Source organism: Oenanthe melanoleuca, chromosome 1 (assembly GCF_029582105.1).
Source record: "Oenanthe melanoleuca isolate GR-GAL-2019-014 chromosome 1, OMel1.0, whole genome shotgun sequence".
In the NCBI taxonomy this organism is placed as follows: Eukaryota; Metazoa; Chordata; class Aves; order Passeriformes; family Muscicapidae; genus Oenanthe; species Oenanthe melanoleuca.
The window spans coordinates 107,197,209-107,455,174 of NC_079333.1; the positions used below are offsets into that span (position 1 = coordinate 107,197,209).

Sequence of the window (257,966 nt, forward strand, 5' to 3'; positions counted from 1 at the left end):
GAATATTAATGGCCCTGGAGCCTGAGGTAGAGAGTTGCCAGCCAGCAGCAGTTTGCTTTTAAAGTGAAACAACCAGGTTGGGCCCATTTGGGATGAGATATTGTACTGATACTGCTGAAACAGGACTTACATTTCCTAGTTCTTCACCTTAGAGCAAGAAATCAAAATAAAGTTTTTAGTTAACTAGAAAGAGGAAAAGCATTTTAACAATTTCCATTTCTCTACAATTCTAGCAAAAATGTATCTGAAAGTCTGAAGGTTAGTGATAAAAATGGATTAAGAGAAAGTGGAGGTAGGGAAACCAGTCATATGAAATAAATAGATTATTACTTCTTCGTTGCAATTTTTTCTGCTATCAGAAATATCATAGTGAGAAAATTCCTAGGCAATCTTTCCTCTTCTATCTTACATTTTGTTTGCAATTTCTTGTGACACTGTTGTTGCCCCAGTGAGCATTTTTAGACAATTTCTCTTTTTTTTTTTTTTTTTTTTTTTTTTTTTTTTTTTTTTTTGTGCTGCATTTCCATTATTACTGTAGCTAGATCAAAGCTAACTTAGTCTGCTAATATTGTGGAGGGGGGTTAGTATTTTTATAAAATATTAAGATAATTAGTTTACTTAGTACTTTTATTATAGTCTACTGTAAATTTGAGGAATATCTGCACAACATAATTCCCAGCTCGCTTCCATTTTAAAAAGTCATCTTCAAGTCAAGCTGAGTTCATTCTTGGATAGTTTAAATTACTTCTTTCCCCTGCAGCACTGTTTGTTAGTACATGAGCGACCTCCAGTGGTATTCCTGAAAAAAAAATCTGGAAATCTCTAATGTGTTATAGGTTGCTCCTGAGAACAGGACTTGCTCCTTTTGGAGACCCCCAGTGTTTTTGTTGGAAAAAAAATCCACTCAACTGTTTTATTCCTCGCCTGTGACTTAAAATTGTGCAAAGAGTAGAAATATCTACTTCTCTGAGTCAGCAGAACTGTGCATATTCCTTGCACCAGTATTAATGCTGGCACAAGGAAAAAAGCTTTGGAAAACTCAGGATCAGAACATTCATAGCATGTTTTATCTCACTGTTCAGAAGAATTTGTCTCAAGTGTCTTTCCAAGCTCCTCTGCCTAGAAGTAGTCACAAACAATACAATTTTTGATGTTAATATCCTTTGAAAGGGTATGGAAGAATTGTTATTGTTAAAAAAATTGCTGCTCTTCCTCCTAATCCCTTAATCACACTAGACCTATTTAGCCATATAAATCTGAGATTGTTCTCCCACAAGGGGTCACCATAGATTAGCTTCTCTGCAGGTCTTCATCAGAAGAATTTCTGTTCTCACATTTTAAGATACAAAGAAAATGTCCAGATTCTCAAGGCAGTACTAAAAGCATCTATTGAAGTACATAACTTTGTAATGAATGGATCCAGTGAAAGAAAACTGCAATGGAGTAAAGCAACAACTCATTTTAGAAATTGCATAAAAAAACCAAAACAAATAAACAAACAAAACAAACAAACAAACAAACAAACAAAAAAAAACCAACAAAACAAGAAACTGGAAAAAAGTTTCCTACTTCTTTTGCTTACCACAAAAGCAACTTGGAATATTCCAAGGACATTTTTTTCATTTCATCTGTGTTTAGTGATTAGTCTCATGCTGTGTACATACCACTTTAGGAATTCTGTCTGTCTCCCAAGCATCAGACTGTACAACCAAGAAACCTTTGTATGTTAAAGACATAGTTTCAGCTCTCATTTTAAAAAGTGTTTAGAGCTGAATCTGTGCTCATGGGGTCCCAGGAAAGCCAAAAAGCAGGATCCTTGTCAATAGAAGAGCTTGTCCTTATTAAGACTGAGATAGTTTCTATGGGTTCCTGAGTGTGCTGCCTGTTCCTTCTATTCAATTGACTCAAACAGCAAACATGAAGAAATCTTTCTAACTTTAATACAGTATTTTGTGACTAAGCATTTGTCCTCACCTGCTTAGCACTATGGTGTCTGGATTAGAAACCACCACAAAAGAAAACTTAAGTTCCCTGACCCTCTTTTCAACATGCTTTGAAGTTTAATTCATTGCTTTCACTGAAGTAAAATTAATTGGAGTGCATTTGTATTGAGAATAGAAGAAAAGCACAGTGGGATTTTGGTTTGAATGTTTTGGTATCTGCCTGTTAAGTACATTTAGCTTGTCAATAGTGTTGTCAATGCACTGTGGGCATCTGATTAGATGCCAAGATTGGGTGGAGCAGTAAAATCCATTCTCTGTAAGAGACAGACAGACAGACACTTCCTCCAGCCACGTCCTTCTCTCCTCCTGTCACCTGCCTCTAGGGAGCTGCACACACTCATTAAGGACAGGAGCTGAATGGACAATAACAGGATTAGAATGCCATTAACTGGCAACAATATTTCTGCAGACCAGAAGGGCTGAAAATCAAAAATAATTATTTCATATGTTATACACAATGGCAGCAGCATAGGAAAGCTGTTAAAGAAATGAGATGATGCTCTTCTTACAGGTTATTTTCACAACAGACCCACCCTGATGATACATCTGATGCCATTGGGTGAAGAGAGAGATCTCACTTGGTATTTTATTTGGTATTTTAAAGGAAGACACAGATTCTTAAACCAAACGGGTGTTTGGAGCCCAATCTAGGATTAATGAATAAGAGCTTTATGGGAAAAACCCATGTTATCTCTGGAAAGGTAGAAGAAAATTTGTAATGAAATTTAATATCATTAATGTTGGAACCCAGAAGCCTGGGAATTTTGAACTGTCTGTGCTTTATGGCAGTGTACCCCAGGAGAACACTGCTTTTGACCTGAGGCCTTGGAGAAGCTTCCAAATTTGAGTGATGGAGTTAGAATCACGGGTGTGTAGTTGGAATTGAAGTGTGTGACTTCACATGGTAAAGGGTTTTAAATTTGGGGTTTTTAGAATATAGTAATAGGTATGGGACAAGATACATGTTCTTGGGCATTGCATCTTTCTTCTTGTTCCTTCTTCATGGTTTCAGGCAGTAGTTTTTGGTTGGCCAGTTAGTGCTGCACTGTGGGTCACAGGAGTTTGGTTATTGGGCCAAAAGTATAAATAATATAGGTGTTAGTTCTTTATTGAACTGTTTAGCTTTAAAAAACCTTGTAACTAGCTGGATTCACCTCCATTTTGCTCACTTTTAGCTGGTAGCTAGAAGAACTCTCTGTTCTTTATATAAGATTTAATAAACAACCAAGTCCAAATGAGAAATCTGTCTCCTTTGTGTTTTAATCCTGACTCTGAGTGAAGGCAGAAGAAAATGAAGACAAGTCACTGGTTAGGTGCTGCACTTAACCCATTACACACTAATACATTAAGATGACCAGTCTTTTACGTGGCTTTGCTGATTTTCTTGTGTCATATGGCCCTTTCTCAGCCAGACCTGTGAGTCACTGCCCTCCCTGCTGACCACAGAGGAGCCTGGCCACCACCTTCAGAGCTCAGAGCAAAATCATCCCTCACCACACCTGCCTCTCTTGGCTGAGAGCAAGAGTGTGCTGGTATGAGATGTGGAGAAATAGCCAAGCCAGTCCTCTCAGCACTGCAGTGGCATCCTGCTTCCCCTGATTACAAAAAGGCTGTGGTGACATTTAGTATTTTTATCTTTTTCTGGAACTGCAGCTGTAGCCACCCATCTCCTGAGCTCAAGTCCTGTCCCTTTGATCATTAACAAGCTCCTGTCTTGGTCTTGGGACATTTGACTTTCAGTGTAAAATTGCAGCACTGTCAGAAAGCTGAGAGCTCAAGTGACTCCACCAGAGCTGGAAAGTCAGAATGAATCATTGCAGCTGCACAGCTGAGATAACAAAATCTCTGTACCCACAGATAAAGGAGCCTGTCAGACACTTCTCATCCCCAGAGATGGAATGTTGGATGGGCTCCTCTGCATGCCCCAATGGCTAAAGGCATGCAGGGAGATGTCACACAGGAGCAGGTAGTGAGGAGTGAAAATGAAAACAGTTTCAGTCATGCTCTGAGAGAAACATTTTCATTTTTTCCTTTCATTGAAAGAAACATTGTACATTCCTGGAGGCAGTTATCTGATAATCAGAAAGGAAAAGGAGGAAAACAGACAGTGGAAAAGCATGTTCCTGCTACTGCATAAAATTTCAGGGCTACATTCCCTTAATTAAACACATCACCTGGAGAAGAGCTGCAGAAACCTTTCAGGTGACCCACTGGGAAGGGGGGTCACCATTAATAAATTCAATACAAATCAGCACAAAGCAAAGCTGTTGTGCTGCAAGTGTCACCTCAGCAGTTAAAGATACTCATGTCACAGTTCTGTCACCAGTACAGTAACACAGGGCATCTTTCTTGTTCCAGAAACAGTAAAGCAATCAGTTCATTTCCCTTCTAAAAGGAACAATTTAGACCCTTTTGCAATATGCATCACTTGAGAATTGAAGAGGTAAATAAAGAGTCAGTGTGATATTTGCTCTCACAGAGCAAATGGAGTGAACAGGAAACACAGTGGCTTTAGCTAGAGCTGGTCCCCTCTTCGCCTTTTTGGGTAGGAGTTGAGTTTTTTCAGTCCCAGTTTTTCTGTTGTCTGAAAATATCCGGGTGACTGAAGAAAAAAAAAAAAAGGGAATTCTTGTTGGATGTGGTTCAGTCTTAAAAATACAACATTGTTTACTTCAGTGCCTCTTGGAGTGGAATTTGTAATCAGGTAGTTATATCCATATTTATTAAACATTTGTATGCTCAGGAAAGGTTAAAAGGTACTTTCCTCACCACCACCAGAAGTGTTACTTCTCACTCTAACGCCACTTCGTAAGTTCAATCTTCTCAGTCATCAAAATAAAATCCAGACACTAAACTCAGAAGTGTTTTTCTGGGCTTTGACAACTCAGAGAGAGCATTTCCCACCCTCTGTGTGTCTTCTGGATGAATCACTGGACTGTGATGAACCATAACCTGCCTTTGGCTTCTTTTTGGCAACTGCAAAGGCAGAGATGACCTTTTACTCTTCCATGATAGTATTTCTCCAGTTAAATGCTGTGTTTGCTCCATGAGTTAATGTCTTCACTGGTGGGTTGACCATCTGCCATTTGTTCTCCTCTTTCTGTTCTTCACAGAAACACATGCCCAGGGAAGGGATCTGGGAAGGAAGTTACCAGCAGGGTCATTGCTCTGACATGAAGGGGAGGCTTTGTTCCAGAAAAGAGCAGCCCCTGATATTCTGTCACTTCTGAAATGAAATAAAACCAGGCTGAAAGCCTGAGGGGTGAAAGCTGAACTTGTGCCACCACTCCACATTCATATCTGGACAACCTGTTCCTGTACCTCACTGTCTCCCACAGTAAAGAATTCCTTCCTAGTATCCCATCTAAACCTGCTCTCTGTCAGTTTGGAGCCATTGCCCCTTGTCCTGTAACTCCAGGCTCTTGTCAAGTTTCTCTCCATCTTTCTTGCAGGCTCCCTTCAGGTACTGGAAGGCTGCAATTAGGTCACCCCAAAGCCTTTTTTCTCCACTTGGAAAGGAAGGAGACTAACTCCAAGTGGGAAAGTTTCCAAATGTGCCTCTTGTCTGTGTCACATGGCATTGACTTTCCAGATGAAAACCTTCTCTAAAGACTTATCTGCCAGTCACATTGTGTTGGGTTGATGTGGCCAGAAATGTGAATTCTGTCACCATCTGTTGAACCCAGGTGGGGCAGTGACCCTGATCTCCTGGCACATACTATCTGCTAATGAGCCATCTTTAAACCAGCTGGGGCAATCATCTTTATCTTTCCCACAACCCATCCTCTCACCAGGAAGATTTCATCTGCTGCTGGCCCATTAAGTCCCAGTGCATGACTGATAAAATTACATCATCCCATTGGGAGATGCTCCAGCCAGGGGAGCAGCCAAGCCTTTCCTACCTAGATAAAAACTGAGATTTGGAACAGCAAGTTACCTTCTTTCCACTGGATTCCAGAGGAAAGCCAGACCTTCCCACATCATCCCTGGACCTTCAGAGGAAACTGCACCTTCTACAGGAGCACTGCTCCAGCTGAACCACATCTGCCACTGCAGGAGGATGCAGCCACCATTGAATGGGACTGTGCCAACACCCTGACTGACTGACGGGTGTCAGCTTGGATTCTGACTCTGGCAGTGTTTTGGGATTGTTCTTTGTAATACTGTATTTCTATTTTAATTTATTTTATTAATTTATTATTTAATTAATTTATTTTTAAAAAATTTCCTGGTAAAGAACTGTTACTCCTATTTCCCATATCTTTGCCTGAGAGCCCCTTAATTTCAAAATTATAATGATTTGGAGGGAGGGGGTTTACATTCTCTGTTTCAAAGAGAGGCTTCTGCCTTTATTGGCAGACATCTGTCCTTCAAACCAGGACACACATACAAAACCCCCAGAATAAAATCCTTTTCCTTACCTCCAGTGCTTTGCTAAAACTGTGTGAGATTCCCTTTGGAACGAGAGAGCTGATGCCACTGGTGTTGGCATGCTGTTACAGACATCTTGCTGCATAAGCAGTCTCCTCATTAAAAATACAGCTAAACAGCCCCAAGGGATCCTGATGGAATGAAATGCTCTTACCTTCTGCACCCTCTGGGCAAAGTCTGCGCTGTCAGTGTCGGGGAGCCCAGTGAGTGCTCGGGTGAGAGGTGCCAGGGAGGAGCTGTGGCCCACGATGAGGATGACACCTGGCACACCAGGAAAAGCAAGGGGTGGTGAGGGAGCTGCAGCACTGCCACCTTCCCCAGCAGCAAGGGGGATGAGGTGGCTTTGGGGCTGTTCATCTTTGCAGACCTTTCTGATAATGTGGCAGAGCATGTTGTGATGGGCAGAAAATATCTGGAGTGTTGAGTATGCCAGCTACTGAGAAAAGGCATTTGTGAGGGAAAGAGAAACAAGCTTTCCAGGAAAGTGTATTATCTTTTGCTGAGCTGCATCCCAATGTAGAAAGACCATGGAAAGCATGCACTTTAGCAATTTAGTACTCTATTGGCTCAGTTTTATTTTACTTTTTTCATTTCTATCCCATAAATTGCATGTATATACTCCAGTACAGCCCAGCACGGAGTCTACTGTAAGCTCTGTGCAGTGCCAACAGCTCACATTAAATCTGCTTCTGTTGGCAAATCTCTGCCAGTTCCCCCTATTGCAAGTGTCTGACAGAGTATTCAAAGACCTGAAACCTCTACCTTTGCTGGGGCAGGCACTGATGATCTGTTTGATAACTGCAGAGCTTCTGCTGACATAGTCTTCATAACTTTCTGATGGCACCAGGGAAGAGAGTGGGAAGTTACCCCTGCCAATAAAATCACAAATATATGTTAATCTAGATGAATACACTCTTAGCAGCATTGAATGATTACACCAGAGAAAAAGCACTTGGTTAAAAGGTTTATTTACTGATTTGGCTGACACACTGCTTGTCTGAAGCATTAGCTTCTCTCTGAGTAATTTCCATTACATCTCACGGCTAAGTCTCATAGCTCATAAAGCACCAGATGCAGGGAAAAGCTGGATTCAATAAAACTTGTAGTTTACAGTGGAGATTATTTAAAGCAGGATTTATGCCCAAGAAAAGCTCTGAGCAATTCTGCCAGCAAGGACCACTGCCCAGACAAGAGCTGCAGAGATGCCTGGGTCTTCCAATGCTGACTGAGTTCAAACAAAGGTGAGGCACTAATGATGTTTGCAAGATTCGAAATGCTTGCAAGATTTGGTACCTCAGCATTAATGTCCTCAATAAACCAAGTAAATAAAAATCTGCAATGAACAAGGCTTATCTGCATTGCTGGTCAAATGGGTAGTAAAGAGTTTCACTGCTAGAAATACCTTTAAAAATAAATGCTGTTTCCAGGGATAGTAATCACAATTATTCACAAAGTATCTGAGCACTTCTGCTGAGACCAGGCATTTTTCTTTCTTTTATACACCAGGGCTTTTCAGGCACCCAAGAAAAACCTAAAAGCCAGGACTTCACACTGTTGTGAATCCTCAGAGAACACCTCAGAGCTCTGGTGAGGCTTTGCTGATGGACAAAATTTGCAGTGGTTGCATTTGATAAAACCAGACCCTGGTGTCCAACCAGCTCAGTAGCAGAGTGAACCTTGCCAATGAATTTTGTTTTGCTGATGCCTAATATTATATCTGGTTTTTATGATCCCCTTTGCAGGTGATTCTTCAAGTGATCTCAAACACTAATTCATAACACCTAACACCCAAGGACTTTTTTTTTTTTTTTTTAACCCTGCAAGTGATGGGAAGAAAATGGCATTCTATGTGCAAGTTTACAGTTCATTCACCCTATTTTTGAGCTGTGAGGGACCTAAACACTATAGTTAACATTGCCTTAGAGATTCCCCTCTGAACCTACCACTGCAGTGCATTTGCACAGTTTCTTTTGAGACAAATGATTTTGTACCAAAAAACCCTTAGAGATTACAGTCTGTTAGTGAAAAACAAACCAGAGAGTCCTGTGCTCCAAAAAAAGATTTTGGAGACTTTATGCAATCTCAAACAAAGATACACCCTAGGCTGTAAGTAATGTACTAAGGAATGAGATGTTTCCTTTCCCCCTTTCTTGAATAGGTGGGAAATCCCAGATGTAACTGAGTAATTTCCCGGATCTGGCTGTGCACTGCAAACCCTGAGCAGCCTGGTTTGTGAACAAGATGAGGAGCTAGATTGAATTGGAGGTTTATCATTTCCTGCCAGGCTGTGGTTTGCAAGTGCTCAGAAAAGGCATCGACCCTCACCCCACCAAGTTATGAGGGCTCCAAAAAGTCCTTGCTGAGCACAGTATTCATCTTTGAGCAACTTAAAACAATGCCAGAAACATCAATTGAAGTGAAATGCTCTTATCTTGCCTGTCCCCAAAACCCCTTGGTGCTGCCCTACAGACCCTCAGCCAAGGGCTGGTTTACCTTACATAATGTGACATTTCTTTGTCACTGCAAATCAGGTTATTCTTCACATTTCTAAAGTGTTTTTCACATGAACCAAAGGTAAAAGCAAAGCTCCTGGCACCTGACATTAATGCACACGTGCTGGTGACAGCATATCTTATTTTTATATCCTATTTTGATCTGAATTTGATCTGAATCACCCCATCTTTGCAGTGTTTGTAATGATTCATGACACATAAAAGGACAAGATAACTCAGAGAAAAACCCCACAGCTTTATCAGCCAGACACAGACACACCTATAGCTTGTATCTATGTTGTAAGATGCCTCCACCAGTTCTACCACAGTCATGAAGTTGGGGATTGTTCTGTTTGCTTCCAACTTGGTCCATTCAAACAGTCCTGGTTCCACCCTGATTCTCACTTTTGGATTTAATTTAAGCCCTGTAAGAACAAGAAATAGATCTTAGGAGAAAGGTACACTCAAAATGCTACTCAGACTATGCATTTTGCCTTGTTTGCTGTAGTACTTTCATTAATGAAAATAAATTGGTTATTAACAACCAATTGATTCAAGGAAGCCACCAGTATATTCTTGTTAGACTAACATAAAGGGACTGCAAATTATTATCATCATTATCATAATCATATTTTTGAAGCTCTCTTGTGATGCTCTCCTAGAAGGAAAAAACTCAGTTTTGCAATGTTACAATCTGAATAAACTTCAGACAGGAAATGTTTTTAGCATTTTTATATAGCATTTTGGTCAGTGTTCCTCAGTGGGGCAGTAAATTGTCCAAATTGTCCAGTATTAGAAATGGAAGTATCTTCTCAAAAGAAATATTTTTTGAGTATTCTTAAGAGAGGTTACTGAGTGGCAGTGAATGCATTCTGATGTAAACATGGCACTGAACTGTGAACTTGCTGAAAGGGACAGGAGATGGAAAAAGAAGAGAGGGAGAGGAAAGGAACAGAAAGATGTTGTGCAACATGAAGGATTAGAACAGTTTGGCTTGCAAAAGGAAGCATGGAAGCAGTCTTCCCTGATTCACACCCAGACCATTCAGAGCTCTGGAAACATCTGATGTTTGGGTCAAAATGTTTTCTGGAAGAGGTGGCAGTGGTGATTTGATGGACAGCTACCAATGTTGAATCCAAGCAGCTATGAAACACCTCTGTTTCACATTAAATTAGGTTCCATTTTAGCTCTCAAGGACTAGTGTTTGTGTGCTCACATCCCACAGACTGTCACACACCAGCAGGTTTGTGCTGCCTGCACTACCTGCAGTCAAAACCACCTCGCCTTCCCTGCCTACAGAAAACCACAAACAACCACAAAGTCGTGCATCTTCCTAATTGCTCTTGTCAGAGGCTTCACAGAGGTTTGGTGAAGCTGTTCCCAGCGTGGCAGAAGCACCTGGCAGCTTTGGTGCTTACCCTGCAGGACGTGCTGAGCTGTCTGCACGCAGCGCAGGGCAGGGGACGAGTACACGTGGCTGACTGTCACCTCCTGGTCCAGCAGAGCTTCCCCTGGATGGCAACAGCAAAGGGGACAGATGAGAAACAACTGCAAAACACTCTCTGCAAAAAAAACAGCTCAGAGCTTAGCAGTTTCATCAGCATGGGATACACTCACAGTTCCTTTCTATTAATTTTTTTCGCACTATTTGTTGATTGAGCTCATTAGAAAGCTCATTCTGGTGGAAACATCAATTCTAAAATGAGTGTTGGAAAGATAATTACAGAAGATACACCCCAAATCTGCAAACAGCAGTTAGGCATTTGGCTGTCTCCATGTGAGTTTAGACCTCCAGTGCTCTGGGCACCAACTTCGTGGGTTATTTTCTTAAAAGAGCAAAGCAGTTAATAGTTGCTAAAATTATTTATTGTAGAAGCACATCAGTCTCAAACTCTACTACTTGTACTTTGGCATCTGAAACCTTTTGCTTACTAAAAGCACTAAAGCTCATTCTAAAAATTACTGACTCACTTAGTTATCCTAAAACTTAAACTTACACCTCTACTTTATGTGTGAGTGGCTTAATATACTTCAATCCACCCAAAGGCTTTAATTCAATCCCTGCACTCTGATTTCTCTCTCAAGAATTCAGAGAGACTCCTGGCTCACTGACTCCAACATCTCCATATATCTGAGCCATCAGAGACAAGCAGCAGCAGACCAGCACTGTCACAATCATGGACCTTGCTCAGGGAGCACAAACAGCTTTATCTGGTGAGTGAATGGAGTCAGCCTAACCCACACCCATCCTCCTGCAGTGAGGTGACCACTCTGCTGACCATGGAGCTGCTTCCTCTGGCCAGCCCCTTCACTCCTCACTGTCCACTCAAGGACAGCTGCAATTAGACATTCATCCCTTGCAGACAAGCAGCAGGGCACAGGTAGTGTTCTGGCTTCTTCCTTTTGGCTTTCTCTGCCAGGAACTGGCAGAGGGGGGTCTCAAAGACAAGTAACCAGCTGTGTTCTCTATTTTACTATTTAAGATCTTGCAGTGGTTGCCCACAGAGAATTGTGGCCACAATGAGTGCTGGTAGGAGATTTTTCTGCTTCGAAGTCAGCATGAGCTTTGGCAGATGATGACAGCCTGCTTCCCAAACCCTTACATTTGCAGGAGGATAATATCCAGCTTACCTATAAGCCTTGACTGGAAAATACCACAGCAAGATAAAGGAGGATCATGTTCAAACTGCTTCATGCTGTCTTTCCGCCTCGGCAGGGAGGAGGGGAAGTTCAGATCTGCTCTGGAGTATTTCCCTGAAACAAGGCAGGACATTTTGCTGTGACACAAGGGGGGCAGCAGCTGTGTTATGTTTGTTTTACAGACAGAGTCAGTGTCTCACTGATGAAAAACAGCCAGTGCTATTACCTTAAAGGCATCACGTTTTAAGGTCACAACACTGCCTTGGGAAATCATCTGTCCTAACAGAATAGCCCCTCTTCTTCAAGCTCAGAAGGAGCAAATGGGGAGGAGGAAAGAACAGGAAATCAAGAGAATTTGGCTTTGTAGGACTCAAAAGAAACAAAAATCGACTCCCTATCTTTATTAATTTACAGTTGCCAAAGTGACTGAAAAAAAACATCTCCACTGAATCAAAATGAAACCAATGCATTGATTATGCAGCTCCCCTTATCTGGTACCACTCCCCTTATCTGGGGTGAATTGCATGCACTACTGCATAGCAAGGCAGACTTTCAGCACCCTTCCTCCTGACATACATTTCCCTGTTTTGGGTCAGTTTTCTTCACCTGAAAACACTATTTTTTTTTATTTTTTATTTTTTTTAATTTTTTTTTTATTTTTTTATTTTGAGAGAAAGAGAAAATTCAGATTTTAATTTAGGTCAGTGCTGACATTTCATTTCCACCACAGATTCCCCAGTTTGGACTAGTGACACAGTGTGACTCTGATCAAGATGATCAAGAAACAATGATTCTGACTCAGAAAGGTGGAGGGGTCTGACAATCACCACCTTGCATAACAAGAGGTGATGAGTGTGCTCCTGTGATTTGTTCATGTACCAGTGAGACACACTTTCATCAGCAGCCCAAGAGCTTTGTTTACCTGCAGAATTTATGCAGAAGGTCTTTAGGACATTTTTTGTGACCTGGTTATGTGCAGGTCAAAGCAATGCCTGACTTGCACTGTCATCACTCCTTTGTGCCAGTGTTGAGATTTACACACAGATTGAATCTCTCCTACCCATTACTGGGGTGAATTGGGTTTGGCCCTGCTTTTTGAAGATCCTCCCATTTCCTCACTCACCATCTGCAGTCAGGCACTGCTGCAGCCAAGATTTGCCAAAGACCTGATCCACTCCTTCCCCGTGGCGCATCACCAGCACTCCTCTCCGCAGGGCAGTGTTCTGGGAAAAGTTTCAGAGGATTTCATCTATAACCTGCAGGAAAAATCTGGATTCCTGCAGAGGAGACAGTGTAATAGATGCCTGTCCTTGGGACAGTGGTAAGCCTGACTGATTCTCCACTAAAGGCAAAGAAAATCATAAAATCATTAATGTTGGAAAGACCTTTGGGGTTATTGAGTCCAACCTTTGACTGATCAGCACGTTGTCAACTCAGCCATAGCCCTGAGTGCCACATCCAACTGCTTCTTGTACTCTTCCAGCTTTGGTGACTCAACACTCCTGTTCAGTGCTTGGCCACCCTTTCAGTGGAAAAATTCTTCCTGATATCCATCCTGAGCCTCCCCTGGTGTGGTTTAAGGACACTTCCTCTTGTCCTGTCTCACATCCCTGACCCTCATGGGCTGCAGGTTCTAATTCTGTGTTAGCACTGTGAAAGACAGTGCTGGTAACAGATCTTTTCATCTCAGTGTGGGAAGGAATCATAACTTTAATTTATATCATATGGTTGAGATAAACAAAACCCAGAAAATTGGCCAAGATTTGATTGGTAATGCCCTTCTCTACACCAGGACTAGCACCAAGCTTCTCCTCTTTTCCTAGTGAAAATACCATTTCTACATTTTCATAACTGTGTGACCAAATCAACAGTGTACCCAGATCTCCTACAAGGCCACTTTTTTTACTTAGACTGCATGAAATTACAAATAAATTTGAAGTAATTTGGGGTTAGTATACAATGCACATTAAATACAAATGAGAAGAAGATGAGGAGAAACAGGTCAAAGATTTTAAAACTTTAAAACAGTGTTACTGCTGCAGCACTGAGCTAAGTGCTCTGCATCTTCAGCAGCAGAGAAGGGAATTCTTAAGAAGTGGTTTGAGGTTAATATTCATGCATTCTGTTAAATACTTGCACTTCTGCCATGAAACACCCATCAACTGCCACAAGAGCAGAGTATAAACCAAAGGTTTTGTGCTCTTCCTCTTCTCCTCAAGAGGAACCCACAGGCCAGGGAAACTCTAGCCTGGAGATGTGCCCATCTGCAAAACACATTTCTCAGGCCAAGCCTTGGCTCTGCCACAGATGTGACCTGGATAAGAGAGGCCAAGAGCCAGAGGAAGGACGTGGGACTTGTTCAGGAAGTTCTTACATGGTGTCCTGGAGGCCCCAGGGAGGAAGTTCCCTCCAGGTGCCTCAGTTTCTCTGATGTTAGCACAAACCAGCCCAGGGTTATTGCCCAGCACAGCAGGAGCAGAGCCTGTGGGGCCAGCAAGCTGAAGGGGTTTCTGAGGCATGTCTGTGCTAAAAATGCACTTTGACATCTCTGACAGAGCCAAAAATGCAATGCAGGTGCAAAAGTGCTGTAGGAAAAAAAATCAGAGTCCTTATTTGTTTTGCTTTTCCTACCAGAAGACCAGTGGACATGGGAAAAATTGATACCTGTTGATTTTGAACCTGGGTGAGAAATGTGATGCTACCAGTGGTGTTACCCACTCCAGCCAGCTGTTCTGTGCAGTTACCTGCACTAGCTACATATCCAAAAATAAAGAAGAAAATGGAACATTTAAATGTGATCTGAGGCCATGGAAGCCTCCAAGATGACATCCATGGAATCTGGAAATAAGAGCAGACATGAACAGTGAGACTAATTCAGATTTAGTCACTCTGCCTGAAGCCACGTGGAAATCAGGGGAGACTGTGCTTGTGTCTCACCTGTCTCCATACCCACTGAGGCTGTGCTCAGAGAAACCTGAGCAGAAAACTCTTGTGTTGTGCTATTATGAAAGACAAGTGTTATATACATCATACACATTACAAAAAAAACCTATGAGATATTTTAAAATACAGTTCGAGTGCGTATGTATATATAAATGTACAACATAAATAAAACAGCATGTACAAATGTACAACAAAACCTGAAAATATGAGGGAGGGAAAGGAAGATACTACTAAATTTGCTAAACTTATTATTTATTATTTGTTCATTTATTCTTTATTTATTAATTATTTAGTATTTATTTATTTAATAGCATATCTGACAAAGCATGTGGCAAAGGTAAGAGATGAAAAAAACAATTACCTGAAGAAAAAGAACATTGGTTACACTCCTTGACACACTGAGATTATGGGCTTCCCCATTCAGCTTTACATTGGGCTCCTTTTCAGTTTTGGTGAAGGATCTTGAAGCTGTCTCAAAAACATACTCCCTGAAAAAGCAGAAACAGCACACAGACACACAAACATACAGTTACACACACAAATAGAAGAGACTTTTGAGTCATGATGTTTAAAGAATCAGCAAGTCAGGATTAATGTTCTATTCAATACTTTTTGCACATTTGCAATTCACCATCACCCCATTTAGAAGACGTCCCATAAAAATGAGGTTAAAATACTAGGAACTGATGGTGTACATTGGGTGTAACACTGCTGCTAAAGTGGGAGCTTCAAGAAGGAAACACTACCTGGTGGCCTCCTCCCTTTCTCTGAAACATCAAGAAATGCACCAAAATTTCCTGTCTTAGAAAAATCATCTCTAATCTACAAGTAGCATCAGCTGTGCTGCAGAATGTCACCTGCAGAATGAAGAGCAGGAAGCCAGACAGGTGCCTTCTGATGCAGAGCACACCAACGAGATAAGAGTGGTGCCAAGGTGGTGGAGCAACCTTGGTGTGGTTTCATTTCAAGTTAGCTTTACAAGCCCTCAAAATTAGAAAAAAAAGAAGAGAGCAGAGAGCCAGGCTGAAGGCTGAGGCTGCCGTGGTAGAATGCACTCTTTCAAAATTCATTAGCGTGTTTAGGTTCTTCAAGAGTGAACAGGGATCATCCCCAGAGCAGCTGAACTTACTGAACGTCTACAGGTTTGTGCCCTGTTTCTTTTCTCTCAGGAGACATCCCAGCATCCCCCCCACAACCTCAGGATTTTCCTTCTGCCCACAAATCCCGGCAAAAATGAGCTGCCACAGCGCTTCAGCACCAACACTTCACACCACCTAAATGCCAAGTCACTTATTGGGGTAAACTCTATATAAGTGCACATGACCATAGCTTAAGGCTGTGGGAAAACCCTGCCGTAGTGGTGAGTAAAACACCACCCCCAGAATCCTCCAGTTCAGTTATGTTGATCATTGCCAGAAAGTTCTCTGCTTCCCTTGTCATCATTGGTTCATTTTGCTGCAATAATTTCAATATTCCTAATCGCCCTTCTCTATTGGATACCCTCCCTAAACCCCACCCTGATTCTGCCCCTCCTCCAAGTTTATAAATACCCCTGCCATGCCCTAATGCTTGCTTTTGGCCATTTGTCCTCGTGTATGGATCGAGTCTCCCTGTAGCATCTTTCCTGGTTTATTCAGTACAAATTTGTAGCTGCCCCAGGCTGTCACAGCAATCCCAGATAAATGTTCTGAATAGAACAGAACTCCTGGCTGCCTTAGGCAGACATCAGCTACAGAGTGCTTCCTGCAGGCAATGCCTAGGCTTAGGCTGTCAGCTCTTTTGTGATTTCATTCTGATTTCATTCTGCTTGCAGCACTCTCTTAGCCAGCAAGAGAAAGAAATCTGGGAATGCTGCACAGAAATTCTATAAGTGACTTTATTTCTATGAAGGGGGTCCGACAGCAAAGCCGAGTACGTGGAATATCAAAGGGGTTTTATAGGGTTAAGATGAGTTGAAAAATGACCAATAAAGTTACAAGTTGAAAACTATACAATTACTTAGGGTTTTAGATACAGAACTGAACAATTACTTAAAAGAGATAAAGACCAATTAAAACTGTAAAAGGTAACACAGGGATCTACAGAGAGATGAACACTTCTCTAGTATAAGTCATCCTAATGAAGGATTCCTTATCTAGGGGATAAAATTCCAAGGGGGCCCAAAAGGGATGTTTGAATCATCCACACAAACTGTTTGGTTGCTGATTGTTGTTTTCTAGTATTAAAGTTTTTAGTTCCCAAAAAATTGGATCAGATTTTCTTTCTGCATGAAAATCACCGAGTTCAGTGTAGTCTCCAGCTGGGAAGGGAAGGGAAGGGAAGGGAAGGGAAGGGAAGGGAAGGGAAGGGAAGGGAAGGGAAGGGAAGGGAAGGGAAGGGAAGGGAAGGGAAGGGAAGGGAAGGGAAGGGAAGGGAAGGGAAGGGAAGGGAAGGGGGCTGCAGTTACCTGTGCCTGACCCAGGTGTCTGCCTCGTGGGCTCTCTCGGTGTAGTTCTCGGGCAGGAAGCCCCTGCAGCCGGTGCGGTGCGAGGTGCCGACCACCCAGCCCTCGCTGACGTCGCTCTGCTGCCTGGGGTCCACGTAGATCAGGTCCCCAGCGTTGATCAGGAGCTCGTCAATGTTCTGGGGTTTGTACTGGAACAGGGCCCTGAGCCTCTGTGGGGACACAGCAGGGTCAGGATGCTCCCTGTGCTGCTCAGGGCGCGGCTGTTCGCCTCTCCTGGACACAGAGCCAGCTCTGCTTCCCACTCTGAACCTCCTCTTTGGTGGCACTTTGGCACAGGAAAAGCAACACACTACCACACTTACAGTATGTGCAAAAACAGGCACTTGGTTTTCACAAAAATACTAGTTTCTCCCTGTAATTGGTACAGACTTGAAAGCAAATATAGATCTGACCTATTTTTGTGGTTGCTTGCAGCTCTCCTGAGCGTGACTAAAGTCCAATATGGGGCTTGAGACAGAGTGACTTACTGATCTGACAAAAGATGCCAAACATTCCATAATTTAAATTTGGAAATGAGAACACAAAGAATATCCACTGGTTTCAACTCAGAGTCTGCTAAGCAGAAAGTCATCAGTGAGAACTGACCCCTTCTCACTGATGCAGTTTTCATCATGGCTGGAACAGTCAAGAAAACGAATTTTGCTGAAGGGAATTTTGCTGCAAAACTGCAAACTGACAAATCCTAGAAAATACGAAAGGGTCATGATTTCATGTCTCTTATTTTCTCGTGTCATGGTAGGGTTAGGTTTTTTCCCCACTGGGGTTTGGAAATAGATTTTGAGACATGCAGGTCAAGCAACCTACCAAAATAAAGGTATTATCTACTGATTCAGGAGTGCAGTTTTCCACCCCAAAATGGCACTGGAAATAACCATGCTCTTTGAAGCCCTGTGCTGAGGCAGGCAGAGATTTTATTAAGGATGGAAAAGGCAAGATGACTGTAGAAAATTAAAGCTGAGGAGATGGAATAAATCTGGTTGCAGTACCTGGTAATGCACAAAGCGCATGTCCCGGGAATAGAGAGCAGCCACCCACTGGCAGGGCTCCCCTGGGTTAATGCACTTGGCCAATTGCTCCAAAGTCTTCTGATGGTGAGGATAAAACCTGTGAGCCAAGGTGAGGTGGAACTGCTTCAAGGAGGGCTTCACGTGGCAGTCTAGGAAGGAAACAGCCACATCACAACATAGAAACAAAGGTTGTTTAAAGCTCCTCTTGTTTTATCCTGCACAACTTGCATGATGCAGGAAATATTATAGTAACTAATGGTAGAGTAGATCTACTGAATAATGGTTTTGAAGGGTGTCATGGTTTTAATCACACCAAAGTCGTCCACAAATGTGGGCTGGATTTGCTTCCTGGCTTCATCTGTGAGGGAAATAAATGTTCATGGCTTGATTTCCTCTCCCAGCCTGAGATGTATTGAGCTCATTTCTCCCAGACAAAGCTGTGGTGGGGCTGTGCCCCTTCAGTCTCCACTGGTGATGGAGTTTCCCTTGGAAAAGGTATTAGGCTCTATTCCTAGGGATGCAGCCAGGCCATCCAGCTGGGCACAGCACCAGGAGGGTGGGGATCTGGGGAGAGGATGGAATCATCTTGTCCATCTTGGATATCCTGAGCAATCACCTGCCAAGTTGCGTACAGCATCATTTCAGCTTCTAGGCAAAAGTGCTGTGTCTTCAAAGACTAAAATATGCTCCCCTGGCTACTCTATTTGCGAATCTGTAGGAGAAGAAGCTGTTTGCTGGCAGGAAAACATCATCTAAGCTCCCCTGGAGACACAGGGAATGTTTGTGGCTACTCATTTTTGCTACAACCCACCCGTTTTCCTCTGGTGCTGGTCCTACCTGCCAGGGCTGAAGCCTCTGATGAGAATGCCACAGCAAATTCTTTGAGGATGTTTGCCTGGCTGTCATCAATGAAGAAGCCAAGGTAGCTGGGAGATGCATGTAGTGTTAGGGAAATGGAAGCTGGAAACCTCGGGGAAAAGCTGTCACCAACTCGCTTTAAAATGTCATACAATAATTCCACTTTCTGGTCTTCACACTGAAAGAAAACAGAGGAGGAACAGGTGTTACCCAGCAGTTCTGTCATACAGCACTGCCAGCAAACTGTGGGGCTACAAGCTTCCTGAGAAACACAAAATACCTAGGAGTTTGCCTGAAATCCCTGGCATTAAACCCAGCAGTTGGATCAGCACAGTGTCCTCGTTCTATAACAGGAGATGGAGGCTTCAACCCAAGGTGTATCTAGCCTGGGTAGGAAAAAGCCAAAATATTTAAATATTATCTATTAGGTGTGCAGTAACCAGTCTGAAACGAGACAGGGATCATGATTTCCCTTTTCAGTTCTAAGCAGGAATTTGTGTTACTGTTATCCTACATCCTTTACTGAGATGTGCAAGGTGAGGGTTGCAATGTCTCTTCCAGACAGCCCTTTAAACTTGATGTCTCCCAAGAGCATGGCATTCATTAGTAATTAATGATTTTTGTTCTGTATAATTGTGTTTGAGGTCATAGAGCACCACTCAGTATTTTGCAACAAAATAATCTTATTTTCACTGTCTACTTTTTGGCATGGTTGCAATACCCACCCTTAGGGGGAAGCAAGCACTTAATGGTTTAACATCAAAGTATGATGAACAAAGTCATTTTTGTCCAGCTGCTCTAGACCAAGCCTGTTTCAGCACATCCCAGATACAGCTGATGTTCATGTGTTGCACCATCAACGTGCTAAAACTGGATTCCAGGAGGCTCCAGAGTTTTTCCAGACCAGTCCAGTGCTGGACTTTTAAAAAGATTTTACAAAATCTTCAGCTCCAATAAAAACAGTAAAATCTGGGGCAGGCCACCATAGCAGTGACCTGCTGACGGGGCTCTCCAGGGAAGACAGACACTTTTCCTGAGATTCCCACAGGCTTGTACCAAAGCTGTCTGCACCCTGTGATAACCCTGTCCCTGCTCCACTGCTGCCCTGCCTGGGGAGGTTTATCACCATAAATCCAGGCAGCAATGGACACGTGGAGCCTGACAGCAGCTGCACTAGATGGATCAGCTACCCTGAAAAACCCACTCAGACATTGACTGTCACTCAGACACTGAGCTTCACTCCAACATTAATCATCACTCAGACACTAATGATCACTTAGTCTCATAATCTGAAGGTTGTGAGTTTGATTCTCACACAGGGCATCACTATATATAACTTTTATCTTCTTTCTTCTTCTCTGCCAGAGTTGAGATTAAAAGCTCAAGAGATGGAATTTTGTGTTTGGGCTCAGATGTTTATTAATTCTTATCTATATTACAGTGAGTGCTACAGCACTTCTGGCTAACAAGCTAAAAATGGTGAAATGGTGATGTATCTCTCTCTCTTTACAAGATCTTTTAAGCCTAAATTAACTAAAATTAAGAACTAACATCTAAATTAGTTTGACTTTTGACCCAATACCAACCACCTGTGACCCACAGTATGGCATTTTCTATCCAATTAAACAAGATCCCACCTAGACCCATAAAGAGGAAGGTGGGGAAGAAACCTCTGCCCCAAAACCTCTGTCTTGCCTTCCACATATTTCTATATTCTAAAATCTCAAATTCCAAGGTTTCTACCATGTGACACTACAGACTTCTATTCAGACTACATACCAGTGATTCTAGTTCTATCACTCAATTTTGGAAGCCTTGTCCATGGCCTCAGGTCAAAAGCAGTGTTTTCCTGGGGGTCAGTGCCTGACAGCACAGAAAGTTCAGAACTCTCAGTTTCCAGGGTTCCAACAATCACTCAGACATTGAGCTTTACTCAGGCATTGAGCATCATTCAAACACTAAGCATCACTCAGACATTGAGCATCAACCAGACATTGAGCATTACTCAGACATTAAACATCACTCAGACATTGAGCACCACTCAGGCATTGAGCATCACTCAGATATTAACCATCACTCAGACATTGAGCACGACTCAGACATTAAACATCACTCAGACATTGAGCACCACTCAGGCATTGAGCATCATTCAGACATTAACCATCACTCAGACACTGAGCATCACTCAGACACTGAGCATCACTCAGACATTAAATATCACTCAGACATTAACTATCACTCAGACATTAACCATCACTCAGACATTGAGCATCACTCAGACATTAACTATCACTCAGACATTGAGCATCACTCAGACATTGAGCATCCCTCAGACATTAACTATCACTCAGAAATTAACCATCACTCAGACATTGAGCATCACTCAGACATTGAGCATCACTCAGACATTAACCATCACTCAGACATTAACCATCACTCAGACACTGAGCACGGCTCAGACATTAAACATCACTCAGACATTGAGCACCACTCAGGCATTGAGCATCACTCAGACATTAACTATCACTCAGACATTAACCATCACTCAGACATTGAGCATCACTCAGACATTGAGCATCACTCAGACATTAACTATCACTCAGACACTGAGCACGGCTCAGACATTAACCATCACTCAGACATTAACCATCACTCAGACATTGAGCATCACTCAGACATTGAGCATCACTCAGACATTGAGCATTACTCAGACATTAAACATCACTCAGACATTGAGCACCACTCAGGCATTGAGCATCACTCAGACATTAACTATCACTCAGACATTAACCATCACTCAGACATTAACCATCACTCAGGCATTAACCATCACTCAGACATTGAGCATCACTCAGACATTAACCATCACTCAGACATTAACCATCACTCAGACACTGAGCATCACTCAGACATTGAGCATCACTCAGACATTAACCATCACTCAGACATTAACCATCACTCAGACACTGAGCATCACTCAGGCATTGAGCATCACTCAGGCATTAAACATCACTCAGACATTAACCATCACTCAGACATTGAGCATCACTCAGACATTAACCATCACTCAGACATTAACCATCACTCAGACACTGAGCATCACTCAGGCATTGAGCATCACTCAGGCATTAAACATCACTCAGACATTAACCATCACTCAGACATTGAGCATCACTCAGACATTAACCATCACTCAGACATTAACCATCACTCAGACACTGAGCATCACTCAGGCATTGAGCACCGTGCCTGGACCTGGGTCATGTCATTTGATCACCAGCAAGTTCAGGTGTCAGACAACAGCAGGTGGCCCAGTTTCCCCAGGTATCACCCAGCTGAAACCCAGCCCTTGCCCTGTCCCTGCCTCACCGGGAAGAAGTCGCAGAGGGTGACGTGTGGGAAAAGCTCGTGCGCTCTGTTCTTGCCGCACTGGCGCTTGCTCTCCCTCCAGAACTCCTGCAGGCGGCTCTGCAGGCGGCCCGTGGGGCACAAATACAGGGCGTATTCCTGAGGGATTGGGTCATCCAGGGAGGGGTCATTGCAGTGGGAATGCAGCCTGAAATCCAGAGCATAACACCCAGAGTGAGTGCGAGCACCTCTTGTTCCCTGTGGCTGAAAGCCTCCAGAGCAGAGATCAAAATTTTATTGTTTTCTTTCAAATGAAAAGCTGAAGTAAAAGCTCGTTTTTCTCTCTGCAGCACTAATTAATGGAGAAATTTTTTTTCTCCTTATTTTTTTGAGTACTTTGCATTTTATCATGTGCCTTTACTTCTGTTAGTATCTGAAAATAAAAGAAAATAAAAAACCTTTCTAGGGTTTTTTTTCACTTTTTCATAACGGGAAACAAGGGACTCAAAGAATAAAAAGGCAATAAGTGGAACATATTGAATAATGAAAATCAATGAAAATTAAATCTAGCCAAAGACTAAAAAATCACTCAAAAAGAGCCTTTTTATTCAGCCCTAAGAAAAGCAAGCAAGACAAACGAGAAATGCACAAGGAAATGTCAGAAATTCATATGCCATGTGATGATATTGTTCCCCATGTCTTTCACATGCTGTATGTTTGTCTTTGCAGCTGTTGGATTGGGAATGGTTGGTGGGAAATGTGGCAGCATCCCTGAAAAAAATTATTTGGAAAGAACATGCTATTCTCAAATGCTTCCTCTAGCTTTTCACAAAAGAAAAGATGAAAAAAGGAAAAAAAAACCAAACAACTGAACCAAGAGAAAAAAGAAAGAAAAAGCAAAACCAAAACCAAAAGAAAGTGCAAGGAAGGACTGTATTTAATGTGAAAGAGAATTAAAACAACCAAAAAAATCAGTTATCAGCAGCTGAATGACATATAAATACTCTGTGAGAGTCTTGATAGAGAGGAGAAAATTTTGTGGTGTTCAAAACTGAAATTATTTTAATTGTAATAATACGTCCCTCTGACCATCAGCCTTTCACCTTACTCTGTGCTGGGCCTTTCTTTTCCCCTTCAGCTGTTGTTTCTGCACATGTTTGTGAGTGCAGCCATGGGTTTACAAAAATTTTCCCTGTTTCCTTGTTCCTTTCTCTCAGGAGGCTTAAAGCTGAGGAGGATTTTCTGACCAGACCAGCAGATCCTGTGAACTGACTCATTGGTAAAAGTATCTGCTTGTTTTTAATTTACCTGGACCTTCTAAAAGTTACCTTGTGTTCCACAATAAGTGCAAACACAAATATTTCTCTCTCTGAGTGAAATAAATGAAAAAAAAAAACCAAACCAAAACTCAAATTCAGATTTGTTTTTCTTAATGGCAGCTAACTTCAAATTAGTGACAGGATGAGCACATCAACAAGGATTTTTAGGCAGGTTTAATGCGAAGACACACCTTAGAAATCACAGGTACTTACCATTTTGCTGCATCTTCTATTGTTTTTTGTCCAGTAGCAACCAAGGCTTTTTGCCTAGAAAAAGCACAAAACTGGATCCTCAGAATACCAGAAAGAAAACTTTTATAAAGTAAAGGCATTTAGTGACTATGGTCATCAAGTCTATTTTCCAGCACAGGCAGGACCTTTAGCAAGAAGTTTTTTCCTGGCAGATGTTATTGTTCTTGAAGCCTTCCAGATAGCGTTTTTTTTTTTTTTTTTTTTCTCACTGCAAATCTTTAATTCCTTGAAGGTTGGTAACCTGTCCTCCCCATAAAATGCCTTTGGGTTCTGGGGGTGTTTCCTTAGCAGCCTTACTGACTACATGAATTTCCTTGGGTTGGATAAACCATCCATCCAAGCGCTGTAAGAACTGGGTTTTCTTGGTTTATAGCAAAAATGTCACTATTTGCTATCCAGAAATTGGAAAATCCTCCAAAACTTGCCTGTCCAACAGGAGAGGTTTTTGGGGGGGAGTGACTGGCACTTTTCTTTTGCATTAAGTTGTTTGCCTGCCACCAGTTCCTCTCTCATCCATTGGAGTTGCCAAGAATAGTTCCTCATTCTTTACTATGACATTTTCTAGGCAGGACATGATTTTTGGAATGAGATCCTGATTCAAGACAGGAAGAATAATTGACAGACTTAGGGGGCATCTTAAGGAAAAAAACAAAACAAAACAGTTTCCAGTGACACCATCTAGCAGATTTTTGCCATGCCTGAAAAAACCTTTGGCTAGAAATTACATCCATGTTTCATTGCCTTATAGTAAGAGTAATAAGCAGAAAAAAAAGAGAGAGGATGTATTTCAAGAGCAAACTATGGTAAACTTCTCAACTCATTAAGAAGCCTCTCAAAACTCAGGGTGTGGGAGGATGAGCATTTTTAGATTTACACAGAATTTTAAAATGCTTTATATTGAGCAGGTTGGTTTTGCTGTGTGGGGAATACACACAGTTTTATATAAAACTCAGAGCAAGAAAGATCTGACCCCTGGGGATATCACAATCTCCTGACCAAAAAAATGTCGCGATACGCGGAGAGTCGCGTGTAATAACGACAGTGACTCCTTAGACTTTATTAAAAACTGAACCATATTTATAGAGTGGTTCACAGTAATTCATTGGACAATAGGAGAAAACATCTCCTGTCACGTACAACATGAAAGTGTTTCTCAGGCAACACCAGGTGTTAATCTCTGTTTATTAATTCCTTTCTGTTTAGCAGAAAGTTATCATCCTGGTAAAGGCTCAGGCTGGAGCTGAGAAGTTCTCTCAGCCTGGGAGAAAGAACTCAGACCCTGAAAAAGGCCTGGAAAACTCTTCTTGGGCCTTCAGGGGTATCCACAAAAAAGCCCTGCTGTATGGGGATTTTATGGCAAACTTAAATAAACCTCCCAGTGCAAAGGCAGCTGAGCTACTCACGCGATGTGAGCTGGGAATCCTCTGGCCAGGAGGGGCTCCAGGAGGGCAGAGGTGCCCCTGCCCCGCTGCTTGTTGGACACCTTTGCATAGAGCTGTGCCTCTGCCACCGCCATCCCCCGTGTCCTCCCTGCGCTGCCAAAACCCGGCAGGGTGTGAAGGAGTCACAAAGTGAAACACACAGAGAGAAACAGGCGGATAAAATTTAAAACAAACCCCAAACCAAAACCTCACAGCCCCTGTGATCTCTTCTGACAAAAGCTGACATCCTGTTTTCACAGAATCTGCGCCTCTGAATTTTTGTTGTAGGGCGGCTGAAAAAGCAAAACTTTCCCTCTTCGCCCCGGCAGAACAAGATGAGGAGCCCAAAGGTAACCACCACAGAGTGGGCTTGCTCAGGTGGAGTCTTTTAGCTTTTCACTTTAAAGTGTCTCCTGAAAGCCAAGAAATCCACCTGAGCTTGTTGGATCCCAGAAACCTGAGTTTTTTGAGCTTTCTGTGCTTTCTGGCACTGACCCCCTGGAGAACACTGCTTGTGACCTGAGGCCTTGGAGAAGCTTCCAAATTTGAGTGATGGAGTTAAAATCACTGGTGTGTAGTTAAATAGGAGTGTGGGATTTCACATGGTGAAGGGTTTTAAATTTGAGGTACAGTAATAGGTATGGGACAAGATGGAGGATTTTGAGTGGTGTCTCTTTTGGTGTTCTTCTTCCTTCATCTTCATGGTTACTGGTAGGAGTTTCTGGTTGGACAGTTAGTGCTGCACTGTGGGTCACAGAAGTTTGGTTATTGGGTCAAAAGTATAAATAATATAGGTGTTAATTCTCTATTGGACTGTTTAGCTTTAAGAGACCTTGTAACTAGCTGGATTCACCTCCATTTTGCTCACAGAAGTGTTGCAGAACTCTCTATACATCTATACATCTATCTCTATATATCTTTAGATAAGATTTAATAAACAACCAAGCTGAAACATGAGAAGTTTTGTCTCCTTCATGTTTTTAATCCTGGCTCTGAGTGAAGACAGAAGAAACTGCAGACAAGCCACAAATTAAGTGGTGCAAACACCACCCCGTGATGCAACTGCACTGGGGAGAACAAGTGGGGCTGCCCTGCATCATGCAGGAAGTTAATTTAAAATTTCCTTTTAGGCTCAGTTTTCAAGTCCTCCTGCCCATATTGTATGTGCCTCCTGCTTTGGTCTTCTCAGCCAAAGGCAATGAGCAACCAGACTGTAGAAGATTAAACCCAATGTCCCATCCAGACATCACACCCTGAGGCTGAGCTTGGAGCAGCTCAGGGTGGAAGCAGGGAGGAGAATTTGTCCTTTCCAGTGGTGCCAGTCCCACTTTGCCTTTGCAGAGCTGCCCTGGCTGGTCCCCAGCACGGCCAGAGCGGGTGAATTGGTTGGAGACAGATTATTCTGTCCTCACTGCAGGTACCAGTGTTCCCTCTGCAGGACAGGACACCACCCATGGGCTGAAAGGATCACCTGAGCTGCTGGTCACCTGAAATGAGCCCTCCTGTTTTTCCCCTTGTTGGCTGAAGTTCCCCTTGGGACACCTGACCAGCTTGAGCTGCTCTCCAGGCATCTGGAGAACCATCAGAGCTATCTGCAGCCAGGTGGGGAGAGTGTCCCATTTCCAGGGAAAGCTGCTGAAGGAGTAACACAGGAGATGATGAAGGATTCTTGATGTCATGGCTTAAGTTAACAGGATCATGATGTGGTGTCCTCTCCTTTGGAAGTGCCAGTCTCCATAGTGCACAGAAATGAAGACTGAAGAGCTTCTCTCATCTCAGCCATGTTCCAGGGACATGGGTTTTATCATGGAAATCTCATTTCCTCCCTGTCCTCTCAGGAGCCTTGTTTCCCTTGCACTCCTGTGGCTTTTTGCATCATCCTTCCTTCTCCTTCTTCCCTCCACCCTCCCCTCTGTCATGAATCTCTCTTCTAAGTGAAAGCAACCCAGCCAGACTATTCCTACTCTTGAGCATTCCTTGCAGCTGAACGTACATTTCTACTTTCTAAATCAGAGTACAACTGAGTTGGTCCTTCAGCAACATGAGATCCTGGTTTTCCAAAAACCCCGTGCAGGCAGATGGCAAAGGCTAAACCAAGCCAAGGAGGAGCAAGGTGAGTCCCTGAGCTTTGTGTGCTGAAGAGATGAAGCCTTGGGGCTGCTCCTCTCTGCCACCCACAGCTCTTGGTGTTCAGGGTTTTGACAGAGGATGAGCAAGCATGTGGGAAGATAGGTTGAAAGGATAGTGCAGAAAGCAATATTTCCCATTGAATTACAGCTGTACTGGTTACTGAGGAGTGGAAACAGCCTTGCCTGCCCAGAGTGGGCAAGCAGGTGAAGAGTAAGTTGTACTTGCAGTTGGAGCTTGAGACCAAGAGTCTGCTGCAGTTTGGGATGGAGCCTGGTGCAGTTTGGGATGGAGCCTGCTGCAGTTTGGGATGGAGTCTGTGCATTTTGGGATGGAGCCTGCTGCAGTTTGGGATGGAGTCTGTGCAGTTTGGGATGGAGTCTACTGCAGTTTGGGATGGAGCCTGCTGAGTTTGGGATGGAGTCTGTGCAGTTTGGGATGGAGTCTGTGCAGTTTGGGATGGAGTCTGTGCAGTTTGGGATGGAGCCTGGTGCAGTTTGGGATGGAGCCTGCTGCAGTTTGGGATGGAGCCTGCTGCAGTTTGGGATGGAGTCTGTGCAGTTTGGGATGGAGTCTGCTGCAGTTTGGGATGGAGCCTGCTGCAGTTTGGGATGGAGCCTGTGCAGTTTGGGATGGAGCCTGGTGCAGTTTGGGATGGAGACTGGTGCAGTTTGGGATGGAGCCTGCTGCAGTTTGGGATGGAGTCTGTGCAGTTTGGGATGGAGTCTGCTGCAGTTTGGGATGGAGACTGGTGCAGTTTGGGATGGAGCCTGCTGCAGTTTGGGATGGAGTCTGTGCAGTTTGGGATGGAGCCTGCTGCAGTTTGGGATGGAGTCTGTGCAGTTTGGGATGGAGTCTGCTGCAGTTTGGGATGGAGCCTGCTGCAGTTTGGGATGGAGTCTGTGCAGTTTGGGATGGAGTCTGCTGGCTGTGCTGTGAGGAGGGTAAGGGACAGACAAGGTAAGAAGATGCTGTGTGAGGGACAGACAGGGTTAGGAGGCTGGGAAAGGGACAGGGTGGGGTTTAGCCAGTCGTGCAAAAGGATGAAGGAAACTGGCAGAGAGGAGAGAAGGAGTCAGAGCTGTGTGGAGCTGCCTGCAAGAAAAGGAGTCAGTATTGTGTGAAGCTGCCTATGAGGGAAGAGGCAGGGTTGTTGTAAAGAAGTCACTGAAAGAAGGATTGAAAGTTTTTAATAAAGGACTGGTGGGGATGCCAGTCCATCCATCTCGACATAATCCCTGTGTGAGCACTCGTGGCATTCCTGGGGCTCCTTTGCTAAGGAGTTTTGGGGAGGTTTGTAATCCCACCACGTTGCCTGGTGTTCTCAGGCTAATTGAGCAGCATGGTGGATTTCTGTCTCCCCCTTTCCTGCCGTGCCACCCGATCCCCTGCCCAGGTTGGGTTACACGCCGTGCCTGGTGCACGGCCGGCTGGAAACCCTCCCCAGGCACAGGGCTCAGCAAACCCCCAGCTTCCTCCGGGCTGCTTTTGATAATGAAGAAGGAAAACAGTTTTGCTTTTAGCTATGACTTCTCAGGAAGAGGTGAGTGAAGCTTCGGGAGCATGTGATAGCTTCTGAATAAGTGAAATGTCAGTGTTTGCCTTGTGTGTAATTCAGTTCACGATGTTGTTTTGTTTCCTGAAGGGCAAATTATGCACCAGCTAGAAGGCTTTTTGCTTTTAATATTTAACAATCGTGCTGGCAGATTCTCTGCAAAGTTTAATTTGTGTTCATTGAAATGTAGGTGAAATTTTACCAAATGAAAGAGCATAAACCTTGTTGCTGAAAGGTGAAAAAGTACTCCAGGTTATATTCCATTACAGATATAATGTCACAGATAAAGCATGTGTTCTTTGCCTGAAATGTGTCACTGTAAGCATTTCCTGGGACTGACTCTGCAAACATGCTGCTTTTACAGCTTACAGCACCACTGTCTTTAACAAACTTGGACCTATTTCACACCACTCTGAGTTCAAAAGACTGATTCCTTTTGCCACTGTACAGAACCAGAGTGAGAAATCAGCATTTCAAATCTATTTGTCCCAAATTCTAGTGTAGCTAACTTCAATTTTTTTCCCTGTGTAGTAAGTCATCAAAAGCTTACTGGAGTAAAATTCCCCTGAGTGAGGATCCTGTCAGTGCTGTGCTGCTGTCCTAGGCATTTTAGTCTACTATTACAATTGTAGAGCAGGGGATGGATTCAAACGCCCAGTGTGAGTTATTAAAAGTAGCTCCAGTGCTTAGACAAATCTGAACAAAATTTAACCACAGTAGTTTGCTGGTAGATTAATTATAAGTGCTTCTCTCATGAAAATTAAGTATAACAATGTATTGTGTCCAGCTCTGAGGTTCAGAGGAAGGACAGGGACCTTGCTGGAGTCCAGAGGAGTTCAGGAAGATGCTCAGAGGGCTGGAGCACCTCTGCTATGAGAAAGGCTGAGAAAGTTGGTGTTCTTCATCCTGGAGAAGGCTCCAGAGAGACCTTGTAAAATTCCAGTGCCCAAAGGGTAAACAGGAAGGTTTAGATGAGATGTTAGGAAGAAATTCTTCACTGTGAGGGTGGTGAGGCCCTGGCACAGGGTGCCCAGAGCAGCTGTGGCTGCCCCTGGATCCCTGGCAGTGCCCAAGGCCAGGCTGGACACTGGGGCTGGAGCAGCCTGGAACAGTGGGAGGTGTCCCTGCCCATGGCTGAGGTGGCACTGGGTGATCTTCAAGGTCCCTTCCAACACAAACCATTCTGTGACTCTATAACAACATTATAATTTTTTTTTCCCCCCTCTCTTGTTGAGTCAGGTTCAAGAGACAAATCCCACTACTGGAAGTCTTGAAATCATCTCTGTTACAGAAGATGAACCGCCAGTACCACAAATCCAGTTTACCTTCAAAAGGTTTTTCTTCATACCACAAGCAAGAGTGGACCCGAGTGCAGATGGATCTGGTAGGGACAATCCACAGCCCTTTGACCTTTGCAATCCCAGTGGCCACTGTGTGCCAAACTGTGCTTGCCCACCCAGAGCCAGCAGTCACACTGAGGAGGAAGGAGCACAACCTTCCTCCCCCAGGTGTGAGGATTGCCAGTGATGTGATGACATCTCTTGTCAACTTGCGCACTCAAGCAATTTTCACAGCCAGATTATCCACACAAAGCAAACGTTTCCCCACTCTTTTCAGACACATTTTTGAATGGTTTGTTTGAAATTTTGCCAACCTGGAGATAGGTCCATTAAAAAGCCTGAATATACAATGCAGCAGCCTTGGAGGATTAGCATGGCTGTTTGCTGCTTCCCATAGGTTTCAAAATAGCCATGGGCTCCAACAGAGGCAGGCTGTGCTTCCAGAGGGAAAATACAGCAATTTAATTTTCTAGTCCATTAGCTGCTACAGCTGTCTAAGGTTTTTGGCATGCCAGACACCAACTCCATTGCCAAAACCAGTTATTCAGCTGCTGCTGAGAGTCTGAGGAAGGTGGGATTTACTAGAGTCTATAAACCCTTGGAGACACTCCTTATCCTTGACTGATTGTATCTGCCAATCTCAATTATAAAGCCTGAGGAACAGGGAATTGAGGAGCTGTATGAACTAAAATTAAAGACAAGGTTCTGCCAGTTCCTGTGTGCTCTCATGACCCAGCTGTGTTTGCTTTTCCCCACAGTTTGCCCTTTGTGTATCAGAATACCTTTGAGACAAGTGAGCTGCTCATTATTTGCAGCAGAATCTCTTGTTTTCTTCCAGACTGGCAATACCACTAAGCAGAGGCCAGCTCTGGGGGTCAGTGGTTGGTAAACAATTCTAGCTCATGAAATGGATTCTGCAATAACTACTAATGTATATTTTTAACTTTAGATGCATCTTTTTGTACTTGAAAACTCAAGACAGCCTTGAGCCATCACTCAGCTCTCTTCTTGCCTTTATAGTAAAACTTTGAACAGATAACTTTTTCACAGTTTTTGAGACTAGTTAGAGGATCTTGCTTTTCTTGCAAATTTAGCTTTCAATTATTTTCAGTTAATCTTGCTTCCAAGTCTGAAGGGACCAGTGACTTTCCTCTTTCTTGTCTTGAACTTCTATTTATGAGCTGCACGCAGGTTGGATTGCACAGACAGAACAGGTCTGGAATTCATTTTTACCCCAGGACTCAAGTTTTCAGCAGAGGTGCTCATTAGCTGGAAAAGGTCCCAGTGTGATGTAGCCCATGAAAATGAAAATTTGGAGCTCACATTGTTGAGGACAGGCCAGGTGCTCTGCAGGGGCACAGTTCAAACCCTCCCAAGGCAAATGCTCAAGGGATGTCTGAGAGCAGCAGCAGCCCCAAAGCTCTTGGAGCCTTCTCATTCCCTGAGAAAGCAAATCCAAATCCCTTCAGGTGGGGTCAGCTCAAAAAGTATATCCAGGGGTTATTGATGATGTCTAGTTTAATGTTAGATCAACCTTTGTGATTGCCAGCCCAGCTGGTTTAACCTCACAGAAGCTTTCTCTCTGTTTGTTTTCCAGGAGATATTGAACCACCTTCAATGTGCCATGCTCTTGTCTCTCTAAAATACTTCCCTTATATCTGTGGTTTATTCCTTGCAGTAATCCTAGCAGTTGCCATTGGCCTGGGTGGTGAGTACCATTGGTTATTTATGAAGTTCTCACTTGACTATTCAAATGCTTAATTTTTTATGAGCCTTTTACTGAGAATGGAATTAAACTGCTACTGTGGCTTGTTTGCAGAAGTAAAAAATCTTGTTGATGTGATGGCTTTAAATTTTATTTAAAGGGACAAAATAGGTCTGGCCCTCCTGAGGGGATTGGTGTAGTATTTACAACACTGGGGAACCTGCAGCTTCAGGACACCTTTCTCTAGTAAAATTTTGTCAGCTCCCCTTGAGCAATGAGCTGAGTTTAGAAACTGAGGGTCAAAAAAAAAACCCCTGTGGGTAGCCCACACCGTATTTTTGTCACATAATTCACTTCTCTAAGTTTGCTTTTATAGAATTAAAGAACTTTCCCCTATCAAAACCAGCTTCTACAAAGGGAAATAAAATGCAGAATGAATTTAGTTGTGGCTGGGAAGTGTGACCTGCCCAGGTCCAGGGGTCAGATATGTTGATGTGTCTCCACACCTGGAATTGTGAGAAGTTGAGGCATCCCCTTGGGCAGAGCAAGCACTGGATGTGTTTTCCAAGGGTCTCCTTAATTTCCTGCTCAGGGTCTGAGGCACCAGGCAGGAACTCACCCTTGAGTGAAACTGAAACTGTGTAGAGGGAGCTGGGAAGGAGTCAGCACACACAGCAAGGCTGACTCCTCCTGCGAGTCATTACTAATAAATGAGTTTTAGCAGCACCATGTAGCAACCTCCAGGTTGTATTTCAAAAGTTCCTGGAGTACAGGAGCTGGCTTTTCTTTACAAGACTGAAATCTGGCCAGAGAATGTTAAATTAAAATCCAAGTGTGTTTTCATTGCCCTGTGTTCTTCCATTCCTTTTAGTCCAGTACAACTGCATTGGGAAGTTTCGCTGTCGATCATCCTTTAAGTGTATCCAGAAATCAGCCAGGTGCAACGGTGTCTTCAACTGTAAAGAAGGGGAGGATGAGTACAGATGTGGTAATTTAATTTTGATTATAAATCCCTCCTACCTCCTGCTGTAGAATTGGCAAGTTATCAAGGAATGTTTGTTGTAATGAGTTTGAGTGGGACCAGAAAGAGACCAATGGAATATTTAAATCACACTTCAGAGGAACAATCTCTCTGAGGTACTGATTCACAGATTATGAAAAATCAAACTGATTTTTAGATAAATGTGGTGATTGCTGAATATTGTTACTGCCATTTTTGATAATTTTCTGTGTTAGAAGTCCAGGTGTTTTTTGACTGCTTACATTTCCTCTGCCTGCAAGGTATAACCCCACTGCCTTATGGAGTGTAAATACAGAACTCTGTATTCACTGGCACACCGTTGTGCTGTGTCAATTTTGAAGATTGCAAAAGCCTGATATTATCTTAAAGGATGTGGGAATGGGAGAAATCAGCCTTTAGTGCACTCAGTGCTGCAGAGTTTGCTGCTTCATGTCTGAAATGTGTTAACTTCTTTCTGGATTTCTCTCTGTGGTGGTTTTGGGAATCACAGGTATGTTTTAAATGGTACTTCCCTGTCCTGTGCTATGGAAGGTGACTGTGGTGTTCACAGCCACTGGAGGTAAAGGGCTCTAACATTAATAAACAGAATAACTGGGTTTTAGCTCCGTGCTCTTGGCTGCTGTACCTGCAGGCAGCACAGCTTTCCATCTGTGCCTTGTCACTGTTTGTGCCTGATGCTCCTCCTCACAGCTCACTGAGGCTTTTCTTGTCCTGAATCTCAAAGTCAGGCTGAGTGGGAAGAGGGCAGTGCTGCAGGTGTTCACTTTTGGGTCCTGGAGAACCGTCTGCTCCGACGACTGGAGGGCAGAGTATGGGAACACAACCTGCAAACACCTGGGCTTCTCCAGGTATGGGCACCAACTTCATTTGGCATTTTGAACAAACTCTGAGGTTTTCAGTCTTTCTAATGAAACCTAGTTTGTGCCTTAAAAATGACTTAACAATCCACTTCTGTGAGTGATACAATTGAGGAGATTTGAGATGATGTGGGGAGTAGTTCTGAGTACTTGTATGTGGCAGATACCTTTTATTACAGCTATAAATCCTGCATGATGGCTAAATATAAAGGCTTGGCTAAATCTTCCCTGTGTGATGCAGGTGCCTAAATCCTATTTGTCACTCTAGTAGCCCATCAGAGAGGCACTAAAAACATATGAGCATTTTCCACTTCTTTTACTTCCCCTCTAGGTAAATTGTATACACAATTCATGTCATGACATCTGATAGGATTTAAGGTCTGCCTCATAATTGCAGAAGAACATGGCAAGGCAGTTCTTGCTGGATTGACCTCATTCCTGAAAAAGCACCATTTCTTTCACAAACTTTCACAAAATTGAGAAATATTTGAAGCTGTGATTTGGCATGATGCTCTGTTATTTCTTACCATGGCATCATTCTGATTTCTGTTATAGTTAGCAGTATAAACCTTCTTCAAAAAAATTCTTGTTGCCTTTAGGATAAAACACATCTCAATTTTTCAACAAAGAAGAGAAGAAAAAAAAAAAAATTATTCATCCTCCCTGCTGCAAAACACAACTCTAGAAAAAAGGAGACAATAAGCTTCTTAGTGCCTCAGGAAATGTGCCAACCACTTAAAATGAAAAGCTTCATTGTAATACTACAATTAAATTTTACTTTCTCTGCCAGTTAAATGCATCTCAGCATGTGTGGCTTCCACATAATCATGTCAAAAATACATGCACGTGGTAAGGAGCATAGGGGGAGGATAGGATTGCTTTTATCGAATGCCAGAATCTGATTATTGTGGTTTTCATTAGCAGAACTGGTGAATTATTTAGGCAGATTGCTGCAGTGCTGTCTGGGGAAGCTGTGTTTATGGTTTATTTGCAGTTATGTGAGTTCAGGTTACCTGCCCGTGGCTGCAGTTGAAAAACAGTTCCAAAGACATTTCGTGTCCCTCGGCCACTGGTTTTCAGCTGACCAAGTGACATCCCTGCACAATGCCACCAACCTCAGGTATGCCTCAGCTCTCCAGGAAGAGAGCAACCAGCAGAAGGGGAATTATTGATGGTTTCTGATTGTTGCTGTTTTTTCAGGCATGTAGTACTTTGTAGGTGTTTGGTGGTGTTGCACATGCTAGGCTGAGCTCGGCACCAGCCTTGCTGGATTATCAACTGAGTCTGATCCATAAAAACCAGCAAAGGCTTTCAAATGAGCTGTTTGAAATGGCTGTTTGTCCCAAGATGCCATTTTTGCAAATGGGTAGGCACCAGGCACTTCTTTTTTTCTATTATGAAGCAGTTTGTTCCAGTTTGCAGATCCTTACACATTTCCCAGTGGGTGTATGAACCCTTTATGGCCCATTTATTCTTCCTGATGAATTTCTTAGTTACCTTCCAGTGAGAAGGGAGCAGTGGATCCAAGGAGACTTCAGACCTGCTGATGAACCTTCCCTTGTGGAAGAGTGAACCCCTCTTCAGCATGTGGTCTGCAGCCTCCTGGCCAAGCTCCAAATTCAGAATTTCAGTTAAAAGCCCTGATTATATAGGATGAGTTCATGCCTTTGTACCTCTCTCAATATATGAGTTACTTATATCTATGTGCACAGGAAAATGACGGAAAAATCCAAGGTATTTGTGAATTGAGACTAATGCTGCACTGTCTTCTCATCTCAGGGAGGAATGCACGTCTGGCAATGTGATCATCTTAAAGTGCTTGGGTAAGAATCAGAAAATGTGAAAATGAAAGCAGAAATTATCCTTCTTTATCCATGCATGGCAAGAGTTAGGAGGAACTGTGTACTCAGGGCATATTGTACTATCAGTTTATCACATCAAAGAAAAATTGTACTTTTTATGTGAAATTTGAAAGAATTTCAGAAGTTGAAAATAGGCTGGGAGGGCAGATTGGGAGCATCAGACAGCAGGAGCATTTCAGTGAGAATCCCAGTAGGAAGTGTATATTTAAGGGCTGTGTGTAGAGTCCATGGACTGTAACTGTAGATTCCATGGACTCACACTTTAATTCCAAGTCTTCGGCATCTTGGCAGGGAAAGGGAAATTCTGCCCTAATTGAATTTTCATCCCACACCTCTCCATGCCACCTAGTTTTCAGACTGGGATACACAAAAAATCAAAATGCATCAGTGAAATCACCACAAAGGGAGAGGAGGTGTTGAGCCAGGCTGTGTGGGACCCTGGGGATGAAGGAGGGCAGGGCAGGGGGGATTTACAGAGAAGGGAGAGACACGGACCCCACAGCCCCCAGCCCATGAGTGGGATGGGAGGGAGGAGCAGAAACCTCCGGGCTGCATCCATGGGATGGGGTGGGGATGCTCCGTGTGCAGAGACCTCCCAGCTCAGCAGGGCTGGGGAGATGGGGCTGGAAATGAGCCAGGGCAGGCTGTGTTTGCTCTCTGGACCATGACTTTTGCTTCCTGGCAGCGTGTGGCACTCGGGCCAGCTACGGGCCGCGGATCGTGGGGGGCAACGCCTCGTCCCCCCGGCAGTGGCCCTGGCAGGTGAGCCTGCAGTTCCAGGGCCACCACCTGTGTGGGGGCTCGGTCATCACCCCCCTCTGGATCCTCACGGCCGCCCACTGCGTCTACGAGTGAGTGACAAACGCCCCCAGCTCGGGGGATGCTCTGCTGGCTCCCAAAAACAGCCTGCAGCACGCCCTGCTTCATCCATGAGTGATGACTTGGGCTTTTAGCTCTGTTTTTCATGTATTCTTAATCCTGAAATTCTTTAGTGGATAATTTTAAATTCCATAAAGAGTTCCCATTTTGGTCAGACAATTCCTCTCCAGGCTGGGAATCAAGGACACCTCACTGTCTTGAGACCTAAGAAATCTAAACAAAAGTGAATTAGGGGTGAGCAAACTTGGGGTAAATGACTTCATTAACTGAAGCTGTAATTGGAAGATTAACCCCCAATGTGCAAATGGATCAAACTTATAAAAGTGTGAAAACTCATGACTCATCCATTTTGGGCTTCATCTGCCCTAAATGTACCTGAAGGCCCTTCAATAAATAGAACTCCTTTTTATTCCCTTAATTTTGTCTGGCCTCTGTTCTTAGGTACTCCCCAAAAGGCATCATAGCATTTAAGGTGTTCTTCTCTCTTTTTGTATGAATCTTTATTGAAAAAAAGCTTCCCCAAGAAGTGATCCAAACCCAGGGCCCCAGTTTCCAGACGTTCTGGCCACTCCCAGCTCCCTGGGAAAACATCTTAAAACAAGATTTAAGTACTAGATCTTAGGTATCCCAACCTGCAATTTCTGTAAATTCAGTGTACAGGATTTGTATTTGGCTTCTCTGATCCACTGGAGCTCCAGAATAAATGACAGGATTCTTTTCAAGTTGTCAGGATCAGTCAGTGATTATCAGTCTCTTGTACTGTGCTTTGTGCCCTTTGCCACTTACTCACTGCTCCTTTTCCTGCAGTTGAAGAGGTCTTTGAGCTGTAAATAGATGCTAAATAGTTATTTAAACTCTTCTTCTGTAATTACAAACATATTTATAATAAGCTGTCTGGTTTTGCAGTCCTGTTTGATGCTAGTAGTGCAGGAGCACTTCTTGCTCTTACAAACTCCAGGCCACTTTCACCAAAGGCATTTAGACAGTTAAAATGGGATTTGTCTGACCACTTTTATGCACCTGCAACATGGATGCCTTCTCCTGAGTAAGTTCTTGTAGGATGCTTTTATAGGCAGTAGAGAGAAGAGATGGGACAGACAAACCCCACTCCCAGTTCCTATTTAGAGCTCTGTGTTGCCATAAAAATAACTACTTAGGAATTCAGTATTTAGAACCTTTGTCCTTGACTTTTTCCCGTAACCCAAGTGGCTGTGGTGTGTTTGAAGGGGATGGGAGCTGGCAACACAGCCCACATCCCTGGAGCCTTTTTCCCAGGGGAGTGAGGCCAAAAGGAGAGGGGCTGCTCATGTGCTGGAGGCTGAAGGATGTGCCAGAAACACCTTCCAGAAAGGAAACTTCTTGAAAATGCTTTGCCACAAGTGCTGCTGAGCTCTGGCTGAGTGCAGGTGTGCCAGCCTGAGGGGTCTCATAGGAGCACAGACAGCTGGGCTGATGAAAAACTCTCACATATTTGTAGTAACCTAAGTATAATTGCACTGACAATGTACCAGTGACCCAGTGTCTTACTAAGATTAGTCACCTCTTTTACATTTTTAAAAATTAGATGCAAAACTAATTTTAACTAATATATATTTTTATTATTAATATATTATTAATATATTATTAACTAATATTTATATATTATTATAGATAAAATATATAATATATGTAACTAATGGATATTGTATATATAATGGCATATGTATATATGTATATATAGCATATATATATAACTAATGGCTATAACTAATACTAGCCATTATTATAATATATATAACTAGTGGATATTGTATATATAATGGCATATGTATATATATATATATATTTAACATATATTTAACTAATGGCTATAACTAATACTAGCCATTATTAATAGAGATAAGCCAGTACAGCAGCCTGGAGTTATTTGCCTGTAGAGCTTTATGTGGTCCATAAGCTCGGGGGACAATGAGGAAAACCTGAGGGTTTTCTGCAGGTTTGACATCTCTCCCTCTCTGTTGCAGCCTGTACCTGCCGAGCTCCTGGAGTGTCCAGGTTGGTTTTGTGACTCAGCAGGACACCCAGGTTCACCCACATTCCGTGGAAAAAATCATTTACCATCGGAATTATAAACCCAAGACCATGGGCAATGACATAGCACTGATGAAACTGGCAGCACCTCTGGCTCTCAATGGTAATTTGTCTCTTTCACTTGACTTTCTCACCTTCCCAGCTAAAATCCCCTGTCCACAAAACACCAGAAACCCCCCAGCCTCAGTGTGAGCACCTCTGTTCTCCATATCCAGGCATGGACAGCAGCAACTCGCTGCAAAATGTTCCCAGTCCACTCTGGTATTGATTTACTGCAGCCATTTATTAATAGGCAAACATTAACTTTATCCTTTCTAAATATTCTTCCTATCTAAAATAAACACCATGCCTCATTCTGCTTGGAGGTCACAGAGATTTTTATCATGTCCTTTCTGTGAGTACTGGGGGATCCAGAAGTGTCCAAAGCTGAAAATCAAGCCTGAATTTCAAAGAGAAGAGAAGGCAATTTGGATATAATGATGATTTAAATTAAAATGACTTTAATTTTCTTGATAGGATGCTACCTGCAGTTGATACAATGAGTTGAAATATGTGGTAATATTGTATGAATTGATCTGCCCTTCAGCTGCTCATTCTTCAATTTTTCCTTCAATGTTTGTCCATTCTTCAATTTACTGACCTGCTGACACCTCCTTGCATTGCTTCATACCCCAAACTAAATGGGGCTGCAGTGGGTTTTGTCTCAAACCCTCAGTGTTGCACACAAGACAAAAAACCTGCAGAAAACTGCCAGGCTATTTATGTGGGGAGTGGGTGGTGTTCATCACAAGTTCATTGCAAGCCAAATCTTCAAGTTTTTTCTGAGACAAATAAAATGATTTTGCTAAATCTTGATTCTCTTCTCTCTCTCTTTCTTTTTTTTTTTTTTTTTTTTTTTTTTTTTTTTTTTAATAGGTCACATTGAACCAATCTGTCTGCCCAATTTTGGTGAACATTTCCCAGCAGGGAAAATGTGTTGGGTGTCAGGATGGGGAGCAACTGTGGAAGGAGGTATTTTAAATTTTCTGCTGATGATTTCACTCCTTGCACACATCTTACATATAATAAATACAGGATTTGGTTGGGGCACTGTTTAACACTAAATTTTCTGGAATATCTGGAGGTGGAAAGAAGACATATTACTAAATTTTATGCACAAATGGAACTGCAGAAGTGCTGTGCAAACTCTTATCACAAGGAATGGATGGGTATTCTCTGAAACAGGTGAAAATTACATTTATATAATGTCCTAGTGTTGTACTCAGCCTCAGTCAAACAGGCCCTTTAGAACTCCAAGCATAGGGAGCACAGCATGAATGCAAGAATTAACCATTCCTTTTTTTTTTTTTTAGAGAAAGCAAATGTGTATTTTAAGGCAGGTTGGGCGATGTAGAAATTGGATAAAACAACATCAAAAAAGAAATGGGATTTTTTTTTTTTTTTTACCCTGACTCATGGGTCATGTTAGTCAATAATATAAACTGAACCACCTTCACGAGAAAATGGGTGAATTGTCAGGTAATTGTTTTTTATCACCCTTCATTCATGTCACTGAACGTGTTCCTGCTGTTCAGAGAGCAAGAACAGAACGTTACCTGACCCACAGATAACAGCCAAAGGTGGGGAGAAAATGAAAGCAAGGTTTGCCACATAAAAAAAAAAAAACAGCCCTAAACTGATAATAGGCAGTGTGCAAATACTCCCATTTGTAGAAAGGACCCATTCAGGCTTTGAATGAAATAAAATAAATATTTATAAAGTAGATCAGATGTTTGCAGATGACTTGTTGACTAACAGAACAGGTGATAAATTCAGAACAGGTTTTGGCACTAGTATTGAACACAATGCTCAGCAAGTTTTTAATTCATTAATGTCATTAATTGTCTGGTTTGAAGTGGAAACACTCAATGTCCAGATTATATTATTATGTTATACACTGTGATAATCCACATCTCTACAGAGAGGATAATTGCTGTGTTCTGTAAGTGATTAGATGCCTTACTTTTCTCTTGTCATTTAACCATGTTTCTTTCATCCTTCCTTGCCAATTCTTTGTATGCAAAACATTCTCTGTATATAAAGGAGATTATTTCCAAGGACAGGAAGGTTTTATATGTTTTTTTCTGTTTTTTTAACAGGTGACACGTCAGACACCATGAATTATGCAGGTGTTCCTCTGATTTCCAATGCAATTTGCAACCACAGGGATGTCTATGGTGGGATCATAACTTCTTCAATGCTTTGTGCTGGTTTCCTAAAGGGAGGGGTGGACACCTGCCAGGTATGGAAGTTTCCAAACTGCAACTGTGCTTATTGGAAATGGAAAAACATGAGTGATAAGTTATCAGAAGGCACTCCCAGGCTTTTCTTGGGCAAACATTTGGGTTTGTGCCATTTATTCTGCTTACCACAATTATCAATCACTGACCATGTGCCTTCACACGCTACAATTTCCTTTTTATACTTCTTCTCTGGACCTTATCTGATATTTCTGAAGCCAAATTTGCTTAAGACATATTTTGCTGCATGTGCTGCAGCACGGTGCCATCCTTTCCCTGCCTGGACTGTGACTTCTGCACTGCACTGAATTCCACTTCCCTGCACTGTGAGCAGCTCCAGAGACCTCCAAGGTGCAGAAAGCCTGGTGAAAAGCTGCCAGATAGGGCTGGGGAGGAATTCCTGGTGGAAGATATCACTGTTCTAAGCAGGGACACTTCAATGTCCCTGCCAATGTCCAGTCCAAACCTCTCTATGATTCTGTGAACTTCATGTTTGCAGATTTTCTCCAGCCCAATCACACCTGGAGCAAAAAAAAGCCAAGGAAGCGGGTGCCTAGATCTGCATTTCATCCCCTTTTTGCACATAACCCCCCCAATAAAAGCACTTGGCACCAGCTGTGCTTGGGAGACCTGCCCAAAGGCAGCGTGCTCAGCACACAGCTCCACGTGTCAGGAGCAGCCCTGCTCACCAGTGGGACAGGAGTGTTCCAAATTCCATTTTTTTCCAGCTGTTGTGCTGGCTCTGATTCTCATAGGGCTGGAAACTGCCCCAGAAAAAAAAAAAAAAAAAAAAAAAAAAAAAAAAAATTGAGAGTTTTCAGTACTTAGATGAGAGTCCATTGAGCTGAATCTGCTCAGCAAAGTGTTTGGGAAGGGCTGGAAAAGCAGGCAGGGATGGAGGTGAGATGTGAGCTTGGTGTTGTAACCTTGGCCTCAGCTCAGCTCAATAGCCAGGGAAAGAAAAATATGTCTCAAAAATCTCCTGCTGTAATGTGCTTTTCCCAGGGTCCAGAACAGAGCACAGACAGGAGATTTTGAATTGCTGGACTATGTCTCTCCCCCTACCTCCCCAAAGAGACATTTCCCTCCTTTTCAGGAACACTGACATTTGTTTTAATTGTTTTTCCCTCAGGGAGATAGTGGGGGGCCTTTAGCCTGTGAAGATATGAGTATCTGGAAGCTGGTGGGGACCACCAGCTTTGGAGTGGGCTGTGCAGAGAAGAACAAGCCAGGAGTCTACAGCAGAACCACCTCCTTCCTGGACTGGATCCACGAGCAGATGGAGGTCTGGCTTTCCCTGGTTGTCACTTTGTGCTCCTGAGCCACGTGGGGTTTGTCAGAGCTGGGCTGTGTTGTGGACAGTGAAACTCGAGGGGGTGTTTGGGGATTGGGGCAGAGCAGGGTGCAGGGGTCTAGTGAGGGGTTTGGGGACACCCCACAGGGGCAGAGAGGAGAGGACAGCACATCCATAGGAGTGGGAATCACAGGGGAGAGGGGCTGGAGCAGAACAGGGAGGTGTGGAAGGGCTGAGTCAGGAGATGGGGTCAAGGAAAGAGCACAGGGGATTGCACTGTGCATGGTTCTGGTGCCCCCAGGGTAGGAAGGACAGGGAATTGTTGGGACGAGTCCAGGGGAGGTCACAGAGCTCCTAGAGGACTCTAGGAATTAGGAACTAGGAGGGAGCACCTCCAAAAGAGGACAGGCTGGGAAAGTTGTGGCTGGAGAAGAGGTTGTGTAGGGAGCTCAGGGCACCTTCCAGAGTCTGAAGGGGCTGCAGGAGAAGGACTCTGTCAGGAACTGCAGAGACAGGACAAGGAGTGATGGGCACAAACTGAAAGAGGGGAAATTCAGGTTAGACAGGCAGAAATCCTTTACTGTGAGGGTGGGGAGGCCCCAGGGAGGTTGCCCAGGCAGGTTGTGGATGCCCCAGGGATGGAGCAGCGAGGTTGGATAAGGGCTGGAGCAGCCTGGGACAGTGGGAGATGTCCCTGGCCATGGCAGGAGAGGTTGGGGTGAGCTGAGCTGAGAGGTGCCTTCCAGCCCTTAACATTCTGTGACTCTGTGCCTTGATTTGAGGCTGCTACAGAGGAGCCTGGGCAGTGGGAGCTGAGCAGAGGGAACACAGTGTTGGCTGGAAGAAGAGAGCAGAGCCAGGGAAGTGAGGGGACACTGCAGCCACCTTCAGTGACCCAAGGGTGGCCCAGTCACCAGAGACCAGCTCTGCTGCTGCCAGCACCTCTCCAGGCTGGGCTCAGTCAGCACTGTGCTCCAGGTGGGACATCCAGAGTGGTTTCAGAGCTCTCAGGCTGTCCTGCCTGGCTCACAGGTGCTCCTGCAGAAGGTGAGGATCTGCAGCTCAGCCTGGTTGCATCCACCATCCATCCCCATGAGGATGGCTCAGATACCCTACAGAGGCTCAGGTGGTGCCAAGGGCACTCAGGCACCTCTAGTGGCACTAGACAGGACAAGTGCCAGGCAGGTGAACCCTCCTCCAGTGCCCTGGGGGATTCTGGGCAGGGAGAGAGCTGTGCACAGGCTTTTAATTGTGATTTTCCTGTCTTTGTGGCAAAGCCACCCCAAGCCCCAGAGCTTGCCCCCCATTGCTCCAGCCTTGCCTTGCAGACAGAGCTGCTGTTCCCACAGCCAGCTGGCTGGAATGAGGGAATGCAGGACAGCAATGATGCCACTCCAGCAGCAGCAACCCAGCAGTGCAGCAGACTCCTTCCTCAAACCAAACTGCAAATATCAAACATTCACAGACAAGCAAATGCCCAAAATAAGGTGATGTGTGCAATTTCAGCTCTGCCCACGTCTCAGCACTGTATTACACACACTGTTTTCACAACTTGCATTGCACATGAAGATTTATGCTATCACAAAGAAAACAGGAAAACAGGATATTTCTGAATCTTCATGACCTGTAATATTACTTTATTTCCCCCCCCAAATATATAATTGTGATTTATTTGCATATACAAACATTTCGGATGAAGAGCTCATATCACATGAAATCACAGATCTCCATTATAAAGTGATCAAGGGAGCAAAAACGTACAGCAAAATCTTTCTTGAGCCAAATGCTAAAATATTGGAATTTTTCAGAGGGACATCCTTCAGATGTAAACATTAATTCCTCAGTTTATCCCTTAGAAATTATTTTCAGGTGCAGCATGGAAACGTGGACACTTTTTCATGGACTCTGAAGCAAACCTAAAGAAAATAGAACTAGTGTGCCTTTGGAAGTGGGGCCAGGGGAATGGCTGGTACCTGGCAGAGCTGTGCTGGGGCACAGCCCAGATCAAACTGCAGCAGAGCAGCTTTGGGGTGACCTCATTGCTGAGGGAGCCTGCAGGAAAGATGGACAGAGACTATTGACAAGGGCCTGGAGTGACAGGACACAGGGCATGGCTTCAAACCAACAGAGAGGAGATTTAAATTAGGTGTTAGGAATAAATTCTTCTCTGTGAGAGCAGTGAGGCCCTGGCACAGGGTGCCCAGAGCAGCTGTGGCTGCCCCTGGATCCCTGGCAGTGCCCAAGGCCAGGCTGGACACTGGGGCTGGAGCAGCTGGGACAGTGGGAGGTGTCCCTGCCATGGCTGGGGTGGGAATGAGATCATCTTTAGTGACCTTCCCAACCCAAGCCATTCCATGTTTCTATGATCCCACTGGCAGGATCAGCTCCAGCAGCCCCTCAGTTCCTTCAATGACCTGAGTGCAGTGGGAAAACCTTTCAGAGTTCAAGGGGTGAAAACTCCAGCATTTGCAACAGATGCATAAATGTTTGGGGTTTTTTTGTTGGATTTTTTTTGGTGTTTTTTTTGTTTGTTTTTTTTTTTTTTTTTTTTTTGTTTTTTTTTTTTTTTTTGGTTTGGTTTGGTTTGGTTTGGTTTGGTTTTGGTTTTTTTTGTTTGTTTTGTTTGTTTGTTTGTTTTTGGTTGGTTTATTTTTTTTTTTAATTTTTTTTTCCCCAGAGAGAAGAGCTCCAGACCTGAGGAGAGTGGCTGTGCTCTGGGCTCCTAAAAACCCACATCACACTGCAGCCCTGCAGAAGGACCCAGCCCATCTTCTGGTCACCTGCTCTGGGCTCTGCACCTTCACAGAGCACCTTTTACCATTTATTTTTGTTACTGGGAACTGCACTTGATGCAAACTGATGCACATCCAGCCTGTTTTGGGTGGAAGGAGCAGATGGGTGATGGATGAACAGCATGTGTGTTTATTGTCAGCTACAAATTTTACACAGAGAAAAGAAAGCTAAGACTGATAACCCTGAATGCTGTCACAATAAAGTGTTGCAGAAAAAGACTAGAACAACTTTAGATCAGGTTGCTCACTGTTATTTTAGTACTTACCTTCCAAGAACCAGACCACAAAAACACCTTTTTTTCCTGAAAGTGTTCATACAGGTCCACAAGAGGTCCATGCTGTGTTGCACAGGCAGCAGCAGCTTCCTTTGAATGCAAAAGCAAGTAGGAAACAGAAGGTTGGCACTTTTGACAAGTATGTTCAACTCTTAGAACAAATAATCTCTGAATTCAAATATATTATCATGTCCCTGGGAGCAGAGTTCCTAAAAATCAAATTCTTAGGTGTTTTCCTGCAGTAAATAGCTCTGAAATGAGCAACAGGTTGTAACTTGACTGGAAAATTCAGAGATTAATGAACTTAAATGATTTTATTAATGAACTTTATGGCCTGCTTTCCCTCCTTTTCTCTGCTAATGGGACAATGCAGGTCTCACACTCTTTGTGCCTCTTAGTGACATCAGTGTGTGGATGGACTGATGCCAGCCAGACAAAGGACAAAATATCTGAAATGCTGCTGTGGTTTCCTGATTTCCATTTTAATACAACAGTCTCAGCTGGTTTTGGGCTGGAAAATGCCTGATTGTTTGACACTTGCCCTTTGTAAGATTCCCCAGGTGAAAGCTGTCAATTTTAGAATTGATTGCTGGGGATTGTGTGGGCTGAATAATGGATAATATTGTCAGTGCTTTCCAATATCAGCCAAAATTGATCTTATCACCTGATCAGGTGCTGGTGATCTGCTTGAGATGTGGTTTTGGATGCAGTCTGTGTGCTTCTCAATCAGTATTTGCATCACCACTGCTGCAAGAAAGCGTCAGCAGAATCAGAATTCCATTTTCACTGCAATGCATCAGGTCAAATCTGAGAGAAAACAGCAAACCCACATGAACTGTCAACCTCCACTTTGTTCTGTGGATACAAACCTTGATATCACAGGACACTGCACCAGAACCTTTCACCCTGCCTGAAGGAACTGCAGCTCAATGGAAACAGCAATTCCCAAGCCTGCATGTTGTTAAAAAGAAGAGGGAATCATTATTGCAAAGCTGACACCCAAACTGGAATTAATTTCAACAGACAGAACATGACAGAACTACAGCAAAGTGTGTTGAACCCTTGTGTAGCTGAGACATTTTCAGAAGAGTTTTAATGCTCATTGCTTGTTATGATGACATTTTCACAGCCAACATGGCTGATATTTTAATATCATCAGCAGAATGGAGGTGAGGGTGCTGCTCTTGGAGCTGACAGTGTTGTTATTTCATATTTCTGAAAGGACCCCTGAAAATTCCTTTTGAACTCTTCTGTTTCTATAAAAACACTGTATGATAAGTATCCATTGTGGTCTGCTTTTGTAATAAAGAGAAATCCAGTGTAAAATGTGGAAAGCTACTGTAATCTTCCCAGCCAGAGGCCACATTGATCCCCAGACCAATGACAGTCACATAGAGTCACTCCCTACAGCTGGATTTTCCTCCCCCTCCATATGCCACTAACATTCATGCCAGAGGCTTTCAAATAAATCTAATCACAGTATTAACTTATTTCTTTATATTAAGCCAAGTGAATATACCTGGGAGTTTAGGGCATTTGCTGTGGGATGTGTTTTGTACAGATATGGGCATTGTGTTTTATTCAGAGGTGTGGGACTGATGAACTGATTATCAGTATTACAGCAGGAAGGAACTGGTGCACAGAAGAGTAACTTTTCAAAGAGAATTTTTTAAGGCAGGTTACCAAACCTTCCCTTTTCCTTGGGATGTCTTCTCCTTATTCAACAAAAATAATTTTCAACACCACATGTGCAGGTACAGAGGGCTGCCAGAGCAGGTGGGGCTGAAGGCAGCTCTGGTTTAACTAATCCTGATTAGGGGGTTCATGGTAAACACCTTGGGAGTGTTTAAGACCTTTCAATTAGGGGAGTGTATATTTGCCACGTTATTAAAGAGGCTGATGAAACAGCCCCTGGTTTGGGAACTCAGATCACTGGTGTGACACAGGGTTAAATTACAACCTCAGAATCCCTTAGGAACACTTGTGCTTGTAGGCACAGCCTTGCAGCAGCATGTCAGAGGCTGTCAGATTAATTCAATGTTCTTCACATTCTGGACTTTGTAAGAAACGTCCAGCACGTGAAGAAAAATTCCTTTGCCATTCATCATCTGTTCCTGTCACCATGACAGCTCAGTCAGGAAACTGAGACAAAGCTGGTAGGTTTGGATGAACCACAAGTGATTTTTATTCAATATGCATTTTTCCCAGACATTCTGAGAATTATGGATGAATATCACTCCCCTTTGGCCAATCTGATTTTTTTTTTTTCACTTGTGATGCACAAATAAGCTGGAAATATCTGTAATGAGGCAGAGATAAGCATAAGAATGAGAGCCTAAGATTGGTGTCTGAGGAAGCCAAAGTGCCTTCTAAAAGGTGACATGCATTTAACACATCCTGCACCAGGTACATCCCAGCTCAGAGGTGGGGATCTGCCAGCTCTGCTCATAAACAGACTTACTTGAAAATTTAAAGAACTGTACCTTAGGCTTAAAAAAATTAGATCTGACTCTTCACTTTTCAGAGTGTCTCCAATATCCAAACAAAGCAAGATGAAAGTTTTCATTCTAAGTGCTGCACTGTGCATCCTGCTGGTTCTGCTTCCAGCTGGATCCCTGAAAGGTGCACACACTGTGAGTGCAGCACTGGTTTAAGATCTGCAGGTCTATCGTGTTTTAGCTTCTTTTTCTGCCAGCATCAGGATTAAAAGCTCCAGAGGGTATTTCTTGTTTGGACTCAGATGCATATTAGTTCTTATCTATATTACAGTGAGTTCTACAACACTTCAAGCTAACAAGCAAAAAATGAAGATGTATCTCACTCTCTACAAGTTATTTTAAGGCCAAACTGTCCAGTTAAGGAAGGACATCTAAATTATTTTTCCTTTTAACCCAATAACCAACCACCCATGGCCTGCAACGTGGAATTTTCTATCCAATTAAACAAAATCACCTAGGCCCATGAAGAATAAGGTGAAGAAGAAGGACAAAACCTCTGCCCTAAAACCTCCATGTTGCTTTATGCCTATTACTATGCTCTAAATCTCTAAATTCTAAGTTTTCCATCATGTGACACCACACTTCTATTCAAACTACACCATGATCCCAGTTCTATCACTCAATTTTGGAAGTGTTCTCCATGGCCTCAGGTCAAAAGCAGTGCTCTCCTGGGGGTCAGTGCCTGTCAGCACAGAAAGTCTGAAATTCTCAGTTTCCAGGGTTCCAACATAGGCCAATTTTCTTTCTTCCAACAAAAAGCCCTGTGAGAAGCAGTATCAGAGCTGTGGGCACCCAGAGCCCCAGGTTACATAAAGCACAGTAAGAAAGGAGCTTAGCTGCTGTGTTTGACTTTAGGGAAGGTACAAGGAAGTGTTTCTTATCTGGGCTGCAAGAGCACACTCGATCATTGCCTCTAATCTCTCTTTTGATGTGTTTAACACCAGCAGAGGCTTCCAAGTTTGTTTTGTTGCTTGTGCCACACGTTTTCTTGCTGGTGGAGCTCCAGCCCCAGTAGGGAACAGCAGGTTGTGGCCCCCTGCATTGACATCAGGTACATGAGTAAGTTTTTGAATAGTTTGCATCATTTTTGGCAAGGGAGAGGTAAAAAATGCACCAACCTTATGGGTTGTCAGAATACCCCCACACCAGTTTTTTTCTGATCAAAAGAAAACTGACTCCATCACCAGTTCATTTCCCTGAAGAGAGCTTTGATAGCTGCCAGTCTGAGCAACACAAGTGTAAAATGTAATGAGCAAGAGGAAAAAAAGATTATTTATTGATTTCCCCACCTCCTAATGCTGGAGCCTGTTTACTCAAGGTAAATGCAGGCACAGGGCTGGCAGCTGAGACAGGAGCCTGGCCTTGCCTTGGGCACCCACGTCAGAGCTCTGCTCTGCCAGCCAGAAATTGTCCTCCTGGAGCTCCCAGGTGAGAGGGGGAAAGAAGGAGGGAGGGAAAAATGAGAGGAGAGGAGAGGAGAGGAGAGGAGAGGAGAGGAGAGGAGAGGAGAGGAGAGGAGAGGAGAGGAGAGGAGAGGAGAGGAGAGGAGAGGAGAGGAGAGGAGAGGAGAGGAGAGGAGAGGAGAGGAGAGGAGAGGAGAGGAGAGGAGAGGAGAGGAGAGGAGAGGAGAGGAGAGGAGAGGAGAGGAGAGGAGAGGAGAGGAGAGGAGAAGAGAGGAGAGGAGAGGAGAGGAGAATGCCTTGAAGCACCACAGCATGAAGCATTTAGAAGAAATAATTTGCCCTTAAAATCACCAGTAAATCATAATTCCTTCCTGCAGGTTTCCCACTGTTTGAAGGATATTTTGCATTGAGGGTCAAGTGGAAGGGAATTTTAGACCCTTTCCGTACAACTCCACATGCCATTTATTTGGTCACCTTTGCTCTAAGCAGCATTATCTCTGTCAGGAATAAATTTGAAATGCTCATAATCAAATATAGCCCACAGCAGATGGCAGCATACTGCAAAATTTTGCCTCCATCCTCTGTTTAAATAAATAAATAAATAAATAAACACTGAACAGCTCATGCCTCAGCCACCAGCATGGTGGCTGTCACAGCACTTGTCACATTCTTGACTGTTTGAGGAGGGGTTACTGGGGAGATGCAGATCCCCCAGCAGTGAAGGGGTCTCTCAGACACCTGGGAGTGTGATCAGAGCATCCTCAGACCTCCCCAGCTCTCCTCTGGTGGGTGCTGGCCCCAGCTCCCCAAATGATGTGACTGCTGTGTGCTAGTGGCTTCTCACACTGTGGGATGCCCTGGAAATCACAGCCTCAGGATTTCTCATCCTTTGATTTATTGTTATTTTCAAACATTAAAAAATCACTGTGGAATAGCAGTAAGATGTGATTGAAGAGCTGGCTTTGATCCAGAGAGATCTGTTGAGCAGTTTGTTATCCACATCTCCAAATACCTGCCTATTCCCATTGGAGGCTGAATTTATAACTGGACGTTAACAGTGAAAAAGAACCTTCTCCTTAGAAATTATTTTGTCACTCACCGATGACAGAAAGAAAAAAGTTTATTTATAGGTTTAACACTTTTACTAGGACTAGGATGGGATCACAACTTACAGGCCTCAGGGTAAAAATAAGACCATCACACAAAAATATTTCTGCACAGGTACCCAGTGCTAGACACTTACAGCCATGTACAGATAACTGGATTTTAAGAAAACCTTTAAAGCTGGTAGGGAAGTGGAAGGACTACTTCAATGAACAATGGCTGCAATCAAGAGGGAAGGGAAAGGTGACATCTCTTCAAGATTTCCCTCACCTGCTCCTCCTGCAGAAGGAGGAAAACCTGTCCCTGGCAGGTGGGGAGCTCTGTGTCCCTGCCCCCCTATGGCTCTGCATCCCCACATCACCCACACCATGGTGACCCCTGATTTTTATGCTCCTCCTCTGCATACCCCACATCCTCTCTGCCTCTCTGAGACCTTCTTGCCTCACAAGCCCTTTGCTTTCTCCACTGATTTTGTGTCCCCAAATGCCAGCCTTCCCTCTGTGCCCCACGTGCCCTGCCCATGGCATTGGCCACCAGCCCATCAGCCAAGCCAAATCCTGCAACATCCCTGCTTTTCCCTCAGTGGGAACAGTCACAAATTTGCACAAAAAAACCTGTCAGATGTTGGTATCACTGTTTCAGTAGTTTCTCCTGCAGTTTCTCTCTCCAATTCTGTCCAGCAGGTTCAGGAGTGTTGAGGTTTAACTCCAGCCCCACAGCAGCTGCCTCATTCCCTTCCCTGCCACAGTGAGGAGCAGAATCAGAAAGAAAAGGTGAACAGATAAGAACAGTTTAATAATTGAAAATAATAATATTAATAAAAACAACAACAGTAATGAAAAGGAGAGAGGGAGAGAAATCAAACCCAAGAGAAACAATTGATGCCCAGTGCTCACCATGCAGTGACCAATGCCCAGCCCAGCCCTCAGCCCTTCACAGACAGCTTTCCCCAGTTTATACATTGAGTATGAGGTTGAATATCCCTTTGGCTACTTCACATCACCTGTCCTGTCCCTCGTGGCTTCTTGTGCAGCTCCTCACTGGCAGAGCATGGGAGACTCAGCAGTCCTTGGTTTAAGGTGATCACTACTTAGCAACAACCAAAACATCCAACCAAAACATGAGTGTTATCAACATCATTCTCCTGCTAAATCCAAAACTCAGCACTGTACCAGCTGCTGAGAAGAAAATTAACTCTCTCCCAGCCAAAACCAGGGCAGGGAGTGACTGGGGGGCTGGGAAGCCCAGGGGGAGGAGGGCAGATGTGCTCCCTGCTTGCATGAAACAGGCAGAACCCCAAGGTGTGAGATAACTTCAAGCCTTCATTCCTTCCCAAAGGCAGCACCCTCTCCTCCTCCTCCTCAGCTCCTCACCCCTCTGGGGTGGAGCCCCTTGTCACTGCCCTGTGCCCCTGTCACAGTCCCAGCCAGCCCTTGGCATCCTTGCCCTTTCCCTGTGTCCCTGCACAGGGACAGGTCCTGGCAGCAGATCCTGGTCCCCAGGGATGTCTGGCACCAAGCACTGCTCCTTCCCAAGGGAGCCACAGCCCCACTGGCCCCCTCCTCCTTCATTCCTGTGGGACTGAGCCTCCTGGCTGTTTGCAGAGAAAGGAGGAAAGCAGGGAAAGGAATGAAGCCTCCAACTGCAGATAGGCTTGAAAATAAACAAAAGCCAGCAAACCAAAAATGAAAAAAAAATGCTTTTGAAAAGTTAAAGAATTTTGCTTTTGTGGTTTACATCCAGGACCTTCTGCTCCCCTTTTTCACAGTTCAGGTGAAGTTTGGTGGAGATTGGGCTCCAGAGAGAAACTCAAGCCCAGGTCAGTGGCTGCAGAGGCAGAGCACACCTCACTGTGAGCACTCTGAGCTGCTGCCCTCCCTGCCAGCAGCAGATGGAGCAAACTGGGAGCATCCCAGTTTATGTGTTGACAAATGCCAGGTCTCTCCCTCTGGCAGCCCTGCCTGCAGTGCAGTGCCAGATGTGCTGCACCTGTGCATCAGCCCTTCACTGCTTTCTCAGCCCCAGGGCCACAGTCATTTTAAACAAAGCCAGGACCATCCTGGACCATGCAGCCAAAGGATTTTTTATTTACAAGTAGATATGTTTCTTTATTTGTGTGACTTCCCTTTTCCTGTTCACCTATGTATATGCATGGGCATGTGTTCATATTTATAAAGTTCTTTCCTTTTTGTTTTTGGCAGCTGCTGTGCTGGCCAGCAACAGCTCTGGTCACTGACAGATTGAGATGGACAGATTGAGGAAATTCAAAAATGCTGCTTCAGGTGATTAATTAATTCCCTTCCCATTGCAAATGCTGATTCTGGGACCCAAAAACCCTGAGATACAGATTTTTCTGGAGAGGAGGGTGATGACTGCTGCTCCTGACAGCCCTCTGAGTGCTGCCAGCATCCCTCTGTGAGACACCAGGGGTGTCACTGTGACACCTGTCCTGACACAGGGCATTTGCCACTCATGAGAATATCCCACACAGCTCAGGTGTGCACTTCAGCAGAGCAGGGACAGAGCCAGAGCCATCCCAGGAATAGGGAATAGGGAATATTGGGGAGAGCTCCCAGTGCACAGGGCATCCTTCCCCCCAGGAAGGGCTCCTGCAGTCCTGCAAGGGCTGCCCTTTCCCAAAAGCTGCCTGTTCCCAAAAGCTGCCTGTTCCCAAAAGCTGCTTGTTCCCAAAAGCTGCCTGTTCCCAAAAGCTGCACCCAGCTGGTGCCTGCCTGGGGTAACCCCTCCACCCCAAAGCTTGGCAGGCAGCAGTGTCACCTTTTGTACCCCACTGACGTCAGCTCTGCAATGTTGACTGAGCCTAATCAGCCCCTATGGACAGCAATTACTGCAATGAGTGTAACATTTAATGACCTCTCCTTAGGCCCTGGGGAAGTTCCTGGGAAGCAACAGAAACCACAGGCACACATGAGGATGGGGCTTCTTCCAGGTTTTTTTGCCAATGATGGTTTTGCAGCAGGAAGAGCTGCAGCTCCAGCAGACCCTCAATCCAAATTTCCCCAGTGCTACAACCTCTGCACATTGTCCAGCAAGGCAGGGAGAGCCTGGAGTAGAAGGACTACACCACTGCTCTGCCTTTTAGCTGAAAGCACAGGTACCAAATTTACCAAACACTGGTAAAAGAAAGGAGGAATAATAACAAGCCCCTCTGCAAATCCTGTCTCATTTGGGTCTGCATATATTTGCCTCACTAAAGAAAAAATCAATTTTTTTTCCTTTTTTCCCCATCACTTGCAGCCCCTGTTCGATTTGGCCCTTTGACTGAGCACTGCTTGAAGGCTCCCCATCACTTGCATAATTTAAGAAGCAAATAAAAAATATTGCTGCACACACATATAAAAGCATTGATCTGGTGATTCACTGTATTGAAGATATCTTATTTAGCAACTGGCAGAACACACACCCAGTGATAAATGAGAGCCAGGCTGCTGAGAATGCCCAGCCTGATGGTTGAACTTCCCTTTGCCCAGGATCAGCCACTACCTGCTTTAAATGTGCTAAAAACATGTTAATCAAAAGTGACTAAAATTTAAAACATTGGAAAAGCCCCACAATTAAATCAGTGTGTTTGAGTAAACACAACCAGTGAAAAATAAAAGCCTCAAAAGGGATTTTTTTCCTTTGGATACACATCCTGCTTAAAGCCTGCAGATTATCCTGAATTCTAACCACCTCCCTGGCTGTGGGGCAGCAGGGACCCAGAGACAAAGCTCAGGAGTTTCTCCATCAGCATCCAGGAGATGTAAAATCCAGAGATATACATAACACTTCATAACACCAAGAAATACTAAACATAAAGTGAATACTATCCTTATAGCTGTACAGTTACGTGCAGAGGTAGAGCAATAGCTCAGAACAGGATCATGATGGGCACAGCAAATGAAGACAATTTGTTCCTCAGAAAAGGAGGGAGGGTAAAGGTTGGGATACCAATGGTTTGTGTTTCTCTGAGCTGTGGTAGCACAGTCACACACAGATCTGCTCTCCCAGCAGTGCTGCTTTTTGGGCAGATCAAAACCAACATTTTTCTGAATCAGATCAGGAATTATTGCAGCTTCTTTCTGTCTTGAGCTGGTGAAAAGCTGGTTTAATTTTGGACTGAAACCATTCAGCAGCTCAAAGGGAGCAGCTCCATTCTACCAGCAGAGAATCAGGGAGTAAAGCTGTGCTGCTGCTTTCAAATTCTGTATGGGTGCCTGAGACATCACAAAAAACAAAGTGGTGTTGAGAATGTACCTCAAGGACTATGCTACAAAATATAGACTCAGTTTTCATTCTCCAAGATTAATAAACTCAAAACAATAAGCCAGTATTCAGAAGGGAAAAGAGATTTTCTAAATGTTTAATTAATCTGCTAATAGCATAATATTTATTTAAATAAATTTATATGGCATAATCCTGTATGATCTGTGCTGTACACAGCTCAGAAAGACTCCTTGTGGAGGTGCCTTTAACTGCCTTGGAAAAGGGGGAGTAGGAGAAGAAGAGTTTGGGTAGTATATGTGAGATGGGATGGAAGGATTTGTGCTGGAGGTGTCTGTGCAGAGCATTGGGATGGAGGGAAAAGGGCTGGTCAGGCATCCTGCTGAGCAAACCCACCATTATTCACTGCCACTCTGCAGCTGAGGGGCTTTCCTCCAGCCTTTTTTACTTGTCACATGCATCAACCTTTGTCACACTGACCAGCCTTTGTCACACTGACCACCCTCTGTCACACGGACTGTCCCCAGCACTGCCCACAGTCTCATGGCATCACTCTCATACCACACTGAGCCCATCCCCTGTGCTGACACCTTTGGATAGCTGATGTTTCCAGCTTCCAGCCCTGCCTGTTTCCACAGGGAAAGGCAATGTCAGCCCCTCAGAGGCTCCTCAGGGCCACACCAGCCTGCACAGCAACATTTGGCTGCAGGCATAGAATGGGACTGGTATGAATAGAGAAAAATAGCACTTTAAAGTGTGAAGATTAACATATTCTGCTTCTGAGAGCAGGCCAGGACCATAACCTACTTCACTAAGCAGCCCTTTGCTCAGAGGATTGAGCTGTGCTGGCCTGTTTGTAGTGGAAGGCAGGGCAGCCCTGGGCTCATGGCTATTCCATGGGCTGGCTCCCCATCAGTGGCCCTGACACGAACACAGGGGCCAAGCAGAAGGACACCAGGACCCTGTGGCAGGGCAGGGGGTTGGAACCAGATGATTTTGAGGTGCTTTCCAACCCAAACCAGTCTGTGGGTCTGTGACATTCAGCTGCTGCCAGGGGACAGCCTGTGGTGTGGTGCCTGTTCTTCCAGGGCTGTGGCATGGCAGGAGGCACTTGGGAACACTGGGGAGGCAAATGCCACTGTGTGCTGACAGCACAGATCTCCTGAGCCTGACTGGGAGCAAGAACAAGGGCTAGGAGGAGCTCAGGGTAATCCTGGTGCTGCCCCAAGCCAAAGGGAAACAACTCTATCTCAAGGTCATTAAGTACACAAATTAACCAGAAAAAAATCGATTCCTTTCTCCTGCAGCAAGCTCAGGCTTGTGCTCAGATGCTGGTGGAGGGAGGGAGGGGAAGGGGGAAACCCAACCCCTCAGAACCCCTGGATTATGGGGTTTTAAACAAGCAGCACTGGCCCAGCTGTGCACAGGAGCATGGCAGGGAAGAGAGGCTGAGGCATGGATGGGATGCTCACACTGGGGTGTTGGGTGCCCAAAACAAACTGCCCAGCTCCTGTGTGGTGCTGCCCAGCCCCCAGGAGAGCTGCAGATGCCATGGGCTAAGGGTGCAGAAAACCCAACTGAGCCCTGAGGGAGAGCACTCAGGGACTTGGGCCTACCCAAATGTGCTCAGTTTTTAAAGAAAAAATAAAGACCCCTATCTCCAGTAATTATTCCTTTTGTATTTCCTGTGCCAGTATTGCTGAAGAAGAGGAAAGCTGGAGGAAAACATGGAGTTTGCAATAGTCAGCCCTCAGGTGCAGCTCCCTGGGGTCAGGGATGCCCCAGGTGCAGGGACAGGCAGGGTCCAGCCATGGCTGGTGCAGCTTCTGCCCTCCCTGGGCCCAGCTAAAGCTGAACTCCTGCTGCTCTATCCCTGGGCTCTTGTGGTTTCAGGGAAAGTGGAGCAAAAAGTGCTGGGCTGTGACTTCATCCCTCCCACCTCCTGCAGGGATCTTGCTTTTCAGATGGGTTTTACTCCCATGACTTCAACTCTGAATAATTAACCACACCCCACAGCACGTGGAAGAGAATTTTTTTGGACTCCATGATCTCAGAGGTCTTTTCCAACCTAGTCAATTTGTGATTTCAAAACCAGTTTTGCTAACTTTTAGGTGCAGGATGCTTGTTATGGAGGACTGGAGAGGAAAGACACCATCTAAGTTTAGCTGGATGGCAAAGGGGTGAAGCAGAGAACTTGCTGAAATCTGCTTTCATCCTGCTGCTTTCCTGAGGAGAGGGATTGCCAGCTCTCTCCTCTGAGGAAAATGAGGTAGGGAGCAAAAGGTTGGCTCCCAAAACCAAGGAAAGAGGCTGGTGCAGTGATTCCAGCCTTGCTCCTGCAGGAGCAAACACTGACCCAGAATGGAGGGGCCCAGACTGCCCTGCTGCCTCCTGGGGTGTGGAAAAGGGAATGGCCACCTCAGGCTGGGGTGGTTGTTGCATTTTTCTGGAATCAGATTGAGATCCAGCAGCCCAGGATGAATTCCACCAGCATTAGGATGTTTTTGCTGGGCTGTTTCCCCTGGTGACCATGAACAGTCACTGAGCTTCAGGTGATCTGTAGTCAGAGGGTAACCTGCTGGGCAAGCAGGAACCCTGGAGCTGTTAAAGCAAGTATTCACCATGGCATGAGCATTTTTTAAATTTTAAAATGCCTAAAAAACATAAAAGGATGCTAAGAGAAAAATACCTCCTTCTCCTAAATCTCACCCTCCTTTGAGCTGTGAGTGGGATGAGTCCAAGACAGGAATGGGCCAGGCTTTAGTGAAGCACAGGATTTAAGGCACACCTGCTTTGTAGAGGATTCTATGGACAAAATCTATTTGATTTAACCAACTAAAAAGAAGAAGAAGAAGGAGAGGAAGAGAGATTATTTAAGGGTTCATGTTCTCTCCATCAGTCCTACAGACAGATGACTCACATTTTTCTATTCTAGAGGAACATAAAGATGACAGATGGAGCCCACAAAGCCATTTGTCCTCATCCTGTCTCTATTCACCCTTCTTGCTGCAACCATGGCACAGGAATTGGTCTTTCCAAGGATACAAGTAAACTTGTTTTCCTTCTTTCTATTAAAAGGTGAAGTGAATGAGGTCAGGACAGTTCCAGAAAGTCCTGCTGGCACTAGGGTGACCCACCTAATGTGAATAGGAACCAAATGTTCACACAGGCTGAAGTCCTGACTCTGGTGACATGTAAAGCAAATGAATTTCACAGTTTCACCTTCCCATGTCTGGACAGGCTCCTTCAAAAAGGGAGAATGCCTCATAGCCAAGGTTGGCCTTCAAAGCTGTCCTCTCACCCAAAATCTGTTTGAGAACCATTTTTCAGGAGTATTTCAGCTGAGGGAAACTCATCATTTCACACTCTCTGCAGGTCTGTGTTTCCCAAAGGCCAGGAACAGGGATCACTTGCTTTTAACTTTGCAAGTCTCTGAGACCAATGTGATACCAAAACATTCACCAAATTAGGCCTTGCAGTAGCAATCATTTTCTTACATCATGCAGTCACAATGGCCAAGTTTAGTTCTAGCATGGGAAGAAAACCTCTGACTGAAAATTCCTGACCAGTGTGTTCACTCCCAAAACTGGTAGGGAACGTTCTAATCAAAGTTTGTATAAAACTACTCTTAGGATTAAGCAAACAAAGCATTTACTAAATAAGTTACTCTGAATAGATCCCAGCACAAACAGCAGGGCATTTAGATGTGGCAACAAATAATTTAAATTATTGGCAGGACTTTTTCTCTTACTGCTAATGTTCATTAAGTAAAAGTATCTTAAAGGGGAAAGGGACTGAGCAGGGATTTACCTGCTTGGTTAACCTTCAGGTGAGAGCTGCTGGGCTCCCAGCTTCCAAAGCTTCCTTCTGACTCACAGAATTCCCCTCTCAGCTTCTCCCCTTGCAGGTGGCCCTTCTTACTGCAAACAATTAATTGGGCATTAGGTGAAAGTGAATGAGGAGGACATTTGGCAGGCAGGGAGGGAGGGGTGCCTGGATTCTTCATAAACCAGCCCCCCTTTTTTACAGGGGCCTCATGTTCTCCACATTTCCAAACCTCTCCTCTGTTATCGAGGAGGTGAATAAGGAGGTTTTAAACCATCCAAAGTCCAACCTGGCTGAGACTAAAACCCAGGAAAAGCATTTGTAGAACAGAGGAACATTGGGTTCCAACTACCAGAAACTCACAGCTCGGTTTATAAGCAATTAAACCCCACTGGCCTCCTGTCAGCAGTGGCTGCTGCCACTGCAAAGCCCTTCCCAGGGTGGGTCAGGCTGGAAGGGAGCACAGTGGCTCCTCTGGTCCCTCCTCCCTGCCCAACAGGGCTCCCAGAGCACAGGATTGTGTGCAGATGGCTCTGGAATATCCCCAGGGAGAGACCCTTGGCTGCCAAGTGCTGTGTGCCTGTGCTCTGCACTGCCAGCTCAGAATTTAACACAGAGGCTCTCTAAAGGTGCAGGAGGGGAACATTTGCCACCAGTTAAGCATTTTCAGTGGGGCTGGGCTGCTTTCCTTTATTTACCTGCCTGGCATGAACGTGCCTGTAGTGCTGGGCAAGAGCCTGTTCCAGCTTTGGGCAAACTGGTTTTACTTTGGGAGAAAAGCAGAGTTTGTTCTGTGGCTGGTGAAATGAGAAATGCTGTGATCTCCCCCTGAATCCATCAGGTTTGCATGAAGTCCATCAGTGCCAAAGCTTTCTCTCAGCATGTTTTTGCTCACAGCTGCTGCTGCTGTTGCCCTTGCAGAAGCCTCAGGGGCTTTGCCACAGGCACTGGGTCTCAGCAGCACGTTTTTAGGGCTGACACCAGCATGTCCCCAGCCCTGTCCCTTCCCCAGCCTACCTGCACACCACCACAGTGTCTGAAACAATGCCCAGCCTGCTGCCCTGTTCTTTTTCTCCCCCAGTTCCTTTTCCTCTCCATCCTTTCTTGCAGTCCCTTCATCATTAGCTCCCACAGGACCATCAGTGGCATATCTGTCTGACACAGGCAGTTCCACTGCTATAGATTCTCTACAGCCCACTGAATAGAGACCTTTTAATTAGGTTTTCAAAATTTTCCCATTAGCTGAGAGGCATTGAGAATTCAGGTCTCATTTATGGAAAGCAAAATATGTTAGAAAGAGAAGCTGCTTGGTTTACTGCAGTATTAGCATTTCCCCCCCTGTATTTATGGGCATGGATTAATTGCTGTTTTGCTACTGTGGACAGAAATATGTTTGACAATTCACTTTATTGTGCTACAAATGACAGATTTAAAGCAGTGATCCAACGTGAGAGCCCTCTTGGGCTCCTGCATTGTCTGTGTGACATAGAGAGAAAATGTGAGCAAAATCTTGCATCATCAAAATTTGATTGCTCTGCTGTTTGCACCAAACCAGCTTTATGTTCTCACTATCAAAGGGGTTTTCTGGCTTCAGAGAGTGGGGAAGATTGAGCCAGTGCCAGATCCTTGGCAAGTGGGCAAGGGCAAACTGTGCTGCCTTGAGCTCTGGACACACTTGCCCACAAGAGGTCCAGTGTCCTCTTCACTGGCCATTCCAGGCTCAGGGAATTCATCAACCAGCTGTGGTATTTTTGGTGTTTTTAAAAGCCCAGATGGATTTTCCCTTCCAGGAACTGCTGCAAATGGCTTTTTGTTGAGGTGACCAGGACCCCTCTTGCTTGCTGTCTGCCCTGTCCCAAAACACCTTCAGGTTGGGAAGAGCTGTCACAGAGCTGTTCTGCCATGCAATCCTTGCAGGCATGAAGTTTCTGCTTCGATCTACTCATCCTGACAAAACTTTACATTGGAGAGATCCCAGCCAGCTCTAACAGCTGTATTTTGATGCTGCTGGGTGCATTTGATCCAGTTCTTGCTCCTCACCACAGATCTGGGAGTGCTTGCATCACTTTTCCTGGGGTTACTCCAGGTAAGCAGGACACAGCAAGGGCAGCCTCAGGTGCCATTTCCTCTGTCCTGGCATCCTTCATCCCAGCTGGAAACCTCCAGGTGCTCCTCTGGGCTGAGCTCTGGCTTCTGCAATGCTCTCACCAGCAGTAACTTTTTAAAAACCCACAGTAAAATAAGACATTCTTGTTAAGATTTTCCTGTATAGAAAGTTTTTTTTTCTTCTTTTCTGATTCTTGCCAGAACTTTACAGTTCATTTTGTATGCCCAGTCTCTTTAAAATCTTTAAAGTGAAGATTTCAAAGAAATTTCATGGCTAGCCTTTTTTTTCCTGTTGAAATTTCTACTTCCTTTCTTTCTTTCTACTTTTTTTTCTATCTTTATTTTGTTAAATCCTTTGAAGAATTGAACTGAATAGAGACACAGTTTCCCCTGAAGTAGCTCTGCCAGTAATCATCATATATCAACTCTTGCTAACATTGGAGCTTAATATTTCTCCCTCTATTTTTAACCACATTTAATTGGTGCAGAAGAAACACTTCCTGGCCAATATTTCCTCCCTTCACAGTCATCAATGAAAAGAGCAATAAGTGAAACTTGCTAAAAACAGCAATAATCTTGATTCCACTCTGCCAGCTCTGTAGGTAATTTTTGCCATCAGCTCAGCTGAGCTGTCCCAGGTCACTTTCTAACCTCAATTCTTTTACAGACCTTGTCACACTGCACGTCCCTCTCAGCCTCTCCAGTCCTCACCATCAGCTGGAGACAGCAGTTTAGGCAATGTCTTTTTGCTTTTGAAACCACTGGGGCAAAACTTCTCTGAAATGACCTTTTCCTCCCACTCAGGGTCTTAGACTCACTTATTATTTCCTAGGTCTCCTCCTTCTCCTATTTCAGGCATTTCTCATTTGTATTTATCTCTTTAGCTATTTGTGTCAGAAATAACCTTGCAGCCCTTTGCCTGCATTGCCTAGTTTTCAAAGTTTTGATCACTGTTCCCCTAGTAGCAAATTTGAGCTATGGATCCTTTTTTTTTTTTTTTTTTTTTTTTTTTTTTAATATCTCATGTGTCCCAAATAATATTAAATCCTTGACATGTGAGGTGAAACCCAGAGCTCTCAATCTGCTCTAAGAAACTGCCAGAAAATGAAAGGGGTAACATTTCCTTTTAGCTTGCAGAGTAAATGGCTGCTGACCTGCTCCTGGTTACCCTGCTAATTGCTCTGACATTAATGAATGAAATGTGCTGAAATGATGCAATATGGACAATATATATCAGCTGTTCCATGCCATTGCACCCAGAACATCAGTGCTTGGGGCTGCTGGGTGCTCTCAGTGCCCTCCTGTCCCTGTGTGCAGGTGAGAGGTGTTGGCTCGTGCCCCTTGCAGGTGATGCTCTTTCACTGCACCTGTGTTGGAGCCCTGAAGCCTGGGAGTTTGAACTTTCTGTGCTTTCTGGCTCTGACCCCCAAAAGAACACTGCTTTGGACCTGAGGCCATGGAGAGGGCTTCCAAATTTGAGTGATGGAGTTGAAATCACTGGTGTGTAGTTTGGGTAGAAGTGTGTGATTTCCCATGCTGAAGGGTTTGGAATTTGGGGGTTTGAAATTTAGTAATAGGTATGGGACAAGGTTCTTGGGCATTGGCTCTTCTTCCTTCTTAGTTTCAGGTAATAGTTTTTGGTTGCATAGAAGGTACCACAGTGCAGGTCACAGGAGTTTGGTCATTGGGTCAAAAGTATACATAATATAGATGTTAGCTTTTAATTGGATAGTTAGGCCTTAAAAGACCTTGTAACAAGCAAGATACAGTTTTCTCACTTTTGGCTTTCTAGCTAGCAGTGCTGTGGAACTCCCTGTACTATAGGTAAGAATTAATAAACAACCGAGTCTGAACACAAAAATCCATCTCTCGTGCTTCAATCCTGGCTCTGAGAAGGCAGAGGAAAAAAGAAGATAAGCACTAATATGTGGTGCCACTAATATGTGGGAATCCCTCCTTCCCACCAGTCACTGTGGAAGGGAACAGACCCAGAAACCTTCTCCATGTCAGGAGTGGTGCTGGATTTGAGTTTTCCTTCTGGGAATCACAGCCAATCCACAGGTGTGGGCTTGCTTCAGGTTTTGGGGAGGTTTGGAATGATCTGCAAAGCTCCACCCATCACAGCATTTTCCATTCTTCAAACTGGGACATTTTACCAGATTCGGTATTAAACACAAACTAGATTATCTTGGTTTTGAGCTTGAAACTGTCACTGGATGATTTGAAAAGATGTCCCTGAGAAATGATGAAAATAAAGATGCAATGATGAAATCATGGGATGGGCCAAACTAAATTAATCCCTTCCTAGCCCAGTTCCCTGAGCCAGTTACAGGTGGTCACAGGAAAACTTCAACAAGAAGCAGAGATAATCCAGTCATACACCACTTTATTCTCATTTCCCACTCCTGCTCCATCATTTTACTGAATGCTCTCTGGTTGTTTTATTCTGAGAAATTATAAGCAATATTTGCTCAAGTCCAGCCAGCCACAGGCAGTGATGCTTTCACAAAAATACCCTTCCAGCCTCCAAGGATTTGCAGCTTAAGACATTTCCTGAGATACATGTGCAGTTTGGGGATTTAATAGCCCCAAGCAGTTTTTCTTCAATGAGTTCATCCAGTTGCTTTTCAGGCTTGTGGGGAGTTTTAGCATCCACAGCTGAATTGCATCAGATTCCTGTGCTAGGTGATGAACCATCCTCCTTCATGTGCTTCTAACTTACCACTGAGACTTTTATGTTAGATGAGACCATGAGCTGTGCCCCCTGTGATCTGTGAGGATCTGGAGAGACCTGGTGTACATAAATACATAAATATTCCTGATGTGGATGCTGCCCCACACTGCCATCCCCACCACGGGACCTTTTACAGGCTGGAGACTGAGAACACAGTGAGTTCATGAAATGGAAAAACTTTTTAAGTCTGTGATTCTCTATTCCTTGCCTAAGAACTGTTATTTGCTTTTTTGTCATTTGCAGTTCTCACGGTTGCTAAGCACTGAGCTGGTGTTTTCACAAACTGTCTGTTATCCTCCATCTGCTCCTGTCATCCTCACACTGCTCTCACCACAACCTGAGAGGTCACCATAGCTCAGGGTCCTTCACTGTAACTGAAAAGGTGGGATTGCTCCTTTCCCAGGTGTGCATCACTCATGTTTCCAGACATGATGTCTCAATGCCATCCAGCTCTGCAGTCATTACATTTTTGCACAATCCATCCGAGCAACTGCCTCATATTTTTACTGCCAAGGAAATTCTGTGTCACCAGCAGGTTTTACCCTCTCACCTCCTCTTTCAGCTGCTTTGTGAGCCTGCTAAGCTGCAAAGGTCCCAGCAGAACTCTGCAGGAGCCCTCTCAGGAACCATCCAGGTTTTATCCAGGACAAATTTCCCCATCTGTCCTGTGACAACTAAGTTTCTAAGATCCCTACACTCTTCAAAACATTTTTCCACAGCTCATTGCTCTCATGAGCCAGAGGGCTTTTCTCAGCATCTTTCCTAATTACACTGTCTCCTTTTAAACTCATGGCAGCCAGAATGTCACAAAGGGACTGGGCCCATACCAGAATTGTGTTTTCTACTTTGTACTCCTTTCCTAATAACTACTGAAAGCAATTTGCCTTTTTTTTTTTCACTTTGAATATTTAGCTGGCTCATCCACAGTGATGGGGAGCTGTGTGAGTGACAGGAGCTAATTTGCAGCCCATCTTGGTGATTATATACTTAGGTTACTCTTCCTCTGTGCACTTTACTTTTTATTTCATTTACCATTTATCACCCAGTCAATCTTGTAAGATATTTCCACAACTGTTCAGCTAGCTGCACCTTTTTAAAAATATGAAAAAATAATTCTGAATCATCAGCATATTCATCACTTCATTATTCACCAAGCTTTCCTGATCATGAGTATGTTGAGCAAAAATCCTCTCCTCTCCCCTGTGATTGCTGACCTTTGTCTCCTATCTGAAAAGAAATTATTTGTTTACCTCTTTGTGAATTTACTTTCCTGCAGTATTTTTTTTCTTCTATTTTATTTATTTTACTTGGAAAACAAAAAAGGTCATTTTTCTTCTAGTAGCTTCCTTTACTCTCTCATTTAATTATTCTGGGTTATATGTGTGCCTGAGGACATCCTTTTCATATTTTTTGTTCAATGGTAAATATTTATTGAGTTTTTCCTATTGTGTCCTTCAACAGCACCCTGCTGTTTGCCAGCATTTCACACATTTTACTCTTCCTTTAAGCTCAATTTCATAAGTCTTCTTGATCTGTTTGTCCCTTTTTAGACAGTAATAGGTCAGGATTTGGGCTCCCTCATTGCCTGTGGCACGGTAAACTGGAATTCATCCCAACCATTATCACAACAAGACCTTTCAGTGGCCACATCTTGAGTCAGATCTGCATTTCTCAGGAGTTTCTTCCCTTCTCTGGGTCACTATAAATCTGATCAGTTCCAGAAAAGAAACAAATTGCATATTTCCCTGCTTTACTGGCTCCAGTGTGTCCTCCTCTCCACAGGCTGGTCCCCACCTCATTTCAGGAAAAATAAGGATTTTCTGGGGTTATTTTGGTGCTCACAAAAACGGATGGTGATGCTGAGATAATGAAGTGCTTGGAGATCCCAGAAGCATTAGGGAAAATTACTGGCTCAGATCTGTATTTCTAAACTGGGCTGTGCAGTCACAATCAAACCTTTTGTAGTGTATTGGATGCTGAAATTCAGGCTTTTAGATCTGACTCAGCTCTGAGTTGCACATATGATTATCTTCAGTAATTAAATCTTTCTTTTCACCTTGGGCAAGGATATTTGCCACAGAAATGTGACAAAAGTCCTCTTCCAGCACTGTCTGTGGTTTGTAGAAATGACATATTATTTCATACAATTCCCTGAAGGAAGTTTGAACTCACAGAGTTCAAGTAGATTTTGACAACTGCATTAATAGATTTGTGGTAGGGATCTTTATCAAAGCCATGAATCTCAAGGGTTATTTTGAACTGTCCATTTTCAGAATTAAGATGTAGGGTTTTATCTGTTTGTTTTTTTGACCCTTCAGTGTTATCTGGTAGACAGACAGATATTGTCCTGGTTTGAGGCATTTCAGCTTGTACTTTTCTGTGTTATGCACAGCTGGAAGGAGCAAATTGCAGAAACCCCTCTCTTTTGCCACTGATTTTTTCTTTCTGTTATGATGATTTATTTTAGAGAGCACTTAAAACTTGGGATTTACTTTGTGGGCTCAAAAGCAGTGATGTTGCCCAGTGACAGATTTCTTCATGTCAGCATTCAAACTAACTGTTACCACAATAGGAAATTCCCTTCTAAAACACTCCCTTTAGGATGAAAATCAAAGTTGTGACACCTGCTGGTTATTTTAAGTGAAAAGAGATAAAAAAATACTCTTATCCCTCAAAAGTTCTGGGTTAGGAGAATGAAGAGTTGCAGGCTGCCACTAAACCACAGCAAGATCCAATACCAGCTGTGGTGATTTCTCCTTGTCCTTGCTGGGAAGGAAATGAGAGCAGCTGAAAGGGACCAGGGGAGGACACAGTGATGCCTTAAGTTTTAGCTTTTATATTTTCTAGATCCTGCACTGCATTGGTGTGTGAGACTGAAGTTCATATAGAGTGTTACAAGTTCTCCTCCCAGCTCAGTCACACAAAACAATCTTTGTCCAGCCCCAGAACCAAGGACACGCAGCAGCTTCAGCCCCAAAAAGTGCAAACAGAGAGAATGGAGGAGAGAGTCTGGGAGGGTGGGACTGCAGGACCTGGAGCTGGGATTGGACAATGAACCCCAACATAGAAATGGACCAAAACTTATAAAAGTGTTTATACTTATAATAGTATAAAAATTCGTGACCTGACATCTGACTTGGGTTTAGCCAAGGGCTCTTGTACTGCCCAAGGTGAATCCTTTGGATAAAGGTATTTAATAAATACTTATTTTATTCCTTTGTTCCAGGGAGCCTCTTCAGGCATCAGTGGACCTTAGGGAGGAGCAAGGAGCCCTCCAAGCCCCTTCTGGCCACGGGCACTTGCAGAGCCCGAGATCCTCCCAGAGTTACCAAAAGCTTCAGGTAGGTGCCGGCCTCACAGAAGGAAACACATTCACAGGGAAACCCCAGATAATTTTCAAGGCTTTGCTATATAAACATATTAAAGATCTTTAAGTAATCCCCTGGCAGGGAGCAGGCAGCTCATTTCTTGCTCTGTGTTTGCTCTGAGATGCCAATCAAACGCTCTTTCCGCAGAGAGAGCTCGGGGGGAGATTTGCCTTTGTGCCCGCAGCTGGGATCGGGCCCAAGAGGTGACAGCCAGCAGATAAGGGCTTAATTAATGTCCAGAAAGGAGCAGGAGCACAGACCTTATCTGCAGTTTCAGCTGACTCACACGATGGGCTGATAATCTTCTGAGAGTTCCACGGAGGTCCAAAAGCAGCGCGGTCCCCTTGGGGTCTCTGCTTTCCTCTGGTGCTCATTGCAGCCAAACTCACTGCCCACCTCCCTGCTGGAAAAACTACCAAGGCATTCTCTGCACAGGCATCATGGTGGAACTTTGCCTGTAAAGGGAAAATGGGATTTTACAGTTTTTAGTCTGATGTTTTCTCTATGTGATGGAGGTAGGAAGTGTGATGTGAGCTGCTGAGTGATGGAGCACAGCCCTCTTCTGCCTGCAGCCTGGTGTCTTGTGCCATGGATATCACAAATTATCTGATCTATGAATTGTGACTGTCAATGAGAAATGCCACCCATGTCTTAAATAGAAATACATTCCATAAAGTGTTGAATAAGTTAACCTTTAGTAAAAAAACTATTATTTTTTCCCCTGTAGAGCAAAATCCCTTCCACTTTGTTGGAAATACTTTTCAACTCTTCCTCCAAAACACAACCATAGAAGCTGAAAGTTCTCACTGAGCTTTGTAATGGAAAGGTACACAAAACAAATTAATATACAATACTCCAAAGCAAAAAGACACAGTTCTGTCAGAGATCAAAAAAGTGCATTGACTCTCTTTATTTTGATGATGAGCAGGGAGGGTTGCCTGGTGGTTTTCCCATAGGAAAGGTGATGCTGCAGGGCACCCAAGGGGCTGCAGCCTGCCCTGCCTGCCCTGCAGGTGCAGAGGTGGTTCCACCATCCCACTGATTCTCCCTCCTCCCTGGCACTGCTCTGATTGTCTTTAAGAGTTCACAAGTAGCTAGAAGTTAAGAATTGTTACAGTAAATGGTAGAAGATTGTCCAAAAGGAAGATTTAAACCTTCAGCAGTCCAAGTCCTAAAGCCTGTTGTCCCACAAGGCTGTCTGGGAAAAACCAGGAGAAAAGCAAGCAGGAAATTATTAGGTCAAGCATGGTGTTTCAGAAGTTTGGTTTTGGCAAAACCCATGCAGGTGGTGTTGGATGGGTTGGGAAGTGCTGCTCTGCTTTGGGGATCAGGCAGAGGGGGTGGGGACAGCCCCTGTTGTGGCACCACTGGAACAGGACCTTGCACAGGGCAGCAACTCCAAAATAAAACTGGGACACTCAGGACTGATGCCTGGATGAGCACAGCACCTGTGGGGCAGGCTGAGACCTTACAGAAACTCTCATTTCTTCTCTTGTCTCTTGTCTTTATGCCCTTGAGCTTTTGGGGTTTGTTTTTTTTCCTGCTCTTACCTTCTTTTCCTAAATTCCCTTGTGTGAAAACCAACAGTGGCCTTATGTGCTAATTTCTCAGTCACACCTTCCACTTTCTGTGTTTATGTATTTTTTCAGGTGCACAGTGGTCTCCTGAAGCTTGGAGGTATCACAGCTCCCTTCTCCCTTTCCTGTTTCAGAGTAAGCAAAACCAAAACCTTAAGGCCAGGGAAAAATCAAGGCAGAAAAGATACACTGGGTAGAAAAATAGAGGTATGCATTTTTCAGTGATGAATGGAAAATAAAACTGGCTGTCTAAAATACTCTAAAGGCAATGAAATCAGAGCAGAATGAAGTCTGGCACTCAGAGCCAGAGCCTCTGGTACCCAGGGCACCCAGCAGCATCCATTTGATAGATTATGGGATCACATAATAGACATGTATCTATAGGTACGTAATAGATATGTGATCAATAGCTCAGGGAGCCCAGAAATTTATCTCTGGGATATCAAAATATGCATGGCAACACTTCCTAACCAAACAAAAGAAAACCCAACCTTCTGGGTGAAGCTTCAGATGGAACAATGTTATCAGAGCTCGCTGGGCAAACATGAGCAGCGCATAAAACCCGCGGGTTCCAGGGAAAGCAGCACCTCTCCTCTTGCCAGAGCCATGGACCTGAAGGTGGTCTGTGCACTCTCCATCACCCTCATCATAGCCCTCAGCACCCTGGCAGAGGGAGTTGCACCTCCAAGTAAGTACATCCCTGTGCTGTTGCCTTCCAGGTACGTGTGGGACCCTCATCCCGCCGCCTGCAGCCAGATCCTGTCAGCTCTAGCAGAAAATGCCTCTCTGTGCTGCTATTGCTTCCCCAAGTGGAGCCTGCTTTTTAATTTTTATCAGAGAGATGTATAGCAAAACGTGAAAGACTGCAGCTGAACTCTTGTGTTGGTGGAATAACCAGGAACCTGCTGCAGAGGCAGAGGAGGTCGCTAGAACAGGACCAGGGCTGGAACAGGAGCCAGCTTTGTCTAAATTTTCTTCTGACATTTGGTTTATGCTGCTTTGCCATGTGAACACAGTTTTAAAGGAGTCTATCCGCCTCCTCATTTAAAGGCAAGTCATTTAGAGAGCTCCAGGAGTAGAAAGCAAGTAACTCAATGACAGCTGGAGGACAGCTCCAGAATTTCTTGGTTGTGGCTGACTGTGCAAATGACTTAAAATGTTAAAAGCTGCAGCTATTTGCACATCATCCTGTATTTTATATTCACCTGTCAAGAATGAAAAGGTTTTTTGTCTTTGCACCTGTTGAATATCCGCTGGATCCTTAAGCCTTTTTCTCTTCACATGAGATGGGCATTTAATAACATAATATTTGAAGTTCTTGGGATTTCCCATTTGGTGTGGTCAATATGAAGTCCATAAACCCCACTGTGTTGGGCTGACTTGGCTGCAAGTGAGACCACAGACTCCCAAAGTGGGATGCACAGCCCTGACCAAAACTGGTAGAGGTTTAAAAGCAACTTTTAAACCATCAGGTTGTGGTCTTAGCAGGGAACCAAAAAGATGGGAAGAATTTAGGGAAAGAACATTGTTCCCAGTGAGCATTTGATGAACACCCCTCCATAAAAAGTGTGCAAACTGACACCCTGTGACTTGCTCCTTTTGTCCTGACAGCAAAATGCCAGTGTAAAGTGGTTCCCAGGGAGAGGACAAACTGTGGCTACCCGGGGATCTCAGCAGCAGAGTGCAAGAAAATTGGATGCTGCTTCAACGCTTCAGTCCCCAGCGTCCCCTGGTGCTACAATCCTAAACCAAAGAAAGGTAATATCTCTGCCAGAAACGCTGATTTTCCTTGTGTTTGATTATCCAGAAATGTGTACAACCAGGGAGCAGTTCTGCTTTTCTCCTTAGGCAAGAAAAGTGGGCACAAAACTCTGTTAGGAGACCAGTGGTGAAAAATGCAGTCAAGCCTTGCTTACCCATCAGACCTCTTCCTCATCCTCTTCACACAATATATTTCCTCTTCCTTCAGCTTCTAGTTATCCACCAACCTGTGCTGATTACTTAGATTTTATTGTCATTTGTGGTCTTGTCCATGGGTAGAGCAAGGGATACTCAGCATTTATTTAAATGGGTTTGCTGTGTGGATACTTGTTTGACATCTGTCAGCATCCTGCTTCTATTTTTTACCATTATTTTCTCAGAGAGGATAACAGCTGCTCTCCTGGTCTTTCTAGGATTAGCTGTATACTTTACATAAGTGTGTTAAGTAATGGAGTGTAATTAGCTGCATTAATTATCTCAGTGTAAGCTACATTTGCTGGGCTGGCAGCACAACTCCTCCTTAGGAGAACTCCAGGGCAGTCTCAGCAGCTGCACAGGTGACATGAAAAGAAATGAGGGTGCAAAGGCAATGCTACCCAACAGAAGAACCTGATATAAATTGAGATTAGTCAACAGGGAATTACAGTCAGAAATTTTGTTTTTGAGCACTGCTTGCAATTCTTGTAAATCTTGAAAAACGAGCAGCAGCAACTTGGGGTTCCATTTTCATAGAATTGCTTTTCTGAGCAGAACTGCTCCATGAGAGGAAAACTGAAGTATTCAAGCAGGGTGGTATAATCTCTTTACTTGGGATTTTAGTTTAAGTGCCTGGAAGAGCTGTGATTTCCTCCTAAAGATTTATTCCCTTTCTGTAGCTTAAGCTGGCATGCAGAGAGGGCTGGGTGGTGCTCCCTGTGTTAGCCAGGCTGCCCTGGGGCTGGCATGGGGTCAGGTCATGGACATACCCTGGTCTGAGCCCAGTGTGTGTTACCACCCCAGGAGACACAGGACTTTCCACCCATTGCTGGATTTAGGAAGGTAAAGATGGGCTGCTGCCAGACACTTCCAGGGGTGAATTTTGCCTCCTCTCATCCCTGGGGCTCAGCAGAAATTCATCACCCTTTGGAATTTAGTTTTGCCTGGGAGGCTGGGTGAGGATTTGGGTAAATCTGCTGGCTGAAATGGGTTCAGAGAAGGTCACCATGGCCATCACATCTGCCCAGTGACCTCACCTTTGCCTCCTGCCTTTTATTTGTGAAATACATCACCAGGCAGACGGAGCACGAAGTAACACATTGTCCTTCCTTTGGTTTGTTTTTTTTTGCTTTACACAGTGAAGAAAGTGTGTCCCAGCGATCCCTACCACAGGATAAACTGTGGCCACCCTGGCATCAAGCCCTGGGAGTGCACAAGGAAGGGCTGCTGCTTCAGGGCACACCCTGCTGGGGTCCCCTGGTGCTTCTACCACCGCAATGTGGAGGAAGGTAATGTCCCCAGGAGGTGTCCCCCGTGTCCCTGGGGTGCCCCACAGCTCCTGGCACTGTCCCTGCTCTGCCCAGCCAGAGAATCCTAAAGGTGTGAGCAGAAAAAAGTGGCTAAACCCTAAAAAAATGCTCGTTATACAGAGTGGAGTGCTGCTGATGCATCTGAGCCCGGGATCTGTGGGCAGTGTCATAGTCTGGGCTCAGGTAATAGAGGTGCAGCCACCCAGCTCACATCCACTTTATCAGCATGAGAGAAAAAAGGCTTTGTTTTGGAAACATGGAATGAAACCTACAGAAATTTCTGATCCCCAGCTAACTTTGTTTTGGTTAAAATTGACCTCTCAGCATATTTAATAGCCAATAGCCTCAGCCACACTGTGTTCTGTACTACCCACATTTCACCATAATTTGCTTTTACTGATCTGGATCATAGATGGTAAACACATCTACGTATGGGGGTTGGTGGAGATGGCTAAAAAAATTGCTTTTTAGATGTCCTGCATTGAGGCAAAACATTTCCTGGCATCTTGTGTGATTTACGTCCCTTAATCTGCTTCTCCTTTTTACCTCCCCAGCTTGTTAAAGGAGAAACTTCCACCAAGAACTTTGCAATCTTTGGATCTACTCCAATGGAACAGCTACAGAGGTTCCAACTCAGACTTTGTATTTTGCAACAGACAGGATTTCTAGGCTGGTTTTTTTATCTGGGATTGACTCCTTTCTGATGAAAAGTTACTGGTTGCTTGTATTCTTTCAGTAGGCTAGGACCACACAGGTTTTCACTGTAATAAAAGAAATACTACACAACTTGTGAGGGTTTTATTTTTTGCTGTCTTTATTTTAAAGCTGGGTATTTCTCCATTTCCCAGGAAATTTGGCATGTCAGCAACCTGCTGATGAGGGAGCAGGCACCAGTGCTCCCAAAAGGAACACAGCACTCAGCTTCTTGTGTTGGTTACACTTCACACTTGCAAGTTCTGCTTGAATTTCTTAGCTGGCATCCCACAGGCCACCCATCCTTCTGAATGCTGCAAATACTCAGAGTTTGCCTTTATATAGATTTAGCTCTGTGTTTGGGCTTTTTTTTCCTCTTTGACACATAGGGAAGGGTACCTTTGATAGCTGGTTTCACTCAAACACCTCCTGCTCTCTGCATCTCCCTTCTCTGGTGCTCACCACAAGCAGGTCCCATGGCTCACACTCAGGAAATGAATCTACAACACTAAAAGCAGCACACAGGCTCTCCCAGCCCTGGCCCAAACCTGAGATGGAGCTGCTGTGTCTCAGTAGGCACAGGAGAAGCTCCTGGTGTCGTGTGGCTGCTTTCCCCTGGGAATCTTTAATGAGTGAGAGCTCAGGAAAGAGCCCAGGGAAGAGCCCAGGGAAGAGCCCAGGGCAGAAAGAGCCTCTAAGAGCTGTGCTGGGAATAAAATGGGGAACCTGAGGCTGCTGCAGCAGCAAACTGCTCAAGGCTCAGCAGGGAGAGCAGCTGTACAGGGCTGTGCTGCAGGAGAAAGATGGAGACACAGAATCACAGAATTATAGAATGGTTTATTTGGAGGGACCTTAACAGCATCTAATCCAACCTCCCTGCAGTGAGCAAGGGCATTGATCACATTGCTCCTAGCCCTGTCCAATGTGTTCTTGAACTTTTCCAGGGATTTTTCACTTCTCTGAGCAGCCTGTTGCAGCCTTTCCTCACCCCCACTGTAAAAATCTTCCTCCTTGACATGCCACCTTGGAGGTTTGATTTATCCCTGTGCACTTTAGTGATGAGTAAGTTTATCCAGATAAAAAATTAGTTATTCATAAACCACTTGCAACAGGCTCAATAATATGGTTTGAATATGGTCAGGTACCAGCTGCAATAGGAGCAATAAACTGAGCAGTGGGCTGAAGGTCTTTGGAGGTGTTTCCAAGAATCACAGAAAATGATGAGCTGGGAGGGACCCACAAAAATCAAGTCCAACTTGAATTGGAGCCCAAGCCCCAAGAATCCCTGTGCCTGAGAGTGTTGTTCAAACATTCCTTGAGCTCTGCCAGGCTGGTGCTGTGCCCCCTGTCCTGGGGAGCCTGTTCAGTGCCCAGCCACCCTCTGGGGGAAGAACCTTTTCCTAATACCCAACCTAAACCACTCCTGACACAGCTTCAGGCCATTCCCTCAGTCCTGTCACTGTCACACAGGGCAGAGATCAGTGTTTGCCCCTCTGCTCCTCACTCCTCCAGGCTGAACAGACCCAGTGCCCTCAGCATCCTCCCTGGGCATGATGTCACCTGCACAAACCACAAACTGCTAACCACAAATTCCCAAGCTAAACTAACCACAAATTCCCAAGAGCTGAGCCACCACTGGGTCATGCAGCAGCTCCAGACATTCAGAGTTATAAATCAGAGTTAGTTGCTCACAGCACTAATAATTATTACCTAAGGATATGCCATCATCACTAAGTCTCAAGGGATGATGTCTGTTCTGGGAATTTACATTTGGGAAGTGCTTGAGGTCTCTCTAGGTAGACTGTTATCAACACCCACACAAATGAAGCTGAAAAAAACTGCCTAGAATTCTAAAAAACAATATTTTTAGTGAGAAAATAAAGCTGGCAGAAGCAGAGTGGAAGCCACAGCCACTGAGGATTTGAAGATGACAGCAGAGCCAAGGCAGAGCAAAGTGAGACCCCAAAACTGGAGTGCACACCAAAGAGAAGTGTGCAGGACTGCAGAGATGTGGCTACAAAAGGAGGGACCCTCCTCTCCTCCCCTTCAGGGTCACTCTGAGGGCTCCCCTCACCTGAGTCAGTGTCCATGGGCCTCATTTACAGCCCCAGGGAGAAAAAGCCTCAAGTGAAGGTTCACCCTTTGTATCTGCAGCTCTGCACACACTGCAGCCAGTGCTAAATAAGTGAACAAAGTTCTGAATTGCCAGTGGTTTGGTTTTTTCTCCTGCCTTCACTCAGAGTCAGGATTGAATGCTCAAGAGATGGATTTCTTGTTTGGACTTGGTTGTTTATTAAATCTTATATAAAGCACAGAGAGTTCTTCAGCACTTCTAGCTATCAAGCCAAAAGTGAGAAAATGGAGGTGTACCTAGCTAGTTACAAGGTCTTTTAAAGGCTAACTATCCAACTAAAAATTAACATCTATTATTTGTACTTTTGACCCAGTAACCAAATTTTATGTGACCCACAGTGCAGCAGTGACTGTCCAACCAAAAACTACTGCCTGAAACCATGGAGAAGAAGGAGCAAGAAGGAAGAAAGAGACAACACCCAAGAACCTCCATCTTGTCCCATATTACTATTACTATATCCTAAAACCCCAAATCCAAAACCCTTCACCATGTGAAATCACACACTTCTATTTAACTACACACCCATGATTTTAACTCCATCACTCAAATTTGGAAGCTTCTCCAGGGCCTCAGGTCAAAAGCAGTGTTCTCCTGGGGGTCAGTGCCAGAAAGCACAGAAAGCTCAAAACTACCAGGGTTCAGGGTTCCAACACTGAATATTTTTCTGGAGAGGAAAAAAAAGTAGGTCAGCGTTGTGATTTTCGTCAGCAGAGGTGCTACAGGAGCCCATTTGTGTCAATTTGTGACACAAAGGCTTTGTGCTGATGGGGCCATTACACAGTGGATGACGTTTAAAATCCCGAATACCCAATAGTCCTAAACTGCAACCATGGCAGCTGAGTGCCAGCAAAGCTCCAGCTGTTATAAAGGCTGAACAGAGCATGTTTGACACTGCAGATTGATTGCAGTGGTGCTTCAGTGAGTGAAGATGTTCTGCTGGCTTTTAAAGCAATTGTCACCAAGGGAAAGTTCTCAGAAATGGCTCATTTTGAAGTAATCAGGAAAACTGTGTTTGGCTGACAGGGAGAGCTAACAGGGGAGAAAACTAGGACAGGCAAGGAGCTCAGAGCAGATGGGTGCTAGCAACAAAGAGCAAACCTGTAGCCATGTGAACAAGGGATTTAACTGCAAACACCTCCAAAAAAAGTGTTGTTGGCTTTTTTTTTTTTTTTCAATGTGCCACTTCCATCAGGTGCCATTCCCAAATGACTCCAGGTAGGGTGTGGATCCTGCTAGTGTCACACACCTCCTCTGGCAGAGCTCATGTTCACAAGAAAGATTTCAGACAAGGTGCTAAGCTGAAGTGAAAAAGAATATGGAAACTGAAATTTCCTCTGTTGAGAACAGCCAAATCCCACGGTGCTGCCACAGGTCTGTGAGTTACTGACTTTATTAAAGCTTGAAAACTCAACCTGATGCCATTAAATAGGTTGGAGAACAGAAAATAAAGCAAAAAAATAAACCAAACCTAGCTGCCTATGTTAAATCCAGGCAGAATGATGATCTCTAGACCCGGATTCAGTTTCCCTCACTGCCAGACTGAGTAGTCCAAAAATGAAAATTCACTGCTCTGGGGTGATGGCTGCTCAACCTTCCCCAGGAGCAAAGTTCAGGTGAGAATTCCAGAAGCTCTCAGGTGAGTTTTCCAAGCTGCACTCTGCCAGAAACAATAATCCTCTTTGGGTAAAGAGTCCATTATCATTCAGGAGCTTTTTCCCTCATCTGAGCCTTCTAAAGCACTTGAAAGCTGCCAGTGTTGGTACATGAACCTGAGCTGCCCAAATCCCTTAGAGAGCATGGATGCTCCCTGTCCCAGCACCAGGTACACAATGGACTACAAATGTGTCCTCAGCACTAGAAAAAACCAGCCAGAGAAGCAGACTTTGCTGTAAAATATTTGTGCTGGCACACAGAATGCATTCAAGTTCTAGAACCAGCTGGGCAGCACTCAGGTGCTGTAGAAGAGGATGCTCCTTTTTCCTTTTTGCCATCCTTGGGTGCTCCTTCCCCTGCCAGTGAATGGTAAATTTCCCATTTTTCACTTCATAAAATTTCATTTCACAGACTATGAGTTTCAATGATTAGAAGGAGCAAAATCAAAAGGTTTATTGTCACTTTTGTTTCTTCTTTCAGTACTTTGGAGTTACTGTCTGATTCTTACACAGGAGAAAGACAAAAAGCACCTGTAAGACTCTTGATGAAGCCACAAAATCTGTTTCATATTTAACTCTACAGATGCCATGGGGGTAAGAAAAAAGGTCCTAGGAACAGGTGGAGCTTTATTCTGCCTGTCCAGCAGAGCAAAACAGGCAGTAGGACAAGAAAATTACTCTGTCAGAAAGAATTGGGGGAAACAAAACAACTCTGAGGGGTGTTTTTGCTGTCACAGGCTGACAGTGGATCAGCTTCATGTTTTGATAATCTTTTCTGTCTATGGAAGAGACAATATTGACTTTTTTCTCAGCCTTCCCATGTGCAGGCACAGGCTTGGAACAGGAATGTCAGGAATCCAGAAAAGCCATCACACAGAGTTAACAGTGCATAATAAAATTCACAGATCTTGAAAAAAATCTACAAGTCACAGAAAAAAAAAAAAAAGACACAGAACCAAACCAGGCTGTGAAATTTAAAACACACTAAACAACAGAAATGGATTCAATTAGTGTCAGTTTGACTAATCCAGCCCTTGACAGCTTTTCTGCCCCTAAATGAAGGTGGCAACACTTCCCACCCAGCCCTTGTTGAAGGCTGTCCCATGGGAAGATGTCAGTGCTGACAGCACAGCACCTGCTCACTGCTCACCTGGGCAGGTCCCTCCCATGCTCAACAAGCCCATCTCTCACTCCAGACACCTCCTTGGTGCCTCCAGCCTGCATTCCAAAGCAGGATTTAAATGGATAGCTGTTAGAAAATGAAATCTCCTTTATTTTCAAATGCTTTTTATTTTATGCATCCATTTGGAGTGCACACTGGATGGGAATTGTATGTGGGGTATATTAATTTTTGCAGTGTTGCTAATGAGAAGTTTATGGTTGGGTTATTTAATAGCATTAACTGCCACATAAAATGCTTAAAGTAATTTTTGTTGCCACTCAGGCTATGAAGAACTCCCATTCCTCCTCTTCCCTTCCTGATCTGTGGACAACAGCTGGCACTGGGAAGCATTTAGTTTTTGGGAACATAATTCCTTCAATCAAGTATTATTTCCAGGGCTATAAAACTTAACATAAAGTATGATCTCTGTCATCATGAGAAAACTGTCATGAAAATGAAATCCTATTGCATCCTTAGGGCAATCCATGCTCTAAGCATCACTGCTCATGTTATTTATGGGTGGTATTTATTTATTTACTTAACTTGTAAAAGTTAGGGCAGTTTTCTTTGAAGTGTGGTGAGCAAAGCAGGTAATTTGGTTGCTGTGGTGGTTTAGATGGGTGGCACAAAGACAGTGATGTTGTCTAAGCTTGGTCTTAAGCCCAACACACAAACACCATGAAACAGCCTTGAAAATGCATGAAAAACCACCCAGGCAAAGTGAGTGTTTGCCAAAGCACAGACACAACCCTGAACCCTCCTCCTGGCACTGACATTGCTCATGGGGCCTGGCACAGGGCAGGATTTCTGCCCAAGGGTTTCCCTGCCAGTGCAGCAGGAAGCAGCAGAAATAGCAAGCATGTCACTCCTTGGCCAATGGAGAAACACAAGAAATGAAAATACTGCCTGCCCAAAGCAGCTGAAGACTTTCCTGGTGACAGAAATGCCCAGAGGGCTGCAGAGCATGGCACAGGTGCTGTGGCAGAATGAGGGGAAAGGGTGTTTGTTAAAATGGGAAATGGGACTGGCAGGATAAAATAGAGTTTTTCTTCAGCTGGGGAGAAGGGAGGAAGAAACCCACCCATTCCAGAGTGCCAAGCAGAAAGCAGGGAATGATCCCTTCCTGCTTCTTGTAGTGGAACAGCACAGGGACATCTGCCACTCACAGGTAGCAAGGAGAAGATGAACAGAAGATTAGTCCATGGAAGAAAAATCAACCAAGATGGGATGAAAATACAAAGGTAGTTAATTCCACTAGTTCAGAAGTCCTTCAATTGTGTAAGGTTTCTCAGAGAAGCACCCCCTGATGCTTGCCCTGTTTGGGTTGGAAGGGACCTTAAATCCCATCTGGTTCCAGCCCCCAGTGACTGCAGTTCTGCTTTTTAGGGTTTTTACTGGGTATTTCTGTAACCCACCTGTACTGGGAGTCACCTGAAACCACCACAACTGGGAATAGGCAATTCATGTCCTTGCTGGCTGCCAGGATCAAGGAGCAGGCAGTGAAAATGTGTCACTACCAGCACATCTTCCACTTCCCTCAGAGTGAGAACAAGAACAAAGGCATCTGTCTGAAAATAATAACACTTTATTTGATTTTTTTTTTTTTCATGTGTGTGTGTGTTACATTATCATAAATGTTCTCTAGTCTCAGAAAACAAAGCCCTAAGTTTGGAAAATAATGCACATACAAATCTCTTCTTACAGGTATTAAGTATACAGAAATATACAAAGATTTCTCTATTACTGTAATATATCATCAGAATGCCCCACATCCCACATTTTTACTCAGGTCCACTGTACCAGGAAGCATCAACTACAAAGGTAACAAGCAACCTGAAAAAGACATGGTTTGTATAATATAATTACATTATAAGTATATATATATATCTACAACAGTGCAAATATATCACAGCGTGCAGGCAGCAATAGTCTCTAGAGAAGCAGAATAAAATTGATTCATGGTAATGCAAATGCATTACAGGAACAAGAGACAACAATGACATATTAGATATTCAGAATATGCACACTTCAGCACGCTGATTTGAAATCACACCTTGCATTGACTCTTGCTTTGAAAAACAAAAGAACCAAATGTTAAATAATTCAGAAACAGGTTCAAGGGCAGAATCTCACAATAAGGTCAACTGACTCAGATAAGGTATTTGATAAATCTTTACTGACACAGGTAAAGGCTTGGCTCCACTGCAGGACTTGTTATCATCTTCTTCTTTTAAGATATATGTGTCATCATCTCAAATTTAATTTTCTTTTGCCATAATTTAAGAGAATTTTTCTTTTTATTTAATTGATCAACTAATTCACATTTGTAAGGGTTGGTATAATTATTGAGGCCAAGAAAACTGGTTTCTGGAAGTAACAGAAAGGAGTTTGCATAATGATTACCCTAAATGGGCCACTAAAATAAGCTACAATGGGGTGGGAAAAAAAGACATCACAGATGCCACTGAAGTAGAAAGACCCATCACCTTTTAAATGTAGAAACTTCCATGTTGCCTTGCAATCTGCTTAAAAAGACATTTTTGAATTTTGTTTTTTCTTCTTGAAAGAGTAAAGCACACCCAGAGATCCAGCACATTGGGGCTTTGGTAGCTCGAGGAAGTCTCAAAGTCATCCCTCCACCTTTGACCATCCTGCATTCTTCCCAAGCAGCTCATTTTCACATCCCACATGGACAGCAGCCATGAACATCCAGAAAAAAGGGACACAAGCAGCTGGTAGGCATGGGCTGAGCTGCACGGAAACCCCCAGAACAAAATATAAAAAAGAACCAGCAAAAGGTGGACGTGTTTTGAAGGTTCAACCAGTGCAGAGGATGCAGGCTGAGCCATGGCCATGATTTGTGCCACAGGAGACACATCCTGACTGGCCACCCTTTGCTCTACAGTGCTGGCAACAGGTCCCAACAGAAATCTGAATCTCTTAAAGAAAGGTTCTACAGCTGACAACTGCATAAAATTATCATCTGTCGTGAGATTTCAAAATAACAAAAAGACTGAAGCTCAATTTTGTGCCCTACAATTACTCCTTCAGAAACTCTACTTGGAATATGTACAGAAACAGAAATAAAGCTTTGAACAGAATTAAAATGAAACTTGCTATGTTTGCAGGCTCAGCCTGAAACTTTCAGACATGTAATATGAAGGGTGGTATGTGGGCTGATAAAAATCACTCAGTGGGACACCCCACAACAACCCCTGTGTGTGTTATGGGAACAGGTATTTAAGAGAGGGCAGTAGGGGCTGATCCCTGAAAATGCCCCTGTTCACTCATGGCAGAGCTCCTGATTAACCCCAGTGGCACTCAGCACTGAATTTCTGCACTCACCAGTGTGTGTGGCACTGCAGAGAGCAGCCTGTCACCAGCTGCCACAGAGGACATGACACAGTGCCATTTCCTGCCTGCTTCTAGTTCCCTACAGCTTTTCACAGGATCATACTTTATAAATGGTCTCCACACAGAAATTCCTGAGCAATTGTGGGGCTGTTCAGGCAGGAAATAAAGGATGGCATCCAGTGAAGGATGGAGACTCTCCTTAGTGCTGTATTTACAGGAATATTTTAAAATATCTTTTACAGCAGTAGCAGATTAAGTTCTAGCTGGGCTTTGGCCCTTCTAATTTCTCCTCGCATAACCTCACAACATCCTTGTAGTCCTGCTGGTTTGCCTGCCCCTTCTTCCAAAGGTTTTTTTTTTTTCCTATGAGTTCCAGCCAAAGCTCTCTGCTCAGCTAGGCCAGTCCTTCTGCCTCTCTGGCTCATGGCTCATGGCTCCTTTGTCACATGAGGATGGATGTCCTGCTCCTGCTGTGCCTTTAGGATTTCTTTAGGAATATCTGTGCCTTCCTGAGCTCCTCCACCCTTCAGGGCTGCTCCCAAGAGACTCTGCCCATCCAGCCCCCAAGCACAGTCTGCCCTCCACAAGTCCAGGCTGGAATTCTGCTGCCACCCCTGCATCTCCCCAAGAACCAAACCCTCTAATTCCATGTTCACTGTGCCCAAGAGGATCTCCAGCTACCACATCACCCACCAGCCCTTCTCTGGTCACAGATCCAGTGGGGCATCACCACTGCTTGGCTCCCTCACCATCTCTGTCAGGAATCACCTCCCACACACCCCAGGAACCCCTTGTACTTTTCCTCCCTGCTCTGTTGTATTTCCAGCAGACATCTGGCAAGTTGAAGTCTCCCACAGGAACAAGGGGCATTGATCACAAGACTTCCCATGGAATATTTCATCCTGGCTGGGTGGTCTGTAACAGACTCCCACCAGGATATCTGCTTTGTTGGCCCTCTCCCTGATTCTTAGATTCCCAAAATCCACCCAGCACTGTGTAAACAGGCCAGGCAGGATCTCTGTGAGGATCACAGGTCAGGATGTACCACACTTCCTTGCAGGAGCAGTGTTTAATAAAACATTCCTCTCTGCTGAGAACACAGAGTTTGACACAAAAGTGTGGATGGAGCTGTCAATCACCTGAGACATCCCAGTTCTTGGGCTCAAGTTCATTATCTCACTTACATAACCAGCTGTCCCTGTTACATGTGCACATATTCCTCTCTTTTAATGAAAATAGGTGCTAAATTCTAACACCTGAAGAGGATTTCAGCACCAGTCTTCTTCCACTCCCTTTTACCTGCAACAATGGAATCTTCTCAATTTCTTAAGAGCAGAATCTGCTTTAGAAATCTTTTATTTAATTGTAAATAATAACGCTTCAAGTTATTTCTAAAAACCTTCAGGGTTTTTCAGATTATATGCAAGTTTCCACGAAGAAAAACAACAAAAGAAATATGAAGGACCTAAAGTCTTAACTAATGCACTCAGTAACCAAAGCAACATCTCAAACAAGTCAAAATAGAACAAGGAGGCCAACAGGACACTGAAGTCTTCCTGCAATCCCAACAAAAATCATACATTCAGTTTTCAAGTGACCTTTAGAAACCTTTAGCCTCTTACACTTTTAGCCAGGCTGTGACTGGTTCAAATGGTAATAGTGGCATTGACTTCAAAGAATTTATGGCTCTTTATCTATGGCTATAAAACTGAGGATTTGAAAATTGAGGATTTGAAGCCTTCAGAATCTTGCTTGGCCTTATTATTCTTCGAAGTAAAATTCCAGAGCTTCACAAAGTGCTGCTTAACACAACAGCACCTGCATGCTCATTAACCTGGGAATGTGTTTTATACCAGCCTGTTAGAATTTATCTCCATGTAAAGAGAAAAAAAGCCAACCTGAGACTACATTAAAAACCTTTGCAGTAGATGAAAACATAATTGAGATGGATTTTAAAGGCTTCTGTCCCTCAGCAGTGACAAAAGAGAGATCATTAGTTAATTTGTGAGCTAGGGAGGGAAAAAATTATTATCTCATCTATGTGTATCACAGAATTTCCAGAGAATTAATTCTTTACTGGGATACTACAGTCTGAAAGCATTCCTTAGAATAGCAACTTCCAGCTAAATGCTGCCAGCAGAAGGCTGGAAAGAGGACTGTAACTAACAAAAAAAGGAGTGACAAAAAACATTCCCAGAGCAGGAATTTTCTCAGGAACACCCGTGGAGAAGCAGATTTTTGGCTACCATAACACAACAAAAGTTACAGTACTGGAGGACATGCTGGAGGCTAAAAACATAAAATGAGACAGTGTAAAAGCAGAGGATAACAAGAAATCCAAGGAATTAATGCAGCTAAACTGGCCTAGATGGGAGAGGGCAGCATCCTGCAAGACACCAGTGTGGAAATGCCAGCAAAGTTACCTCATTTGGAACACTGCAAGGGATTGCCAGGGTGGTTTTTGGTAAATGGTGTTGGTAAACTCAAAACATGAACCCTGAAGGTATTTAATGCCAGGGATGTCACACTCTCTGACCTCAGCCTGAACCAGAAGTCTGCAACCCAAGAGTAATTTGGCAAATGTAGTCCTTTGTCTGCTTGCAAAAATGTTCGAACTGCCTATAATATTCACAAATACTTGGAGAGTCTTGAAATAACCAAGGCACATTCTGCTAAAGGGATTTCATCTTGTGCCTTGTTTAAAAACTGTTCACAGCTATGAATATTATTTAGAATAGCTCAAATTCTTAATTTCTCAAATCTGACAGCCATGTAGGTTCATACCTGCTCGTGATTATGCCTGGAAATTCTGCAGAACTGCTCAAAAGCTTTTTGAGAAAAAACAGCAGCAAAAATTATGCAAACAGGCTGTGCAAGGAATTTGGTTTTCCTTCTAAAGTAAAGATTGATTTTGCTTTCACAGGTAAACCTTACATTCAGGGAAAGTTCAGCTAGTCTTCCTAAAATAAGTTACTTGATTCAAACCCTTCCAGAGCACAGGCTTAGTTCAGTGTCCTGAGTTTAACAGATACACACAGTCTGTGTCTGTATTGGTAAATCAAACAGAGCCTGGGCACGAGCCAGGATATCTGGGAAACAATTTTCTTCCCTGCTAAATGGCAGAGCTGCAGCCCAGCCCAGCCAGAGCTTTTCCAGACAGTGTAAAAGTCAGTGCAGGGGCCATTCCTATCAGCCCCAGCTGTCTGAGGACTAACAGAGCTGGCCCTGGCACTATTTATTTCACTAGGATAGACACAGCCATGGAGCCTTGGAAAAGTCTGCGGATTTTTGACTGCTGGGGGCCAGAAGATGCACCAGGTCTCTCTTTTCTACCCTGCTGCCATGAGCTGTTGGGCTCCTCAATGGGTTGCTGCCTCCAACCTGCAAGGCTTCAGCATCCTGCTGGGAATAATGCATTTACAGAATGTGCAGACCTCACTCAGGGGTCTGGGACACCAAGGTAAATTCACAGTCATGGCAGAAGGCTGTGCAGTTTGCACCAAAGCTCACCAAGGTGTCTAATGGGAGTGTGGTGGATTCATTTTGGGTTGAAAATCCAAACCCATGAAAATCAGTGACAGATTTCCCATCAGCTTGGAACCAGAATTCCCCCTGCCAAATTTACAGAGGTGAGAATCCCAAAATAGCAGTTTCACTGATGTTCAGATCAACTGATTCCCATGTTGTGCATGTAGACTTAGGGAAGAGAACAAAACTGCCTGGCATGATTAGACCTGCAGTGTTACAAGGTCATTTGTGTATTTTTTGGAGAGCCCTACCAGAGTGTGTTGCAGATACAATGAACACCTCTGGATGAGGCAGTCACAGGTGTTTTAACACAGTAGCCCAAGCTTTGATCTGTGGACAGCTCTTGCACTCCTTTAACAATCACTTTAGGGACAGATCCTGCTTTCACAACTTAATTAAAAATGAGCCTTGGAGAGCTTTGATTATTTTCAGTTGCAGGAGGTAGATCAAACAGATAATGAACAGAGCTAGTATCCCAAAATATCACAAATACTAAGGATTTAAAGACACTGCAAAAGAATATTTTTTTCAACCATTCAGTGACAGCTTGACCATGTCTAACTGCATGTGCTATCCAGTGCTGCTTCCAAATGGGACCACAGGTTTAGTGCAGATTCAGAATCTGCCTTTTCCTCCTGTCATTACAGTTTTCAGATATGAGACCAGCTCGACAAGTAAAGCACCAGAATTCTAAATTCAGACAGAAACAAAAATAATTACTTGAATCACTTTAGGTTTCTTTTAAAAAAGTATCCATATTAAAAAGATATCTTTACCTTATTAATACATTTACAGACTTTTAGCCAGAAGGGGTAATTCTGTGGAAAAGAATTGCAAAATAATACATAGAAAACTGCAAAGATGAAATTTAAAAAGATGAGAGAATCCTATTTTCTTTGCATTCCTCATTTTGCATCTCACTACCTTGTCAACTAGAGATGACATTACACTATTCTGGCCACCAGGACTGGCATCCTGGTGACCTTATCCCAAAATTTCATAAGGAAAGCTCCTGCAGCCAGGTTTCCTGTTACAGTTACACTGCCTCAGTATGGATAATCTGTGGTGAAAAATTCCCTTCTAGTTCTTCTTCCTAGTTAAAGCTAGAAAGTGTAATGAAAACATGACCCAAGCCAACTGGACTTACTGGTTTAACACTGTGTGTCCACTATCCCATTGTGGCTCTCCATGGGCTCGGCCAGGACAGCATCTGGCTGGGGCTGGGGGCCAGCCTGCCACAGTGAGACAATGTCAAGTGCCCTCTATTGCATGTCTAAAGTTCTCCTACTGCATTGCTTCAGCTGCTTTTCCTTTACCTCTCCGCTCGGATTTTGTATCTGAGGACAAAGTAGGCAATCAGGCGCAGAGAGAAGAAGAAAATCCCAAGGACAATGAAGTCCAGGTAAAGTTTGGCATTTTCTACATCCAGTTCTTTCAGGATGGCCTCTGATTTTTGGAAATGGCAGGTGTCATCTTTGTCACAATGCAGATCTTCCCGGTCCAGCCCGTAGATGGAGAGGATGACTCCTTCGAACCCGTATCTGGAAAGAAGGAGGGATTACAAGGAAAATCTGGTTAGAAGTGCAACACAATCCCTGTGAGAGCTCAGCTGGAACGCTGAGGGGGTCAATATTGCTCTGACACATCTGTCTTGGGGCACAGTTCCATCCCTGCTGCAATCAGGCACATCACATGTCACGGGCATTTTACATAAGAGGGAACAAGGGCAGGAGTTTTGCCTTTAACTGCTTCCAGTTAGTGCACAGTGCAATTCCTCCAAAAGAAAAAATGTTAGATCAGAAAGCAGCATAACTTCAGCACACATTCAGAAATCCCCCATTTAAAAGTGACATCATAATTTTGCTTCTTTTTTTTTTTTTTTTTTAATTTTAAACAAGCAACAGGGATATAATTATGGCTTAAAGTCAGAAATATGTTAAAACCAGCATCAATCTAGAATGTCCCTTCTCCTTCCCTCTGATAATATTCCCAGTATTTGCTTTTGCAAGGAGATAAACCATCATGGAGCTTATAAATATGAAAGCTCCCTCTGGCTTCAGGAGACCCCACATGAGCCAGGCAATGGTTTAAGGCTTCACCTTGAATTCTAAGTATTAATTAGGGGGGTGCAGTCTCATTATCTTTGATAGGAATCTGTGTAGGACCTCACTTGGCAACAAAGAGGATTTTTTTTCCTGGGATTTCTCAGTAATAGTGCAGCTTGGCCAGGGTGGGGAAATGGGGCATGGGAAAATTGCCCTCTCCTAATTTCAGCTATAAACATTTCAGTTTCTAGTCTAAACTATCCCTCCATAGGTTTCCTGGTGGGAATTGTCCCATCCTAAGACAGCTGTGTCAGACACAGACAGCATATGAGGTGCCTATGGATCTTAAAGCAGCAGTTTAAATTAGAGGTGACACAAATCCTGTGCCTTTTGTGGCAGTGCTACTGCAAAACTTACAAACAAGCCTTTATCCAAAAAAACCTATCTAGGATACAGCAGTGAATTATACAACACTTTCTTCCAAAATGAGGTGCTGGCATCAATTTCTCAGTTGGTGATGTCCTTATTATTTCATAAATCCACTATTGCAAAATCCAGGAAGATTTTCCTGCTGTGCAATCCCACTGAATACAAAATTCAAATCCCACTGACAGGGACTTGTGGGCAGTAACCTGTTCCTATTTATTTCACAACACATCCAACTTAAAATGCAGTGAGATAATGTGGTTTACATCATATGTATGAGTATGTTTATACTCTAAAAGAACATGCTGTGAACAGTCTCTGGCACCCAAAATAACCAAGCAAAGGCAAACAAACAGCATTTCTAGGTGGGAGGGTGAAGGTTTCCCAGCAGTACCTGACATAGGAAATGTAGGACATCCACTGGAGGTATGTTGGGATGGTATCAAAGCTGACAAAAAACCCAGAGAACAGAAGGACTGGGATGGCAGTAACTGGGCCCACAAAAGTTGCCACCTGTGAAGAGAAGGAACAGAGTTTCTCTTGTCAGAAAAAGTAAAAATTAACTTGCTCTTCTATTACTCTTGGGAATAATTCTTCTCTCTTGAATTATCACTGTTTCAAATACTAGAAAATTGCTGATTTTTCTCTTTCTGTGAGATTTCTAGTGAGGGGAAGAGCAGAAGCACAGGGGTGATGCAGTACAGGCTATGCTGGTCTCCACAGGGTGGCACAGAGAGGGAATGAAGTGTTCTGCTGCAGAAATCTTGACAGCATCAATGCACATTGAGGTGAGAACCATCTGTTAGCAGCAGCAGCACAGAGCAGCTGTGCTGTGGAGTGGTCACCTCAGCACATCTCCTGCCAGCAGTTACATGGCCACCTTCCAGTCATGCCAACAGCTGCCACTGTCCCTCCCTTTCCAGAAATTTGGGGTTTGGGCAAGCCTTTTCCTACCCTTCCTTCTACAGCTTTTTTGGACGTGCAGGGAAGAACCTTCTCCTGAGCTACTGTGGAAAATTTCTGGTTTGTGGGGATGCAGAAACACATCAGTCCTGCGGTTTGGGATGAACAGCAAGTGCCAATCCACCCAAGCAGGGGAAGCACAACCCCTTCAGGTGGGGCAGGAAATTCAGAGCCTCACATCCAGGACATTTCTGTGCTCTGGTGTGAGAGGGGAGCATCAAGAACTCTGCTGCAGCAAGGAACTTTCTGCCTGTCACCTCTCAACAAACATCCTGGGGACACAGCAGCCGTGACAGGGAGCAGAGTGAGGACACAGCAGAGCTCCTGTGAGACCACAAAAAAGCATCAGTGTTGGGACCCTGAAGCCTGACAATTTTGACCTTTCTGTGCTGTCAGACACTGATCCTCAGGGGATCACTGCCTTGGAGAAGGCTTCTAAATATGAGTGATGGAGTTGGAATCATGGGGGTGTAGTTATAATAGAAGTGTGTAATATCACATGGTGAAGGGCTTGGAATTTGGGGTTTTAAAATATAGTAACAGATATGGGACAAGATGGAGGTTTTAGGGTGGAAGTTTTTTCTTCCTTCTTGTTCCTTCTTCTTCTTCTTGGTTTTAGGTGGTACTTTTTTAATTAGATAAAAAGTGCCACACTGCGAGTCACAGATGTTTAATCCTTAGGTCAAAAGTACAAATAATGTGTTAGCTTTTTATTTGAACTGTTTAGCTTTAAAAGACCTTGTAATGAGGGAAATACAACTCCATTTTCTCTCTTTTAACTTAACTAGAAATGTTGTAGCACACACTATACTCTAAATAAAAATTTATAAACAACTGAGTCCAAACACGAAACTTCGTCTCTCGTACTTTAACCCCGACTCTAACTAAAAGAAAAAAAAAAAAAAATCGACCAAACCCCACTAATCCATCAGTACCTGGAGGGATGTGGAGGCTGCCCCTATGAGCAGGCCCAGGGACTGAGCCACCAGGGATGTCATGGTCCCCAGGGCTGCGAAGAGGACGAAGCGCAGCGCGTCCGAGGGCTGGGATGTCATCCAGTAGACGATGCTGCAGTAAGCCACAGGGAACATGATCTGCAGGGACATGCACTGGGAGTTAGCCCCTGGCAGCCACACACTCACTGCTGCTCTGAGCAAGACAGAAACGTGGGGGGGCTCTAATCAATCCACAGCCTTTCCATGGCACGACAGGCGTGTGATTCCTGACATCGTGGGGTGTCTTAGGGAACAGATTCCACTCCCATCCCTTCACAATTCCCCTCCTGCAAATAAGCAAAGCTGGTCATGTGTTTATTAAAATAATGTTGGGTTAAGTCTCAGCTTTTGTGAAGTCCTGAACTCTCAGGGTGTTTCTGATTCATCCCTGACCCATATGGACATTTCCCCCATTATTCCAATGGATAAAATACCAGTACTAATCCTCTTGGCAAGTGGGGTTGCCAATCATGAACTTAAATGGTTTTAGTTTATAGAAAGGCAGAGCATGTACCTGAAAAGGAACATCAGCCATGGTTTTGGCGAGGTAATAGGCTTTCAGGCTGTACCAGTAGTTCAGATGTTCTCTGAGAAACACTCCCATCTCAAGGGGGACTGCAGAGAGCACAGATTATTCGGTTATTGGCAGGGTGCAATAGTGCTTCACAGAAAAACAACACAGTTCATCCACATCTAATCCTGCACTGCTGCAGTCCCAGGGTGGGACTGGGACAGAGCAGCAAAAGTTTCAGTATTTGTAATGAAATATAAAAGCTCAGCCCCTAGAGCTGCTCACTGTTGAGACTGTGGACCAGATTACTCAGATGAGCTGAACCTCCCTTCAAGAGGACCTTTCAATTAAAAGTGGTGTCAAAATTTAAAGAACTTGGTTATTCCTTTTGGTCCAACAGGGAATCCAAAGAAACAGCACTCCTAAAGTATGAAACACCCCATTCTGCAGAAGTTTGCTTCTGACACCACATGAATAAATTGATTTTATGCAGGAGTCATAACTTGGAAGTCCCAGAGAAATTATTCCATCCTCCTTAAGTCCAACCACGAGCTCAGGGCATGGCTGAGGTGCACTGGGATAAGGAGAAATTCCAGCCCAGGACTGTAACACTGAACTGTGTGTGCTGAAAAACCCTGGGAAAACTGGGGAGGGAGAAGTGCCACTGGCCAAGCCTGTTCCTGCTTGTACAGGAGTGCTGCTGTGGGTGCAAGATCTATCCCCCCAGCTGCCTAGAAGCAGAACCACAAGTGAAATGCTGTCTTACACAAAACCAGACACACCCAACACCCTCCTGCACCCCCTGCCCCGTGCTGGACACAGGGCCAGGCACTCACAGGTGAGGACAGTCGGCATCAGCGCAGCAAACATGAGGAACAGCATGGAGAAAAAGAGGAATCCCGAGTTGCTGAGGACTTTCTTGGCTTCATTGCCAATGCCCAAGTAGAGCAATCCAATGAGCAGCCCAATGCCAATGTGTGAGGTGATCCTCAGGTGTGTCAGGACCTGTGATAAGCAAGGAGTGGTGATTATCAGAAAGTCTGGGCTCAAAATCAGTGACTGATCAGTGTGGCTGAAACCAGATGGATTGCAGGAAAATAGCACTTATGTCCAGGAAAATCTTATGTATAAATCATTGAATGGTTTGGATTGGGAGGGGCCTTAAAGATCATCTACTTCCAATGCCCTGCCATGAGAAATGTTCATTTCCTACTGGGTAAGAAAAATTATGAGCTTCCCATGGAAATTTCTTCCAGGTAATACAGGCAGGAACTGCAAATGCTGCAGCCTGAAATCTCACTGTCTGACAATATCATGGAGCCACTAGCTCTTATTCATCAGGGGCTAGAAGATAAATTTCCCCAGAGCAGAAAAGATGCAGAAAAGGCATTTCAGGCTTGCACAGACCAAAGTAAATTCATGAGGAATAAATTAGCTTTCTGTGCCTTCTCAGTATTTCCACAACAAGCTTGGAAGAACAAAAGAAATAATAACATTGGGAACAACTGCAAGCCTTTAGAGTCTAGCAGGAAAAAAAATAAATAAAAACAGCATTGTCCTTCAATCTATGCATCAGTAAATCAGTTACAGTTTCTCCTGATGTTAAGTCATTAATTAATCCATGTTGACAAATGAACTTATAAAAAGTAGGAAGGGAGAACAAGTTATGGCAAGGAAGTAAACTTTTTGTCTACCCATTTTCTATTTCCAAAAATGAAGATCTTAGGTAGTAACTTTATATCACACTGAAATTATTATCTCTGCCATCCTGAATTTTCTGTAAAACCTGATTTTGTGATACAGCATTAAATCTCCCACTCACTTTTAGGATTAATATCTGTATGAGGGAGCTGCCAGCACAGAGGGGATTTAAACTTTGGGTTTTTAGGCCAGGTGCTTCTGAGTGCTGTGCAGAAAGCTGCTGCTCACAAGGAAGATGGGAGAGGCAACAGCAAGACTGAAAGATCAGCCTCTTCCCTTTGAAATTCTGTGATAATTCATGGGCTGCTGGACACCTTTGAGGTGCAGTGCACTGCCTCACACCCACCTGAACAGACCTTTTGGCTATAAAAGTTTTTATAAAGCCTTTCTTACCGAGTCCCTCATGATGGTGAGGAAAGTTCTTTTGAAGAGGATGCAGAACTGGGTTAGGCAGCTGGCAGAGAAGCTGTGGCAGCCTTCTGTGGAGGAGGAGTCCTGCAGAAACACACCACAGAATAAACAAAAAGAATAAACAAAAATGGGCTTTTCATTCACAAAAGCCCATTAACATCAGCTGAGTGTGCCCAGAGACTCCTCCACTGGCTGAGGATTTAAATTCCCTCCTGTTGGAACCCTGGTCACTGAGAATTTTACATTTTCTGTCCTGACAGACAGTGATCCGCAGGAGAACACTGCATTCGACCTGAGGCCATGAAAAAAGCTTCCAAAAATTAAATAACAAAACTAAAATTATAAGTGTGCCATTTAAATAAATCACATAGTAAAAAAACTAAAGTTTAAAGTTTTAAACTATAATATGTCATTGGTTACTGCTGGGAACCAGGGAAGAAGCAGCCTGAGAAACCCAAGGCTTCAAGGCTGCTTCTTCCCTGGTTCCCAGCAGTATCCAACAACAATAAAATATACATAAAACAAAATAAAAGTTTTAAAACAAAAACTAGTCCTTCTTCCTCATAAGTTTAAGTAACATTGTATAATTAAATAAAAAAATGCACACTGCGAACTGCAAGTAATTATTAAATTAAAAATGAAAATAATTTAAGCACCATTTCTTAATTAAACAGTTTACCCTTAAAAAAAACTTTATTAAAAAAAAATATGGCTCCATTTTTAGTTTGTTAGCTTGAAGTGCTGTAGAACTCGTGGTCTGTGAGACTGTAATGATAGATAAGTAATGTAGATAAGACTGTAGACTGTAATGTAGATAAGAACTAATAAACATCTGTATCCAAAGAAGAAATAATGTCTTGTGCATTTAACCCTGACCCTAACAAAACAAAACAAAACAAAAAAAACCCCAAACCCAAAACCAAAGCAAAACAAAAAAAAAAAAACCAAAAAAAAAAAAAAAAAGAAAAGAAAAAAAAAAGAAAAAGAAGAAAGCCCTCAGCAGCCTCCCTCCCCCGTGCTGGGTGCACTCAGTACCTCCTCCGAGGGCCGGTGCCACAGGAAGGGGTTCAGCTCGTTCTCCCCAGCCGCGTCTCTCTTGTAGTCCGTGTCACAAATCCTCTCCCTCACCGCCCTGACCAGGCGGCTGTTCTGGTCCCCGTACTCTCCTGAGGCCACCTCCATCACTGCAAAACCAGATTTTTTTTTTTTTTTTTTTTTTTTTTTTTTTTTTTTTTTTTAGTACAGGCTTTAAAATGCCACGTGCAAATTTATCTTTTTAAATTTAAATGCAACTTTCCGTAAGTCTTCAGAGAGATCTCTTTATCCAAAAAGTTAAATGAACCAGTTCAGAGCAAACACAGTGAATACAGATAACAAAAAATGACAAAAGTCTATTTTTGTGGCACTTCCTTTTTTTTAAATTAAGAAACAACACTGAAAAAACCCCCAATGCTCCAACCTGTATAATACCACAGCAGTACTGCTCAAGATAAAAATAAAACAACCAGAAAGCAGAATTCACATAAAATAGCTACTAATATTAATTACTATGAAACACTAAAGAATATGCTTTATCTTTCATTTCCTGAACCTGGAATTCTAACAGAGAGAAATATTCACTAAATTGCACCACTAGGTGGCATTCAAATTACTCAGGGAAAAAAAAAAAAAAACTCTGATTAGTTTTATTTTTAATTTTGGTTCATATATGGACAAAGCACATAAAAATATGTGTACAGAAATATAAATCCCAACATGGTTCCCTTCACCCTGAAGGTGATGCTAAAATACAAAATAAATGAAATAAACTATTCAAGCTGTCCTTACCAAAATCTGCTGGGTTGTGGTAGGTTGGACAATTCAACCCCAAATCTCTCAAGTAAGGGACAAGGTTTGTTACCTTCCCACGGTAAATGCACTGACCTTGACTTAGAACATAGAGCTGGAAAACAAGAAGAGAAAAAAAGAAAATAGACAAAAAAGATGTAAGAAAAAAAGTGAAATAGTATCAAAATATTTGAATATGTTGCCTTATAACATCTCCTTGTCCCTGTGGGAAGAGCACCTTGGGAAGATCTGTCACCACTTGAAATTAACTTTGCCTGGAATTACAACTAATGGAAAATTCAGTGCCTGGAGTTTGAATTCTGCACATATTGCCTGCAGGACTTCAAACACATTAACACAGAAACACACTAATTCCAGCCTTGGGCACATGCTGAAAACAGGAAGGAGCTGGAGAGCCAAGCCATGTAATTTCCACACATTATGGATATTTTGGGCTGGTGATGCAGGGATGGAAGGAGAGCTGGGACAGCACAGCAACAGCAAACAGCTCAATCACTCTCACTTTTAGCACCATATTACTTTAAATAAACCTTCCTGCCAGACTGGGAATCTGCAAGGATTTGTTCACCTGTGGTGGTGGAGGTTTTCTCCCAGCTCTCACAGGACTAATCTAAACCCTCTAACAAGACTAAAATACATTTTTATCTAATCTAAACACACATGGTCCACATGCCATTGTTAGATTGGAGAAAAGTTCTCCAACTGACTTAATTCCAATTAATTTTCAATACTAAATTTGATTATTGTTATATATATATATTTATTAATTCTTCTCAACCTACACCTGTGTATCCAGGATGAGAATATATGCTTGAAACATTGCAAACATTGACACTGCATCTCTCCTGCTTTTATACTGATCTGATTTACTTCACTGACAGCCCTGTGCACAGGAGCAGTGCTGGGTGAAGGCATGATAATCACCACTGCAACAATCATGGTTTCACAAACCTAACAGCAAGATTCTTCACAAACATTACACATAAATAAAGGAAACAGGCAGAGAAGAAGGAAAAAAAAAACATAATCAAAAAGTATATTTTGCTGTTATTTATTTAATTTCTTTATATGATTTGTAGCCATCAACTAGATGGCTCAATCGTGGTTTTTGATTAAGGAGTGTAGCTTGAAAGCACAACCACCCTGAGCTGCACATGAAGAGAAAGTTTGAGAGCAATACCTGGTCAAAGAGCTCAAAGAGTTTTGCACTGGGCTGGTGAATGGTGCAGATGATGGACCTGCCACCCTGGGCCAAAGCCTTCATCAGAGAGACCACCTGGAAACACGATGCACTATCCAAGCCACTGGGAAAAGCCAAACAAGTTTGTTATCCACAGGCACCACTCCAAACCAGCACGTGCATTTGCTACTTGGTCTCCCTATTATTATTATCCTTTTACAAATTTTCTCTGCAGCAGTTTCATTTTATCATATGCCAACCTTATGCTTGTATTTCTCCATCAGGCTTTTAATTAAGTTGGAAGCATGCCTGAGAATGAAAAAGAATATTCTCAAAGCTGCCTTGAGGGACTTCTTCATTTTAGGCTGCAGATTTAAATGCTCCCTACTTTAATGAATAGATACATATTCATAACTTTCCCAGACTGATCACATTCATTACCAAAAGTCACATTTTAAAGTGTTTATACTCAAGCTGTATTTGCTTGAAAAATAAAATCCATGCCACAATATTTTCCTCTCTCTTTCCCTTCCTCCTGCAGTTTGTGTCTGCTTTAAATATTATCTACAGCCCCTCAGCCCAGCAGTTGCAGCAGTGACCCAAGGCACCAAATTATTTCTTGGCCTTATTCAGTGCTTGCAGGCAACACAAAATGAGCCTTTTCCAAGGATTTAGAGGTGAATAACTTTCCTGAAGCTTTGTTCTACTATGCAAAATGATATTTGTCTGTCTTTAATTTCTAGCCTTAAGCATACCTGGTTGGTTCATCGAAGAACATGACAGGAGGGTTGTTCACCAGCTCCAGAGCAATGGCAAGGCGCTTCCTCTGGCCCCCTGAAAGACTCCCAGTCCTGGTGTTGGCACAGGTCAGCAAGCCCAGGGCTGTCAGGATTTCCTTCACCTGGAGGGAACAGAACATTCCACAGCACATAAAAAAACCTGCAGCCTCTTCACTGATTTCCATGGAGGCTGTGAACCAGCTCAGGACTTTGTTTCATCACCCACTTAAAGCCCTTTTCCATCTAATGTGGCATTTATTAGATCAGAGTTAACAATCTGCCATGCTTAGACCCAAATTCTGCTTGTTTGTCCTACATGACCTCACTCAGTGAAGAGGTGAAAAAGGAGGGGAAATCAGTTCTTCTGTAGCTGTGTATTTATGGATATGGCACTGACATCAAAAGAACTTTGCAGCATGTGAGGGGTTCTTACAGAGATGAAACCAAAAGCTTCTTTCAATAGAATGGGAATGTCTCTACAAGGGAGTCTCTAACAAAAACCAGTGGTTTCTGCAGAGCAGTGACCTGCTTTATCTCATCTGTTCTTCACAGTCTGCTCTTTCAAGTGCAGCCATTGATTTCAAGTGTTTTCATTCCACTCAGAGTCAATTCAGTTGTCACAGGTGCTCTCAGACTTTGGGATTTCCTCAAGGCACAGCCTCAGGAAGGGCACAGCTCGTCCCAGGGTTTTTGGAGCAAAAGGAGAACAATTCCAGGCACTGTGATTTTTTCTGTTTCAGTGACTGTAGATCTGGTCTGGTGGCCCTACATAAGGGAAATAGCTCTTTGGCCTCAGTAAAAGCATGGCCAGAAAAATGAGTGAATCCATGAGCTATATTGCCCATGTAATTAAGAAACTTCATCACTTCAAAGGCAGAAAGCAGCACAAAAATTTGAATGTAAATTCCTACTTCACTGAAGTTTAGGAAACAGAGCCCACCAATTTTCAAAGCATTAAATGCTTGGATGGAGAGAGTTTTCCAGAAAGTATGCCTGACCTGGTGAAAATTGGTGAGACCAACCAGGGCCTGACCCTTTGCTTGTCCTCATTTTGATTTCCAGGAGTACCCTGTCCCACTAAGAGGGAGTAAAAAAATAACAAAACCCACTAAGCCTTGTTTCTCAGAGGAAAAAAGCCCAACTACCTCATTCCTTTTATCTCTAGGAAGGGTAAACAGGACTCAGCACAAGCAAGGACAATTAGAAACATAAACTGTGGTTCACTGGAGGGTTTTCACTTGTCCCTGCTTTAAACAAGAGTCTGCAATCCTGCTAGCACAAGTGTTTAAATTCATAACATTTATCTGTGATAAACATTTACACTCCAATTTACAACAATAAAATGAATTATCTTCTCCTGCACAGGCCAGTAACACTAACCAGAAAATTCTTCTACCACATTGAATAAACACAGCACAGTTTTTAACTCAAAGAGCTGCTTGTAATTACAGTGACAGTGTGAACAAGTGAATTAACTTGCTTGTCCTAACTTCACTGAAGTGTAGATGAACTAAGGCTTCCAAAGTATAACTAAGTTAACAGCTGTTTCTATATAAATTTATTTTCCAATAAAAAACAACCAGTGTTTACCAAACATAAGCTGTAAATTTCCCTTTCTGATTTTCAAGGATTCTTTAGAGTCTGAAGAAATGCCAATTGCTACAATTTGGAAATGAACACACGCAAGGGACAATCACAAAAACAGCTGCTCTGCCTAGGAAGTTGCCACAGTTTTCATATTTCAGTTTTCATATTTCAGGACAAGTTGTGCTTTTTCCCCATGGATGGGCTAGAGGAGCACAGCTCCTATGTGCAGGTCCAGCTGGGTGATTTATCTCACCCCACATGAGCCCCCAGACATGCACAGAAGAGAATCCAAGGTGCTAAGGTGCATTGACAGGAATCCTGCAAAACCTGTGGATTTATTTCAGTAAATCTTTTACAATTTTCCAGTCTCATACTGGAAGTAGCTTTCATGGAGACTGCAGTGAACATTCCCTCCCAATGACACATGTCAGCCTAGAGGTTATGATTTATTCTGTCATTACAAGTCCAGTGCAGCTCAGTATTAGATAAAAAATGTCTGCTTTTCAGAGCTCACTTCTTGGCATGCCCCAAATTTTAGTTTGATTGGCAGTGTACATACCATTTCTCTCCTCCCTTCATCTTTCTCTTGAAGTTTCAGATGAGCAGATACCTGGAATGCAAAACAATGGAATTTGATTTTGAGCTGGTCCAAAGCACAGCCACCACTTAGAGCAGATGTCCCAGGCACAACACTCCAAGGTACCACTTAAAGAACTTATTTTAGCCCAGTCAGAAAATCTGAACTTGAACTACAATCTTCCAGTCACATGCATCACTTGTTCCATCATCAAGCATTTATTTTTCTGTGCAGTAAATAACTGAGTCTGATTTGACTTAGGCAAAGCACCTGACAAAAAGTGCATTACAAAAAAAGGCCATTCTGAGTTTTACAGGAAGATGGGAGAGTGACATATTTTGCACATCCAAAAACTTCCCAGGCAATGCTAGAAACACAGTTTATTTGTGCTTCATTCACACTGTAAGAATAACTGAGCTCTGCCACTCTCCAGGATGCAAACAGGTGGGCACAGAAATAAATAATCTTGTGAAAGATGTCATCTGCTATCTTGAAAGGCAGCTCCACAAAACATCATGATTAACCTTTATTAAAAGCAATTAATCTGTTAAGTAATTATTTTTTTGTCAGAGCCTTGATTGATTCATTTTAGACAGCAACTATAATCTGGGCCCAATTCTGCCAAAGTGGTCCTGTGGGATTCTGATGAAAACACTCAAGTAAACAAAAGAGAAGAAAAAATTCTCCACTGAAAAGAGCCTTTGCAGAAAATTAGCCACATAAAAAATGGAGTGATTTCCTCTGGCCTTAAAATTTGTGAATTGAGCCGGCACAGTGTGAGCAACCTGAGCCTTATTTTGATAACAATTTCTGAGAAAAACTGGCACCTTTCTCAAGCTGAGGTACAGACACTTGCAAACTGGTCAAGTGGCAATTCATAAACTTCCGGATGTGATGCAAAACAATAAGAAGAATTTACACTGCCTGTACATCTTGGACCTGTTTTTTTCCCATGAAGAAATGAAAGAGATCTAATAAAATTACTTTATTTTTAAAAAGGAATAAAAGAGTAGAAGTGGCAGAAAGATCACACTAAAGCATAAATAACAATTTTCAGTCAGAACATGAAAGATGGGGAGAAAGAGAGAGAGATGAGGTTACTCATCCACCACCCAAGCAAACAGATGGTCCCTACAAAGGCTCATCTGTGAAGAATTTCAGGTTCTATTCTCTAGGAGATCTAAGGAGCAGACACTTAGATCTCCTTCCAAATCATAATGCTGGGCACAAACTGGAAATTATAAAGCCAAAGAATCCCTAGAAGGATGAGCCTGAAATGGAAAACTGAAGGCTGTTTTGGTTTGAAGGACAGGTGTCTGCCAATAAAGGCAGAAGCTTTTTTTTTAAATGGAGAATGTAAATCCTCTTCCTCCAAATTATTATTATAATTTTGAAATTAAGGGGCTTTTAGGCAAAGATATGGGAATTAGGAGTAACAGTTTTTTATTAGGAAAATTAAAATAGAAATGCAGTATTATAAAGAACAATCTCAACTTTGACAGAGTCAGAATACAACTTGACACCCTGTCAGTCAGCCAGGGTGTTGGTAGCAGTCCCATTAAATGGTGGCTACAGTCTTCTTGCAGTGGCAGATGTGGTTTAGTTGAAACAGTGGTTCTGTAGAAGGGTGCAGTTTTCTTCTGAAGGTTTAGGGATGATGTGGAAAAGGTTTGGTTTTCTTCTGGAATCTAATGGAAAGACGGTAACTTGCTGTCTAAAATCTCAGTTTTTTATTTAGGTAGGAAAGGCTTGACTCTTTTCCACGGCTGGAGCATTTTTAATGGGATGATGTAATTTTATCAGTCATGCCCTGGGACTCAATGGCCATTAACAGGAGATATCTCCTGGAGGGAGGATGGGTTGTGGAAAAGATAAAGATAATTGCCCCAGCTGGTTTAAAGATGGCCCATTAGCAGAGAATATGTGCCACGGAGATAAGGGTCTCTACCCTACCCAGCTTCAACAGATGGTGATAGAATACACATTTCTGGCCACAAAGACATAAACAAATTCCAAGAACTTTTCACTGAGCGGGATCAGACAGGGAAAACATCCCACAGCACTGCCAGGAGTAAAACCAAGGGCACAACACAAACCATTTTTCCCTTTTCTCCTGCTCAGATAAATGAGAGCAAGAAGCAGAGCTCACCATCATAGCTTCCTGGACAGTGAGGTGAGGGAGGAGCATGTCATCCTGCATGATGTAGCAGGAGACTTTGCGGAAGGAGCGCAGGTCGCGGGGCTGCCCGTTGATGAGGATTTCTCCTTTCATCCCCGTCTCTCTGAAACCAAACACATCAACCAGGGGTGAATCCTGCCTCCACTTGATGACTGAGCACGTGGAAGTCTTAGGTATTATTGTTATTGCCCCCATGAAATAAATTTGATTGACAGGATAGAAATTAAATTATTTCCTGATTACGCTTTCTTTCATATAAAGCTTCACTCCGTGTTGCTGGAAATTTTACTCAAAATGAATGTTGTTGTATATAAATATCTGAAAAAAAATCAAGAAATTAAAGTTGGGGTTTTTTTTAGGTTTGTCTATCCTGTTCCTTATGCCCCAAATGACAACAAGACAGAGACAGCTTGTATGGCCACACAAGAGGGGAATTAGAAATATGAAGCCCAGTCACTGAATTTTGGTGTAGAAGACATCAACATTATGAAGTGGTGACTAAAAAGAGTAGATTTTTCAAGTGTTTATGTGATTTTAAAAAACATCACAAACATAAGACACTGAGTCAGATTTGTTACACAACCAAAAAAGGAGATTTTCTTTATATGTGTGTTTTTTGGATTTTAAATTGCTTCTTATTTTTGGATGAGATCTGTTAGGAGATAAATCCCAAGTGACCAAAACAGGACACAGAGAAAAAAAGATAAGCAATAAGAATCTAATTCAAAATCTTTGAAGTGCCTGTTTTTGACAAACCCTAGGCTAAAATTTCTTCTGCTGTTGTCTCTAAAGAGCCCTCAGGCTCAGTGATCTTACCTTAATTTGGGATTTTCATTGATACTGACCTGTACCCTGCCAGAATATTCATAAGTGTTGACTTCCCAGCTCCTGAAGGTCCCATAATTGCAACGAGTTCTCCACTGCTGAACTTCCCTGAAATTCCTTTCAAAAGGGTCTTATAACCTGGAAGAAAGAAGTAAGAAAAGTTCACTGAACGCTTAATCACATCTGGGGAGAAATGTAAGTTCATTTCTACAGAATATTGATGACAAACAGGTGTTAACAGCCACATCCTGAGAAGCTAATGCCAATATCAGCATGCTGCAATAACTATCAAAAATAATTATTAAAATCCAAATTGTGAGTGGGAGCAGCAGCTTCCTGCCGTGACACAAATGGGATTACAGGGTCTCACACTCTTGGCTCACTGCAGGATGATTTTTAAGCAGTGCTATGAGGCCTTGCTGCCATTCTCTGAGTGTCCTCTCAGAACATTTTACCAGGATGCTGTTTAAATATCCAGTGCTCCACAGCTAACAGTCTTTGAGCAGGCTGCCCTCCAATCCCTGCAGTTTCAGTGCCAAAATTCTGCCCTCTCACCAAAACATCAACTTCTTATAGGGAACAATAGCCAGGATCTCAAAGACCTTTGCCTTTTTCCATAAAAGAAATGGAAAAAATGTCTTGTAGGAAAAGAAATCCAGCAAAAGAAGATACACAAACTTCTTCATTCCCTTGCCACAAGAACTCTCTTACCAGAGGAACTCTAAAGACTTTTCTAGACAGGGACACTGACCACAATGACTGTAAAAACAATTTATAGGAAAACACTTATTCTGGATTAAGAACATGCAAGGTTTTTTTTCTCATTTAGATTAATCCATTTGAAAACTTCATGCCACTATAATTACATCCTCAGGCAATGATGTTCTAGAGTGACAACACCAACCCTTCAAGCATTTCAGCTTATTTGAGTTAATTATCTTTGCCAGTAAACCTTTATTAAAAGCCTTGACTCCATGTTATTCTAAGTGTAAGCAAACCATGCTCCAATGAGAATTCCAGATTTGGACTAGTTGCATCCACCTTGCCCTGCAAGATTTCCATGTAAAGGCATAAAAACTGTGTAAGGAAGGTGGTGAGAGCCCTGACCAGCATTTAAATTTTTCAGGATCTCTTTCCCTTTTGGTTTTTTTTTTTTTTTGGGTTTTTTTTGTTTGTTTGTTTGTTTTTTGTTTTTTGTTTTTTTTTTGGTTGGTTTTTTTTATTGGTTGGTTGGTTGTTGTTGTTTTGTTGGTTTGGGTTTTTTTTTTTTGGCTGTTTGCTTTATTTTAATTACCAGTGCTTCTAGTTAAAGCTTTTAATAATAAAGAAAATGCTAAGTAAGGTGTCCAAAACCAATCTTATATGTTGACAATATTGATGTGGTTCAATTAAAACCACAACAGAAGGGTGGAAAATCCATTTACACGCAGAGTCAGGATTTGGCAATCCATTTTGCCACACTGGTGGATACTCAGGCAGAATGCAAATTCCATATGTAAACTACCCCAGACCTCTGTTCATCAGCACAAGCTGTAGCTGGAAGATGAAAATGCTGCAAAAAAAAATCACATTGTCTGCAAGCTCCTAAAAAAAAACCATTGTGGGTTATATTCGGATTTTTCTTTCTTCCTAACTTCATTATTTGTTTTCATCTCCACTTATTCTCTTTAAATTTTCTTCTTGTCACCATTCTGGATTCACACTCCTCCTATGCCACAAGAGAGCAAACTTTGCACCAAAAATATTGTCATGCTGCTGTAGGGTCTCCAAAATCCACAACAAATTCTCTTCCCTGAGCACATCCCAGCCCAGGGGCAATGCAAAACCTCTCTTGAAATATCTGATCACACTGTTTTCATGGCAGATGTCCTAGAAAATGTAACTGACTAAATGGATCAAAATAACCATTTTCCTGAGTGCCTTTTTTTTTTTTTTTTTTTTTTTTTTTTTTTTTTTTTTTTTTTTAAACAGGCCAGTGATTTTTCACTATAAATCTTGCCCTGGACCTAAAGGAAACAACTTTCTTGGAAGCCACGAGGCACATGGGTATGAAAATAGCAGAGTATCCACACTGGCTGTTTATGGCACAAGTCCTGAAAAGGAAAGCAAGGACAATCTATCAAAGGAACAGAGACTTTGAAGGGAGAAATCCCCAAGGTTGACCAGCTTGTCCTTCACACCAATGCCAACACCCACAGCAGCATCTGAAGGGAGAGTGCAAGGAACAGTCAGGCCTTTCAGACATGGCAATATTTAATAAACAGGATCTGTAGGGACAAAGTTCTTCATTCTACCTCTTCAGTGTAATGAGAACCAGCTCCCTCCCAGTCCTGTTAAACCTGTAAGGGACTCAAGTATTAGACTGTACCACCAATTATTTGCATTATGTACCAGGCAGTAAATACTGCACAAACTCATGATTGAGGATGAGAAATGCCATCAATGAGGGACATGCAACCTAAAATAGAGATTCAGCAGCTGAAATTGTATAGTAATACAGATATCATTACCTAAAACTGAAACCTTTCCCCTCCTACATGTGACTTTGAGATTTAACATCACACACATTAAAGTCACTCTTCCAGAGGTTCACAAATGATTGTTTTACCTTTAACTGCAGTGTCTTCCCCCTCGTGACCTGCACGTGTTTTTGTCCCTCTGATGGAGTTTTCCTTTTAAACTATTCTGCACACCACGTTAAATCAGAGCAGCACTCATCACAGAGACACAGAATCGACTTCAAAAGAGCTCCAAGACCATCAAGTCCAAGCTTTGACTGGTCACCACCCTGTCAACCAGCACAGAGCACTGAGTGCCACATCCAGTCACTCCCTGGACACCTCCAGGGATGGGGGCTCCAAACCTCCCTGGGCAGCCCCTGCCAGTGCTTCACCACCTTTTTCATGAAGAAATTCTCCCTGAAATTCTTAGCCAGCCAATTGCAATACAGAAGAGAAATATGCTTTGAGAAGAAATAAAAGCCCCAAAACTATGAATATTAGATTAGGATCCTAATCACTGGCATTTTAAGTCGATACAAACTCAAACCCATTTCTTCCTTTGACTGGAAGCCCATAATAAGCTTTTCCATTACAAAGGTTAATTTAGCAAACCCACAAAAAGATTTGACACTGTGGCAGTAGTGTGGTGCCCCAGTATAATCCTTTATGAGGAATTAAAGTCCCCTAAGTAACCACAGCCTTCCCTTTCAGAATATTGAGGCTAATCTTCAACTGAATCTGTTGACCTAAAACTTCTATACCAGGCCACATGTCTTTCACGAGAAACAGATTATGCATTTGGAGGGGATCCATATCTGACATATCAGGAATTTCAACCCCTTTGCCTCGTTTTCCCTCAGCCCCTGCAGCAGGTGATGCCTTGAGGCTCCCTGGAACAGAGGTTGGAGAGTATAAATAATAAAGCAGGGATTTATTAAAACATCTTCAAAGGATTCACTTTGGGCAGTGCAAGAGCCTGGCCAGGGCTACACCCAAGATGAACCCAAGGTGGATTACGAGTTTCCACACTTTTATCAGTTTTGGTCCATTTCCATGTTGGGGTTAATTGTCTAATTTCAGCTCCAGGTTCTGCAGTCCCACCCTCCCATATTCTCTCCTCCATTTGCTGCTGTTTGCACTTTTTGGGGCTGAAGATGCAACAGTGTCCTTGGTTCTGGGGCTGGAAAAGGATTGTTTTGTGTGACTGAGCTGTGAGGAGAACTTGTAACACTCTATATGAAGTTCAGAGTTAGATACTAATGCAGAACTGAATCTGAAAAATATGAAAGCTAAAACCTAAGGCATCACAAGGAGTTTGGATATGGCAGAGTTTAATGGAAGGCTCAAAGCCAACTCAGGCCAGAGTGGATGCACATTCAGTTCCAGCATCACAGCAATTCTCTCCCTTTGGACTCAGCTTACATCAAGAACAAGTATAGCATTGTGACTTCCTCATTTCTCACTTCTCCTAAAACTGTTCCAATTTCCAATGGAAATCAGCGTGGATCTTTCAGTTTTCCTATGTCCCCTGCTGAAGTTACTGTGACACAACCTTTAAACATATATATTTATATATAAAACTTATATATTTATGATACCCGTGGGAATTTTAATATCAGTTTTCAAGAACTACTTAAAATACGGATTTGACATTAACACACTATCACGAACCAGAACAACCCCTCAGCAAATTTCTCAGCCCAAGCCCCTAAAAATAGAGCACAGCAGAAACAAATCAAAACTGAAAGAGAAAGTTCTAGTGGTACAAAACTTTTTGGTCTGAATTTCACACCTCACATTACATTCCAGAGTTCAAATGCTTCTCATGAGAAGAAGAATGTGTTTTTTTCTCCCATGTTAGGATTTCCCATTAAATCAAACGTGAGGCACTGTGATATTTGACAAATTCACAGCTGAACCACCTGCCTGGCCTGGCCAGATCCCATTTCAGAGGTGGAATTCCCTCCCTGCCTGGCAGCAGCACAGAGCCCACAAAAGCCCCTTTTTCAATGAATGGACAGAGGTGACCTCGTGTCTCTGATGAAGATGCTAAGGGAGCTCTCCTTGCTCAAGTCAACAAAATATTTACTACTGGAATCAGCAAGGGACAAACATGCTGATTGCTTTATCTGCTTCCTTCCATGGGGAGATCTGGTTTTACCATCCCACAGAAATTATGATTAATCTGGAAAGAAGCAAGCAATGCCCTCCTCATCCTCAGGGTAGGAGCAATGCTTCAGGATGTGTCTGAATCAGCACCAATTAAAACATAACCAAAACCCACTCCTACCTCACAATGAATTTCCTCAGGTAAATACCACCCCTAAGTTTTTGACCGAAATGCTTCATTCAGTTGCATTTCCATCATCAGTAATCCCCATTTGTTACTCAGAGAAATGTCACACAGACTTGTGGAAGTTTCTAGGTGTTTCTATTTCTGCCTCCATCAGGAGGCACCCAGACCCCATCTCAGGTCCCAGGTGAGCACAGCAGGCTTCCCTGCTCGCTGCAATTAGAGCAGGATTTGCCCTTCCCATTGTATTTGAATTTCTTCTCTTCCATCACAAGCTCTTCTGGAGGCAGGAAATTGCTGCTGGTGCCCTGCAAGTGCCACTGGCCTGAAACTGCTCAAAGGTTTCTCAGAAAATTTACTGAAGTAAAAGGTAACACAGGAAATTTCAACTCAAGCAGCATGAGTTTGGCAAAGCCATGAACAACTGGAAACTGAACCACAAAGAAATCAGCATTTGGCACTTAAAAATCAAAACCAGAGACATCATAACCTGCTCCTTCTGCACTCCTTGCCAGGCAGAAATGAAGAATTCCTTTATTAAAAATTAAATAATTATACAAGGACTATATTTCTGCATCATTTTGTGGTGCTTTTTTTAGCTAGGATGTATTCCTGCTGAGAAATATCCAGCTGGAAATGCAGAAGACATTTCTGGCATCTGCTGTATTACTTACCTGCCTTACTTTAATGCTTTCAACAAGAAACACACTTTTTAAACAGCAGTTTAAATTTCAATCCACAAATTTGTTCTCTTACTGTACTATCAGCCAAATTGTTTCTTAAATCATGACAAGAAACCACAGCAATTTCTTGGCACTGTATATTGACCCATTTAATAATCCCCATTGTATTTTCCTGTTCTAAAGCTCAGCCCCCACCTCACCTCCTCTGATATCAATTAAAAAATCCCCAAACTTCTGCAAAAGTCCAGGGAATTCTCCAGCACAAAACTGAAATAAGGGGACATGGAACAAAGCTGTCAGATCTTTCCCCTTGAGGCAGGAGTAAGGAATCCTCCTATTAAGGAAAAATGATCCTGGAAAATTCATGACTTTGCTGCTCCCCTGAGATCCACCAGAGCCACACCTCAATGGCCAAAGGCCCCTCCCTGGATTGTGAACTGGACAACAGCTGCACAAATAAAGGAAAAATGGGATAACTTGGTCCTATGTCATAGTGAAGGGAGAGTTTGTGACTTGTGGCTGAGAGAGGGACCTTGCAGAGTCCACCCAGATGCTGGAAACATCCTCAGGCATTTCATTTGTAGACTCTTTAAATTTGTATCAGAAAACTGAGCAGCTGGGAAATACTGGCAGAAACTCTACAGAGAAGCACAAGATGAGGAACACACACAGGTAACAGCTCAAGGCCAGATTTACATTTGGAGATGTAATTAAACATTAGCTAGGAAACAATTTTCCTTATCATTTTTACATCATCCTTTTCCATACACTCAGGTGAGAATATGCCAGAAAGAAATTCTCTTGCCTGTTCCTTCTCAATCTATAACTCACTTTCTGCATCTCAGCCCTTTTCTCACTCCAGAGAAGCCACTCTGAGAATAAAATATATCTGTGCTCACTAGAAGGGACGACACCAATCTGCTTCATCCAGTGATAAGATGAAGTAACCTGGGGCTTTTCACCTAAACCAGCATTAGATCAAAGGTAGGGTGTTTCCCATAACTGGAATATAGTCAGGGAGGTATTTGCCATATATTTCTAATTCTGCTTTAACCAGCCAGGGCACAGTGTTCCCCACCCACTACTTGAGTACAGAGCACTTTCCTCTCCCTGCTATCAACAGGGTTTGTAAATGTTTCAGTTTGTAAATTCTCAGTTGAAAGGGATTATCTGTATCATTTGATGATTATTTGAATAATTTGGATTTTAAAAACCCTCTTGATGGGGATTATTTAAATGGAGGTTTCTTTCCCAAGCTCCACACTGAGTTCAAACAAGCTTAAGTTAAAGTGAATTAGAGGTACAGATACTGGGGGGGGGAAAAAGCATCATTTAATTCCAAGAAAATCTGGGGGACAGAAACAGCTTTCCTGACAAACAGAGTGAAAAAATATATTGCTTTAATAACAGGCACCTTCCTAATTTTATACTTGTTTGAACTGTACCTCTACAAAGCCTGGAGGGGCAAAGTCACACTAGAAATAATAAAGATGTTTAAGCCTACCAAATAAAACCTATATGTGAACTCATATGTCATTGGTTCATAATTTCTGCCATCCATTGTGTATCAAAAGTGAATAAACCTTTTCCTCACCAATCATTTTCTCACTCTAGTTTCAGACTCAACACATCCACATATTTCTGTTGTGCTCACACAGTCTCTCAGGGATACTGAACAATAGGATTTTCCATTGTCTAAGCTCTGAGCCCTGCTTTAGGACAATTAAGGGAATTTGCAATTGTAATGTATTCTTGTACCTTGCCTCAGAGAAACGACCTTCGTTATGTAAATGTCTAGAAAACAGCATGCCAGGCACCAAAACATCAGGACAGAAAGGGCAGAGAAGCCAAGTGAGTGCTTGAAGTAACCAAATCAAGTTCCTCTGCCTCACAGCTCATTCCAGCTCAGAAATGAGGAATTTATTCCTCACAACCTAAAATAATAAGTCTTTCAAGCTTTAAAAAAAGAAAAGAAATCCCCCTGTGGGCAGCAAAGCTCTTTCTTTGTAGTGGACTAAACTGCATTTCTTAATATAGCCCAGAGCCAGGCCTGCTCAAACATATTGCTCTTGATCCACAGCCGATTTCCCACTTAGTGGTCATGAGGTGGATTAGTCTCAGCTCAGATGCAGGGCTCAGCCCGTGCTCACAGCCAGGCTTGGAGTGTTCAATCTACCTAATTTGACACATCAAAATGTTGGATGCTTAACCTGGATTCATTTCTAGGGCCCACAAATTATCAGTGGATAGGAGATGGCACAGCACACTGGTGATTGGTTCTCTTTATTTTGCATTCCTGCTCTGGAGAGGGATAAATAACCCCATGGAAGTGCCTCTCTCTTCACTGCAGTGGGAGTTTAGAGACACCCAGCCTCTGGATGCTGTGAGAAATCCCATCCACTGCCAAGAAAATGATGGCTGACTTTAGGATCATTTTTTTGTGAGTTTAAATGTCAGTTTGATCGTGGTCCCTCATTTGCTTGCACAATCACAGCAACTGAGCCCAGCAATTGCACACTCCCAATCTGAGGCTGGATTGGGACTCCACACCTTTGGATGCTCCCTAGGAACTTGCTGGATCCCAGAAACCTGGGGGTCTTGAGCTTTCTGTGCTTTCTGGCACTGACCCCCTGGAGAACACTGCTTTTGACCTGAGGCCTTGGAGAAGCTTTCAAATTTGAGAGATGGAGTTAAAAATCACAGGTGTGTAGCTAAACATAAGTGTGTGCTTTCACATGGTGAAGTGTTTTAAATTAGAGGTTTTTATAATATAGTAGTAATATGGGACAAGATGGAGAAATTTGGGTGGTGTCTTTTTCAGTGCTCATCTTCCTTCTTCATGGTTTCAGGAGTAATTTCTAGTTCAACAGTTAATGTCACACTGAGGGTCATGGGAATTTAGTTATTGGGTTAAAAGTATAAATAATATAGGTGTTAATTCTCTATTGGACTATTTACCTTTAGGAGACCTTGTAGCAGCTGGATCTTTCTCCATTTTGCTCACTTTTAGCTGGTGGCTGGAAGTGCTGCTGAACTTTCTGTACTTTAGATAAGATTTAATAAACAACCAAACCTGAACACGAGAAAATCAGTTTCCTTCATGTGTTTTTTAATCCTGGCTCTGAGTGAAGACAGAAGAGACTCCAGACAAACCACTAATCAAGTGGTGCAAAACTCCACCACTGTAACAGGACCTCATCAAGAAGAGCAGCCTGGCCACATTCAGGATGTACAAAGGTGTCAGATGCTGTTTTCACTCTGTCTTTAATACCTGGCACTTTGCACTCTGATAACTGGGGACAGTTCACATATTTTTTCTTCAAGCTATCCACTAGCTTGAGCACACAACCCTGTGCTGGTAGCACTGGGTTCAGAATTAACCAGAACATCTCAGAGCCTGAAAAACCCAAATGAGCTTTGGAAGATGTTACTCAAAAGCTAAATGTTTGTGGGCAAACTTAAAAGCAAGTTTTGAATTTTGTTTGTATGAATGCATAACATTTGACACCAGTGTACTTCCTCTGTGCTGAACAATAACTTCCTTCTGTGGCAAGTGAGAAAAATACACAATGAATTGGAGCCTAAAGAGTGATTGTGAGCCCCCAAGCCAAGATTTATGACACAAAATCCCCAGGAACTGTAGGTCATGTTGTATAATTAAAAAAGAATGATGAGAAGATGGCAAACCAGGCAAGAAACCAAGTTCTAGCACAGGGAGAATCTTAAACCAAGCTGTAGATTACAAAGAATCTGAAAAGTCCTTTAACTTCATTGTTCTCTCAGATCCAAGGACTAGATATTAAACTTATGCAAGACACTGGATGTGACAGTTCACATTGTGCAGTCAAGCAAAAAAAGCCCTGACTAAGTCAAGATTGCACTCCTTTGAAACTCTGAAATAAGAGTTATGCTCTTTCTCTGCTATCCTGGCTGCTCATCACATTATTTTAGTATCTGAATGCTGCTTTTCCTCAGAATAACTAATTAGATATGACACTCTGTTAGGCTTGCAAGCTCTGCAGCTCCCTAATTTTGAGTCTGAAGGTTTAATAGACTATACAACCCCTCTCCCCTTATTTGGAGAACCCACACCTCCAAGGCACAAAAAACCTGAAGTAGTGTGCAGCTGGACACAAAATTCAGGTGTTCTTGAGAAATGTTCCACCAACAGAAGAGAGGAACAAAGTGTCACCAATACTGTGACAAACCTCCTTGCTCCTGTTACTACTGTTTACACCTCCCCACTGTGCAGGGAGATGGATGGGTTGGTGCCAGCCCCCTTTAATTCTATGTTTTTTATGATTATGACCAGAGCAGAAGCATCTAAGTAACCTGTGTTTCCTTGCATTTACCTTTTCTGTCTACCTTTTATTTAGTTCTGCAGCCTTCTATTGAGGTTCACAGGATGATTACAGTTACATGTGGGTCCAGGGGTCTTATTCTTATTCTTATTCTTATTCTTATTCTTATTCTTATTCTTATTCTTATTCTTATTCTTATTCTTTTATTATAATTCTTATTCTTTTTTGTTATTATTGTTATTATTGCTATTATTGTTATTAATATTACCATGTTACATCCATGTTAAGATTCAATTCTTGGGGTTTTTTCTGTGGAGTGTTTCTGCCTGAGAGAGTTAAAGCTGCTCCTCTTCCCTCCACAGGCACATGGAGCCATATGCCTGCAGCAGGGGATAGAGAATGACAATTAAATAGGTCAATGAACGACAGTAACCTTCAAACATGAATGCAAACAAATCTCTACTTGCAGCAGGACCTGATGGCTCCAGAAGCAGTATTTACATGTTGAAGCATTTTGGAGATCTGGGGCATAGCTTGTACTTTGTCTGCACAGAAAATAGCTACCCTAATTTATCTTCAACCCTTAGGAAATATGAAAGGAGGAAAAAAAAATGATGCACAGCTTCATCTTTCTTCTGAATCTAGCAGAATTGTCTTTTCCAAGCAATATCCATAGCCTAATCTTTGTTTGATAATTGCTTTTTTTTATTCCTGCTTTTTTTTTTTTTTTTTTTTTCCCTAATTGTCTTTGTTTCTATTACTTGAGCACACAGGAAAGGTCTTCCCTGACAAAAGAAAAGCCAACCCAGTTTGAAATGAAAGGCTGACACATTCCCTGGAATGACAAACTGGAGTCACGAGCCTGATACACTGTGAGATGAAAGCTGTTTACGTGTGACAATCAGGCAGAAAGCAATTTCTCATAATTGCACTACCTTCATACATCAAGGTACAAATAGTGTTATTCACAGTCTTGCAAACAAATAAAATCCTTCACAACAGCCCCTTCTTTATGAAAAAAAAAAAAAAATCTTGAGGTGGGAGATATTCTGAAATGTCCCAGCAGCTGTTCTGAACTGAACTGCCCCATCTGCCTTCCCTGCCGAGCGTGGATGCAGCTGGGTCATTCTGCAGGCAGAAAGCCTTCCTCCCTCAGAGAGCCTGTTCTGGCTTTCCTGTGCTGATGCTGAGTCCCCTTTCACTGTGAACCTCTCCCTTCCTCCTCCCAGCCTCCCCACCCTTGTGTACCCAGAGCAAGGAGAAAGGAAGGGGAAAAAGCAAAAGTAAAAGTTTGGCTCTTTCCTTCTGTCCACCTGTGAGAAGGTTAGAGGGGAGCCCTGGAACTTTCTAGAATTACAGCACAAATTATTTAGCATCTCTTTCCTCCACACTGGGCCTCATGGCAATACCTGGTCCAAAGAGCTTGGTGCACAAAGGAAAGCCTTGTGTGATATTCATCACAAAATCTAGGTTAAACTGGAATGCTGTCCTAGGTTATAAAGTAAAGATGTGCCCAAAAGTCTGTATTCTATCACCATCTGCTGAAACCAGGTGGGGCAGTGATCCTGATCTCTGTGGAGATATCCTCTGCTAATGGGCCAGCTGTTAAAACCAGGTGGGGCAATCATCTTTATCTTTGCCACAACCCACCCTTCCTCCAGGGGATATCTCCTATTAATGGCCATTGAGTCCCAGTGCATGACTGATAATATTACATCATCTCATTAGGAAATGCTCCACCCAGGAGGAGGAGCCAAACATTTCCCACCTAGATAAAAACTGAGATTTGGAACACCAAAGCAGCCCTTACCCACTGGTTTCCAGAGGACAAGAGCTACCAGACCTTTCTACAAGATCACTGCTTCAACAAGACCACTTCATCTGGGCTGTTACCACCACCCTAACTAGCTGGGTGTCAGGTTGTATTCTGATTCTGTCAGTACTTTTCTTTTGTACTATTGCATCTATTTTATTTTTCCCTTTTCTTTCTACAAAATTGTATTTCTGACTTGGAGTCTTTCACTGGTTTTGCTTTCAAACCATTACAAACGTGATGTCTCCTGTAAACTGCAGAGGAAAACACCCCTTTTCTCAGACTATTAGAAAGAGTTTTGTCTGAAACAGATTTCTGCCATGGCTCATGCTCACAAGACAATGCTTTGTCTCCAGCCCTTACAGACATGAGGAGAGACATTTCTTGGGTCTTGAAAAATGTTTTCAGCCGCAGCCACTGCAATTTAAGAGCAGCCAGAGAGTCTGATATCAAGAAAAAAAATCACAGTTCATTAGTCAGCTTTGGAAACTCAAAATGCCACATTTGACTCCAACCAAATTCCATTTTTGCACATCAGTCTAACTCAACTGCACTAGTGATGACAGGAGCTTTCTGTGAAGAACAGGCAACCTCGGCCATCCAACCCCCTGATCAACTCCTGCACATCCCTGCCCTGCTTCTCCCCACGCTCTCAAACCAATTCTGCACTGCAAACTCCAAGATGCATTTCCATCCCCTCCCATTCCCACTGCTCCTGTCCCATTCCCTCCCACCAGAAGGTGAGGAATGCCTGGAGCCAGGAGGACCCTTTGAAATACACTTGGGGGAGAAGATCAGAGGTGTTTTAAAAAGAAAATTTTAGGCTCATGCACTGAGTCTATTCACACCCTACTATTCACACCCAGGAGCAGAGACATGGATAGGAACTTCCTGATGGGCCCTCAAGGCTGGAAAAGCTCTGTCAAAGGGGGCAGGAAAGTGCTTGGGAGAGCTCTGAGGCTGCAGGATATCCCTGCTCCCTGCCATATGGACAGCCAGAGCACGTGTCCTGGGAGCCTTCTATTTCCAGAAACAGCCACACTGGTTCTGATCACTTCTCCAAACACTCAAGTCTTTAATGGAACAGGAACACAGGATAATGTATTTACCTTATTTCAGCACTGATCTAGTAAAAGATACAACCTATGATCCTGAATGTAAAAACTAAGGAAAGCCTGCAGTGTGTGCAGAAATAAACACTGGGTTGCCTCCACTTCTCACATTTTGTTTAGAACAACTGTGTTTTTACCTCTCTCTTCTAAAGAATATTTACACTAATGAGGTTGCCCAAATTAAAATACTTTTCATTGTCACCAAACCAAACATAAAATCCTTTAAACACCTCAGAAGTAATTATCATCTTCTGCAGCATGTCACTGCTGAATATGTTACAAACAAAAGCCACTGCTCAGGGCATTGTTGGTTCTGGAATGGAAATAAGGTAGAATGAGCACCTTTCAGCGCTCTGATGTCTGCTTTTGGAGAATCTGGCAGTCTCACAGGGACATACATCCATTGTACTACCATAAACTTCTGAATTTCCATCTGTTTTTAAAAGCTCCAGCTGACCTACATTTTATGTTATGGATTAGTTGAAGCTTATAGAGAAGCATGAGCAAAGCAGGAGTCTTGCTGCTAACACATATCCTAAGCAATTAAATGTTTCATCAATAATATGTCCCATGGAAAAATCAAGAGTTTCTAAGAGAAAAACTCTTCACACACAAAACAGGAAAAAATAATTTGATATAAGCACTTTAATCATAGTATAAATGCCATCCATTTGATTAATTTTGATTTCGCTGGCTAAAAAAAAATCAAATGTACACATTAAAATGATTTGAAGTTTTAAAAAAAGGATGAGTTTCAATTCACATTATTAGGACATATTAAAGCAATGCATCAGAGTCATTCAGCATTTTGGGAATCCTCACTTTTAGGAATTATCTACAAATTATTATTGAAGCAAGGTGGGAAGCAGTAAGTCATATCACCATGACTTCCACTACAGGTTTTCCACCTTATTCTGAGGCAGAGAGAAAATTCAACTTTTGGAGTTTTGGAGGTGGATTTTTTTTTTTGCTTGGTTATATTCTTGGCAAACCAGCAACAAGTCACTCCAGAGGCCAGTGGAACTCACTGAGGTGAGGATCATCCAAGCCTAAGTCCTTGAGTTGGGTCAAGAATTTCAACTTTGGTAGAGTTTCAAGAACCCTGGTCATCCACTCTGGGTTTTCTTTCCTCCCAACTATAAAATCTCCAACCTAACAAATCTCCTGCATGAAAATGTAGCCAGAAGAAAATACAGTGAACAAACAACAAGCTTCTACTCTGATGCACTGTCATTTTCCAACAAAGAGAGGATATTGAGAATTTCCAGAGGGATTTTCATTATAGGCTCATCAGGAGGCCCTCTGTGTTAACAGCCTTTTTTCCCTTGTATTTTTTACTCTGTGTTGGTTCATTTCCCAGTAACAACTGTAACTTCTTTTGACATTTTCTGTCCTTCTTTACAATTAGGTTATTCAGCTCTTCAGTGAAGAGGCAAAGGGTAAGCTATGGGCTGATTTAAGCTGGCTGATTCAACTGGTCTAATTAGGCAGGAGAAATTTGGTAGTAAAAGCAGCTGCTTCCTCCACAAACTGGAAGTCCATCAAAAGAAACGTCTGTTTTAATGGCCTGAAGGCTCATGTATATCATTAGTAAGAGAGACACACATAAAATTGCTGGTCTTCTCATATCCTTCTAATTAGATGTCTCTGTAAACCATATTCCAACACACAGCTTTTCTCCCAAAGTCAAGGCAACGTTTCCATTCTTTCCTGACCACCAACTAAACTGACAAGGACATTTCAAAAAAGTGATGGTTGGGTGCACTACCAGAAAATTCAGCTTGGCTTGTCACTTGAGGTTTGTTTATCCCCTTATTATATGACTTTGTATCACTGGCCTACCTATACTTTACTCCTTCTATAAGTCATTTATCACTGCTACTTATTAACACATCAGTACACACAGGAAATAAAGATGACATGAAGAGTTCAGGGTGTGCTTACACAGCTTCCCCCACAAATACTGTCATTTTAAATGAAATAATGAAGAAACACAGTTAGAAGAATATCCACGTCACCATAAAACATGCATTGATCCTAAAAATCTAAAAATCACAGGCACTCTGCACACCCAGCTCCTGACAAACAACACAGCACCACCAAAATCCATAGAGTGCCACAGGCTCAGGGATCAAAAGCAGGGATTCATGACCACCTAGAGACAAGGCAATATTGCACCACCCAAAAGAGTGCAAGATTGATACCTTCCATGTAGTTACACCAATGTTTCGGGATCTCACAATATCAGTGTGGGGTTTGTTTAACCAGCTGCAAACATCTGTGATGGGAACACTAAATGTGAGCTCTTGTGCTGGCTCTGGCTGGGACAGAGTGAATTTCCTGCAGAGCAGCCCCCGTGGAGCAGCACTGATAACCAGCTGTGTTCTGGCTATTGCTGGGCAGGGCTTGCACTAAGTCAAGGCTTTCTTTTTTCAGGGTAGCCTGGGGTGTGCCAGAGACTGGGAGGGGACACAGGCAGCTTGGCTTCGCTAATTAAACTGCCCTGATCTTCATGCATTTATTTTCAGCTTTTGCTCTCCTCTGTTCTGGAGGGTGGAGGAGACACTGAGGGATGCTCAGCCCCACCACAGCTATTTGCCCTAGGAAATGTGGAGATTCACTTGTCTGGCATCTTTTGGATGAAATTCCTAGTAACTTACATCAATGACCATCAATGAAACCATTTGTCAATGAAAGGAGCCCAGGTTGCTGTCTAATTTGTACACATGTTCTAGCATGTAGGAATATACATGGATTCAAAGGAAAGCTCTGGAGAACTGGGCTTATTCAGCTGGAAAGGAGAAGCTTTCAGCCACCTCACTGTGGCCTTCCAGTGCCTGAAGGGAGCTGACAAGAAAGATGGAGAGGGTCTATTTAAAAGGAATGGAGTGACAGGACAAGGGGGAAATTGGCTTCAAATTAAAATAGAGTCGATTTAGATTAGATATTAGGAAGAAATTGTTCCCTATGAGGGTGGTGAGGCCCTGGCACAGGTTTCCCAGAGAAGCTGTGGCTGCTCCATCCCTGGAAGTGTTCAAGGCCAGGCTGGATGGGGCTCTGAGCAGCCTGGTCTGGTGGAAGGGGATTGGAACAAGATGATCTCTCAGTTCCCTTCCAACCCAAACCATCCTATGATTCTAGGAATGTGTCCAGCCCTGTTTCTCACTGCTGTGAGACACCTGAGGAAAAATTTGCTCTACTGCCTTAGGTACAACAGCTCATGCAATCCACATTTTAAAAAATACCTTAAAAATAAACAATACCTTAAAATAATATTAAATCTCATTGTCACATGAATTACACACAGTGATAAAGCAATTGTGATCTGCCAGGCTACAGACAGTTCTCAGGGCAGCATGTTCAGAGCCATATGGGCAATGCACAAGTTCAGAGTTTCAAAGCAATTTTATTCTAAGTGTATGTGACAGAACAAGGCAAAGTAATAGCAGCTGTAGCCTGTGTGCAAATGGAAAAATAAGCATTTCTAATATTGTTGCTTTTCACTTCAGTGCTGGCTAAATGGTTTTGACCATTATGTGCAAGTGATGAATGTACCACCTGTGTCTTTTTTTGTCCTTGTGCCAGCAGGTGAGATTACCTTATTCTGACAGGGGCTGTAGCAATCTGGGTGATGGCACAAGTACAGAACATTGCTCTGTTACCAGATCACAACATTTTCAAAATATTGCCATGTTTTTAAATTCCTGTGTGTATGTGTTAAAACTGAGTCACTGCTCCACTTCCAATGAAGACCTGAGTGGAACCCAACACGTGGTTTTTAAGCTCTGCTATCTGCTCCCAATGATGAGCTTCTACTTCTGTGCTTGTAATATTTGTAATAGTTCTTGTGTATTTACAGCTGATATTACTGCTAGCACAGCAGCCTCCACATGCCCTGGTCCCACATTCTTAGTCTACTGACATCAAATATTAAGTCAAGATCTTGGAGCAGGGACAGGATCTTACCTTCTCAATTCCTGTCTCCCACACTCTCCATTTATTTGCTGTAAATTGTCCTTATACAACTGAAGGCTTTACTGCAGTTCCCACAGCACTGCTCTAAAGACCCTCATATGTCAGAAAGGTGAAGGTCACAAAGAGTGAAGTTTGTTCAAAACATAGTAAAAATTAAAATCTGGCTTTGCCCACAAAAATCCCAGCATCTGTTATGTTGGAATAATGCTTGGGGAAACTGCACAAGGCATGTTATTATGGAGGGGTGTTTGCTGAAATTAAACCAGAAAGTTTCAGAACTGATGCAGAAGCAAGGGCAGAGGACAGAGCACGAGTCCCAAAGTTCATAAACCCCAAGAATGGGACATGGTCTGGTGGAAATAGCATGGATGGCTCAAAACCAGACCTTGTCCTCTTGAATTCCACAGAGCTGTTGTGTTCTGCCCCAGCAGAGCAGGGACAGCAGAGGCTGGGTCACCCCCAGAGACCACCCATGAGTCGGTGGTGCAGGGGGAATGTCTGCAAGGAATGCAATGAGGAGAACATGCAACTGCCTTTGGGGAGGTTTACAGCTGTCACTTTTTCCATCTTGCAAAGCTGCAAAGAAAATGGTGTAGGTGGACGGCTCAGGATTGCTCTTCTCAAAGGCTTCCTCCTGAAATGGGTGCCTACGCTCTAATACTGACTAAGCTGCTGGGCTTTGCTTCTGATCTCATTAGATAATGATACTGCCATACAAAAGGGGAGGTTAATCTCGACTATCTCCCCAATCTCCTTTCCTTGTGTGCAGTTGTAAACACCCTGCAAGCAGCTGGAGCCACCTCCTTCTGTGTGGTGCTGGCGTCAGCACTTGCACAGCATGGTGCTGCTGAGGATGGGGCAGCTGGAGGAGGGACAGGTGGGACCATCTTCTAAAAGCCACTGGGCAATTCACAGAGATCCCGAGGTGAGGGAGTGCCAGTGTGGCCAGCAAAAACGCCAATACAGCTCTTGTCACCCCCACCCCACCCTCCTCACCCCAGTGACCACAGAGCACTCCTGCTCACAGCTCTGAGATGTGTGGGGGGCACACAGAATAAATCCTCTCCGGCTGACCACAAGCAGGCAAAATCCTCCCCAGCCCATTCCCTTTCCCCCATCAGAGGTGCTCAGGGAAGGCAAATGCAGTCACAGGGGAATGTGGCACCCACCATGTGCAGAGAGCTCTTCCAGGGAAGTGCCCTCCAGCTGCAGATCTGCAGTGCTGCTGTTTGCCTTCCTGGTGCAGTTAAGGGATGTTTCTAGTCCCCAGAAAAATCAGTCAGAACATCTCTACCATATCTCTGTTCTCTGCACCACTCTCTTGGTGGCTCTTGCACATTATTCTACTTAAAACCTCAGTATTTTCCTCTTGCACTCCAAGATACACAACTCCCCCCAGTTTTCACCAGCAAACCACTGTTCAAACAAACAGAAGTAGCAGCCATTTACCTGGCACATAAACATACTCTCCTTTACACCCAGCAGGAAAGCAAGCTCCAAAAATGCTCAGCTAATGAGGAAATTCAGACAATGATGTTGGCAGCTATAAACAGGCAAAATTGCCCAAACAGGTCTGAATTGGACCCACCACTGCTATAAGAGAGCCCCAACCAATTCTTACAACTTCTAAAGGAAACAAGAACAAAGCACAAACAATCTGATTAGGAGAGAAATGACTGGGAGCAGAAAATTACTCAACTTATGTAATGTAATAAGTCCCTATTGAAAAGCATCTGTGAAATACTGCCATTTCTTCATGCCATTCCTTTCACCACTCACACTCAGATAAAACAGCTTCCATTTTACATTCATTTTTCCTGCTATTTTAGCCTGTTATGCTGTTAATCCAGTAGCAACAGACCTGAACCACTTCTAAGCAACCGATACTCTCTTGATTTTCATTAAAAAAAAAAAAAATCAGGTTGCTGCTGCTTTCCCATAATTATATCATCTTGTCACTACAAAGGAGGAGGAGGAATATACACCTCGATTAAAATGTTATCTTCAAAGTCTTTGTTGCAGTGATATGCAGCCAGTTTTTGTACATAAATAAATATACCTGAGTGCATGTGCATATACATATCCAAATATGAAAACAGAGATAACCAAAAATATCTCTATATAACCTATATATAGATAGCTATATGGTCTGTGTGTATATATATAGTCATTCAGATCTATATAGGTAAATTAAATACACATATATTGAATATATTTATCTCTAGAAACACAATGTACATACAATACACTTGTAATAAATTACTTTTAGTACTCTGAAAGGGGGTCCTCTGATGCTTTCAGACACGTCTACATGGGATGGTGTCTGCTGACACATTCCATCACCATGTAAACATACATTGCATGTTGGTGACATTCAACACTGACATTTAAAATTAATTTCATTGCTTTCTGTATTTTTTAGAATGTAGTTTTAGCAGCAAAACAAATATAAATAAGTGAAAAATTTCCTTCTGGGTATTAGGCCATACCTTTCCTTCATCAAATTTTAATTTCAGTTAATTTGGTCCAAAATGTTCTATCATAAGACAACAGCCCTGGCAGAATGCTGATGCCTGCTCCTTGGCTAAACTCTATCCAATGTGTCATTGCAGTGATTCCAACATTCATTTGGGCCTGTACTTTTAGAGCAGCACACTATGAACATCCAAGAAGAATTGTAGGTTGGCTTTGAAGTTATTTTTATTTACTGTAAAACATGTGCCATCTTTTGTCCCAATTCATTTTGCTGGAGGAACTTATTTTTACTGCCTGTCAATAAGAATCAAAAGATGAGTGCTAAAATGTCACAGCCATGCCCTATATGGGAAGCCCTGCTTTATTTTTATTTGTTTGGTTGATTTTATAATGTGAATAGAATGTATGGGATTCAGGAGACTGATGCCCATACTTCTGCTTGGAGACCAAAGAGTAAATCTTTAAAGTATTATGCATATTCAGAAATTTTATCCTTCTTTTGGTGTCCCCAGATGTCACACCACTGCATAAGACACACTCATTTCTCCATGAACACCTTACAGAGACCCCAGGGTTCAGGGACTGGTGAATACTTCAGGTTATGTACTTCTCCTTCAGGTTTACATCATAATTCTCCTAGGCAAGAAATCAAATAGTCAGCCTCCTTCAGGGATGTCTGTCAAGCTCCTCTGACTGTTTGTGATACAGCAGCTCACACATATTGTCATAACTCAGCCTGTAAGACAGCAGAACCTGATTTATTATAATCACAAGAGCAGCAGCTCCATTCCTTATTTGCAGTCACTCACAACTTTCCTGGAACTTTCACATGAGAGGGTAAAAATGTCCCCAGTGTGAGTTCCACTTCAGTGATGATTTACACCACAGGGAAACTTTCCATGGGCTTAAACAAACGACTGGCCAGAGCCATATTATTTCATTTGTTTTTAAATTCAAAGCTTGGAAAAATCCAACCAGCCAAGAAGGTCTAAACATGGTCTTTGCTCAGTTCTGTGATAAAAGGCCAGTCAGAGTGAGCACAGAAACTGAGTTGAGGCTCAGAGATCCAGCCCTCTGAATTGCCCACTATGAAGATGCTAAAATGGAAAGGACTCCTGGAGGAAAACCCACCAAGATGTGTCCACATGGAAATTCTCTCCCTGGAATGTTGTCCTTTACCATGCCATGCAGAGGGAACAGAAGTTTGGGATGGTGTAAAACCAGCCATGGGGTGGCTATGGGAATTACAGAGTGAGAAATTTCCATCACAAGACACTTAGAGGACTTGCCAAAGGCAGGGAAAGGGATGGATCAAGGACTGAGGAGGAACAGGTCTCAGAAAATAGATGGAAATGAGGATTAAAGGGGCCAGAAGCACATAAGGAGGCAGCTACACCTGTCTGACAGAGCTCCTCATCACTGCAGCCCAACCTGCACTCCTGCTAAACTCTGCTCCCAGCTTTCTCCCCTGGGAATGCCCTCACCACTGGGAGCTCACATGCAGAGACACCACCATGCACTCAGGCGGCAGCAGCAGAAATTTCTGCACACCAGCTGCTGGAACAGGTTGCAGATCTGAGGGGTTATGTAGGTCCAGGTGCCAGCAGCTGAAGGAGAACAGAGTCTGACTGGATGGGCAGAGTGTCCAAAGCCCACTGGTGGAGAGACCTCTTGTGTGGGTCTGTGTGTGCAACCCACAGTCAGCCAGAGAGGAGGAATGTCAGTCAGGGGGACACTGGGGCTGCTCAGGTTTGCCCAGTGTCACCTGTGTTTAGGAGGGAGGAAAAGCCCTCTGTCCTCCTGCTGCCACTACAGGGTGCCCTGCCTCACCACCAACTTGGAATTACAGAACCAAGGCTGCCACACCTCAGGGCAGGAGGAATCTCCTCATGCCTCAAAGCCCCACCAGATCCAGCTACTCCTAACAGTCTAATTTTCACTGCCATTATCACTGGACACTCCTGGTGAAGAGCTCAGCACTTCTGACTGACCCAACTCACTTCCCAAAACGTCTCCCATCCATCATCTTTGTATTTATGCACTGTCAATTTGTTCCTCTGGGGCAAATTCTTCTTCAAGTAGACTCAGGGTCAAAATGAAAACCCAGGGGAGTAACTTTCCCCTGCCAGCTGTGCACAGATGTGCCCCTGTGCACTGTCCTTGGCTTTCTGACTCACATTTTTCTGGTGGCAGCATAAGGCCTTCATCTCTCCAAGTGGAGAAGGAAATGGAACTCCATCCCAGACAGCCACCCACAGGCTTCAGCTTTATGAGTCTCAAATAGCATTTTAGACAGCCAGGCCTTGATATTCATATGCAATAAGCTGGCTGCAGTTTGTGGCTTTTTGACCCAGAAAAAGAAAATGCTCTTCCTCTAATAGCAAATATTTAGCTTCAATCCCCTTTCTTTTAATTGGGTACTCATTTACCCATTCTAGCCCTGCCATGGTGTTATTAGAGTGCTTAATTTTCAAAGCACTCGAGGTAATAACTGCATCATGACTAAAAACAAATTATACTGGCCAGGCTCTGCTGGTGCAGCCCCATCCACTTGACTGCTTCAAAAGCACAAAACTGATGCAACAGGGCAGAATTTAACTTCATTGCTTAACGAGAGTATTAAAGGCTTCAGTTTGTGGTGTTTTTTTCCTTTAAATTTCATATTAACCAGATGCATCACTTCATTTGAAACTTCTTTCTTCTGTCTGGCATAAAAGCCTACCCTCTGAAGCTCAGCAAGAGACAGAGCACAGGTCCATTCTCATTTACCCAGGAACCTGACCACTGCATATTCTATCTTCTCCTCTCTTTTGCAGCAGATGCACTGCAATTATAAACAACATTTGTCATTACTCTAAACATGTGAAGCCGGAAGAAATATGATTCTTACACAAAAGATGCAAGCTGTACATACTAGATGAGAGGCAGATGGTAAATTAGCTTGTAATGCCAAGGTCTCTGCCATTTATTTCTGTTTGGAACAGATACATAACAAAAAAAAAAAATAAAAAAAAAAAAAAAAAAAAAAAGAGCGAATGAGTGGTTATCTCTTTGGCTGTTATGTAATTCCACATAGTTCTGCCTGGTAAGAATCTGGATGGCTTTATCCCTGTACCTTCTGAAGAAAATTAAGTCTGCAGAGTGCATCTGTTTCCCCCACAAATCAGCAAAGTCTAAATGAGCTGTAAATGGGAAGAGAAGCCCAGCAGTGACAAGAAGCTCCAATAAGGACCCTCAGCATGGCTGGAGCCACATTGCAAAACACATCTCCAGCTACACCATTTCCTAGACAGAATTGCTTTGCCCCCATTCCAGAGACACTTACACAGGACTAGTCCTGCTGTATTTTATACCACCACTCACATTCAGATCAAATATTTCCCCCAAAATCTTCTTTTCTAAGCAACAAAGCATCCAAAGGCCAAATTAAAATCAAACATCTGCACTAAAGCACAGAATTCACAGGGGAGCCACTTTCACAATAATCATTAATGGGGTATTTCAGCAGGCCTCCTTACAGTTACTTGTAGGAAATTACTGAGGTTCAAAGAATTACTGAAAAAAAACCAAAGCTGTTTGTGCTGTTACCCTTCTCTGTCATACTTGGGGATGAACAACTTAAAGAATTGGTTGTAAAAGGCAGTAATTCTTCCATACATAATGTATTATGTATTCTTCTCATGAAGCTGGTGAAAAAGTGACTACATTTGGACAATTTGGGGACTCTCAGTTTTTCAATTTCCCAACAGACTTTGACATCAAGAAGATGTCTATTAAAGCTTGCTCCTGGGCTTGATAAGGAGCACTCTGCCAGTCCCAGGGACTAGAGCTCTGCTTGTAAATTATTTTCACAGTAGAAAACTAAATTTTCCATATAGTACAGTCTAAGTAAGGGCTGGTGGATTTGCTGTCCTCTGTACCAGTGGTGTTAACCAAAAATTGCTGGCTGCTGGGTTCAAACTGGGCAGGCAATCTGAACCACCAATACCTTCTTACTGTCCCAAGGCTTTTGATAAAAGACAAAATTTGTGCTTTCCTTCGGTAGGAATACTTAAAAAAAAAAAAAAAGTGGGGCATTTTTTCATCTTACATGGATGTCATGTTTCAACGAAGTTTTTAACTGAATTTATTAAATAAAACAATCCCACAAGGAGGTACCTGGCCAGTTCTCTCAGATGCCTGCAGCAAAGGAAGGGACTCTGGGCATGATGACCTAAACTCCCAATTTATTCCTGACAAAAACTCCTTCTGCACCTCACCAGATGCAAGTCACAGAGGTTCTGGGGTTAAAGCATTGCTAGTTGATTTAGGTTTTGCCTCAAGGATTTTAATTTTGAGAATGAACACCCACCTTTCAGCTTGCAATGCTTTAATTATAAATCCAAATCAGTTCATTCCCACGTGCTAAGCTACCATGTAAATTTTGCTGGGGTTCTCCTTGCATGTTGTTTCCTGTAAGTCTTGACTTGTTGTTTGAATAGTAAGATGAAACACTGTTTTCTAATAGAAGACAAAATTACCCATCCAACCTTTAAAGGGTGCAGATGTGAATTATAAAGCAGTTGAGTTGAGTGAGGGCCTGCCACATTCTGAGTAGTGTCATGTTCTGTCTCCACAGTTTACCTACAAGAATAATGCTACAGGGAAGTGTGAAGCAAATAATTTCTCAGAGGATACAGAGCTGAACTCAGATATTAAATCCCCATAGAACAAAAATCTGCCCTAGAGAGCTGGTAAGCTCAGACCCAAGGACTTCCAGAAGGCACTTTCCAAAAGAGCATAGAAGTGCACAAAAAAATGAACTTGAACAGCATTTTTACTCGAGTTAGCTTCTGCTTTTGTCTGCTCTTGTGATTTCTCTTTCCTTTTAGTGAGGTTGTGGAAAACCCTGAACAATCATGTGATGTCTGAAGTCTCCAATTGCAAAATGCCTCTTGCTTCATCTTTCCTCAGCCTTCAGATGGATCTCCAGACTACAGAAACCAAAGTCTACTTTGAAATGTGACAAAAGTACACCCAGATTTTGGTGCATGTTGTCTCTACTTCCTCAACACCTCGACCAGGGCAAGACCACCTATGGGCAGAGGATAAATCATTTCATCAAATCCCACCCAGCATACAGAAAGTTGTAGTGGAAGGGTGTCAGGATGAATTACAGCCAGCTCCCAACACATTTTGTGAGAGATGGAAACAGCAAAGAGCAGAGCCCAGACTCCCAACTGTGACCACTTCCTGGCTTACAAATTCCAGAATGCTTTAACTGGTATCTCTCTAGAACCTCCTTCCTCAGCCATAAGTTTTCACAGCAGCAGTTAATAAAATTTATTGTATCAAAACATTAGCTAGAATGAAAACCAGTGAGGTCATTGTAATGTTTAGGTTTAATAAACAATACAGCAAAGAGAATGATGTTCTCCTTTAAGACTCAGCGACCAAAACTCACTAAGTCAAACTCAATGCACATTTCTTAAAAAGATCCAGGTCCAAAAAACTTCCAAACATGCAAAAAAAAAAAAAAAACCCCAAACCCAAATAAAAAACACACCCACAATAACAATGGATTCTGCTTGAAGGAAAAAAATGCTGAAGTAAGGTTGTACTCAGCAGGGAAACAGTAGAAGAATCACACAAAGGGGCTGACCAAGACTTGTTCCCAATAACCCTGTTTTACAGAACACATGCAAGAGGACACTGGGAAGAGTTATTTATCACTTAATAAAACTGTGACCTATTCCAGTAACAGCGACTACTCAGTATATTTTTACCATCTTGACACAGCTTAAGTGTTAAAAGAAAAGCTGCATGGATTTTATCAAGGTTAAAACATGTGCTTAGAAACCCTCTGCTAAAAAATCATGCCCCATTCTAATTAATTTTGCCAACACTGAAAAGGCATCTACACAATATTTGCCTAAAAAGAGCCTTTTACCAGTATCACAGTTGGTTTCAACCGGCCTAACTTGTTTATTCTTCCTAACATATGGATCTTAATTTGCACACATCAGAGATGAAAACAGGGTCTCAGACAAAGCCGGCAAAAAATGCAGGCAAAATCAAGAACAATACAACCCATCTGCCAGAGAGAGGCGAAAAAAAAAAAAAAAAAAAAAAAAAAAAAAAGAAGTAAGAAAAATAAGAAAAACCTCTCTCGGAAAGCGGGTTTTGCTCGTTCCCGTTGTGCATCTTTCCCTCCCTCCTTCCCATCTTAGCAACAGAGGCTGGAGCAGCCAACCAGGCGGGAGCGCATCGCGGGGTTACTGCAGTGCATCGCCCGGCAGTAACCGCGCCGGGATGCGGCACCTCCGCCGCACCTGCCCGGCCCCGCCGGCTCCCCCAGCGGGGATTAGCACCTCATTTAGGACAAATCCTCCCCTCCCGGCCCCCCCTCCTCGCCTCTGCTCCGTTTGGGTATCTCCGGAGGGGATGGGAGGCTGGGGGTGGGGGGAGATCTTTTAAATGAAGTCATAACAGAGGATGCTGCAAAGAGAGAAAAAAAAAAAAAGCGCACAGCTAAATAAAGATAGGGGTCTGTCCGAGTGTGTGTAGCAGAATTAATTCCTAAAACAGCACCGAAGCAAATCGGCAAAGCCCAGGCTGTTTAAATCTCCGCTGATGGTTTGACAGCGGCTGAAGTTTCCGTATTATGGAGCGGTATTAACATAATGCACAGCGCTCGGAGCTGGGGGATCGCGCTGTTCTGATGGCACTGCCTCGGGCTGTGACGGACACTTTTCGCCTTCCCTGAATTCCTAACAAGCTGCCAAAGCTCCGCGTTCCCCCACCGGACACCTCGGAGCATCCTTCATCCCGGTCCTTCATCCCGGTCCTAAATCCCAAACTGCGAACAGCAAAGACAGCAGCACCTCTCCGCTTTGTTCCACGGGCTTTGTGCCCTCAGAACAAACCCAAACCAACAAGAAACGCCGCGTTTTCTGCTGAGCAGGAATTTCTGTGCTGCTCCTAAGGCTCTCCAGAAAATCCCCGGCTGCATTCTGCCCGGCCGGACCCGCTCCCTCCGAGGTTACTCGCGACCAAATTCTACCAGGACTTGCACTCGAACGCAGCACAAATGACTCATTACAGTACTAAAAATAACCGCGGAGAAATTTCCAACTAAAACGTTACCTAATTAACCATGAATACTGAGAAGTGTGAGAGGGGAAAAAAAAAAAAAAAAAAAAAAAAAAAAAAAGAAGCAATCCCTGAGTTGCTGTGGTGTTTTGCAAGCAAATTTATTACTACTTTCTTCCTGGATGCACTCAATTATATAAGCAGGATATTTTCATTTCCATCCTATATTATAGCAAGCCCACCTAGAAACAATAGAATTAATGTCCTTTCATGGTTATGTAGAGTGTATGTATCTTTTTAAAGCAAAGCTGGATGACTTTGACCTAGACAGAAACCTCCAAAGTACTTTTCATGCCTTCTTTGTATAGAGGACTATACATAATTCATCCCCAAACCACAATTCAGATTATTTCATGGTGCTTTTAACAAAAATAACAGAAACCTGAGGCACTGACTTTTCTACCAAATCCTCTTGCAAACAGTTTTCAGGAAGTCCTAGTATGAAAACTACACATCTATAATTTTTCTATGAACTGGTAAAACCAATCTCTGTGTTCCTGTGATTTACATTTCAAGCTGAAGTTTAAACATACACTCAAAAGACAAGACCCACTTTAATCTCTTTCTCATCCCTTAGATAAATGACTTGTGATGAGACAGTGAAACTTCAGCCATGTTTTGTCCCAAAGCTCTGCAGATCTTGCTTTTCACATTTAAGGATCCACAATGGGTCTAACACAGGACTCTTTCTTTTCCTCTCCAAGCCAGCTGTGTGCCTCATCCTAAAAGAAAGAAGAATCCTGGGAGTAAGCAGCCCTATTATTGCTAATAAATGTGCTGAAGTTCCCTTTTTCTGGCTTTGCCAATACATCTTAACCTCACAGCAGTTCCTCCAGGAGTCCTGGGGCTTTCTGAGATCATGAAACTCACTGACCCACAGGAAACCCCCAGGACATGCTTGAACATAGCCTGGATTCAAAGACTGAGACATTTTCAGTTCTGGAAGATCTTTAACCTCACAAGTCACTCAAAAATCTCTTTCTTTCAAAACTGAAGGAATAGTTGTTTTTACCTGTTGACCAATTCCCTAAAAGCTTTATAAGGAAAATGCCAAAGTCAACTGAGACCTTCTGAAACTTTTATCTCTTTAACCTCTTCCCAATTCCCATATTGGCAACAGCTCCTCCTGAATGGAATGGGTCAGATCCAGCTGCTTTGATCAAGGACTGACTTGCCATACTCCTTCCCTGTTAATCCCACTGACCTCAGGGAAAATCACACCAGGAATTAATCAGCTCCAGAGTCACACCAATCTCTGCTATAAAACCTCATAAGGAGAGCAGCATTTATCATATAAATCTTAGAATCAAAATGCCCCTCCTTATATTTAAAGAGAAAATGATATTTAATAGTTTAATTAAACAGTTTAAGACTGAGACAAAAATCAATGAAAAATTTGAAGTCTACTGTGGCTTATGTAGCTTCTTTGTTGTTGACAAGCAGTGCAAATTCATCTTTCTTTGGGCTTTTAATGAGAAGTAAAAGACATGACATACCATGAGTTGCATTGTCTGAGCAATCAAGCTAAGTACAGAACACAATGGCAGCACTACTAATTATTCCTCCTTCTGCTAATTTAGAGCCTAACCTTAACATTACTTTGCAATGCCATTTTTACTGAAAGGAATTACTCTTCAGTTGAATTCCTGTCCAACATGCTGGCACAAATTGTCTTTGTAAGGAAACTGTACTTCTGCCTTTGTGATCCAACACTCTTGAAAGGTTTTAACTAATTCATTACAGTTATATAAAGTGACGTAGAAATAGTAGATTTTCTTTTTCAAGCTCTATTTCAGAATAGAAACACCATTAATTTAAAAGGCACATTTTTGAAACAGCATCCCTTATCGCCTCTAACCACAACCAGCACCCAAGAACAATGTGAACTGAGACATCTCCTTTTTTTTTCCCAGCATGTTTTCTGCTACTCTTCTCATAAAAAGTGAATTCAAATATTTCACATTCCAGCAATGAGTGAAACTTTGAGCACAGGGAATCCACAAGGAGTGCTGAACTGCAGCAACCACTGGTGTTTGGAGGCACAATATTGCCTTTCTCTTGGGCACTGCAACATCCCAGATTCCCACTGGAACAGAAACCAGTGTAAGGTGTTCAGAATAGTTTTATATGTAATGCACTCAGCTCCAAATCCATCAGGTTTGAACAGATATCCCAAATTACACATAAAAAAATTCTAATTGCAGAACCACTAAAACAATTCAGAGATTCTGAACTGTTTGGTTCCTACCTTCATTGGAGACTATTTCGGCAATTTGGTTTTCTGTTTCTCTAATGGAAAATCTTTTCTGTTAAAACCAATATATTGAGCCAGTCCCTGGAGAAGGGAATGTGTCTGGGAGGAAAGTTTGGTTCCAGAAGGTTTCTATGATCAGCAACTCACTGAAATACTGAAGGAGGTCACCTGGCCCAGCCTTCTACTGCAAGACAGTAAAAGCAAGATAACCACAGCTCCAGGTCAGATCAGCTGCTCAGCCATGTGTGTCACGCTCCCCTGGGATGGAGAAAGCCCCACTGTCCCTGGTGACATGTCCCACCATCTGGGGAACAGGTATTTATTATTTCCTGGTGTCCACCCACACTGCAATGTGTGGCCATGGGCTCTTGTGATTTATCACCTGGCACTATTGGCAGGAGCAGCCCAGACTCCTCAGCTGCTCTTTGTGGGTCCCCTGAACCATTTTTTACCCCTTTGACAGACCCTTTCCAGCTTCACAGTGTGTCTGTTGATATGAAGCACCCAAAACTGTGCTCTCACTGAGGAGGAGAAGGACAAGGGCTTGCCTGCAGCTGGGCATGGCCTCAGCCACACGATGTGATTCACCTTCCTGGCTGAGAGAGCACTCTTTGGCACTTGGCACTGGGTGCAGACCTCCCAAATCTGTCCCAGGTCCTTGGCAAGCAGAGAGAGCCAAGCCCTGCTGGCAGAGCAGCTGAGCCTCTCTGAGGCTGCCCTTGGTGGCCCAGGAATGACACAAGGTGTGAGACCAGGTGAGGAGGATCTGAACCCCTCCCCACAGGCAGCCAGGAAAGTTCAATCTCCTCTTTCAAATCCAAATGTGGTGGCACAGCCACAGCCATACCCCAGAGCTAAATACTCCACAGGTCACTTTCAGCTGCAGGATGTTTGGCCAGGACATTGTTTTGTTCAAGCCAAGTCACCCAGGCGTGTCAGAAAATCTGAGCAGAGGTTTTGGGTATAGAACCCCTCCATCACTTCTGGCCAGTGAGAAAGAGATTCAGTTAGAAATCTCAAGCTTTTAAATCTTAAATGAGACATTTTGGCATAGCTCCATTTTTTGGAGGACAAAAAACTTCCAATGTTTTGTGCTCGTTCTGATAAGATAATGAATAATTTTGAATGTACCAAAGTTGCTGCCAAACCAAGTTGTTCTCCCATGGACAATGTGCCTCCATGTAATTTTAGCAAATAATTAAAAGAAGGCCTGTGGGTCTACATACAATTTTGATGTTGAAAAACCCATTAAAGCATGAAATCTGCAGATCTTTCAACAAATGAATAATTGTATGCACAGCCTGTCCGCATACAGTAGCACTTTCATGGCAACAGCTCCAGTGCTTTTCATACCACACATTTTTAGACTATTGAAGCCTTGGTGTTGTGATAATGACACAATTTACAGACAGCAGCCAAGTACTTTGTGAAACAATTTCAAGTGGAACTTTTAAGCCAGTGGATTTACAGTTTCAGGGCCAGTACAGGTATCAAGTATGGCTCAGGTGAGGGCTGCACTGGCAGGACCTTATCTCTTAAAAGAACTAAAGCACACAACCATTCCACTTTACATTGCTGGGAGAGAATTCCTCAAGGAAGGGCAATTATGTCATTTAGTACACAAAATTATCCTGAAAATTTCAATATTTTCTCTTGGGCATCCTTCTTTTCGCTGGCAGGAATTTACTGCACGACCTAGTTTTCCTTTCACAGGGGTCTAGTCACACACAACCAAAAAAAAAAAAAAATACCCAAAAAAAAACCCAAAACAAAAAACTCTCTAGGAAACACACAGTTACACAAAGCAAATGAAAGCATGAAAGGAATTGATACCAAACAGAGGAGAAAGGACAGAATCACCTTTTAGAACTGGAATCAAGCAAGAACCTCTAAAGAAGAGAGCTGAACAATCCCTTCTTGCTCCCAACACTTCTCTTCCTTGAGAAGTGCCCAATATCTATCATTTGGGTATGCCCTGTGTTGCAGCCTGTGAACTCTTTGCAGTGTGTATCAGCAAAGGAGCTGCCCAAAGAGCATCCTGGTCCTTGGCTGGAGCTCAGGATTCAGCCCCAGCAAGAGCCAGTGATTTCATCAATGAAATCATAAGCCTAGGGACCCATCTAAGCTGTAGAGACCTACAGCTAACAGCATTTCCTTCCAAACACAGCCTTTAAAGAAAACAGTTTTTATCCTGGTGTCTAATGCCTTCTGAAATTCTGAGCTACTCGCTGTTCTGAAAGAGCAGAGGAAAAACAACCATTTCACAAAGCAGCCAATTGCAGGAGTCAAAAACAAAGCCTCCTCACTTCCCCCACCCCCATCTTTAAACTCCTGCATGCTCTACCCACCCTCAACAATAAATTGTAGACAGGCAAGATCACAGGACAGATATTTGGCAGCACAGCAATACTATATTTACTTCAGATACTTAAGAATTGGGAGGCAGAAATAAGCAGTTGTGTGAACTGCTGCATTACAGCTTCTTGAGGGTGAAACCTCATTTTCCTCACCTTTCTTTCTCCACCATGGCCCCTCCTGGATAGAGTAGGACAGTTCTTTGAACTCAATGTTGACAGCTGGCCTGCGGGGCAGGTAGGAGAACCTGTGAGCTTCTGTCAGAGCATTGTCCACTTTTTTTAAGTGTCCATTCATGAGTCGGATGTCCTGGGTGTCTGTGCCATTGGAGACCACCTCGTCCACAGAAACACACACAGACTTTGGCTCGGCCATGGTGCAACCAGAGCTGCTGCCACCCTGCAGGGCAAGTGGAGAAAGTTCTCAAGCTTTTGTTTAGGAACACATTTCAAAACCTTCTGCATCAGAGGAATTATTCTTTAAATAGCACAAAAAGTCCGGCACTGTAATGTGCTGAAAGGTGAAAGAGGAGTAAAATAAAGCAATCTTTTGTTTGTTCTTTTGCCTGAGCCTTGACAGAAGAGGTAAAAGAACCCTTGAAGCACACACAGTTCCTTCAGCACTAGTTTTCCTTTCAGATCTTGCACCAGATTAATACATTTATAAGTTCAGTCCCCATTGTATTTGGTTTCTCATGCACTCAAGGAATTTGGTTCTAGTTACTGATTCCAGGGCTTGGGACAGAGCTGGAGGGGGAAGGAGGCTGCCTGAACAATTATTTGTGCAGACATTTCAAAAGACAACCAATCAAATTATCTAAGAGCTCTTGTTCCTCTGGATCAGCCTATGCTTCTGTAAAGGTGAAATTGTATTTCTGAGCATTTTCAAATGTACTGTTTCATGCCTTATTTTCTCCTGCACTGATAGATCTTTGCAACCTGAGACGACAACACAAGTTCTTTTCTGGAGGTCTTTTAGGAAAGCACAATGCTTTGCACCCAAAATCCTTGAGTGCTTTCCATGCTTGATAGTGATAACTAATGGAAATTTTATCAGCCACATAAACACACAAACCCTGCTCCAGTTCTTGCACCACTGACACTGTAAGGTCAATGTCCTGTGCTCACAGCCATCCCTCTTGCTACACTTTGCAACCACAGCACTCAGTGCAATTCCACTGGGCACTTTTTGGATTAAATCTCCTTCCCCTCTTCTCCTGACCATGACAATGGCCTTCCACCCACCCTTCTCTTTTTTTTTTTTTAATTATGTATACAAAATCTGGATTTTTTTTTTCCATTCCTTTTACCAGCACAGGCATCTTGCACCAATATGAGCAGGATGTGTAAACTCAAAAGAAAAACAGTCATGAATTTTCTTCAGCTAAACAGAATTTTGAACAGTTCAGAGGCTGTTTGCTATCATCTGTTGTTTGGTGGATGTCATAAGCAGAGCCAAACATCTGCACAGTTGTCTATTAGGAAATTTAGTGTTTTTAATGCCGATTTGAATTGGAAAGGACTTCTGCAGATGGCTTATGTGCCAGGGTTTCCATACTGACACATCTGCCCAATGCTCTACAAAGTTATCTCTTGGAAAGCAGATGTGCTGCACTGCTTTTCAATGCATGAACACAAACACAGCTGCAGGTCCTGCCACTGTTTCCCTCTGTTTGTCTAATTCAACTAAGGAGTGACATTGCCTCCTCTCCCCTGTGCCATTCTATTTCCCTCTCATGGTTCCTGGTCTTCCCATCTGTGCTGTAACAGCAGCCCAGCTCAGATCAGTCACTTGTCATGAATGCTGACAAAAACATTAAAAAACCTCCAGTCCTACATAATCACTGGTGGAAAGAAAGTATTCCTGCATAACCACTCCATAGCTGGAGTCTTCATATTCTGCACACACAAGCCCCAAGTTCTAGATTAAAAAAATCAGCACTGCTCACCACATTTTCTCAAGAAAGAGATTTTAATCGTGCTCTCAACTTACTTAGAGGTCAGGTATCCAGTAACACTTACTGTCAAATTCTTAAATAGTTGACTGCCATGGTATGTAATTTGAACATAACAAGAGTAATGTGAAACATCTTAGAGCTCAAAATCAAAGCAAGGGAACTTCCCTAAAAACTAAGAGGAAGCAAGTTCACAATATTCTTCCCTGAATGTTTTCAAGGCTGACTTTGGCACTCATAATCTGTTTTTTTACAAGGAATCACTGAACACCTTCACACAATCAGAGGGAATATCCAAAAACGAACTCTCAATGAGCAGGTCACCTTGGTTATTCAGGTGACAGTCGGAGCTCCTCCAGTTTAGATCGATTCAAAAAGAAATATCCTTTGGACAAGAGCTCTGACTGCTCAACCATCCAAGAGTATGAAGCCAAAGACTTTTGTTACTGGACATTATACAATTTCAGTCACTCTTGGAGTGAACTGCCTGTTCACACACCTGCCTCCTCCAGGGACCACCCGCGATGGGTGAGGATCCCCCCGAGCAACTGGGATGGTCAAACGCCTCCCGGTCTTGGCATCACCTTGGAAAAAGCTGTGTAATCCCGCGGCTGGGACAGGCACAGACTGAGCCAAGCCGCGTGTAAGGCACAGACACACCTGAAGCCCCTCTGTGCCTCCAACACCTCTCTCTTCTCCGCTTTCACCCCCGGCGATGCCCCGGCCCCGCATCCCGCCCTGCGCGCAGCACCGCGCTCACCTCTCAGCCGCTTTTGGACACTTTGGGCTATTTCCCATGCAGTTTGCTGGAGCCGGAGAGGAGCCGGGCCGCTCCCGGAGCCCGGCGGGGAGGCGGCGGCAGGACGGTCCCGGGGGCTCTGCCCGCTCCGAACCCCGCCGGCCCCGGGTGTTATGCAAAGGTTACGGTCCCTCCGCAAATCCTCTGGGAAGCCGGCGGGGCGCAGCGGCGCAGGGAGCATGCTCGGCGATAATCCCCCCGCCTCGGCTACAGGCAGAGGTAACCAGCGGTCAAGTCCCGCCGTGCGCCGCCGGCCGCTCGCACACTCGCATCCTTCATCCCGCATCCCGCATCCCGCATCCTGCATCCCGCAGCTCGCATCCCTCAGCCCCCCTCCTGCACCCCGCAGCCCCGGGCGCACCCTCCCATCCTGTTTTTTTCCTTGGGGAAGCGTTTCTGGAGCTCCCCGCGGAGCATCTCCATCCCCCAGCCGCGCACCTCGCCCCCCGCCCCGGCCCCGCGGAGGGAAGGCAGGGCGCGCCTTACCAAAGCGCTGCCCAGGGAGAAAGCCGCCATCAGACATGCCATGGGCACCGCTGCCCGCCCGGCTGCTGCCGGAGGAGCCTCCAGAGCCGCCTCTCCGCCCCGAGCGGCTGCGGGAGGCGGGCGGGCAGGGATGGAGCTGGGGCTGCCCCGCCCCGGCCCGCCCCGCCGGGGATGGGGATGGGGATGGGGACGGGGATGGGGACAGCGCCGGGGTCCGAGCGCCCCTGAGCACTGGGGAAGGTGGGCAGCCTGTCCCCAGTGTCCCCAACCCGCTGGTGGCTGTCGCTCTGCCCAAACAGACGCTTGTCCCGGGCACTGGGGCACCCAAGGTCGCTCGCCAAAATGAGGGAGGGACAAAATGAGAGGGCAGCCAGCTTGGTCCCCAGGCTCGGGTCAGGGACAGGCTTCCTGATGGGCTCCCGGAGGCATTCCCTGAGGAAACGGGGAAGCACCATCCAACACCGCCTTGTGGCATCCCGTCCTCTTGAGCTCTTCTGGCCCTGGGACTCCTAGCCACTGTTTTATAAGCAAGCCATTGTAGTTCAGGAATGGAGGAGAAGGAAAGTCTGTCACTGAGTTATATTCTCCTTTCATTTACTCCTCACATCAAAGACCTGCACTTTAGCAATCACTAAATCACAGGATGGTCAGGCTGGAAGGGTCACCAGGTTCAACCCCCCTGCTCCAGCAGGGTCACTCCAGAGCACATGGCACAGGATTGTGTCAAATGGTTCTGAATATCTCCAGTGAGGAACACTCCACAGCCTCTCTGGACAACCTGGTCAGTTCTCAGTCACTACTGAGGAAAGAAGTTCTTCTTCATGTTCAGGTGGAACATCCTGGGCATCATTTCTGCCCATTCCCCTTGTCCCATTGCTGGGCACCTCGGAGCAGGGCGTGGTTCATCCTCTGACACCTCCCTTCAGACCCTGAGGTCCTGCACAAGAAGGGCAGTGTGTGGTGCTCACTGGCATTAGAGCTGTGTTGGCACTGCTGGCTTGGATCTGGATTCGTGGCTAGGCTTGGAGCTGGATTCACTGGCTGTGCTGCCTGGGGACAGAGAGCTCTGCCCAACAGTTTGCCAAGAAGCCAGATACTGAAAAAACCCACCTGAAAAAAAATCTGAGTGTTCCCATTCCAGCTGGAACTGTTTTAGGTGGGTGCTGAGGCTCCCTCTCAATTCCTCTGGAAGCAGCAGAAAGTGGGGATAAAATACAGCAGAGGTCTGAGAACCGGTTTCAAAGCAACTACCAAACATGACACACAGGAGTTAATAATCTGAGAGGAATCTTCTAATCAGAGAGCTTCCCAGAGTGGCTGGAACTGGTGTAGCATTGTCCGAACACGAGATAAGCCTCACAAAGCCCCTGAGAGGCAGGTAAGTATTTGATCCCTGCAGAGCTGGGATGGGTGTTTCCCAGGGCTGCAGGGAGGGAACTGCTGCCCACAACATCTGTGCCAGGTCAGACGGGGTCCCTGCCCTGCAGGATCCTCCCTCCTGACACTGCCTGCACAGGCTTGGCTTCTATCTAATGTCTCCCTGGTGCTCTCCCAGCCCACAGCTGTTCTTGGCTCAAGGATTTCCTGATGTGATTGTCTCTCCAGATTGTGCTAATAACCCTCCGTGGGAATCTCCTCCATGAGGGAACACTCCCCCTTGGAAACATGCAAAATTTACCTTCCACTGCAACCCTTTGGCGGGGAATAGTGTGGGGACTTTCTAAGCTCAGCCTTGGGCTCAGTCCTTAGACATTGCAGAAAGTTACTTATAACTCATTTATTGGGGAAGAAATATCTACCTGCTCTGGAATACCACTCAAACATGGATGGGCCCATCCAGAAGTCCTCACTGAAGGTTTAAACTGTGTTTGAGTACACATTTTAAAGACAATTATCACCTAATATTAAGAATAAATAGAATTTATGATACATTCTTCCAGTGAGGATTTCAGGGTTTTAGTTAACTTGATTCGGAACATGTGTCTGTAGCACCCACAATTTATTCAAGCTCATCTCTTGTATTTTCCCCTAAAATATTGCAAAAGCTGCATTATCTCCATACAGGAGCTGAAAAGGGCTGTGAAATACTGATGTGAATGTTTAAGGCATTTACAGGGTAAAAAAAACAAACTTAAAAACATCATTATTTTAACTGTGAGGTGGAAGTTGGAGAGAGGAAGCCGTACCCTGATCCTAGTGAATGTGTGACACAGACCCAGCATGATGTTTACTATCCTGTTTTAACTCCCTAAAGGCTGAGAGAGAAGCAAGGAAAGCAACATAAAAGCTGTAGCAGAACTGAAATGTACAGTCCTGAAATCTGCTGCACAAACCAAGTTTCAGCTCTGCCCAGAAGAAGTTTGTGGTACCAAGGTGCTGCCTTCCACAAGAGTTTTTCCTGAGCAGGTGTACATGACCAGATCCCCAGGATTTATTTTTATCATGGTGGCTGCAGTATCAGTATCTACAGGGGCTTCTTGTAAAACACTGAGACATAAAACAGGTTTATCAGAAACCAAGTTCTACTTGGTATTTTGGTATCTATTTTGATACCACACAGTGAGAAAAAAAATATTACATAAGATGAAGTGTGCTAAAAATAGCAGTCTCCTGCATTCCTACATTCCCTCATTAACTCTTCCATTAACTTCACAGGTGATCCCCTGGTCCCTGCAGGCAAAAAAGATCAAGAACACAACTCTGTGTGAAGGCAAAAAAAAAAAAAAAAAAAAAAAAAAAAAAAAAAAAAAGGAGAGATATAAAAGTATGTTTTAAAAAATCCAGGACAAAAAAAAAAATTAAAGGAAGTTACAAATGAAGGTGAGGACATGCAGGCAGGGACAAAAGCCTGACTCCTAAAATAGATGAGGAAATAGTAGTAGCTTCCAGGCTTTACAGCAAGATAAGCATTACAGACATTACAGACACTAGACTGGTGCAGCCCACAGGAAAGAAAAAGAACACTGCAAGTAGAAATGCACTGGAATGAGGGAAAAGTGGAAATGCAGTGATGGCAAGAGAGGGCAGATGTTCAGCAGAGCCACGGGAGGCGTTTGAGAGCAGCACTGATAGCTCTGGTGTCCCTGCAAGAACTAGTTCATGTTCAAAAGTGCTACATCCTCAGAAAATGCACTTCATTTGGACTTCAGTGCTGGGATACAACATGTGGGAAAAGTCCAGCATGAAGTGTGCAGGAGGCAGATGAGAAAAAGAAAGTTAGAACTGTAAAATGCAAAATATTTTCAATGAATTTTCAATAAAAATGTGCCTGAGCTTTACCAATTTGCAACTTCTTGTTAATTTAAGCTGCTCTGGGCAGACTTTAAGGAGTTTTCTGGAAAATATTTCAGGATAAATCTTCCTAAAGAGTCAAGCTGAGAGCAAAAAGGAACTGTCCACTGTGAAACACTCATGCAATATTTTGCTGGAACAAAACCCCAACAAAACAGTTTCTCGTGGACAGAGGATCATTTTGCCATTTGAAAACACAAACTTGTTTGGATTGCTTTTGGAGTATGTTTCCTGTCTTCTTGTGCCCTACTCCAGTTATTCCTGTAGGTTTATTTATCATATAGGGAAATAAAAGTGGGAAGAAGAAAAATAAAATAAATAAAATAAAAGCAAGAACACTTGCGGCTCTTTTGTTGTTATAGGGAAATAAAAGTGGACAAAACACAGGTCTGAACAGCTGAAAGATGAGGTAGAGAAAAAAAATTATGGTTTGATTTTGAGCTTCTGGGTTTCTGGCAGCTCATAGCTGTGAGTCTCCACTGGAGAAAAAGGGACAAGAGGAAAGGAAAGCACAGGGAGGGGGGATTAAAAAAATCAGTACCTTAGTAAAAGGGAATAATTAACTTTAACAAAAAGGGAGATTTGTTCCCCTGAGTCCAAATTACTGATCAGAAGTGGCCATCAAATGTGCTTCAGGAATTACTTGTCCGGATTATAGATGCGAATTACTGGTCGGAGGCGCCAGTGAAATGTGCAGGAGCTGCCTGACTTGCGTTGCTTGTCTTCTGCTTGCGCTGGGACAGAACCAGTCAGATTCTCCGCAGGCTTGCGGTGCTGACATTCTACGGAATCGTCAGTTCTTCATCCCACGCGTGCCCTTCATCCCACGTGTGCCGCGCCGCGATGCAGGTTGAGGGCTCGTTGTGGTCAGCAGATGTAGCGGTCCCCCCGCAGCAGGCGATGTTCAGGGTGATGCTGTTGGAACACCCCGTGGCCGACGGGCCGCTCTGCCGGGACTGCTGGATCCACCCGTAGCAGGCACCGAGGATCGCTGCTGCCGCCTCCACCGTGCGGAGGATGCCGCGCCCCAGGCGGGGCCAGAGCCCGGGGCGGTCCGGGCTCGGAGGGGATCGCAGCTCCGGGGCAGCCAGCATGGTGTTACCGGTGCCTGGTGGGGAGCCAAGACTCGAACTCGGGACTCAGGGGTGGGAGCGCAGCACCCAACACGCTGAACCAAGTGTTGGGGCCGCTCCTCCCTCCTGCGCCTGGCTGGGGATGGCTGCGGTCCCGCCTCGCCCTGCCTTGCTGGGGTGTTTCTCAACATCTGTGGGAAATGGCTGTGCCCTGATTCCCACTTTGCTGGGATGTCCCCCAGTGTCCTGACTCTGCTGTGATTCCCAGTTTGGTGAGATGTCCCCCAGTGTCCCGACTCTGCTGTGATTCCCAGTTCGGTGGGATGTTCCCCAGTGTCCTGACTCTGCCGTGATACCACTTTGGTGGGATGTTTGCCAGTGTCCTGTCTGTGCCCTGATTCCCATTTCGCTGGGATGTTTCCCAGAGTCCTGCCTGTGCCATGATCCTGGCTTTGGTGGGATGCTCCCCAGTGTCCTGTGTGTGTGCCCTGATTCCTAGTTTGGTGGGATATTCCCCAGTGTCCCGTGTGTGCCATGATCCCGGCTTTGGTGGGATGTTTGTTGGGATGCCCCACATCTGAACAGCAGGAAGATGAAGTTGAGAAAAAACAGCCATGGTTCGGACGTGAGCTGCTGGGTTTGTGGCAGCTGGCAGCTTTGAGTCTGCACTGGAGAAAATGGGAGAAGAGGAAAGGAAAGAATGGGAAGCAATAATTTTATGGAAAAGGGAGGCTTTCCCCCCCAAGTTCGCATATTAGAGGTGTCTGTCCGTCTCAGTAGCTGGCTGACTACTGTTTGTGTAGAAGGTAGGGCCTTTATGCGCTGCGGGAAGTTCCCGCGTGTCTCATCCACTGGAACGGCCGTTCTCACGGCGCTGGCTCCACGCAGTGCTCCAAGCGATGCCGGAGCCTGGCGGGTATCCCCAAAGCAGCCATCGCAATGCTGAAGCAGTGGAAATGCAGCACACGCACCCAGGACTCGAACTCGCCACGCAGCGGGGCCTCGTGCTCGCCGCACAGCGCCCCCAGCGCGCTGAGCCAACTCTCCGGTGCCCCCTGCCGCTCTGCGCCGGGGGGTGATGCCTGCGGTCCCGCCCCTGCCTGGCTCCTGCCGGGCTGCGCTGTTTCACAGCGTCCCCAGCCGCTCCCCGCGGCTCTGCCGAGGCTCCCACTTTGCTGGGATATTCCCCAGTGTCCTGGCTCTACCGAGGCTCCCACTTTGCTGGGATATTCCCCAGTGTCCTGTCCGTGCCATGATTCCCACTTTGCTGGGATGTTCCCCAGTGTCCTGTCCGTGCCCTGATTCCCACTTTGCTGGGATGTTCCCCAGTGTCCTGTCCGTGCCATGATTCCCACTTTGCTGGGATATTCCCCAGTGTCCTGTCTCTCTGTGTTTCCCACTTGCTGGGATGTTCTCCAATGTCCTGTCCGTGCCCTGATTCCCACGGAGCAGGGGCAGGAGCAGAGTGGGATGGACTGACCAAAACCCCCATTCCCTTCTGGCAGAGGGAATGAAGAGGCAGAGCTGAGAGGATGGGGTTTTTAAGATCCATTTTTATTTCTCGTTTCCCTGCTCTGATTTTGTTGGCAGTAAATTCAGTTAACATCCCCAGGCTGAGTCTTTTACCCATGATTGTGTTTAATGAGTGGTCTCTCTCTGCCCTTAACTCATGGGCATTATATTTTCTCTCCCCTGTGAGAATCAGACGGTGGCTTTGGTGGGTGCTTGGCATCCAGACAGCGCCATCACATCTATGACCCCACAGAGGGGCAGAGCCTGTGTTGTATCTGATCAGAACCCCCTGAATCCTGTTTGACTTCAGCCACTAGACCTGAAATTATCTTGGGTTTTGTGAGGAAAGAATCTGCAAACAGGAAAAAATCATATTGAAGACCAAAATATAAGGAGAGGCATAATTTTTTCTCCCAGTATTCCATACCCATCATTTGAGTAACTGTCTATGGCATAATTTGGGATATGGCTCTTGTAGCTCTTTCTAAACCTTAGGCAGTTTGGCAAAATTACAAAATTTTAGGGTGAAAAACAAAAAAAAAAAAAAGGAGGGAAGGTATTATTTCACATATTTTTAATAAAGTCTTGTAATGCTTAAAAGATACTGAATATCCTGAGTATCCTTTGGTTCTGACTCCAAAGTTACCTTCCCCAGAAGATCTGATTTCACAGATCTTGTTCCCCTTCACTATTTTTTGGAACAACCCCTCTGAATTTTGTCATGTCTTTCTGTACATGACATTAATACTTCCATATCCATACTGGAAATATTCACATAATGCTATTTGAGAAGAATGTGATCAGTCAGTTTAAACAGATCTGCCTTCAGACCTATTTAATATTGAAGAACATAATCAGTCATTTCTTTCAGGTTAGGTATACTCTGTGTAATGGGTGGGATTCATCTCTAATTTTAGCTGCCTGGAAAATTGCTATCTGAGCTAGTCATGTGGATTCTCTTTCAAAAGAGTAAGAATCTTAGAGAGATTGGAAAGATGGGCATTCCCAAACGAAAATTCAGGCTTTCCTTCTTAAATATTGACCTTGATTTGGGATGGATTCTGATTCCATCTTGGCTTTCCTGGAGATGGATGCCACCTGAGCTGTGTCTCACACCACATTTGTCTTCAGCTGACACTTCCAGGAATAACACAAGAGGTTTCACATGTTCATTTCACGCCAGATTTTATCTGTATTTTTACATCTGGGTACTGAAGCATCCCCCTCCAGAAATGCACAGGCAAGAAATTCAAGGGCAGAACACTGACCTGTGCCTGACCAGCTTAGCTGCTGTTCATTCCTGTGGCTGCTCCCTGTGGTACTCATGGCAAACAGTAGGTGAACAGCCTTCCCTATGATACAAGGGAGTTATTTTTATTTTTTGGGGGGGAGAGGATCAAGCAAACTTGAAGACGGGTAGAAGAAATCATAGGGGCTTAGCTCAGCTCTGCAAGAGCTGGTGGTTCATTGGTCTGGATATAAGTAGCCCTCAGTTGCCACCTGATCCCAAGATTTGCTAGGAGTGAGCAAGAAAACACAGTCAGGCTTCCTGCTTGAACAAATAGAGTTGTTTTGTCAGAGATTGGGCATAATTTATATGAACTCACTGCTTTCAGTTGATGTAAACAGAGCATGCTCACAGCAAATTTACTTTCCTTCAGTTATTATGAAGGAAGAAACAGATTTTTGTTCATGCTGGAAGAAGACATGGGCTCTAGGGAAAAGATGCCCAGCACAGAGGCTTCTTTGGACATATTTCTGCATTCCTCCCATGCAGTCCCCCTCAAATAATGCTGCCCTGGTTATAAGCAGAAATGTGCACACATTGCTCAGAGTAATGACTGGAAATCACAGCTGGGTTTTAGGTATCATTTCTCCCTAGGCTGCACCTTCCCAGACTGTAGCCTCAGGGTTTGGGCACAGGGGAGCAAGTGATAGCACTCAGGCAGTGATAGCCAAGGGGAAAACCTCCAGCAAACCTGTTGTGAGCAGATTAGTGAAAAAAATATTCTCAGAGTCTGATGAAAAGGCTGCAGTCTCAATTCACAGGGCAGCATGGAAACAAGCCATGGCACCAATCTCCTGAAATCCTTTAGCTCAGCCTCCCTGGGCAGTGCCAAGGGACAGAGCCAAGCACCTGGGAAAGGGGGACACACAGACATCACCAGGAAAAGTTAGGCAGAAGGAAATGCCAGGGAAATATTAATGTTTGAAGGATTTGACTTGGACTTAGTACCTGAAAGCTGTTCCCAAAGGGAATTCTCAGCTATGATCCAAACTCACATTTTTCTAACTGAAAGCTGCAAGCAGCACCCAACAACTCTGCCCCTCAACACTCATTCTGGAGATGAAAAAATTAAATTTCAAAATCACTGCTCTGTTGCAAGAACATGCCTGATGGGACAGGACAAGGCCTGAGTCACTGCTGTTAAATATTCTGTGTGGAAAGTTTTGTGTGTCTTTCATCCCCCAGTTGTTCTGCTTTGAAAATGCAACTAAACACCAGCTGGGGAAAGGATGTGAGTATCACTTCCCTCTTTTTTCCTGTGTGAAGTGGAACAGCTTCAAGAAATCCACAGTTTCAGCTCAGGGTATGCAGCTCTTCTACAAAGGGCAGGAGACCCTGGATAACCCCACCTGCTGCAGGTTGGGTGGAGCAGTGACTGTGCTGGCAGATTGGGCACTCTGACCATCCACACCAGGAGAAAAAAGAGTCCTTCACCCAGCCTGTCTGCCTCAGGTGTTTTTGGACATGACTGGCAGCAGAAGCACAGAAGACTTGGGATTTTAGAGTGTGATGCACTCTGCTCAAGGTGTGCCTGGTCACCAGGGAGGTCCCCAAGGAGGCAGAGGTGTCACTAGGCAGGAGGGAAACAGACTGCAGGCCCTGCACTGCACTCAGATTTGTCATGGTTATTAGAGTGACAGTCTGTCAGTTTGCAGAGATGAGCTCCTTGGAGTCCCTGGCACAGCTAAAAAAGGATTGAGAGTGGTGAGCTTGGAATCCTGCAAATTATTTGGCACCGTCACAAACATCACAGCCAGAATTCAGTCAGTGTCTGACTTCCTTGGTCAGTCCCCAGGCCTGACATGAGAGCCTTTCACAGTGAGCTATTCCTAATTCCTGCACATTTGGCCACTGGCACATGTCACTAACATGTCATACCTGTCATACCTGCTGATCTGCTCCCTGGAACCCCACCAGTCCTACAGCCATGCAGTTACTCTCTGTGGGAGTCAGCAGTGTTCATCTCTCTTCTCTATCCTGGCTTTATGTGAAGGTATCAAATCAAAGGAGAGCAAGGTAACCTTTGACAGTTTTTTTCCACCAGTTTGTCATTTGCAGTAAAATAGTTTGTAGACTAACTACATATCTGCCCCAATTTTCAACTATGTGTTTACATTTGTATTTAATCAAGTCAAAAAGCCCTTTGCAGGTTGGTACTTTTCTGTCTCCTGGTCCCAAGAAGGTAAATACCTCATAATAACAAGAAAGACATGATAAAGTTGTGTCCAATCTTTTTTCTTTTTTCTTTTTTTTTAATTTTTTAAATAAACTAAATGCACTGAACCTTAATTGCTCCTTTTGTGGCAGTTTCTCCTGCCATCCAATCCTTTGTGGCTCCTATTTTTTTTTCCTTCCCAGCTTTTCTTTAGAGCAGTGGATGCCAAAACCTGATGTAGCAATTCAGTGTTGATCCCACTAATGCCATGTTCAGAGCTAACATCACCCTGCTCCTGCCCTGCTTGTGCACTGTTAATCCCAGCATCCCATTAACCTTTTTTGGCCACTGTGGGAGCTCAGGCTGACCTGCTTATCCCACTGCCAAATCCATTGCTGCTGGGAGATACAGCCTCCTGTTCTGGAGATGTGGCCTTCATTCCTGATTCCTAAAAGTCCATTTGGGCAGTCAGCTGCTTAAATACTTTTCACTTAAGTGACTCAAGCTTATCAAGAAGTCAAGATCGTTGCATTGCAGCCGTTCTTGCCTCTTTGTTTACCATTCTGCATAAGTCACACACCTTCATCAGCAGAGGAGTTATATTTACTTCCAAATCACTGATTCAAATATTTAATCTCTTCAGGCCTAAAACTGCCTCCAGTGCAATCTTAATCAAAACATGCCCATTAGAAGCTTTCCCAGTGATAACTGCCTTGTGGGATTTTAGCTTACCTGTTGCTAAACTATTTCTGTTATTTTATGATACTGTACGGTGTGGGCAGATTAGGATAGGATACTAAGTCAAACCTCACAAGAATGTAGCTGAATCACATGTCAAGCTGTGCAAGCTCCATCCCTGGAAGTGTTCAAGGCTAGGTTGGATGGGGATGTGAGCAACCTGGTCTAGAGGAAGGTGGCCCTGCCCATGGCAAGGAGATGGAACTGGATGATCTTTAAGGCCCCTTTCAACCCAAACTTTATTATCTATTCTATTCTATTCTATTCTATTCTATTCTATTCTATTCTATTCTATTCTATTCTATTCTATTCTATTCTTCTCTGAACAGGTCTCTACAGCCACTGGCTTCTGATCCAGTGAGACAGAAAATACACAGCTACCCTATGTTGAGCACAATGTTTTTAAAAGTTACCAAATCAATATTTTTTAAAGATTCCAGCATTGGTTCAGCACTGACAGCTGCAGAATTCAGCTAAAACCTTTCTCCTTTTATTTCCACCAAGGTGCACTCTGCATAACTTATGGACAACCAGCATCTCTGTTTCATTTTTTTCTGTTTTGAACCATTTAGATCGACTTTTCACCTCACCTGTGCATGGTCTGTGGACATCTGGGTTTCCAGATGTAGCACCTGTGGTGAGAAGCTCCTTGCAGCCAGTCATGTACATGTTCATGGTGTAACAAATGTTCCATGGCAGCAGGGTGTGTTGTTAAAGGCAGGAGCACACCCTGGGCATCCCAAATTATCACAGCAGTTCCTCAGACTTTGCTCAGATAACTTTTTTAAGTAGAAGAGGACATGCCAAATGACTATGACAACCCTCCCCAGATTGATGGAAACATCTCCAGCATAATTTTATTCAAGATATTCTTCCAGTTTTATAGAGCTTTTTGTTGGGAAAGTAAAGGGAAGAGAAGATGGTTAAGGAAGGAAGGAGCACCCTTTCCACCATCCTACTTGAAGCAGATTGAAGGCTGGCACCTGCAGGATAGCAGGATCCTACAAAACCATTTGAATTTGGCAGTTTTCCAATATTTAATTTTTATATTTAATATTTATAAGTTTAATATTTAATATTTATGGCCTGGAAAAAAAGGATAGCTAGTTTTGTACTCTTGAGTCTGTGTCAGAGGTAATTCCAAAACTGGATAGCCATTTCACTCTCTTTTAAGCCCCTCAACTCCCTCAGCTCTTTAAAGAGCTGAGTAGTCAACTAAACAAATAAATAAATCACCATATGTGGCAATTGTAACCTTAATGTAAGAAAGACTAATTAAAATCATAATGAAATAATTACAGACTGCATTGTTGAATGCAGAGAATGAAAAGGGAGACTGTTCCTGGCCACCCTTGGAAAGATCATTTAATAAAAGAGAACAAGACAGAGACAGTTGCAATACAACCTGCAGGACAAAGCAGAAAACTCTCTTTCCTCATATTTAGGATATCAGTCACTTCTGACCATTGCACAAGCTGAACAAAATCAGATTCCTATTTACAGTGACCCAAGAGCTTCCTTTGCTAAGTTGGTTTTTTTTTGGTTGTTTTTTTTTTTTTTTTGGCAGTGGCAGCCTAGAGCATATTTTCTTGTGAGAGAACTGTAAATACCTCACATGCTTTTGCAGCCTCATGTTGCAAAAGGCAATAAGGACAATCCAAGTACAGAGTTGTTACAGCAGAGCAGGAACCAGTTCCTGGCATGAGGCTGAACAACTCAAAGGAAAGGACATTTTCAAGCATGGCATAAAACTGCAGATCCATTCCCTTTTCTAACTAGGTTTTCAGCACTTTTTGCTAGAAGTGAGGAAATTTTTCTCAGAGGAGCATGAGCACACTCATTATCAGCAACAGCCAACCACAAACCTTTGTGCCTAGACAAAACATATTTTAAAAAAAGAGGAGGAGGGGTTTATCTGGTTTCCATCTCGGCATCAGCTGAGCCACCCGCTGCTGCCAGCTGCTTGTCTGGGGCAGGCAGGTTGCTGGCAGTGAGAATCAGAGCAGGTGGCTCCTGTCAGGCTCTCACAGTCAGAACAATCCCTGTTTCCTCACTGCTCCCAGGGCTCCATGCAGGACTGACCTGCCATGAAGAGAGAAGCAGTCACAACCCTCCTCAGTTTTCTCAGCTCAACCAGCACACACTAACTTGGCATTAAAGAATTTTTCAGCTTATCCTGGCTTTAATATTTTTTTATTTTTATTTTTTTTTTTTCTGTCTTCCCCTCTCCTCCTGAGTTGCCCAGTCTTTGCCAAAACACACATCAGGCTGCAGCTCTGTGCAGGAGGGCACGTGCAATAGTGCATTTTCTGTAATGTGTGTGTTGAGGTCAAGATGTATTCAACAGGGATATGGGAAGGAAAGACAAGAAGGATCTATGTCCTGTCCCACACAGGACCAAAATCTTGGTAGTGAGATCCATCCCATTTATCCCATTATTTAGAACTAGAGGAAGTGGCCTCAAGCTGCACCTGGGGAGGTTCAGGCTGCTCACCAGGAGGAATTTCTTCGTGGAAAGGGTTTTTTAGCATTTGAAAGGGCTTGCAGGTGTTTAAGGAACAGCTAGATGTGGCACTCAGTGCTCTGGATTTGTTGACAAGGTGGGATTTGGCACAGGTTGGACTCAACCACCTTAGAGGTCTTTTCCAATCTAAATTATTCTGTGATACTCAAAGCAAAGGAGGAAAACACAAATCATGAAAGGAGATGTGGTAAATAGACCCTTTTGGCAAAATCCTGGTAAACAGAGAAAAATTCTAGTGCCAGCTGTGTGCCTGCAGAGCCACAGCCTCCTTGCTGCTGCTGAACTCCCTGCTCTTTCTTCAGAACCCAAAATAATGCTCTGCCCAGGCCTGTAATGCTGCAAATCTGCTGACATTTGTATGACATGACAGGTATTGGCATGACAGACAAATCTGTCTTCCAAGTCATGGAAGTTGGGAATGGAATCTTTTTCTGAGCCCCTGCTGTGTGTTATAATGGAGGTGTCTGTGAGTTGGTGTTGCTGTATGCTGCCTTCAGATACAGGAGAGAGAAACAGCAATTTCTGGGAGAGATCCACTTCTGGATCTCCATTTCTGGGAGGTTTCATCTCATCTGAAGTAGACACACAGCACAGGGCACATGAATCATGTCCTGGAGGTGCTCATTTTTCTCTGTTGACAGCAGAGGCCAGCCTGAGCTGAGACAGATGCCTGATCCCTGTCACAGCATCACAGAGCAAACTCAGCTGCATCCCTGGGGGAGACAAAGCTGGGATCCCTGCAAGGAGATCTCCTTTCTCCTGGGCAGCCCTGCTGGGTGGCAGCCCCCAGGACAAGGATGAGCTGCTCTTCCCAAGTCCATTTCTTCTGGAAAGACAGAAAGGAAAGAGGAGAGATGGTTCTGCTCATCCCTTTGGCACTTTAGGGCTGTTCACCAGCCCGTGGCTGTGGGGTTATGGCACATCACATGCCCTGGGAGCTGAGCACCACAGCAGTGACCCCCCTGGTGGCCTCCTGGTGCCACCTATTGCCAACCTTATTCTTATTCTTATTCTTATTCTTATTCTTATTCTTATTCTTATTCTTATTCTTATTCTTATTCTTATTCTTATTTCCTATTTCTTGTTTCATATTTCCTTGTTCCAGGCATGAATTCAGAAAGTACCAGACACGGATTTAGGCACTGTCCAGCAGAAGGGAAGAAAAAATTGACCTTTTCCTTAAGCACTAATTAGAGTTCAATAACTAATGGCACAATATTCAGTCTCTTGTATGTCATACTCAATAGGAAGCTCACTGATAGCTGCTCTCTGCAGCTATCCCTGTCCTTAGACAAGGGGAATGATTAGACACAGGAAATGACCTTAGTGAAGAAAACTGACAGTTGGAATATCTCATTTTTTAATCAGCCAAAAGCTAATATTTAATTACATTTTTGATTCATGGGGTGTTTTGTTCACAGATAATTTGGCCATGCTCATAAAATGACATCTTTTTTTTTTAATATTAATTTACTTAAATTGCTGATTCCCTGAATCCAGTGTGAAAATCTCCACAAGGAACAACTGAAAAAATTAAGAGCCCAGAGGCAGCTTAAGCTTTCTGATAATGAGAAGAGAAATCAAATAAAGATTTCAAATTTCTTTCATAGACAATTAACCTTTTAATGGGTTGAATAGTTTATTGTAGCAATGAGACAAATAAAAGTTTAGGAGCTGCTGTCAATATCTGACCACAGTGACAAGGAGGTGGCTTTGATGGTGACCAACAAACACATCAGTAGCTCCTGTCACTGATGTCCTCACTCTACCTTGCACCAACACAGAATGTTAAAAAAACAAATAAAAGAGGAGTTTGTGGAGCAAAACCCCCTTTTTCTTCGAGTATTTTCTGAGGGTTCAGGGCTGTGCTTTAAGCTGGTGTTTAGGTGCTCAGAGAGACAGGTAGGATGATGCTGAGATTCCCACAGACACCTTTATCCCTTTCTTTTTTGGCTGCAATTCCCCCAGGAGCTTAAGTGCATGTGTAAGCAGAGAGCTGCCCAGCTCCTCATTCCTGCCCCAGGGCTGCTGCCAGGGCACAGCCAGGGTGACCTGCAGCATGTCCAGCTCCCCTGGTGTGCCCAGCCTCTCCTTGCCCTGTGTCACCTCTCCAAAGCAAAAAAACTCAGCAATTTCCATCTCTCATGTGCTGGGGAAGAAGGCACGGCTCAAAGAAAGAACTGAAACATTGCAAAAGCCATTGGAAGGAAGTGAGTTTCCAGGCTGACCTGTGCTGGGCCAAGAATTTGTGAATTACTGAAGATTTTGGTGCAAACGGGTCTTGGAGCAGCTGATGCTGGAAGAGGGAGCGCTATCTGGTGGCTCCTGCTGCACAGTGCAGCACTTTCTGATCCCACACCTTCCTGGATGGAGAGCTTTCCATGTCTCATCAAGGGGTTGACAAGATTTATGGAGGCTCAGATGTGGTGTTATACTCGTTCAGCCTCATATTAAAAAAAAAATAAAATAAAATGTCTCTTTATGAAGCTGGAAGTTGAAGGAATAATTGGCAGTGAAATAGCTTTGAAGCCAGCCCACTCACACATATCTAGTTAATCCATTAAATATTTTTTGGTTGACTGTGCACATCTGCAGTGGGATCCCACAGCTGCACTGACTCTCTGCAGCAGCTCAGCCAAACTGGGAGAGCACAGAAGTGCAGAAAACGAAGCTGAACTTGTCTTCTGTGAGTCAAGTGTTGGTGTAGGAAATGCCTCGAACACCTGGCAGGACCAAGCCATCCTAAAATCACTTTGAGTTGTTTCTAATCCTGCCTAACCCGTGTTGTGTTGCTGCCAGAACAGGATCATGGTGAGATTAGAACAGGGCATGTTCTAACACCAGCAATAACAGCTTATATACCCCTGAATTAAAACATCAATTATTGCTACAGTTTCTAGCCCAATTTCACAAATATTCAAGTGTGCTAAAGATCAGGTGTCCCCCACAGCAGGAGGAATGGAGACAGATTTGACCTACAGCTGAAAAGACCTTCAGTTTCTCAGGACAAATATTTAAGTGGGACCATGGGACAGCAAAGTGGATGTGAGCTGGACAAATCCCAGTTTTCCACTGCAAGCTTTCTAACCAGAAGTTGAGCACTGCCCTAAATTTTTTGACTGTTCAGAAATTGAGTCTGTATAAGAACCAGTTAACACTGAAAACAGTTGGCAGATGGGTGTGTTTATACACCAAAAAAATGTTTAAATTCAACTCCTTTTCAGCAGCAGGACAGTCTGGATCTGCTCAGAAGGGGAAAACTGGGTTTCCAGCAGGCAGATACACCAGCTTGATCCATTTAATGGCAGCTAAGCAGGGATTTTATTGATTTAGGTCCCCAGAATGCAATGCCCATGGACATCCTAGCTCCCATAAAATTGACTAAAATGCCACAGGTCTGCTTGGATTACCAACAGTAATATTTCTGCTCCTGGATTTTCCCTCCACTGGTACACTTTAAGCTGATGTCAGCAGGGTTTTATTCCAGAGTCAGTCATGAGGACCAAGCACAGCCAGTGGTGAAGCCCTGCAGTATCCTGTGCAGGGAATGTGGGCTGGCTGAGCAGATCTGTCTCAGCAGGTCCTGCCTGTTTCCTGGCACCAGCTGCCAGACCCAAATCCCCCAGTTCCTTTTTCCAGGCCATGCTGAGGGCACACATGCACTCCCTGGGCTATAGGTCAATGTGTGCTTGGGATGTCCTCAAGTCCTACAGCACTTTCTTGCTGTTTGAGAAGAGGAAAGCAAGCAGCTAAGTTTGGGGAAGGCACATTGCTATTCTGTTTGTGACTTTGACCCCTCTTGTTGCTGATTTGTGTAACTTGAGCATCTTTAGACTCTTTAGTGTCTCACTCCAGTCTTTCTTCCAGCACATGGCAGATCCAGCTCCCTGCAGAGGGAACTTCTGGCCCTGTGGCTTCCCTGTGTTAATCCCCATTTCCTTCTGCTCCTCTGGCACGTGGCTGGCCACAGGCTGGGGGACAGCAGGGCAGACATGGCATTCCCAGTGTTCCCCAGGCCTGTTTGGTTAAATCTGACAGCTTGTCCTGTTGCTTTCTCCTCCCTTTCAAGGTGTTGTTCCATCATGAATCTACAATGACAAAGGCACTAAGGGAAATTCCTAGCACAGCCTAAATTATCTCAATTAGATAGAAGATGGCAAGTGCACAACTGCTCTTCCAAGGCTTGGTTTTATCCAGTCCCAAGCTGCCTGTGCCCTTGGGAGTGCAGTGCAACAACTGGGTATGGTCCTGCTTCCAGAGCAAAAGCATTTGGTTATTGACAGCAGCCGGAATAATAAATTGTGGAAAAGTGAACTTGTTAAGAAAAGTCAGCTGAAGACTTGTGTGTCATCTCATCAGTTCCAGAAGGAACAGAACTTCCTAAGAATTTCCTAAGACCTTGGCCTTGATCACAGCATGCATGAAGGGATGGGTAGGTAGCTCAGGTTTTTCTGGATCATAGTGTCAGTCAGTTCCAGAGGGGAAAAAAGCAAGTCTGAAACAGGCAAAATGCCCTTTCTCAGCCACAGACATCCTGACACACAAAAATGGAGAAATTGCTTAAATCTCACTGATATCAACAGGAACCAGCTGCTTCTATATTTGAGTGTCTTTTCCTCAGACACTTATTTCTCTGTCCCACTTGCTGCCTCTCTCTGAGATGGGAATGTGTGTGAGGAGCCCATGTGAATGCTCCTTTGGGAGGGAGAAAGTGTTCCTCTGTGGAAAGGGAAGGTCTGGCTTCTCCTGCTCTCATTTTCAGAGAGTTCTCAGAGTCTAGACTCCACACTGTGGTGATAGGGGGATTTTTATTGAAGTAGAAGGTAAAAAAGGATAGATTCAGTAGATCTTCTCTTTTGTTTGATTTAGCTCAAAAAGATCATCCTTCTGTGTAATCATACATGTTATTGACTGCACTGGCCACCCTCCCGCCCCTGCAGGTAGAAGAGGCTCCAAATTACACGACAAAACAAGAAACAGTAGATTTCTTCAGAATGCACAATTGTAAAAATAAAGATTTTATTTGTAAAGTATCTTTGAGAAAATTGTTTAAAATACCACTTTTTTTTTCCCCCTGAAGACATTAAATACATTTTGCATGAACAATCCCAGGGTTGTTCAAGCCTGCTGTACATTGTCTCTATTTAACACTATTTACAAGGATATCAGAAAGGTCTACTGACAATGAGGATTTGCTATTCAAAGAAGAGCCCTCAAAAAAGAAATAAAAGAGTATTATATAAGTGAGAGCACTCATTTGTGTTTTCAACAGAGCTCCCTGGAGAAATTGGTATTTACTGACAGAATACATTGTTGAGTGACTGCTCAGTGAGTGGAACACCAGAGCTAGCTGTATCTAAAAGCCACATAATAGAAGTTTAACAAATACTAATCACTCTCTTTCCATCAGTGAGGTGTCTGTGGCACCCCAGACCTACTCAGGTAAGACAAGCTGACCCTGCATGGAAGGAAAGGGAGAGCAAGGCATGCAAGACCCTGTTTCATAGGTCCCTGCTACTAAAACTAGTATTCCAGGCAGGGTCCTCAGCAGGGCTGTCCCAGGAGCTGTGTTAGAGCCCAGGGAAGGAGGGATGAAAAGAATGAATGCTGGCTGCACACAGGGCAGAGCAGAGCTGCTTGTGCACCACCACTCTGCTGAGCTCCCACCTTGTGCTGCACTTCTGGCACCAATTTACTCTAACCTGTGCCAAATAATCATAACTTAATCCCCCAAAAAACAGGGGTGTTCAGGGAGTGTGAGCCAGGGCCTCAACATCACGGGATGCTCAGTGCCTCAACAGGAATTCTGAGCCTAGGCAGACTGGCAAAGTATACAGATACAGGGAGAGCTGTTTGAAATGAAACACATACATCCTGCTGGAAATATGTGCAGCAGTAAACTGACCCTTTATCTTCTGTTCAGCACATTCCAAGCAGGAAAAGCTTCACCATAGTAGAGACAGATTTTAACTTCACCAGGACTGCAGTGAAGAGTGATGTGAAAAGGTAAAGGTCATTGCTTCAGAGCTATTAGAACAAATCTAAAACAAGCTCTGCTCCAATGCCACAGAAGTTACTTTCATTGGATTTTCCTTTAGGATTATCAAGAGCAGGACAAAATTGCCCTGCATAGCACGTCCTTGCTCAGCCAACCATTTTTGACTGGCAAAAATAGGTGAGTAAAATACTTTTGGCCCAAATTAACCTAATGTTTGCCTTTCCCATCTAGTAATACACTGAGATTATGCTGTGAAAACACACCTGTATTTAGCACGCTATACATTTGACAGATATAAACAGTTATTTCTTCATAGCCAAGCAATTAAAGAAACCTTGAATCCAGAAGCCTCCAAATCAAGTTTCTGCTCCTCCAGACTTCTATAGAAAGTCCACATAACTGAGATGTATCCCATTTTTCTCCTAATCAAGCTGCATATGCTAGAACATTAATTATCCTGGGCTCATTCTGCAGTCACAGGAGAGAAAAAGGCATCTTTACATGGTGGTAAAAGTCTCAGGGGAGGTGAATCACCCTTGGCCAAGGGCACAAAACCCAACAGGATGACTCTGGGCTCAGCTGAGCATTCAGGTGACCTGCCACAGCTACCAGGCTCAGTCACCCTGTTTTCAGTGTCACCTAAACACAGTATTGAGTAGTTTGGATCCTGTCTCTCTAGATTGCCAGTGTTAGAGTCATTGCAGTACCTATAGGGGATGGGATGAAGAGAAGTGTCTCTGTTCCTCACTCTACCACGTGTACAATGTGGAAAATTCCATACCTGTTTAAAGGAAGATTCATGAGGTGTTGTTAGAAGCTCAGGAATTTGGCAATGGACATTGGGAAGGAAAGGGTGGAATTATCCTAAGTTAATATCACAATTAACATTGGACTATAACATAAATATATTAATTTTCTGCCATGCCCAAAATATATAAATGGAACTGATGGTTTATCTTATAAGTGCTTGTAGACAAACATTCCGATGAGTCCTGAGGGTTCAACCAAGTATTTACCTGATCTTCTCCTCTCATAGATGTAAAACAGTATTGCCAGGAGAATCAGCACTAATGCAACTCCAAGTAAAACTCCAAGGACAATCACTGCTACTCTCCAGGAGGAACTGTTGTCAGTTGATGACTGAACAGACAGAGCTGGAAATTTAAAACACATTTTAGGAATGTTAGCTACAAACAGTAAAAAAGTGAGTGTAAGACATCCTGGAGCTCTAAGTGACAGTTGTGTTTTACTGCTTGGCAGCTTTGAAACTTTTGAATAATATTGAAAATATTTTTGTATGTGGTGAAAATTTGTTAACTAGAAATCTTTTCTGAAGGTCCTTGTGATCTCTTGGTGGCACCCATAACAGCTGCTCTGAGGATGTGCTGGATGGAATGGTGTAACTTGAGAGTCTTTAGATCCTTTAGTGTGAAGAGAACCCATCCTTTGAGTCTGGAACTGGGTATGTGTAATGACTCTACATAGGTCCATAATCTTTATAAAATCACTATATGTTTGGTGAATGTTTAAATACATTACTTGAATTATCTGAATCTCTTAAAAGAGAGAAGTTAATTTATCATCTTAATTTAACAGCTTCTCCACATCTTAATTTAATCTTTAATCCCCACACCAAAAGCTGTTTCAGCACCACTTACATTGCACTTCAGTTTGGTTCCCAAACTTGTTCCTTAATACTCTACTCAGTTGGTCCTGTACACCATCCACATCCATGGCATCTTCTTTTGGCAGCAGAAAGAGGAAATCAGCAATCACACTGCCAGGTCTGAACCCCAGCACAACAATATCAGAGTGGTCATTCCCCAGTTCAGCATTCATTGCTCCAACAACCTGTGCAGGGTGAAATTGGTATTTATTGCACTTGTCAGTCAGCAGAGGCAGAGCACACATCCTGCACACATCAGGATATTAAATTTTCTTCACTTATTACTCTTTCAAGGTAATTGCTTTGGGATAACAAATAAAAAACACTTAATAAAAGAGGACTCCGGAGCCATGCATTGTCTGTGATTGAAAATGTGAAATCTGAGTTTGACTTCCAAAGCTCCAATCTGTTTAGCTAGTTACCAATGAATAATGTATTAAAACAAGTTGTCCTCCTCCACAAACCCATATGGGACCCCAACTGTACAAAATTTGGAATCTACAAAGAGTGCCCAATATTTCTAAAGTTACATTCAGTGCCCTCTAACTTTTTTTAATGTGCAACTAAACTTCAAGCGTGGTCCTGCACACACTACCAGCACAGAACTTGATGTGAGAGGTTTAAAACTTACTTTTGTCACCAGATTTTCAAAGTCATGATGTTACAGAATACCTTTGCAAAGAGAGACAAGGGTGTGATTTGCCTCTCAATCATTCTGGCATAAACCAAGTGTATTCCCATGACACCAATCAAAATCAAATAAATTGCAATGACATCTCCAAAAGTAGAGTCTTGCTTAGTGCTTTCATCTGTATATAAAGCAAGAACAAGCAGTCCCCTTTTTTAAGTAAGACTGGTTGAAATGTTTTTGTCAGGACTGATCTTTTCAGAAAATTAGGTGTTTGATTCAACCCACTAAGAGAAGTTATCTTCTCCCTGTAGAAAAATATGGTATTTTACCTGAAAAGTCTGAAAGATTACTATTTTTCATGGTAACAAATTTATTCTGAGTCACTGCTCCATTTTCTGCCTCCATCTTCTCTGTGGGTATACCCCTACCCCAGACTTCACATCCCTTTAAATTCTTTGGCCAGAGGCTCCAAAAACATTTTTCTATTCCTCACTTTGATGAGCAGTCTAGATAGGAAACCTGACTTATGCAGGCAAAACTGTAAAATTTCAAAGCTGCAACTACAGAGTGGTACTACTGTGGAATATAAAAGAAATAGTTCAACATTCAAATTGGAAAAAAAAAATCCAATACAGAAATTGTTCATATTTTCAATCATGTTAGTACAGCCTCTCTTTGATTTTGCCATTTTTTGAAGAAAAGCTGACACTTTGTATGAGGTAAAAGCTTATTAAAAGCCAGTAAAGGGATTCCTGATGAATTCAGTCAGGTTGGAGGAAATCTTTTACATCCACTAAAATAAGTTTTCTCTCCATGAAGTGGAGATGTTAGCAGTCATAAGACAAGGTTACCTCCAAGTTGGCGTGGTGAGAACAAATTAATTACTGCTTTTGAAATCTGTGGAGTTTCTTAGCTAAAGGGTATGATCATCACACCAAAAATAGCTGTGATAGTTATTTAAAGCAGTCTACCCCACTCTCACAGTAGATTTACCTTTCCAGCAGGCTTCTATACATCAAGACTCCTGAGAAGTGTTGAAGTTATTAGGTTTTTTTTTAACATGGTGCTAAAGACAGTTGAGTGGCAGACTGATGCTCCTGCCTGTCAGCATTACTAACTCAAAGCTTCCACTTTCCCTCCTCATTTTCCCTCTGAGATGGACCCCTTGATACTTTGTCCAGTCCTGCAGCCACTTCCATGAAGTCAATTGCCAATGATCTGGACTCCCAGTACACACTTGTAAAAGTTTTCATGTTTCCCAGTCTGTGCTGAAATGATGGTTTTGAGTAACATCTTTTTTTTTTTTTTTTTTTTTTTTTTTGCCTCCACAGGCATCAGTTTAGTAAAGTGGGAGAAAATAAACAGAACAGGATGTTCCTTACAAAAATAGAATTGTAAAGTGCCTTTCACTAAATAACTTATATTTGAGGATGGCTTAGGGAATATAGCCCTGCTTATTGGGCAACAAGCTATCTGTCCTTGGCAGATTTTGTGCTTCCTGTACTGTTTTTTCTTTTTCACCTGTCAGAGTATTGATTTAACAATGAATGTAGGAGACTAAAGTTGCTAATCACAAGCTTTTCTGCTGTTCATTCATGCTGACAAAGAAGATTGCAACAACTTACATCTGCTTTGATCCTTTCAGACATTGCTGCATAGCCTTCACTATGAGAGTTATAAAGTGAATTATTAAATGTCTCATTTTTTAAGCAAACTTTGCAGGCAAATGCTTGGTTGTCTGGAAAAAATAAAAAAAAAGAAGAAACAATTAGGTGAATCCCATGATTACCTCCACAATTGGTCTTTGAACTTTATTATCTATTTATTTATGTTATATTTATATTATATTTATGTATTTATAATATTAATTTATAAAGCCCAGAAATAATAATAATAATAATAATAATAATAATAATAATAATAATAATAATAATAATAATAATAATAATAATGTTGTGCATTATGTGTCTAATGCAGTGGCTTTTGAACCTTCAGAGCTGAATCTCTCCAAGTTTGTCCATCCTCAACACAATCCTCATGTCTTGTTCACCATTCCTGTATTATTTAGGGTGCATCCCACTCCCTAACTCAACAGCCACTCTTCCATTGATTCCAGGAGAAGCAACACCAGTCTGTTAGACTCTGCAAGGCTCTGAGTGAGTTTATATCCTCCTGAGTAGGTGGATGAGCTCTGAGCCAAAAGAAGAAAGCTTTTCATAGAAAAGTCCAGACTAAAATAGAGCTGGAAGCTGACACTGAAGTTTGATGGAGGCAGCTTCTTCACCAAAGAAGTGTGAACTTCAGATGCTGTGTGAACTGACATAATAAAGCAGATGGCAAAATACTCCTGGGAGATACTATATTGTGAAATAATACCCTGTAGTTATGGATAAACAAATGTTAAGGTCCTGTAAACTTACTGGAGCATGCAATGCCTTTCAAGTCAGAACAGCCAGTACTTTGTGCTGAACAAAACTCACTTCTTTCGAAACAGGAATCAGTATCTGCAAAATAAATGTAAAAATTAAGATAATCACCTCTGTACATACATTATTAGTGCTAATAAGAAAATTATGGAATAAGTGAAAGTCTTTAATTACGGCCAAGGAGTCACCTAAGCAGCAGTTCCTTTGGCCCAGTGAGAACTTAGAATTTCAAATTATAAAGTTGGAGCATATCAAAAGAGAGGCAGGTGGTGGGTGGGTAGGTGGTATTTGAGAACTCCCTGAAATAGCATTGAGAACTCTGATTTCTTATGAGAGATAGATACAGGTTGTGCCATTATGTGCTGGTACAACTCAGGTAAGCTAGATGGAGTTTTCAGAAGTAAAAGTCACCTGTAATTTCTTTTGGAAAAAAAATGCATCATGGAGTCTCAAAACCTCTGTATGCTTGTATGGACTTGCTAATCTGAATTATTTATGAAGGGTCAAAACCCATTAAAGGCTGGTACAGCAGGTTTTATGAGGTTAGCTCATTGGATTATTTCTCCAGTTCTCATAGAATAGAACACAATCTTTAATTTCACATGAAATATGGATGACTTGATCTTTATTGCTCTTTTTAATTAGCCCACAAACAATTTTCTGTAGGGCAGGTGGCTCCAGATTACAAAAGGAAACCATTTTATTTTTCTTGAATAGAGGAACTAATAAATGAAAGGCAGTGGACTGAAAAATTGAAAGATTTCTATGGAAATAATGATGAGAATTCCTTGGCTTTGTGGCCCTAAAGACTGAGTGATGGTAAGTCCATCAGAAGGAACCCCCACAGTCAACTGCCAAAATAATTGCCTTAGAAGGGTTTTGAGAATAATCAGACAATCTACTAGAGAACTCAAAAAAGGGATTGCAACAAGGACATTTATGTTTTAGAGGTCAAGAAATGCTAGGAGAAAGTAACAAATGCAAAAGTCAAGTTAGATCTTTCAAGTTATAGAAGAAGAAATTGTGAGCACTTTCTCAGCCACTAGGAAAGAATGATAAAGTGCAGCACAGTTTTATCAAATGTGGATCATGCCAAAATAACCCAGTGGCTTCCTTTGACAGGCTGACTTTTAGATCTCTTCCAGTGATGGAAAAGCTATAGTATACAGTGTCAAGTGGTAACTTTTTTAGTGGAAAAAGTTTTGTCTAAAAGAATTGGTTAAGGAGGAGAAGGCAGTGGGGAGTTTTAAAAGGAGAAACCTTGATTTAGAGGGATATTATATGTCATGTTCATCAAGAACCAGTTTTAGTACAAAGACACAATTAAACTGTTTGCCCTAATGTCTATAACCTAGGGTGAAATTTAAAAGGTAACAATGACAATTAGGGACTGCCTGCATTCACAAGAGAATGTAGAACCTAAACTTCACACTACCAGAATATTTTCTGGCAAATTTACAACCAAAATATCTTGACTTCTGTATAGAATTATCTGGCTCAATAATACAAAACAGTCAGAAATTTTACAGAGCAAGTTCTTACCCTTGTTAATCCAGATCCTATTGCAACAAGATACTGTGAGTTTATATTAATTGAAAAGAAATGGCAGGGTGGTGGAGGAGGTACCTGTTCGGACAGTGACTGAAGTTTTTTGATTCTCAGCACAAGATGACACTTCCACAGAAATGGTGTACAAATGGCCAGGAAGCAGGTTTTTAAACACAGTTTTTGTCTTATTTGTAGTTATTGTATTTATCTCCTTTCCATCCATGACAGAGATGTGGTAGAGGCTGTCTTTGCTACTACTGGTCCAGCTGAGATGTATTTCTTCTCTAGTCACGTTCTGAACTTCGATGGACACTGTCACTGCAAAGTGTGAAAGTTTAATACAGCTGAGAGCAGTTCATTTTAATTTGCAATTCTACACATTTATTAATGAAGTTAAAATGGAAATGAACTGATATAAACTCGTGTGTTTATTTTGAGCTGATTTCAGTTTTCCAACTCATTCTACTGAAAGAGCAGAAGTGAACCATTTGGTCTATAGACAGAAACTATGCATTAATGCACTTTGTTTGAGTGCTTCAAAACACAAATGGGTGACATTCTGCTTTCTTCTAGTCTTTGTAACTGCAGGCAAAGTGTGTTAAATGATCAGAATAGTACAATGATGCCTTAAGATAATAGAGAATTGATGAGGCCAGTTGGGAAAAATATGAGCATTCTGAAGTGGAATGATATTTGATTCATCCTGATCTCCTCAGGAAAATGGATTTTTAAAATACCACCAGGAAAACCCAAGTTCAGAGCAGTAGAGAGACATTTATTAAACAAGCTCCATAATAGGGTTAAGAAAACTCACCTATCACAGTGGTTTATGCCTGCAAGCAGGCACCCAGTGAATATTTACTGGGTCCAAGAGAGCTTTACCAAGGTGTAGAAAGTGCCTTGATTGATATTTGCATAATTATGCATTTTCAGTAATTTTATCAGACTTCCCTTACTGAAATTGTATCCAGGGATTTTACCTCACAGCTGATATGACGAATGAACAAGAATATTGTGCCAAATTGGATAGATTTCATTCTACTATTCCGTATCAAATATTTACTTACTGCAAGGTGCTGACGTAAAAGTGGTATTGAAAATGGAATTAGATGTAGATCCTGTAAATCCAGTTGTGTTTGTATTTGGAGGGGCTGGAGTTGTTGATGCTGTTCCATTTGTACTGGTGGTGTTGGTGTTTGGAGGAACTGCAGTTGTTGATGCTGTTTCATTTGCACTGGTGGTGTTGGTGTTTGGAGGAACTGCAGTTGTTGATGCTGTTTCATTTGTACTGGTGGTGTTGGTCTTTGGAGGAACTGCAGTTGTTGATGCTGTTTCATTTGTACTGGTGGTGTTGGTGTTTGGAGGAACTGCAGTTGTTGATGCTGTTCCATTTGTACTGGTGGTGTTGGTGTTTGGAGGAACTGGAGTTGTTGATGCTGTTCCATTTGTACTGGTGGTGTTGGTGTTTGGAGGAACTGCAGTTGTTGATGCTGTTTCATTTGTACTGGTGGTGTTGGTGTTTGGAGGAACTGCAGTTGTTGGTACTATTCCATTTGTACTGGTGGTGTTGGTGTTTGGAGGAACTGCAGTTGTTGATGCTGTTCCATTTGTACTGGTGGTGTTGGTGTTTGGAGGAACTGCAGTTGTTGATGCTGTTTCATTTGTACTGGTGGTGTTGGTGTTTGGAGGAGCTGCAGTTGTTGATGCTGTTTCATTTGTACTGGTGGTGTTGGTGTTTGGAGGAGCTGGAGTTGTATGTTCTGTGAAAGAGAAATTTGGAGGCAGTGAGTATAATTTATCATAAAGTTGACCATGTTTATGCTTATTTTCATAAACAACTTTCAAAAAGCAAGCCTGGAAGGCATGCTTCCATTGCATCACTAAATATTTAACTGAGATACCACAAAAAATCAAATCCCTCCAAGGCCAGTGTGCATAATTATAGTAAGATATTGCCCTACCCTATTTCAGTTAAAAGCTGTTTGTCCTGCCACTACGTGCTCCTACAAAAACTTCCTCTTGTAGGTCCCCTCTAGGTACTGGAAAGGGTTCTAAGGTCTCCCCAGAGCCTTCTCCAGGCTGAACACCACCAACTCTTTCAACCTGTCTCCACTGCAGAGCTGTCCCAGCCCTCTGAGCATCTTTGTGACTCTTCTGGACTCCTCCAGCAGCTCGTCTTTCTCATGCTGGGGACCCCAGGGCTGGAGGCAGCTCTGCAGGTGGGGTCTGACCTGAGCAGGGCAGAGGGGAAGAATCCCCCCTCCCCTGCTGCCCACAGTGCTTTGGATGCAGCCCAGGACACTTTTGGCTTTTTAGGCTGTGGGGGCACCACCAGCACTCCCAAGTCTTTCTCCTCAGAGCTGCTCTCAGCCTGTTCATGCCCAGCCTCTGTTTGTGCTTGGCACTGCCCTGACCCATGTGCAGGACCTTACACTTGGCCTTATTGGACTCCAGGAGGTTCACAGGGGGCCACCTCTGAAGCCTGACCAGGTCCCTCTGGATGCCATCCCTTCCCTCCACAGTGTCAACTGCACCACACAGGTGTCATCAGCAAATTTGCTGAGGGTGCCCTCGATCCCACTGTCAATGTCACCCACAAAGACACAAAACAGCGCCAGTCCCAGGAGTGACCCCTGAGGAGCCACTCACACTGGGCTGTCCTTGGCCACTGAGCCATTGTCAAATCCAAGTTGTACCTTATTCTGTGTGTGCACATCTCCTACTGCATTCCATTAACACTGTGACTCCAGAGCAGGGAAGGATTAACCCCTGAAGAATATTACTATGTGCTAAAAATGGAAGTCATGCTGCCTTTGGGTACAGAGCACAAAAAGGGCTGCATTCTCCTCTTTTCCATCTTTTCTTTACTTTTTTATCCATTCAAAAATGATGGACGGTTCATTACTGTATATCCTTTGAATATGGGCAGATAGCCTTTTGGCAAAAAAAATTAAAGATGCATTAGAAAAGAATTTGTATTGAAACCAATAAGAATTGAGTTAGCAAAAAATAATTCAACTGGATTCTTCCAATGAAGGAACTCTAGTATTGCATAAAAGGAAATTTCAAGACCAAAATCAACAAAACCAACAAAAAACAATTAAAACAAATAAAACTTCCCATTGACATAACTTGGCCTTTGCAGCATAACTACATAGCATTTTACCCCTGTGGCACTGCCTAACACAAGGTGTGTCATTTCAAAATCAACTCCAGACTGCAGCTTTTCAGAAAATAGATAGATGCAGGGATTCATATTCCTCAATTAAATTCCCATCTTAAAAAAAAAAAAAAAAAGACTCTGTAAAAAGCTCAAATTCCAACCAAAAATAGCAATAATGAAAGAAAATTACACTCAGTTCTTCCAAAAATAGAGCAAAACAAATTTAGTATCCTGTGCTAAAATACTCACTGTAAGTTCCAGTGGAAGAAGGATTAACAGATATTGATGTACTAGGGCTCGTCGTGGATGGCGTTGCCAAGGATGTGGAAGGGAAGGAATGGGAGGTCCCGGCAGTGGGCTCAGCTGTTGTGCTCCCCTGGCCCATGGTGGAACTCTGCCCTTCTCCAGGAGGAGTCGAGGCTCTGCTGCCTACAGAGGCCGTGCTCACAGCAGGCAAGGGGCTCGCCGTGGGGGATGAAGTGGCTGTCACCTCCAGCGTGGCTTGTCCCTGTGTGAGGGCTGTGGTGCTGAGCTGAGCTGGCAGTGTCTCCGTGCTGCTGCCCAGAGCGGGTGACAGCCCGGCCACGGTGGTGCCTGGGGCAGGAGAGGTGCCAGGTGTGGCAGCCACAGGCCTGGGGGTGGCTGGGCCCTGTGTCACGGCCTGGGCGGGCCCAGCTGTAACAGCAGCAGGGGAGGATGGAGACGAGAACATGAGTGCTGTGGGTGGGTGGAATGTGGTGCCCAAGGGTGTTCCAGAGGTGCTGCTGGTGCTGCTGTGCTCAGGTCTGGGAGTCATGGCTGAGGAGCCCATGGAAGAGGTGCCAGAGGCGGAAGGCACCGGGCTGGTCACAATGGGCTCCGACTCAATGTCTGTAATGCCAGCAGGGGAGGATGGAGAGGAGAACACGGGTGCTGTGGGTGGGTGGAATGTGGTGCCCAAGGGTGTTTCAGAGGTGCTGCTGGTGCTGCTGTGCTGTGGGTTGGGAGTCATGGCTGAGGAGCCCATGGAAGAGGTGCCAGAGGCGGAAGGTGCTGGGCTGGTGCTGGGTGCGATGGCAGCCGGGCTGCTCACAATGGGCTCCGACTCAATGTCTGTAATGCCAGCAGGGGAGGATGGAGAGGAGAACACGGGTGCTGTGGGTGTGTGGGATGTGGTGCCCAAGGGTGTTCCAGAGGTGCTGCTGGTGCTGCTGTGCTGTGGGTTGGGAGTCATGGCTGAGGAGCCCATGGAAGAGGTGCTAGAGGTGGAAGGCGCCGGGCTGTTCACAATGGGCTCCGACTCAATGTCTGTAACAGCAGCAGGGGAGGATGGAGAGGAGAACACAGGTGCTGTGGGTGTGTGGGATGTGGTGCCCAAGGGTGTTCCAGAGGTGCTGCTGGTGCTGCTGTGCTCAGGGCTGGGAGTCATGGCTGAGGAGCCCACAGGAGAGAAGGAAGATGAGGAGGAGGAGTGGCTTGTTGTGGCTGAGCGGAGAGGTAAGGAGGAAGCAGTGCCACTCTCCATGCCCGTGCTGGGGGCAGTGGTGCTGCCAGCTCCTCTTGTTGGGAGTGCTGGGCTCACTGCAGTGCCCTTGGCAGACATCCCTGATGAGCTCCTTTCCCACATCCTTGCAGTGCCCATCACCATGGTGGAGGGGGACAGCGAGGTTGTGCCCAGGGGGGAATGGGTTGTTTTGAGCTCTGCCCCATTTGAGCTCGGTGCAGCTGGGCCAGTTCCGTTGTTTTCGTTGTTTGTGCTCCTTGAGACATTTCCATGGCTCTCAGTGGGGGCAGTCATTGCCTCTCTTCCCTCTAATGCCATTAGGGTACCTGTCAGAATTGCAGACATGAGGATTATGGATCATTGTCCTGTAATTCTGTGAAGTACTTTAATAATCTACCAAGTGTAACTTTGTTCTTATGTGAAAAATTCACTTAACATTCTTATCTTCATTGTTATTCCTTTCCTTCCTCATTTTCAGCTTCATATTCTTTGCTATTCCTCAACTACCATGAAATTTCTGTTACTTCCTTTTCCATTTGCATAAATTTGAGATCTTGCCAATTTCCTGCTAATACTTTTTTTCTGTATAAATGTAGAGATTTTTATTACCTTTCTATTCTTAGTCTACATATTTTTTTTAATTTTCTGTGTATTTCTTGTAAATATTATTTCATTTACAGTAAAGAAAGGGTTTAGTGATGGACTTATCAGTGTAGGTTTAAGGTTGAACTCAACCCTAAAGGTATTTTCCATACTAAATGATGCTATGATCCTATGACTGTCTCAAATAAAATTCCTAGAGAATAAACAGGAAAATTTACAATTAGCAGAATGCATTTTTCAGCATAATTTTCTGTATATGTTATTGCTTCAATTTCTTTTCTTTTTTTTTTTCCAAGGCATTTATTCCTTTCCTAATTACTTTTTGTCAGGCAGGAGAGGACAAGTTTTCTGAGGATATCTTTCTGTTGATGTTCTAAATCATTAATCCTGGGTGAAAATTCATTGCCTTCCTGTATTTGCCTCTAACTACAAATAAATGTTATTGCTGTAGTTTGCAAATGTGAAAGTGACAACATTTGTAACACTCTCAAAGTTTCTTTAAAAGGAAAATCAACCCCTTTTTCCGTTGTGATTAAATAGTCAGGTTACTTTGGGCTTATTTAATTTACTTTATCTGGTAATTCAACTTTGATTTTGAGAAGTGGCTTTGTTGCTGTTAAAACCCCATATCCTACATATCCTACTGCCTTATGTCAATTTTACTTCTTAGCAACACTTAACTGTAACCCTGGATCTTTGGGTTTGGCTGAATGAAACTTAGAGGATTCTCAGACAGGGTTTACTGGAGCAGCCAAATTCTTAAGAACCACATTCATTAACAGCTTTTGACTCTATTCACCTGTAAAATGAAGCTGCTATTTTCATATTGTTTGATGTCTACATAGCAATTTGTAATGTAAAAATACACATTTTTCCAAATTCTTCCTACAGATTGATATCTTTTTTAAACCCAAATATAGTTGAATTGTAAGATCCTGTGCTTGTATCTCTTAGATTTTTAACAGCAGGCATTGATCAGTCAGGAAACTTGCGTTCATCTGCATTGAACAGCATGAAACGGGACATTAAGAATAAAATAATGCAGCCCTCTGAATTTCTAGATTTTTTTTAATCTCTTGCAGTGCAGTGCAGCACAGCTAATACAACTTAATCCATGCTTTTTTATGTGTCTATTCCTAAGTCTTTCAGAGGAGAGAACCTGGCAAAATACATCGTTCACAACTAAATTTAGGGGTAAAAAAAGTCATAAAATCTGGTCAGACACTGCATGTTTGATCTTTTAGATGAGTTTTCTGAATCCTTTGCTCTCATTCTTTTAAGTACTTACATCTTTAGATCCCTGCTAAAATATCTGCTGAAATTCAATGCATTCAAGCTAAACAAACAAAAAAACCCAGAACTCTGTAAATATTGCATGTTATTGAATTTAAATTTATTTTTAGCAGCCCCCCTTCCCTGATTATAATTTGAATATTTCTCGAGAACATACTCTAAATGTACAGCAAGAACAAATAATGAAATCGATTTTTACTTACAGAGGAGAGCAGGGAGGATGAAATGCCAGAGGTAATTCCGAGTGCCCATGGTGAGCTCTCCCCTCCTTGCAGCCCTTGTCCTGTGTGTGAGAGTGGCATTTTGAATGGAACACTTTGGTAATTTAAACAGGGGCGAGGCTGCAAGTGTTACGTCCCAGCCTCTGCGAGTCCCTCACGCACATCGGGATCGCGGCCAACCTCATGAAAACCTCACACCTGACCTGCTCTGTAATAAATTCCAACGTTTTCTGTTGAAGCATGCTTGCTTTTCCTTAGTGGAGCAAGGTCTGAGGGTGATCTAAAGGTGAGTCAAAGGAAGAATTACTGAGCAGTAACACATCTGAACACCCTTTTGTTCAAGGTATTCAATAAGGAAAACATTTTAACAACCTTGGGTCTGGGAAATGCATGACTAAGACCCAGAACTGAGGAGCCTTGGGTCCAAAAGTCTTGCCCTAATCCACAGATCCACCTTTTTCCCTCCATATTTTCTTGTATTATTAATTATTTAGGAGAAGATGTTTAATTATTCAGTTCTAACTTGCATGTTTATTGTATTAGAACAACAAATTGCTACAAATGCACCAAACAGATGCCAGCCATTGGTTGTTCAATGCTGTAAAGAGACTGGAGTCGTTGTAAATCTCCATTATTTCACTTCTTTGAAGCACGGGGAAAAGCTGGATGACCAAGCTTGCCCTTCTTAGCTGACTTTATCCCCATTTTCTTTAGCAGGTAACTCCTCCTAACTGTAGGCAGCTGCCATGGACAGTCCCTGCTGGTCACCAAATCTGGGTCAGTGATGTCAAACCTCTGTGTGCCATCAATGCCTTCAACATTTACATTTTGTCACATTTTTCATACCCTTCCCTGCCTGAGATTTATACTGGTAAAAATCTTCATTAAATCATTTGCAATGAGATTTTTTTTTTTTTTTCCAATCACACCATGAGAGAGGAATGCTGTCTTGAGTAGGGCAGGATGGAGTGGGGCAGAGTAAAGCCAGAAGAAGGAAGATCATTATTTACCTAATTCTTTTTCAAGTTTTTTATAGACCTGCAAGACTTGGCACATCCATAACTGCATAAATTCCAGATTTTGCTTCAGCAGCTGTTTTCTAAAATTGGTTTCATCTCGGTTTTACCCTAACAGGGAAGTAAGACAAAGAAAAATATTCCTTGAAATGAGCTTAAGGGCATTGTTCTCTGGTGTGAGGCAGCAATTTCAGCTTTGTGCCTTGTTTGAGGTAGAAACTCCTGACTCAGTCAGATCTTTTTTTAGCAAATACTTGTTTACAGAACTAACAGGAATTCTTAAAGAATTGTTTCCTCTTGCATAAATAATTGGAAATCATGTTTTCCTTCTACTTAGGAGATCAACATTTCAGACTTCTCTCTCTTGGACTTCCATAAGACCAAACCCAGGCTCTAATTCTTGCTCAGTTGGGAGCTCTGGTGATATAATTCCACACAGCAGGGTAGTTTTTGACCCTAAACCCCTTCCCTGAATCTGCAGGTCCTATTTGAGTGCAAATAACTTTTAATGAACTTGCAAACTATGGAGGACAGGGTGGGAAATGCCACTCCCAACTTTCTTAACCACGATTTTCTATGAAATGACAGCCGTGGAAACTTGGCTGCAAAGTCAAATTCTTAATATCTTAGAAGCATCACTGGTTTTTTAGTGACACTCAATTTGTATGAAAGGAAAAGTCTTATGAACCAAAAGGAGAAACCAAATTCAGATTTGGCAGCAAAAGCCCATTTTTATTAACATACATTAAATGATGTATAGCATTAAAAAAAAAAAAAAAAACCAACAAAATTCTCCTTTTTTTTCAGGAAATAGATACACCAGAAGGACTGGATATTGCATTAGAACCTGTCACCAGGGCTGAGATTCAGATAAGCTCCTCTGAGGGAGCCTCAATTTCACAGTTTCTCTTTTTTCACCTTGACAATGCCCCAAAACCAAACCAACTTTTAACTCAGCTTGTCATGTACTTTACAGTAACAGTTGCTTTCTGGTAAACACAGAACAAGTTTTGCCACATGCTTTATAGGTAAGAGACTTGCCAGTATGAAACTGGTGACCCTTCTCAAATATTTTAAGTTCCTTGTGACTCATCTCACGAACCCATAAACTCAAGATTTAAACAATCACTTAATTCTTACATTTATTTTTGAGAGATGCTGAGGAAACGCAGGTTTCACCTAGAGATTGAAGGTGAAGATACACAAGGAAATAACAAGATTAAATGACAAATAGTTCACTTGCAAAAAACTTTTTCATTCCTTTGGAGGGATCAAAGACTTTGAAAAAAGAGCTCTCTTCAGATACTAATTTCAATCTGCTTAAAAACGCGTTGTTAAAAGTCTGTGTTTACCAAGGGTTTGACTTCTCAAACAAAAAGAGAAAGATGAAGCTAAAAGAAATGCAGAGGGCAGCTGGATTGGTGAAGGCAGTATCTTTTATTAAATCAAAGAATATAGAGTGGAGAAAAACCAAATTCTTGTGGGCTTCTAAGCCCCTCAGCCAGCTTGAATTAGAAGCAGCAAATGTTGGAGAGAAATGCTAGTGACAGCTGAAAAACAATCCATTCTGAGGCACTCAGTTTTCTAACTTCCCCTCCTGACAGGCATCCCCAAACACTTCCAGATATTCACTTGTTATTTTGTAAGTCAGAGATGGAATTTATTGTGGAAATCACAATTTGAGGGGAGAGGATAATTCTGGTTTTTACTACTTTTATCCTCTGTAGAACCAAATTTACATATGCAAGAGCTCCCAAAAATGTGTCAGTGAGGATGTGTTGGGAGTGAAGGAAAAACAGAGTTTTTAGATAAGAGCTATATTTCATACTCCCCATGTGTATAAAAATGTCTGTAAGTTCACATTACTGTCATTGGTAAAAATCAAAATGTGTTTCATCATCATAGAATAACACAAACAGGGCTCTGTAACCAATCTGTTCCCAAAAGGAAATGCTGGTGAATGAAACAGCCTCAGAAGCAGGAGGTACCTGCACTGTCACAAAGTGGAGTCACAATATGGATTTCATACAGTTACACCCTTCTGCCTTCTACAATCACTCAAGATTGTTATTACTGTTATTGCTGTTGTTGTAATTTTCTTTATTTCATTATTATTAGTATTAATATTAATACTGATGTTATAATTTTAATACTAGCTGTGGGTCAATAATGCCATTCTGCATTATTTGCAACCACACTTGTTCAAGAATGCCCTGCCACTGAATTTTCTCTTCAATTCCTTAGTGTGATTGTGATTTTAGAGAGCTCAGCCCCCCTGAGCAATGCATTATTCAGAGGAAACCGTTGGGTTTGTTTCTGTATCAGCCTATTACGTATTAACTCATACCTGTAGGTTTTTATTTTATGTTTACTCTCTCATTAATCATAAATCATGAGATTCTCCTATGTCTAAAACTTCTTCTAGAAAAGCTACCTTTTCTAATTTCAGTGCCAGAGAGAATGTGGTTTGTTTTTTTTTTCTTCAACAACTCTCTCATTTTCAACTGATTTGTGCATTTCTAATTTGCTGTGATTTCAAACAACACAGATATGATAAATCCCAAAAGCCCCAAAGCATTTGAAGTGTTTGACTTTAAATGTGCACTCAAAATTTAAGGTCATGAGGGTTTAAAATGTTACAGGGTATATGAAATATTACTGAGAAACATTAAAATTTAATCAGATATAAGGAAATTAGATGGTATTAGCACTGGGTATTCAAAGAGTATAAATTGTTTTGGCCTGAACAACATATCATGTTCCAGTAGTGTCCCTTCTCCCACATCAACCACACTTCTTAAAACAAGATCCAAAGTTCAGCCCAACCAAGCTAAGACAAGTCATGATTTTTTCTTGGTAAAAAAAAAAAATAGAGAAATGGGAAGGAAAGAAACAAGAGACAAAGGTATCTCGATTTGCCTCCTAGATTTAGAGAATTTGAAGTTCATGTTGAGGTACTTTTTAATGCATGATAAACCATTGCTGTTTACAGTTGGCAAAGCAGAGTTCCTTTTGTGGAGGACTGACAAGGCAGGGTGCTGAGCCACAAAGCTGATGAGTGGGCTCTAACTTGCTCTGACTAACTGAAACCCACATTTTCCTTCCCAGGCTTGCACTGGATTATCCTGGAAAGAGCAAATGGAAGAGGAATCAAGTACAAAATACCAGGACAAACAGAACAGATAAAGAATCAGAGATGCAGCTGAAACAAATCAATGCCCACAGGTCACAGTATAGCTTGGAGTCCCTGGGGTTTCCAAAACATGGATAGTCAAAATGCTCTGGAAATAAGTGTGGCAAAAATAGGGAGAGGCTTTCTGTGCAGGAGAGGAATTTGGAAAAGGGAGAGAGGTGTGTTCTGCATTTGGGCAAGGCACAAAACCAAAAGCACAACATCATCAGAGGATGTTGCTGCCTCACCCAGCAGCACTGCACAGAGAGATAGCTCAGATAAGAGCAGCCAAGGTGGCCCTAGGAGCAGAATTAGAAAAACTCTGATAATCTTGATCTACACTCATGGCACCATGCTGTTTTTGTGACTTAATTTCTTCTTTCTTCTGTGCTGTGCATTTGCATTAGTTTGCTCTACCAGGGAATAAAGCTGTGTAGTCCCCATAATTCTGGACAGAAAGATGAAGAGAAAATTACTCCAGACAAGAAATTCCATCTTTCCATGAAACAGCATCACTGACACAACATCTGCTGCAGGAACACACCAAAATATCCAAATACCCCATTGTCAGAGAAGAAATACCCACATTGATCACAGACCACAGGTGAAAATAAAGAAGTTACCTGTGTGTTCCAGGGTAGAATTCAAGAGCACTGAGCCAGGGATTGTTGCCAACAATAACAGTATAACTTCAATATATAACCACAAGTCTATAGCAACCCTTGTGATCAAATATTTTGTTTCACTTGTAGATGTTGGAACAAAGAATTCATTTAATAAGCATCTTTTTTCACAGGTGTTTCAGGATGTTTTTAAGAAGGGTATTTTATAAATTACTTTTTTCCCTTCCCAGCCTTAGTCCACAGAAGTGAGCTACAAAATTTTGAAAATTATTTGGGCTCAGCATTAACAAAAGTAGGTGTGAGAGCCACAGGAATCACCACAGTGTTGTTTCAAGACTCTAAACCTTAACCTCAAGACTCAAAATGTCACCACTCTCCAAAGAGCTACAGGGTGCTGGGGAAAAAAAAAATCAGTCTGAAGGAAAGTTTTGGTTGCATTAAGGCTGAACAGTCTGGTGTTTGACTCTTATCTGAATTTAAACACTTTGATTTCCCAGCTCTGTGAAATGGCAATGTTATCCAAAAGACACAATTATAAAGGCAAAGTAAAACTTAGTTGACAGTATTTGGGGAAGAAAGTGTTGTGATAAGTTTTCCATGATAATTCCAGTGAAAACAGTCTACTTCTCACGGAGATTTTCTTTTCATGTGAACAGGTTTTGTTTTACAATAGTCTGTTTTCTCAGGGGAAAAAAATGTAGTTAAAGACCTTTCAATGGAGCAATTTTTTTGCCAGTGACTCCTCTAAGTTGATCATTTTCTTTGATATGCTTTAGGTAATGACTGTGCAAGAAAACTTTGCTCCACCTTAGGCTGCCCTATTTCATACCTACACCCTTTTCATTGTAAATCATTACTTTTGCTTCAACACAATGTGTAAAATACCACCACAGCCAGGATCAGGATTCCAGACTTCCACCACCTTTTGCAAAGTGTTGAGGTCTTACCAAAAAAGATCTGTTTTTTCTAGAAATGGGAAGTGAAAAAGAAAAGAAGGTGCCAAAATATCACCCTCAACACAAATATCACTAAATATTTGTGATGTCACTAAATAGGAGCTATGCACTGCTCCTGGGTTCCCAAGGCCAGAGACTAAAATTGGATAAAGTTACACTGCTTAGAGCTCATCCCTCTAAAGCAGGCTTGTCTTGGGGAGAAGCAGGGAGTGAGTGAAGAGTTAAGCACTGTGAGAGATCAGAGGTTCAGTGCATCAACTCTTTCCCTGGCCCACACTTTTTTAGAAGCAGAGATGTCACTGGGGAGAATGTGTCACCTCTTTTTATTCAGAGGAGGCATTTCTGGAAGCTTTTATCTGGTTTTGTTTTCAAGAAAAGGCTCCAATCATACATCTTGCATTGTCTCAATGACAGGTGCAATATCTAAAAGATTCAGGACCAGAACTCAAAGATGAGACTATCATGAAGAAAATGTACTTGTGCTAAGGGTTTGTGGGGCTCTCTTCTGGCTGAGGACTGAATGCTGATCATTACTTGGTTGCTGTGCTAAATAAGTGTTTACATTTGAGTTACCAACTGTGTGCAGCAGCCAGATATCCCATGTTTGGACAACCCTGGAATCCAGCCTGGGTTGGGTCCCTCTGCACAAATAGCACAAGAGCTGCTCCCTGCCAAACATTCAGGTAGAGGGACTGACACTGGATTTCTGACTAGCTCAGCAGAGGAACACACAGGCAGTTAGCTCAAATTTTCTTCCACCAATTCAATTTTTCTTTCACAAAGAATTAAGACTTTTGTTCGCTAGCAGCAACACAGTTACAACCTGATTTTCTAGACAGATATGCCTTCTATAGAATCTTCCCAGTGAAAATCTGGGACTTATCCTCAAACACTTAAATAGCCTTAAACCCTGGCATTTATCATTAAAAACAGTAAGTAAATGAAGGCATGAATCAGGTAAATTACAATATAATGAACATCTTCCTAGCAGTGAGCAAATATAAAAACGAGATAATAGGTGACTCATGTAATTATACAAATATGAATATTGTGTGCATTGTAACACACATTAACCTGAAGGTGTGTACAACAGAGTCATGGAATGATTTGTTTTGGGAGAGACCTTAAAGATCATCCCATTCCAACCCCCTGCCATGGACAGGGACACCTTCCACTACCACAGGCTGCTCAGAGCCCCATCCATCCTGGATATTACAGAAATTTCTGTCCCTAAAAATACACAGCCTGACTCCCCCACTCTCTGCCTATCCTCAGCACCACAACAGAATATCACTGCCAATTACTACAATTAGTGACAAAGTTATTTCTATGAGTATGTGGATTATTGAATGCTTCTGGCTGCTTTTTACTCATATTGAAAAACAGTCTCAACCTTTGTGCACTTTGAAAAAAAAAAATACTTAATTACCTGAAATGAGTGCTTAGTATACCAGGCATGGCATCACAATCCCTTTTTGTGCTCCAAAGCCTCACAAAAAATGTCCCTACACAACACAGGTGTGGGAACAAGAATTTGGTGACATTTGTGAATAGGGTACAGAGAGTTTGAACAGCCCAGTTTCCAACCACCCCATAAGTTTGTGAAAGACTGTTCAGATTAAGATGATTTTGAATTTCCCTGTGATGTTGCTCTGGGGCAGCTCAAAGCCATCAAGCTCCTTTCTGGGTTAATATGACTGCCAGGTGGGCTGAGCTCTCTGTGCCTGCTCCAGCTTATTTCTGAGAAACCATTTTGCAAGTCAGATATGAAAACAATAAGGGCTTAGCTGGAATGCAAATTATTCTTCTGGGGCCTGCCAGCGTTAATGGGAGGAGGATGGGACCCATATTCTTGTTTTGCTTGATTTCAGGGCTGAATATAATGGACAGCTCTGTTTCCCTGTTACTGTCTTCCTTCGAGGGCTCCAGCGGGAGATCAATGACTAAAACTTGTCCTCTGCTTTTATTTCTTTCTGTCTCAGTCCCTTAGAATGCTCTTTTCTTTCCTCACTTTAATTTGGTTTGCTCTCCAGAGGGGAATTAATTCAATAATTTTCTAGCCTAGATTCTGGCTTTGGAGACTTTCTCCTCCACCAGCCTGATCTGTCCCTGCTTTCAAAACAAACATATGATAAGCTGGCACATTTATCTAGCAAGAATATGCCCAGAAACAAAGGGATCTTATCACAAGCAATTAAGCTAATGATCCTTCTCTAAGCACCAATTTTTTAAATGAATCATCACAAAACAAACCTTCAAATTGCTGTATGAGCCTTGCAAAGGAAATGTGTGTCAGAAAGTGCAAACTGGAGCAGTGGAGGGGCAGCACCAATCTTTGCTCTGAATGGTGACAGGGCTTGAGGAATGGCATGAAATGGGGTCAGGAGAGGTGTAGGTTGGATTTTAGGAAAAGGTTCTTCCTCCAGAGCGTGGCTGGGCACTGAACAGGCTGTCCAGGGAATGGGCATGGCCCCAAGGCTGCCAGAGCTCCAGGAATTTGGATGACATTCTCAGGCACAGGGTGAGATTGTTGGGGTGTCTGTGCAGGGCCAGGGGTTGGACTTTGATCCTTGTGGATCCCTTTCAAATCAGGATATTCTGTGATTCCTTATTTCAAGTGTAGACTTAATATGATAACAAAAGGATCTATGATCACTATCAAATAAAACAATATCAAAATAATTTAAAATATCCATTCAAGCTTGTGTTGAGATTGGCAGTCATTTGATTTCAGTGCCTAAGGATTATGAAACAACCTTAAAGTTTGCATCTCTACAGCAGCTGATATTTGAGATTTTCAGAACATTCTAGAAACATAATTTGGCTACATTTTACAATTCATCTGCCCCAAGGATTTCATTGAGATGGATTTCCCTTGTTTTATTAACAGAGAAATTCAGTGGTGAGATATCTGGCTGAAGTACTTCCACAAAGATTTCCTGAAGACTACAGATACCACTCCTTAGAGACTGAAAATCTGCCCACGTCTGGCACTGAAATCTTTCATGTGAATTAGTGCAGCAAATCAATTGGTGCCACAAAAGGTGAAGAACTGGTGTGTGGAAATTTCAAGCACTTGGAAAACTTTCTATTTCCCTGGAGAAAGCTTAAAGCCCAAATAAATGCAAGTGATTGAACAACAGGAGGATATGCATTCTATTTATTTACTTTTATGAAAACAATGTACGTTGTGGAGAGATGTAGGTGGACAGAAATAGAGGAGCTTTAGGTTGTAAATGTATTTTCTCAAGAAAGGAAGAAATGGCTACTTACTGCTGACTGGAGTACCTGGAGATACATTGTCCATTTGCACATTTATTGCTCATTCTCCACCATGTGTCTCTCTTTTCACTGGGTTTCTGAGGGTGAATGGAAACCAGTGTGAAAAATAGAAGGGGTGTGGAGGGTGGTAAGTGCCCCTTTGTGTGGAACATAAGGGGAGGTGTGTCCAGAAGCCACTGAAATGAAAAAGCCTCAGTGCTGAGGTCCTCATGACATATGTGTCCCTACAGCATAGAGAAAATATATAAATGTATGCACACGTGAAATATAAATCACAAAGGCTGTTGGTAAGTAATGTCCTTTTCTGTGATGTGATGTATTACTGCATGGGAGATGTGTTACTGCATGGCATAAAAAACCCCCCAGAAACATTTCTTAGATCAGTGTCTGGGTATTTTGCATACAGCTTATTTCTTCCACTGCCATTGCACTGTGATCTCCTTGGGAAAGGGACAGTCATGTCCTACAAAGGCCAGCACAAAGCACACTGGCTCCACTGCCAATCTGCCCCCCTGCTCTACTGTGACACAAATTATTAAACCCACTTGCTTGGCATCTCTGCTGCCTTAGTCCTCCAGTTACTGCTGAAGACACAAAAGGAGCCGTGAACTCAGTCTCAAAAGTGAAAACTGGCTCCAAATTCTGAATTAGTCTTGTAAGAAGCTGCTGAGAATTCAGCTTACAAGAAATGCAGAGAGAGACTATTTATGAGGCCAGGTGGTGGCAGGGCAAGGGGGAATAGCTTCAAATTGGAGAGGGTAGGCTTAGATTAGATATTTAAAAGAAATTCTTTATTTTGAGGGCGGTGAGGTCTTGGCACAGGTTGCCCAGAGAAGCTGGGGCTGCCCCATCCCTGGAAGTGCTCAAGGCCAGGTTGGATGGGGCTCTGAGCAACCTGGAATAGTGGAAGATGACCCTGCCCATGGCAGGGGTTGGAACTGGATGATCTTTAAGGTTCCTTCCAACCCAAACAATTCTAGATTCTAGAATTCTGCGACAACTTTCTGTTCAGCTCTGCTACGTAACAGGGAAGGGGGAAATTACACTGGTGGATGTGAAAGGGAAGGAAGCCAAGGAAGGAGCTCCTCCTTTATTGAGCAATCCTGAATCAACACATCACTTTGCAATGTTAATAGTCAGGTGAAAACTGCCTTCTAACCTGAGTGACTCAAACAGCAGGTGAATAAAATTTATGGGGAAAGATTCACATGCAAATGTAAAAGAAAAGTGCACACACACCCCGGATATTTAAAGAAACACAATAATTCAAGTACTCTTGAAGTATATTTCCCTACAGATTTCTTATTTGACTGTTGGCTGAGTGAAAGTATTTTCATAAATCTGACTCCAGTTCACACTACAGGTGCTGTTCAAACAAGCAACACTAGCTGAAAGTTGAAGCCAAGTCTCTAAAATTAACCTGCAAAGGTCAGAATTGACGAGAACAAAACACGCTGGTTTTTCTGATCTTATCACTGCAGATACGTGCTTGCTTTTTCTCCAGCACGTTTTTTTCTCCTTGTTCCTGGTTTTAAGTTCCCCAGCTTGAGAGCAGGATTGTTAAGGGCTTTTCCCACTGTCCTGAGAGGAGGTTTGGGAAGAAACCATGGCTTGGCCACAGCCCAGCTCCTCCAAAAACAAAAAGGCAGATTCCAACTAGAAACAGAGCACATCCCACTGGCATGTTCAGGTGATGTGCTAACATTTGTCCTAGCTCTAGTCACATTATAAACACTTTGGTTTCTACTGTGATGTGCAGATGCTTACAAGCATCTTCCTCCTGTCCCAAAAGTGGTTTTGTAAAACCCCTGTCCTCACTGCTGCATGTGAGCTTTGGGTCACCTGGGGGCAGGTAACCAGAGCAGATCCCAGGAGTACACAGGACACAGCACAGCAGGTCTCCATGAGGTCAGGCTGGAAAAGAGTCTCATTATCTGCCTATATCTATAGACAGGTTTGTGGTTTTGCTTATTTCCTGCATAATAGCACTGGAAAGCAACACTTGCCAAAACTCCTGCCACTTGAAATTTATAGTTATTGTTATTGCTGCTGGTACAAAAATAGAGGAGGTGGAGGGAGGAGCATTTATAGGTTCATTATCTGACTGGAAAAACATATTTTCTATCCTAGGCTGGTCTTATCTCCACTAAGTCCAAAGATATTCTTGCAGGATTCCAGAAAGGACCCACTCATATCACATGAAGTCTGAGATCTGATTCATTGTGGTTGGCTCTCCAAACTCCCTTGATATCCCAAAGCTTTCCCTCCTTTCTCCAAGTGAACAATATCTTTGCTTTTCTGTGTATAAAAGAATAAAACCAAGCAGGTTCTGGTTTTGTTGAGATTTACCACCCAAACTCTGGTTTCTTGACACCATGAGTAGGTTAACCTTGCTGGTGTAATGAATTTACCAGATACACTCCAGCCTTGCAAGAATTCAGTTGTATAGTTTTTCATAGTATTTTCAAAGTATTTTCAAAGTATTTTCAGCCAACACAAACTATTGTTGGCTGAAGAGGGAGAGAAGTCTGTGAAAGAGGAGGACAAAGCAGAAATGAAAAAGCAGTTTTCAGCAGTGATGTAATCACAGAGCAAGATGCCTCAAAAAGGCACACCTATAGTGCACTTTTAATTAAGAATGTTTTTGTTCACCTTCTAGCAGGTCAAAACTGGGAAAAAATGAAGAAGGGAAGGACAGAAATAATGACACACCTACTAAAGTCTGTCCTTGACTTGTCCCCCTAGCCTGGGGAAATTCCCTGCAGCAACGTGAGAAGAGAGTCAACAGCTTCACCAGATGGTTATCAACAGAGACTGGGACTATAAAAAGAGTAATTATGTCATCTCTAAGGATCAGTTGTAAGTAAATTCATCATTGCACACAAATATGGGAACGTACAAAATGCCAGCTCATCCACCTCTGTGAATGCAGTGGCTGGAAGAGCTAAAATATTGCCCACATGCATCAGGTCTCAAGTCCTCTTCAGTGCATGGGATGGCTTCCAGAGAGATCGTGGACTGATGGGCTGGAATGCCTCTGAGAGTGTGTTCAGGTGTATTCCTGAGAGTAGATTCAAGTGCACAGCAGAGGAAAAGCTGCATGAAGGAAGACTTGAACTACCCCTTCTCTTTGGACCTTCACTTCTACCAGAGGTTATCTGTGAGCTGCAGAGAGCTGCCTTTCCTCTTTGACTTCAACCCATCTGACAGTGATTTTTTAAACTGTGCCACTGGCTGCAATAAGAGATGAGTTATTTCATAGAATCATAGGATGGTTTGGGTTGGAAAGGGCCTTAAAGTTCTGAAACCCTGCCAGGGGCAGGGACACCTTCCACAGTCCCAGGCTGCTCAGAGCCCCCTCCAGCCTCACCTTGAACACTTCCAGGGATCCAGGGGTATCCACAGCTTTTCTGGGCAACTTGTTCCAGTGCCTCACCACCCTCACAGGGAAGAATTTCTTCTTAATATCGAACCTAAACCTATTGAATTTCCCTTTAAAGGACAGTAGGTTTAGATTCCCATTTCCCCCTTGTCCTATCACTGCATGCTCTTGTATAAAGAGCATTATTCAGAGCATTATTACTTATTGTATTATTCAGTTGAGTGATTCAAGCCACAGAACAGGATCTATATTACAGAAGCCACTTCCACTTGAAGAAGCTTAGAAATAACTGAGTTTCCAGTTTTGTAAAGAAACTGACATGTCCTTTGATTTCTGTGGGAATGTATTTGCCACAGGGCAAAGAACAGAGAAATCCACAGGCAATGTGTATTTATCAGATAAAAGCACACAGTGAGTAGCATCAAACTGAACAACTGAATTGTTGTATCTCTTGCTGTTTTAAAGGAAGAGCTTGAGGAAGGTATGGAGAAATGACTAAAAAAATTCTGCATAGCCTTAAGAGGTAGTTACGGGTCAGGCACCTAGGGAAAAATGCTCTTTGTATGTTTTGTGTGATTTCCTTATCACACATAAATTTCTTCTGCATGGCTCTGCAAATCCCTTTGTCAACTAAAGCCACACATTGAGAATTTACATATGCCTGTGGTACAAAAGAATATGATATATAGTATGCAGTAATAAATGTACCCTGACAGAACATGGCAAGTCATTAAGCTTCAAAATATGGCAGAAATTATAAAATACTTTAGGAAGTTTAAACTTATCGTATAAGTATAGTCACAACAGGAAAACAACAACAACAACCAACTAACTACCAAAGCCCAAAACCATTTATTGTCAGGAAAGAATGTGAGAACCTGTGCTATTTTTGGGACACTGTTACAAACTACTTTGAACAGTTATTTATATGTCTTCTTCTGCTTGGTTGATAAACAGAATAATTTTCCAGATTGCTGAAGAGTTCTCACTGCAGAATGAAACACTGCACTGAGAATGAAATAACAATTTTGTTTCAGATCCTGAACAGCTTCCACCTTCTGCTGGGAAGGAAAATACATCAGTGCCAAATCATGTGACAAAGAAGTAATGTGAGAAAAGCACTTTGTCCCCAGGTAACTCAGTGCTGGCTCACCTTGGCATGTGTAGTACAGCTGCCTCCCCTGGTTTTGTGATTATGAAATCTGTGAAAGAAAAGGAGGAAATTGTCTTTGCAGTGTCACACAACAGGGCAGGAATTAAACATAGGAGATTAGTTTTAGGACTTAGAATCATAGATTCATTCAATGGTTTTGGTTGGAAGGGTGAAGTTCATCTGTTTCCAACCCTCTGCCATGGGCAGGGACACCTTCCACTAGAAGGTTTCTGAGAGCCCCATTCAGTCTGGCCTTGGACACTCCCATGGATGGCGAATCCACAGCTTGTCTGAGCAACCTGTGCCAGGGCTGAGCACCATCACAGCATCCTCTGCCTGCCTTGGGTGCTCCCCTACTTCTGGCACCAGCACATGGCAAAGCAATGGCAGGATGAGCAAAAAATAAAACCCAAACCCTGCTGGCAGGAGGGAAAACAGTTCCTCTGTGAAAAGGTAGAGGAAGGGCTGCCCTCCCTTCAGCAGGAGGAGTCACTGCTGCCAGCCCAGGGGTCAGGGACTGGGTGGTTGATCCTCAGCCAGGGCATCTCCAGGAGGAAGGTGTGCTTGGTCAGGTGTAATCTCAGAGAATGGTGTTTTATCAGCTGCCAGATTCCTGGTCTCTGCCAGTTCAAATCCCTCTGTGAATCTATTCACAGCTGCTTACAAGTGTACAGCTGTGAGGAGCTGCCTCTGGTGACTGCAGATCCTCTCCTAGCAAAGCAGAGGCCAAAGGCACCACTGTGAGCTCCCAGGAGAGAGCTCAGAAAACTGGGGAACAGGTACAGAACATCAACTCACATAGCTGTGCTGAGTGAAGTAGTCAAGGCTGTGTCAGCAGGGAAAATGCAGGAAAACTTTCCACGAGATTTTACTTAAGCATGTTAATAATGTAAGGCTGGTTTGCAAGGGCACCACAAAGCACTTATTAACTGCAGCAGCTGTAATTGCAGATTTTGTGTGCAACTAGACAGAAAACCTGAGTGAACCTCTGTCAGTAAATGTGCAGAGCATGCTAAGGGATTCTGTCAGATGTAGGTTAGCAGGGTCCCTCTGGCTCCCTGGGGGAGTGCTGGAATAGAGACAAATCTGTTTGCATCTTTGTGGAGAAAGAAAACAAACTTCAAGCAGGTGTCTTTAGAACACAGATACAGTTTGTTCAGCTGGCAGTCACTAATACCTGTTCCTAAACAAACAAAAGCTGTACAATCACAGAAACAATTTAAGGCCTTGTTTTATCCTTTATTCTGTCTCCTGCTTCATCCATCATCTGCCAAATGCAGCAGGAATTCCAGCAAGAAGCTGCCATGAAGATTTACCTCAAATATCAGCAACTTGCACAAAGGGAGGTTGCATTTTCACTCTACACCCCACTTTCAAAAAGCCCAGGAATCATCACATTAACTTCAAACTGCATCTCTTACTCTTAATTTTGAATTTCCTTGAAAAAGTTGATCAAATGCCTGCACAGGCCTGAATGAAGGCTGCTGTGAGATAAATGTGTGACACATCTTGCTCTCAGGGACAAATGCCAGAGAAAGTCACAGCAGCTGAGTGGATTTGAGTGGCACTGGGGAATTCAAAGCAGGAGGAGCAAAGATGCAGCACACCAAGACATGGCACAAATACCAGTTACATGGATGGGAAGACACTTCTGTCTGTGGTTACAGCAAAGGAAGGCAGTGAGTCAGTAGCATAGGCACCCAGGTGCTCCTTTCTCTGGTGTGTATGGCTTTATCCTGTGAAAATCCCAGTATCAGTGTAAGAAATGGAATTTTAAGGGAAGTGCTAGAAATAACAAACCTGGAAGATGCCAAGTATGTATTTTCTCAGGGAGGCCACACAGCCTCCAGTCTGTGTAGGGAGTACCAGAAGAGGTACATAAGAGCATAAGAAGAGTGAAATCTTTGGGAGCACTGTCTCACAAGAGAAGTGCAGGACACAGGACAAAGACACAGCACGGACTTCTGGCATACTGACTTTGGCTTTCCTAGAACTCAGGTGAGAGTTAGATGTCCTTTCAGGGAAGAGACCAAACTTCACAAGATCATGCTTTTCACAGACCTTTCAGGAAACAGAAGTGCCTTTCTCCTGTTCAAGAATTCCATGTCACAGCTGTAGCCAATCAAGTGAAAAGGAGGAGAAGAGGTAGTCATACAAATGCTAACAGATAGTCAAATAAATGCCAAGAAACTCAGGAAATTTGCAGCAGTAATATACCATCTCCTGTGACTAAGCCATCTAATTTTTATATGGGCTACAAAATGTAGTCTTAAACAACTTATCAGCTGGAAATCTTTCTGGGACAATAAAAGCATGCCCAGAAGCAAAGAGCATCTTGTTCAGCTGTAACTCCTGATGAATTCCTTACAGACACACACAAAGGTGGGGCCTCAGAGCTGCTTTGTAAAAATGAAAGTTGGATTAAGTAAACATGACATTCTGAATTCTAGTTCCTCCATATTTTCACATATTTGGCTCAATAACCCAGTGGACAACTTTGCTCACTGGGCAGGTATGATACAGAGCACAACCAAATGTGCTGGAATAATCCTGAGAGCGCTATTCATATGTAACACTCAGTAATTAGCCTCTCAAGGTTGGCATGAGAACAAACACATGACCCTTCTGTCTCCAAGTACCCATAATAGCTGCATTTGTTCAAAATATTGCTGTGAATCCCTTCCTTCATCTTTTCAAATTGCCAGATGCCAAAGACAGCTAATAAATGAGAGCACTGTTTGTGGCCAGCATTCCTTATCAAAGCTGCAGACACTCTGAGAGGCAAAGCCAGACATTTCCTGAGTGGATTTGCAGTTTCAGTATTACTAAGCACAAGCCATGAAGAATCCACGCTGTCAGTAGTGTCATTAGCTGCCAGCACATTCCCAAGGATGCAGTGATATTGCTTGCTGGAATAATTATACCTAAATGAAAATTCTACCCAAATGTCTCTGTCAGGAAGGCAGCCTCTTCTTGGAATTCAGAGTCACTCCACAGTCCTGAGGGCAGCAACGTTTTTTGGGATGGATTTGTGTCAGCCTGCTTTTATCAATGCTTATATCAGCTTTTTCCTTGGATTCTCCCCAAGGTTTGATCCAGGTGAGGAAAGAGTAAATGTCCATGCAGCAATTTGCCAAATATTCCCTGCATCAGCAATAAAGTAACTAAAGCTTGTTTTCTCTTCTCATTTTCCTTAGGTTCTGGTCCTCCTCAGAGTTACAAAACCAGAGACTCAACAACTCAAAACAAAGCAACTGCCAAATGATTCTGTTCTTTATGGATTTAAAAAGAAATATCATGGAAGAGAAATGCAACTTTCCTTTTGAAATTGATTACTTCTGTAGTAAAGCAGGAAAAGGAGAAAAACACTGTTTAAATAAAACTTTATTACTTCACCTGTTCCTACAAATCCTTGTAATTTTCCAGAAGGTATCCAATATTTTACATGTGAGAAAATTACCTAGAAAAAAGCACTTTTATTAATATTTCCTCTGTAAGGACAGAGACAGGAAAAGGGAAAAAGATGAGCTCAAATTGATCTCTCTGCGCTGTAAAATTACAGTATTCCTAAATGTGATTAGCTTTCTCTAACACACACCTAAATACACAAAAAGATAGTTGGATAAAACTAATATTTTTCATTCCTTACAGTTAATGATTTCACCAAATCCAGTTTCTAGGCAGAAACACTCATTCACCCTGACCACTCTAATTGTTTTAGCCTTCATCATGGAGAGGATTGAACACCAGCTGATTTGAACAAAATATTGTGAATGGATGTTTTGAGATCCATTGCAAACACTACACCAGTGTCTGATTAGTGAAACTTCCATACAGAATTTGAATTTCATTACTCTGATCTTTTCCTTGCCATCTCCAAATATTGTGGCTTTTTCTCGATTCTTCTTTTACACTTGCACTATGATTGAGTGTGTAAATATTTGTATCAGGTCTCTGAAGCTTTTCCTTCTATGGATTTCAGAGGAAAAATCATTGGGGAAAGGAGGGCAGGAGAGGCAGGGAAGGGAATTTTCTGCCTGTGGATCAGGGAAGCCATTAGGAGGCTCTCTGCTCTAAGCTTAGGACTAAATCATAGTCAACATCATGGTTTTACATCAATTGCAGCCAAATTTTTTCAGTTCCTTTTCTTCCTTCCACAGCCTGCAAGAATTAAAAACCTGTCTTGTTCATAGTTTAATGGATGAGGAAATTTTCCAGTATCTCAGATTTTTCCCAACCCCACTGGGACCAGAATTTGGCAGCATTATAATATGGGGGAAAGGAAGAGTGATGAGTGTTTTGCATCAGGTGCCAGCAGTGAACAATGGGGGCATTAGACATGCACAGCACTGGCCTAAAGAGATTCTTAGGAAAGTGTGAGAAGTCAAAACTAAATCTTCATTTCTATATATTTTTCATCCATTGCTTTAAATTATTATTTAGAGGCAGTGCTTCATTGAAAGAATAAAATATGGGCAAAGCTAAATTTTTGTCTTTGACAAAAGGAAAAAAGCAGCACAGGGATCTGAAAGCAATTAATGAGGCTGTTGGACACAATGAGGCTAATTTCTTAATCCAGGTGATAGTACAAAAAGAGAGGAAGCATTACTACACCTCTTGCTTACCAGCAGAGATAAAATAAATGTTGGAAGCTTTGTTGTTATTTATTAATATGTTTATTTATTTACATTTATTTTTTTAAATGGCAGAAATGTGAAGAGTGGCAGCAGCCTGGGCTGCAGTGATCATGCCCTGGTGGGTTTCACAAGCCTGAGGGATATAGGTCAGGCAAAGAGTCAGAGCACGGAATTTTAGAAGACCAAACTTTCAATTGTTTAAGGAATCAGTGGATGGGACCCCCTGGACAACTTCCTTCAGGGATAAAGGAGCTATGAAAAGCTGGGCACTCTTTAAGAACCTATTTATTCAAGCAAAGAGCACTCAATTCTTCTTTTGGAGCAGCTGTCAGAACTGTGCAAATGAAACACTTGGGGAGGCTGGTGTGACAGTAGTTTCAGATTGAATCAACATTGCTGCAATAAATTGGACTGGGAATGCTGAATGATTTTCTGGTTGCCTCTGCTGAAAAGGATGAAACCAAAGTAAAGATGAAGAAAGAGATCCTGAGGAGGTACAGGTATATAGTTGGTGGTAACTGCAGTCATTGGGGCTTGGATAAGGTCCTGTATCATGTTTTCAGTGATTTCTGAACATTATACTGATACTAGAACAGCTCAGAAGCTGCCACATCCACCAAGTGCACATCTTTAATACCTGTGACTAAATCACACAGGAAAACATAACAGTACAGAAGTCAACAATAAGTTACAAGGCTGCTTTTATTAAGATACCAAAATTCCTATAAACAGACTCAGTCACAAATAACAGTTTCTGCTGAGCATGCAAGGTATCAAATACAAACTACTGATTCACATTTCATCCTGAGAAGTAGTGCTCAGCTTTTGAAAATGGCATAGCTCCACCAAAATCAACAGGCAGATCTCTAATCCTGTCCCCTCCAAGAAGTTCAGGATTTTAAGTACTAAAAACTAGAAAAGTATTTATAGTAAAATAGCTGATCCTGTCACTGAGTGCAGAAGGCAAACACATTTCATATTTGACAGCAAATTGAGCAAAAGTTAAGAGACTCCTGCATAAAAAGAACTAATGATTATATTGTTGTCCCAAGAAACTGTGGACTCCTCATCCCTGGAAGTGTCTAAGTCCAGGCTGGATGGGGCTCTGAGCAAATTGGGATAGTGGAAGGTGTCCCTGTCCATGGCAGGGACCTGGAGCTAACTGGTCTTTAAGATCCCTCCAACCCAAACCATTCTATGATTCCATGTTCATCATATTAAGACTGTGAAGATAACTTATAGTTTCACCACTTACAACTAAATGGATTTTTTTTTTAAGATCAGGATCTGGTAACTCTTATTTTCATAAGGAAAAGACGAGTCAAAGTGTCTTATTCCTTACAGAGTCACTTGAATCTAAAGCAGAATGCAAAGGATTACTCTGAAATTTTTTTATATATTTAAAAAGTATATAAAAAAAGCTCTAAAATCAATCAGTACAACCTTTTGCAAAATGTGGAAGTCTTTCACCCAGTAATCTTACTACCTAATAGAAATTGGACTAGGAGGATAGAAAAGTCACTTTTCTGTGCTATTCTGTACCCGAAGGTCAGCACCTCAGTGCCATCCAGAACTGCTAGAAACATTCATGACTTCAAGCTAAGGACCAATTTCCACTAAGTGTTATGTATAATGGTGCCCATTGAGCTTAAGGAGGAAATTGGTTTTTATAAATTACTAAGTTATATGTGACCCAGGCACAGCAGATTATCCTGTGTAGGAGGAGTGACTGCAGCAAACAGAACCAGGGGCTGGTGGGACAAGTTACTGACACCTCTTCACCTCCCAAAACACTCACTGAGGTGGAGATTTGGGGCAGCAGAGAAGAGCAGCCCAGGAAAGAGCCCTGCAGGAGATGCTGACTGTGTGGAAGAGATTTTTGCTCCAGTTTATCCAGCTGAACAGACAGTTGTTGTACCCAATGGACCATGAAAACTGAGCCTTTGCTCCTGCACTGATGGTCTTGCAGCCAGGCAAAATTCAGGTCGAATTTACAACCCTTCATTTGCAATTGGAGAGCTCTCACTTAGGTGGGCAGCACTGTGTGCTTGGTTGCACAGTCATTAGGGTCTAATTAAGCAGAATACATAGGCATCAATTGATTTATCTGGAAAAACATGGGCTGCCAGCAACATAAATAGTTTCTTTTTTTCTTTCTTTCTTTTCCACTGAATCCTTGTCTACTACAGAATGAATCAAATTTAAAAACTCATGCTGAAGAACACCCTGAGTAGGTTAAACCCCAGACCCAGAGTGGCTCTTCCTTACTTCCAAATCTAATGCTTGTTCCCCAGTTTCTGTATACTTAAGGCATTGCACAATTAGGTCTTCAACGCTGTTGCAGTGCAAAGTTTCAACCTCACCCTGAGTAAATAGCAAATTACAAACTGAAAAAGAGATCTCTCTGAGGGTTTGCTGATTTACTTCCTTGAATATCAATGCCGCTTGTCAATATTAATGGCACAAGTGATGCTAAGATGAGCACATAGTGATATGTCACAGTGAGAAAAACAGATCTTGCAACTTGAAGAGGGAGCCAGATGTCTTTGTTTTCTTCCCTTCTATTTTATCAATGGAAAAACTGCCAAAATTCACTTCAACCTGAAGCTGTTGTCACAAAGAGTTCTTAGGATACCAGGGAAGAACCAGATTGCTAAGGAAAAAAGAGGTGGAAGGGAGAAAGGGGCATAGAAGCCTTTTACATATTACATTAATTTGAAAGAGTCAGTGTTGTGTAAAGCAAGGAAAGCCAAATGTTGAGTGAAGACAAACTTCAGTTCTCCATGTGATGAGATATGATCCCACTAGGAAAAAAAATATAAACCAAATTAATCAGGATTGAGCCAGGTAATCAACTCCCTTCCAAAGGCAGTAAATACACTGGAGAGCTGAGTAGTTCCAGCTCCAAAAAGGAGCCATTAACTGAGAATCCGCCATGGTGCAGAAGTGCTCTGAGCCTGACAGTATCCTTTGTGCCACAACCTCTTTGCACAACTCCAGAATTCCCATTACAAGGAGGTATTGCTCATGCAAGCAGAATGATGGATGCAAGAGAAGCCTTTCTTGCTCTGTGGAGACACTCAGAGATTTCATGTGTAGGTTTTAATCCAATGAACCTCGATATGCCCTTTATGATGGCTGGTGGGATTTGTATCCCTGATGGAACTACAGCTGCTGGAGTTGTACCAAGGAGTCCTGGGTACCTTCCCTTGGGACTCCTGAAACATCCAGCCCTTGGGAAGCCACCAGAGCATCACCCTCAGCTGCAGCCATCTCCCAGGAGCTGCCCAGGGATGGATAAGAAGGTGGAATGAAAGGGAAACACAGCTAAATGTGGCCACTCAAGACTTAAAGAAGGAAGCTGGGATAGTGTTACCTGCCTTTGCCTGAGGTGTATATTGAACATTGCTGTGCTCAGTGAATTGAAATTAATTATCTGCAAATGCCATCAGTGCACTTACTGAGGCCATGGCATTGTCCTGTGGGAGGATCCCTGCACCAGGGAAGGGTTACTGACTGACTCTGGTAATAATTGCAAATAAACCCGTTTCCAGGAACAGAATTTGATCCACAGCAAACATCCTTGAGCTGTGAAGTGGTGTTAGGTGTTGTTTCTCTGCCTGCCAGCTTTCTCACTTCTCTCTCCTCCTCTTAAAAAGACAAGCATGCAAATTATGCTGAGCTGCTAGAACAGTCTAACTTCACAGAAAAAGTGCTGAATCCTGTGGTATCCTCCCAATTTCAGAGGCAGACCATGTGGCAGTGGCTAATTCTCCTCAGAGCTGTGTTTTCAGCCTCTCTGCAGGCACATGTGAGCACTGCTTATGCATTTCAGTATTTCAAGCTCTTTATGTTTAACCTCTTACTACTTTCTCAAAAAATAATAATTAAAACCAAGCTTTTGCAGAAAGGAATAACTTCTGAGGAAAATTTATAAAGAGAGTGGTAAAGTTTCTCTCCAGTATTACACTAGTCACTGGTTTAAACCCAAAAATGGTATGGCTTTTTTGTGGAAATGCTTATTGGAGTTTTCTGAAGTGATGTGCCATTTACTCTGACTGAGATCAAAGCCCTGAAGGAAGATGAAGGACACAAAGCTGTCTTCCTCCTCTTGTAGTTTGCATAATTTGAAAAGAGGAAAGGACAGTAGGAATTCCTTTCTTACTTATATGGCCTTTACCCACAGCAAAAAGGACAGCAGGTTCAAATATTCTCGTGTAAAAGATGGTCATCTACAAGTATCTCACCCTTTCAGGAAGAGATAAACAGCTAAAAATGCAACTGATCATAATTCAGTACTTACATGTGGTAATCTGTGAATCACTAATCATAGAACACCTGGTAGCTGAAGTTGTCAGACTTGATCCTGAGGTTGTATCTTCCTGTCTTTCGCTGGTACTGGAAGATGAGAAGGGTCACAACTCCCAGCACAAAACCAAACACAGCAAGGGCTATGAGGATGATGGATCCAATTCCCATTCCAGCTTCCTTCTCTCTCTTCAAATCATATGCTTTAAAAAAAAATAAATAAATCAAGGAGTAAAAGAAAAAAACTTTGAAATTCCTAAATCTTTTACTGAGGAGAGAAACAAGTCCTGCATATCAATTAGCCAACATGCCAGTACAGAACTGTGCTACAGAAGTGTTTCAGCCTTCTGGGGAGGGTGATTCTCATGGAAAGGGTGTGAGGACAGACCATGTTCTCCTTATACACACCAGTATAGAGTCCCAGACAAGAGTGTGATTTTCAGCTAAAGTAAGAATTAAAGAGTTTATACTGGTGACTTAATGCTGCCTTACTTTCAGAAGTACTTTAGAGGTGAAGCATTCCCCTATCTTAATCCTGCCTCCATTCGTCTATGATTATAAAAACTACTTGATTTGCTTTTATCATATATGTAACTGTTCCTCAAACACAGAGTATTTGGGGAAGGATTCTCTGTGTGTGCTGGGTCTCTGAGCTGCCAGCTGAGCCAGCAGAGATGTGGCTGGGGTGGTCAGTGGAGTGGCACTGGCTTGGTCACCACGGGCTCAGTGCTGCACCTGAGCAGTCACTTAGAGCCAGCTGAGCAGCCTGAGGCTGTCTGCAGTGCCTGCACAAACCTGGCAGACAGGGCACAGGACCTGCAGCAGATCTGTGCTCTGCTGGAAGAGCACCCAGACTCAGAGGGGAAGGAAAGAACAAACCAAAAGCCCCAGTGTGGGCAAGAGTCAAGTCCCACATTGCCAACTGCCTCCCAAGGCACCACAGATCACAAACAGAATTCTCCTGGTTCCCTCTTTACCACTTCCATATATTTGCCCAAATCTGCAAGCAGAAACTCCTCTCCCTTTATTTTGATGCCTCTCTTCATGTTCCTACAAGTTCCTACAATTCCTCCCTCCAAAGACTCCATGCACCTACAAAAACATGTATTTGTTTGCTTACATTTTCAGCACAGCACTTGTTTTGTCAGGCACTTGTGTGGTACCTGAGGTACACAGAAGATAAATACCACTGCACACATGCCTGCAATTAAAGACAAGATTTTTGGCCAAGGGCACTGCTGGCAGCCACAGAGGTCAGTAAGAGCAGTGTTCAAGCTACAGAGCACCCAGGGCATCATTCCAAGACAGGCCAAAGCAGTGCTGTGTAATGTATTCAGTCTCATTTTTGAATTTCAGCATAAAACAAAGGAATAAAGTAGAACATGCACAGTGGAAATTGCAGCCTGTAGCCAGACACAGAGCAGACCCTCCTGAGGACATGGAACAGTGGCCTTTGCCAAAACATGTGACCAAGTGTTGGCAGAACAGGTAAAGTTTTTCATTTTTCACTGCAGCACTTACACCTGTTATTACCTGACATCATAATGTTATCCCCTTCAACACAGAGATGTAAATCACTTATAATGTGGTGTGATTATCCAAACTAGAAATAAGAGACAGCATCCAAAATGCTGCCTAGAAATCAATTAAGTACAACCCAAAGAAAGATCCCCTCGACAGAGGCTCTTTTGGGAAATGGCAATTTTTCAAAATTAGAAATGCATCAGGATCTCCAGCAAAAATGGGAGTGGGAGCTACTTCTTGTAAAAGCTAAACAAAGAAAGCTGCATTAATTGCTTCATTTTTTTTTGAGAACTAATTCAGAAATGAGCACTATTTGAACTGACCATTTAATGGAAGAAAAATACATCCTTATTCTTCTAAGTCAGAGTCAGTTCTTAGGTCCAAAAGAAGATTATGAACTGTCTATCTATGGTAGCCACGAGTTAAGACTCTGATATTGGTGAGCCAAAACACCCTCAATGGGTGTTTTATGCTAACAAGTTATAAATGTGAAGCTGGAGGGGGACAAATGACTGAAAACATGAGAGACCACAGGTGTTCTTGAAAGCATCACTCAGGTTAAATGCAGGAAAAGCAGGTGCATAACAAATCAGACCTTGCTTGTCCCTAGTGCTGGTGTTTGCCCTCAATTAACCTGTGCTGCACCAAATTAACCAAGGGTGCTGTGCATCAGCTGTGCTCTGCCACTTCCCCTCACCATGGTAATGAAGTCAGACCAGGAAGCCAAAGGAAACACAATAAAATCCCTTACATCCTTTAATGTGGGACTTCAGAGCCCAAAGTAATTGCAGACTAGCAGCAGTGTAAACACTTGGAAAACTGATTGCAATCCAAAAGATCGATTCTACTTTCACACTTTACAATTGAAATAATTGTTTGATTTTGTGGTTGTTGCACTTGTCACCCTGTGCAAACAGCCACACAAATGCACTTTATCTTCCTTTCTACATTCCCTTGACAACTGACACAGTCCCTGCTCAGAGGAGGGCACCTGCTTCTCCACGTGGCTCCAGCAGGAACACCTGCTCCCCAGGAATAGAGAGGGACACAAAATCCCTGTGTGTCACAGGCCTTCAGGTTCCTTTGCCAGCACAAAATCACCTTGGCATGATAGTTGTTCACAACTCACCAGCTGATTTCCACAGGGGTCCCCAGGATGTTCTGTGCAGGGCGATGGTTTCTCCAGCCTTCAGGAGCTGAGCCCTTGCATGGCATCTCTGCAATGATCAATTCAAACTCCAACAAGTCAGGTGGATTACTAATTCAAAATACAAAGCCTTCTGATGAGCCTGTGGATGCCCAGTGCTGCTCTCACCATTGGCCTTTTGTTTCTTAATGTTATGCTCTATTAAACTGAAATTAGCACCAAAAAGAAGTCCAAAAGAAATGGCATCAGGGAAAAATCAGTATAAAATCTGGAATTAGTCACACTGGAACACACTGCTGTGAACAGACATTTCACACAGACAACCTTTTCATTAACTTTAAGTTTATTTCAGAGAAATGTTATGGGAGAATAAATTTATCACTAGTGCCAGGGTTTTGCAAGCACTTTTGTTTGGATGTTTCTGCTGCCCATGGCAGGCAGGGCAGATCTGCAACCAGCACCAGCAAAAGCAGCAGCAGCTTTCAGACCTGCTGAGCTGTGTGTCATTCTGAAGCTACCCACAACCTCAGTGACATGTGAACCATTAATCTGGGAGCTACAAGGCTGGAATCCCTGTCCTGTGGGATGCTGGGGATCAGCTGCTTCAGCTCTGTGTGAGCAGCACTTGCACAGGTATTTTCTGAGCACTTCCCTTTTTTTGTTTGCTGCCTTTTTGTTTTAAGTTGCAGCCTAAAGGTCCCTGATAGGAACCAAAAGCTACTGCCATTATTCAAAGGGTTCTCCTGAAAGGGCACAAAAAACCCCAGAGAAATGGCATCATCATACCATGATCAGCAGGGTGTCTTACCAGCTTGTTTACACCAGAATGTCTCACCAGTGTTACCAGTTTGGCTGCACTGGAAAACTTCTACAATCCACTGCCAGCAGCAGTGTCTTCAGCTGGGCCAGTCCCCAGAAAAATACCTATGTATTTATTTATGAGTTTGGTCTGCTCTCAAATAGCTTTCTCAGGTATGATCCATTAGAGAACACATTTATGTAGTTGCTCACTGGTGGCAATGAATTTTTGGTTCCACATGGCCATGGAGCATCCACATTCCCCAAACATCTGCTTGGTGGTGGCACATCACTCCTTTTCCCATTCAAAGCAATTTTTCTTACTCATTTCTTACTACTTTTCTCCTCAGCCAGTCCATTTCTTTCAACTCTTTTGAGCACCTTACTCTTTTCCACAGAGAAAACAAGGAATAAATAGACTGAGTAAGAATAAATGACACAAGATGTAAATATCGAGTGTGTGGGTGAAAAGCTGAGCTAAACCTGCCCTGAAGAGAGTCACTCTTGCCCAGAGTAACAGATCAGGGGATCAGATCCCAGACCCAGAGCACTTTCTCAGCCATTTTACATTATTTACAAATATCCTCTTCTGCTCATCTTCCTTGATCTTTGCACCTTCTGCAGCTCCTCCTCCCTTCCTTTGTAAAAACCATTGCTCATTCTGTGCCTGGTACATGTCTTCCCCACATCACAATTTAGCCTCAATCAAAGATACTGAATTCACTGACTCCTCATAAGGGTAAATTTTACATAGGAGAAAGAACAATGCATCCTATATATATTTATATTATACTCAGCTGCAAAAGCTGAAGCCATCTTACCATTGTCAGTCATGCTTCCTGTCCCTACTTTTTTTTATTTTTTTATTTTTTAATCTGGAGGAAGTCTTATACTTTGAGAAAGGAAACAAGCATCTTCTGGTAGTCTTTTTAAATCCTTTAGGAGGAGATCATTTGCTTTATAATGGGTTTAAACTGTGTTATTTAGAGCTAGAGGAAAGTGTTAAACAATGGGGGAACACCAAACTGCTAATGAAAACATCCTTAATAGAAAAAGAGCAGAAAGGTTGGCAGAGGAAAAGAATTCCCAAGAGTCTGCTAGTAAGAAAAAAAGAAAAAATATGTTTAACTGGTGTCTTATTTCTGTGGTAGCAATGCATTTTTAGATAAACTGTGTATCACTTACTTGCAAGTAAAAAGACAATGCAATGCTTTGTAACATAGACAATTAAAAACTTCAGTTTTTATCAGAACATGGCTTGGTTTATTGCTTTAAACAGCCATAATAAACTCTATTAAAATCACAGCCCTGACACTGAGCTTCCTTTCCTGGCACCTAAACTCTCAGTTGAAGAAGCAAATCTGTAGGGGATAAAAAAAAAGGACAGAAAAATATATAAATTTACTCAGGCATTCTTCTGACTACCACTCTGGGAGTTCCTATTTTGTGACACATCCATCTGAGCTGATACTTTTCTACCCAGCCTAATTTCATTGCTTTTTAGTCATACTTAAAATGAGTGAAAGGTCCAACTCTGCTGTGCAAGCTCCATGCTTTTTCCTAGGAGGATGAGCAACAGGAAGAAAAGGTAACACTTCCATAACGTTGTAGTGTTTCCCCACTCCTCTCTGTTCTCAGCAGAGAACAAAGAAAACCTCAAGAGTTTTTTTAAACCTTGTTTGGAAACATTACTCCTTCCATTCCACTGCAGGACTCCATTTGGCACTGAGAAAAATATTTTTTTGGGGAGGGGGAAATAGCATATCAGAGCAAAACACTTACAGTCCTGCAGGTGCTTCCTGGTGACTCCAAACAAATACGAATTCTGCAGTGTAAGTAAACCACAGAGTTGTTGACAAAGGAAAAAATTCTCATCTTAAACTGAGCTTTGCTTGAATTCCCATTTTCCAGCAGCATGGTGTAAGTATTTGGGATGGGACAGCTGAAAAGGGAGACAAAAGCCACATAGAGCAGCTAAGGCTAGAGAAGGCAGGTTTTGGTTATAGCACAGAACTTGGGTTTTAAGGCTTTTTTTCCTTTAGGAAGCCACAGCCAGACCCTTCATGAAGCAGCTCTGGCAGTGCAGTGGTGATAAGGGGCTGTTTGCTGCTTTATTCTCACAGTAACCAAGTAAAACAGGAGATTGAGAAGTGGTTGGAGAGTTGGAAGAGAAGGGAAAGACTAACAGAAAGAAGGATTTAAACTTGGCTTCACCAAACACAAGTTGAAAAAACCCATCAAATTTAAAGGACTAGATTTTGTTACTGAGCAAAATTATTATCCTCTATTTTAAGGTGGCAGGTGAGCCTAAGAAAAATGACATTGGGGTGAGATCAGGGATCCAGATATGAACAAACCTCCTCTTTCACCAGAGGCTGCTTTAATATTATATGTGAGGAATTAAATAACATATTTCTTTGTTGACAAGAGGCACATAAGCTCTAGATAAAGCTGAAACTACAGAGAAACCTCTGAACCATAGAGAAGGAGATAAAGCATCCACTTCTCAAATGCTCTTTCACTACTGACTGCCAAAATCAACTTCAAGTGATTTCTTCAGGTTAAAAGCAGAATTCCCTCACAAAACTGTAAAGAAGACACCAAACTCAAAAAAACTTCCACATGGCCCTTTGAAATCCCTTCTCATATCTACCTTTCTTGTTCAAAGAAGGTGTAACCAGGCCAATAGAAAGGGTGAGATGTGTTCTCATCATGTGAATGATGAGGACACACATAAAAGGCATTTATAATATGACATATTATTTGTCAGTACCACTGTAAGACCCATGGTATTTGCAAATGGCATTGCTGTACCTGTTGCTGATAAAAACAAATGACAGAGGATCCACTGAATTATTGGTTGGAGTGGCCCAGCAGTCAGTGAGAACCACCTTGAGCTTGTTGTCTGCCCTCTGCATCCCCACTTGGATCAGCACATCCTCACTGGCAGAGATGCTGAAATTTTTGGGGACTGGGGAGTTTCCAATGAACAGCTGCATTTCTGTTCTGAGATGTCCAGATCCATGCAAATCCTCAAAGATGGTGTAAAGTCTGAAAAATCAATTATCCTTCTTTAAAGACCACAAATTTGACTGTAAGGGTCTGCAAGTCCTAAATCAGTGCCTTTTCTCACATATTTAAACAGTGAAGGGTTATCTGCAGTCCAGGATGGCAGGACACTGTTCAAAAGGAAATGTGAAAATGCATTGAGTTTTCATCTGGGAAGGCAGAGAGCATGGAAACACAAGTGGGAAAATCCAAAGGGTGGTCTCAGCAATTCAAATAGGGCAGAGAGAATATCTGAGTGGAGCAGGAGGGCAACAAGACTATGAGCTCTCTGAAAGCTCAAAATAAGGACAATAAAAGTTTAGTGCAGAAGAGAAGAGCAAAAAAAAAAAAGAGACAGGAAAAATCTGAACAGAAAGTAAAAGGCATGAGAAAATTATTGAGCTCAAACAAAAGAGGCCTGACAAGACTTTGCTGGGGAATAGAAAGGAAAACACAATCTCTAGACAGAGCTAGGAAACAGAAACTGGATTTGGTGCCAATAGTTTAAGCACAATGATAACAAAGAGAGGAGGTGCACTTGTATGAAGGGAGGACACTCCCCATGAGAGAAGGGTTTGTGCTGTCACATTTTCTGTCAGCACAGCCTTGATTTTCTGTGAATTATGGCTCTGATTCCATATTTCTTGAAGGTGAGGCCTTCCACAATATAAAATGTATTTGCATGATGTCTCTTCTGGTTTTTCAAGTTGACCAAAAAAGGATTTGTGAGGGGATAAAACTGCCAATCTCTGAGGCCACACAGCAACCTGCCACATAGCAATCTGCAGGTCCACATCAGCTGGAAAGATACACAACTGATGTGTTCCAAAAACAGGAAAATGCTGTTATTGCTACAAGGGATTGCCCAAGAAACCATGAGGAGACAGGAATTCTGGCTCCTGAACCAGCAGTTTCCAAAGATTTATTTTCACCTGTGGTTTAGCCAGGCAAAGGCCAAGCAGGCTGGATCTACAGGCACATTAGTTGGAGTAGGAGAGAAGCACACAGCAGGGATCCCCTTAATGCCTTGGACTGGCTACCTAGAGCACAGGCTGGACAGAGTTAGAGAATAAAGTGGATATTTATTAAAGACCTTTAACAAATACACTTGGGCAGTGCAGGAGCCTGGCAGAGGCTGCACCCAAGATGGTCACAAGTTTTTTGGGCAGATATAAATTTGATCTGTTTGCATACCAGAGGTTAATTGTCCAATTACAGCTTCAGGTAATGAAGTCACATTCCCCTGGTTTGCTTCCCCATAACTTACTTTTGTTTATACTTTTCAGGCCTGAGGCTGTGATGGTGACCTTGGCTCCCAGGCCTGGAAGGATTGTTTTGTCTGACCAAACTGTGAAAAGAGCTCACTAAAACTCTATGTGGAGTTCAGAGTTATACACTAATGCAGGACAGGATCTGAAAAACAGAAAAGCTAAAACTTAAGGCATCATTCTGAGCACAGGACTCCCAGCATGGCAGACTGCTGCCAGTGCTGTCACTGCACCCCTGGGGGTTTTCCCAGTGCAGCAGCACTCAGCCACTCAGCAGAATTTCAAAGCAGAGAGAGTTGTTCCTCACCCTCCTGCAGTGTACCCAGAGGAAGTCAAGACATCATTTTGAAACACACAGTGGATGGGACTGGCAGCATTCAAGTGGTGGATTACTCCCTGAGCAGAAGCATCATTCCAAAGGGTGGTTTTCACCACAGTAGTAGTCGTGTTCTGCAGCACAGAAAGGAGAAAACATCACTATTCCCAGGGCTGCACCAGAGCTTTCCAGCTTCAGGTGCTTGGGTGTTCTCCTGACAGCAAAACTCAAACAGATTAGACCTCCAGTATCTTTAGTGCTGTACAGGGAAGCAAAGAAAATACACCAGTCTTCCTCCTTTTCCTTTTTGTCATAGCATAGTATCATAGAATCCCAGAACAGCTTTGGCTGGAAGGGATCTTAAAAATCATTAAATTCTAAATCCCCTGCCATGGGCAAGGACACCTTCCACTAGACCAGGTTGCCCAGATCCCCATCCAGCCTGGCCTTGAACACTTCCAGGGATGGGGCAATGATCATTCCTTAGCAGTGGTCATTGCTCCAGAAGGGAGTTTCTGTTCTTCGGCATGATGTGAACATAGCCATTGGTTTGGGGTCCAAAGAGAGCTCTCATTCTTTGTCCTCACTACTGGTAGCTATTGAAGTATTTGTCAGCATGAGATGGTAAAATTATTTTTAAGAAAAGACAGCTGCAAAGGGAACCCAGAAGAGGCATGGGAAGTGAGTCTTAGTTTGGAGAGGCCCTTGAATTTTGCTGCCTGACCTCAAAGATTCCCCTTCTCTTTGGTGTGCTTCTCATCACACACTGAGAGGAAGGGGATTTCTTTCTCCAAAAGAAGCTCAGTAACTAATACACTGTACACCTAGCTAAGGATCTGCCACTGCCCCTCCCCTCCTGAAAGAGAAATAAAGTGCTCCAGAGCTTTTTGCATTCCCTTGATCAGAGGACTTACAGTCTCAACCTGGGTGCCACAGTCGCTCCAGCCCGCCTGCAGCACAACGTGGGTGCCATTGCTGGTGCTCACATTGCAGCCAGGCTGCCCCAGGAACAGGGAACTCTCTGGGATAGACTCCTGCTGCAAGAACCTCTTCTGGATGGCAAGGACGATCCTCTCCATTTCACAAAACACACTCACTGCCTCTTTAATGGAAACCTCTTGGGCAGGTTTGACAAGAGGGGCTGGAGAGGCTCGAGGAGACACATCAGGAGTTGCCATGGGATCCGTGGGGAGAGGAGTCAGCACCCTGCTGGAGAGCTTGGTGTCCTCCAGAGCTTTGTGCTCAGCAGGAGAAAAGTCCAGTGAAGCAGGGGAGGAAACACGAGCTGAAGTTTGCAAAGATGTCACAGGTAAAACTGTGCTGTGCACAGGTTTCTTATCCATCACTGCTGCCTTCTGGCTGAAGGGAAATGCTGAAGAGTGACAAAAATAAAGTTGTAATTTACATGTTCACATTGGTCTCATCAGGCAAAACCAAACTCAGGGGGAAACTCACAGTTACTGGCAGGAAACCAGCTTCTTTTGTTCTTTTAACCTGCTCTACTTATTGCCAAAGCAGTAAAAAAAAAAGCTCCTTATTTTTTTAGAAAGGAGCCCATGAGACACATGAAGTGCCCATCAGTAAAGCTCACGTGCTTTATTTCCTGGCAGCTGCAATAATTAGTGTGTAACACATGTACATACAGCTTTTGGAAGTTGCCCAACAAGTGCTTGTATGTTTTTGCCTGGAGCTGTAGGAGACTGCCCAGTTCTGGCTGGGCACATAAACAGGAGTTTGATAAAAAAAACACAGGTCCCATTTGTGACCAGTTACCACCCAAAAGATGGGACCTTGAGTGCTCTGGAAAACTCAGTTTTGGGGATGCATGGGACAAACCTCAGGTGGCAGCCCCATATTGCACATGTGCCCTGAGAGAGATGAACAAATGCAATGCAATCTGTAATGGTTACAGGAATAAAAAAAATGGGGGAAAAGGGAAGAAAAGGTTCAGATCAATGTGTGTTAAACACCCAACATCCAGCACAGGTCTGAGGTTATACTCTGACTATTCACCCACCACTGGCTGAAAGAGACTGAAGACAATAAATTCCATTTTCAGGGAAGCACAAACAATGTGTCTCATTGCACAAAACTTCTCTTAAATCATTTTAGTGGTTTAAACATAAAAATACCACCTATTTACCGAGCAATATATAAAATCTGGACACATATATAAATCTTTATGGAACTTCTCAGCTTCCAGAAATGCCTCAAATGAAAAAGTCACTGATTTGCACAATAAAGGAAGGAAAATAAAAGTTGGAGCTCTTCCAGAACTGGATTTCCCAAAAGCTTATTATCACATTAATATTTCAGTTAAAACTGAACAAAGGTTGGTATCAATTGACAAATCATTGTGCCTTCAATAAAAAATGTTCCTTATCATTGTGGTTACAAAACCAAAAATAAATTACAGAAGAAGAATCCTAAGAGAATTTAGGAAATTAAAGACCCATCATACACCAGCTAACAAATGACCTGAGGAAAGAGAGAAGCCAGATGAATCAGCTCATACAAAAATGTAGTTTGTAATGCCAGCATTTCCTCCCTGCTGCCATACAGAGGTCAAGCTACCTATCAAGTACTTTCTGTTATTTTCTCTATTATCTCTTCTGTCCCCTCTACTACTGCTAGAGAAAATCACTGAGAATCTTGATAATCCTGTCTAATTTTTGTGGCTGTTAAACTGCTAAAAGAACCTTACAGCATTAAATATTAATACAGTGCATTCCCAGTCCTAAAGTGATCAACTGCCCAAGGGGATGCTTCTAACCCCAGGGGCCTCCTCAGTTTTTCCCCCATTTCACAATTCTGAGGAGATTCTGAGTAAATGCCCAGCAGGCTCATGTGACTGGTCCAGACTGCAGTCTAGTTGTCATCTTAATTTTTACCTGGGAAAAAAAAATCATTTTTGAGAGAAAAAACCATGCTTTTATTTCTCTTTCCAAAGTCTAAAAACTGGAGCAAACCAAATCATAGGTGGGACTCAGAAAGCAGCACCAGCCACCTCTGTGGGGACCTGTCCCTGAAATAAATCCTTTTAGCCCAGGTTTGAGGGGGGCAGGCACTCTACAAAATATTACAAGATAGTTGTGATCCTACTAATTAGCAGGATATGTAACTTTCCAGATTTACAACTGTGAGTGTAACAGGCAAAAAAAACTATTCTAGAGCAGAGCATAAATGTTTCTGAAATAATTTTGCATGAGATTCTAACTGACTGCTTATAACAACCTTCTTTGGACAAATGGATCATGTCAGGAACACAATATTTGATATTTTATTTCAGAGGTGACTTGTGAAACAGAATTCAGCTGCTCTTTGTCAGGAGGTTAATGTTTTTTGTTACTGACTTCAATTACATATGAAAGAAAAGAAGTTGTACAGTCAGGCATCATGTTGGGGTTGGCAAAGTGTGGGCTTTGACCTCAGCTCCAGCCCCACAGGTGTGTAAGGAAAACAACTACTCCCAGTGAAGAACTCACATGTTCATTTATTTATTGGGATTTCTATTTCATGGGAAAATTATCAGTGCAAAGCAGAGGGTAATATGTTCTTGAAGTATTTTAAACAGTGCAAGTTATGGCTGTGTTCAGGAACTCATTTCTGCTGGTATAAATCACTCAATCCATAACCTCTAACATCTCCTTACTTTTTTCTTGTAAATCTGATTCTAGAATTTTTTCTTCTTTTGGATCAGTGGTACCTCACTTCCTATGTCATCTGTGGGTGTTCTCTGAAAACCTTATGTATGGATAAGCAGGAGCAATATCAGGAGAGAGAAAGGCTTTTCATCCATGTGATTTACAAATAGTTTCACCACAAAAGACACAGATTAATGACAGCTTTTATCATCTGGCTGGCTCTGAAGAATTATTGGGGCACAAGCTGCTCCTCACCGTGTATGGAGAGGCTGCTCCTGTTGATGGTGAAGTAGGAGCTGTGTTCCAAGGCCTCACAAAAACTGGTGATGAAATGGTGGACATCCACTTCTTCTGCAAGCAGCAAATTGAAACTTACCACTGTGCTCCCATTAGTACCACCCGTGAGCAGCACTTTAATCAGACCAGCATCCATCTGCTGGAGCACCTCAAGGGGCAGAGATTTATGCACCTGGAATAAAAACAAAACGTACATGGGGATGGGCAGATGGAGCAATTACATTTCAGGCTGTGTGCACTGCTCAGAAATGAGTGTGGTGCTTCCTGCTCTGGAGGGAAGCAGCAGAAAATTGACCTTTTGCTTTGTAATGTTTTCATTCCAGAGCAGCCGAAGGATGTGGTGCATGTTTAACCATGAATATTAAACGAGCCAAGTGATTAAGTTATCTGTCATTTGGCACAAGCCCTTGCCTCTGGTAACAAAGGGAGGAGGAGACTGCAGGGAAGCTCCCATGTTCTGCCTCAAAATGCCTCTGGGGAGAGGAGCAATCCAATACAAGGAATTGCAGGTGGAAGTGGAGGTCCTGACACTCAGAGGGCTCTCTCAGTCCAGGAACATTGCAACTTAGAGCAGGTGACCTTCAAGCTTTGCTTTATAGCTGATTTCTCACCAGAGCCAAGCAAAACCCCTTTCTAAATGCCCAGACCAGGTAATAAGGGACCAGGCAGGGGCTACACTGTGGCCACCTCCAACTGCATCTTCCTCTCCCTGATTTCTGCAGGAAATATCTGGAGCAACAGGAAGAGCCCAGGGAAGAGGCAAGTGCTGGGAGCCACCAGGAGAAGCAGCCTTGTTTGCCTTGCACCCTGCACAGAGCTGGAGCATTTAGTGCTGGATGCTCTCAGCTTTTGTGCCCTGCCTGCTGTGCATTACCCAGCCCTGACCTCCCCACTGTCTGGCATCCAGCCCTGCAGATGGTTCCAGGATTTGCAGGTGTCCTGCAGCCCTTTCCTGAGTCACCTGAGCTGATGTGCTTCTTGTGCTGGGTGCCAAGGCAACATGGCACAGAGCAAACTCCCTGTGTGCTCCTGGAAACAGCTCCCATGGGCCTGCAAGCCCCACACAGCAAACCTTGGAGTGCCCCATGGAGCACAGGCAGAGCTGGGAGGATGGAGACAGCTGGCTGCCCTCTAAAAACCTGGGCAGAACACAAACTGTCCTTGTCAGATCCCAAAGCTCTCAAAGGGCCTCTTGGGCTCCTTCCAGTCTTTCTTTCTGCTGTTTCACAAGCAGCTACTGAAAGTTGGAGGTCAGACTTAAGTTTTCAACTTTCACAACTTTTGTCTGAATTTCTCAACATTAAACATGGACACCTAAGATATCCTTTTAGCCCACTCTGATTTCATCCTCTTTCCCAGTCTGAAAATTTTATTTGTTGTTCTTTTTCACAGAACCACAAAATCACTGAGGTTGGAAAAGACCTCCAAGATCATCAAGTCCAACCTGTGACCAATCCCCAGCCCAGAGCACTGAGTGCCACATCCAGTCATTTCTTGAACACCTCCAAAGATGGGCACTCCAAACCTCCCTGGGCAGCCCCTGCCAAGGCCTGGACACCCCTTCCATGGGGAAATTCCTCCTGGTGTCCAACCTGAACCTGGCCTTGAGGCCATCTGCTCTTGTCCTGTCACTTGTTCCCTGTGACCAGAGCCTGACCCCCCACCTGGCTGTAGTGTTTGCTGGTTTTGTTTCTATCCTTATTCCTATTTTTCCTCCCAAAGCAGGACCCAAAGCTCGAATAATGTCAGGGCACATTCACAGTATTTGTATTTAGCCACTAGGTGACACTCCAAAACCCTTTATCCAAGAGACTCCAGGATTTCCCAACAGGTACCACACCCCTGGGTTATCAAAACAATTCTTGATGAAGCAGGGAGAGGAAAAAGTAGGGGGAGGATAGAACTTTTTGGAAAGAAATATTCAATATATAATACCCTTGAGTATGGGGATTTCTTACAAGAAAAATTATCTTCAGGTCTGTCATTGCAGCTGCAATTTTCATAGCACAAAAAGGAAACCTAGTAGGGAATGCACTGACAGTCTGGGAACTGAGAATAAGTGAAAGGTACAGTAATTTGAACAGAATATTGTTTGAAGACTGTTTTCTCACTCAGATTAAAAATAAACCCTTCCCCACTGTCTGTGGTTTGGCTGCACCTTCAAGAAGAAGTACCAGAGCACACATCTGCCCAGCCACCATCACCAGAAGCTTCCAGGATGTGAAGGTGGATAAACTCAAATAGACAAAATGGTGAAATTACACTGGATAGTGAAAATTCTTTAATCCCTGTTCCTACACTCATCCTGCATTCATAGAACTTCAACTACAATCATTTTGGGTGCATTCAGGTACACAAACACAGACTATGTGCCTTCCAAAGGAGGGGGGTCACCTTCATAAGGCATTATCATTTATTACTTTCACAACTTTTGTCACTCTGCTAAATTTAAGACACCCAAGTTTAAAACAAGCTTTCCACTTGGGAATTTATTGCACCTCAGTGAATGTTATTTTCACCTCAAACCTTTTGCTTTCCCAACTGATTTTCTTGAGTACAAGCCATGATATCCTTCTTGGGGTGCTGTAAAACACAAGCTGAACAAACCCCAAGACTTAAATACTTTTTTACCTTTTGCTATGTTGTTTTTAAGTGGCATTACAAGAAAGGTGGTGGAACTGACCTGGACAATGACAGTGCAGCTTGTCACATCAAATTTTTACCTCCTTCTCCTTATTTAAAGGATGATATTTCCATTTGCTGTGCTGCCAATTTAGCCACATGGCACTTAAGTGCTGGGGCTAAGGAACATTATACACATTAGGATTTATAAATCCTCTGAATTGTAGATTGTGAATCCAGACAGGTTTAAAAAAAAAAAAAAATCTCTGGCAAACTGTATTTAACTGGAACCTGAGAGTGCTTTTAAAGCTCATAAAACTTTCCTCATTTACTTTAGAAGATCTATTTCTGGTCCTCATAACCTGAAAAGAAAACAAAGATCTTTCTGGTCTCCTAAATTTTCTCTGGCATCTAGAAATACAATATTTGTAATATTATTTACAGTAGCTATGCAATTATAGCCCATTTACAGTGGCTCAGAAGTGGAAGGAATCAACATTAACATCTCTCCAGCTGATCCACAAAACCAGAGTGCTGGGAAAAGGTTTCTTATAATCACAAGTGATAATTTTCTGCCTGAAAATCTGAGACCCAGATAAAACTGACACAAAACTTCATTTTGTTCCTTTATGCTACCATTTTACAATTTTTCCTAAATATATTAGTACCTATGATTTTCTGGACTAAGATATCTGACTGAAAGAAGAAAATACATTAATTTCAGTCCATTTCCACACTGTTCTGTTCTGAAACAGCCTCGGGCAGAGTGTGGTGCTGAATGAGAGAGAGGTCAGTGGAGAATTGCTCCCTTTTCACTTTGCTAATCACATCACTCTGGTTTTGTCACAGTTTTTCTGATGTGACAGCTTGGGGCCAAAACAGCTCCAAGGAAAGCTGTGCTCTGCTAACACACCCAGAAAGGTGCAACCAGTCGTGACACCAGTGGGAAGCTGATTTGGTGTCCAAGAAGGATAAATGGATCACCCCCTTCCCTCCCTGCAGCTGTGCCAGCTGTGCTCCAGTGCCACGTTGTGATTCTGCCCCCAGTAAGTCTTGGGAGGCCTCTGCAGGATTTGAAAACCCATCAAATTGCCAGTGATGGATTTATCAGCACACTTATCAAAACTCTGAAAACACAGACAGTGAAAGGGAGATAAGGGAGGCAATAAAGCAGCCCAGCATAACCAGTGATTTTCCAGGCATGGGTGTGTTTGAGGGACCACCAGAAAGAACAAACCCCTGACAAATTCACTACAATATTAGATACTGCCAAAGGCAATGCCCCAGAATCCTGAGAGGGTTAAAGGCACAGCAGATATCAATGCTGTGCTTTGATATCCTGCACTCTAATAAGAAGTGAGGGCAGAGGTGACCTTTCAAGAAACCACTCCCTTTCCAGATATGGGGCCACAAAACCCAGGATGATTACAAGAACTGTCAGCCTTGAGGTACTGCTACAAAGGATAATAAAAATCATACAGCTAATTAGGATAGTGCTGTCCAGGGCAAGGATATCAGAGCACTTTGCTACTTCCATTAATTTCCACCACACCCCTTGAGGAGATCAATAATTCAGTATATCCAAGTATGATAAGGAGAGGCCATGGAGGTACCAGAGAATCCCCAAATCCTCTAGAATGTTCTTGTACTCACTTATCCTGCAGCCTCAGGCAGACAGGGGAAGCCAAACCTTACAGGTGTGTCAAGGGACACACAGGAGTTATACAGACTTTGGGGGAAAAGACCATACACAGGGTTTTATTGAGATAGATAACAGGTCACATCCTTCTTTACCACTTACTTCATCAACAAAGAGCTGTGCAAAGGTTTGATATTCCTCACTGCTTGTATTGCTGAAGCCTGGAGAGTATTCCATGTCTGTTATCTGAACTGTGCCACTAAGGTTCTGGAAGGCTGCAAGATAAGAAAAAAGACAATTTCTATACATATTTTATGGACAGGTGTGTCACAGTGTCCAGAATTCCTGGCCACAATGCAACAGCTCATAGCAGCAGAAGGCCAGCTCTCTGAAATATGGCCCAAACTCCAAAAGTCTAAAGAAAAAGTCATCCAGCATCTTAGTCTGCCCTGTCTGAGCCCCAGATGGTTCTCAGGAAAGGCACTGACCTCCTGTGGGTCTCATATCTGCCTTGGATGCTGGGGATGTCTGGAATGTTGCTCTATTCAGGCTGGAATTGCTCTCCCAGGCTCAGCTGGTTGTCCCACCAGTCCCTCCAGAGATAAACCATTGCAGCACTTAATCCTCCCTGCAGCCTCAGAGGAAGGCTGGGCAGCTGCCTGAGCTCAGACTTCTACACTTTGGACAGCTGTGGTGGCATGAGATGAATCCCAAGAGGGTGTGCAGTTCCCCCCTAGCTCACATCTGCTGAATGACATTAAGGCAGACTCAAACATTTTTTATTTCATTTCCTGATTTCTCTGTGCTTCCCAGTATCTCTGGGTTTGGCATTGTTACTACAGACACTGAAGTGATCAGAGAAAGGATTTCTCAAGGCATGGTTTGTGCCCCTGGCATCCATTTAGTGATGATTGCAATCATCCAATGCTGGGACCATTGCCAGCAAATTGCCTTTATTCTAACAAACCATCACTCCTGGCACAGCAAAATCTGGTGTTTCAATAGGTTATATAAATACAGGGTAGCTTTCACCAAAAACTTCAAGAACTTCATCATCTGGTTAAGGATTCAGTTTAAAATTCTGAATCAAGTTACCAGTCCTTACTTTCTGGTGTAGCAACCAGCTTTCCTCCCTGCACACACCCAACTGCACCTCCACAGGATATGAGGCACCAGGTTCCAGCTCTGAGACTGTCAGACTCCTATATTCAGTTTTAAACTGCTATTTCAGCTGCATTCTTTGAAACAGAAGGAATTATAAAGCTCTGCATGAACTCTGTGGTTCACTTTACATCCAAGCTGGGAAAATAATCACTTGAACTAGGACAGGTACTGGAGGAAAATAAATAGTAATCAGGTAAAGCTTTACAGGGGAGGGAAGAAATGCCTGCTTGAAGCAGGCCACTGAAGGAGGGTTCCTTTATCCCAGCATAATTCTGATCCCAAAGGAATCCTCACCACCAGATCAAAGGATTTGGGCTTGCTTTTTGCCATTGCTTGTCCTGTCATGTGAACACAGGTATTTAGGGGATAAAACACATTCACTTGTCTCAGGTGAGAGGGAAAAGTGTTCTGAACAATTCCCAAATAATAATAAAAAAGCCCTCTGGTATTTAAAAGACCAGACTATGAAGAGTTGGCTGAGGTTGAGCCTCCAAGTCAGAGATGATGCCACAAGGAGGAGATGCATGGGAGAAATGAATGAGGGAGCATCAGAAGTGGGGCTGGGGAGTGGAAACCACCAGGAATGTGAGATCACAGGGGAGGGGGAGATAAAAGAGCAGAGGGAAGCGTGACTTGAGATCAGAGAGATGTGGAGGGTATGAGAGATAGAATAAAGACAAGCAGAAACAAACTGAATTAGCCAAACTGAATAGTGACACACTACAGAAAGAAAAAAAAATACATTTAGTGATGGGCAGAGACAGCAGCACTCCTATCCCAAACAAAACTGTAATTTTAAGACCCACTCTGTCTCTCTGAAATATGATTCAACTCCAATCAACAGAAAAATCCCCTAATTAGTGCAACACATCTGCCCAAACCCAAACAGCTTAAACCTTCAGCAGCCTTGTTTTTCTCAATTACAGTTCTTGAAGCAGTGTCTCCCAGGTTTCCAGGCAGCTCCTGCCTCACAGGGGATTTGTGGAGGACTCTGACTAATCATCCTCTGCTGGGAGGAATGGCAGGCAGGTCCTTTTCCTCCCTAAATTAACTCCACAGACAGCTGCTGCTGCCCTGTCCTGGTGCCAGAGGCTGCAGGAAAAACCAGGATGTGTGGCAAAAGGACAAGCAGTAAATGTTGCTCAGTGCACTCTTTTATCTGCAGCCTCCTTTCGGAGCTGAAGAAATGTAATATCAATAAAAGCAACTGCTAAATTGCCAGGAAGAGAGATTGCTTTCACAAGCTGATTTAGCAAAGAGAATGTGTCAATTGCTGCAGAAAATATTATTGATGTAGAAAAAATTGCAGGCACCAAGAAAATTATTTTAGCATCGAAAAAATGTTGCAGTTATGTTGAGAAGGACACAGTTAGTATCACCACCAGCCCTTTAACTGGCATCCCCACCAATCCTTTAGCTGGAAAGCATGTAAAGCTATCTTCTCCTAATGAACTTCTTTAACTCTCACTCCTTCTTTCATAGACCTCTCCCAGGTAATTCTGACTCCTTTTCTTATAGGCAGCTTCACACAGTACTGGTTCCTTCTTTCATTCTGCAAGGCTGGCTAAACTGAAGCTGTCCCTTTCCTGGCCACATTACCCTGACTCACACAGCATCTTCTCACCACATCTGTCCCTTGCATGACTACATGTCCCTTAGCTCCTCACAGGCAGCAGACTCTGAACCACAAGCTGCTAGTGGCCAGCTAACCCAGCCTTTTAAATCCCCTAAACTCATAGGGCAGACACAGATGTTTCCTCTCCCTGGTAATCAGTACAGCTACAAGACATTGGAGAAGATTCCCTCCTGCACTCTTCTTTCAGCCTGGCTCTCCACAAAAAAAAAAAAAAAAAAAAAAAAAAAAATTAGGTGCCTTTTTCTCCAAACTCTGAGTGAGGCTTTGCTTCTGCCAGGTGAATGCCCCCCATGGGATGTACTCACTGGGGGCTGCAGAGGCGCCTGGCAGAGCTGGTGGCCCCCAGGCTCCGTGTCCCTCAGGCCCAGAGCTGCTCTCCCTCGCCATCGCTCCGCCCGCTCTGAGAGCGGCAGCAATGTCAGCGCTCCCTGCGGCCAGCACGGCTGTGTCAGGGCCACCTCCCGAGCTGCCTTGGGGCACAGCAGCGGCTGTGGGAGTGCTGGTGGCAGCTGGGGCTGTTTGATTTGGAGTCAGCCGCACTGAGCTGAGCTGCTGCTGCCTGGCTGCGCCCAGGGCTGTGCTTGGAACAACAGCCTTGGCTGCAGGGCTTGGCTGCCATGGACTTGTGGCCAGTGCCCTGCTGGGGGTGGCCCCCATGGCCATGGGGCTGCTGAAACCCATCTGTGGGGCCAGACTTTTTTCCCAAGGGGTTGGAGGAGCACTGGTGGGACTGTAGGACACTTGTTTGTCACCCAGGGCCAGCGCAGCAGGGAGCAGTGTGACAGGGCCTGGCCCGGGGCCTGTCTGGGTGGTGACAGGGCCTGCAGGCCTTCCTTCTTCCAGAGCAAAGTCTGTGCTGCTTCGTATTCCAGGAGCCATGGTGTCAGTGAGAGGATCCACAGCCTCACCTGCAACACAGCAAACACACCCTGAAACTGGATGGGGAGAGGAATGTCACATTTGTCTTTACAAGCAAGCTGCAGGTCTGCTGGTACATAAGACCAGCACTGAGAGATAAAAGAAACAATGGGATGGGTTCCACTGATTGGTGAATGGGAAAAGGTATTTGCCTTTACAAACAAACTGTAGGTTCGCTGATAAATTAAATTGGATATTGGAAGATGAAAGAAGCAATGGGGAAAAACCATGAATTCTGTAAGAATTGAAAATTAAAAGGGAGGGTTATACATTAGAGGGGAATCTCAGGTGTTCTGGGAAGTCTGTGCCTCTCAGGTACCTCAGCCAGTGGGAAAGAGAGAGGGAAATGAGGCCGGGAAATTGGGATAAAAGGAGGCTGTGTCCTCCAAAAATCTGAGAGATCCCAGGGGAATGTCCCATGGCCTCTCCCTTTATTAGAATAAAGCAAAAAGGACTCCTCTGTCTCCTTTTTGGACATAAACCTCTGGTGTTTGTGGGTTAATTTTCCTGACAATGGGGAGGCACCAGGGCCTGGCCTGAAAATGGCAGTGAGGCCACTCAACAGCGTTACAAAAAGTTCATGAACCGAGTAGAATGTGATTTTTATGGGGCTGGATCTGGTTTGTGCCAACACAAAGAAGCAGATTTGATTCCTGGGTCTGGTTGGCAAGGCCATGGATCAACTTGGTGAGAGGAAACTAGCCACAGACATGGCAAAAGAGGGAAAATACACTCCTTGCAGTTATCAGGCTTATCAAGGAGGATCTCAGAGAGATTTCACTTGAATTAATTAATTAATATTTATATAATATAAGTATATATATATATAGAGAGAGAGATAGGTCTTATATACCCCTTCAGCCACAGACGGCAAAGGTGCAATTACACAAACAAATGCTACAAAAGCAGAACTTATTCCAATGTTTCATGGCAAAAAAAAAAAAAAAAACAAAAAACGAAAAAACAACAAACTACATGCCAGCCTTTTTCTCACCCTCACAGTTTCTTCCAGGTCGGGATGGATTGGTATCCATGGTTGTCTTGCACCTGCACATGTAGGAGCCCATCAGATTGATACACTCTGCAAACACAGAGCAGTCATTCTCAGCTTGGGAAGCACATTCATCCCAGTCTGTGGAACCAAAGCAAGAACAAGGGTCAGAAAGCCTCTCTGCTGGCTGCATTAAGCTAGAAGTAATCATTAAGTAGTCCTTTTTTAATTTACTTTAGTTTTCCTTTTTCATCACATATCTGTCAGCCAAGCTCTGAGTGATGCAGAATACTCTCTGTTTTGTTATTCTCTTGTTCTTGTACTCTGAAAAGTATTTTCTCTGAGTAAAGACTTTTTAAATAATTGCTTTTAGAGGTAAACACATTTAAAGTGAAAAACTGCTGTAAGTTTGTACTACAATTATATCAAAATCACTCACTGTACCAAGTTCTGTGTACAGCACCTCCAGATATATCAGATAATTAAGAGATCTGTTACCATTAGCTACCAGGAGCTGCAACATTAAATAGAGACTTAATCCAAATAATCCTCTGCTTCAAATAAAAAGTAAATGCTAGTAACTCCCAGGGGAAGCACTATTCTGTTCTTAACAGAGGAAGTGCTAAGGGCAAAATCTCAAATCTCTTTTTATACAATTTTTCTTCTCAAAAGTAATGCTGTAAAACTGTGACCCTCTTTGTGATAGCATCAGAAAAGACATCCTGATTCATCAATGCATGAAGAGGCTCTAAGGGTGTTCCTTGTGTCTGATTTCAGCTGCTCTCAATCAGTTAGAGAGGCCTTTTCATGCACTTATCGACCTATTTTATTGCTGAGTCTCTTCTCTTTTGAGGCATTTGTATCTGGAGTCCTGTGTTGCCATTCACAGCCTGTTCCAGCAAATCTGCAAGGGCTGAGTTAGTCCTTTGGGCAGGAATAATTCCAGTGAATCCCAGGTGAGCCCTCCCTGTGTGATTGCCTCGTGCACTCACCTTTGCTGCCTCGGCCCTGAGAGAGGGAGAGCAGTGAATGAGGCTGAAAACTGTGTCCTGTGACAAATAATTCTGATCAGAGGCTGGAAAATTGGTTTGAATAACAAATCAACCTAAGTGCTTGTTCTGCAAACCTGCAGATTAATGATGGTGATTATTTCTCTGAAACAATGGAATGTCCCATTCCATGTGCATGCATATACAAGCACTCATCTTTCCGCTTGCTTTTCCTTCCTTCTAGCTAATATTTGAATTCTTTTTACTTTTTTTTTGTCATTGGGTAATTGCAGTGTCCATGAGAGTAACCATTAGACAATTTCATGTGCCTATGGCCAGCAGTTGCTATTATGTTCCAGCCTAAGCCACTTAGAGGGAATGCAGAAGTGTGCAGGATTGACTGAACACCAGAGATGAAATCTTGTTAATTCCTAACTGTGCTATGAAATAATTGTGACCCTTGGTGGCTTCCAACACCATCTGAGAGATGCTAATTGCCAAATCACTTACATTCACTGCTTCCATTGTCTCTGAGGGTTTCCTTTCTCCTCACTTAGCACGGCTTTTTAAGCAAATTCCTTCACCTCTGATGGCCACATTCAATCATGCATCGGGTCAAAACACTGGCACTGGCTGGTGCATCACTTGTGCACGTCCACACACTGCACTTCTCTCCTCTCTAAACCATCACATCTCAGCCAAGGTCTGCTCTGAACTCTCTTTCTGCACTCTTGGCACCTCTCTGGCCCTTCACTTTTGGCACTTCCCTAACTTCCCTACACACACCTCAACCAACAGTCCTAGTCCAAAAATTATTAAAAAGCCACCTTTGTGTTCACTCTGATTACCTATTATGTACCTGTAAGGGGTACATGCAAAGGGTCAAAATCTGTGAAATTCTTTGCCAGATGATGTTGCAGATGCTTAAGATTTATCTGATTTGATGGAGGAGGTTCATGGGGGATAAACAAACCCTAAGAAATCTCTCTGGATTCAGGGAGTCCTGGAGCTGAAAACAGTTTTTGGCTAAGGGATTATTAGTGGGAGGTGATGCCTTCTCCAGGAATTGGCTCCTGGCTGGTACTGAGGCAGTGACATTGTGCTAGAAGGATCTTGGGCCTGACTCAGCACAACTCCTCCCCTCCCCTCCCCTCTTCCTTCCCCTCCCCTCTCCTCCCCAGATTTTATTATCTCTATTCATTCTGGCAATAAACTTAATAATTTATGGATCTTCAAAGAGATCTGGTCCACTCCCTTCAGTTGTGCTGTCCCTTCTGACTTGTCATCCCTGCTTTTCACAGCTGAATGGACTGTCACTAAAGCAAGCACAAAGCCTGATGGTGGCCAGGCTGTGGGGAAGATCCAGGGGGCAGGACCTGGCTGGGCTTATTGCCAAAAGTCATGTCCTGGGGCTCTCTGGGGTGAGGAAGCAAAACACCCATTATACAAATCCTTCCTTCATGTGTTTCACTCCTTATTTTCCACTTAGGAAACTCATGTTGAAGAAACTCTTCTTAGGGTAGAGCTAAGAAATAAACCCCTTTTCTCAGCCCCTAAGGAGGACTGGAGGTGTTGGCTGTGCCCCTGGATAAGTGTGGTGCTACTGGAAGCTTTTCTGCAGCTAAAGTGACAGTCCAGAGCTATTACCTTCTTCTTCCTCAGCCTTTTTGTCCCAGGATCAATAACATTCACAAAGTATTTTGGCACACATCAGCATCTTGCAATTCAGTCTCAGCTGCCACTGTGATATTTGTCTCCTGTGTTTTTCCTGTCCTGTTCTCCTTAATCTCCATATGCTCTGCAACTCCAAATGGAGTTTTTCCTGCTCAGAAAGGCTCAATACACCAAGAGAGAAGAATAACCCATTCTGTTGGCTTTGGCAACTTTCTGAACTCTGCTGTCTCTGCCAGCTGGGAAACCTGAGGACAGAACTCAGTCCTTTGAAGATAAAAGTGGTGATTACTGAAGATCAAACAAAGGCCTGATTTAACATAAATTCCATGCGTGTTTCTTGGGTCCACAGTAATCCTGTCTGCCACTCAGCTCGAGAAAGACATGGCAAACTTCCAGCTGGGGACAGAGAGGAAAGGGAGGAAAATAAATAGGGAAGCCAAAGGCTCCACTTGGGTTAAACACTTTGAGGAGAAGCAGTACCTGCAGGTACTTGGGGACAGCCAGTGCTCCTTTGTCTGACCCTTCTGGGCTTATGGATAAAACCCATGGAAGAATTCCGCCATCATGGTTTTCTCTTCAACAAACCACACCCTTGGTTTCTCTATTTTGTGAAGGATATTGGTGATACTGCACGTGATCAAAACACAAATGCTGCTTTCTTCGAGAAAGAAAAAAAAAAACAACCAAAAATTACCTTCTACTGCAGTGTTTTGCTGATCCACCAGAAGCACAGAGCCATTGTGCAGGTAGGAAAGCACTGGGGCAAATGTGGAGGCATCCACTGGAAACTCAGGATCCTGCACGGTGATTCTGAGCCTCACAACGATGCTTCCTGCTGCCAGGGATTCAATCTGCACTTTCAGCTTCCCAGATTTGTACAAGGCAGAAATGTTGGGTGGAAATGAATTTTCAAGCTGAGCAAAGGAAGAGAAGTATTGACAATTAGGGAGCAAACAGGTACCTCTTTAAATATTTATATAAGCACAAGTGTAAAAAGAAAAGTTCCAAAGTGTTTCAGAAATCTTATTTTTCAGAGATTATTGTGGCACAAAGTAATATGATGGGTGTAGGGTGGTGCAGCCCTGCTGAGAAAGAATTGGGGGTGCTGGTGGATGAGAGGCTGGACACGTCCTGGCTGTATGCACTGGGCCCAGAAACCATCTGTATGTTGGGCTTCACCAAAATCAGCATGGGCAGCAGGAGAGGGGCAATTCTGGAGGTGAGAGCTGCCTCCAGCCCTGGGGCCCAGCACAGGAAGGATGTGGAGCTGCTGGAGCCAGTCCAGAGGAGGCAAGATCAGAGCAGCTCTGCTGTCAGGAAAGGCTGAGAGAATTGGGATTGTTCAGCTTGGAAAGCAGAAGGCTCTGGGGAGACTTAACTGTGACCTTCCAGTACCTGAAGGGAACTTACTGGAAAGATGAGGCAAGAGTATTTACATGGGCCTGGAGAGACAGGACAAGGGAGAATAACTTCAAACTGACAGAGAGTAGGGTTAGATTAGATATTAGGAAAAGCTTCTTTACTGTGAGTGTGGTGAAGCCCTGGCACAGTTGCTCAGACAAGCTGTGAATGCCCCATCCCTGGAAGTGTCCAAGGCCACAGGTTGGACAGGGTTCTGAGCAGTTTGGGCTGATGGAAGATATCTCTCCCCATGGCAGGGGGTTGGAACTGGAGGATCTTCAAGGCCTCTTTGATCCAAACCATTCTGTGATTATATAATTCTATTATACCCTTGAAAACTGCATCCATCTGACCACTGGTCTCACAAACCAAGTTCCAAATTTTGGCTCAAGGGAGCAGAATTGCCCCTGGCTCTGTTTGCCTGCAGCAGAGCTGAACTGTCCTGGTAAGTGCATGCAGCAGAGCCTTGGTGTTATCCCTGTATGTCACATATGCATTTTGTTTCACCTACAAGTTTGGGCATGGCTTTATTTCCCAGGGAGCATTTGAAACTCAGTTCAAGTTCAGCCTGCAGCCGAGTCAAATAACAAACAAACCTCAGGATGAGAGACAAGAAAAATGAGGGTGGATAACTTCAAAAAACATGTTTGAGACAGCCAGGCTTCAAGGCAGTATCACAATTACATCATGGTTAATTACCAAACCAGTGAGCAGTCACTTCAGCTGAACAAATGACATTACTGTGAACACTGAAGCTGGCATGCTGCTGTCAATATTTGAGCTGTGCAGGAGCTGGCAGATTTACCTTACATGTCTAGAAGGCAGCTCCTTGCTTGAACCTTTTGTTCCTGCATACACCTCAAAGTGTGCCTTTGAGCACAAATAGCACAGCCATAAATCAGCACAGCTTTGTTCCCATCCAGGCAGAGCTTGCTCGAAAAGATTCCTACAAACAAGCAGTTTAGCTGGTCTAAGCTCACACCAGGGTAGAGAGGCAAGAAAATGAGGAGAGAAGGAATGAGAGGGATGTTGTGCTCACAAACACCCAAGGAGGCAGAAGCAACACAGATGGGCAATGCTCCTTTTTCTTCCCAACCCATTGAAGCCAATCAGATCTGCATTAATCTCAGAGAAGACTCCCTCACCAAAATCTTCCTGCACAACAAAAATGAACCATTTGCAACTGTGGGAAATAAAACCATGTGAGGAGGTTCAACTAGCAATTTCTGTTGGGCAAATGCCTCTTCTCTGCTGCCCTTGAACATATAGCTCCATTATTGTTTTGGGTTTTTCTCTTGCATTTAAATTCACACGTGATTATGAGTCACCCTTTGTTTTGGGGAAGCCTTGTTTTGGATGGAGATCCCAATTCCTCTCTATGGGCCCTGTTCTGTGCAGCAAAACTGTAGGAGATTGCTCCTGAAACCTCCCACATTTTTGGGAAGCTGAGAGCTGACACCAGACTTTGTGACTCAAGTTTTGTTTCTGGCTGATGACACCTGACTGTGAACAGTGGCCACGTGTGCAGGCAAGGAATGGGGCTGAAGAGGAAAGTCTGATCCAGCTACTTTTCCTGAAAGAAGAAAGAGCTTTGAGAGGAGAAAGACATTTATTGAGCAGACTGTGCTGAAATGAATGCCAGGAATGCCATTTCAATAATCCATTAAAAAGCCTCAAGTTAATTTACTGTGAGTTTATTGCCAAATTAAACATCCAAGGAAAGGAGCCCCTGTTGCTTGTCTGCATTTATAATTCCTTCACTCTTTCTGTAGAAAATTCTCACTGGCTTCATTTCTTACAAGGCCAAGGGCTTGATCTTCTAGGCAGTTGAATTTTGTTGTAATTATAAAGAAAGGTCACAGGAAATAGTATGCTGATTTTGAAGGAATATTTCATCCAGGCCTAAAATCCTCTATTAGATTAAATAAATTTTACATTGAAAAAAATATATAAATTACTCAGAGATATAGTCATTTTACCTCTGTAAGCAACAGTCTTGAAAATTCCTCATAGGCTGAGCTGCTGGAATTATGGAAATCATCAGTGAAGTTGTTGTTCAGAATCCTCATAGTAACATTAAATATCTTGGCCTCTGTAGGACACAACATTAAAACACATTGACAAAGTAGGAAAATATTCAGTTAAAACTGATGTATCTGGACCAAAATTTCAGCTGATGGAAGAAAGGAGGACAAGATTGAGAGAGTTTGGTATTAAATAAAAAAAATAAAGCCAATAGGCTCCTACAAGTTTCTGATACATTGGGAAGATGCACTTATAGGTCTAAAGAGATATTTTGGTGCCTAATTGCAATTGCATGAGAGCTGGGTGTGCACACACTTTATGTGTGGGTTTACACATACCTGAGCCTACATAACTCCTGCTTCAAAGTTACACCCAGGGTTGAATTGCCTGTGGGCTCATCTCTGGCCCACCAGTCAGAGTTTTTATTTAGTTATTTTCCAGATCTTGGTAGTGGGGATAGTAAATATATTCTTCAACTGAAAATACAACAAAAAGCTGTGCATGTGTGTGTGGTGAGCCCTGACAGGTACTGCACAGAGCACAGGAGCCAAAACCAAGAGCCAAGGAATCTCTAACTGCTTTGTCCTGTATAAACACTCTGTGGCTATTACTCCTTGGACTGATCCTTGGAAAACTTCTTTTTTCTCAAGGGCTCAAACTTCATACTCTGAAGTTCAGCCCTCTGTTTTCATAACCACTAGACCTCCTACTTTCCCTCCACAATGGGAGTCATTTCCTCCTGACCCAAACTGGAGTCATCCCTCATCTCATCAAAGGGAAGGCTCTTAGGGATAAACATGAACAGCAGCATTCCCTCTGTGGTCAGCAATAAATAGTTCACTGCCTGCTCTTTGAAAAAAGGGAGAGAGATTTATTTCTTTATTTGCATAGAGGCTTAGGAAATAATTTAAGCCTAGAGAAAAAGCAAAATTATGTTTGATCAACACACTAGGGCCTCAGGAAGCTCCTACCACCAGTTAATTGAACAGAACCGGGCAGGTAGTCTGCAGCTTTATTACTCAGTCCTTGTAATTCCCTTTAATCCTTTCTTCAGCAGAATCTGCCCTTCCTCTGGGCACTCTTGTTTGCTCAGCTGAGCCCTTGACAAACCAGTTGCCTGCATTTCCCACTGGCCACAGCCATCAACCAAGGAAAAACGAGGCCTGCTGGGAGATGGGTGGCAGCAGAAAGCAGTGCCAGGCACCAAAGAAATAATTTTTTTAAAAACAATTATAGCTTAACCTAATATCTGTAATAGTCTAATCAGCTCCAGCACTGCTTTATCAACTAAGGCCAAAGTTATATCAGTCTGCTGCCTGATATTCTGGGTTAGATAAATACTGGAGTAGATTCTGCAGAAGGTGGGAAATGTTGTTCAGTAGGGAGCAAAGGATCATTGCTGAACTGCAAGTGAGTGGGGATGGAAGGAGGAGAAGGGAGGAGATAGAGATGTACTATATCATATATATGTATTTCAAAGTGTTTCTTTACCTGTTTTCACATTCTGACTGGAAGTGATGGTTTTTCCACAAGTTTCATAGCTGATCTCTACTGAATACATCACACCTGCTTCCAGGTGAGACACATCCATTTGCATTTCCTCTGTCTTCAGCTTTTGCACAGTTTCATTGCCCTTGGACACCCGGACTTGGAAAGTGTGGTTCAGAGTGGAGCTGACAGCCCAGGACATTTCAAAGCTGCTGCTGGTAACACTGAGGATTCGATGGTTTCTAACTGCAGAGGGGTCTGTTGCAGTCCCAGGAAGAGTCAGCACAGAAAAAGCAACATTTCACTTTTAAAGCCTAGTGCTGTTCTAAATCCACTATGGACAAGCACTTTGACAGGCAGTAGGGCAAAGTTCTCTCTACATCAGGGCAGAATCTGCCCCTCTCACACTAGCAGATCCCCTCATCCATGGACCATCCCACTAGAGTGACTGATTTAGTGTTTAACCTTTTTATTTCCTTTTACTATATGCATTTCTGTTAAAACATAGAATCACAAAATACTTTGGGCTGGAAAGAACCTTAAAGATGATCCAGTTCCACCCCTTGCCATGGGCAGGGACACCTTCCACTATCCCAGGCTGCTCAGAGCCACATCCAACCTGGCCCTGAACACTCCCAGGGATGAGGCAGCCACAGTTCTTCTGGACAACATAATCTCCAGTCACATAAATAATCAGCCAGTGAGCTACAGGTAAAAGCAACAGGAATAGGTTTGGAAGGGTGACTCTGGGTACTCTGCCTGACACCTGCTTCACCTCCTGTCACTTTAATCACCAAAATGCACCCGTTCAGGCAAAGGTTGCCTGGATTTATCCTGGAAAACCCCCCCAGAGCCCAGCTAACAGAGGCTGGGGGAGAGTGGTGTGCAGCACTTCACCTGTTATTCCACTCTAGTGCAGTGCAATCATTGTCATGTCAATGGGGAAAGCCAGGGCCCTTAGGGATGATCCTCTGCTGGGAGGAGGAGCTGTTTAAATTGGGTAGGATGAGCTGCCCTGCAGCAGAGCCAGTCTGTCTGGCAAGAGAGAGAGAGACAGAGCCCAGACAAGACACCTCTGCTGGGAGAGCTGGGGCCAGGTGAGATGAGCATCACACCCCATGCTAGCCCAGAGATCATGGCATGCTGCTGCCAAAGCTCCAAATCTTCCATGCTAATGGTTAGACTAAGAAAAAAAGGTTGTTTTCATAAATTGCTTCAATAGAACACAATTGTTTCCAGCACTCTGAGCCAGGTGGCTGCCAAACACCCCCAAAACCACTTCTGCACTAGAGGGGCCTCAGTTTAATTCCTCTGGCTTCAACTTCAATCAAGTTGTGGATGAAGATCAAAAATATCTTGCCTGTCTCTCTGAACTCTCAAAGAACATCTTAAACCTATTTCCTCCCACAGAACAGGGTGTTGTTAAAAGGTTTGTAATAACACTTGCCTGAAAGGGCTGGATCACCCATATAAACACAAATTTACTGAGGTTTGTTCCCATCACAAATCAAGAAAACATTTATTAAAATCCAAGGTTACTTACAGCACCCAGCATTTGTAGATTGGTTGGTTATGGACAAGAGACTTGATTTCCTTATAGAAGGAGAGCTCCTGCCAGTCTTAACAGCATTTATTGAACTTGGAGTAGATGCTACAATGCCTAGGGAAAAATCATAATCAAATAATTAGAGTATTTCTAAGAAAGCAAATCCAAAATAATACCACTCATGTTTTCCACATGAAAAGCAGCAATAGACATAGTATAAATAGAAAATAAAAGTATTATCATATCACAAAAGCATAAAGTAATACATTATCCTAATTTTTGGGATTAAGGGATTGTAAAATTGTTTTCTAACTAAAGCATTGAAGCAGTTATACATCTCATTATCTTAAAGCCTATTAGCAGGCCCATTGATGTCTGTGGGCTGTAAGTATATTTTGCTGAACTGGTACTACAAGGAATTATTTCAGCCACTGCCAAACTCCAGCTGCTTGCAGCAGAGGGCTCAGCAGCAGTGCAGCAGATCAGGGTGGGATCATACAACCACTGAGCCCAGGCAAAACAGGAAAAGAGAAAATTGTAGAAATAATACAGTTGTTTCTCAAGAGGCTGGGGAGATGCACTGACAGGAAGTGATTTACTCTGAGAACCTGTAGGGTCTGAAGTTTTGGTTTTGGCAGGTGAGTGAGGACAGCTGAGGGTGAAGTTGAGGAAACAGCAAGGGACTGTGAAATAAATACTCTGCATTTCTATCAGAAATAGGTAACAGGTTTATGTGGCATTTTGTCCCAACAGGAGGAGAAGGGGCACTCATGCTCCAGGTGACTCCTGCAGAGGAGCACAAAGCCCTGCAGGAACACCCTCAGCACTTCCCAAGCTGAGCCCTGCACTTCTTACCTTCCTTCCTTGGGCTCAGCCAGGGAATGACAGTGGCAAGTTCATGCTGAGGCTGGCAGCTGTAAGAACCCTCCAGGTTTACACAGCTGCTTTTTTCAGGGCAAGCATTGAGCTCAGCATAGGAGCATTCGTTGACATCTAGGAAAAACAACACACCTTGCACAGATATTGGGAGCAGCATCAAGATTGATCTGCACTGTGTGTAGACCAGGCTCTGGCTATGCTAAATTCAGTGTAAATCTGCAGTAATGCTGTTAAAGCCATTCTGGATGTTATCACCTGTTGGAACCCTGAAAACTGATAATTTTATATTTTCTATGCTGACTGGCACTGATCCCCAAGAAAACACTGATTTTGACCTAAGGCTGTAGAAAAGGCTTCCAAAATTAAATTACAGAACAAGGATTATAGATGTGTAGTTTGAATAAAATTATGTAAAACCACAAGGTTTTAGAATATAGTAATATATATAAAGCAAAATGAAAGTTTTAGGGTGGAGATTTGTCATTCTTCTTCACCTTCTTCTTCATAGGTTGGATTGATCTTGTTTAATTGAATAGAAAAAGTCCACATTGAAGGCCACAAGTAATTAGTTATTAGGTTAAAAGTAAAAATAATTTAGGTGTCATTTCTTAATTAGACAATTAGCCCTTAAAAAGCCTTGTAGAAAGATACATCTCCATTTTTAATTTGTTAGCTTGAAGTGCAGTAGAACTCACAGTTTGTGAGACTGTAATAAAAATAAGAATTAATAAACATCCAAACAAAAAATGCTGTCTCATACATTTAATCCCAACCCTAACAAAAAAAAAAAATTAAAACACAGTAATCACCCTATCACTTTTTCCCCCAATTCTTTGGATTTAGGGGACAATTAGGGGCAGCTCCAGCTCACCCCTGTAGGATGCCATCCAAACCTGAGATGTCAGCACAGGAGAAGGAGGACTATCCAGTGATTTCACTGAAAGCTGGACTGAATAAACACAAAATTAAGAGCATTGAAAATGCTGCTTTTGATTCATTTCTGCATAATTGCAGAGCAATAAGTAGATTGGCATAATTTAAAATTAATATAATAAAATGTTTATGTAGCATTTAGAAAGTATATAGTAATATGCTATAATAATTAACACTATAAATATTACTTGTTTCATACAAGCTACTGGAACTAACATGGCAACAGAATATGTCTGCTTCCCAAGAAAACAGGTTTTTTTAACAGTCTGTTTAATACAGCTAATGATTGTGGTACAAATAGGCACATATTTGCTTTTTCATCTGAAAAACTACGATATTGGAGAAAATAAATTTGAGGGTTCAGAAGCATTCCCTTCCAAATATTCACTCCAAAATAACCATTAACTCTCCATCCTCTTACAGAAAGGTCAGGGATGTGTTTGCAAAGTTTGCAAGATCCTCTGTGCTATGTTTAATGGTTATATAAATGAGGTGCCACGTGAAGAAGGGTGAAAGCCCCTAAAATGTGGATTGCAAACCTTGCACTTGTGTGTCAATCACTCCATACACACGTTTCACCATGGCCTCCAGGGAGGAGGAGACCTCTGCCAGGGCAGCTGGGTGCTGCAATCCGAGGAGAAGCTGGGAGGCCACTGTCCCTGTGTAGATGTCCCCAGGGCTGCTCTGGATGTGGTGCACTGAGGCATTCAGGGGCTGCAGTGCACCAGAGATCTGGAAAACAGGGCAGCATAACACTGCAGCACCTTGGGCATTTCCCAGCAGGTGAATTATGCAATGGTTATTATCATCATCTGAGTGCAGAATTCAGAAATTCAGAAATTCAGAAATTCAGAAATTCAGAAATTCAGAAATTCAGAAATTCAGAAATTCAGAAAGCATGGCAAAGTGGTAACATTTAGACATGTATTTATGCAAGGTGAGTTCTTATTTTCACATTTCACAACAGATTTACATTACAGAAATGCCAGGATAAGGGGAGAGTGGAGCTGGTCTCAAAATGCTTTGGCAGAAGGAATAACCCAGGAAGAGGTGAGAAAAGTCCTGCTTTGCAAAGTCTCAGTGGATTACAATGCATTACACAGGCCAAGACAATTCAGCAATAAAGCTGTCCAGCACTTCTTACTCTGAACAGCTAAATGGACAGCTGGCAAAGGGAGTAGAAAAAATTAGGGAAAGGATGAGGGGTGTGATTAAGAGCAACAGAGAGACCCCAGAGACACCAAACCATCCCAAGTGAGAGTCAGGAATGGGAGAAGGGATCTGCTGGTGGGCTGAGCATTAAGAGTCAGTGGAACAGACAGCAGGACACTCAGTAGCAGCTCATTGAACAGCTTCACCTCAACTGCCCTTTTCTTGAGTGTTTGACTTTCACACAGCTTGTTTTACACCAAGATATAAAAGCCTTGGTGGATCCCTGCCCCTTCTCCCTACTACACAGCAACAGGACCAGGGTTTCTTGCTTTTTTAGGCTATGAGAAGGGGAAATCTGATAAGAGGAAGAATTACACCCATGCTGTTGTTATCATTTCTATTCTCCTGTCCATCAGTGCCACAGATTATGCCAGACAGGTTTGTCTTGGGAAGGCTTAACTTAAAATTCCATATCAGAAAACATCAGCCTTTGAAGGTCTTAAAGTCTGGTCCCAGTCTGTCATAGGTCCAAAACTGAACTGAGACAGAGCTGGAGCAATCACTACTCAAGCAGGAAAACCCCCTTTTATTTCAGTATGTCTTTAAATTGCCCTTGGAAGAGACCTGAAAAGTTTGCTAAAGAAGATAAATCAATGTTACTTGAATTGCTTAAGGACACAGCTGACATTCAGTAATCAGTAATACAGAAATAATCAGAAACAGGGCCCAAAAAAATCAATCTGGCAGAGCACAGGGGGAGCAAAGAGTGGCCTTTGAGTAACAGAATCATGGGCACAACGAGGGAAGAGTTCAGTGTTGTACATACCATGGAGTGCAAAAGGCGGGAATGATTCAGAAGGTGGGAATCCACCCGGATTAATTCATTAAAATCCATTTTCACAAGCACTGTCACGTTGTACCAGAACATCCTCCCTGCAGCACAGGAAATAAAAGAGCCAAGTCATCTGAGCTCTGGTGCTACAGAAGACAACAGAGCTTCAGGGAGGCTCTGAGCAAACAAAGCAAGATTTAATTTGGCAAGTGTGAGGGGTAGGGCCCCGTTTGCCATATGGCACAGGCAGAGGAGGCAGCCAAGGAGAAGGAGCCAAGGAAGGTTTGCTGGACCCACAGCACCCACACAGCACTCACTAATCAAGCACTGAAGCTGAATATCCTGGAATCCACCCAAGGCAGATTCCCATATTTGTTTTAGGAAGAGCTATGGTAACAGTTTTCCTGCCCACTCCCACCCTCAGGAGGGAAAATTAGGGATGTTTCTATTAGAAGCAGTGTTGAATTTATCAGTAACATACCCTCTGGCATAGGATCCACACAGCCTGCTCCTTTGGATGAGCTGCAGCATTTTTTCAGCCCTGGACATTCAGTATCGAACGTGCAAGGATAATCAAATGTTTCCATATCCTTCACTGGACAAATCCCAGGTCTTGAGGCAAATACACTGGATCTGTTGAGTGCTAAGTAACAAAAACATTTCTGAGAACAAAAATACAGACAGTCATTTCCATAAAATGGTGATATTTAATTTATACCAAACACCTCCTCCTCATTGTAGAAGCGTGTCTGTTCTGAGTTTTTAATGGGAAGAAAACAGCAGCCTAAAATATCATTATTTCATTTCAGGGGTGTAAATATTCTCAGATCTTTCTCTTGTCCATGACATTTCTGTCACAGAAATTTTGAGTTTCTAACTTTCCATTAATAATTATGGATGGATGGGCTCATAGTTAAGTTTCCAAACGTGGAGACACTGCAGCACTGTGAAACAGAAAATGTGCCTGGTGTCAGCTGTGACTAATCCAAATGATACACAATGATCAAAGAAAGCAGGTACTGTGTAAGACAGAAATTGAGAACTTTAATTCAACATTTTGTGGCACAAGTTCAACCTTAGTTGCAGCAATTCTGTTCCAGCTGGCCACTCCAGGAGGTTGGTAGCCCACACCAGAGAGCCCTGCAGAGAGGGCAGCTGAGGCAGGAGCTTGCTGCTTCCCAAGCCAAGGGAGACAGTGGTTCTGGGTCAGTGCCAGCTCTAAATCTCTTCTATGGAGGAAAAGAGGAAATATTTCCAAGCCCTACAAACTCACTTCTTTACCCACACTCTCAAACACAGCTCCAAGCAATGCTCAGCTCTGGTCTTTCTAAGCAAGCCAAAAGAAATCTCTTTTCCATTCGTTTTGCACCTCCAGGTTTTTGATCCTTTACTGGGCAATTCAAGTCAGCCAGGAGAAAAATGAACCTGATCTTTGCCATAGAAACAGTTGTGGTGCAGGAAAACCACATTTGATGTAATAAAGCCCATAGCAAGTGGAAGGTCCACAGCAAATTATAAATCTATTATGAACAGTCAGTTTTTCTGTGGGTTTACAATTTCTGTTATCCCAAGGCTCTGGATGAGATTAAATGTGAGGTTTCTGAGGAGAAGGAGGGGATATTGAATCTAGCACTTTTGGCCTCAGCAAAGCAACCTTCTTAGGCAGGGAAATGATCTTGATTAACCAAGATTTAAACTCAATCTATGTAACCTGCTGCCACATGCACGTTCCAGGTCCTCTTCTCTCTGGGGCTGCCACTACAGGTGGTTCCCCCAAACAGATCCTTTTCCTAGAAATATCCCTCATGATGGTCAAAGCCACATTAAGGTGGGATACAGCCTCTGTTGCCCTTAGCTGAGTCTCACACACATTCCCAGCCTCAAGTGATTGCTCCTTCTCAGCCTCCTGTGCAGGGAGCAAAGCAGCCTCTCACACTGGATTTTGCACAAGCACCAAGCAATCTCCCTATTGAAAATTCCCTGTTTACCAGTGCTCCTTACTGTTCAAACCAGGTGGATCATGGCCAGCTGGACCCAGGCATGGAAATTCCTTCACCTCTGAGATTCAGGTGCAGTTCAAGCAGGTTTGAGGTTCATAGCAAAAAAAAAAAAAAAAAAAAATAGATCCCACCTAGGTCTTTTTTTTTTTTTTTTTTTGGTATGTTTAACTGCAGTGTAAATTGTTTAATGAGTCACATGCAATCTCAGAAAACACTATTGAATCCTGGCTGGGTGCCACAGCAGCCATTTATCTGAAATCAAAAGGTCATCGTTTTCAGATCAGCGGAAACAGAGATGGATTCACTTCACATTTCTGCCTAATTGTACCAGATGCACTTTGGAAATTCAATTTATGCCCTTCTCTTCAATCATGCTGGGGACAGTCACCTACCAAGCAAGCAGTGAGGAGCAAGCCAGCCAACTCCTCTGTCATTTGGATGAAGTTCTCTGTTATTTACATAAATGTATGGAAGCAGAACTGCAGCTTAGCAACCAAAGGTCACTTTGCCAATCTGTCTCTGGACAGCTGCTGGACCTGCTGTGACTGCAGGATGGGGCATTGATGCTGAGGGACAGCATTAGCTCAGCCATGACCCCCTTCCTCTGCCTCCTTCCTTCTGGAAGGGATGCTTTCTTCCAGAGGGTGTGGCAGAGCCAGGGAGCAGCACCCTGCATTTGTCTCAGGTATCAGAAGGTGGAGACAAATCTATGAAATTACAGAGAAAGCTCCTGGGAAAGTCTGTTCCAAAGGAGGCTGGCAGCTTTCATCACACAACCCTGGGTTTGGGGTCTTGGAGCATTGGTAGGCTTTACTTGCTCAGGTGGACATTTTCCATCCTGATTGCTTCTCCAGGGGTTTAATTGGGATTTGTGCTGATTTGCAGCATCTGACAAATATTTAACTCTCTTCCTGGGTGTTGCCTTTGCTTTGGAGGAGAAAAGGCTGAGGGGAAGTGATGGAGGTTTACAAAATCCCAAAGGCAGGGGCAAGGTGAAGGTGGAGTTGGTTTTCACCAGAGCCCACAATAATAGAATGGGTGAAAGAACTCATTTTTTTACCCAAACAGGAGGGAACTTCTGCAGCTTGTCAGCACAGGGGGTGTGGAGGCAGACAGCTTCAGTGGGCTCAAAAAGGGACAAAGCAATTCCCAGACAGGATTCCCATCAGCAGGCACCATGGGGAACAGGCAGGGATGGCAATAATCCCATTTCTGCAGCTGCTGGGGGCACACAAGGGACACAAACTGCAGGGCAGCCAGAGCCACTTGCTGCTGGGTGTAGTCCCACAGGACATTCTGGCACCTTCCCATCCCAGGCTGATGCTGCAGGGCTGCCCATGTGTGACAGCACTGTGCCCTGCCTTTCCTGTGACAGCCAGGCACAGGCACAGCTGTGCCCCAGCTCCTGTGCTCTGGTTCAGCATGGGAACATCTGCATGCAGCTCTGAAAGGTCCCAGCCCTGCTCAGAGCTGCCTGGACACCTACAATGACCATTTTTTACTTTGTAGTTGTTTTTCTGAGCACCTTCAGAGGTTGTGCATGAGGCATGCTGATTAAAGCATGACTTTAACATTGCAAATCAAGTGCTCTCAAGAAACTCCACAGTTAAATTTGTCTTGGGCCTTCTTATTTCAAGGCATTTTTGTACATGAGTGCTTTTAAGCTTTCAAGATGTGCTGAGGGACTCTTTCCCTCCCTAGCTGGGGACCAGGCAGGGTTAGATGGCAGATAAGGAGCTCTCTGGTTTCATCTTATGCTGGAAAGTGGGCAGCAAGCCAGTGAGCAGGAGAAATAACCATACCATCCATTCAGGCAGCTGCAAACAAGCCTGGAGAGCTGGATCCTATCTCTATCTAAAAGACAAGATGCTGGGAGAAATTCTGTATGGTGAAACAACCTCTCAGAGCTGTGGGTTTCACAGGTCCAGGAGCTTGACCTGCAGCCTGTGCCCCAACCAAACAAGTTGTTAAAAGCAGCACTAAGCACCATGAAAATCAGAATGAATTTATGAAAAAAATGAAAACTGAAAAGCAGGTCTGAAACCAACACAGAATGGTTTGATCTCAGTTTCTCTGCAGCTCAGTTGCCCATCTGTGAGACTCAGAAGCTCCTTCACTTCCCACAGCCTCTGTGAAGACAAATTGCTGCCTGTGAATCCCCCAGGATTCACCTTAAGAGGTGATAAATAATTCTCTATTCAGTGAGAGGCTGAGCAGAGCATTGAATCTGGAGGTCAGGATGGGACACTCTAGGGGCTCCATCATCCCTGGGCACTGGGAAAAGCTGGATCAGGTAATTAAAACAGTTCACTGATCTGTATGAATGGCCAAAAAGAGAGAAAACAAAGGTTGGTTTATTTAATTCTGCCTTAACAATTAATTCCAGCACTTCCTAACTTTTAGATATTTAACTTTTCAGCTGCTATTTTAAAATATTACAGTGCATGCACCTATAACATTATCCCAATAGACAGACACACAAGTAGTGAGAACTACCAGAGCACCTTGACCAGTGATCTAGACATTTTTTTCCCAACAGCTGATAAATAATAAAAGCAGGGCCTGCCATATCCCAGGCAGGGGTAATTGTTTCCTTCTAGGAAGAGAAGATGAGGAGTGGCCAGGAACAGGCTGCTGTGAAAGGTCATGGAGCCCTTTCCACTCCTGGCAGGATGGGGAGCCAGCATGGATAACGTCAAGAAGAAAATAACAGTAGTTCAACAGCGTGCTGTGCAGTAATTTCTGCAGTTCCAGTTTCTCTTCTCATCATTTATTTAAGACTGTGTCTAGACAGTGCATTACCATTCACAGAATTTATGACTAATGCCCTGAAAAGCAAAGATACCAGAATAATGTAAACATGGAAATCACCTAGAAGCCATACAAATCCTTAAAAAGGTTTAAAATATTCCCAAATTAACTTTGACAGGAAAAAGTGTCAGGGTGACCACAGTATTTCTTGGACAAACTTGCCCAGAATGCCCATCAGCAACATGGCAAGGGCAGGTTGGAAATTCTGCAGCTAAGCTTTACAAGAGATTTAAGAGATTTACAGATTTGTTCATGTTAGATGAAACAGAATCATCAACAGCTCTCAAGCCTAAAATATCCCTAGAGATGCTTTTAAGAGACAGAATTATACTGGGAAAAATGTATTTCAAGTGTTACCAGGATACTTTTTTTTTCCACACAAGAAGATTGTCTTGATTTTCAGAGGTTCAGAAACACCTGAATTTCTCATGCAAACAGTGACAACCATGGTGACTTTTCCACATTTAGCTGGTACAGCTCTTTCCTTGTACTACAGAATTTAAAAAGCCATTTTCTCTGATTGCCATTTGATACTCACAGGCACACATGTATGCACATGTCTGTATATCCAAAAGACTTCGCTGAAGTTGCTTTTCAAGCATAATTAGATGTACTGGAGATTTTCCCCAGCATGGAACTGATGCTTGGAAAATAGAGATGATCAGCAGCAGATCCTTTGCCTGTCTGACAAATCTGCTTGGGCACACAGTAACCTGCAGCTCAAATTCTGCTTTGCTGGGACTCCACATGCTTGGAGCCAAACAATAGCAGGATACAGTAAATTAGGAATTATGCTTTAATGTCTCTTCTCTAGCAAATTATTTTAGGAACAAGTAAAACACATCAATCATTTTTGTGTTCCCATCCTTCTGTTAAAATCCTCCTAGACACAATATTCTACCTGTGACTGTGGAGAAAACTCCTGGTGGGAAAAAAAAGTTTGGAAGTTCTTTTTCCAATGCTCTGAAGCAACTTAAATGTGGGATGAGCACATTGTTCTTGACAGATCCCATGACAGGACATATGGCTCATCCCCCTCATGCCACGTTATATGATCCAGGAGCAGGTTTGGGGACATTCCCACAGATCTGAGTCACCCAAGTCTTATGACCCAAAACAAGGGCCAGGGCTGCAACAGAACCTTTCCTCTCAAGCTGCTGTTCCTGTGTGTGATTATGTACATACTGAAAAGTGGAAATTGAGAAAATGCAATGTCATACTGAAAATCAGAGACAAAACTATGTCCTGCAGAACTTTTCTGTACGACAGAAAATGCTGATTTAGATAATTCAAGATGCCTGTTCAGCTTAAAAGCATATAAATTTATCCACTTGAAAAAGAAAGTTCATTATCCCAAATGAATCCTCCCCATCTATATCTCAAGTTCTGATAAAACTGGGAATTTCTGATTGACAACTGGTAACCCTGATGTGGGAAGGGGAAAAGCTTCCATCTTGAGACAATGGTGATTAATTCTTCCTGAGTAGAGTTTTATTAACACTCAGATGTTAGATCAGATCCACCAAAAAGTTCCTCAGACCTCCCACACAGCCATAGGTAACCAAGGAAATGGGTCCTGGTGTAGTTTTGGTTGGAAAGCATCTGGCATCAAGTTGCCCTGAGGTCACAGGTTGTTTTAAATATGAACCAAAATTGGGTTTGCATTCTGGGAACAAACCCTGCTCCACATCAGAGGAGATGTTATCCCAAATGCATCCTGAATTACTTTTGAGGAGAAAGCTCCTGGTGTAAATGCAGGCAGGCTCAGAGCAGACACTGCACCAGACAGTGAATTATTGCTCTTGGCCAGGTAATGAGCCCTGAGGGCCAACAGGCAGGTGCCTTCCTCAGGCTCCCCTGGAAGTTTGGTGAATTTGTGACTAGAGGTGGCAAAGAGCAAGAATCAGGAGCTTTAGTCTGCTGTGTCTACTCCTTGCCATACTGGACAAAGTTTACTGTCCACTATTTTAAACTCATTTATTTCAGTGAATATAAACCTATGGCCCAGAACTGAATTAATTTACACATCCCAGCTGAGGTGAATCTTCTTCCACAAGAAGCATTTATTTCCTCTCTTAATCTGATTAAAACTTACCTAAGGAGCAGTAGAGTCCAACTTGTTCATATCCTTCACAGCAATCTGTGAGAGTGATGGTTTCAGGGACCTCAATGCTGTGAAACTTTGTTCTGTAGTGTGTCTGGGGGCACACCATCCAGGGGATCCACCCTCCACAGGATGTCTTCTTCTCATAGGACTTTTGGTAGGCAACCATTTTAAACACACTTTTGGTCAGGGTGTAGTTGCACAGATGGTACCCTAGCAAAGAGAGGCCTTTTTCTAGGAAATAGAAACAGGAAAGAAAGGGATCAGCATTAACTTGTCACCCCAGAGCAGAAGTTCCCTGCATATCCAGTGAAAAACAGTGTTATAAGAAAGCAGTGACAGAACCAACATGGATGAATGATTTCCAGGAAGGCTGACATTGGGTAGAACATCACTTAAAAAACAGACACAAGAAAGAACTGGTAGTGAGTGCTTGTCATAGGCATCACTTTGGTCATGAAAGGAGGAAGACTGGCAGAGAATTAGGAGTTCTTGGTGCCTTCAGGTGTGAGGTGGGAAAAGGGCAATTTAACTCAAGTTGCTATTAAGGAAATTTACATACGTTAATACAAATTAACAATAGAGCACAATAGGCACTTGCAGGGCAGAGTCATCCAAAGCCCACTCCAGCCTCCTGCTGCCAAAGCCTTCATCACCCTCCACTGACTACCAAGGGAACAAAGGGTGAGGAACCCATGGGCAGATGAGTCACAGTAGATGTCTGGAATAAGACATCCCTCAGACATCACCCCAGGCTAAAACTGGGTACTCATACATCACTGGGAAGCACTGCAGGTATCTGACACAGAAGGTATTCCTGGAGATCCTGTGCTGCCTCTCTGCATTTGTAGCAGACCTTGTTCATCACTCCACTGGAAACCTGCAGAGGTTCATTGACTTTGAGTATAAACAAAGTCAGTGATAAGGTCATTAACTGCATCATTTCACACAGGTCTGGGGTTGGAGCTTTGTCTCTCTCTCTTCAAGGCCTTTTAAGGGTAAACTGCCCACTTTAGAAAAGCCACCTAAATTATTTTTACTTTTACCCAATAACCAACTACCCATGTCCTGCAATGAGGACTTTTCTACCCAATTACAAAATATCATCCAAACCCATGAAGAAGGTGAAGAAGGACAAGCCTCTGCCCTAAAACCTCCATCTTGCTTTATATATATTACTATATTCTAAAACCTTAACTCTAAGTTTTTCACAATCTGGTATCACACACTTCTATTCAAACTGCACACCCATGATCCCAGTTCAATCATTCCATTTTGGAAGCCTTCTCCACAGCCTCAGGTCAAATGCAGTGTTCTCCTGGGGGTCAGTGCCTGCCAGCACAGAAAGTCTGAAATTCTCAGTGACCAGAGTTCCAACATCACCCAACTTCCAGAGTTCTGAAACCATTTCTGATGAGGAGTGAACTTGTTATATGCTTTACTTAAAACCGAAATACTTCAGCAGGGATAGGGGGAAAAACCCAACATCAAACAACAGAAAGAAACCCCAGCAACAGCAACAGAAGCAGATGGAGTTTAAGAATTAGCAGTAAGCAACCCAGAGTCATGTACAGACATCAGGCTGGCTCCTAATGAGATGTTATAGAAGCCAGAGGGGCTGAGTCACCCTGTGTCCCATTTGGGAAGCAGATCAGATGGAATTAAAATGCCTGTATCATCCTCTAGCCAAAGCAGAAGAAACTTTAATAAGAATAAATATGAATTAGCTGCAGAGATTCAAATATAGCAGGACTGGTTTTTTTTTCTGAGAGCTCTGAGGGCACCAGGGCCAGCCAACAGACAGACTGAAGCTAACACAATATACACAACAGGCATAGAATTAGAACATTTACAGCTTATCTCATTTGTACAACTTATCTCCTGCCTGAAAACATGAAACATGGAAAGAAAAAAAAATTGTCAAGCTTTCAGGAATCCTGTGCTTTTATCACATTTAGCTTCCCAGCTAAACAAAAGGCATTTGTGCAATTTGAGCAGGACTGGGAAAAGAGCTTTGGAAAGGAGGATCCATTTGTAGTGCAGGGACAGTCCAGAAGAAAACCTGGAATAGATTTGGTGTCTAGAAATGTCCTCTGGAAGCCCAGCCCTGCTCTGCCTCCCTCCTGCAGCAAAAGGCAGAGTTGGTGCTGGGCTGTGCTCCAGGGAGTGCAGTGTGAGAGCCACAGAGCTCCCAGCAGGGAATCTGTGCTGCTCTTGGAGCAGCAGGAAAATATGGAGAGTGAGGGCATTGCTGGAAACCCCAGCCCCTGCTCCTTCCTCCAGCAGGGCACCTCTGTCTGCTCCCTGGACTCTGGGACAGGGGCTGGAGGTCTCCACATCCCTGCAGGCACCTGGGCTGCTCCCTGAACTCTGGGACAGGGGCTGGAGGTCTCCACATCCCTCCAGGTACCTGGGCTGCTCCCTGAACTCTGGGACAGGGGCTGGAGGTCTCCACATCCCTCCAGGTACCTGGGCTGCTCCCTGAACTCTGGGACAGGGGCTGGAGGTCTCCACATCCCTGCAGGCACCTGGGCTGCTCCCTGAACTCTGGGACAGGGGCTGGAGGTCTCCACATCCCTCCAGGCACCTGGGCTGCTCCCTGAACTCTGGGACAGGGGCTGGAGGTCTCCACATCCCTCCAGGCACCTGGGCTGCTCCCTGAACTCTGGGACAGGGACTGGAGGTCTCCACATCCCTCCAGGCACCTGGGCTGCTCCCTGAACTCTGGGACAGGGGCTGGAGGTCTCCACATCCCTCCAGGCACCTGGGCTGCTCCCTGTCCCTGAGCAGGGAGGGAAGGAGGTGGCCCAGGGGCACAGGAGGAGCCCAGCCTGGCTCAAAGCCTGGCTCAAGCCCAGACCCTGCCTGAGCCAGGGGAGGATCCCAAGGGCAGGGATGGAGCTCTGACAGGACATGGCTGTGCAGGAGGAAATGGAAGGAGAGGTGAGCCAGAGAGTGAGGTGACCTCTCCCTCTGGCTAATTTAGGGTAACTCTGGGAAAGGAAAACCAACGTGGGCTCTGGAGCAGGAATCAGAGATCAAGGGCTGCTTTTTATTCAGTGGGTTTGATCCATTAACACCTCACATGAGGCACAAGTGCCTGACAAGAAGCAGGCAGCTGTCATTGCATTTTGGAAAGCATTCCCCTGCCATGTGTTAAGACTGCTCCAAGAATACCTTTCTCTGCAAATGCTTCTAGGCATGGAGGTATAGGGGGTGGAAATAATCTTGCTTCTGCTTTTTTATTTGTTGTTCTGTTTGGGTTGTTTTTTTTTTTTTTTTGTTTTGTTGTTTTTTTTTTTTTTGTTTTTTTTTTTTTGTTTTTTTGTTTTTTTTTTAATTAGTTTGTAACCTGAATGGCTAAAAACCAGAGTGGAACAGAATTAATACCTAAATAATTTTGCTTATAGCCTTTCCCTGGAGAAAGTGCACAAACATCTCTTGTGACCAGGGAAGGAGGCAGGAGCAGGACAAATAATGTTCATGAAAACAAGGAAGGGAAACTCCTGTATTAAGGAGTTACAGTATAAAATCAGGTTAGAGGGGAGTAGGGCAGGTAAGAAGCAAAAGCTCAGCCTTGTTCCTCATCCCTGTGATCCCTCCTTTTCTCCAGAACTCACATAAAGCCTGGCAAGAGCAAAGCAGGGACTGGAAGGGAAAACCTGAGTAAGGAGAGCACTGAGGATTTGTGTTGTCCGTGCAGAGCTGAGGCTGCAGCGAGGACATAACACTGGAAAGCTGAAAATTCCAGTGTCAGCTGAGCTGGCTCAGTCTCTACAGCAATGTGCAACATAAATACAGGTATGAAACTGAGAATAAGATGGTGTAGAATTAGACACAGTTTATAATTGGAAGCTACAGCTGTCAGAGCAGATATGAAGTCATATTTCATACTTAAACATTGATACTACGTACATATATATATATATATATATATATATATATATATATATACACACACTAGGTATAGAATGAGGCTGCCAAAGCCTAAAGAGAAGCTCTGAGATAAGGCTGTGGTGGTACAAAAAGATGCCCTCAGTGCAAGAAGTTGGGCTGAAAGTGTCAGGGAAAGCTGCAGCAGCACCAACCTTTGCCCCCTCCATCACTTCCATACCACCCAAAACAAGCTTTGACACTCACAGAGTTCAATTGTTTTGCTGACAGCAGTTTGCTGCTGAGCAATGTGGCTTGGATCAATCTGGGCTCTTTAGCAAATTGGCTTTCTGTTCTCATTACTCCCATCCATGGGATTATGGCACAATCAAATGGAATTAAAATGCACTGGCTGTTGTTCTCAGCGACTCAAAGCTGAAGTCAATGGCACAGCAGAAGGCAGTCACCTGCCATTACAATGGATATGTTACACCTATCATTTCTGGATTTGACAATTTTGTCTCAGATACCACCTGCTTTCAGCATCATGATGAAAATATAATTTTTTAAATTTTTTTATGTCAAGCAAGAACATAAAGAGCTAAAGTAAACCCTTTATTAACACTGAAAGCTTGGGAGCAAAGGCTGGAACAGGCTTCTTGAAACTCAAGGTTAAATCCAGATCAGAACTGAGAGCATGACCAAAAAACAGCAATAAGAAATGCTTTATAGCATTTATGCCACAGACAGAGCTGCAGTTCTGGAACCTTCACCACTCAGGTGCCACAGGAGCCACTCTGACCTTGGATCTGCAAAATCTTTTCTCACTGGAGAGCAGTAACACTGCAAGATAAGCCCCTTTCTTGTCTTGATATAACCTTAAAAATAAACTGCTGGAACAGCTTCATGGAGGGCAGATTCAAGCTCAGTTTTGAAATGCAAATGCTCCAAAACATGAAAAAAAAATCACAGACTCAATTTTTCTACAAATTACAAATTTTAAAGTCAACAGCATTTACTTTAAATGGCACTAGGATGGGGGTTCTATTGCCTCTAATCTCTGCAAACCTCTTTTCAGCTGTGGCTTTGACAGAATAACAGAAAAGTCTGCAAGGTTCTAAGAAATATGGTTTATATTTAACTGAGACTCACAAAACCACTCAAGTAAAGAAAAACAATGAAGAGCAGTCAAAAATCACAGTATATTCTCATCTAAATGAATCAAACCAGAAATAAAGAGTAAATTAGGGGTTCATTTAGCAGTTACAGCTTGGTTAGGATTTTTCAGAATTACAGCCCATACCACAGATGAAATTTAAACATGTCTCCTACAGCTTCTTATGCACCCCTAGGAATTTGCCAGGCACATTACTACATCATTTCCTGCTGAAGCTTATTTTAAAGACAATTTTCATAAAAGTTTGTATAATAGTGAAGACAAAGCAGAAATTCTTCTTGTTCATTCCTGGCACAAAGGAAATGACAAGGATTTTGCCTGGGGATGAAAGGTTGGGGACAAAGGTTTTGTTTTCACTTGGTTAGATTTTCTCTGTTCAATTATCAACAGAGGATCCTTAAATGCTCACTGGGACAGTTCTCCAGAGAGTGGCCACCTTGGCTGGTTTATTTCAAAGAAATATCTACCCAACATCCCAGCTAAGCTGTCCTCTGGCCAGGTTTGCATCACTCACCTGTAATTTCATCTCCCCTTCCCTGCTGCATGGCTGCCCAGAGGATGAGAACAGAAATGAGAGTGATCCTGGCCATTGTAGGGCCCATCCTGGAAAAACCTTTCTTATCCCTTTGTCTCCAAGGTGGCAGAGCCAGGCTGTCCTTACAGAGACTTTTGGATTAGGAGAAAAGGTGCTCTGGCTTTTTTACCTTTTGCAGGGAGGTGATAACAGCTGGCAACAGAAACAAAGATGCTCCACTGGGAATTTTGCTGGTTCTTCTCTCTCCTTCGTGTTCTCTCTGGGGAATCTGCCTCTTCTGCCTGTTCCACTTGGCTCCCCTGGCCTGACTTTGAGAAAAAGGCATTTTACAACTGCTGGTTTAAGTCCCTGTTTATCCTTCAGAGCACTTATTCCCTCTCACACCTTAAACATGCAACATCTGGGAGCCAGACTCACACACCTCAAATACCAGGTACAGAAATCTTGAATTCAGTTCCTGTCCACACATCAGGTGGTGCTACTTTGAAGGTCTTTAATTCTGTACCTTGAAAGCAAACTCAGAGAAAAAGCAAATATCTATGTGAATGTTTATTCCTGTCTGTCCAGTTGCTGTCACTGTGCTCCTCATTTCAATTCCAGCATCCCCTAAGACACAGCAATGCCAGGCAATCAAGAACCTTGATAAGCAGGGCATGAATCAGGTCTGAGAAATCAAAAATCTTTTTTTTTTTTTTTCATTGTCTAAACAATCAAGGCACTTTCCCAAGATAGATGTGCCTGCAGCTTTACAACACATGACAATAACTTCAGTGCAATGTCACTTGGCTCAGGCAAAGACAAGGAGTGAGCACAGGATGATATTTTATGAGCTGACACTAAAGGATGGAAAATCACAGGTACAGCTCTTGGAGCTGAGGCAATATGTTCAGAGAAGCACTTAAACACATATCCCAGTGCTGCAGACAATTTCATGTGGGTGAAAGGGATCTGGAACCACTCTCATTTGGGTCTGTTCAGGTAACAGAGCTGGGGCCTTGTGTAGCATTGAGGCTCTTGTGAGCTGTTCTTCTGGCTTGGAAGACCAAATATCAAGCTCATCAAGGGGAAAAGAGAATTGAAAGGAAGAAAAACAAACGAAAATTAAAGCTTGCCTAGGCAAAAAAAAAAAAAAAAAAAAAAAAAAAAAAGAAAATTAGTACTGCAAAATGCTTCAATAAAGCTTTTATTTTTAAAGAAAAAAAAAGAATTGATGTGGAAACATTTCTGCTCTAAGGAGAATGTGCACCTTAGCACCAGGATGTCTTGTTAGATGTATCCACAGATGCACCACTTACATCTCCTGTCAGGAAAGCAACAAGAAGCCTCTGGGCAGAGGACTCCATCTGAGTTAAAAACCACTCTAATAAATAAATAAATAAATAATCATAAGAAAGAGGCCTTAAGTCTGTGAAATTCAATGTTCAAATATAAATATTTCTCTTCATGATCTGTATCTTTTTTTAACTATCAAAATTTTCAGGAAAAATATCTTGGTTGAAATTCTTTTGCTAGCATTTACCAAAAACAGATCTTTAGCCCTTAGAAATTACTTGGTGACTCCTATAAAGAAGTATATGTCTTGTCCAATTTCAAATATAGGTAATGCCAGACTGACATGTGAATTGGATTGCATCTGAGTTGGAACTCCATTGCAGTAGTGAATTAAATGGTTCTTAAATGCAGAATGTGCAGAACCTCCTTTCCAAATAAAAATTTGAGAAAAATCAGTGGACAATTAATCCAAACAAGAAATGGATACAGAAATCATGTGTATTTCAGGATTTACCCTGCAATTTGCAAATTCTTTGAGGTTCTGATTTATATCAGCATTATTTCTTCAGTTACCATCAGTCAGGCTGACAGCAATTTACTGTCTTTAGAAATGCACTGGAAAAGACCACTCAGGCAATTAAGGATGCATCCTGTGTCCTGTCCAGCCCTTTTCACATCTTCCAGCCACATCCTTGTCCTGTATTAATTGCAGCAATCTGAAGGTTATGTCCTGCACACCCTGCAGCAGCACATGCTCTTTGTATTACTGTGATGAGTTGCACTTGCTCAGCACAAGCCAACAGAGTCTCCTGCAAGGAAACTACAGATTCATCAATATTTTGGAAAACTGAACATCTGTACATGCATGGATGAGTGCATATTACCACATTCTTATTTTCCATCATTGTATTTCACAGACAAATTGTTGGTCTTTTCTCCCTTATCCCTTTTAAGTGTTGTCTGTTTCCCAGGGAAGAAGTGACAGAGCAAGAAGAAACAGCCTCAAGCTGCTCCAGGGGAGGTTCAGGTTGGATATCAGGAGGAATTTCTTCACTGAAAGAGTTGTCAACATTGGAAGGGGCTGCCCAGGGAGGTTTGGAGTTCCCATCTCTGGAGGGGTCTAAGGAATTCCTGGATGTGGCACTCAGAGCTCTGGGCTGGGGACAAGGTGGGCATCAGTCAAAGCTGGACTGGATGATCTTGGAGGTCTTTTTCAGCCTCAATAATTTTGTGATTTTATCTTAGGACTCCAGCAGAAGATGTGCCCACTCTCTCTTTGGTGGTGAGGAAGTGGAGAGAGGAACAGAGGGGGGAAAAAGAGATGTTCAGAATAAAAACCTTGGCTGTGTGGTGCTGGAAGTGAGCTGGACTCCAGCCTGGAAGCTCATCCCAGTCCTCCTGGCACAGTCATCTGGAGCTGATCAATTCTCCCAGCTCTGTTGTTTATACTTTCTGCAGTTACATTTCTAATGTCTAAACTGATCTAAAGTTTGCCATTTATACAAGGAAGGGCTAAAAGCCACATCGAAATCCATTTGTGGATAATGTTACAGGATCAAGAAGCAGATTTTTGGAGATGGGATTTGACTCTCCTAGACTGTACTAGCAGTAATTGAAATATTGTGGCTGACAGCAGGCTTTCTCATCATACTTTTTTGGCATTTATTGCTTCAGACAGATTCACTTCTGATTTAATTAGCCACTTAGAAGATCCTGATCTTCTCTAGGCAAGGGGTTTGACACAGAAAGGTCATTGCTGGAACATTTCTTTCTTGCTTTGTATTATTTTGTCTATAAAGCAATCATTATTTCAGATGTAGAAAATGGTCATGACATTTCAAGACAGACTGATATTCATGAGGGGAACAGGACTGTGGGTTCATTGGGAATTTATATTTGAGGAATAGATCATTGGGAACGTAACAAAAACTTCTCTGTGCTTCAGAAGCCAGCACATCTTCCTGTGGATGAATAGGATCTAAAGCTTGAGAACAATTAAATCATTTAATCTAGAATCATGGAATCACAGACTTGGGCTGAAGGAACCTTAAAGCTCATCCTGTTCCAAACCCCTGCCTTGGGCAGGGGCACTTTCCACTATCCCAGGTTGCTCCAAGTCTCATCCAACCTGTCCTTGAACACACCCAGGGATCCAGGGGCATCCACAGCTTCTCTGGGCAGCCTGTGCCAGGGTCTTACCACCCTCACAGAAAATAATTCCTTCCATATATCTAATTTAAACCTGCCCTCCTTCAGTTTAAAAACATTTCCTTTTTTTCCCCTCACTATTTGACCATATAAAATAATATATCTCCTTCCTTTTCACAATTCCCCTTTTGCCACTGAAAAGTGCTCTAAGTTCTCCCCAAAGCCTTCTTTCCTCCAGATGAACACCCCAGCTCTCTCTGCCTTCATAGCAGAGGTGTTCCAGCCTTCTGATCATCTCTGTGGCCTCCTCTGGGTACACCCTGAAAAGTTCACATCCTTCTTTTTGGTGTTGGAATCTTGAAGCCTGGGACTTTCAAACTTTCTGTGCTTTCTGATACTGACCCTCAAAAGAACACTGCTTTTGACTTGGGGCCTTGGAGAAAGCTTCCAAAATTGAGCAATAAAGTTGGAATCACAAGTGTGTAGTTAGAATAGAAGTGTGTGATTTCACATGGTGAAGGGTTTGGAATTTGGGGTTTTAGAGTACACTAGTAGGTATGGGACAAGATAGAGGTTCTTAAGCATTGTCACTTTTCCTTCTGTTCCTTCTTCATGATTTCAGGCAGTAGTTTCTGGATTGGATAGTTAGTACCACACTGTGTGTCACAGGAGTTTGGCTATTAGGTCAAAAGTATAAATAATATAAATGTTAGTTTTTAATTAAATAGTTAGCCTTTAAAAGACCTTGTAACTGGCTAGATCCACGTTCTCACTTCTAGCTTGTAAGCTAGAAGTGTTGCAGAACTCCCTGCACTATAAATATAATTTAATAAACAACTAAGTCCTAACAAAATAATCCATCTCTTGAGTTTCAATCCTGACACTGAGTGAAAGCAAAAAAAAAAAAAAAAAAAAAAAAGAAGAAGCCAGCCTCTAATATGTAGCACCACTATCAATGTGGTGGACCCCAGAGCTGGGTGCAGAATTCCAGGTGGGACAGAGAAAAGGGGCAGAGCCACCTCCCTCCACCTTCTGGCCACTCAAAAACCTCTCCAAATCAGCTGTCAGTAAATACTCAGAGACCTCACCAGGCTCACACAGCTTCAGCCTGGCTCCAGCCTGTCAGTCTGAGAAAGTCCAGGCTATGGCCAGAGCAGACTGTGGGGATGGATGGAGTCCATTCACCAGTCCTGAAGATCTCACTGTGGAAATGAACAAATCCAGGACAGGAAGGCAAAGGCAACACCAGGCTGCCAATGAAGTGACAAGCAGTTCAAATGAGACCTGATTTCCATCTGATTTCTGCACCATGACTTCATTTTCTGGTGCCCAGTGAATTTTGTCTCACCATCAGGGCAGTCTTAAAACTGCTCCTGCTGTGGCATTTCAAATGTTTAGCAAGAGTTGAGCTCAAGTCTTTCCCTTAGTGGGCAGTGCCTTGGTTTCTTCCCTCTTCTACATTCCTAAACTTCACAAAAACCACAGAAACTTAATTGTCTTTGAGCCTGCAGCTGATCTGTCAAAACTGGCTTAAATCAATCAGCAAGACCAATGGGTCTTAGAAGAGAGGAACAGCCTTACTTAGCCAGAAATAACCTTTTTGCAGCCAAATACAAAAAAAAAAACCCCAAATAATTCTTGCCACCAGAATACAAACTTACTCTTGCTCCTGAAAATGAATCCATACAGTCAACACCTTAATGTCTATTCCCTACAGAGAAATTAATTTCTCAGGAACTAGTCAGCTCTCAGAGTTAAAATGCTTGTCTGTGATTCCAGGGACTTGGAATCTGCCACTGCCACAGAGCTCTTGGGCTCTGAGTCACACAGGTCAAATTTGCCACTGCAAGGAAGCCATGGGGATGGGAAGGAACAGAAATCCCAGTATTTCAGACTTTTTAAGAGTCACAGCTACAATACTATAAATTTGCTTTTGTTTATGTTCCCTGAGAAGAAAGGGGAAGAGAATAAGTACAGTTTTGCCATATTTTAGGTCTGTGTTAGGATGGGCACAGCTAAACTGGCAAGTTTTTGAAGGGATCATTGTTTCCCTGAGCTTCAGGCACCCAAAGAGTGGAAGAGTAGCACTTGTGTTTTTCACTGTTGCATTTCAGAGAAGAAAACATTAAAATGAAGGGACATACACAAATGACAGTAAAAAAAAAAAAAAAGTCTCTGACAGCCCTAGGAGCTCATTAACTGAACTGTGCAGGCAGAACAGTCCCTGACAGTACCCAGTGATTTGTTCTGTCTCACCAACAAACTGTTCCTCAGGAAAATCTTCGGGTTTTGTTGCCTTTTTTTTTTTTTTTTTTTTTTTTTTTCCCTTGAACACACACAAACTGTTTCAAAGTGACTCATAAGGAAAAAGTTCTTATTGGTAGCAGGAGGCAAAAACAAGAGTCAGGCAGAGGTCAGGCTGAACCTCTGCCTGGCCCCGCTGCTCTGACAGGAGGTTGTGCAATCCCAGCACAGGGAACAGGGAAGTTCTTGTTCCCTCCAGCACTTCCAGGGCAGGATCCCATCCCCAGCAGGAGCTGGGCAGGAGATGAGATGTGATCACACCTCATCCATGACTTAGTGATGCTGCAGGGGAGTAAATCCCACCCCAGACATTACACAGCCTGCTTCTTGTTTTTAGCTCTAAACCAGGAGTTTTTGAGGGAAGGCAGCCTGGGAGGGGAATTGCCCTTTGCTAGGGAGGTTTACTGGGAGAAGAGCCAGAGGGTCTCCTGCTCAGCATCCCCCAGGGCTTGCAAGGGCCAGTCCACCTGGAGGTCCATTCAGGTGGGGCTCTGTGTCAGCAGTGGGACTGAGCCCCTCCTCGCTGGCTGAGCCATCACATCCCTGCAGGAAAGGTCAGGGAAGGGCCACTGACACCAGTGCCACATCCTGCTCACCCCATGCCACAGGGCTCACAGCAAACCCCAGTGACCAGCCCAAAGGTTTGGCCCAGCTTCACTGCTTGTGCCCTGCTGCTGCCTGGAATCTGTTTTTGACTGAAGGCACCTGCTGCTCCTCTGGAAAAAGGATGAGTTCACCTTTTTTATCCCTCCAGTGCTGTCTGACATACAACTGAGATGCACAGGGGAAGGACAGAGGACTGTGCACACAACTGGAAATTCCACTTGTGAATCCATCTCCTGCACACAGATGCAAAACCTGCCTCTGTTCAGCAGAATAAACCAACCAGAACACACAATTTGCTTTTTGCTGTTGGTCAGCATAAGCTCTAACCCTCATTGCCAGCTAAGAGTTACAGAACATAGACACAGACCCAAGCACATGTTTCTGATGATTTTCCTAAATTCTTTCAGAGGTGAATCTGTAGTCCAAACACCAGAACTGGCTTCACAATTTCTGCCAGAGCTTCTATTGATGCATTAAATTGAAAAGTTTATAGGAAGCTTCTCATTTTGAAGGGCCTATTGCTGTGTGTGCTCCTGAGCCAGCTGAACTAAAAGCAGAGCAGGAGGAGGAGCCCTCAAAGCAGAAATGCTGGATTTAGGGATCCTTAGATATAGACATGGTATGGGATAGAATCCTGCTTCCACTGTATGAATACTGAGGAAGGAATTCAGTCAGGTTTGCAAAAAACCAGCACATTTTAACTTGATTTGAAGATAGCAACATTTAAATAGATTTGTTTAGAAGGAGGAACAAAGTCATTTGTTTGGGGGAGGTGTATTGGTTTTTTTTTTCCTCCCTGTTCATACCTGTAATTGTGACTAACCCAGAACAAATACTGGATTACTCAGTACAAAGGAAGTGAGGAGCTTTTAAAGTGGGCAGAAAAGCACCAGATGACTGAAACAACAAATGATTAAAACCAATATGAAATGAAAGCTTGAGGTACAGGGAAACTTGGGCTGCAAGGAGAAGAATATTTTTAATATTTCTGCCAAAAATGTAATGGCCAGGCAAGTTATGAACCCAAATCCGTGTCTCTGAGGGGATTCTGAACAAACAGAAAATTCACTGGTGGCTTCACAGATCTCACTGTACACAGTGAGGAAATGCTTTTCTTTTTTCTTCTCTCTTTTTAAAAGAAAATCCTGGCTGGCTGTCAAGTGTAACTGATGCTTTGAAATTTTTTTTAATTGATACTAAATCATCCATGCAATCAAAATCAAAGCATCTCTGTGTTTTCCATGGCCTTGCTCATACCCTTCCCCCAGATAAAGATTGCAAACTCCCTGTAAGAACCTCTGCACCAAGGAACAAGCCAAGCCTGCACAGAAATCCAGCCTTGCCCAGAAGGCAGTGCTGGGTTAATCCACCCAAGAGGCTCCTGCTGCTGCTCTGACTCTGCTTTTTGACACATTTCTCATGGAAATGTGGGCATTTGCCGTGGTTTCACCCACCCAGTCGCTCTGAAGCATCTGCTGAGCTGCAGCTGCCGCAGGAACAGAGGAGGGCAGAGCTGCAGCTTGCCCAGGGCTCCCAGCAGGGTCTGCTCCATCAGCAGCTCAGTAAAGAGGGGAAGCCCAGTCCCAGCCCTCCTGGGCACTCCAGGGTGTGCAGCTCCATCCTCGGAGCAGCAGTTCCACACCACGCTGGGGAAGAGCCTTTGTCTCCCAGGAGTTTCTTCTCAGCACTGATATTTCCACTTTGGATGCCAAGAAATCTCCTGCTCACTCCACACCCTCTCCAAAGTGCCTCAGCCAGACAGCACTCTTGGATTTTCCAGGTACTCAGGAAAAGAAAATCGTTCCTACCTCCTAATGGCATCACAAACTTTGGCAGCTTCTTTATGATACCAGACTGCTGAAAGGAGAAGCAGAAATGTAAATGTTTCAGAATTGTGCTGGTTATGTATTGAAGGCATTTTGGAAGAGGGCACACTCACAGGGTTTTTTTAATGAGAATTTTTTTTTGTGAATTGATAGGATTAATTAAAGGCTGGTTTGGTTGTAGACAGCTTGAGAAATTAATTGGAGAAGTTAATTTGATTTGTGATTTATATTTTGAAGTAAGCAAACTTTGGAAAAAAAAACTTTTTTTTTATTATTTTTGGCTTTTTACAAGGTAACAAACTAAACCAAAACAAGAATAAAGATTATATATTGCATCACTGGTTTGGTAACCCATAAAAGAAACCACTGATCACCTCTTTTTGCAAAGCTAATCAGGAAAAAGGAGAGATGCCTGGCAAGGAAGTTCCACATTTGGAGTGCCAAGAGAATTCACACCAGGTTTTGGCATTCTCAGGTGAAGAGAAATATGTGGTCATGCACTGTGAAATGGGAGGAAAATAATTTTCGTGATTTTTCTTCCCACAAAAACACCAACTAGAATTATTTCACTCTATTTAACTATAAGGAAAAAAAATTCACAAGAAAACTTATTTTGTCAGATATTGAGAGCTGATATTTAAAGCTCTCAAGGAGATGATTTTCAAAATGTTTGTTGGCTTGGGAAAGCAGTGGGTTATTTACTGAATCTGTTCTGCACCCTTAATTAGCACAAATGCCAGTAGGGGAACTTCCTGCATGCTTTCTCCCATGCTGACCTTCTGCATGAGAAAAAATCCCCAGTGAAAATAGATTTTAATTCCCTCCTTGAAATCAAACATCTGGCTTTGGTTAAGGAGACACACAACCCTGTCCTTTGTGATATTTGGACTGCAAGAGCTCTGAGGCAGGGAGGATTTTTTTTGTTATTTGCTGAAAATGACAGGAATTTCAGTTTATGGATACAGTAATGCTAATGCTGCCACTGAAAGATGATGAGAGCATGACTGTTGCTGTGATTAACATTCATTTATCACTAAAATGCCAAGTATAAATATGAGCACACATATTTCATTGCTCTCCATCTTTGCAATTAGTTTCTAACATATTCTGAAAACTACTCAGTATTGTCCAATGTGAGAGACAGAGCTCACAAACTGATCTAAGGCCTCAAATTCTCACGGAAAGGTGGAAGCCAAGGGTGTGCCAGCCTCCTCCAAAAGGCAACACTGCTGATTTAATTACCTGAATCAATGAAATCAGCTTAATGAGAGATAAGAGATGTGCATGCCTTGAAAAGTGGGAGGCAAATGAAATAAGTTTGCATCTACCACATTTTTGTTTGGTTCACTGCTCTTCTTAGAGATCTGATGGGATGGATGGACTGGGACCCACTGGCAAAGTCACAAAAGGCTTTAGGACAGTCCAGGAAACTTCCACGACTTTGCTGCAATTTATTTCTTAAATAAGAATGCAAAAGCTTGGCTGATGATGTGACTAAATGAACTCTTTGCCTAAATACTCCTGTTTCTAACCAAAAAGAAAAACATCGAGGGGCAACATCATTCCCTGCTTGCAAAAGATCTGGTTCTGATAGACCTTGTCCTTACAGAAGCAAAAGGGACAAAAATACTTCAGACAATTTTAGGCACTGGAAAAGTTCACAGGATGAGCCCTGAGGGCTTATAAACAGCAGCAGATGGGTAAAACCTTAATCATCAGTCTGAGAAAATCATCCTGATGTCAGTGCTGGTATTTGATGCTTCCTCAGGATGTGGTGAAGGTGTTTCCTTACCAGCAAGGTGGAAACCTCACGCTGTGGAAGGACACAGGAAAGTATCCTCATGGTAACAAGGAGATTTTATGGATTTTATGGAGTCCAGTAAGAAAGGATTTCTCATATGATCCACAACTAAAGCAACATTTCCATGTCAAACCTGGCATGGCTGAAGCAGATTTGCACTCTGAAGAGCTGCAGCAAGTGCCAGGAAGCAGCCAAAAACTCAGCAAATTACCTGGAGTTTAATGCACATCAAAGGATGATGAACACCTGGAAAAATGTGTGTAATTCTCTGCTCCTTGAGGCAGAGAAAAGAAGGATTAGTCAGAACATTTTTGCTTGTCAGATGCTGCTGAAACACACTCCAAGGCAGACATGATCAAGAGTAGGCAAAGTCAGATTCCACTAATACTTGTATTCCCTGTCCTTCTGCTGCACCACCAACGAAAAATGGGAAGCCCAGATTCATTTTTTTTGAAAGCAAACATCCACATTTTGAAGAATCATATGCCTACATTATGCAACTACCTTGTCCCTAACAAAATGGGCTGGTTTTCTATCTAGACTTGTCTAAAAATAAATTTGAGAGGACTGTTTTCCCAAAAGGGCAAGGGTTAAGCAGATAACTCAGTGTCCACTTGGAAAATCTCTTCCACATTCCCATGAGCAGCACTAATGATTATCTAAACAGAAAGGTCTTTTTCATCTCATTTACTTTCAGGCCCTCATCTGTCTTCCACCTTTTTACATTTCTATCAGTCTGAATATTAAATGCAGAATAATGTTTTGCTCAGGTTTGTTCCTTTACATGCCTCTGCCATAATACACATTTATTTTTATATACAGGCATGTCTTTATGTGTATATACATACACACAAATATATTTGCTTTGTATATTTAAACAAATACATATAGGCACAAAAAAGCATATATAAGTGGATAAACACATCCAGGCAAAGATACAACCCTTGCAAGGGGAACTGTGTTTGATTAAACACTGTTAATATTTAAATTTAATATGATGGAACTGCATCAACCTGTTGAAACTTGATCTTGCAAACCCCACTTTTCAACCACGATTATTACATTCTTTAAGCATCACATTTTTTACTGAAAGCAAATGTGATAAGGATGAAAAAAAGAAATGGAAACAGTGGGTTGTAACTGTGTGCAATCCATGCTCCCTGCTCCTTGGGTGCTTGAGCTAGAGGTTGTAAACACCCTGCAGAAGCTTTTATCAGTTTACTTTAAGCCTCTATCCTTAACAAGTCTTTACATGTGCATCATAAAGGCAAGTCCCACAGCACCTTATTAAGTTGTTTATTCTTTCCAGCCCTCTGCATTCAAGCTAAATCACATTATGCAATTAGCTGCTATGAAAACAAATGAAACTTATTCTGTTTTCCTGTGTTGAAGGAGCAGTTCAAAATCTGTCCTCCACAAAAAGCATTTAGCAGACTGAGTTAGGATCAGTTTGATGTCTGAATTATTTTTTTCCTGTACCTAAATTATTTTTTATTTTCTTTTCTTGAAAAGAAGCTGCTGCTGAGGCTATGCTTAAAACAATCACAATGCTGCAAAAGACTGTGGCTCGAACAGTGAATTTTGATGACTTAGATAACTTCATCACCTTTCCCACAAGAAGAAAAGAATTAATTATTTTTAAGATGTAGGAGTGACAGGGTGGTCTTGACATGCCACTGAGTTCAACTGGTTGCATATTGATATTTTTTTCCTTTGAAAAGTCTTGCCTCTAAATTTCAGCATTCCAGTGATTCAATTATTAGAAATTTCTGCTGGCAAGCAAAGGGCAGCACATCTCTGCTGTGCTACATGACATTCATCTGTATGGCAGGAGGAAAGAGACAGTTGCCATGTAAACAAAAGGAAAACAAGAACAAAATCTCACTGGCTCTGTTGAGCTCATCACCAGCCAAGCCTAATTTTGATCAGCTCTCCCTCCATCAGCAGGATCCTCTCCGATGGAACTGACCGTAAAAGGAGATTTGGGGGTTACAGTTATCACAGGGATTGACCAAATGTTAAAATACCAATGGAGACAAGAAATCTAGAGTATTTTAAACTGTTGATTTTAGCAGCATTTGCTTTCTAAATGTGCAATAGGTGACTGTCATCAGAACAGCTCTGGATGATTTATTTCACAATCTTCTTTATGGAGTCAGTCCATACAAGCCTCTTTCCAGTGTTAATGTATTCCCCCAAAAATGCAGGCTGGCCCATCCCAGGTCATAGGAAAAAAATATTCCAGCCCAGGAAATCAATGGAGGTTTCTGTCCCCCTCTTAGCAGTATACTCCAGGAGAAAAAAAAACCCCAAACACTCAATTTATCTTTTTTGTTGCTGGGGTTTAATTCAGTCACAAAAATATCTCAGTTCTACAAGTGATAGTAAATACTCCTGTTTTGGAGGGGATACAGCAGCTTACTTGCCTGAAGGATATTATGAAATTTGGGTCTTCAGATTCTTCTATCATGCATAGGACATCATGTGTGATTCCCTTTAAATCATACCAAATATACAGTATGGTTAATAAAATGTCATGTAGAAATACATTAGAAAATTCCTTACTCCTCCTTAAAGAAAATGGGAAAAGATTTTTGCTTGTCATGTGAAGACAGGATTATTAAAAAAGGAGTACATAAAAATCAACTAAAATGTAAATTGTGCTATAATAAGCTGTTCAGAGTAGTTTCAAACTAATTCCCACTGAAAATAAGTGGGATGAATTGAGACAACACAAGTCTTTGCATAAATATTTCTGGAAATACAGAAGGAGGAATGGAAACTTGGTCATAAATTTGCCAAGATGAATAGAAGGTGTCATTAACGTTTGCTCTCTCTGTATGAGCCATGGGTTCTTCCTCTTGGGGGAATCACAGTGGAAAACTGTAAACAAATTTTTCTGCACAGCATCATAAAATAAACTCCCAGCTCTGTATTTGGTGCCAGAGACATTGCCAGGCAACAGAAAATTATTGCTCTATCTTGAGAGAATGCCCTGAATTTATTATTTTTAGGTCATCCGTTAGTGACACAACTCAAAGTTTCGCCCAGGTTTTGTTCCAGTGAGCCCAATCTTGAAGCTAAACAGATGTGCAGAAATTCCAGCAGTTTAGGAAACTCCAATCTCCTTAGTTCACCAAACTCTGCAGCTACTGAGTGACAACCATCAAGAGGCATCTTAGCAGGAATTAAGGGTTTGGCTGTGCCCACTCAACATTACCTGGAAATGTTACCTGAGCATGAAGGGCTGCCCCATTTGGAGCTTCAGGGGGATCTGTGGGGGAAAAATTCCCTGATGAAATTTTCCCACAGGCTCTGGACATTCTACCACACCTGGGGAACACACTGAGCACAACCTCCACAGGAATCCAGCCTTGGTGACAGGGAAGTCACCACATCCCTCAGCAAATTTTTCCAGTGCTTAATAATCCTCACTGTTAAAATAAACCTCCTTTTCCTTCTCTCTTGAATTTATAGCTCCCAGTCCTGGAAACTTTAGCATTAATTACCTTTCTTTGCTTAAAATATTTTGAGAGCAAATGCTCATTCTTTCCAAAGTTTTAATTGGAGAGAAGATGACTCTGAAAGGTTCAAGACTTTCAAGCAAGCAGAAAAGGCACAGCTGTACTAGAAGCTATACATTTAGTGCAGGGTTAATGAGGATTATTTACATGCAGAGGTGTATTACATGATTGTAATTAATCATCCCTCTCTAACTTCAGGATTTTAAAATCCCAAACAGAAAATTTTTCTGTGAATAGCAATGACAAATTTGTTGCTTTTCAAATGCTTTGAATGCACACAGCACCTTTGAACACAAATCTAAGAACAATTAAGCCTCATGGATGGCACTTTTAAACATTAAACGCTCTTCTTGATATCTTATTTTGTTCACCACTGGCTAAAAACATGTTTCCAGCCAGATTTTTCAGTTTAGGTGGCCAGTGATAATGTGTTAAGCTCTGGTTAACTCCAGCACTTGCCATGGTGTCTCCACACCCAGCAGCTGCACCCTGCTGACATATGGAGGTGCAATTAGGTTAAGCCCAGCTCTTAATCACTGTACACAGGAGCAAGTGCTGGCAGACACCCGTGTGGGGGCTGTTCTTGGTGTCTGCAGGCACCTGGGTGGGAAAAGGTGGGAAAAAAAGCAACCATGACACTCCTCTGTGTGCTGGGTTCTGCTGCTGAAAATGAGAATGACTGCTGATGTAGCATCTGAAATAACCAGTAAATGTGCTGGTCCAGGGCATCTCCTGACAGCCTTTACCTGCAAGGATTTTTGTGCAGACCTGGCTGTACCTTAAAACAGCATCAAGAGTCACTTGTGGTTAAAGGAAACAAGTCACCTTTCAGCAGGAGAGTGAGTGAAACCCAGCTCTGAAACCATCCCTGAAAAGCTGGAGTGCAGCAAAGACAGGAGGAAAGAAACCACCTGGGACAGAGGAAGGTGAGGAGGGGGCAGCAGGGAAAGCAGAGGAGAGAGAGGAGTGAGAGAAGAATCACAGAATGGTTTGGATTGGAAGGGACCTAAAAGGTCATCTAATTCCAACATCCCCTGCCATGGAAGGGAGGAATGAAGGGAAGGAAGAAATCTGTATGTTGTTAGAAATAGCATTGACAATCCTATACAGACTGTAATGACTCTGAAAGACCCAATTAAGGCAATGGAAATGCAGAACCAGTAATGCAGAGATGAATCATCTGACCTAAAATAGAGGGAATGATGAAACACACGAGGGAACAAAGTGTGTCATTTTAGCTTTTACAGCAAAACAATTCCAGACAGAATCTCTCAAAAATATTTGGCCAACAGAAACTGTAAGACAGTGTTGGTTACTGCAGCTCTATGCAGGTACAGTGGAGAATTTATCTTTTAAAAGCTAACATGGGCAAGTCTGCCCTTCTGCAGGTCTCAGACACGAAGGCCAGACAACACCCAAAGTACCACACATGCCAGCCCATCTCCAAGAGTGACTGCCAGCTAAAGATATAAAATAAATTTAAAAATTTGTTTATTATATTTTTTAAAATAGGATGTCAAATACACCATGAATTACCAGGTCCCACTCTCACTTTCTCTTTTCCAGTGTAGTCCTAATAAATAAAATGAGACCAAAGCAGCTCTCAGGTCTGCAGCAGTTGGGAAGCAACAAGAGAAAAGTTCCCAATGAAGAGACTTTAAATATTCATAGAACTTTTACAGTCCTAATTTAAATAAAAATTATCTCCTGCTTAAGGGGGGAAAATCCCATATCCAGGCAGCTGAGCAGCCTGACAGAGGGGAGAAGAGAGAATTTCTGTTGCACATCACACATATCTGCAGATTCCTGGGAAAAATATGTCCCCTCAGTAACTGGAGAGTCCATTGACAAGACTGCAGGGGTCAGATTCCTCAAACACTCTAGATTATTAGCCTGGAAAATGCAAATCTCTCCTGTGAGTGTGTCAGGTTCCAGCTGCAATTCCCCCCTATGCCACCCTTGCAGCATGACACCCTCTGACTTTCCCCACTTCATCACCCACATGCAAAGGGAAATCTGTATTTTCACCATGGCCTCTCAAACAGGCAACTTCCCTTTTGTATTTAAAGACAACTGTACTAATATTTTGTGCTACTCTGGAAACAGGAGGAGACCTTAAGTCAAGAAAGAAGAGCCACATACACTGAAATGCCACAGCTGAGGCCTTCTATGCCACTTTGAGAGTCTCAGTATTTTCTGTGCTCTGATTAGCCATTAAATGGCCAGATAAGCACCATAATCTTTTAGCTCAGCACCAAAAAATACCTGCATAAACTTGAAGGCAATTTCAACCCAAGGCCCAATGTCAACACAGGTTTGTCCTAGTCCTGACTAATCAGCTCCTACTGAAATGTGCAGTACAGTCCATAATGCTTCAGACACACAAACATCACAAAGTACAAAAATAAAAAAGCTTAAAGTCAGATTTGTCTGCATATTTTTATTCTTTGTGCAATTACTCTGATTAGCTTTCAGTGGATCTGAACAGTTCTGCCCATTTCTTTTAAGTTTGTGGGTTGTCCCCCCTCAAGAAGGTCCATGACAACACTAAGGAAGAAGTCATCAAGGTTCTGACAACCAAAACAGTGCAGCTCATGTGTGGGATTTTACCACCAGGCTTGTTTTCAAACAGAAACACTTGTGCTGTGGCTCTCCAGGACATATTATTCTTCTGTAGTGGTCACAGGTGACCCACAGCTATGACCTCTGTGAACATAACTAGAGAAAGACATTGGAGAGATGTCATTTGTATAACTGAGAGAGGGCAACTGTGTAATGGCACAGACAAATTTTGTCTCTTCACATTCAGCATTCAAAATTGTATGTACACACAGGGCTGTGTAAGCACATGTAGCTCCCAAATCCCTGGAATAAAACACATCACAGCCAGTTTGGTCCCCAGCAGGATGCTGGTTCTGGAGAGGGAATCAGCTTCTCTCTTGCCCATGTATCACTGGCTCCTGTGTAATGAACTGTCACAAGGAACTGGGGGAAAGAGTGTTAAATTGACAGAAAAGCAGGTCAGGTGAAAAGGCCTCTTCCAGTGCACTGCTTCTATCCTTCAGACTGTAAAGCAACAATTACTAAATAGATCCCCATTCTGTTTTGGGGGCTGAATTCATCGTGCATAGAATGGTGCTTTTGCAGTTCAGAATTGACAATAAACTCAGTCAGTAGCCTGAACATAAAGACATCACTAATTCTGTATCTTGCTATTTTTGCTATGCCACTTGAGCTTTCCCCTCAGTAATGAATGAATCCATGTGGAGATGACATCAGTCAGAGTGCCCAGGCCATGGAAATGCAAAGCTGACCCTCAGCTGTCACAGGGCAGAACTTCTGCTCATGACCTGACAGCAAGTGTTATTTCCTCATCTCACACCATGGGCATATCTTTATAGTGCACAGAAAGGCACAAGAATAAGTCTGAAGTTACTATAAATTGCAAATTCTCCTTGAAATACACATTTTATTGTCCAAGAACCAGAATGTTAACATCAGAAATTAAATTAGTGATACAACAGCACCCTGGCACTATCTGATGAAACAAAGAAATGAAAACATATTTTTTCAGGAAGCAAATACCTTTACTTCCTAACTTTTGCACTTTTTATTTGACAAGAACTTGCCACAAATCACCTCTAACACTTGGATGCAATTGCTGAAAAGAAAAATAATCTACTCAACATACACCACACTTCTCCAGCATCTCAGCAGTGCACAAACCCGAAAGGACCTGCTGAAATTCTGTAAATTGCTGTCCATCTCTGTGGAATCTCTTACCCCAGTTTGTCATTTGAGGCCAAACTGACTGATACTGAGGAATGAAAGCATCAAGCTCACTTCTCCAGTGTACCATAGCCCTAATAGCTCCTTGGTGCTCTCTCTGATTCACTTACATGAACCTTCTCAAGAACTGAGGCTACAGCCATGCTGCTTTCTGCCAAGAAACTCGATCCCTAAAGCCACATTTACAGGAAAGCAGGACATTAACAGCATTACTGTACTAATGCAAAATTTTGCACTATCATTCCCTTTGTTCTTCCTGGAAATTAACTTTGTTAAACATGAACCAAAACATAAGCCTTCTCTTTTTTTTTTTTTTTTTCCTTTTTAAATGAGCATCAGAAATTTATTTTCTCTTGCTTTTCCTGTCTTGAACTTATTGTCTGGACAGAATTACAGAAAATGCTTGCCATATCATCCATCTTTCCATTTGGATTTTCCTGAATTTCTTTATATACACAAAGAGCTGGGATGAACACATTGTAACTAGGAAACCAAAGCTTCTTTTTAATATTCTTACACACTTCGACTGTAATCAGAATACTCAGGATTTTAATTTTAGAAGGCTCAGACACCAAACTCCAGCTGAAGTTATGCAGAGCTGGGAGAGCTGCTAACACAAAATTGCACAGTATCTGCTGTGCTGTGACAGATTTTCTATTTCAGTTGCTCCTGCAGCTTTTCATCAACGTGTTTTTTAGAAATACCCACGAATTTGCAACCCCTTACTAGCTGCAAATGAGATTTTTTATGCTTTAAGCATAGTAATCCATGACTGTCTGCCCACTTAGAGAAAACATGCACCAATATCTGTGGTTTATTTGTCTCTGAATCATTGTCCAACCTGTGGAACAATCACCTTTTCAAATAAGAATGTTTTTGTTGCTTTTTAACAGCTTTCTAGGTTAATATTGCCACCCAGCTAGTCACTGTCTGGCACCATTTATCTGAACCTGTCCGAGCTGTTGCATGTAGGCTCCAAGTGGAAAATATTAACTAGATTGTGCTATTTGCAGAAGAATGAGGCTGACAGCTAAAAAAACTCAAGACTTGGCACTCAGAAGCAATACCAGGAATGAAGGCAGTTTTATATTATTCTGTATTATAGTAATTTTCCTGGTAAAAAATTTACATCTTCAGGAAGAGTCTTGTCTGTGTACCTTGTATCACACCACTAATGGAAGTACTGCAATTTTTTTTAATGCTCTCATTGTGCATCTCACTGTCTGCTTTTCTCTCTGAATACTGGGAAGTGTCTCTACTTTCATTACAAGTGACAGGTTTTAACTAGAAAAAGTAAGAGTCCTTACTTACCTGCTAGTATTTGTTATAAGAAGTGTGATCTGAACACATGAAAAGAAATAAATAAAAATCCAGGCACCCTTTTCCATGCACAGCTGTCAGCAATGAGAAACTGGTGGAAAATTCTGTGTTTGCATCTTGGCAAGTCATTAAGTTTTGGCAGAATATTTGGAATCAATAAAGCAAGACCTCTGGAGTTCCCAGGAACATCTGCTGCATTCAGAGGAATGGCTTCATTCAAGTGTGGTTTGTGATCCCAAGTAACTCTTTTCCACATCCCAGAAGTTCTGGGATAGAAGCTGGTACCTGAAGGAATGGGGTAACAGCCACAACATTTGTTCCACTGATAAAATTTTCAGGGCCAGAAAGACAGAAGGCAGTTTCTCAGAGATTAATTATGTCCCTCTGCAATATGTCCTTGGCAATAATCAGTTCCAGAGGATTTGGTGAGGAACAAGAGACAAAACCCTGTGCCTGGGGTTTTGCATTTCCCCTTTTACAGCGATTACAGAAGCCTGGAGCTGGAAAAGCCCCACTGCCAAGGGGGAAAGGGTGCTCCAGCAGGACACACTCCCAAAGCCACCAGAGTACAGAACAGATCTCTCTACATGGGCAGAAGAATCAAAGAAAATTTACCAAGATGCAAAATGTTAGCATCTCCACCTAGTCAAAGTTCCCTCATTGAAATGAAGCAGCTTTTCTGTCCTTATCTGCTCTCTCCCTCTTCAAAACCAAAGTTCTCTCTGCAAAACTCCTTCCCAGCTGCTAATAGAGGAGTGCCTCAGGGTATCTGAGCTACTTCTAAGGTTCTCTGCAGGAACAGAACCTGATGTCATTAGATTTAAATTAATCACACAAGGTCCAAATCTTCATTAAAGGAAATTTTAGGGTGTCTACATGTAAAAGAGCTGAAACTACAGATCTAAAAAAAAAGACAGATTAGCTCCAGGATATGACTTTATTCCAACTATTTTTATATTAAAAATGTTAGTGCTAAAAACACTGAACTATTCAGAGTCCACTACTTTGTCCTTTAGTGCAATATTTAAACTACAAAAACTAGTAATTCTCATACTTTGAACCAATGCAAGTATTTTAGATTTTACATGTTAATTTGCTCACAACGTCCGTGTATAATCATCCTTTATTTTCTTTAAAGTTTCTTTACATTCTACATTTTGCAGGGGCTAAGTTTTTAACATAATTCCAGTGACAAAGCTTGTTGGCAAGCATGACCTAAAGTTAATCTGAGCAGTTATTGGATACCCCAAATGGAGAACAAACCTTACACTTTAACAAACATGCACCTGGTAATAACAGCTGCAACCACACATACAGATGAAAAATATATTAAACTAAGCCCCCTATCAAAGCATCTAAAATTAGAAATGTTGGAAAATATCTTCATAAACAAGTCAGTCTTGAAGAACCAGAATACATTCAAATAATTGGGAATGGTATATTTGACAAAATTAAGCTACTTAGAGACTTAAACCCCCAATAATTCTACAGAAAGAATTCCTTCCCTAGCTGTCATTAGAATCAAGAAAAATCTGACTTACAGGGATATAAGGAATCCATAAACTTTAGTAACATCAAGTCAGTCAGACTCAATCATAAAATACAGCCAGATTATGTCTTTTGAATCACTGAATCTTGGAGGATTGCATTCAAAATTTTCTGAAATTATCTGTTTGTAAGAACAACAAAACTGTAGAATCATAGAACGTTAAGGGGTTGGAAATATTTCATCCCACTCCTGCCATTTCAGGGACACCTTCCACTGTCCCAGGCTGCTCCAGCCCCAGTGTCCAACCTGGCCTTGGGCACTGCCAGGGATCCAGGGGCAGCCACAGCTGCTCTGGGCAACCCCAGGGCCTCCCCACCCTGCCAGGGAAGAATTCCTTCCTAATATGTAAAGTAAATTTCCCCTTTTCCAGTTTGTACCCATTCCCCCTTGTTCTTGGGTCACACCAGTTCCTGATGAAGAGCTCCTCCAGCTTCCTTGCAGGTTGTTTCAGATTCTGAAAGGTGTTTTGAGTTCTCCACACAACATTCTTTTCTCCAGGCTGAACACCCCAACTTTCCCAGCCTATCTCTGCAGGGGAGGTGCCCCAATCCTCTTATCAACTTTGTGGCCTCTTCTGGACTCACTCCAACAGAATTATACAAGCCACTGCATGGGCTCTGTTCTACTGGCTGCACTTTTACTAGGCAACCTGACAAATTAAAAATACTGGTAATAAATACCTGCACAGCAAGACACACACATGTGAAATAACACCTTTCAGCAGGGCAATTCTGGGACAGAGATCCTCCATCTGTGCCACAGGCCCTTTTGGAGAAGCACGGATGAGGAATTATGCAAGACCAGTTTCTGCTTGGCTGAGAAAAAAAAATGAGAAAAAAAAATAGAAAAAAAAATTATCAGGGCCTTGATTTCCAAGCTCAGGTTAGCTCCCCAAATCCTTCCCAGCAGCACAGCCAGGATCACTGCACAAACTGGTTTATGGGAACAGATGCAACTGCTTTCCCAGTTGTTTGTTCCCATCACCACAGCAGCCCCTGTGCCAGAGCAGCTGTCTGCACACCCAACAAACACAGCAAACCAGACCAGGGAACTCTTCCACACAACACCAAAGACTTTGCTGGGGTTTTGTGCTGGCTCCCAAAGCCACGCTCGTGTCAGGGCACGAGTCCCTGAGTGAAAAAACCCTACTCTTTCCCAAGCAGCTTCCCAAGTTTCCAAAGCTACCAAAGGAGCCAGCAATGACAAAAAAAAGAAACCCACAAAATGTGGAGAGGGAAAAAAAGGAGCCAGACCCAGTAAGCTACATCGCCTTCCCTTATGTGGGTTTTAGCCCACTTCCAACAAAACCTTGTCAAAAAAAGGTTTGAACGCATCCCTAAACACATTCCAGGGATTCTACAGCTGCCTCGCAGTATTTGTGACTTAGGTGGGATATCTGAAAGCACACTGAAAACATGTATGGGATTAGATGCTAATCTCTAGAGCTGTCCCTAATGAAAAGATAAAGCGCCAGATTTGCTTTAGACAAAAACAACAGAAATCTTGTAATTCTTGATTTCTATTTTAATGCTTGCATTTTGACACGTAAAGCCCTATTCAGGTATTTAATTCAAAGCGGATAATCACGGCGAGAAGCCAGCCTAAAGCAATGATAATGGCCATCAGGATTTTTTCAAATTGCATCGGGACGAGCGAGTGCAGCAGTTACAAAACCTGAGCCAGAAGCCACCGGGGTCTGGGCATGTGTGTCCTGATGGCAACGGAGCGTGGTGGGTGGCTTGTGAGGGACAGTGGGTGGCTTGTGAGGGACAGCGGGTGGCTTGTGAGGGGAACAGCAGGGTTTTTGAGGGGAATGGGGGGATTTTTGGGGGACAGCAAGGTTTTTGAGGGGAGTAAGGGTACTTTTGAGGGTCAGTGTGTGGTTTCTGAGGGGAATGGGGGATTTTTGAGGGACAGCAGGTGGTTTTTGAGAGGAATGGGGGGATTTTTGAGGGACAGCAAAGTTTTTGAGGGGAGTAGGGGTACTGTTGAGGGACAGTGAGTGGTTTCTGAGGGGAATGGTAGGATTTTTGAGGGACAGTGGGTAGTATTTGAGGGGAATGGGGGGATTTTTGAGGGACAGCGGGTGGTATTTGAGGGGGACAGTGGGTGGCTTGTGAGTGGTTCAATGGGCAGCTTGCAAATGGGACAGTGGGTGGCTTGGGGAAGGGGTGACTTTTGATGGGGACAGTGGTGGCTTGTGAGGGGGACAGAAATGTGAGGGGTGGGGGGGGCGGCTGGCGAGGCACGGTGCTTCTTCACACACCACACTGGGCTTTACACTTAAAAAAAAAAAAAAAAAAAAAAACACAAAATAAAAATAATAACCACCGCAATAAAAACTCCCGACGAAACAATTGCAATGTGTCCCCCCCCCCAACACCGGCGGCACAGCGGTGGGTGCGGGTCACCACAGCGGCACCTCCCGAACCCCCACCATTGTTTGTTTGACCGGTCCTTCCCTGCGTGTCCCCCCCATGCCGGGCCGCCCCTCACACGCGCGGCCGCTGCCTCAGTTTCCCCGCGGCGGGGCGGGCTGAGGGCGGCGGCCGGGGCGCTGCGGGCGGTGCTGCCCGCGGTGGAAGGCGGTCTGTCGGTCTGTTCGGCAGCCGCTCGGGGGATCCCCGTTCCCGTCCCCGGTTCCATTTCCCCGTTCGTTGCCCCCCCCCCCCGCCGTGCCCCCCCCCCGCCGCGCCGCCCCCTCGCCCCCCGCTCCCCCCCGGCCCGGCCAATCGCGGCGCCGCGCACGTGACGAGCGCTCCCCGCGATGACCTCATCCCTCGGTTGTGGGATGACGTCAAATTCAAGATGGATGGAATCACGGCGGCGGCGGCGGCAGCGCGGGCTGAGCCCTGAGCGGAGGCGCCGAGGGGGGCGAGCAGGGGGGGGCTGCGGACAGGGTGAGTAGCGCCCGCGTGTCGCGCCCGTCCCGGGGGCTGCCCGCGCCGTGCGGGTCTCCCCGCGCACAAATCCGTCTTTTCCTGACGTAACTCTGAGGTGGTTTTTTTTTTTTTCTCCTTTTTTTTTTTTTTTTTTTTTTTCCTCTTTCCTCCTCCCCCCCCTTCCTCCAGCGAGCGGGGATGCGGCTCCCGCGCGCATGCGCCGGTTACGAAACTCTTCCCCCCCCTGCCCTGGCGGGGCGCGGCGCAGGCGCACGGAGCGGGCGGGAGGCGCCCGCGGCCGCCGCCACA

At 43.1% G+C, this 257,966-nt stretch overlaps 6 protein-coding genes across 7 annotated transcripts; 2 read left to right on the forward strand and 4 right to left on the reverse strand.

Moving 5' to 3' along the window:
* Positions 1-4,007: 4,007 nt before the first annotated feature.
* Positions 4,008-25,355, reverse strand: UBASH3A (ubiquitin associated and SH3 domain containing A). The gene is made up of 14 exons (XM_056505558.1): positions 25,203-25,355; positions 23,761-23,814; positions 22,250-22,436; positions 18,860-19,058; positions 18,002-18,171; positions 16,956-17,164; positions 14,871-14,997; positions 12,690-12,789; positions 11,558-11,680; positions 10,345-10,437; positions 9,207-9,351; positions 7,197-7,303; positions 6,589-6,695; positions 4,008-5,139 (listed from the first exon to the last, which is right to left on the reverse strand). The coding sequence occupies exons 1-14, from the start codon at positions 25,313-25,315 to the stop codon at positions 5,002-5,004; spliced, it is 1,872 nt and encodes a 623-aa protein (XP_056361533.1). The 5' UTR covers positions 25,316-25,355; the 3' UTR covers positions 4,008-5,001.
* A 3,517-nt stretch (positions 25,356-28,872) lies between these two features.
* Positions 28,873-44,907, forward strand: TMPRSS3 (transmembrane serine protease 3). Its single transcript, XM_056505571.1, has 13 exons — positions 28,873-28,890; positions 30,142-30,286; positions 31,840-31,950; positions 32,819-32,935; positions 33,693-33,816; positions 34,820-34,945; positions 35,605-35,648; positions 36,373-36,538; positions 38,570-38,739; positions 39,552-39,647; positions 40,775-40,917; positions 42,048-42,200; positions 44,887-44,907. Exons 1-13 carry the CDS (start codon positions 28,873-28,875, stop codon positions 44,905-44,907), a joined length of 1,434 nt encoding a protein of 477 aa, XP_056361546.1.
* Positions 44,908-68,715: 23,808 nt separating this feature from the next.
* LOC130260318 (trefoil factor 1-like) lies at positions 68,716-72,167 on the forward strand. Its single transcript, XM_056505584.1, has 4 exons — positions 68,716-68,803; positions 69,727-69,873; positions 71,211-71,360; positions 71,936-72,167. Exons 1-4 carry the CDS (start codon positions 68,722-68,724, stop codon positions 71,941-71,943), a joined length of 387 nt encoding a protein of 128 aa, XP_056361559.1. The 5' UTR covers positions 68,716-68,721; the 3' UTR covers positions 71,944-72,167.
* Positions 72,168-79,310: 7,143 nt separating this feature from the next.
* Positions 79,311-134,165, reverse strand: ABCG1 (ATP binding cassette subfamily G member 1). The gene is made up of 15 exons (XM_056505597.1): positions 134,064-134,165; positions 130,980-131,223; positions 99,952-100,069; positions 99,077-99,209; positions 96,910-96,960; positions 94,740-94,885; positions 93,985-94,108; positions 92,784-92,898; positions 91,992-92,140; positions 90,939-91,040; positions 89,681-89,849; positions 88,848-88,948; positions 88,274-88,432; positions 86,770-86,888; positions 79,311-85,445 (listed from the first exon to the last, which is right to left on the reverse strand). The coding sequence occupies exons 1-15, from the start codon at positions 134,103-134,105 to the stop codon at positions 85,217-85,219; spliced, it is 2,001 nt and encodes a 666-aa protein (XP_056361572.1). The 5' UTR covers positions 134,106-134,165; the 3' UTR covers positions 79,311-85,216.
* Positions 134,166-151,647: 17,482 nt separating this feature from the next.
* LOC130258664 (mucin-5AC-like) lies at positions 151,648-163,692 on the reverse strand. Of its 2 annotated transcripts, XM_056502262.1 has the most exons (8): positions 162,326-163,692; positions 159,981-160,673; positions 158,992-159,231; positions 157,360-157,443; positions 156,565-156,677; positions 154,301-154,493; positions 153,659-153,796; positions 151,648-153,423 (listed from the first exon to the last, which is right to left on the reverse strand). In XM_056502262.1, exons 1-8 carry the CDS (start codon positions 163,680-163,682, stop codon positions 153,392-153,394), a joined length of 2,850 nt encoding a protein of 949 aa, XP_056358237.1. In that variant the 5' UTR covers positions 163,683-163,692; the 3' UTR covers positions 151,648-153,391. The 2 variants fall into 2 exon arrangements, with proteins under 2 accessions (XP_056358237.1, XP_056358227.1); XM_056502252.1 differs by having other exon boundaries at positions 151,648-153,796.
* Positions 163,693-179,171: 15,479 nt separating this feature from the next.
* UMODL1 (uromodulin like 1) lies at positions 179,172-234,691 on the reverse strand. The gene is made up of 20 exons (XM_056492039.1): positions 234,616-234,691; positions 229,043-229,285; positions 222,618-222,779; positions 222,131-222,237; positions 220,692-220,884; positions 219,196-219,333; positions 216,798-217,052; positions 215,261-215,373; positions 212,575-212,794; positions 209,221-209,358; positions 207,614-208,216; positions 204,671-204,783; positions 200,206-200,419; positions 197,221-197,678; positions 196,298-196,440; positions 194,489-194,725; positions 193,457-193,616; positions 190,859-190,946; positions 188,201-188,408; positions 179,172-179,309 (listed from the first exon to the last, which is right to left on the reverse strand). Exons 1-19 carry the CDS (start codon positions 234,689-234,691, stop codon positions 188,221-188,223), a joined length of 3,849 nt encoding a protein of 1,282 aa, XP_056348014.1. The 3' UTR covers positions 179,172-179,309; positions 188,201-188,220.
* Positions 234,692-257,966: the final 23,275 nt, after the last annotated feature.

What these genes read in the sequence shown, in the direction of transcription:
- ABCG1 (XM_056505597.1), bottom strand. Translation starts at nt 134,105, where the DNA reads ATGGCATGTCTGATGGCGGCTTTCTCCCTGGGCAGCGCTTTG. An exon ending in TCTTTGAGCTCTTTGACCAG is followed by an intron (nt 92,899 to 93,984) that starts GTATTGCTCTCA and finishes CTTGTTTTCCAG; the next exon opens with CTCTATGTTCTAAGTCAAGG. An exon ending in TGGCTGATGTTCCTTTTCAG is followed by an intron (nt 88,433 to 88,847) that starts GTACATGCTCTG and finishes ATGTCCCTGCAG; the next exon opens with ATCATGTTCCCTGTGGCTTA.
- UMODL1 (XM_056492039.1), bottom strand. Translation starts at nt 234,691, where the DNA reads ATGGCCAGGATCACTCTCATTTCTGTTCTCATCCTCTGGGCAGCCATG. An exon ending in TGTGGATCCTATGCCAGAGG is followed by an intron (nt 222,238 to 222,617) that starts GTATGTTACTGA and finishes CCTGTGCTGCAG; the next exon opens with GGAGGATGTTCTGGTACAAC. An exon ending in GAGCAGCCTCTCCATACACG is followed by an intron (nt 197,679 to 200,205) that starts GTGAGGAGCAGC and finishes GTCACTCTTCAG; the next exon opens with CATTTCCCTTCAGCCAGAAG.
- LOC130260318 (XM_056505584.1), top strand. Translation starts at nt 68,722, where the DNA reads ATGGACCTGAAGGTGGTCTGTGCACTCTCCATCACCCTCATCATAGCC. An exon ending in AGAGGGAGTTGCACCTCCAA is followed by an intron (nt 68,804 to 69,726) that starts GTAAGTACATCC and finishes TTGTCCTGACAG; the next exon opens with CAAAATGCCAGTGTAAAGTG. An exon ending in CAATCCTAAACCAAAGAAAG is followed by an intron (nt 69,874 to 71,210) that starts GTAATATCTCTG and finishes TGCTTTACACAG; the next exon opens with TGAAGAAAGTGTGTCCCAGC.
- TMPRSS3 (XM_056505571.1), top strand. An exon ending in GGAGGATGAGTACAGATGTG is followed by an intron (nt 32,936 to 33,692) that starts GTAATTTAATTT and finishes TGAATCTCAAAG; the next exon opens with TCAGGCTGAGTGGGAAGAGG. An exon ending in GGATCCACGAGCAGATGGAG is followed by an intron (nt 42,201 to 44,886) that starts GTCTGGCTTTCC and finishes TTTTTTCCCCAG; the next exon opens with AGAGAAGAGCTCCAGACCTG.
- LOC130258664 (XM_056502252.1), bottom strand. Translation starts at nt 163,682, where the DNA reads ATGTGGGAAAGGAGCTCATCAGGGATGTCTGCCAAGGGCACTGCAGTG. An exon ending in CTGAAAGGATCAAAGCAGAT is followed by an intron (nt 154,494 to 156,564) that starts GTAAGTTGTTGC and finishes CACCCTGCACAG; the next exon opens with GTTGTTGGAGCAATGAATGC. An exon ending in GAACCAAACTGAAGTGCAAT is followed by an intron (nt 153,797 to 154,300) that starts GTAAGTGGTGCT and finishes TTAAATTTCCAG; the next exon opens with CTCTGTCTGTTCAGTCATCA.
- UBASH3A (XM_056505558.1), bottom strand. Translation starts at nt 25,315, where the DNA reads ATGGCGGTGGCAGAGGCACAGCTCTATGCAAAGGTGTCCAACAAGCAG. An exon ending in TGCGCTTTGTGCATTACCAG is followed by an intron (nt 17,165 to 18,001) that starts GTACTGCAACCA and finishes GTGTCCCCACAG; the next exon opens with AGGCTCAGGGCCCTGTTCCA. An exon ending in TTTCCAGTCAAGGCTTATAG is followed by an intron (nt 10,438 to 11,557) that starts GTAAGCTGGATA and finishes GTTGCCATCCAG; the next exon opens with GGGAAGCTCTGCTGGACCAG.